We start from the raw sequence: 284085 nt of genomic DNA on the forward strand, positions 1-284085 counted from the left end.
CTTCAGCCAGCAGCATGAATGTCATCTGGGAACTTGTTAGGGATGCCAATCTTAGCCCCACCCCAGAACTGTTGAATTAGGAACTCTGAGGGTGGGGCCTGGCAATCAATGTTTTAACAAGCCCCACAAGAGATTCAGATGCTTGTTCAAGTTTGGGAACAACGGGCTAGACTATTCCAGGTGATGCTGATGGGGCTGGTTCAGAGCCTACACTTTGAGAGCTACATAAGCAAATCACTCAGCTTATGAGCAAACCCAGTAATTAATTAACAGGTATTACTGAACATCTAAGCACTGTTTAATAATGATTATCTCTGAGCAAGTACACTGTGGCCAACTTTCTTTTTAAAATTTTATGTGCATCTGTATTGTTCAGATTTGTTATCATAGTCATGTACTACTTCTGTAGATGACAAACATTAAGATAAAAAAAAAATCAAAACACCTCAGTCTAGCATAGTGCTTTACAGCAGGGCTCCTCAAACTTTACTGTGCAAACAAATCACCTGAGTATCTTGTTAAAATGCAGATTCAGATTCGGTAGGTTGGAGGTGGGGTCTGAGATTCTGCATTTTAAACAAGTTCCACTTTTGGTTTACAGAATATAGAACATTTTCATCTATATTATCTGATTCCTTTCTCCTCACAACCCTGGCAGATTCACTAATTCACTTAGTCAACTATTATATACTAGGATGTACCGGGGGCCTGCCAACCAACCAAATGAAAAACCCATCTAAAGAGACAAATAATTATAAATAGTGATCAGGGCAGAGCAGGAAACAAAGAGGGTGCTGAAAAAGAACAGGGAGGACTTTTGGAAGTCATTTCCTCGGAGATGGGAAGGGCTCTGGGTAGATACCCGGAAGTTCCTGCAGCTGGACTGCAGGGAGGAAGGACCCCCAAATCAGGTCGGGGAGGCGTGGCCCAGGGCGGGGAAGGCCATATGGTAGGAGATCGATTTCTATACAAGCCCGGGGTGAGCACTGAGGGTTTGAGCAGGAAATGACTGGTCTGGTGTATCTGTCCTAGGATCACTATGGCTGCTGTGTGGGAAATGAAGCTTCCCGGAGGGGCATCTCGGAGCTGGTGCAGGGAGTTCCGGGCCATGCGGGGGCGCCCAGGAGTCAGGCCTGGCGCCGCCAGAGTCCAGTGGATCTCCCTGGGGGTCAGGAGTCTACATAAGAATAACGAGCCCTCAGGGTACTTGTCTGTTTTTGCACCCAGAGCCTCAAACGCGCGCTGTCCCGGGCCCAAGAGAACTTTTTTCCTTTCCCCATTTTTGGAGGACTTTGGCTCTCATCTACGTTTTGCTGATCACGTTGGCATGTTGGGACACTACCCCTGTGCCTCAGTCTCCCCACCGTCCTGCGAGGACGTTTGGCCAGCCCACGGGTGACACCCAGGATCTTCAGTCGCGCATATCGGGCAAGCCCAGCGGCAGGCAAGACTCGGGCAGAGGGTGGCCTAGAGGGCACACGGGGTGGGCGTCCCACTAGGGAAACTGAGTCACGGCAGGGCGAGGAGCCTGCACCCTGCAGACACCGGCAAAATCCAGGCTCTGACTCGGGCCCACACAGGCTGCCCAGGCCGCGCGGCCAGCCGTCTCGGCCCGGAGGCTCCAACTCAGCGCTGCCAGGGGCGGGCCCGGCCCGGTCGGGAAGGGAGAGGGGAAGACCCGAGCCGGTCCAGGACTCGCAGGGGGGCGGTGGCGGTGGCGGGGGCAGAGGCTAGCGGGGAACTCCCGCGCAGTCCCCGCGCGAGAGCGCAGGACGGACGTGCGGAGTGCCCCTTTGAGTTCCCCAGCCCGGCCTGCGGGAAGAGGCTCCGCCACGCTACCAGGCCCAGGCCTGCCCCGGGGCGCCCGCCTGCGCGTCGTCCCCGCCCCTCGGCGGCGCCCCCGCCCCTCGGCCACCTCCTCCGCCTCCGCCTCCTTTCGGGCCCGGGACGTGCCCGGCCCGCAAGCGAGCGGCTGGGATTTCGTTCCGCGCACTCGCTTCCGCGACCCGCCGCCCCTTCGGGCCCGCGCGCGTCCAGCCACCGCCATCGGACAATGGCTCTCCCGCTCCAGCTGCTGTGAGCTTCCTGCCGTGGCCAGTGCGTCCGCCCGTCAGTCTTTAGGCCCCTGGCGGGTCCGTGCGCCCGGAACGGCGCGCGCTTCTCGCGCTTGGCAAGGTCGCCGCTCCGGGGCTGCTGGAGGAAGCAGCGGGGTCTCCGAGGGCCCGGGAACTGCCTGCGCCTCCGGGCGCCGCGCCTTTGCTCCGGCCGGGCCCGTCCGGCGGCTTCTACACTCTCCCGCCCGAGCCGGCTTCACCCGCCCCGCCAGCGGACGCTCGTTGCCTTGTTGTGGGTTTCCGAGTTTGGTTGCTCAAGGAGGATGTGATTTTTTTTTTCTGTGTGCCTATTTCTTTTTCCTTTTATGATTTGAAAAAGAAAAAAGAACTCTGCACAGCAAGCCGGAGACTGAGAAGCTCCACCAGCTGCCCCCACGTGGACGCACCCGTGGGGGGAAGGGAGTTGGAGGCAAACTTGCGCCATCTGGCCTTTAGGCCTGAACTTCAGCGGGACGCTAAGGCCTGGGGCCATGACCCTCACGCTGGGGGGGTCAAATTCTTTACCTGTTTTGGACTGGACTTGAGCACCTGCCCTTTGCTACCATCCTCCCTTTCCCTCCCTGATCCCCTCACCCAGGCACCTGGTCTAGACGGGAGCAGGTGGCTGCAACATGGATAAGTACGAGGATCTGGGCCTGGAGGCCAGTAAATTCATTGAGGACCTGAACATGTACGAGGCCTCCAAGGATGGGCTTTTCCGAGTGGACAAAGGTGCAGGCAACAACCCAGAGTTTGAGGAGACCCGCAGGGTGTTTGCCACCAAGATGGCCAAAATCCACCTCCAGCAGCAGCAACAGCTCTTGCAGGATGAGACCCTGCCTAGGGGAGTCCGAAGTCCAAGCAATGGAAGCAGCCGCCTGGGCCCAGAGGCCCACCGGGAAGCTGGTGTGGGCAGCAAGCTGGTCTTGGATGGTGCTGCGAAGCCCCCTCGCGCTGCCCCTTTGGTGGCACCTGGGGTGGCCACCACGATTGCGTCTGGGCAGCCTTTGAACCCGTCCCAGGAGCAGAGGGCAAGGCCGCATGCCCATGGTGGGAGATATGGCAGCCAGGACTGTGGTTCCAGGGAGAGCCTGGCAAGTTCTGAAACATCTGCTTCCCACCAGCTGGGACCCTGTGAGGATCCTTCCTGCCTCACTCATGGAGATTATTATGATAACCTCTCTTTGAAAAGCCCAGAGTGGGGTGGTGAGCTGGGAGTGTCTCCTAGCACGCGGTCAGGTGTAGGGAGTGGGTGGCTTAGGCCCCCAAAGAGTGACCTGCCGCTTCCCAGATCTTCCGGAGACCATCACTTATATCAGCAGCAGCTGTCCCCCATCTCCAGCAGGTCATTTGAGAGTGACCTCCATGGCCAGGATGGTGGTGTTGGTGGCCGTGGCAATGTGAAGCCAGCAGGCCCTTGGTCTACTGCCTCCAACCAGCGGGTGAGCCCTGGCCTCCCTTCCCCATGCCCAGAGAATGGGCCCCTCCTGGAGGCCCCTGGGCCGAGGACCCCTTCCTTCTTAGCACCCCTGGCCCTCAGTTGCCCCAGTCAAGGAGCTCTTCTGCGAACAAACTCGGGAGTGGGGAGTGAGGTTTTGGGTGTGATGTGCAAACCCACTGTGGACCGTCAGCCCTGGTTCCCGGATGGGCCCAAAACCTACCTTTGTAGTACTGCCCCGTCATCTTCGCCTGACCGCATGGACAGTCGACGGCCGGGTGTGGACTCTGGGCTGGGTCCCAAGCCAAGCCGCACAGACCCTGGAACTGGTCCCAAGCTCAGCCCCAACAGCCTTGTCCCTCCAGTGATGTCCACCCTGCCTGAGTTAACTTGTGAAGAGGGTCCGCTTGGCTGGTCCCCTGATGGCAGCCTGGGGTCTGTGCTCCCAGGGAGCCCCAGTCCCCCCAGGGTGAGGCTCCCCTGCCAGACCCTTGTCCCAGGCCCTGAGCTCGGACCCTCAGTCGCTGAATTGAAATTAGAAGCCCTCACGCAGCGTCTGGAGCGCGAGATGGATACTCACCCGAAAGCTGATTACTTTGGTGAGTGAGAGGTTGGTTGGATTGCACATGGGGTGGTAATGGGGTCCCTCTGATTGGGGGAAGTGCCCCCTCCTCCCCAGGGATGCTGCAGCTCTCCTCAAGGGGCCTGTTTTTTTTATTTTTATTTTTTTTGGCTTTCTCTATCTCAACTTCTAGTTCAGAAACTTGAAAACTTGAAAGCATCCCTGGGCAGAAAGCGGATCTTACAGCTGGGAGTTACCCATGTGTGAAGGGTGAAGCAGGGTGGGACTGCTCATGACCACTTACAAAAAGGGAAGTGTCATCATGGCTTTGGACTTGAAGGGTTCTGGGTGTGATTTTAGAGTCTCTCACAGCAACAGGTTCACGCAAGACTTGAATGGGAGCAGCTTTCAGTAGTTGGCCAGGCGGGTCTGGCCATTTGAGGACCAGTGGATGGGGCAGGGGCTCTTGACCACTGCGTGTGCATGTGCGTGTGCGTGTATGTGTCTGCACTTAACTGTGTGTGGTTGAGGCAGGTGAAACACTAACATGGAAGACTTTGTTTTAGAACGGTGGTTCTCAAACTGTAGTCTTTGGACGGGCAACATCTTTTACCTTGGAACTGGTTAGAAATTCAAATACTTGGGCCCCACCCCAAGTCTAATCAGAAATTCTGGGGTGGGACCAAGCAGTCAGTGTTTTTCGGACCGGCCAATTGATCCTGATGTTCTTAAGATTTGAAAACCGCTGGAATGGGTGCCCCTGGGTACCAGCCAGCTGGCAAGTTACATCCACAGCTGACCTGAGGTAGCTCACAATAGGATGGAAGATGCTGCTTGCTGCTTTTACTTAAAAGTTGAGTTTTTGTTTTATTCTCTTTTTAAAAACGCATATTCTTGGAGACTGCCGGCTTCAGCTTTTCTTCTCTCCCCAGGGTTTGCAAGTGATGAGCTATGTTCTTCTGTTGTGTAATGATGTAGAAGTCTCATGGGAGACCTAACTAGAGAAACAGCCTATTTTTAGAAGAGTCTGAGGGTTTTGTAGTTTCCTTTTTCCTTTTTGAACTCTGGCTGATTGGGTCATGATTTCCCCACGTGAGGCCTGAGAGTCCTGGGAAGCTCGAGCCCATTGTGGTAGCAGCTCTGCCAAAGGGAAGAGAGCAGGGACAGGGAAGGTTCTGGAAGGGGAAGATGGCTGGCTTACTGCTTTCAGTCTACTCTTCTCCGTGAGTGAATGGTTCTGTCCCAAGGTACTTGGAGGGACAGTGTCCAAGGCATGGGGCCCCTGGTCAAAACCCAGGGCAGCCCTGTGTTCTTGTTCCTGACAGGAACCTCATGGGAACCAGTTTTCACACCACACTCAGCAGTCAGAGGTCAGGGTAACTGTTTGTTGGTTTATTTTTTAAGGCATGTAGCACCATCTTACTCTGAACCGTCTTTTCTCTCCTTTGCACCCTTTGGATGGAAATACTTAGGGGGAAATTGTGTGAATCTTTTAAGTTAAATTTTTCTCTGCTCTTTAATTTCAGGCTTATTAAAGAACAAAACAGCAGTTATGTATATTCAGGTTTACACTCCAGATCAAGGTGGCAGTATTGCATTTATTTATTCATTCAACATACATTTATTGAGCACTCTAATTGCAATAGCTTCACTACGTTCTGGCTGCACCTGCAAATACTGCAGTAACTCAGTTCAATTCAATTTTCACTTTCCCTGGAGTTAGGCCAGAACCCACAGGGTAAGATTACCCTTCAGACACCAGTTGCTAGTTGGGGGGCCCAGGTCACCCACACTTTGGACTAACTGACTACCAAGTTTGGGGGTTCCTACCACCTCCTTGGGTTTGGCAGTTCACTGGAATGACTCACAGAACTCACTGAAAGTGCTACACTTATGATAATAGTTTTATTATAGTAAAAGAATACAAATAAGCAGCCAAAAAAAGGGACACATAGGGCGAGGTCTGGGAGGGTCTCAGAGGCCAGCTTCTGCATCCTCTCCACGCAGAGTCAGGCACAGCAGTGAATCACTGGGGCTTCCAGTGTCCTAAGTTTATATGGGGTCTCATTATGGAGTGTTATCGAGTCAGTGTTCACATGGTTGCACTCTTTCTGTAACTTGCCTCCCCTTCCAGAGGTGGGAGGTCAGGCTGTCTCAAAGCCCCACTAATCACGTGGTCGGCCCTTCTGGTCACCTAAGACCACGGGTGTGGCTGGCCCCACCCTGTCATCTCTACCCATATCACATCTACTATGGAGTGTAGTCCCTGAACCCACCAGGAATAACAAAACATTTTTATCAGGAGACATTCCAAGGATATAGCGGTTACTGTGCTGGGAACTGAGGACGAAGACCCACCAAGTTTTTATTATGCTACAAGCACCTACCTGTGCCACTCTCTGTTCTAGGCCTGGGAATACAGCAATGAACAGGACAGACCAAAAGCTCTGTCCTCCTGGAGCAGACATTGGAGTAGACGGAGACAGGAAATAAGCAAAATAAATAAGCAAGTACAAGGGAGAGAGATAAGGTAGAAGAACGGGATGGTGTCCTGGGTAGGGAAGGCCAGGGGAGAAGTGGGGAGGTTGTCAGGGAGAGACCCACCTTTGAGCAAAGGCTTGAAGGAGGCTAGAGGAAGGGGCTAGGTGTCTGCTGGGGGGCAAGGGCATTCTCGGCAGGGGAGACAGCAACAACAGAGCCCTGGGGCCTGCTGTGTGTCAGACGCTGTGCTAGACACTTGGCATCCATTATTTCATCTACGCGTCATGACGACTGTAGGAAGCAAGTTCTATCATGCACATTTTACCGATGAGGAGACAGAAGCTCAGGGAGTTAAATTATGTATCCAGTGTCTCCCAGGTAGTGTAATTGAGCCTGACAGTTTGTCCCCCGTGCCCATTTTTCTAGCCAGCATTGCCAATCTGTCTTCCAAGCACAGATTTGAAAACCTGTTTATTTTTTCACTAAGCACTGCATTTACATGTAGAAAATTCAAAACATACAAATGCATGTGTGGTGAAAATTAGTCTCCTTTCCACCCCTAATTACTAACTGATATGTCCTTCCGGATATGTGTGTGTGTGTGTGTACCTAGCTATCTGCCTGTCAATCTTAGTGATATCCTGCCTTTCCACTTAACAGTGTTTCTTGGCAATTGTTCCCTATCAGCATGGTAGTGTTGCCTCAGCCTCTGTGGGCTGCATGGATGTGCCTGGGTGGGTAAGCAGCCCTCACTGATGGACCTTTAGAATGTGCCCATCTGTGTGAGCCGTCGTAGCTGTAGGATGAACTCCCAGGAGGGATTGTGGGGCTGGGGGCTTGGTGCTGTTTAGATGCCATCCACTTGCTCTCCGTGGAGGCTGTGCTGGGGCACATGCCACCTGCCTTGTAGGAGAGGGTCTGCCTGAGTCTGCTTTGGCAGCAGAGCTTCTGTCCTGTTCTTTTCCAGCCGTGCAACAGAGAAGGAACTTTGTCTGAGCATCCCACAGTCAGTTCTTGGCGTAGTCCTGCTGGGGACTTTGAAGAAACCTTGTGCTCATCCAGGCCGCACTCCCCTCACCTGCGGAACAAGGCTGCTGGACCAGCTTAGGGGCTCGCCACCACCGATGCATCTCCCTGTCCTTAAATCTCATCATTGGGAAGATTTTGTTTACACGACATGCTACATTTGTCAAATCCTGTGGCCAACATTTAGAATCCCCTTCTTGGTTATTAATGTATGCTGCAGTGTAGACCTGGGAAACCTCAGCTGACCCCCCAGTGAGCTCTGGAGTGAGAAGTGCCCTTAGGGGTTGTCCCGAGTTGGGCTGAGATGGTCCAGCCTTCAATCCCACACAGATCGTCACTGGATATGGGCTGCCTTGGGAAGGTGGTGAACTGGGGTGACGGCTCTCTGCAGTCGGAGCAATCACTGAAGGGGCAGCCGGGGCAGCAGCTCCTTTGTTGAAGGGAGAGCTGGGCGGTGCATCACTGTGCTCACCACCGCCCCTATTCTTGGCGCACTTAACAGTGTGTGACCTTGGGCACCATGAAGCTAATAATAACTGCCATGTTGAGTGCCCATGATGTGCCAGGCATTGGGTTAAGCTCTGTGTGGGCATTGTTGTCACTTACCCTTCACAGCAGTTATGACGTAGGAACCATTGTCCTCATCCTACACTGGAGGAAATTGAAGCCCAGAGAGGCTAGATGACTTGCTCAAGACCACACAGCTATAAATGGTGGTGTTGTGACAGGCGTTTATGCCAATAAGGCTCCAGAGCACCAATGGCTTTTCCTTCTACATCTCTGTCCTGGACAGTGGGACAATGTGGTCTTTAGGGTCAGAGTTGGATGCCTTCTGTGTACCCCTCCGGATTCACCTTCCACCCAGCTGCTGTGGAAGGCATCAGTGGGTCCCCTGTCCTTTCCAAATCCAGTATTCTTTGACTGTCTCCCATGTTCAGGAATCTGGACTTCTGTATGCTCTGTGTTCCCTGGGTGATCTGTCACTGCGTGCCCCCCTTAGTACCACAGGCTAGTTGTAGCCACCCAGGATCAGTCCACACACTTCTTCCTTAGAGGACAGAAGGCTCGGCCAGACTCCTTTAGTCACTAGACGGTGGAGATGCAAGAATAAGTTGATCTCAGGGTTTCCCTTTCCCAGCAGGTTGACAGCCGTTTCCCCCTACCCTGCATGGAGAGAGAAGCAGCTGATTTTGCCTTTAGTTTCCCTGTGTTTTATGGACATTCCTGCTGTGGTTTTGAATCCAGAAAACACAGGTGGCAGAAGTGTTTTAGCCTGGCACCTAAAAGCAAGTGTGACCCCTCCTGGGAATGGCCCTGCCCCCTGACAGGACTCTGTCCCACCCGATTTCATTTTACTGGCAGTGCATGAGGTTGAATCAGCAGCCCAAATAGAGAGCACATCTGCTATCTGCTCCTTCTGATTGGACAGCCCCTTAAACGTTGCACATTGTCTTAATGATCCTTTAAGCACTTCTTATCTGGCTTAATTAGCAACAGATGTTTGGAATATGGGACTTAATCCCAGCCTTGAATGAAACATTGAGAGTGGTTACAGAGCATTTTTCAAATTAAAAGGAAGCACCATGGCCAATCCTGTAATAGAGCAATCCCTCCAGAATGCCAGGCCTATCTGTGCCATCCCAGCGGCCCCTGTTACCCCCAAATATAGGGCATTTCAGAAGGCGGCAGCTCAGCCATCTGGCTTGGTCTGAGTGATTTGTGGCCAGCTTACTGGGGAGTCGACCAAATTCCTTTCAGGGACATTGTGCTGCAGTTTGGGCCTAGTGAGTCCAGGTGTCCGTTGTATGGAAGTAAACTTCTGATTCTCTGGGTAACTTTTTTTTTTTATGTTTTAAAATTTTATCGATTAACCAAATTTCCTTAATTGTTTTATTTGTTCATCTCTTGACACATGGGCCTGTTCCTTCTCTTTCTTCTGCCAAAGAAGGCATTTATAAAGTGATAATTCTTTTTTTTTTTTTTCATTTTTATTGAGATTGTTCAGATACCATACAATTATCCAGAGATCCAAAGTGTACAATCACTTGCCCCTGGGTACCCTCATACAGCTGTGCATCCATCACACTTAATTTTTGTTTTTAAATTTTTAGAAACCTTTAATTATTCCAGACAAGAAATAAAGTGAAAGATGAAAAAAGAAAAGGAAACTCTAAACCTCCCCTATCCCTAACCAACCCCCCTCAATTGTTGACTCCTAGTATTGATATAGTACGTTTGTTACTGTTTATGAAAAAATGTTGAAATACTACTAACTGTAGTATATGGTTTGCAATAGGTATATAGTTCTTCCCTATATGCCCCTCTATTATTAACTTCTAATTGTATTGTCATACATTTGTTCTGGTTCATGAAGTGATTTCTAGTATTTGTACAGTTAATCATGGACATTGCCCACCATAGGATTCAGTTTTATACATTCCCATCTTTTGACCTCCAACTTTCCTTCTGGTGACATATATGACTCTGAGCTTCCCCTTTCCACCTCATTCACACACCATTCGGCGCTGTTAGTTATTCTCACATCTTGCTACCAACACCCCTGTTCATTTCCAAACATTTAAGTTCATCCTAATTGAACATTCTGCTCATACTAAGCAAGAGCATCTACATTTCTTCCACAAGGCAGGAGGGAGAGTCAAAGAAGGTAGAGAGGCAAAAGAAAGAGGAAATAAAAAAAAAAAATGACAGCTAGGAAGCAGCAAAAGGAAAAATAACCTTAAATCAAAGTAGAATAAAGAATCAGACAATACCACCAATGTCAAGTGTCTAACATGCCTCCCCTATCCCCCCCTCTTATCTGCATTTACCTTGGTATATCACCTTCGTTACATTAAAGGAAGCATAATACAGTGATTCTATTAGTTACAGTCTCTAGTTTATGCCGATTGCATCCCTCCCCCAATGCCTCCCCATTTTTAACACCTTGCAAGGTTGACATTTGCTTGTTCTCCCTCGTAAAAGAACATATTTGTACATTTTATCACAATTGTTGAATACTCTAGAATTCACCAAGTTACACAGTCCCAGTCTTTATCTTTCCTCCTTTCTTGTGGTGTCTCACATGCTCCCCACCTTCCTCTCTCAACCGTATTCATAGTTACCTTTGTTCAGTGTACTTACATTGTTGTGCTACCATCTCCCAAAATTGTGTTTCTGGGTAACTTTTTAAAGTGCCACCCAAGACTATGATTTTTCCTCCCTAGCCCTGCAGATGCACACCTTGGGTTATGGGAACACCTGGGCCTTTAGAAATTGGGCAGGCTATGTGTGGGGTTTTTTTTCTTTCTTTTTTTTTTTTTTTTAATGGACCGGGCAGCCTCCCTTAAAATCGTCACATAGGTGTACAGGTGGATGAATTTCCATGAAGTGCACATAGCTCTGTTACGAGTGTCACCCCCCCACTGAAGCCCCTGTTTGTACCCCCTTCCCACTGCCACCACCCTTCAAAGTTTATCACAGTTCTGCCTTCTAACAGCATAGATAATTTTTGAGAGAGTGTAATTTGAAGTAACTTTTAAAACAACAACAAAATTTCTTGTAGAAACAAATCTTGGCACGTTTTGAGGTGAATGGAGCTTGCTTGGGTGACCAGAGTGGAGCTCAGAGCGGGCATGGCAGGGAGTTGTGCTGTCCGTGCAGGGCAGACTCCCTTGCTGGCCCCCTGGGTCGTCCCAGCTCAGCTCTGCGATGATGGCTGCTCCTTTCGGCTCAGCAGTCAGGACTCAGACACCACCACAGTCGTCACAGGCACCAGCACCATCCCCATGGGTCAGCTCTCCCCACCAGCCTTTCCTTTCACTCTGCCATTAGCCCTGGACTTGGTGCTGCAGGAAAGGACACTAGAGGGTCAGGCCCAGCCCTCACCCTCACAGTGAAATCCAGACCTCCCTCAGCGTGGCCTTTAGAGCCCTGTCCACCCTGGCCCTGGCCCTCCTCCAGCATGTCTCCTTCCCCTCCCCAGCTTGCTCATGGTGTTCCCGTGACACCAGCCTCCAGCTGTTGCCTGAGCAGGTTGAGCCCTATCCCACCATGGATCCCTGCCCTTGCTGTTCCGCAGCCCGGCCGTGCCGTCCTCCTCAGTTCTGCAAGCCCTGACACGGGTTTCCCACACCATCCACCACGTCTTGTCATGCTCTCTCTCTCGAGTCCTCCTGTTCTTGGGAAGCTCTGTTCCCTTTGTGAGCAGGAAAAAATGTCTTGGTTTTCCCCCCACCCCCACCAGTCTTCCTGCTCTTTCCATTAATAATCCAGAGCACGAAACTGATCTTTTGCCATGGCCATTCCTGCCAGAGGTTTTATAAATCCCAGTTCTGTTTTCTTTTTTACATCTGTTGGTTTATGACTTCAACCTAGGAGACGGAATAGAAAGGCACGCACTTGGGAGCTGGGAAACCAGGTGTTCTGGACCTGATCTTACCAACAACCCAAGGCTGGACATTGGGGAGAACACCTCTGTCACTGTGCTGAGCCGAGATGACCACTGATGGCTCTTCTCGCCCGCAGTTCTGTGACTCTGGCATTGGGTACAATTAGATGTCTGGATTCAACTATCTGAGAACAAGGGGCTGGGCAGCAGAGCTGGAGAAGCCAGGAGCCCAGCAGCCTGGCATGTCGTCTCCCTAACAGACCTCTAAAAACCTCTACGGAATCAAACCACAGTTTTTTAAGTTGCAGATACATTTTTTCAATTGCAAATGGTTATCATTTTTACTTCAGACATTCTGGGAAATGCATACAATTAAAAGAAGAAGCATGAATTACGCATTCCCCTGCTACCCTTAGAATAATCTGTGTTAAGATTTTCTGCAGAAGGTTTTCAAATGCTAGATAGTGACCAGAGCCTGTTGGTAATGCAGGATCCTTCGTATACTGTGGTTCTTGGGTTTTTGGCCAAATGGAGAATCATTTACTGAGCTAGAGGCCAATTTGCTCTGAAGAGTGTGTCTAATTAAAGTGAGATTAGATGCGACTAAATGTCTCTTTTAAGCATCAACCAAACATGGCAAACCACTGATATCTCAGTGATCATTAACACGTAAAGGCCTTTTGAGGGTTTTATTTGAATTAAACTTCATGTCCTTAAGGCATGAACATAGCTGGGAGCCCGGGTCAATGGTGCTTGGTGTCCTCGTTTTTCCTGGCATGTCCCAGTGTCCTCATGGGCCCCGTGGTGCCCTCTGTGAGGGTCTCAGGCCAGACCCCACATGGGGCTGTGGCTTTGGGGCCTGGCACCGTCAGGCCTTTCCTTTCTGTCCCAGGGCCCCACTTTTTTGGGCTCCGTGGATGTCTGCTGAAGAGATGGATGGACTCCAGTTAGGGTTTGAAGGGGGGAGAAGTTATTTTTAAATAGCTGGGATTATGGGGCTCAGTTAACATTTGCTGAGCAATTACTTTGTGCCAGGCACTTTTCTAAGCATCCCACATGTATTGACTTGTTCCATCCTCCCAGCAACCCTATTTTACTATGTCCATTTTACAGATGGGGAACTGAGATACATAGAGGCTCAGTAACCTGCCTAATATATTTAATGAATAGATTTGCTGAATTGAACTCTGGGAGTCCGGCTTCTGAGTCCGATGTCTTTACCACCTGGCTGCGCTGCCTTTCCGCTCTGGGAAACACGGTGACTGAAAGAGAACTTCAAGAGGCACAGTGGCCACGAGAAGGGGGCCGAGGTCCCCTCCTTCTCAGGTGGAGCCAGGGCCACGCTGCAGCAGTGCAGCAGGCAGGGCTTGGAGGGGCCCTGCGCTGGCTGGAGGAGCTGGATCCCACCCAGATTCCTCTTGTGCCCAGAAGCCTGTGCTGGGCAAGCCCCTTTGCAGGGCAGGGACGGAGCCAGGAGGGTTGCGGCACACGGGCTGCTCAGTGGCTCTGACTGCACCAACCCCTCAGTCACTCAACTTCTCATCGTCCTTGGAGGGGTGTGGGTTGGGGAAGGAGTGGATTGACGGTTGTGCCAGCACACACTTTGCCTGGGGGCAGCCGGGGTGCCTTGGACTAGGGGTCAACGTCCGCCCCAGGCTGGGTGTGCAGGTGCTTAGAACCAAACGTTGGACGAAACTGGGCTTTGAGTCTGCCTGAGAAAAGGAACAGAAACTTTTCCCTAAACAATACAGGCCACCCAGATTTCCAAGGCACGTCCAGGGTAGTGCTTGCCAGCAAATATTTGTATCTACTCCAGTATTTGTTGTTCATTTTCCCCTCACAGGGAAACCAGCTGGACACAGGATCTCAGGGTCATGCTGGAAGGTGGGAGACTTTCTGCTTGAGTGTTTCAAAGGGAGTACTTTAAGATCCACAGCCAGGTTATTTTTAAGTTTTGGGAGCTGAGAGTTTAGACTTGGCCAAGTTCCTTCCTTGCCCTTCTTGTTCTGTGACTTGTCTCTGTGTGTCCCAGGAGAGTGAGGATGGGTTTCTACTCCCAGTTACTGAAAGTTGATAGGGAGCACATCAGGGGCCTCTATCTCCCTCCAAACATGTGTTTGTAATTGTGGAAACTTCTGGAAGCCTGCTATAATGCTGTCTGTCATCCAAGAGGAGGGGACTTGAGTTTAGCATGGGTCTGCTGCAGCCCGCTGTGGGAATTGTGGTGACGGGTTACTGAGGGGACCCAGTGGACAAGGCACCCCTCTCATCAAGCAGGCCCCGAGCCGGGGGGTGGACACAGCATCACAGCAGGCTCTGGGTGTGAGCGTGCTGGTGATGTTCATTGCAGCGTTGAAGAGAACGTGGTGGACTCAGCTCTCGTTGCCTGAAGCCCCTTCTGACCACAGCACAGCAGCTTCCCTGTCCTGTGCCTCCCTGTCAGCTGAGTCTGTGGGTTTCCTTTGGTCGGGGTGGAACCAAGTTGTGGCTTCATTTGCTCACATGACGGTCAGGCTCGTGGGGTCGGGTGGGAAGGGACGGGTGGGGGGTGGGTTGTCTGTGTCTGCCGAATCCCACCTCTTCACCCCACCCTTAGTTCACATTGCTTCCTGATGATGTGGCAAGGCAGTGAGTTTAGAAGGAAATGGATTTGGGGCAGCCCAGCTGACAGCTCTGGGGAGTTGCTGACAGAGTTGTCTTCACAGGAGTGTGCTGTCAGACGGCAGATCACGTTGCGGCCTGATGGTGCCACTTTCTGTCTGTGCAAGCTCAGGCACATGGCTGCCCTTGGGTGTCCTGTGCTTATTATAATTCTGTTTCCTCTCTGTTTCCTCTCGCGTGCCACGAGCCTGCAGAGCCAGCCTTGGTTTCAGGGCTCTTGGCTCTGAGGGTGACGGTGGTGAGAGGCAGGACGTGCCTTCAGACACCGCGTGTGGGGTGCAGCAGGGCGTGTGTGTATCAGTTGTACTTAGAAGCTTTCCCTCGGGTGTGTGCAGAAGAACCCTGGGGTGGGGATGGCATAAAAATGCATGTTTGCTTTGGAAGCAAGTAAGGCCGCATGGCATGCCTGCACCGCCCCTCCCCAGGGTAGCTCCATGGAAGCATGTTTTTTATGGGCTGCTCTGTGCTGGCACCAGGGGCGCTGGCCGTGTGAGATGGGATCCTGTTCCTGGAGTGCCAACATCCACCCTTGCCTTTCCGTTGTTCTTTAGGGTGTCCTTTCCCTGATGAATATCATATAGTTGAGGTAATCGTTCCTCTGAGATGTGAGGGACGTTACCTCTGAGTAGCGAGGTGGCATGCCAAGGGTTTCATGGCTGGAGGGTGAGTAGCAGATCCAGGGCTTCAGCCGCTCCAGAGCAAGTGCTCTTTTCACCCACCTTGGGTAGCTCTAAAGTCTCATAACCAAACTTAGGCCAGGTTCCTAGAGCTACATGTCTTAGGCTGGGCTCCCTGGAAACAGACAGTGGAAGGAGAGTCTGTATGCAAGTGAGTTATGAGGGCTGTGCTCCCCGGGGAGACCTGTGAGGGAGGGTGAGGAGCAGGATGAAGTTGGGGAGGGAGTCAGGGAAGGTGCAGTCTCAGCAAAGTCCCCAGGGTAGCCCAGCCTGACCCCATGGAGAGCTCTGGAGTGTAAGCTGCACTCCGCCCCCCGCCCACCATCCCGAGTTGTCTAGGCCCAGGAACTGGGTTTCCAGACTCCCCTGTCTGGGGAGGTGCCTTCTCCTGTAGCTCTGAAAAAGGCTCTGTCTTCATGTTTGTGATGAAGATGCATTCGCCCCGCTGATCTGCTCAGGTGGGAAGCCTTAGCCTTTTCTTTTTTTTGAAATTGGGTGATAATGGATGTTTTGTTTTGTTTTGTTTTGTTACTTTTTTTTAATTGTGAACTTTAACATATATACATATCAGTGATAAACTTTCAATGTACGATTTCATAAGTAGTTAGCAAATCTCGAAGAATGTCATGGGTCATGGTTCCACAACTTTAGCCATTACCATTGTTGTGAAATACAACATACATACAGAAAGGTGTCATTTCTCGGTGTACAGCTCCACAAGCTGTCATATAGGTAATTTCAAAATTTGTTATGGGTTACAAGTTCTACAATTTCGGTTCTCTCCTTATTGTGCAATACAAGGTATGTACAGAAAGGTGAAGACCAACGAGCAGCTATAGAGCAAATCCCAAGGGATGCTATAGGCTACAGTTCCACCAGTTACATAATACATCCCAGAGCTCTTATCAGCTGCTAATTATTCATCCCCAGTATTAGTGCAGAGTTGGTAAGATATTCCTATTAAATATAGTCATTAATACGTAATGGGTAGTTTTTCCATACTACCCTCTTGTTAACCCTCTGCACCAGTATCATACCTTATTAGTATACGTGCTAACACTTATATTGTGCTAACACTTATTTAGGTTTATGGTGCTACTCTGTGGGTTACTTGTTTAAACAACCATTTACGAACATGTTGACCTTCAGTGCGTCACTGATATTTATAATCCCATTAATGTACTGTAGTCACTTCTGACCATTCCCAAATAGATATTATCTCCCTAATAACTAGTGAAGATGAACATTTTTCATGTGTTTTTTAGCCATTTGCATTTCCTCTTCAGAGAAATGGCTTTTCGTATCTTTTGATCATTTTATCATTGGGCTGTTTGTACTATTTTCATTGAGTTGTAGGATTTCTTTGTATATGCAAGATATCAGTCTCTTATCAGATACATGGTTTCCAAATACTTTTTCCCACTTCGTTGACTGCCTCTGTACTTTTTTTTTTGTTGTTGTTGTTGTTGTTGTTTTCATTTTTATTGAGATTGTTCAGATACCATACAATTATCAAAAGATCCAAAGTGTACAATCACTTGCCCCTGGGTACCCTCATACAGCTGTGCACCCATCACACGTAATTTTTGTTCAATTTTTAGAAACTTTTCATTACTCCAGACAAGAAATAAAGTGAAAGATGAAAAAAGAAAAAAAGAAAAGGAAACTCTAAACCTCCCCTATCCCTAACCAACCCCCGTCAATTGTTGACTCCTAGTATTGATATAGTACGTTTGTTACTGTTTATGAAAAAATGTTGAAATACTACTAACTGTAGTATATAGTTTGTAATAGGTATATAGTTCTTCCCTATATGCCCCTCTATTATTAACTTCTAATTGTATTGTCATACATTTGTTATGGTTCATGAAGTGATTTCTAGTATTTGTACAGTTGATCACAGACATTGCCCACCATAGGATTCAGTTTTATACATTTCCATCTTTTGACCTCCAACTTTCCTTCTGGTGACATATATGATTCTGAGCTTCCCCTTTCCACCTCATTCACACACCATTCGGCGCTGTTAGTTATTCTCACATCTTGCTACCAACACCCCTGTTCATTTCCAAACATTTAAGTTCATCCTAATTGAACATTCTGCTCATACTAAGCAAAAGCATCTACATTTCTTCCACAAGGCAGGAGGGAGAGTCAAAGAAGGTAGAGAGGCAAAAGAAAGAGGAAATAAAAAAAAAATGACAGCTAGGAAGCAGCAAAAGGAAAAATAACCTTAAATCAAAGTAGAATAAAGAATCAGACAATACCACCAATGTCAAGTGTCTAACATGCCTCCCCTATCCCCCCCTCTTATCTGCATTTACCTTGGTATATCACCTTCGTTACATTAAAGGAAGCATAATACAGTGATTCTATTAGTTACAGTCTCTAGTTTATGCTGATTGCATCCCTCCCCCACAGCCTCCCCATTTTTAACACCTTGCAAGGTTGACATTTGCTTGCTCTCCCTCGTAAAAGAACATATTTGTACCTTTTATCACAATTGTTGAATACTCTAGATTTCACCAAGTTACACAGTCCCAGTCGTTATCTTTCCTCCTTTCTTGTGGTGTCTCACATGCTCCCCACCTTCCTCTCTCAACCGTATTCATAGTTACCTTTGTTCAGTGTACTTACATTGTTGTGCTGCCATCTCCCAAAATTGTGCTCCAAACCACACACTCCTGTCTTCTATCACCCTGTAGTGCTCCCTTTAGTATTTCCTGTAGGGCAGGTGTCTTGTTCACAAAGTCTCTCATTGTCTGTTTGTCAGAGAATATTTTGAGCTCTCCCTCATATTTGAAGGACAGCTTTGCTGGATACAGGATTCTTGGTTGTTGGTTTTTCTCTTTTAGTATCTTAAATATATCACACCACTTCCTTCTTGCCTCCATGGTTTCTGCTGAGAGATCCGCACATAGTCTTATTAAGCTTCCTTTGTATGTGATGGATTGCTTTTCTCTTGCTGCTTTCAGGATTCTCTCTTTGTTTTTGACATTTGATAATCTGATTATTAAGTGTCTTGGCATAGGCCTATTCATATCTCTTCTGTTTGGAGTATGCTGCGCTTCTTGGATCTGTAATTTTATGTCTTTCATAAGAGATGGGAAATTTTCATTAATTATTTCCTCTATTGCTTCTGCCCCCTTTCCCTTCTCTTCTCCTTCTGGGACACCAATGATACGTACATTATTGTACTTTGTTTCATCCTTGAGTTCCTAGAGACGTTGCTCATATTTTTTCATTCTTTTCTCCATCTGCTCCTTTGCGTGTAGGCTTTCATGTGTTTTGTTCTCCAGTTCCTGAGTGTTTTCTTCTGCCTCTTGAGATCTGCTGTTGTATGTTTCCATTGTGTCTTTCATCTCTTGTGTTGTGCCTTTCATTTCCGTAGATTCTACTAGTAGGTTTTTTGAACTTTTGATTTCTGCCGTATACATGTCCAGTGCTTCCTTTACAGCCTCTATCTCTTTTGCAATATCTTCTCTAAACTTTTTGAATTGATTTAGCATTAGTTGTTTAAATTCCTGTATCTCAGTTGAAGTGTACGTTTGTTCCTTTGACTGGGCCATAACTTTGTTTCTCTTAGTGTAGGTTGTAATTTTCTGTTGTCTAGGCATGGTTTCCTTGGTTATCCAAATCAGGTTTTCCCAGAGCAGAACAGGCTCAGGTCCCAGAGGGAAGAAATATTCAGTATCTGGTTTCCCTGCAGGTGTGTCTTAGAAAATTGCTCCACCCTTTGATGCCTCGGGTCACTGTGCTTTTCTGCCCAGCAGGTGACGCCTGTTAGCCTATAATTCTTGACTGGTTTGAGGAGGTATGGCTGTGTTCCCCCAGGCTCTGGGGTCTGGTTCTGAATGGAAAGGGCCCCACCCCTTTCCTCCTAGAGAAGACAGACCCCTCAGGTGGAGGTCATTAGCATTTCAATGGTCTCCTCTCTGCTTGTGGTGTCTCCACCCTTCCCAGAGTCACAGCCCTGGAAACTGAAAATGACTGGGGCTTTCTTCACTGAGCCAAAAAAGAAACAGATAGTCCCTTCAGACCCAGTCCAAGGCAACCCTCTGGCTCTCCCAGGTCAGTCGTCACCCAAAGCCTCTGTCTGTTTTTTGGGGCTGCGTACCTGTAGTGAGCAGTTCACACTCGCTACTTAAAACTCCAGTTGGAGCTCAGCTGAGCTGTATTCGCTTGCTGGGAGAGAGCTTCTCTGTGGCACCACGAGGCTTTGCAGCTCGGGCTATGGGGGAGGGGGTCTCCCGACCTGGTTCCGCAGGTTTTACTTACAGATTTTATGCTGTATTCTCGGGTATTCCTCCCAATTCAGGTTGGTGTATGATGAGTGGATGGTCTCGTTTGTCCCCCCGCAGTTATTCTGGATTATTTACTAGTTGTTTCTGGTTTTTTGTAGTTGTTCCAGGGGGACTACTTAGCTTCCACTTCTCTCTATGCCGCCATCTTGCCCGAGTCCCCCTCTGTACTTTTTTGACAAATTCCTTTGAGGTACAGAAGCTTTTAAGTGTGAGGAGTCCCCATTTGTCTAATTTTCTTTCATTACTTGTGTTTCGGATATAAGGTCTAATAAGCGACCTCCTAATACTAGGTTTTGAAGATGTTTCCCTACATTATCTTCTATGAGTTTTATGGTATGCTCTCTTATATTGAGGTTTTTGATCCACTTTGAGTTAATTTTTATATAGGGTGTGAGGTATGGGTCCTCTTTCATTCTTTTGGATATAGATACCCAGTTCTCCCAGCCCCATTGGTTGAAGAGACTGTTACGTCCCAGTTCAGTGGATTTGGGGGCCTTATCAAAGATCAATTGACCATAGATCTAGGGATCTATCTTCGAATTCTCAATTCGATTCCATTGATCAATATGTCTTCCTTTGTGCCAGTACCATGCTGTTTTGACTACTGTGGCTTTATAGTAAGCTTCAAAGTCAGGAAGTGTAAATCCTCCCACTTCGTTTTTCTTTTTTAGGAAGTTTTTAGCAATTCGAGGCATCTTTCCCTTCCAAATAAATTTGATAACTAGCTTTTCCAATTCTGCAAAATAAATTGTTAGAATTTTGATTGGAATTGCCTTGGAATCTGCAGATCAGTTTGGGTAGGATTGACATCTTAATGACGTTTAGCCTTCCTATCCACAGCCTTAGCTTTTTTATGAAGATTTTTAATGACTCAAAATCACTTAAATAAGACTTGCGGGTAGTTACTGCCTCTTGAGTCTCTGGGCCGAGTGTGCCTCACTTTCTAATTCTGGATTCCAGACAGAAACACGAGCCCAAAGATGGCCTTCTGTGTGCCCTAGCAAGCTTCTGGGACTGGGAAGGCCTGGATTGCCCCAGCAGTTTCTGAACCAAGTCCATCACTCCCTAGCCCACTGCTGTCCAGTGAAAGTGGATTTTATTCAGACCCAAGACTTTGATTGGGATGCAGATAAGGATCCCAGCCCACTGCTTGGTTTGCCTTGGTGCGCCATGAGCCTTCTTGTGATCTCCAGTTCCCACCTGTTAAATGACACCCTCTGGGCAGCAGGTACTTCTTTGAAATGGCTGGCAGGTTTCCTCAGTGGGATCTTCGTGTCCCAACAAAGGTGACTTTAAAATGCACTTCTGCCACTAACATTGTGGTTATCATTAACCTCACTCATGAAACTGGAACTACATTCTTTTGGGGGAAAAATTTAAGCTGTATGATAAAGTGGCACTTAAGAAATAAGGGAAACGAGGAAATAAAGCCAAACACTGGGGCTCAGCATTGTGAATGTAATTGACACCAGAAAATTGTATAATTGAAAGTGCATAAAATGAGACATTGTAGGTTGCATTTATATTACCAGATTGAAAATAAAAAATACAAACCCATAGAACTGTACAAAATAAAGAGTGAACTCTATGTAAACTATGGACTATATAGTTAATAGTATAATTATGATATTGTTTCATCAATTGTAACAAAGATACCAGACACATGCAAAATGTTAATAATAGAGAATACTAATTAGTGATAAGATTCAAAATACAAAACACAGGACCTGGTTTGTAAAAGTTACTTTTTAAATGTTTGTTGAATGAATGAATCATATAGAATGATAATTATGCAATGAATAAAAAGGCAGAGTGTTTTGGTGACTGTGCCACTGTTTGTTTAGCAGTAGTGGGCCGAGACACAGTGGATGCTACAAATGTAATTTCTCCATAATTTGGACTCAGTGGGTGCCTGTGACACCCTGTACCATTGTTTTCAGACCCCACCTACATGTCCGAGTTGAAGGATGAGCTTGTTAGGCAAGGGCTTGTGGCAGGTGGGCTGGACGCAGGTGGATGCTGATCTTGGAGGTGCTGTAGGCTCAGGGAAGTCCTGTGCCTCAGGATAAGCTTCAGAGTTGACCACCTTTTCAGGTGAAGGGACTTTCAGTCCGACAGCATGTAACTGGGGAGTCTCTGGATGGTTTCCTGTCTTGCTTGGCAGGTGGAGCTCTGGAGTCGTGAAACTGGGGACGTGGGCTGAACCCCGAGTGGGTCATTGGCTTTCTTGATGGGTTCTGTGGCTGTCACCTGCCCCTTCCCCCAATCCTGCCCGGGGCCCTTTACCCAACTCTGTCCATCACCACGTCCAGAAACAATAGTTCCAAGCCAAAATGATTCATTCCCTCAACTGCTTTATCAAGTGCCTGCTATGGACAAGAGACTGCATTAGGATTAGTGGGGTTGTAAACTCCATGGGAGAGGGGTTTGTGTTTTGCATACTGTGGTATCCCCAGGGCCTAGGGCAGTGCCTGTACACGGCAAGTGCACAATAAATATTTGTTGAACAAATGAGTGAACACCCTGGCCAAATAGTGAAGGAAGATATTCCCTGACTTCCTCCTGAATGTCAGTGCTTTGACTGGAGACATTACTGCCGAGACATGCGCACACTCCAGAGTCAACTTGTAACCTGCACCCACTTGCTAGGGAGACAGGGGGGCCGGGCTAGCTGTCCACATCTTTTATCCTGACCCAGGAGTCTCGGCTGAGCTGTCGCACGTGGGAGAAGTTGCCTTGGGTAGCTGAAGGCTGGAGGGGCTGGAAGGGGCCGGAAGAGGTTTGGATGCAGTGGTTGGGTGGAAACTTTTGCAAAGCTCCAGGGACCAGCTCACCAAAGACCTGGGGAAGCAGGGAGATGTGGCAGGCATGCATATTCTTGCCTGAGAAGTCATTTTATATTATACTAAAACCAAGATTTGAGCTGTTTGGGGGAATGAAAAGCTGCATAAGCAGATGGGCTCTGGATCTGCCATCTCTGGGCTTCCACGAGGTGTGAGAACCTGGCAGGGTACGTAGCATCCCTGTGCCTCAGTTTTTCTACCAGTAAAATGTAGATAGGGTTGTTATGAGGATTGAATTAGTTTGTATGTATCTGTGCTGTCCAATATGGAGGCCACCGGTCACATACAACTAAAAAGCACTGTTAGTGAAATGTGACTGGTCTGAACTGAGATGTGCCATAAATGTCATATACACCCTGGGTTTTAAATACTTAGTGTGGAAAACAGGATGTCAGATAACTCAATATTTTTAATATTGATTACATGTTGAAGTGATAATATTTTGGATACATTGGGCCAAATAAAATATATTATTAAAATTAGTTGCATTTGCTTCTTTTTGCTTTTTGAATGTGACTCCTGTACTAGAAAATGTAAAATTACATGTGGCTTTCATTATTTTTCTGCTGAACTTAGTGAAGCACTTTGAACAAGTTTTGGCAGGTGGTAATCACTTGCTGTTACACTTGCTCTTATTGTCTCAGAAGTATCTTTTCCTTGTCTCACTGGAAACCAAGTCCACTTGATTCATTCAGACCCATAAATGCTTAAACAAAAAGAAAGGGAGACTGATGACATGACTGCCACCACCAGACAGGCCCACTGAGGCCCTTCCAGGTGCAGGGTGTGGCGAGACTGCCCAGGTACAGCCACCTGGAATGATGAAGGAAGAAGGTGTCACTCCAGGTGGTCTGACAGGGCTGTCAGTGCTTGTAGCCAAGCCAGTCTTCTAGTACCTTGAAAACACATTGCCAGCTTGATGAGTGCAGGCGGAGCATCCAAAGAGGCTGCCCATCAGCCTTCTGGACATGGTTAGAGCAGAAGTGAAAATCTGTGTTTCCTGTCCAGAGAAGTGGGGGGTGGGGGTGGGGGGGTTCTCTCTGGCTCATCGGGGACCCAGCTGACAGGACTGCCTGCCCTGGGAGTGGGCCCCACAAGCTGGGGGAAGGTTGGGAGGTGGCTTTCCAGGCAGCTTCCAAAGGCCTGATTGTCTGAGTCTTGGCCTGATGTAGCCAAGGCTTTCCGCTCAGGTTGTGGGGGCTCAAACAGAGGCCCTTTGTTGGCTGGCCATGGAGGTCAGTTTCAGGGCCATGAATGGAACTGCGCCGTGGCCCCGTGGCCCACGGCTGCCCCTGCCCTGGGTTACCTGCACCTGAGGATGTGTGTGAGTGTGTGTGTCAGGGGGGTAGGTTCTACCCAGAGAGCAAAGGAAGTGATAGGGGCAGGAAGAAAAGAGGCAGTGCTGAGTAAATGAGCAGGGCCTCTGCCCAGTTATACAAGTTTTTGTTTGCAGGGTTATTAATCTCCGTGCTTTTTCTGACCCATCCTTGGAAGTTAACATGTGTCCCCTCTGCTGTAAGCAGAAGCAGTCACAAGTCCTCCCACATTCAAGGGGAGGGGTCATGGACCCCCACCTTTGGGTGGGAGGAGTGTCAAAGATTTTGTGGCTAGATTTTAACAACTCTCCATTTACGTTCAGTGAAACATACAGTTCGATCAGTTCTGACAAATGCGTACACCCATTTATCCCACACCCCTCCCAAGATAGAGAACGGTTCCATTCCCAGAACGTTCCTCCTGCCTCTTGCTAATCAGTGCCCACCCCACCACACAGCAACTGCTATCCCAATTTTTTTCATCATTTCTTAATTTTGCCTGTTATGTCTATATAGTATGGATCCATATAGTATTACCCTTTTGTCTGGCTTCTTTCGCTCCGCATAACGTCTGGAAATTCATCCATGTTGTTGCATCCTTTACTGCCGAGTGATGTTCCCTTCTATGAATATACCAGTTTGTTTTTCCATTCCTCTGTGGAGGGACATTTGGGTTCTTTCAGGTGTGGATTATTATGAATAAGCCTGCTATGATCACTTGTGTACAAGTCTTTGTGTGGACCTAGGCTTTCATTGCTCTTGAGTAAATACCTAGGAATGGAATTGCCGGATCGTATAGTGGGTGTATGTTTAACTTTTTAAGCAATTGTCAAAAAGTTTTCCAAAGTGGCTGTACCATTTAACACTCCTAGCAATGTGTGAGAGTTCCTCTTTGCTTCTTGACGCGAACTGTTTCTGGATTTTCTTTAGGCTCTGCTTTGCTCATTGCTTTCTAGATCCCCGTTCTCTGAGTTGGTGAGGTTTAGCTGATACTCTTCCGATTTCTTTTGTTGAAATAATTACTTTCACGAGAGATTTTCACCCTTTTTTGGTAGTTACTCTGTTCTCTAAAGGGTTCAGTTTTTTTGTACCACCTTTTAAGAAGTCTTGTGTGTTTTCCCCTTTCTATTTTTCCAACTTAATCACAGTTAACTGTAGGAAAGTCAGAAAGTGTAGACAAGCAAAAAGAATAATGAGACACCCATCATTCTACCCTAGGGATAATCGCTGTTAAGACAGCTTGTACAGTGCATAGATATTTAACTTTTAATAATCTGAGTGAATTAAAGAGAATTTCTTTAGAGAATTAGAGTCATCAGTGAAATTTGTGGCAAACGAAACGAAACAAAACAAAAAAACAGAGTTTAGAAGCCATTGAATAAACCATTTTCCCTTTTGGTCACTTGTTGAAAATGCCACTTCCATTTGGTTTCTGGAACTTCATGGGAGACTTTGTGTCACCTAGTTGCTGTCCTGATTTTCTGCTGGGATGTACAGATTTTTATTTTATATAAATAATTATAGATTCATAGCCTTAGAGCTGGACCTGCTACGTCCTGTTCCCTGCCTCCCTCAACAAGAATCTCTTCTTCAGCATCTTCCTGACAAACTGCTTCTGCTCCTTGAACATGAGCAGCCACAGGGAGCTCAGTCCCTCCAGGGGCAGCCCGGAGGAGAGCTGGGCAGTTCTGATGGTTAGAAAGTTGTTGTTCTGTCCAACCAAGAGTCTGACCCAACCAGCAGCCAGGTTGATCCTGTTAAACAAAACCAGGTCACTCTTGGGCGTAGATCCTTCTGTGGCCCTCCCCAACCCCCACCCTTCTCATTCCTTATGTGCACAACAGGAGTCAAAGTCCTGAAAATAGTTTGGGAGGCCTGGCCGGATTCGTGCCCCCTCCCTCCCAGCCCCCTCTTCCCCCTTGCGCAGGGCAGCCCAGCAGACACTTGGTTTTGAACACTTCTCTTTTCTCTCCTATGGACACATGGGTCAGTTGCCCAGACCCTTCGCTGAAAGATGTCTAGGTTCTTGGAGATCCCAGGAAAATCTTGGCTGTGAGTGCATTGCAGATAGCCCATTTGCTGTACAGATTCTAAATGAGATAGTCTTGAAAAGCAGTGTTCTTGATGTTTCTGAGAAAGCAGGCCTAACGATTTGCCTCATGCTGCACCCTGAGGCAGGCACAGAACTGATGTCAGAGCTTCTGTTTCGTGACGGGGGCCCTGCTGGTCTCCCCTCTGCCCATGCAGGGCTCACAGCTGCCTATTAAGCACCAACGTGCCGGTGTTACCTGCACCACCTCTCATCAAGCTGTCCTGCCAAGTGCTGAGTATTATCTCCCCCATTTTGAAGATGGGGAAACTGAGGCAAGGAGCCGTTAAGGAGCTTGTCCAAGGTCGCTTACTGAGAAAGTGACAGAACAGGGCAGAGTGGGTTTCTGGGACTTCCTGTTTGCCCTAAGGAGAAAATTGCAGGTGTTGTTACTCTCACTCGGCCACTTAGTGGGCTGTGGATGTTGGAGACTCTGGCTGCAAGGAGCCTGGCAGCGATCCCGGGGGACGGGGAGGCGGAGAAGAGCAGGGCTGTCTGGAAACTGGAGAGTACAAAAGGTTCTACCAGCAACCTTTCACTGTCTTCCTTCTCTGTTGCATCCTTTTTTCCCTCCTTGGTGGCGTCTCTAAAACCAGCCTTGTGTTACTTCTGAAGAAAATTCACGATTTTTGTCTTTTCCCAAAGAAAATGGATTCTCATTCTGGTTCCTTTCCAGTTCTGCATGGTCAGCTGTGGCTGCAGCCTGGGCTAGAGTCCGAGGCGGGGGCCTCTCACTGCCCAGCGGTCACTTATCCCAGAGCCTTCCCACACCACAGAAGTCCTCTCTGACACAGAGGCGGACAGTGTGCCCAGCCGCCTGCTGGAGTGTGTGTTGTCTGTGTCGGGCTGGGGGCCGAGGGCGGGGCAAGAGGGCGGGTGAGAAAGTGCCAAATGGGGAGATGGGAGTGCTGAGCTGTGTGGGAAGGGGGAAGCCACGGGGCTCCTTGAGCGGGTTCATTCATTCCCTCAGCAGGCGCCGACTGAGCACCTCCTGTCTGAGCACCTCCTGTGTGCTGGGATCTGCTCAGGTGAAAGGTGTGGTCGAGCTGCAGGGCCCTTGCCATCCTGTGGGGTGGTTGTTGCCCAGTGGAGTGGCAGGGAGGGGGAGTCTGGGGCCTGAAGAAGAGGCCCGGTTCTGGGAGCCCAGATGCGTCCCCGGGAAGAACCCCAAGGCCGGCTTGTGAGGTGTTTGGAGTGTGGGTGTCCATCCGGAGAGTGTTTGTCTTTTCATAAATTCACAGTCCTAAGGCCTGACAGGAAAAGAGGGGAGGGGGGAAACTTTTCTGGAAAGGGATGAAGGAATGAACTTTTACTGCATACTTCTTGTGTGCCAGGCGCAGTTTAGGGCATGTTATGAGCTCATTTAATCCTCAGAGTTACCACATGAGGTGTGGACATTATTGTAAGCCATTTGGTGGGAGCTTAAACTAAAATAATGGCCTTAAGTGGGGTTTGAACCAAGTATTTATGCCAAAACCCACTCCAGTTCCCTTCAGGAGGGAGGGTGTGGACAAGGTTGAGAAGTTCTTGCACTCAGTAAGAGTTGGACCCTCATTTTGGGGGCTGGTGATGCTCTACTTCCTGTTCTGTTTAGTGCTTACAGAGCACTGAGGAATCAGTGAGTTATAAACTTAGGATTTGGGGACTTCTCTTATGTATGTTATACCCCAGTAAAAGTGTTTTTCAAAAAAACAATACACTCCAGAAGGAGATGCTGAGGTAACGTTTTTAGAAATCTGTAAAATGCTTTAACTGTTTGTCTTCTCACTTAAAGTGGTCACCAGCTGGGTGGACAGTAAATGCCAGCTCTTCCTTATGCTTGAGCGAGGGTTGCCAGATTTAACAAATAAAAATACAGGATGCCCAATTAAATGTTAATTTCAGATAAACAGTGGATCATTTCTAGTTTAAGTATGTCTCATGCAGTACTTGGGACATACTTACACTAAGAAATCTCTTGCTGTTTATCTGAAATCCACATTTATCTGGGTATCATGTATTTTTTCTGGCAATCCTAGTTTGAGCTGAGAGCTGCAGGAAGTGAGAAGTGCAGTGGGGCCTTATCTGAGAGATCAGAGGATTCCGAGACCAGATGGAATAAAATAATCCAGGAGAGAAGCAAGTTGGGTGCAGGACATTGTTCTGGAGGATTGTGAAGTGCTGGAAGGAAATTGGACCAGCGTCACGAGGGGATTAGGTGGAATAATCCGGCAGGAAAGAAAGCCCAGACGTAAATGTTATACCACTCAGCTTGCAACATGGGTTCAAGGCTCTTTTGGCTGGAGGTTGATCTTTGTTCTAGTTGTTTATGGTTTTGATGCAAAGATCCTGTGAAACAAGAACAATCTTGAGCCTTCTCAAAAGGAAAAGAGATGTTAGAAGTGAGCTAACTTGAGAAACTGGCTTTAAAATTTGAGACTATTTAAGCAACAAAATAAATAATAATCTAAATGGATTAGAACCTATAAAGTAAATATCCATGAGTCCTTACTGCTATAAATAAATGGGGAGAAGGGAAAACTCTTTCGTATAGAGAATTCCAATAATATGTAGAAAGAATGATGGGAAAAAAGTTACTGTTTGGAAAGACTGCTGTAATAGCTGTTCCAGGCAAGAATCGTCAATGGATGCTGAACTTAGTGGGCAAATTATGATGAGAAACAGGATATTTAGTCTCCAACCATCTCCCCATAAAGTCTTATTAATTCTTAACAATGGAGGAACTTGGCAGACACCACCTCAACCAGGTGAGCAAGTTTCCCATCACCTGTAATGAGACATATCAACATCATGCTCCCCTGGTATGACTCACTGCAGGGGGCCCAGCGTCCCTTCTGGGGTTTTCCTGCCCAAAATGCACCACCTCAGTCTAATCATGAGGAAACAGACAAACCCAAACTGAGGGACTGTCTACAAAATAACTGACCAGTCTCTTCATAAGTGTCAGGGTCATGAAAAACAGACTGAGGAGCTCTCCCAGGATAGAGGCCAAGGGGACATGACAACTAACTGCACTGGATTTAGTTCCTGGATTGGATCTTGGTTCATAAAAAAGGACATTAGTAGGATAACTAGCGAAATTTGACATTGGGTCTGTGGATTATTGATTAATAGTATTATATCAGTATTAACTTCCTGATATGTGGTAATTGTGTGGTCATGCAAGTTGTTAATACTGGGAAAAGCTGGATGGGATATACAGGAATTCTATGTACTGTTTTCCTACCAACTTTTTTTTTGTAAGTGTGAAATTTACCTGGAAAGGCCCTGAAAGGTGAATGAGCTAGGGATGGGTTGGGGATGGAGAGCAGCCCTCTGCCCATTGCTGGGGGCTGGTTGTGAGGCCAGAGGACACTCTAAGGGGTTTGAACTTTTTCTGCTGGCACCAGAAAGAGGTTGAGGATTTTTGAGCAGGAGTGTGATGTGGCAGATGTGCATTATATTTAAAATGTTCTTTAAATCTTAAAAAAAAAAAAAAAAAGAACCCACAAAAAATTTGTCCCCAATTACAAAGTAATTTATTTTCATTGTAGAATATTTGAAAAACAGAAGAATTTAAGGAATACAATCAAAATCATTCCTAACCCCTACTTCTCAGCAATAACCATGGGCAATAATTAGTATCTGTCTTTGGTGGTCATTTCTTTAGGTATAAATATACTTAAAAAAACAAAAGAGAGAACTACGTGGCACATACTGCATGGTGGTCTCCTCCCTTTTTTTTTTTTTTCATTTAACATTGTATTATGAACATTCTTCATGCCATAAAATAATACTCTAGAACTGTGTCGTCCAATACATGTGACTATTTAAAATTAAATTAATTACAATGAAATGAATTCAAAAATTCATTTCCTCAGTTGTACTGGTCACGTCCCAGGTGCTCAACACCCACATGGCTAGTGGCTGCTGTGTTGGAAGACGTTACGGAGAACATTTTCATCATCACAGCAAAAGCTCTATTGGACAATGCTGCTCCAGAATATCAGTTTTTAAAGTTGAATAGTATTCATTGCATGGACAGACCATGATTTATTTAACTTTACTCCTGTTTGGGAGCCTTTATAAAAAGTTTCCAATTTTCCATATTTAAGTATTTTAGTAGTATTTTCATGAATATTCTTGCATATTCTTTTAAAAAACTAATAGCTTTATTAAGATATAATTAACATATCATAAAATTTGCCCTTTTAAAGTGTACAATTCAAGGGTTTTTAATATATTTACAGAGTCATGCTAAGTTTATAACATCTTCATCACCCCTAAAGAAACCCCAGCCCATTAACAGGCACCCCCATTGCCCCTTCCCCATGCCGAGGCAACCACTAAGCGACTTTCTGTCCCTATGGACATCTCTTTTGGGGAGGAGCAGCGCTATTTTTTTCCTTAGGAAAAATTCCATTGAATCGGTCTAATGGTGTGAGCATTTTTTAAGGCTTTTGATACATTTTGCCAAACTGCCCTCTAGAAAGTTTGTATGCATTTATACTTCTGTTACCAAGCAAGTGCTTGCTGCCCAAGGCTCACGATGTCATCAAGGCTGTGACACCAGAATTTCAAGAAAAGAAAGAGTTTTATTACATGGCAGCCAGGTTAGGAGACAGGAGAAGAGAAAGTGCAAAGCTGTCTCCCTGAGTCTAAAGAGTTTGGGGGTTTTTATGGGATTCAAACAAAGGGAGGTGGAGGTAGTGACATTATTTAATGTTTCAAGTTACAGTTAATAGGGAGTGTGCAAGTGCAGGCCCACGAAGCACTTGAAAACTGATAAAAGCTCACTGGGGTAAGAACAAACGGGCTGGAAGCTATAAAGAAGGGTAAGCATTTGGTTACATTAAAGAAACATTAAACATTACAGCAATGTTTTTTTTAAATTTTATTTTGAAATAAATTCAAACTTACAGGAACAGTTGCAGAAACAATGCAAACCCCATACACAGAACTCCCCTCCCCTGATACCCCGATCCACCAACTTTAACATCCTGTCACACCGTTTCTCTTTCCCTACCTACCTCCCTATCATCCATCATCTGTTGCTCTGTCTTCTGAACATATGAGAGCAAGCTGCACACATCCTTGAACAAACAATATAATTCACATATACATTTCCCATGAACAAGAACATTCATTTATGCAATTCCATTAAGCGCAGCTAAGAAGTTCAAGAAATTCAACATTGATACAAAGCTTACATTCTATATTTCCTTTTTTTTCCTTTCTTATGTCCCTTTGAGCTTCCTCTCCTCCATCCTCAGATCCCATCCAGTGTCATTCTTGGCATTTAGTTGTCATTATCTATTTAGACTGTCTTTTTTTTTTTTTTCAATTGTGGAAACATATATACAGCCTAAATCTTCCCATACTAATCCCTCCCTGGCATTCCATTAGTGGGATTAATCACATTTAGAATGTTGGAATGCTATCACCTTCCCACCATCCGTTACTAGAAATTTCCCTTCACCCCGAACAGAAACCCTACACTCATTTCTTAACTCCCCCATTGCCTCTTCCCCCACTTCTCATAACCCATACTCTACTTTTCATCTCTATGGTCATATTCTCTGATACTTTCTTTGTATTTACCGTGGGGCTTAAATTTAACCTCTTAAATCTATAACAATCTTGTTTTTCTTTGATACCAACTTAACTTCAATAGGACACGTAAACTATGTTCCTATACTCCTCCATTCCCCCACCTTTATGTAGTTCTTGTCAAAAATTACATATTTTACATTGAGTCCAAAACCACTGATTTATCATTACTGTTTATGTATTTTAGATCCTGTAGGAAGTAAATAGTGGAGTTACAAATAAAAAATACAGTAGTATTGGTCTTTATATTTACCATGTGATCTTTACTGGAAATCTTTATTTCTTCACGTGGTTTCAGTCAATTGTTTAATGTCCCTTCTTTTCAGCCTGCTCAGTTCCCTTTAGCATTTCTTATAGGATTGATCTACTGGTGATGAAGTCCCTCAGCTTTTGATTATCCGGGAATGTTTTCATCTCCCCTTCATTTTTACCCTTCAGTTGTTTGTGAATTTTCTAAGTCTCTGATGGTTACTGACTTCTATTTGTATTCCATTGTGGTCAGAGAATGTGCTTTGAATAAATTCAAATTTTTTTAAATTTATTGAGGCTTGTTTTATGTCCCAGCATATGGTCTATTCTGGAGAAAGATCCATGATCACTATAAAAGAATGTGTGTCCTGGTGAGTTGGGATGTAATGTTCTGTATATGTCTGTTAAAATTCTCTGTATCTCTTTCTCCTTTCTTTGTTTCTCTGTCGGTAGGGCTCCCTTTAGTATCTGAAGTAGGGCAGGTCTTTTATTGGCAAAATCTCTCAGCATTTGTTTGTCTGAAAAATTTAAGCTCTCTCTCAAATTTGAAGGAGAGTTTTGCTGGATAAAGTATTCTTGGTTGGAAATTTTTCTCTCTCAGAATTTTAAATATGTCGTGCCACTGCCTTCTCGCCTCCATGGTGGCCGCTGAGTAGTCACTACTTAGTCTTATGTTGTTTCCTTTGTATGTGGTGAATTGCTTTTCTCTTGCTGCTTTCAGAACTTGCTCCTTCTCTTCAGTATTTGAGAGTCTGATCAGAATATGTCTTGGAGTGGATTTATTTGGATTTATTCTATTTGGAGTTCTCTGGGCATTTATGCTTTGTGTATTTATATTGTGTAGAAGGTTGAGGAAGTTTTCCCCAACAATTTCTTTGAATACTCTTCCTAGACCTTTACCCTTCTCTTCCCCTTCTGGGACACCAATGATTCTTAAATTTGGACGTTTTATTTTATCTATCATATTCCTGAGATCCATTTCAATTTTTTTTTTATTTTTTTACCCATTCTTTCTTTTGTTCTTTCATTTTCCATTCTGTGGTCCTCAAGGATGCTGAGTCGTTGTTCAGCTTCCTCTAATCTTGTATTATGAGTATCCAGAGTCTTTTTAATTTGGCCAGCAGTTTCTTTTGTTTCCATAAGATCTTCTGTTTTTTTATTTACTCATGCAATATCTTCTTTATGCTCTTCTAGGGTCTTCTTTATGTCCTTTATATCCTGTGCCATGCTCTCATTGTTTGTCCTTAATTCTTTGATTAATTGCGCCAAGTATCGTGTCTCTTCTGATCTTTTTATTTGGGTGTTTGGGTTTGGGTTCTCATATCGTCTGGTTTTATCATATGCTTTAAGATTTTCTGTTGTTTTTGGCCTCTTGGCATTTGCTTTACTTGATAGGGTTCTTTCCAGATATACAAAATACCAATCTCTAATTTGTCAGATCTACAGCTTGGTGGCATACACTTTCTCTGACTAACCAGCAGATGGCATCTACGAGTCTCCTATTCCCCTCAAGTCAGTTCTCTCCAACTTTGTCTTTGTGGTGTGTGAGGATCTGATTCTTGTGGGATTCAATTGGTGCACTAAGTTTGGGTGTGTTGTTAGAGCTATCCGCCCTGAATGTGGGGCGTGTGTCTGGATGGTTAGGGAGGCAGGGCAGCTTTGATTATCAAACCTCCCAGGTGTTCCCAGAAGTTTAAGACTGTTGCAAGAGTCTAAGCCTTCATTTCAGTCTTGCCACATATTGTCTCTGCCGCTGACCCACACGTCCCCGGCATTTGCCTAGGGTCCCTGGGATTTCCAAGCAGGTCCCCCCTCTTAGCCATGGTCTTCCAGGACCTCTGCCGAGGGAAGGCTGTGCCACGTCAGAAGTGTGCGCTGGCCCGCCAGGGAAGCCCTGGGCCGCCGGGCTTTGCAGGGGCACTCCCAGCCCACTGCAAAGATGGCTGAATGGGGCGTGTTAATCTCCCCCTCCTCACACAGCTCCACCTTCCCAGCTCCAGGACAGCCAAATATCACTGTCCATGGCTGATATTGTGATGTGTGTGCGGTGCTGCGGGAAAAACTCCCCCTCACACTGGGTTTCTTGGTGTGGCTCTGGGTTGTGGGTCAGGCCCGGGCAGGAGTGTCCCCCGCCTGCCTGGCGGATGGCTGCAAGGGGCGCAGTTTCTTTCTCTTTTTGGCTTCCCTCTGGCACCCTAGCCTTGAGACAATCAGCAGTGGGCTATCCTCCACGCCAGACACCAAGACGTTGGCACAGTCCGCTCTTGCTGTGCTTCACTGTGTGGTTCTCACCGTCGTAACTACCGCCGCTCCCGGGTTTTTTTTTTTTTAAAGGAACCAGTCTGTCTCCATCACCAACCCAAGGTTTCCCCACACTGCAGTGCGGCCGCCAGACTTTCAGCCAGCTCACTCACTCGTTTCAGAATGCAGACTCCCGGTTTCACCAAGTGCACGGTCCCTGTGGATTTAGCAGAACTTGTCCGGCTGGTGCATCACTGGAACTGGTGTTCTGGGTCACTTTCTGGCTTTTATCTAGTATTTTTCATGGAGGTGTTTTTTTGCTCTGTCTCACCTAGCCGCCATCTCAGGTTCTCCTACAGCAATGTTTTAAGTCACTCAGTTAACATAAGGTAACAACCACAATAACAAGTAAAGGAATGGGAATAAGCTAAAATAACAATTATAAGTAAAACTATTGTAGTCAGCAGTCACACTTAAGCTAACAGTGTATGAATGTGCCCTTTTCTCTTCTCCCTCCATTATTATCATTATTTTCTATTACTGTTATTTCCCATCTTTGTCATTGGTTAAATGACAAGAGGCAGCACATCTTTGTAGTAAGCTCTTAGCACTGTGGACTGTCTTTTTGTATGCTGACTGGCCATTCCTATTTCAGATGGAGTTGAGAAAGCTAAGTGGCTTCTGCGTGGAGAGACTGGAAGTGGTGAGCTTCCTTAGGAGAAGGGGAAGGACGCAGAGAAGGGTGTGCCTTGAAGCTGCAAGGCGGGGACCCTGGGGGCTGTAGGAGTTGGGGGTAGGCTGTGAGGCCTGCCTGGGCCAAACTTGATCTCCTTTTTCTTTGAGGAGCAGAGGGCAGTGAATTGCTTTTCAGGCCAGAGCAGGGTAGCACCCTTGGGAAGGGTAGCACCCTCTGACAGAAGCGAGCCTGCAGGTGGTTGCACCAGGGCAAGCTCAGGGTTGCCGTGATTGGGAAATTGCGTTAGAAACTTCCTTTTCCACTAAGGTAAGCCATCGTTGGTTTTGAGGCACTGTGTGTTTTAATGGTGGCTCCAGAGTGAAAAAATAGACTGGCGCAATTATCCCGTAGCCCAGAATGGTCTTAAATACTTCCGTTGTGGTGTTGGCGATAGTTTCATCCATGCAGAGCTAAAGAGAGTGGTCTGCAATGTCCAGTGGGAGGGGGTAGCCCCCAAAGGCCCTCCTTCCCAGAGAGGAGCAGTCGCCACTGGGACACAGCTGAGGTGTGAGCTGGGCTGTGAGGGGCCACAGCCCACTGGTGAGCCTCAGGGGGCCTTTTCATTACAACAAAAGATGCTGACTTGGTCATCACCCAGGTTGGCTGCAGATTCATTTAGCCAAGGACTCCTGGGATTTTCTGCCTGGCTGCGGCTCCGGCTCTGCAGGAAAGGGGCAGGAATTCAGCTCTAGCAAACTTCATGCTCAAGCCACTTTGCTGGTCTGTTTGTAAATTCTCCCCCCCCAAGAGAGTGGGGAAGGTGCCATGGTCCGGCACCAAGTTTGTTTCTTGGCTTTGGGTGTGTGTGCAGGAGATAATTTAATACCAAATTGGGATAATTTATTTCACGTGGATCGCTGCCCAGGCCAGACTGGATGGTGACTGCATGTGATTGGTTATGCTGCGTTAGTGGTTTTCAAAAAAACTTCCTGGAACTGCTGCCAGGGGTGGGACGAGGAGGCAGAGTGGGCTCCATCCCACCCTAAACCGGAGTGGCCTCTCTCTTGTATCTTATATGTATTTGGGGTTTGAAAAAGGTGTGTGCCCCTTCAAGTGTCTGCCACTGTTGAGCATGAAGAGTCAGACCAGCCTGATTTGTGTTTCACCAACACCATTAATCCAGCGCTGAAGTAACAACAGTGAAGTTAAAATGTCTAACTCCCTTAGTAGTAAAGCTTTGTGTTTCATTCAGGTGGATTGAAAAGCTCTCGGTAAGGCCTTCTATGTCACGTTGGCCTCTTAAAGGACGTCACGTCAACAGTAAATCACAGGATTAGTAGTGTCTACAGTTGGCGCCCAGTTTTTCTTCTCTATCACATGAAAGGCTGCATATAAAATTCCAGACAACAGTCCAAGCCCTGATCCACTCAACTGTAGCCTCACAAATGAGAACCAGTCAACAGAGACTTCCTGAGTGGTTCTTTTGGTGTCCTGCACTGCCCCAGACTCTGGGAGGAGCAAGTGGAATGTGAGGTGGGAAGGTTCTGCCTCCAGGAGGTTCTGCTAGGAGCTGCCCAGCAGATCTGGGCCCTGTCAGTAAGAGATTGTCTTGAAGTAGAAACTCGGCCACCCTCTTTGAGCCCTTCCTCCAGGTCCAGGTGTGCAGTATCCCTCTTCTCTGAGCCCCACCTTGCCAGCCCCCTCCCGGGCTCAGAATATCACTTTCCGTCACCTCCAGTGTCCCGCGGTCTCCTCCCAAGCGTCCTTGTGCCCAGTCCCTCGTCCCTGCCATCCAGCAGGCTCACTGCCACCGCGTTCATCTTCCCACAGTTGTGCACATGCCTCTGGCTTTCCTGTCTCTGTGCCTTCGCTTGTCTTTTTCCTGAACCTAGACATTCTCCCTGCCTCTGGCTGTTGAATGTACTCGTGCCTGTTTGGCATCTACTGTGTGTAAGGCACTCTGCTTTTCTTCCGCTTGTGGGGATGTGAAAATATACAGCCAGGTCTGCCCTCAGCAGGCCTTATTTTTTAATAGATGAGGAAACCGATCCTGCTGGCCCTGCCAGGCAGGTCAGAAGTGTGAGGTGCTTAAAGAGCCTTGGTGGCCCTTTGTCTCCTGTCCTAAGCTGCCCCTAGACCTACCTTCCTTTGGGAATGTTACAATTTTTAAAAGAATCCTCACTTCAATCTGGAGGCTGTTACTGAACTTTCAAACACCCGCCCTCAGTTCTCCAGGCTCCTCAGGTGATCCTGTGCAGCAGAGCCCCTGGGCACACACAGCCTCTCCGCAGGGTCCCTCCGTGCCCAGGGAAGTGGGTGGGGTGGGGAGCTGGCCTCCATCTTGGAGCTCCCCCCCGCCAATGAGGTGGTGTCTGTGGAACTGCTGGTGCCCGGAAGTCGTGAGGACACTGTTTTGGGGATGAGCAGAGCCCTTTGACCTCTTCTTCCCTCTTACTTTTATAAATGCACCGGGGCAGACTGGAAAGGGCGCATGTGTAGTCTCAGCCAGACCTTGGGTATTCTGCTTAATCTTTGAATTTCAGTTTCTTCATCTGTAAAATGGTGATAATACCTGTTTTATAGGATTGTTTTTAAATGAGGAAACACTAAGTGCCTTCCACAGTGCTCGGTACATATGATGCTTAATAAATGCCCATTCTGAAGATGGAGTAACAGGGACCAGATTTACTCTCCCAACAGGAACAACGAAAAACAACCTGAAAGAATATATGAACCAGTGGTTTTTGAAGACATCAGGCAATGAACAACAGCGATCCTTGAGAGACAGGAAGCAGATGAGCTGAGCCCTACGATTTCCCCAGCTTATTGCTGTAAGCAAGTTTCCAGGCTTTGGCACAGGGAGGGGGAAGTGAGGTGGAGCGCAGTGGAATGACTTGAAAAGGGAGCTGAGAGGGCAGCTAGAGTTCATAGGACGTTAGCAAAACCTTTGCAGAGCATATAACTGATGGAAGACTTGTGCTCAGAAAATATATTAGGGATTCTCATAATTCAGCAATAAGAAAACAGCATAACCTTCCTCTCCCCACTATGGGCAAAAAATTTGAACCCGTATTTCACCTAAGAAGATAGAGAGTGGCAGATAAGCACATGAAGATGCTCAACATCATTAGTCATTAGAGAAATGCAAATTAAATCCACAGTCAGATATTATTAGAATGGATAAACTTTTAAAAGACTGACTCTACCAGGTGTTGGCAAGGATGTGGAGAAGCTGGAACTCGAATAGACTGCTGGTGGGAATGTAAAATGATAGAAACTCGCTGGAAAACAGTTTGGCATTTTCTTAAAAAGTTAAACATAAACCTCCCCACTGCCTATCCACTCCTAGATATTTACCCACACAAACATGTGCATCCTAATGTTGATAGCAGCTTTATTCATAATAACTGAGAACTGAAAACAACCCAAATGTCCTTTAAAAAGTGAATGGATAAGTAAACTGGTCCTTCTTTACAGTGGAATACTACTTAGCAATAAAAAGACTAAACTCTTAATACATGCAACATTGATGAATCTTAACAAAGTTATGCTGAGTGAAGGAAGCCAGACAGAAAAGAGTACATGCTCTCAATTCCATGTATATAATACTCAGGAAAACACAAGCTAATCTACGAGGACAGAATGCAGATCACTGGTTGCCTGGGAGGCAGAGGGGGAAAGGAGAGATTGCAGAAGACCTGAGCGTGTGAGGAAGCTCTCGGGGGGGATGGATGTGTTCACTATCTTGATAGTGGCGGCAGTTTCACAGGTGTATACAAATGTCAGAACTTACAAGTTGCACACTTTAGGTATGTGCAGTTTCCTATATGTCACTTATACCTCAATAAAGCCATTCTAAAAAAAGATCACTGGTTGCAGTTTGGAGAATGAATTAATGTCTAAATGTAGGAGGAAGTGCTCATCCCTTTCTCTTTTCTTCTTAAAGTTTAATTCCTTCATGTGATCACGTTTTCTTACTTTCCTCTGTTGGGCATTTCTTTAGACTCCTGTAGCATAGGGGGCTAAGTGAGAGCAGAGAATGTCTAATAGCCTTTTCTTCTTTTTCTTCCTGGTGAGCCTAAGCTCTCCTGAGCCCTGGCCACTTAGTAAATTTACGGAGCATTGTTCAGCTCACCCATCAGTGGGGGCAGATTCTGGTTTCCTGGCTCCTTGGAGGACCATTCCAGAGGGAAGGGCCAGTGTGCAGCCATCTCGCTCACCATCCTATTGCCACTGTATGGGAGAGAGCCTGGCTTCAAGCAAGTGATAGAGGAGTCTTGTTGGGGTGAGAGAATCACTTCCTGTTGCACTTGGCTGCAACATCACTGGCAGGGGGACAGGAGGTATGAGGGGTTGCCTGTCTGTGGACGGTGGAGTAGCCTCGTGGTTGAGGTCACAGGCAAAGAGATGGTCTTGTGTGCGTGGAGTGAATCAGAATAGATGCAGGTTGGGGTGGTCACTGGCAGATCTGGGGCAGAGCTGGCCTTGGGTCTGAATCCCTGAGCAGGTAGTGTGCCGGGGGCAAGGAAGGGGTCCACTCCATTCTCTTTATTGGGATCCTCCTGTGTGCAGCAGGGATAGCCACCATTGCAAACCAAACTGGTAACAGGACCTGTGTGTTACGTCCTGGACTTAGGTTCCATCTCTCAAACCAACCAGCTGTTTGACCTCCAGCAAGTCATAGGACCTTTCTCGAACTTGGGTCTTAGGAAAGGGTTGGTAGTAGCTCCTTTATTGGGTAAAAACTCCTAGAACAGGGTCTGGCCCATGGTAGGTGTACAATTTCCTAGAATGTGAAATTTACTTTTCTTTTTTTTCCTACTTGAAAAATAGATCTATTTCTGGCCCATGAAGGATTTTTATCACCAGCCGCAAGGATGAAATATTTTCCTGATTTGGCTTCTTAAGGGAGCTTCCTCACTCCATGACTGACCCTTAAGTACATAAGTAGCTTCCTTCCTTGATTTGTGTCTGCTCTGGATGGTCAGAGTGGTGAGAAAGGGTGCCACCAGGCCAAAGGACTCAAACTTTAGGAATAAGGAGAGAATGACAGGGAGCTTAAAATTGGTGGGTTGCAGCCCTTGTATAAAGAGGAAACCAGAAGAGAAGAGCGTGCTGCTGCAGTGGGTGCAGAGAGAGGAGGAAAGCCTGATATCCAGAGATAAAGTAGCAGAAAGTCCAGAGAGCCCTGGGCTGTTGTGTGAGTGCCAGCATGTCCACGTGAAGATGCTGTCCATCTTTCTGTTTGTGTGATAAGTAGGAGGGGGAGAGGTTGTCTCATTTTATTCCCTAAACCTGAACAAGATGAGTTCACATCTTCCTTCTGAGCCGGTGGCATCCCATTGACTCAAGAGGTTCATTTAGCCTCCCCATTCTGGTGAGCCGTCCTGAAGTCTGGTCTTCTTGTATTCATCCTGTGGATGGGTGGAAAGGGGTGATCATGCCATGCTAAACTGTTGCGCTTCATTGCTCAGCTGACATTTCTACAGAGGGTTGTTCAGAGATGCCAACAAGTTAACAGAAGTGATGTTGTTTGGGGTGATTTTGTTCCATGTTCTTGAGCAGAATTATATTTATGAGCATATTGCCTTAACATTACATCCAGTCTGGTTTCAGTGCACTTTGATTACTGCCTGACAAAATTAACCTCTGTTGCTTGGTGTAATCATTTAGAGTCAGGTCAACCAGGGGACTTAGGAGGGGGTGACCTGGGAAGTACTTGGCATCACCAAATGGTGTGATTAATTCCTTGGCATTGCTTGACCTGTTTTTCAGAGTGTATTCTCTCCCATCATCACATTTGAATTACACCATTGCCCAGTGCTTAACAGACACCCATGGAATTCAGATCTCTCTCTTTATATGTGTGTGTTGAGGGCACCCTAAAGGTGCTTTGTCAGTGGCTAAGGATGATCAGAGATGAATGAGTCTCTTAACCTTTGTAAAAGAAGCTCCCAGGAGGACGGGCATGTGTGCCCAGGGTGCCCAGTGTCACTCAAGAGGGGAGGAGGAAAACTACATAGGAATGTGATTCAACTCAACATTTCTTTTTTGAGCACTTGTGGAGGCTGGCCCCTGCCCTGAAGGCACTCCATGTTCACTAGCAGAGGCAGGCAAATGCCCAAGTAACCAGTGCCTCTCACACATGGTAGGTGTCATGCCCAGTGCTGGACTCGCCAATGCCATTGCTTCCACATCCACATCCACCTGCTGCCAGATGCCAGAGGCCTCGGAGGCCCCAGCTGGCCCTCCTGGCTCCATGGCTGCTGTTTTCTGGCTCCCAGTAGGGGCCATCAGCACCATTGGTTGGTTTCTTAAACGAGCCCTAAAGATGAATGGTAATGGCAGAAACTGCCACCTTCATGCTTCTCTCCTAGGTGGGTGCCAGCAGTACTGAGCATGCTGGGAAGGGAATGCAGTTTGCCCAGAACTGACGTGTTTCCTGGCATGAGAGCAGCCTAGAGTTGTGTATGAAATAATCAGACAAAAAGAAATGCTGATGCCTCTGACTTACTTGATAGTTTCAATTTCATAGCGGTGGTATATTCTGGACCTTTGCTGCTTACTAGGTATAGAAACAGCAGCTGTCAGGGAAGTCTCATCCTACACACACACACACACACACACACACACACACACACACACACACACACACAGTTTCATAGCCACTAAAGAGAATAAGGGAGAGGAGGGCATGGAACAACTTTCTGGGGTGTTGGAAATATTTTATGTCTTGATTTGGGTTTGCATTACATAGATCATTTGTCAAAACTCACTGGATGCTGGACTTAGGATTTATGCATTTCACTGTTTGGTAAATTCTACCTTAAAAAAAGAACAGTAAACAAATCTTGAACTTTAGCTAATGCTATGCACCTGAAGTGTTTGATGATGTCTTCAACTTACTGTGAAATGCATCAAAAATAAGATGGATGGTTGGATGATAGAGGGATGGATGGGAACATGGTGACGATTGTAGAATCGAGGTGGTGGGTTTATGCGCGCTCACAACTCTGCATGTTTGAAATTTTCCATAATAAAATGTTGTAACTGAATAACTGCAAATAACCAATACTTGTGCTCTCGAGAACTTTCCATGAACGAATTTCCCCAACTGTCAGTTTTCTTGTGTGACACAGAGCTGTTCCTACAGGCCGCCTTGCCCTGTTCCCTCGTGCTGGGGATGGGGCCTGAGGGTCCTGTTTTGGGTGGTGTGGGGGGCATCTCATGAAGTATGTGTTAGTTTGGATTTCCTTTAAAGGCTATGCAGTTGATCAACTGGAAATTATATCAACTGCAACACATAGTGCTCCCTAACCTACAGGGAGCCCAGCAGCAAAGGCCAAGAGCCCTGGGACCCGTTGGTTGTGTGGATGAGTTTGGAAGACGAAGGGAAGAGGAGCTAGCAGACCCGGGGAGGGGGGATGGACAGGTGAGGGGCGGGGTGATGGAGGGCCCAGGAAAAGCCCTGGCTTGGACGCTGCTTGAGCTGGAGGCTTCGGGGTTGTGGCCTTTCTAAGAAGTGGTACGTTTTCACTGAGGATTAAGTGAAATAATCTAGTTGAAATTGCTTGGCTTATTATAGTCAGTCCCCAGTTTTTTGGAAGTCTGTGAGAGTATTGGGCCGGAGGTGAGTGGACAAAGCCCAGGTATCCTGAACATTAGCGTGACAACCTGGAGGACAGCCTGAGGCCGTTTCCTGCAGTGGAAGGGCTGATGGTTGAAAGGCTGATAGAGAGAGGGAATGAGAAAAGGACATTTCAGAGTGATCTGTGGGATTCAGTGAAGGGCTGGTTATGGGGAGCTGTGGGCACCTTACTGTTTGCGTTGACTTTTTTATGACCCAGTTTGTACCGTTTCCCTCCTGACTCAGGTGTGTTCTTGCCCTTGCAGGAGCCTGTGTGAAATGCAGCAAAGGGGTCTTTGGGGCCGGCCAGGCCTGCCAGGCCATGGGGAACCTCTACCACGACGCGTGCTTCACCTGCGCGGCCTGCAGTAAGTCAGGGTGGGGGTGGGGGAGCACGTGGAGGGACACGGGGACCAAGAAAGGGAGGAGAAGGAAGGTTGTCCTTCCCACGCGGCCCGCAGCCCTCCCCAGCCCCACTGAAAGGCGGCACACTGTCCCTGGACACAGAGTTTCTTACCACCACCATGAGGCCAGTCGGGGTATTTAATTCTGAGTGATAAAGATTGCCTGTGACCCCTCTCTCTCTGGCTAAGCCAACTTGAAAGGTGAAATCACTGCCCTCCCCCCTACGTGGGATCAGACACCCAGGGGAGTGAATCTCCCCGGCAACGTGGAATATGACTCCCGGGGAGGAATGTAGACCTGGCATCGTGGGACGGAGAACATCTTCTTGACCAAAAGGGGGATGTGAAAGGAAATGAAATAAGCTTCAGTGGCAGAGAGATTCCAAAAGGAGCCGAGAGGTCACTCTGGTGGGCACTCTTATGCACACTTTAGACAACCCTTTTTAGGTTCTAAAGAATTGGGGTAGCTGGTGGTGGATACCTGAAACTATCAAACTACAACCCAGAACCCATGAATCTCGAAGACAGTTGTATAAAAATGTAGCTTATGAGGGGTGACAAGGGGATTGGGAAAGCCATAAGGACCACACTCCACTTTGTCTAGTTTATGGATGGATGAGTAGAAAAATAGGGGAAGGAAACAAACAGACAAAGGTACCCAGTGTTCTTTTTTACTTCAATTGCTCTTTTTCACTCTAATTATTATTCTTGTTATTTTTGTGTGTGTGCTAATGAAGGTGTCAGGGATTGATTTGGGTGATGAATGTACAACTATGTAATGGTACTGTGAACAATTGAAAGTACGATTCATTTTGTATACCTGCGTGGTATGTGAATATATCTCAATAAAATGAAGATTAAAAAAAAAAAAAAAAAAGATTGCCTGTGACGTCCTTTGGTGATAAGTTGGAGTGGGTTTAGAGCCATCCCTAATAACAAGTTTGTATTGCACACCAGAGGTCGCAGACCAATTGGAAGGGAAAGCGATGGGTTCTCGTCATCTGCCCTCCTGCCAACTGTCTGCCCCATGGTAGGGACCAGCCAACCAAAGGACGGTTATTCAATCACGGTTACCCTCAGCATGAGGCGGGGCCACTTAACTCTTTGACCCTAACCTTTGATTTGGAGGCTAGTGTGTGAGTGTGTGTGTGTGCTTGAATGCTTGTGAGCGTGTACCGCACATGTTCCTGTGTATTAAAACACATGCCTGGGAGCGTTGTTCTGCTCAGGAACATGCATTATGAATTAAGCAGCAAGTTGGGAGACTGGGCCTGTGCTCAGCTTAGCAAACTGCTCATTGAATTGATGGCAACTGCTCCCAGTGGAAGATTCTGACACGTTACAGAAAGATGGCCAAGTCTGACCAAGTCATGAATTGTGCTTGTGTTTTTTGTTCTCTACCAAAGGTTAACTTTGGGGAGCATTTTTGGAAAACATCCTGTTGATGTCCACAAATTCTATTTTAAGACAAGCTGCTGCCAGTTAAAAAGTATAACAAAGTGACAGAGTGTTAGGGACGAAAGAATTCTTACTTCTCATCTAGTCCCGTGGTTCTCAAGCCTGGCTGCTCATTAGAGTCTCCTGGGGAGATGTTAAAAACCAGCGATGCCCTGGCCCCACCACTGACCAGGTAACTTGGGTGTGTGATCAGGGCCGAGCACCTCTGATTTCAGGCCAGGCTCCTCATTTTAGAAGCTTTCCTGAGAAGGGAGAGACCAGCTCATAGCCAGTTTGGGGCATAGCCAGAGAGCTCCTAAACCCACAGCCTCCTGCTTGCCAGCTGGGCGTGGACCTGCCTCCTAACCTTCCTGGCGTCGAGGGCCTGGGCATATGCCCCAGTTCTTATCCCCACACTTTCATCCTCACTGCAGTTTCCCATAAAACACAGGCCTGAGAGTTTACAGTTTACATAGTGATCAGCATTCACCTTTGTGAAAAGGTGGGCAAAATTTTGAAAAGACTTTGAAATGGATCAGAAAGTTTACTGAGTGTCCTCAGTGGAAATCTAGGAGTTGTTTGGTTACGGATTCTGTGGGGTCTCTGGGCCGTTCACTTTCTTTGGGTGTTGTTACCCTCTGTAAGTTGTAGAATGCTGATGGTCATGCAAATGATTCTTATTATAACAGTGTGAACTGTGTCTGGTGGAAATGCAGTTGATTATTACCCTGTGGATATTGACAACATTTGCATCTATTAAGAAAATTTATTTCAGCATTCCTGATGGCCTGTCTATGGGTGGTCCTTTGAATTGTCCCACTGTAACATCTTACTGGTTCCCTCATTAATTAAAATGAGTTAAATAAAATCTTTCACATGTTTGTGTTGTATCTGTATGAGGATTGTGATTATATACTTTTAAAATTGATCTTTTAACACCTTTGATTCCTGCAGCTGTTTCTCAATATTTGCTCTGTTTTCCAGGAAGAAGAAAATAAATATTAAACAGTCTGTTTTTCATATCAAGCAATTACTACTTGATCTATGACAGCTATTGGGGGAAAAAATCAAACCTATCAGTGACCCAGCTTCATGAATAATTATCTGGTCTTGAACGGATTGGGTTAGTCTTAACTCAATTTGTGACAAGTACAGCCACTTAAGGAAGACTGAGCTGCTTAGGGTTTTGCGTGGCCCAGCATTTAAGGCCTTGGTTGTCTGGTCCCCATCTCTTCACTTCCTTTTTCCTTGTCGCAGTCATTCTGTATTTCTCTTCTCCACTTTTGTGCCTCTGATCACACCGTTTCCTCTCCTCTCCCCACTACTTCTCTCCACTCACTTCACACATTTAAATTCTGTCCAGCCTTTAAGATCCAGTTCAAATGCCTCTTGTAGAAAGCCTTCCCCAGTCCCCTCGCAGGAAGGAACCTTTTCTCCCGAAATTGGCATGCCCTGCTTTCTTGGAGAAATCATATAGATGGTGAACCACACTCCCTGGGACTCTGGGACCAGCAAACCAGGTGCTAGAACAGAGTTGCTGAGGGCCTGGGACTCTGCCAAATGCAAGCATAGCACATTGCCGTGGTTTTGTGAATATACCACTGCCTCTCCAGTTGGAGTGCTTGGACACCCAGACATGTGTCTGCGCAGTTTCTCTTGAATACTCGAAGTCATTTGCCTTTGTTCAGTTAACTGATTGCTGCCCCTTTAGCTTGGCTTTTGGCAGAAAAAGGAGGCTCTCGGCTCTGTGTCTTGGCTCTCTGCTAGTCCTCTAGCGTGTCTGAGAGCCTTAGCACCCAAGCAAGGCAACTGGCACCGGAAGCCAGGGTTCCTGAGTCCAGGTTATCCTTGTACTTTCCCCGTTTTCTTGTTTTCCCTCTGATTTGTTTCCACCTAGCTGAGCTAAAGAGAGAGTTGTTTTCTTTGGTCTTTGTCATATTTTGAATGTGGATAGAGAGAGCCTGGTTAGTGTGTGTGTTTTCTGTTTTCCCATTTCATTTAGGAAAATAATCTAGCTTTAAAAACTATATAATTATGTGCATGTATGTATTTACACACACACACATACACACATGCACACACTTCTTGAATTTTATCACTGCTGCCCTAACACATAATGTTTGGATCCTGTCAAGCACACACACACAAGATTAAGGCGAAGCCAGGCCATAGCCTGACTGATTCAGATAGTGTAGACCCAGTGATTCACTTTTAGCTTCAGACAATTTACTACATAGACAACAACAAGAAGAATATGCCAGAGGAGCTAGTTCCCTGGGTCCTTGTCCCACACACCAAAAAGGATGACCCCAAAACAAAAGATGCAGAGTGACTGCAGCCCAAGTTGTGGGTACCCCTCTGCTGAGGACCCAGTTCTAGCCTGCAGCCAGCGGTTGTATATTCTGCACTCTGTTCTGAGGGGGCAGGCAGAACAGGAGGAGATGAGAAACTGTCTGGTGACAGCCTCCCGGGGAAGGGAGGGAGGTGAGTGAGAGCTGGCTTTGCAGTGGCTACTTACAGGCCTCCAGTCCTCTCAGGTTTCGGGAGGATCTCAAGTTGTTCTGTCAAGACTCAGGTAAACCTTTGCTGTCTTGGACGTGCACAAGGCCACCAGATTGCCACTGAACCCTGGCAGACACCCTGGCAGATGTCCCCTGCACTGGGATGTGCATTCCCTAATCCTGCTGAGAATGGGCCACAATGTTAAGTTCCTTTTAATTGTGAGAACTACATGACAACCATAAAGAAATTTTTAAAGACAGAAATCTGTTGTTTTTTTCATTCTATCACAGCTATTTTTACTTTTGTATTTTCCCTTCCAGTTTTTGTCCAAACTTACATGTGTTTTTACAGTTGTGGTTATAGGGTATAAACTACGTTATATCCTTTTTGATTTGGCATTATATCACAAATTCATCTGTGTTTCTGCAGTCTTTATAACAATTGTCGTAACAGTCACCAGTAATGGCCAAGTTGCACCACAGTTTATGGCATTTGGCTCAGTTCTGGCCTGTTGGTTATTACACTCAACCATAGCTAATGTCTTTGTGCATGGATCATTTTTCCTTCTGTCGAATTGTTTCCTTGGTGTTCATTCCCAGAAGTAAGCATTCAGAGCCCGATGTCTGGGCATTTATACGGGTTGTTAACATTCCCTTCTTTCCTGATGTGCTCCTCAGGCATTGAGTGTGTTTGGTTGTCATGGAGATGTGTGCTGTGGGTCCTCCCTCAGCCCTCCACATCCCCCACTGGAGGCGGCCGTGGCCCCGATTGGTCGCCCTCAGGAAGCTGTTGGCACACACTGGACGGGAAGGAGGATCGTGGAGAGGGCGGGAGTGGCCTTGGCCGGCAGCCACGCACATTCTGTGTCTGGATACCCTGTGTCAAGTGGTCTGTCTGAGGAGCAGCTGGCGCCCATCTGTGGCTTGAGTAGGAGGCGGAATGAAAAGGAAGAAAAAGTGTGCTGGACTTACGGGGTCAAGTGGGGTTGTTCTTGGCACCTTCTAGGATAGACTGTGATGGCAAAAGGAAGCAAAGGGAGAGACCAGCAGATACCACCATGTACCTTTCCCTGTGAAAGAGGAGTCCAGGATCACCAGTAGTGAGTCTTCAGGAAGAAAGCATTGCCTTGATTTGGACATTCTCATGGCCTCAAAACTATGGAACCAAGGCTGTGATAAATCCGTTCCCAGTGTGGACAGTATCATGCCCAAGTGACAGGAGTCAGAAGACCTGATTCCATTCCTAGCTCACCAGTTACATGGCCTGTCTGAGCTCTGGCATTATTGGGAGGAATAAATGAGATTAAGGATGAGCATTATGCCTCATTCCAGAATCTCACTTCTCACTTTCCGGGTATCTACAAAGAGTGGGGCCGGTGTTGCGAGCTCTGCCAGCCTCCTGGTTCAGAATCAAGCCTGCACCCTGGGTTTTGTTTCCCTGTTGCCCTGCTGGTCCCTTGTACGCCCGCCTTCGGCCGGACACTGTCGCCGTCCTTCCCCACCACCCGACGACCACTGGGCGGACACATCGAGCTTCGCTTCGCAGCTCCATGAGTCCCGTGGGCCCCTGCATGTCACTCCCATCTCCATGGAAACCAAGGCAGCCAGTCTGTGGGCCGGCTTCCGCTTCGCCTAACAAGGACGCGGCTCTAACTGCACTTGGGTGGACTTCCTGCCGAAGGACCACGATGCTAAGACCAAGTTCCTCTTCGTGGAGCCCTGCGAGAGTTGAAAAACAGTTTTGGCCAACTTTCTGACAGAATCTTCTGATATCACCGAATACAACCCAACCCAAGGAGGGAGGATCCCGGAATTTGAGAATCCGCCCAAACAAAAGCTCAGCGAGTGAATTTGAGCTGTGGGATTGTGGCTGTGATCCAAAGTTGGATCTTGCTGGCTGGCCCTGATGAAGGACTCTCGTGAAGTGGCTGTCATCTTCAATGCTGACATCCCAAGGCGCCTGAAGGAAACTGAGATGTGGTACTCCTACCTTGTTCAGCAGCATCTATTACAGGATAATCAGTGTCTATTAATTGTGCATCACAAACTAGGCTTTGGAGGTGATAAAGGAAATCGGCCTTTACCACCACTCTTGAACAAGCTGAAGCTGGTAACCTTGAATCTTCAGGATGACCCTGAAGAGATCCAGATAGAATTCATCAAGTATTTTAAAAGCATAGTCAACTCAGTATCTGAGAGCAGAGACCAGGAGATGTCAGTTATTACCTAACCAGCCTTCATCGGGGGCTCTTCCACATCCCAAATGAGTTCAGCCTATTCCCCCAAGCAGATCTGAAATCTTAGGCAGCTACTGACATTTTTCCACCCCTCTGGGGCTATATAAGAATTTTTTTTATCTGCTAGGGAGGCATTTGACTCATGTCTACTACTGCATGTCTTTAATTCAGTTGAGAAAATCCTGTTAAGGAATTTTGATTCCCTTGCCTCAGGCCTTTCTAAAGAGCTGGAAAATTGTGGGGTTTTTTCCTCCCTTTCTTCACATATGTCAAGTTATAAAAATTGGGGAATTGTAACTGCCATAGCCCAACAATACAGCAGTAGTTTAATCCATGTGTATTGGTTTGAATTGGATTTTCATTCCTTGATGTGTTCTACAAATACCAACTTTTTGAGGACATACTCTGTGCCAGGGAGTGTTTTAGCATGAACAAAACAGACAAAAATGCTTACCCTCATGAAGTTGCCTTTCTGTTTTACTAAATAACAGGGAAAGTAAAAAACTTTGCTTCATCCTGGATGTACAAAAATCATAGATTCTTTGTTTTCTACAACCTGTCTTAATCTCACATGCTCCCATCCCCCTAGATAATGAGTGGATCTGGGGTACTAACCAGACCAAATGAAGGTATCTCTTGAAATGCAAAAGCCTCAGGTTAGTTCAGTCTCTTTTGGATAGTCAATTCAGGGTTATAGTCCTTCCTTCTTTACCTCTCCCTAAGATGGTGTCAGGGTGTTGGGAAAGTATACATGTCCTCATTAGGACAGATCAGCTGGTCCAGGACAGGTTCTCTGGTTCTTCCCTGACCCCAGCAGAAATGTCACTGACCACCCTACTGGCCATCTCCTGCTGAAGTCCAAGACTGGTGAGGCTCTTGGCCAGGCCTCTCCACATATTCCAGAACCAGTGGTCCCCAGGCTGACTTGGCCCTCCTGGCTCGGGCTGGCCTTGCACATCTGAGAATTGACTGTGGCCTCCATCCAGTCCCAACTGTAGGCCGTATCCACAAGACAGGAGCACTTTGCCCTTTGCCACAGTTGGCCCATGGCAGGACAATCCATTCTCAATTCTCAGCTTCCTGGGAGAACATGATTTTCAGGGAACTCAAGAATATGTCAGGTGAATATTAAAAACATTGTCCCTACTACGATAGCAAGAAATGCTGTAATATTTTCATTATAAATCTAAAAGGAAGAAGCTTTGCTTAATCAGTTAGGATATTTTTGAAGAATATTAGCATTTAACCTCTTTGAAATTTTATTTTTACGTAGATATCCTTGATGTTTGGATGTCATATCAAATTGGGAGGTAGAGTAGATATAGAACTTGTAAAAAAGTTTTTTGTGATCTTTGGAATTTCATTCTTAAACAGTGTTTCATGGGATACATGTAAAATAGTGTTATGTTGTCATAAAACCTAATTTGTAAAAATGTTAAAAATATTTAGTGCTCAGAATAATCAAATATGGTGACTTTATAGCTTACCATACACAGAAGTTTATTTTAATTATCTTAGGAATTATTTTTCATTCACAATTTTTATATTTGTAATTTTAAAATAAGCCAATCTGAAATAAACTGAAAATAGATTAAATTTTAAAAATTAGATTTAAAAAAATGGAGGCAAGGTTGCTATATCCTCATCCCAGGCAGGCTTTGGTCCCAAAAGTAAGATTTTGTTCATTTTGTAAAGACTAATTACATTCAATCCTGGAGCTTTGCAAGGTGAAACCTGTTTGCTGTCACTGTTCATGGGTTCTGTTATTTTTGGGCTGTGTGGTTTGGAAATACCCATAAGAACATGAGGGTACCTGTACTTGGAGTGGGAGCTGGGGAGGCAGCTAGTCTCGAGGCTATTGGGAATTATGTGCAGGTACATGCCTGAGCTCAGGGGAAGGCCACAGAAGTCTCGGACTGTGTTCTCTCTCGGGTCAGTGCTGAGAAGTGCAAGTCAAGGCCAGAACAGATTATTTCAGGGTTGTCAGCTAGTGTTATATTCCTGGATGGTTAGGTTCATATGTCAGCTTGGCCAGGTAATGGTGCCCAGTTGTCTGGTCAAGGAAGCACTGGCCTAACTATGACTGTGAGGACATTTCATGGACTTAAATCGTCAGTAAGTTGATTGCATCTATGGCTGATTAGATCTACAGTCAACTAAAGGGAGTGTCTTCCACAATGAGAGACATTTAAGCCAATCAGTTGAAGACTTTAAAAGAAGACGTGATGACTTCAGCAGTCAGAAGAGGATATTTTCACCTCTACTTCAGCCGGCCAGCCTCTTCTGGGGAATTTATTAAAAGCCTTCATTGGAGTGGCCAGCTTGCAGCCTACCCTACAGAATTTGGATTCATGTATCCCCACAGTTGTGTGAGACATTTTATAAAATCTCATATTTACAGTTTTCTCCTGTTGCTTCTGTTTCCCTGGAGAACCCTGACTAATAACAGCTTTGGTACCAGGAGTGGGGTGCTGTGATTTGCAAATACCAGAAATGCTGGAATGGCTTTATAAATGGGTAAGGGGAAGACTCTGGAAGAATTGTGAGATGCTTGGCAGAAAAGACCTAGATTGCTTTGAATAGACTGTTGGTAGAAATATGGATGAGGCCTTAGGCAGAAATGATGAATGTGTTATTGCAAACTGGAAGGAAGGTGATCCTTGTTTTAAAGTGGCAGAGAATTTGGCAAAATTGAGTACTGGTTGGAAGGGAGAATTTGCAAGTGATGAGCTTGGATACTTAGCTGAAGAAATTTTCAAACTCAATGTGGAAAATGCAGCCTGGCTCCTCTTGCAGCTTGAAAGGGATAAGCTGAGAACTGAACTCCTGGATACAAAGAAACCAGAAATTAACAGTTTAGAAAATTCTGAGTTTCTGGAAAGTGATTCCCCAGAGAATAGAACCCCGTGTGATGATATAACCAGTCAGGCATCTCAGTGCAAATCAGGATTGGAGAAGGAATTATCTAGAAAGGATTTGTGGAAAGTCCTGTTGTCTGACAGTTGGGAACACTGTGTGCTGCCTGAGAAGCTGGTAAGTTTTTGTGAGATCTGTATGAACAGAACCACTGCCAGCCTGGAATAAAAGGGACCGATTGCTGGAAAAATTATTTCAAAGGCAGAATCATGGAAGCCAAAGAGCCAAGAAACCTTGGGCCAGGAGAGCAGACCCACCCATGCATGTAGAAAGGGTGAGTTTGCCCTGGAGTTTGCAGAGGGTGGGCTTTCCGCCCCATTGTTCAGGAAGCTTGTTACCACCCCAGGGTTCTCAGATGCCTAGGGAATTGAGGGGAGCTTGGCCACCCCATTGTTCAGGAAGAATGCTGCCACCCTAGGCCTCAGAGAGGGTGGAAGACATTCCCTGGGGATTGGGGAGAGCCTGGCCACAGCCCTACTGTTTGGAGAGGGGTAAGCCTGTGCCCCGGAGATGGCTGATAGTCCGGCTGCCATCCAGATGCTCGAAGAGGGTGGAATGGAGAACATGGCAGTCTTCCTAATATTTTGCAGATGTTGTAGTCCTTACCTCAGTGTTTGGAGAAAGCAGGGCTGCTGTTGCAAGCGCTTGGAAAGGATAGGACTGCCACTTTCTCAAGCCCCAAGGAAAAAATGTCATTCTATAGATGACTTTCAGACCTGGAAATCTAATGAAGTTTGCAATGCAGGTTTTCGGAACTGTTTGGGACCTTTGACCTCTGTTTTCCTTCCAATTTCTCCCTATGGAAATGAGAAACCCAGGTCCACAGCCAGAGGAGAATTTTGTCTTAGGACAGACCATGCCTGGCACTGATTTTGATGAGACTTTGTACTTAATACTGTTACTGAAATGATTTAAGCTTTTGTGATCATGTGATGGAATGAATGTATTTTGCATATGGAAAGAACATGTCTTTTTGTGGTCCAGAGGTTGGAGTGTGCTGGTTTGAAGCTGTTTTGTACTCCAGAAAAGGACATGTTCTTTTAATCTATTCCCGTGGGTGAAGACCTTTTGTGGGTGGGACCTTTTGATTAGGTTATTTCAATTGAGAAGTGACCCACCCCATTCAAGGTGGTTCTTAATTCTTTTACTGGAGTCCTCTGTAAAGAGAATAAAAGAAAAAATCTGGGAGAGAAACACCTAGAGAATTTGGAGAGGAGAGCCCCAGGAGAAGCAAGCAAGCAAGGACCCACAGAAATGTAAAGAGCCAGAACCTGAAAGCAATGAAACCCGGGAGAGAAGGATCAACAGACGCTAGCCATGTGCCTTCCAAAGTGATAGAGGAACCTCAGATGCCATTGGCCTGTCTTCAAAGAAGGTATCGATCATTCTGTTGATGCCTTAATTTGGACATTTTCATGGCCCTAGAACTGTAAATTTATAAATGAATAAATCCCCATTGTAAAAGTCAACCTTGGATATTACATTCTGGCAGCTTTAGCAAACTAAAACAGGGGATATGCTGTGATCTGCTAACCATTACGTTGGGGTGGGAGGGGGTAGGGGGAGCTAAGAATATTTGCCATTACCCATCTCACTTTTCAAAAACCAAACATCCTAACTTGTTAAAGTTTGTGAATGGGTTTAATAGTGAAATCTCAGTCATTTAGACCCAGTCAGGGGAAAAGTTTGCCCAGATTAGTGGAAAGCCTGCATCAAGAACATGAAAAAAAATGCCATTTCATTACTTTCAAGTAAATAACAGAGGTTATTAATGAATAAATAAGTGATGGGTGGTTCACCTATTAGTGAGTTCGTATCTGAAGTCCAGGAGGGTTCTTATCTAAACTCAGCCTTTGAAATCGTATTTACTTTTTTTCATTGACTCTGTAAACTGCCTCTTCAACCCAGCTTTTGAAAATGCTCACAGGCTTGGAGTTAGTTGAGCCTGAATTAGGGAGGTCTTCCTTTAATTTGCGGCAGGCCTGCTTCCTTAAAACAGTCATCAAGATGTTTTTATAAGTAAACTCGATGGAACTCACAGTGTGTCCAACACCCTGCTAAGTCCTCCACCTGCAATAACTCACTAAATCCATAGAACAATCCAGTGAGTTCAGCATTAGTGTCATCCTCATTTTACAGATGAGCAAACAGAGGCTTGGAGAGTTTAGTTTGCTTGTGGTTACATTGCTGTTAAGTAGCAGAGCTGCACTTGAACCCAGGACCGTGTGCATGCACTGCCCTTGCCCACAGCCGCTGTATTAACTGGCCTTTGCTAAGATGGAATATATACTCAAGAACGGAACTGGGTTATTCCACATTCTGTGCATGGGAGCTTGCCTTGACTTCTCCGGTGTAGCTGCTGCCTCAGGGCTGGCTGTATGACAACAAAGACTTGAAGGAGTTCTTGGGTGTTTGAATACACACTTTGAGTGTAGGGTTCTGGGAGGTAGAATTTCAACCAGGAGATGCACCCATGGAACAGGGCTTTTTGTTCTTGAGATATTTGATCCCTGGATTTCTGAGCCATTGAGTCATCCCAGTATTTCTCATCATATTCAGCATTTATGTGTGAGCTGAATGAGTCAGCTGGACCTCAGGAAAAAGACCCAGAGTGTGAGAAAGGAAGAGTGGGCAGAGACCAAAGGAAATCAGTGGGTGAGGAATTGGTGAGGAAAGAACCCAGATAGACTGGATCTGGGCAAAAGGCTGTGCAGATCAGAAGAGAGCAGGGGGCCGTGTTATCAAAGGGGCTCTGGTGTACATCTCACTCATCTTCAGCTGGGTGGGCTTGAATTGGGACCAGACTTGGTTTCCCAGGTCAGACTTTATTGATCCAGTCAGAGCCATGACTTTCCTGGCGGTGGGAGAACATCAGATTCTCTGTGCCTGTGACTTTAAGAGAGTCTGGGTTTTGCGGACTTTGTGGTAGAGGGTAACTCTGGTGACACCTGCATTGTTACAGCCATGTCTATCTCGTGAGCATGGATTCCCTACCAAAAGGGCTTTCAGGTGGAAATCTGCCCTTTTTCCGTCAGTCATCCCAGATCAAGGGTGATAGCTGGTGGTGCCCAACATGTCACCTGTCTCCTTGACCCAGAGAAGAATGAAGACTGCTCCGATGTGCCAGGTGGCACGACACCCCAGTTAGCCCAAAGATGTCAGGCAATGGGGCCTCAGCTCAGAGCCAGAACCCTGAATTTCTGGAGTAAGATCTTTTACGAAGGTCTGAATTTTATTCTGGCATCACAGACAATACTTGGGTCTCCTTAGCTCTTTCATCTCACTAAGAGTATCTCTTCCCTCTCTCAAATGGTCTCTTAAATTTCTGTCCCCTAACTTGGGCCCCTTTCATCTTCCTTCTCTTTCACATTCCCTTCCTTCCTTACTCTCTTCCTCTTTTCTTCTTTCACTGACAGTTTCATTTGCTCCCACGGTTTCCAGGGGGCACTTCTGTGCTTCTGACACCTATTGTGATATGAGATGCTCTGTTTACGGAGTACGTGCTGTGTACCAGGCGCTCTTCTCACATCCCCTTATTCCATCCTCCCTGCCATATTCATTTAAACAAGACAAAGCAGAGGCTCAGAGCAGTTGCCTGGCTGGTGAGTAGGGGATCTGGGATTCAAAATCAGGCCCAGGTGTCTCTGTAGCCTGTGTTTGTTTCCCCAGTCAGTGGTCCTCACCCTTTCCGTCACAGCCACGAGGCACCTGTTAGAAGGCAGATTCCTGGCTCCAGCAGCAGATCTGGCTTGTTAGATCTATGGGGATGAGGCCCAGGCATGCACTGCGTGACGGGATCCCAGGGGATCTGATGCAGCCAGCTGGGGGCTTGTCTGTGGCTGGGCAGTTGGCCTCACCACCCACCTCTTTACCTCCATTTGGACTCCCAGCTCTCTGGCCTCTTTCCTGAACTGTAGACCCGCGTGTCCAGTACGGTAGTTCCTGCCCACATGTAGCTACTGAACACTTGAAATGTGGCTGGTATGACTTAGGAACTGAATTACTAATTTTATTTTATTTTAGTTAATTAGAATTTAAAGAGCCACATGTGGCTAGTGTAGTGGACAGTGCAGGTAGAGTTTCCATTTCCTAAATCTTTTCTAACCAGAGCTCACTTATTAATAAGAAATTATCAGTGACATTTATCATTTTTAGTATTTTGTATGTTTCAGAGACAATACAGTCATGTTGCAAAAAAAAACTAAATGTGAGAGGAAAAGATTACCCAAAACCCAGTATCAAAACAAAACAAAAAAATGCACCCTATACCTATGCACATTATTGTTGCCTGGTGGTTATGACAGTGTTTGTTCACTTTTATGCCCTGCTATTTCCACTTACAATTATATCATATACTTTTTTTCCTTATTGTTCCATAGTCTTAATGACCATCTGTTGCGTAAGATCCTGTCAAGGTAATGACTTAAAACCAACATAACCTTCCGTCCCTCACCATCACCATCCATTACCAATATACTTCATCACCCTATTTTTAGCATTTTAAAGATGTTTTCCCACTATTTTCTCACTTACATTGTTTTTGATGAGAAATCCTTTGCTTCTCTGTAGTGCATGTCTTTTTCTTTCCCCCGGCTGCTCTTAAGGTTTTCTCTTTATCATTGATTTTGACCAATTAGATTATGATATCCCTTGGTGTGGTTTTCATGTTTCTTGTCCTTGGTATTTGTTGAGCTTCTTGGATCTGTGGGTTTATAGTTTTCATCAAATCTGAAATGTTTTTAGCCATTATTTCTTCAAATATTTTCTGCTACACTGTGTCTCTCAGAGCTCTCCCTCAGGGACTCCAGTTATCCTGATGTCAGTCATTTTGAAGCAGTTCCACATTTCACTTATATTCTTTTTATTAAAATTTTTTTTCTTTCTTTCTTTTTTTTTTTTTTTTTTCATTTTTATTGAGATTGTTCAGATACCATACAATTATCTAAAGATCCAAAGTGTACAATCACTTGCCCCTGGGTACTCTCATACAGCTGTGCATCCATCACACTTAATTTTTGTTCATTACTCCAGACAAGAAATAAAGTGAAAGATGAAAAAAGAAAAAAAGAAAAGGAAACTCTCATTACTCCAGACAAGAAATAAAGTGAAAGATGAAAAAAGAAAAAAAGAAAAGGAAACTCTAATCCTCCCCATCCCTAACCAACCCCCCTCAATTGTTGACTCGTAGTATTGATATAGTACATTTATTACTGTTTATGAAAAAATGTTGAAATACTACTAACTGTAGTATATAGTTTGTAATAGGTATATAGTTCTTCCCTATATGCCCCTCTATTATTAACTCCTAATTGTATTGTCATACATTTGTTCTGGTTCATGGAAGCGATTTCTAGTATTTGTACGGTTGATCATGGACATTGCCCACCATAGGATTCAGTTTTATACATTCCCATCTTTTGACCTCCAACTTTCCTTCTGGTAACATATATGACTCTGAGCTTCCCCTTTCCACCTCATTCACACACCATTCAGCACTGTTATTCATTCTCACATCTTGCTACCAACACTCCTGTTCATTTCCAAACATTTAAGTTCATCCTAGTTGAACATTCTGCTCATAATAAGCAACCACTCCCCATTCTTAAACCTCGTCCGATATCTTGGTATCTTATATTTCACATCTATGAGTTTACATATTATAAGTAATTCCTATCAGTGAGAACCTGCCATAATTGTCCTCATGTGTCTGGCTTATTTCACTCAGTATATTGGCCTCAAGGTTTTGTCATCAACCCATTTTTTTTTTTAATATGGTTTTGTTCACTCACCATACATTCCATCCCAAGTAAATAATCGATGGTTCTCTTCATGGTCATACATTTATGTGTTCACCACCTTCACCACTATCTATATAAGGGCATCTACATTTCTTCCACAAGGCAGGAGGGAGAGGCAAAGAAGATAGAGAGGCAAAAGAAAGAGGAAAAAAAAATGACAGCTAGGAAGCAGCAAAAGGAAAAATAACCTTAAATCAAAGTAGAATAAAGAATCAGACAATACCACCAATGTCAAGTGTCTAACATGCCTCCCCTATCCCCCCCCCTTATCTACATTTACCTTGGTATATCACCTTTGTTACATTAAAGGAAGCATGATACAATGATTCTATTAGTTACAGTCTCTAGTTTATGCCGATTGCATCCCTCCCCCAATGCCTCCCCATTTTTAACACCTTGCAAGGTTGACATTTGCTTGTTCTCCCTCGTAAAACAACATATTTGTACATTTTATGACAATTGTTGAATACTCTAGATTTCACCAAGTTACACAGTCCCAGTCTTTATCTTTCCTCCTTTCTTGTGGTGTCTCACATGCTCCCCACCTTCCTCTCTCATCCATATTCATAGTTACCTTTGTTCAGTGTACTTACATTGTTGTGCTACCATCTCCCAAAATTGTGTCCCAAACCACGCACTCCTGTCTTCTATCACCCTGTAGTGCTCCCTTTAGTATTTCCTGTAGGGCAGGTGTCTTGTTCACAAAGTCTCTCATTGTCTGTTTGTCAGAAAATATTTTGAGCTCTCCCTCATATTTGAAGGACAGCTTTGCTGGATATAGGATTCTTGGTTGGTGGTTTTTCTCTTTCAGTATCTTAAATATATCACACCACTTCCTTCTTGCCTCATGGTTTCTGCTGAGAGATCCTCACATAGTCTTATTAAGCTTCCTTTGTATGTAATGGATCGCTTTTCTCTTGCTGCTTTCAGGATTCTCTCTTTGTCTTTGACATTTGATAATCTGATTATTAAGTGTCTTGGCGTAGGCCTATTCAGATCTGTTCTGTTTGGAGTACGCTGCGCTTCTTAGATCTGTAATTTTATGTCTTTCATAAGAGATGGGAAATTTTCATTAATTATTTCATCTATTATTGCTTCTGCCCCCTTTCCCTTCTCTTCTCCTTCTGGGATACCAATGATACATACATTATTGTACTTTGTTTCATCCTTGAGTTCCCGGAGATGTTGCTCGTATTTTTTCATTCTTTTCTCCATCTGCTCCTTTGCGTGTAGGCTTTCAGGTGTTTTGTTCTCCAGTTTCTGAGTGTTTTCTTCTGCCTCTTGAGATCTGCTGTTGTATGTTTCCATTGTCTTTCATCTCGTGTTGTACCTTTCATTTCCATAGATTCTACTAGTTGTTTTTTTGAACTTTTGATTTCTGCCGTATATATGCCCAGTGATTCCTTTACAGCCTCTATCTCTTTTGCAATATCTTCTCTAAACTTTTTGATTTGATTTAGCATTAGTTTAAATTCCTGTACCTCAGTTGAAGTGTACGTTTGTTCCTTTGACTGGGCCATAACTTTGTTTCTCTTAGTGTAGGTTGTAATTTTCTGTTGTCTAGGCATGGTTTCCTTGGTTATCCAAATCAGGTTTTCCCAGAGCAGAACAGGCTCAGGTCCCAGAGGGAAGAAATATTCAGTATCTGGTTTCCCTGAGGATGTGTCTCAGAAAATTGCTCCATCCTTTGATGCCTCAGGTCACTGTGCTTTTCTGCCCAGCAGGTGACGCCTGTTAGCCTATAATTCTTGACTGGTGTGAGGAGGTGTGGCCGTGTTCCCCCAGGCTCTGGGGTCTGGTTCTGAGTGGAAAGGGCCCCACCCCTTTCCTCCTAGAGAAGATAGACCCCCCAGGTAGAGGTCATTAGCATTTCAATGGTCTCCCTCTCTGCTTGTGCTGTCTCCACCCTTCCCCAAGTCACAGCCCTGGAAACTGAAAATGACTGGGGCTTTCTCCACTGAGCCGAAAAAGAAACAGATAGTCCCCTTCAGACCCAGTCCAAGGTGACCCTCCGGCTCTCCAAGGTCAGTCGTCACCCAAAGCCTCTGTCTGTTTTTTGGGGATTCGTACCTGTAGTGAGCAGTTCACACTCGCTACTTAAAACCCCAGTTGGAGCTCAGCTGAGCTGTATTTGCTTGCTGGGAGAGAGCTTCTCTCTGGCACCACGAGGCTTTGCAGCTCGGGCTATGGGGGAGGGGGTCTCGTGACTTGGATCCACAGGTTTTACTTACAGATTTTATGCTGTGTTCTCGGGCATTCCTCCCAATTCAGGTTGGTGTATGATGAGTGGATGGTCTCGTTTGTCCCCCCGCAGTTATTCTGGATTATTTACTAGTTGTTTCTGGTTTTTTGTAGTTGTTCCAGGGGGACTACTTAGCTTCCACTCCTCTTTATGCCGCCATCTTGCCCCACCTCCCTTTGTTTCATTTTGAATAGTTTCTATTGCTATGCTTTTAAATTCAGTTTTCTTTTTTTCCTGTGAAGTATAGTTAGCCGTTAATCCCATCCAGTGTACTTTTCACCTCACACGTTTGGTTTTTATTTCTAGAAGTTCAATTTGGGTCTTTTTATATCTTGTCACTGTTTAACTTTTTGGATATACCAAATATAGTAACAATAATTTTTTAATGTCCTCTGCTAACTCTAGGTTCAGTGTCAATTCTGGGTGGATTTCTATAGATGGATTATTTTCTTCATTACGGATTGTACTTGCCTGCTTCTTTACATGCCTGGTAATCTTTGACTGAATGCCAGATACTGTGAATTTTACCTTGTGGAGTCCTGGATACTTTTGTATTCCTTTATTCTTTTTGAGCTCTGTTCTAGGATGTAGTTATTTGGAAACAGTGATCCTTTCCATTCTTGCTTTTATGATTTGTTAGGCAAGTAGAGCAGAGCTCCATTCAGTACTAATTATTCCCCACACGCTGAGCAAAATCTTGAGTATTTTCCTCAATACCTTGTGAGCCATGAGTTTTCCCAGTCTAGCTGGTGGGAATAGGCACCATCTCCAGCCCTGTGTCACGGTTCCCTGGGATCCTTCTAGACATTTTCCCCTTGACCTTGGCTGGTTTCCTCACATGCATGTGCTGATCAGTACTCTGCTGAATACGTGAAAGAGACTCTCTTTAGGTCTCCTGGGTTCTCTCTCTGTGCGGCATTCTCTTCTCTCATCCAGATGTCAATGGCCTAGGGTAGTGGGAATGGAAAACCAAAAGGGAATGGAGTTGTAAAACTATAAGAAAAAAAAAGACTTGGGGCAAGTGAGAAGAGAATTGGAGTGTGGGACCATGAAAATGTCCTGGGATTGGTGCTGGTCCAAAATGAGATAAGCACAGATATTGAAAATGTTTTGCAACTTCTTTGAACAAATTGTCAGAGTAACATTGTGTCGGTCGAATTGGCTAATGACTACAGTCGGGGCTTGGATTTTATGTTTCATTTTTCTAGTAATTTTTAATTCTATTTTACAAGAAAATGAGTCTTTGACAGATGGAAATTTAAAACAAAACCCCAAAAACCTAGCCCTTTACTACTGATAAACTGAAAAGGAAGTAGTGGCCTGGAAGATTTGAGAGATACGAGATGGTGTCAGAGGTGGAGGTGGAAGTGTGTTTGATTTTTAGCTCTGGTCGGTTTCCATTGAAGAAACTGAAGGTCACTGAAGGGATCCTGGTGAAGTAATTCATGCCAAATACCAACACTGGGTGGCATTGTGCTGGCTTCCTCATCGCAATCCCTGATGTAGTCCTCTGCAAACTCTCTCCATAGTTACCCCCAGAGGGATTAGGGGACAGGCCAAGGTTTTGTTTCTGGGAAGTGACAAAGCCAAGGTTGGAACCCAGGTTGAAAGATTTTCCACTTCTGGCCTCTCTGCCTTGCCCCTCAGAGGCGGCACACGGGGAAGGCTGGGGACTGCCGAGGTGGGCACGGCCCTGTGGGCTCACTGAGGCTGCGTGAGCCTGGACTTCCATGCATTTGAGCTGAGCCTACTTGAGTGGTTTTTTTCTGTTGTTTTGTTTTTAGTTACTTTTTAAGATCGCCTATTCTGGAAAAGCTGTTTGAAGAAGTAGCTGAGGTGAGCTGCACTGACCAGTACCTGTAGGTGCTTCACCCACCATAGGAGGCTAACAGATTCTTGAGGGGCAGCTAGTGCAACTGAGGAACTGAATCTTTAATGCTGTTTAATTTTAATTAATTTAAATTTACAGATATGTAGCCGCATGTTGCTGGTGGACACTGTGGCCAGCACAGGTGGAATGAAGTTACTAATTGGGGCCGCACAATAAGAACATAAATCTAAATGATTGCTGTTTTCTTTTCTTCCTTTCCTCTGGAAGTACTCTCATTGTCAGGAAAACCTTGCAGTTTTACTTTTCAAGGAGATATTTTGGAACTGCAATTTGTGGTCCAGTCTTAACAGCTAAGGGCCAATTACTTTTCCAAAATAGAGTATAAGTCATTTCTGTTTCTAGAGAGAAAGGGCATTAGTGAGTATTGAAAATTTAGTTTCGTCAGATTAAATGGCTGACCTCTTTTTGTGACACCTTCAGCTGCTGTTTCTTCATCAAGCTACATAGACTTTATTTAGCACATGCATTTTTTTCTTTTCAACTGAAGGTGTCCCTGAAGGCAAATATAAAATATTCATTCACTGAATCTATGAGAAGTGTTTCTTTGGTGTGGATTTTCCATGAGTCAATATGTGCATTTATTAGTCAATATTTTATAAACTATTGTAATAAGAGGCAAATAAAGAGTGACTTTGACTCTTGTATTCTAAAACTTTGTAAGACAAATTTTGACCCTGGAAAAACTATTTATTTGGCATTTTTCATGTGCACATCACCAACTTTTTCCTGGTGGAGGGGATTCTTTTGCTAGAAGCAGGATGATCCAAAGCTAGAATTTTTAAAACATATAACATTGATCCTCTCCTCCCTCACCAACATTTTTATGTTTGATGCTAATTGTCCAGGGGTGGTTTAGAACTTTGCACTTTTATTTGACCAAGATGAATAGTATGAAGTGGAAATGCTGGTTTAGAGATAAGCCTAAGGCATAGCTTAATTCAAAGTGTGTTCCCTGGACCAGCACCATCAGAAATGAAAATATCAGGCTCCTTTCCAGACCTACTAAAGCAGGAAATCTGTGTTTTAACAAATTTCTGCTGGGTGATTCTGGTGCAGGAGCCTAATTTTTAGATGTTCCCTGCTTAACCATTATTCCATTCTGTCCTCTGTCTAAATTAGCTGTGCCATAGCTACAGCTGGTTCCTGGTTGTCATGGCTCCCAAGTAGGTGAAGTAGTGAATGAGGATAATGAAATCAATCCCTGCTCAAGGAAGTAGTGAATGAGGATAATGAAATCAATTCCCTGCTCAAGGCTTGATTGGGAAGGCCAAGAAATCCCCCTATTCCCCTTGGACCTAGAGATACTCCTTTTGGAACTGATACAGGGAGGAAGACTGAATAGTATGTCAGAAAGAGTGCTGACTTTGGACCAGAGACGTCTGGGTTTTAATCTCAGCTCTTACTATTAGCTACATGGGCAAGTTTGCCTGGCATCCTCGGCTTTTGTTTCCCCATCTATAAAATAAAGATGTAGCAAAACTCCACCATAATGAGATCAGTGAGATTCAGCTGCCTCAAGTGCAGGTTCACATTATTACAAGATTAATGTGCTAACCCAAGCCACCCTCGGCCACCAACCGAGCTCTGGATTGTCATGTCCCCATCCGTCCTGGCCCTGGTTGTGGCTTGGTGACACCTGCTGGGGGTTGGCTGTTTTAAGTTAAATGTCAACGAGGATGATTCTGGATCCTGCACTTGACTGGAACTTGCAGAACAGCGGCAGTGTTTCCAGGAACTTCCAGGTTAGTTGGTGTCAGTTTCATTGGTTGGATCTGAAGTGATTCAACCTGGAGAATACTTGCTCTCTGCCCCACTGCTTCTCAGGATGAGGTTGCTTGCTGCTTCCCTGCCCTTCCCTCAATGCCCTCCTTCTCCAAAGAAGACATAGCTTTTGGCCTGCCTCTGCTTGGAAGATGGGAGCCAGTCACCAATCAAGCTATATCCAAATTTTTGTCATCACAAGGGATTTTTACAGAGTTGTCATGACTATTAAGTGAGATTTAAAAGCGCCCATTACTTAGAAAGTGCCTCAAAATGTGACAATTCTCTTCTCCTTCTCCAAGTAGGAAGAGAGAAACTGGATTCCATACATAGGTGTGTGCTCAACAACTGTTTAAATAGTGCTTGTTGGCCTCGCAGCACAATGAAACAAGCGTGCACTTCAGAGTCAGACAAACCTGGGTTCCCATCCTAGGCAGTTATGCCTGGACTAGCCTCCCCAGCCGGTTTCCTTGTTGAAGAAATGGAGATGGTAACATTTAACTCCCAAGTAGTGTGTCTGTATGCCGAGAAAAGGAAACCCAGAAAATTGGGAGTAATCCCAGGGCATCATTTCCATTGAGTCCCGAGAATAATCAATTCCATATTCTTGGACTGTTTCATGATACTGACAAGTGATATGTTTTATTTCTGCCTCTTTGGTGAGTCCTTTGCATGCTCACTGAAACCTAGAGTAGGTGACAGGGAATGACTTTGAGGACTTCTCTATAAAAGGCATGTAGCAGTACAGGGACAGAAAGGGGGGCTAATGATGGAGTAATGTGTAGCAATGTTTTTAAAATTTTTTTGTACGAATGCTCCAAATACGGTACCTGAAACATTTGGAAGGCAATCAATAGATTTTTTTTTTCCCTCTCACTCTGACAAAATACAGACTAATAAATTTGGGTGTAGAATCCAGATTCTAAACTCAGGTGGTCTTTTAAACTGCAGTGAAAACTGGAGTTTAAGTACTTCAGGCTGACTGAGGCCCTGCCGTCTTGGGTCTGGGAGGGAGTTTTAAATTTTTTTCTTGAAATAAAGGAGAAGCCGATGCAGCCACTGAGCCCCTGGCCACTGCTGTGTGTACACAGGAGAGTCCAGCTCTGAGGGCTGGAGGCAAGAGGGTTTGCCAGCCCCAAATTGCCAGCTGGGCAGTATTTTAAATGATGATCATGCTAGTACATGCTCGTTATTAAAAGTTTTGGGAAATGTAGGAAAGTATAAAGAAGCAAACAGCTAGCAAACAATCTGTGCCCACTCAGAGGTACTGTAACTCTAGGGCAGATTTTCTTTTTACCCTTTTTTTTTTTTAACTTTCAGTTTCTTCTTTACATAGTGAGATCATACTACTTATACAGTTTTTACATTTGGCTTATTTTTTTAACTTTTCACATTATAACAAGGGTTAAGAAATGTAAAAAGTTTTAATTCTTTTTCCAGATTACAATGCACATAATTCTAGGAGATTTTAATATAGAAATGTATGAAGTAAAAGGTGAAATTTCATTTTAATACTGTTTACAAGCATACCTAATATCAGAAAAATTTTTAAAAGATGGAAATGTATAAAGTAGAAAGTGAAATTTCTCTTTAATACAACCTACCAGTGCTATATAATACTGTATTAGATAAATTAAAAAAAATTATATAATAGAAAGTGAAATTTCCCTACCAGTGCTGACCACTATTAGTTGTAGCATGCAGTCTTCCTGTTTTTTCCCTTTTGTATATCACTGATGTATGTGTGTGTGGAAATTACTGAAACAGAACTGTACTGTGAATACCATTTTTCAAAAGTTTTTTTTTTTTTTCCAATTACTAATATATTTTGGGTATCCTTCTATAGTAAAAGCATTTTCCAATATCATTAAAACACTTAGTTGAATGGTGTTTTAAATGGCCACATAATAGTCCATCCTTTAGGTGTACCCTGCTTAGTGCAGCCATTCTGTGAAGGCTGCCATTTGGGAGCTAAGTAAATATTTATCCACATTTCTGATTCTTTCTCTAAGCTAAGTTCCATCCAGCACAACTGGGTCAGAGAATAAACATTTTAAAGTTCCCCCTCTGGCAAGAGTTCATCATTTTACACTCTCATCAGTAGCTTATAGAAATATGTAGTGAGAGTGGCAATCACAAATATTAAAAAAAGCAAAAAAAACAAAAAAAACTTTGTTGGTGCTATCAGTGAAAAAGCTCTTGTTTTAAATTGGGTTTCTTAGAATACTAGAGGGTTAAATGTTTTTGCATGTTTAATGATGATCTTCTATGAATAAAAACTTGGTTCACAGGTCCAATTCCTTGGAGCTTCTTTCCCCACTCCTGGAACCCAGAGCCCAGAGTTCGGGGGTGGGGGGGGGTGGGGGGGTTGGCATTTCCACGTGGCCTCCTTGCTCCCTCTAGTGGCCGCAGCTGCAGCTTAGATTCCCTCTGGGATGGGCCTCGCTTCCCTTCCTCTCATCAGAAACCAGAAACCAGAAACTGTCACCCTGCGGGAATTCCTGGAAGGGAGCAGTGACAGGGAGCCCCGCAAATGGGGCTGGACCTCGACCTTATTTATGGTCAGGCAGTGTGAGTTGTTTTTCTTTCCTGGTTGTGCAGTGCCTCTTGGGGTGGGCAGTTTGTGTCCTTGTCTCCTGAGGAAGGACAGGTCAGCTCTTGCCCTGGGTGGGGGCCGAAGGTGGAGGAGACACTCTATTCATTTCTCATTTTCCTCTCTAAACTTTGAGTCCTCTGGTGGCGTTTTATAGAAAGTGAAGTTGTAAGCAAATAAAATAAACTGCCTTGGTTCTCGCGGGGGTTCTGTTGGTGAACTCTGAAGTCATTTAGCTGTAGGCAGTTGTTCTTGGTACCCTAGGTGAGCAGAGTCTGGAAATACTTGTGAAGATTCTAGAATGAGAGGCTTCTAGAGGAGAGGGAAGGACAGGAAAGAAGGTTTGAAGAGCTGAAGAATTGAAGCCTTCTGGCATTTGCCTCTCTGCCTACCACACACTCCCCGATTCCATTAAAATTTGTTTTAGGTTTAAAAATAAGATACAGTCATTGCAGCAAGAAAACTAATTAAAAATCACCCATATTCCTATACCCAAATAGAATGACTATTAACATTTGGTATATGTCTGCAGTGTGTGAGAATTTGCATAATTTTGCAATCATACAGGTTTGTGAGTGGATATATTCATGTCTGTACACAGACACATGCGCGTGCTTTTATGTCTTACCTAAGAAATACTTCTCCAAAGTCAAAGATAGTCACCTGTATTTTCTTATAAAAGTTTTTGTTTTTCACACTTAGGTCTTTAATCCATCTGGAGGTTTTCATATTAACTTTTTTTTTTTAAATGGCTTCTTCCTCTGCAGTGACGCTGTTGAGGTGTTCTCTGTGATCAGACAAATATTCATGACTGTCCCTTCTCCCACATCTGCCTTGTGCTGCTCTGCCTGATCTGGGGCATCGCGAGGCAGGGCAGTCATCATTTGCCTAGTGGGTTTCTCTGTGTCTTGAGCACTGTTCACGTTCATGCTTGTGATGTTGGTGATTTTGCTTTCCTGTGTGACACCACAAGTGTTTAGAATCCATTGTCTTTGAAGCTCCCACAGAGTCTGTTGAGTATGTTTTGCACCTGGCCCTGGAAATGCTCTCAGATCTGTGGATGCTGCTGAGTAGCTGACCCAGGGACTGCCATAAAGATGCTCCTGCTGACCTCGAGCGAGGGTATCTTGAATACCTTTTCCTTTCTCTTCTGGGTTCTGTTGAATTCTGACTTTTGGTTTTCCCCGTGACGTTTCTCTGTGTCCAACTTCCTTTGCTTATAAGGACTTCAGTATATTGGATTAAGTCCCACCCTCTTTCAGTTTGGGCACCTTAACTATTGACATCTTCAAAGGTCCTTTTTACAAATGGGTTCATACCTACAGAACCAGGGGTTGGGATCAGAACGTGCCTTTTGTGGGGCCATAATTCAATTCCCAGCACCCTTCTGTGTCTTTTTTCACCGCATACTAACTTTTCTTTTCACCTGCCTTTGTGTTTTTTCCTTAGGCCGGAAGTTGAGGGGAAAAGCCTTTTATTTTGTCAACGGCAAAGTGTTTTGTGAGGAAGACTTCCTGGTGAGTATGCTAACCATGACTTCCTTGCCCCCAGTCCTGACCAGAGTCAGGAGGAACGAGGATGTGGAGAAGCTGGGACCAGGCAGAAGAGAGCAGTCTTTGTGCAAGGTGCACTGCCCGAGAGGGGCCATGGCTTTCCTTCCGTAGATTTATGAGGGATGCTCCAGGTTTCTGAGGCAAATACAGACTGCAGAGCTTTGTGCTTTGAAAGGACTCTAGGGTCATTCAGCCTGTCCTCTACTTGCTTTCCCCAATTTTCCCTCTTCCACTCATCTCTTAAACCCTGGACTTCTCTTTCCATCCTGCCTCTCTTCCTGGAATCCAGCCTTGCCCATGAATCTGCAGTTCTCCAGTGTATCAGTGACTCCCAGATCTGAGCCCCAGCCCTTCCAGCACCTTTGAGAGCCAGCTGCTAATATCTCACTACCCGCTAGTCATGTCCCTGGGCTGTCCCCCAGCCCTGACTCTTTACTTGTCTGAAGCAGAGAGCATCATCATCTTGGCCTTATCTCTGAGACAGACCTCCACTCCTGGGCTCCACCCCCCTTGCTAGAAACCTGGCCACCCCTCCTCCTTCCTCATTTCTCCCAGAATGCAGACAAGCATTGAGCCTTGTGCCACTTAGTCCTCCGTGTGTCTGCTTAGTACATAACTTCATCATGGCTCAACCTGGCTAGCACAACAGTCTTGTCTACACTGCCTGCACAAGGAAGCCTTACATAGTGTGGGTCTGACCTGCTTAGCCCCCAGTGTCTCCAGGGGAAAAAGGAGTCTTGGGAGTGCTCTCAGATCTGACCCTCACTCCCTCTACAGTCTTGTGTCTCTTGCTTGCTCTCTGTGGCTTGCTGTTTTCTGCACTCCCTACGTAGCCTCACATCCTTCATGCCTTTGCTTGTGCTGTTTCCCCTGCTTAGAATGTCTTCACCACTTTCTTTGTCCAGATAACTCCGACAGCCTTCCTTGTCCCTCCTGTTCCCACAGTCAAATGCCTCTTCTCTGTGCTGCTGCCACTATGCCCTGGGTTGTCCTGGCAGAGCAGTTAGCACTCTGCATCAGCTCTGCTTGCAGTTATCTCTCCCCTACTTGACTGTAAGCTCCTGTAGTGGGAAAATCATGCTTTTTCACTTTTGCATCTTCAGATCCTAGTAAAACAGCATGAAGCAGAAAGTGGGTGCTTGGGAAATGGTAGTTGAGCTGACTGATTACCATAAATGCCTGCCATTTCACAGATGGGGAATGTGAGAACCAGAGATGGGCCAGCTTCTTTGTGGATGTACACTGCCCTTTTTTCCCCACCTTCCCTTGGAGGAAAGTTCTATTTGGTTTTCACAGATGAGGATTGATTCATTATAACTCTCAAACCCAAATTCGCTTAAGCAAAAAGGAAGTTCATTCCGGCAATGTCATCGGGGTCCTTATCTCTTCAGTTCTTGGTTCTGCCTCCCATGGTGTTAGCATCAGTCTCAGGCTCTATGTGATGACCAGATGGTGGCAGCAATCCAGAGTTTATGTTGTCAGTTTCAAATCTTATGGGCAAGAGTGCCTGTCCTTCTTACAGAAGCCTCAACAAAAGTCTCCTGAAATCTCATTGTCTCTTATTGGGTCATGTACCCATCCCAGGACAAATCATTGCTGTTAGAGGAATGGGATGCTCTCATTGGGTGGGTGTGAGTCACGTGCCCCACCTTAGAAACCATCATGGAGTCAGTCCCACAGGAATCATGGGAATCACAAGATGGAGGGTACGGGGGTTGGATCCCAAATGAAAATAAGTTTCCACGCTAATAGGGTGTAGATAATGGGCAGTAGAAACCTACAGTACATGGTGTAGAGTTACAGAAAGGTTTCCCCTTTTCTTTTTTTCCCTACCTCCCTTTCCATTGTGTTGTCCCTTGTTTGCAACACCTAAGTTTCTAGTATCTTACAGGGTGTATTATCTAGTATGTTTTCTGAAGAGAGTTACCCATTTTTTTGCAGCTATGGGTATTTTTTGCCTGTTTTATGGTAAGGTAAGGTATAGAATATTTCTCCAGTTTCTATGAAGCTAAGTATGAAAGGCATTGGAGTTGAGACCAGAACCAGACTTGAATTTGAGTCCTGACTTTACTCCTTTTAAGCTGTGTAACCTTGAGAAGGTCAGTTAACCTATCTGAGCGTCTATTTGCGTCCATTTGAGCAATGGGGATAGAAATACATAGGTCGCAGAACGGTTTTAAGGATTAGAACAGTGGCCTTTAAACTTGAGGTGCCACAGTATCCCCTGGAGGGCTTGTGTAAACACAGTTTGGGGGCCTGTATTAGTCAGAGTTCTCTAGGGAAACAGAACCAACAGGATATAATATATAATATATATAATGTAAATATTATGAGATGTTTTATAGGAATTGTGATGTGATGTTTTATATGCAGCTGTGGGGATGGACAAATCTAGATTCTGTAGGGCAGACTGATGAGGTTTACAATGAACCTAGGAGAAACTGGCTGGCTGGAGTAGAGATGAAAATTCTTCTTCTGACTGCTGAAATCATCACTTCTTTTAAGGCCTTCAACTGACTGGATGAGACTTCTCTCTGTTGAAGGCAGTTTCCTCAGTTGATTGTAGATGCAATCAGCCACAGATGCAATAAACTTACTGATGATTTAAATCTACAAAATGTCCTCACAGTAACAATCAGGCCAGTGCTTGCTTGACCAAGCAACTGGACACCAAAACCTAGCCAAGTTGGCACATGAAATTAACTATCACAGTCCACCCCTTGTCAACTTGGTACCCATACACATCACCTTAAACCACACTTACGCTCTAAATAAAAACAATAAGTTATATTTTTGCTTAACAGTACTCAACTGTCCAGAAATGCACTAACTCTCTCCAGAGTAGGGTGCAAGTCCTTGGGTAATATTCACTGTTAAACTCAATATTCTATAACTTAAATACTGAGACATGAAGTTAATGCAACTTACATCATATAATAAGGTGATAAGATAGGGAAGAAAATGAAGACGTTTGCTTTATGTTTATATACAAACATACTCATAACAAAGCAAGGAAGAAATATTCATAACCGTTACAGTCCTGGTCACGTGGTTATAGCTTGTGTTTTTTTTTTAATTCAATTTTATTGAGATATATTCACATACCATACAGTCATCCAAAGTGTACAATTGTTCACAGTACCATCATATAGTTGTGCATTAATCACCCCAATCTATTTTTTTGAACATTTTCCTTGTACCAGAAAAAGTAAAAAGAAGAATAAAAATAAATAAAAAAGAACACCCAAATTATCCCCCCACTCCCATCCTATTTTTCATTTAGTTTTTTGTCCCAATTTTTCTACTCATTCATCCCTACACTGGATAAAGGGAATGTGATCCACAAAGCTTTCACAATCACACTGTCACTCCTTGTAAGCTACATTGCTATAAATCGTCTTCAAGAGTGGGCTACGGGGTTGCAGTTTGATAGTTTAAGGTATTTACTTCTAGCTATTCCAGTGCATTAAAGCCTAAAAAGCGTTATCTGTATAGTGCATAAGAATGCCCTCCAGAGTGACCTCTCAACTCCATTTGGAATCTCTCAGCCACTGAAACTTTATTTTCTTTCATTTGCATCCCCTTTTTGGTCAAGAAGATGTTCTCAATCCCATGATGTCAGGTCCAAATTCATCCCTGGGAGTCATATCCCGTGTTGCCAGGGAGATTTACACCCCCGAGAGTCAGATCCCACGTAGCAGGGAGGGCAGTGAGTTCACCTGCCAAGCTGGCTTAGCTAGAGAGAGAGGGCCACATCTGACCAACAAAGAGGTACTCGGGGAGACTCTTAGGCACAATTATAAGCAGGTTTAGCCTCTCCTTTGCAGTAACATATAGCTCATGTTTTATAACTACCATCTTCCACTGCCCATTTTGTATTCCCTTTACCTTCAGCAAAGACCTTAGCTGGCTGTGGTTCTTTGCCTGGTGGAGGACTGAAACCTTCATTCCTGACATTTCTGAACCATTAGTAGTCCTACCTGGGTTGGGTTGTTGCAGTTTTCCATTGACTTTAATCATAGTGCATGGCAGTACTATGAGATGCCCTAGGGGATCTCCCGTATTCCAGGCAAACTAGCCAAGGTGACACAGGAACTTAACCAACACATGGCCCCACCCCCAGAGTTTCAAATTCAGTAGGTCTGGGGTGGGTCTGAGAATTTACATTTCTTACAACTTCCCAGATGATGCCAGAGAACTCCTCTTTGAGAGCCACTGGGTTAGAGATGAGAGCTTTCTATGTACAGTCTCTTACAACAAAGCATGACACTGGTGGGTGGTCAGATGCAGTTGTTGTCATGGTGAGTGGTATTAGTATTTGTATTACATTTGCTCCCCTCCCAGCTTGGCACATAAAAGTAAATTCTAGAGCGGGGAGGAAGGTGGTAGAAATGGCTTTTGCAACAGAAGATACTCCACGACTCGTCACACAGCAGCGTTGTCCTTGGGGGAAATGACAGATTCCTGCACAGAATGACTCTTCTTGAGAAGTTCCTTGTTAGCCTCCTGACTGGTGGGGAAGTGGCTGGACTTATCCTCCTTGCCTGGGCTTAACTTTCTTTTCTCTTACCTCTGCAGTACTCTGGTTTCCAGCAGTCTGCTGATAGGTGTTTTCTATGTGGCCATCTGATAATGGATATGGTGAGTAGAGCCAGCTGAACAAGATAAAAGCATGGTGGGTTGCGGGGGGGAGGTGCATTCAGCTAAAAAAGAAATTAATAATTGAGAACAGTGTTTCTTATCTTAATTTGTGGTTACAGCTGGTTTTATTGAAAGACGGCCCCATGCATGCAGTTTGCTTGCTCTTAATAGAGCCCACATTGTTTACCTTTATTGGTATTTGCATCCTTGACCCACCAGACTGCACAGTGTTTCTGGTAATGCACCTCCTTCTTTGGTCTGTTTGGATCATGCAGACCTCCTCTCTCTGATTTCGCTGTGTGATCCTTGTAGTGTCCCAAGTGGGATGCAAAATGGAGCCTATTTTTACTGCAGAAATCTCAGCTCCTTGGAGTCAGGTGCAGAAATTCAGATGAACCTGGTTGTTTCTGCCCCCAGCTTCTGCCTGGCTCAAGCCATCCTAAGATGAGTTTTGGGGGCCTGTTGTTTAGTTCTGAGACAGAGGAAAATGGAGCAGATTTTATACATTCCTTTCTTGCTCAGCCACTTTCCCTCTGGGGTCGCCTCAGGCATCAGTATTGTTATCTCTTCTGTGTTTCAGTTTGCTAAAGCTGCTGGAATGCAATATACCAGAAATGGGTTGGCTTTTTCGATGGGGTTTTATTAGGTTACAAATTTATAGTTGTAAGGCCATGAAAATGTCCAAATTAAGGCATCAGCAAGAGGCTGTCTTCTCTGAAGAAAGGCTGCTGACATCCAGGGTTCCTGTCCCATGGGAAGGCACATGGTGACATCTGCTGGTCTGATTTCAAAGGCTGTCTTCACATGTTTCTGGGCATTTCTTTCTAAGCTCTCTGGGCTTTTACTCTCTTTTATCCTCTTCACAGAGGACTCCAGTAAAGGATTAAGCCCCATCTTGAATGGGCTGAGTCACATCTCAACTGAAATAGCCTAACCAAAAGGTCTCACCCACAATAGGTCTGCACCCACAAGAAGGGATTAACAGAATATGGTCTTTTCTGAGGTATGTAACAGAATCATACCAGCAGAAGTAGAGAGATTTTTCCTTCCTGGCCTCCTTTAAGATGAGGTTGTGAAGTTAATAAATACAGAGTTCCATCCTGATTAGGGATCAGATTGTTCACCATCAGAGACTAGCCGTTAAGAATGCCTTCAATATTCTGGTCAGAGGAAATGATCATGTGGCATTCTTTTATTTTGAAAAATTAAATCTCTCTAAGCTGACTGGTTTATTCCCTTCTCCCAAAGAAGTGCTATTGAAAATCCTTTCAAATTTTCTCTTACCTTTTTATTGGGAATTAACTGGATGGATTTTTTACATATGCACATACCCAGTGTGTAGGGGTAGAACATTTCTCACACCCCAGAAAGTTCCTTCATGTCCCCCTCGCAATCAAAGCCCCCTCCCACAAAGGTAACCACTGTTTTGACCTCTATTGCCACAGATTCATTTTGCTGGTTCTGGAGCTTCTTTTGAGTGTCCTTTCTCTCAGTAAAATGTTTTTGAGATCCATCCATGTTGTTGTTTTATCAGTAGTGCATTCCTTTTCATAGCTAAGTATACTTCCATTATGTGGATATACCATAGTTTATTTATCATTGCCAGTGGGGATTTGGGTGACTTATAGTTTGGGGCTTTTAAGAATAAAGTTACCATGAACATTTTTGTGCATTTCTTTGGTGGACCTGAACACTCCTTTCTGTTGGTTTTATACTAGCATTTATAAAACGACAAGGTCCCAGAGCCCTGCCTATTCGTGAAGAGTACCTGCTGTCATCTGGACTTTGACAGACCATGGCACAGCTTAGCTCATTAGCAGGGATGTGTCCTCATTAGTAGCCACGGCCTTCCCGGGGAACATGGCTCTCCTCCTCCTCCCTCAGTGGAAAGCAGGCAAGAGCCATATACCCTCACCCCCACCTCCGCTGAGTGCCTGCCAGACTCTAGGGCTCCATTTCTTTAGCAGAATTTGTTCTTATTTTGAGGGTCCTTTTAACAAACCCACTGCCTATGAGGTCCACAGTGCTCAAACTCTGAGCATGATTATACCCTAGTCTTAGTGCTTGATGTCCTAAGATTTTGTTGGGTTTCAGGGTGTTTCATGTCTATCATTGCATGACAAACCACCCCAACACTTCTCAAGGACTTGAAAACTTGTAGGGAATGTCTGTCTGGTAGTGACATCCTGTTTTAAAGATAGAACCCTTAGGCGTTAACCAGGAATTTTAATAATGCAAAGAAAGATACCATCAGATACCACTGTTGGTTCAGATACCACTGTTGTCATACCATACCTTCAGCACAGTGGGGGTTAAGTTAATTTTAAGGTTAATGTCAAGAACAGCATTCATGGGGGGAGGGGCAATGTGCATTCCAAGGTCCAAATTACCAAATGGACTTTGGAGGCCTAGCTGGTTCTCCCTATGTTGGCAGCTTACTGCAGATTGAGAGGGGCCTCAAAGGTTAGTAAAACCCAGGAGGGAACAAGGAAGCTTGAAAGCTGAGCCAGGCAACTATTGTTTCAGAGGAGAGCTAGAATAGCACAAAGTCCATCCACTCCTTGGCTGGAGTAGGTGCAGGTGGCATTACCCCTTGGAGACAGCATCCTGGCCAGGGAGGGAGCCAGAATGCAGTACATGTTCCCCACAGGTTTCATAGCTTACGGACAAGCTTCTTTCTGCCTGTAGGAAGGATTTCTGTGCAGGATCCCAATGACCCCTCTATGTTTCTTTGTAGATGGGTGTTTGGACACATCTTTGCTCATGCTGATTGTGTAGTTCAGTTGTTGATGCTAAAGTTCCTCGCACAGGTCACTGCAAGACTGAATCTACTCTTGAGTCAGTGAAGATGTGTTCAACTACAAATTATATTAAACCCTGGCTTATTTTCACTAAAACCATCGGTTCTTAACCCTTAATGTGCATCAGGATCACTGGGGGGCTGGTTAAAACACTAATTCAGGAGGTCTGGGGGGCCTGAGAATGTGCATTTCCAACATGCTCCCAAGTGGTGTTGATGCTGCGGGTTGGGGACCACAGTTTGAGAACTGCTGACTTAAGGAAAATATTTGCTCTCACTTAAGAGTTTGGAGGTAGATGATTCCATGTTGCGTGAATGCAGCTACTCATTGACATCACCAAGGATGTTCTTTCTCTCCCTTTTCTCTGCCACCCTCTGAGCCTTGGCTCTGTCCTAGTTTTGGGATGGCTGTAGCAGTTCCAGGTGTCAGATGCAGATCAAATGACGCTGAGAGGAAGAAGGTTTCATCATGTATTAAAACAACAAAAAAAGGGGGCTTTGCTTTCACTTGGATTTGAAATGCTGATGGGTTGAGTTATGCCTTCTAGATGATAATGCTGCCAAGTCAAAGCTGGACAGAGGGGCACTGAGAAGGCAGAAGTTAAGAGGTTTTTCTGAGTTCTGCCATTACCATGTAGAATTTCCTTTGATCTTTCCATGTAGTCAATCCATGTAGTCGCTGCTTCCCAATCTGGTATGGACCCTTTGGTGGCTCTGCTTTGCATTATTCCCTGCCTCTTCTTGATGGGTTTCGGCCCTGGAAGTGACTCCAATCACATCACAACTTTTTTTATGGAAAGAACCATAACAGAGCTTCTGCCCTGAAAGAGGGATTGGTAGGGACCCCTCTAAATTCCCTCCTGACTCTAGAGACCCTGTGAGAGGTTTGTCAAATACAGGAGAAAGATCTCTATTTGCTCTCTGCTCTCTTCCTGTTTCCACATCTAAATAGATTGACCTTCTCTGCTCCACAAGGAGTAAGTTCCATGCACATGACTGCTCATATGACTCCTTGGCCCTATGTGTTTTTCTGCCTTCCATGTCCCTTCCTCCCGTGATCCCTGTTAAGTCTTGGCCTCTCTCCATTTATGCCTCCAGATCCTGCAGGCCCTGGGGAAGTCCTACCACCCTGGCTGTTTCCGCTGTGTCATCTGTAATGAATGTTTGGATGGGGTTCCCTTCACTGTTGACTCAGAGAACAAGATCTACTGTGTCCGAGATTACCACAAGTAAGGAGGGCCAGGAGTGGAGAGGAACCGCATGCACAAACCACCTTGATCTCAGGAGAGCGAAAGGTGGAAACTTGTTGAAGGCTGGGTGTAAGCTGCCTGCACCATTAATCCACAGGTCCAGCAAGGGCTTAATCATTTGGAGGGTTGCAGCAGGGCCTTGGGAGGTCGCACGGTAGCAGTGCAGATGGGAACTGGCTCAAGAATCATATTTAGAGAAAAAACAGAAACCAAAACAAACTATACCCAGACTCAGGAGGATCCGTCAAACCCTGAGGTTCCAGCTTCACCTAACTTCAAAAGGCATCAATTTGATGTTGATTTCCATCACTCTTGGTTGACCTGGGTCTGATAAACAAACAGAGGTTTGGGCTGTACCCTAAGTAGAGTTAGGGGAGCCAGATGTTATAACTGGGGAATAATTCCAGAGCAATTTTTAAGAATACCCCAGAGTTGAGCCAGGCTCCCGTCGTCATATGAGGGCTGAAAGAATGCAAGAGAAGAGCAATGGATAGAAAGCAGGGCTGGCGAGAAAGTTTCACTGAAGCTCTGTGTATGGGGTTTATTCTGGGCCTTGCCACCCAGAAACACCAAGATATGCTTTTCACTACTTCTTTGCTTCCTCCCCCCAGGGTGTTGGCCCCCAAGTGTGCAGCCTGTGGGCTCCCTATCCTTCCACCAGAGGTAAGATGTTTTTTCAAACATGTCCCTGACATCTTCCAAGACTTGAGTATCTCCCTAGGGTCATTTATAAGCTCAGTGTCCTGTCCTTACACCTTTTTAAAAAATCCTCCTAGAATCTGACCTCTGAGATAAATAGTGTCCTCACCAAGCAGCCCCTTTCTCCTTGGCTGGCTGCCCCAGCCCAGTGCCTTCCTCGCACCCTATTTGTCTTTATACTCAAGTCAATTCTCTTACTTGATGCTAACTCCTAGATTAGGAGATGAGCTGGAGAGCTTGTCTTTTATTCATTTTTTTTGAAGAACAAATGCCCACGTGGGTTTTGGTTTTTCACTGTTGACTCTGGCATTCCAAAAATTAGGGCTAGTATCATTCCCCCTTCCTCTTCCATCAGCTAAATTTGCTCTTTTTCTGACAAGTGTTAGGATCCCCTACTGATTTATACTCTGCTAAGGCTACATACCTGTTACCTCACAGTCCTCCCCCCATCCCCCCCCATGTGTGGAGCCCCATAGGCCTCTGACTAGCCCTGTTCCTTGAGCTGTTGCTTTGCTTTGGTCCCAGGGCTCAGATGAGACCATCCGTGTTGTGTCCATGGACAGAGACTACCACGTGGAGTGCTACCACTGTGAGGTAGGCCCCCTCCACTGGGCCCCCGGAGCCCAGCTTAGATGTCAAGAGAAACGCTGCCCTGCTTGGATGGGGCATGAGATGGTCAGCAAGACTCTGGCAAGCATTTGCCCTCCAGAGCTGATGTAGAAAATGGGTGAACCCTGAAGGGGAGTGGGGTGGGAGAGGATGCTGATGTCTGGGTTATGAAAGTCTTTACTATTTTCTCCACATTTGGAATTGTCAAGCCCTGAAATTGTCGTAGTGGCCATTCCTGCTAGGTACAGAGTTAGGAGCATAATGTGGAGCCATGAGTTTTAGGTCCGGTTTGGGGGTCAGATTGTCAGACAGGTGGTGTGGTTTGCTAGGAGCTCCTTTCCCAGCCAAGCCCTGGAAATCATGAAGAAACCACCCCTCCTCCCTGGAAACAGGCATCTCGAGTGGTGTAAAGGTGGGTAGGGCCCGTCTGCCCCTTCTCTGTCACACCCCAGGCTGAAGGAGCCACAGGTGCCCAGTGACTGTCAGGAAAGCCAGGGTTGTCCCCCCACTCCCTCCCCAGCCCTGGTGAAGGGTGCATACGCTTTGGCCTCCTGTGGAGTGTCAGCCAGAATTAAGTGGACTCACCCATGGAAGGAGATTAGATTCATTTAGTGACCCTGTGGGTGGGGAGGATGGGGGTGTGGGGGACACACAGCTTGATCCCACTGCCAGCACTGAATAGGTGGGAGCCACTGTCAGTGGCACCCTGGTGCCTGGAGAAAAAGGTGAAGATGTTTGCGCTGGCCAGGAATTAGGAGACCCACAAATTCAAGCCATGGGTCATTTTAAGTTTCCTGTCAGCCACATATTAAAAAAGTAAAAAGGAACAGGTGGGATTAATATTTTATTTAAACCCAGTATATCCAAAATATTCTCATCTCAACATGCAATCAAGATAAAAAATTGAGATATTTTACATCATTTCTTGCCCTCAGTCTTCAAAATCTGGGGTGTGTTTTACACCAAGAGCACATCTCAGTTTCTACCAGCCACATTTCACGTACTTGATAGATATGTGGCTTGTGGCTCCTGTGGGGAACGGTGCAGGCCACACCCTCACTGGGCTGGAGCTGTGTGTTTCAGGGGCTGTGGCCTTTGGGTCGGCCCTGCAGTTGGTTTTGTTTTGCTTTGTTTCCACTGGATGTTTCTGCCTTCCCCCATAGGACTGTGGCCTGGAGCTCAATGATGAAGATGGCCGCCGCTGCTACCCGCTGGAGGACCACCTGTTCTGTCACTCCTGCCACGTCAAGAGGCTGCAGAAAGGCCCCTCGTCAGCAGCACTTCACCAGCACCACTTCTAGTCAGAGCCTCTTACAGACGTCATGGCGGATGCAAAGCTGAGGCTTCCCCATGAGACATCTGCTGAGGAATTTCCAGTTGCCCCTGGAGTGGAATTGGGGTGGGGAGAAGAGGGGTGGGCACGTGAGATCCCGCAGGTTTATGTGGAGTGCCTGTTCAGGGAGGTGAAACCTTACCTGTCTGGAATGTGTATTTTCCTTGTGCCCTTCCCCGCTGTCACACCATCATCAGATTACTCAGGAAGACGCTCCAGCAGGCACATGGCAAGATGGCAGCAATGAAACTGAACAGACCTTCCTGTCCCTTCGGGGAATAATTCATGCTTCAAAGGGAGAGGTTTGTGTTGAGCATATTTTGCAATATCCCCTGAAGAGAAAATTCAGCTGCCAATGCATTCAACCCTTTTGTCATCCATTTAGGAAAATACTTGCACCTAAACACCCACCCATCCCCACCCACCCCGCCACCCCCACCCCACACACATACACCCCACGCAAATACACATACACACACAGAACTCAATTTAAGACTTCCTTCCGCCCCAGAGCCTCATCCTTCTCTAGACTGGCTGTATGTTTGAATTGTGTTGTGGCAAGAGGGAAGCTCTGACATGTGATTTGTATCGTAGGAAGAATTTACTTGGTGAACCAGAACCAAGTTTTGAAATAAGCGAGGCAGGATTTCCTCCTTGTACACTGACAGCATTGTGTGTGCTCCTGCATATCTTCACTCCCCCAAAGGCAGTGGGGGCCCTAAGGAGATTTGCCCTGTTTTGAGCAAAGCTGGCTTTGGGAGAAGGACTTGGTGCAGGCACCAGGCCTCTTTTGCCCACCTGTCTGTGCTTCTTTTTTCCCCCTCTCTGGAGCTCTCCAGAGTCTGTGACTTTGGAGCCACTCCCCAATGACAGGTCTCAGGATCCCATTAGGGAACATCTCTTGCGGCTCTTTTAACTTATTAAAAAACAGGCTTTCTGGAAGTCCTGCCTGAATACCGAGAGAGACCCTCTGATAAATGACGAGAGTGTTTTGTGTGTGTGAGATCTCTAAGCTAGCAATGGAGGAAGTGCCTCAGGATAACTTATCTTACTCATTTCACCCGTTTCTCTCTTGCCCAATTTTTGGCCCAGGCATTATGTTTGAAGAAACCAGTATAAGGTACACTGCTTTTGTCTGTTTTTTGATGTTTTCTCCCTCACTTTCAGTCTTCACACACACAAAAATACCTCACTGATAGAGCTTCGCCCATTGCAGATGAAGGAGGGATCAGGCCATCACACTGGGCTCATATACCTTCTTGGGTGTGTTAGGAATCACTGGCTTCACCCAGACAGGACTCTGGTGTGTCAGGACACTAGGATCTTAACTAAAGGTCAGTTGGGAATAGATCCGATTTAAATTCAGTACTGTTGCCATGTGCATTTCATTCTGGCTCCCGGGTTGGCAAGGGCTAAGGGAGGGCTACATACTGGCAAGATTTCAAGGCCACGTTTGCATGGAAGACACGAAATTTGCCCTGCAAGTCACACTCCTAAGGCCAAAGGCCAGTAACCATTGGCATTTCAATTAGAAGTAGCATCAAAAAAAAAAAGAGCTGTCTGCTGTTTGTCTCCGTCTTTGCAGAAGGGCCCATGAGTTGGTGGCACAGGGCTAGGGAGCAGCTTGCCTTTGCCAGCCAGGTTGGGAGCACTGGGCTCTGGGCTGCACTCAGCCATCTCACCTCACACCCAGAGCAAGAGGACCAGGCAGCTGGGATCGCGGAGGGTGGTCGGTGAAGCCCACAGGCACATGTGAACTTACAGACTTTTCACTGGGCCCGGTCCCACTTCTAGGCCATGCTTGACTTGTTTGATAGCAGTTGCCTTTAGGAACTTTTTGGCACAATGGATTGTTTTTTCCATTTTTATTACATTCATTCTGTCGGAATCCTTTGGCCAAGTGTCACTTTAGCCTGGCTATGTGCTTTCCTTGGTTCCTTTTCACAGGCTCAGGCTTGTGAAACCCTGTAAGTGCAAGGGGCTGAGCCCAACGAACTTAGGGTTGCACCTGTTTCTTCCCACCATTTAGCAAGGCTGTGGGCTAAATGAAGCCAGTGGCTATATCTTAACCTGCCTCCACCAACCTAGGAATGTTTCTGGCCTTGTCAGCAGAACTTTGCTCTGCTTTCAAGTCAAGCAGAGTGAAGAAAATTGTCTTGGAGCCACATTTAGGAAAAGCAGGGATTTGCTTGCAAATTGGGTAGTTAACAATCTGTATTTAATTGTGGAAATGAATTTTTAAAAGTGGACTTGACTGAAGTGATTCAGATATCTTGGCAATTATGCCATTTTATAGCATTGAAGAACAATGAGAGAATTTCCAGGCATCCTAGAAATTCTAGAAGTAGACTTCTCTCATTGTCACTTTCCCTGGAGAGGGTACATGGGTAGGATTCCTGCGTAGGTTTTGTTTCTCTTGTAAGCATGCCACTCCTCAGACCCTTGCATAAAAGTCATGAAGAGGTATCCACCTATCTGTTATTTTAAACATTATATAAATTATTAGCCAAATGGAACTACAATGGGATTCTATTTATGGGTACTTAGAAAGAAAACACAAGTACCTGGTAAATCAGAGTTAATGTTTGTTTTAAAAGTAGAGCAGAGACCTTTTTGAGTTCCCAAGACAACTGTTGGGCTCTGGAGAAAAGGAGGAGTACTGTGGCCCGATTCCAGACTTCATAGCCAGCCTTCTTTCCTCATTTTGCCCATTTGCTTTTTTTTTTCATCTCCTGGACTATTTTTCCCTCCCCCCAACCCCCTCCAGTTTGGGACATTCAAAAACTGCCTGGGTGGTCTGAGAAAAGCCAATAATCCGGTTTGGCCTACTATACCAGAATTCTCTCTTCTCACACTCCTGCAAGTCACACTCCTGAGGCCAGTAACCGCTGGCATTTCAATTAGAAGTAGCATCCAAAAAAAAAAAAAGTTGATGTTATTTCCCCATCTCTTGTTGGGTAAAGAGTGTTTTATTCATCTGTTACCACACAAGGGCATTTAGTCCTATTCAGGCCGTTGCCAACAAATGGCAGTGGGATTTTCCGTTTCTCCACATTGTGAGTGCTGTAGTGAAATCCTCTTTCAGCAGAGTCCACTGAGGTTATGTGGGTGAGTCTTGGATGGTGATGGGATAATCAAGTTTTGCTGACCTTCAAGAGCCATGGACACATGCCACAGTGACAAAATGAAAAACAGAAACATTAGGACTTGAGAGAAGAATTTGGGATTCACAATCCTTTGCAGTCCTTCAAAGGCTACTTTGTGGTGCCATTTCCCATATGAGTGAAAAGGAAGAGAGCTGTGAGAACTGCTGGTTTCCTTGCAAGGGATGTATGCAAGACATGGTGCCCCCAGATCATTGCTGCCTGATAAACTTGTTAAAACTCTGTCTGCCAGGAAACCAAATTCTTTGCCAGGAATAAGTCCTAATTTCTCAGTTACTATGTCAAGTAACTTTTTAAAGTAGTAGGAAAAAATGAATAAAATGTTAGTTATCTATTGTTCTGAGCCAGAACTGGACAGATGTGGGAAGTTTCCAAATAGTGTATGAAAATTTCATTGTGCAGGGAAATTATTTTCCTCTGTATTTCTTCTTTTACTATAAAATTATTCAAAATACCATTCCTATAAAATTATTAAAAAATTTACTGTTATAAGTTTTTTCAAAATATGACCATAAAACTGCATCAATCTGTAGACTATTAAAGTGCTCTCTAACATAATGAGGTTTACTGGGTTTTTTTTGTATGTATGGTAAGCAGATGGTACTTTTTGCTAACTGGATTTGGTCTTTTAGAGCTCTGGATTCTTAAAAAGGAACACATGGGAATCAAGAACTGTGGCAGTCTGAGATTTTACCCTACATGTAAGCTAATAAGTTAGCCTACCATGGTTTCATGAGTCCTGACAAGTTATGAGACTCCTAGGTCAGAGACAAAGGACAGTTTACTACTTACAGCAATAGCTCCAGAGGCTTGTTTAGGGCTTTGATTTAGTTCCCATGGCTGCCAAGGACGAAGGAAAACAGAAAGCGAAGGTGTTGATGATCATGGTGCCTTACACCAAAGTAAAGCTTTTCAATTGATGAAGGAGCACTTCTGATTTTACAGAATGGGCCGCTATTTGCCTATGGCTCTGGTGCTACAAGGGAAGAAAATGTAATCAAGGGGGGAAAGTGGTCTGGGGCTGTGGTGTGCTGGTAAACTAGCTTTCTGGGGGAAATATAAAAAGCCCTGATCTGTAGTGTTTGCCAATTTCTATGATGTAATTACTCTCACAATGGCTATTTCAGGCTACCAACATGACATCCTGAACTTGGAAGTGGAAGATGTCATGGGTGTTTGTTCATTAAAGCTGTGTAGCCTAAAACTATTTGGAGACTGTGGGGAGCCTATAGCTGTTCTCTGTTGGTATGTGTACTACTTTCCTATTGCTACTGTAACAAATTACCACAAACTTAGTGGCTTAAAACAGATTCATTATCTTATAGCCCTGGAGATCTGAAGTCGACAATGGGTCTTAAAGGGGTAAAATCAAGCTGTCAGTAGAGCTGCATTCCTTCTGGAGGCTCTAGGGGAGAATCCATTTTTGGCCTTTTCAGCTTCTAGAGGCCACCTGAATTCCTTGGCCCTTGGCTACCTCTGCTTCTGTTTTTACACCTCCTGTCTCCCTCACCCTCCTGTCCCCCTTATAAAGACCCTTGTGAATACATTGGGCCCACCCAGATAATCCAGGATAATCTCCCCATCTCAACCTAATCAATTAACCTAAGCACTTCTGCAAAGCCCCTTTTGCCTTGTAAGATAATATATTCATGGGTCCGGGGGATTAGAACATGGACATCTTTCAGGGGAGGGGGCATTATTCAGCCTACCTCAAGGACTGGCAAACTTTTTGTTTTTTGTTTTTGGTGGAAATGAAAGAATCTCCCTGGAGTATTAGTTCTTTCTTTCAAGCATTACAATAAGTAGTGTTTGCATTTTCCCTGGAATAAAAGCAGAAATGCTTCATATCTCAAAATGATTGGGACCTTAGACTCTGGGTGACAAAAATCAGAGTAGGTATACCAGGATCCTGTATGTAAAGAAAAGAAGCTAAAGAATTCTGGTCCAGGAAGAGCTCCCACTTCTAGAAGGCCTCAGTCATGTGGCTGTCCCAGGTATGTAAGGCAGCCCAAGGCACTCCCACCGCATGGTTACACACATGTCCTTCCAACTGATCAAGGACAGGCACCTGTGGCCCTGCATTCCCCAAGGGGACCTGGTCCACAGCAGGCAGAGGCCACAGCAGACAACAGAGCAAAGATCTGTACGAGAGCTGCATTTGGGAGGCCCACTCTTGCAGAAGCATGGATCTAAAAGTGAGTTATAGAGATCAATTGGATGGTACAAATAAGCTTCAGCAGCAACTTGAACTTTCTTTATGGGGAGGCTAAAAAAATTCCATTTGTATTTATATCAGTAATATAATTTCACTATAGGAAATTACAAAGATGTCAACTTTATCATCCTTGGCTGATTTCTTACTCTGAACAGTGCTTCCCTTAGAATCCAATTTTGGCTTGTTTGGCCTTCAAAAACCCTAGGGGAAAGCTTGCTTCTGCTTGGATTCGTTTCCATTTTTAATTCTCATTGGATGTTCACAAAGGTCTCAGTTTACACTGCACAACTGAGAGGAAAAAGGTCGACCTTTCTGTCTGTTTCTTGTACATGGTGACTTGTTTAGAGAGTCAGCCATGTTCAGCTGGAAGCATTCTTTTCCTGAAGTCTTAGGAGACACTGCAACTTAATATCCATATTATTAAAGGAGAGGAAACCTCCAAGAGTTCAGAGCTGTTGAAAAGAGGTGTGATCAGGAATAGAAACGACATCTGCTGAGTGCCAATCAGCAGGAGGAGGGGCGAGTAGCACATGTGACCATCCATTCCAAGACAGGGAACAGGCCTTGAGCCCACTCACTTGGTTCCCTCTGCACTCAGCCCACAAGGGGCAGGACAACAGTGGCGGCAGGAGGACAGACTTGGGTTCTAATCCCCGCTCCACCGTTTAATTGCTCTATGACCAGCAAATTCAGTTTCCTCATCTGTAAAAGTGGGAATAAAAATTGGAACTCACCTCATGGGACTGTTGTAAGGATTGAATGAGTTAGTTCAAGTAAAGAGCCTAGAGCAATGACTGGCATGCTCAATAAATGTGACAGTTTTTATGACTTAATTGATCTTCACATTGTGATGTGCAACAACAAAAATTACAAGTGCATTACAATAAATGGAAAAAACAATTCAAAAACAAAACAATCTGAATAAAACATAAGCAATAGAAGAAAGCATAAAGTGAAATATCAGTAAATTCGAATATTTAAAAGTAAAAAAACTGTAGTTTCAAAAATATTATAAGTAAAAGGAAGAGTTAACTAAGTTGGGAAAAAATAATTGCAATGTGACTGCAATTGAGGGATAGCCAAAGAGTTATTATCCTCAATATATTAAAAAGCCTAACAAATCTAAGAAAAAAATGGTATACATCAAGAGGAAATACATATTATTTGCTAGTAATAGATATAAGTAAAAGGAAGTTCTATTTTTCAATTGTGAAAACTGCAAAGAAATTATAATTAAATTTATAATACCCAGTGTTGGTTAGCAAGGAAACAAATGCTGTTGATGGAAGTGTATATTGGTTAAATTTGAGGGCAATTGGAAAATAACGTATTAAAGTTTTAAAAATGTCCATGTCTTTCTACCTGATCATTCCACCTCCAGAAGTTTATAAGACATACCATAAATAATTCAACACAGCATTATTTTAAAGTGTTAAACTGGCAACAACCCAAATTCCCAACAATAAGGTAATGCTTAAAATATCATATAGTTATCTGATGGAATATCTTCAAAGAATATTTAATGATCTTAAATCTTAGACAAAAAGCTAAAGGGCAAAAATTAGAACTCCAAGACATTTCCAGTGTAACCACAAATTTGGAAAAATACACGTGTAAGTAGATCCACATCAATAAGTGGGGAACGAAAAAAAATTCTGAAAGGAAACAAATCATGTTAATTCTAAGTATCTCGGGATGGAATTCGAGTTTCTAAAACTCCCAAAAATTTTATACGTTTTCCAAAATTTTGTAATTAATATAATTAGGAAAACACGTTATATTAGAAAAATTCATTGATCGATTCAGTGATTGACTGTCAGTGTCCAGTGATGCAAGCCACTCGCAAGTTAGAGTCCACAGACGCTTCGGGCCTTCCCTGGCCTCCGAGCCCTATAAAATGAGGGATAATATACTAGATTATCTGGGCCCTTCTTACTGTAAAAACCCCCATGTTTTAAGGTTTTCCGAGGAATCTGGGGACCAGATTGTCTTTGGACTCCAGCACTTTGCGGACCCCTCCACACCCCGCCTTAAAGCGCATATCCGCACCGCAGCGTTTCCTTCCCCGCGGCGGGTTAGAGCTGGAACCCATCTCACCTTGGTAAAGTGGGACTGCGCCCCTTTTCATCAGTGTTCGGGGTGCGGGGGGAGCTTTTGCACCACGAAGGAAAAAAAGGCCGGACCTGCATTCTTAAATGCGCTTTTGTGTCGGTGGGCACCTCATCTCCGGCCACACCACTCCCCAACTCCAAACTTCCACCTTTCCAGATGTGCTTCCCAAATGAACCCGATTTGGAGAGATTCCCATGAGCATCATTAAAAATATGGCGCACTGCAACTTACAAACCACTTCAGACAACTCCGAGTTCCATACATCGTAAAGGATGACATTTCGGGCAAAAGAGCGTCAAAATTAAAGTTATTTAAAATTCACACTTTCGCCGTCATCTTTTTAATGGAGACCCTGCAACAGTGTAGGAGGGGGAAAAAAAAAAAAATAAAAAAAGCACTCCTCGAGCCAGCCAGGAGTCGAACCTAGAATCTTCTGATCCGTAGTCAGACGCGTTATCCATTGCGCCACTGGCCCCGTATTGGTCACACTGTCACTGAAATAGTCCCTCACTCCTTACGCAGTCTCTACCGACTCCCCAACAGCCGCACTCCGATTCTGCCCTTACGCCGAGTGCCGCGGCCCTTACCCACAGCTCTCTCTTCCCTATCTTCCCCAGCAAACGCACTGCACCAATCCGCAGCGGTTACATCAGTGCGCTGTCTGCGTGCTCCAATCCGCCGCGTCGAGCAGCGTCGCCTTGCATTCGCTGGCGAGCAAACTAAGTTTGTCCACGGCCGCCTCCGGTTCGCTTGTAGCCCGGACGGGGCGGGGAAAGGGTGGGGCAAGGCTGGGCGCTGCGGCCGCCGTGCCAGAGTGACCGGTAGCGCGGTAGCCGAGGTGGCGGCACCGGGCGGGGCAGCTGGAGCGAGGAGGAAGGAGGTGGTGGTGCAGGATGGCGACGGCCTATGAGCAGCTGAAGCTGTGAGTCCCGCGGGCTGGAGGCAGTTGACAGAAAGGACTTGAGGGGCGGCAGGCGGAGCGGGACGGCAGGTGCGGGCTGCCGGCCTCCGGGAGGGCTCCTCGGGCCTGGGGCGGAGTGTCGGGTTGGAAACCCCTAGTCCTCTTCGCCTTCTCCGCGCGGCTTGGCCGCCCCAAGGCCCGGCCCGAGTCACCACAGGTTCCGGGAGTGATAGTGTCACTGACCTTTCTCCGCTCGATTTGGCTTCGGTGTCCGCGGTGGGCAATAGCGAAGTCGCAGCCTGGTTTGCAAGTAGCCGGGGCACGTTCTTCCCTACTTTCGTGATGGGGGCTGCTCTATTTATTTATAAGGCTTACCTGAAAAAATGACTTTTCTCTTGTTTAATGAACCTATGGCAGTACCTAAGAGTCTGCAATTGAAAACCTTTTTGGGGGTTACAGTCTATGTGGGCATCGAGATCTCCCTGAACAGTCTTTAGGATGCATTTAAGCACAATCAGTACTCTTAAGGTCCTGAAGATATTTACTTTGCTTTAAGTTTTGTACTGCTCCAGCAGAAAGCGGGTTCTTGAATCCATGTTGACAACCAGAGGCTAATCTTAAGAATTTTGGCACTGTAGATTTACTTTTCCGTAAAGCCAACTTCTTGAGGCTTTAAGAAATAGGTTCTGGTTGTTAGAGTTGTAAAATAGATGTTTGTAGAGCTTTTGGCTTTTTCTGGATAAATAAAAATATGTATTATCCTTAGCATTACTACCAGTTCCCACACTTTTCGTATCATTGCTTTATTTTAAGTATATCCTTGGAATAACTGTTTTATTCACTTCTTTCCTGTTTAATGTTTATCTCTAGGATGGTTGAAAATCCATTGGCCATAGTCTGGGAATGTCTGGCAGCAAAAACAAATGTAAATTTTGAGAAACTTATCCATCCCTACAAGTTAAAATATCTTGGTAGTTACATATCACATTTCCTTTGCAGGGAAATGAGTACATCAAAATGTGGTTTGGGCACTTCCTTATGCTCAGAACCTCAAGCTCACTATTAATTTTTTGGACATTTCAGTGTAAAGTTAGGGGTGTAAAATTGGGAGTGAGGTCAACTACTTGACATCAGATATTTTGTAGATAATTACTTTTTTCTTCAGTCCACTCCTTCTGTCACTCTGTTTACTGTAATTCTCTTTGAGAACCCTACCTAGTGGCACACTTTCCTCCACATTTTCCCCCCAGTTTTCTTACTCTCTCCCAGTCCCCCTCTGCAAGGTGATAACCTTGCAGGTGAATGTGTTGAAGCTCACTCTTTGATTAGGGTACTGGCCAGGCCAATGTCACGTGTGCTCTGTTGGGTAATTGGGTTATTGTAGATCTGATAGTCACTGAAGTGGTTAGTGTGATCCTACACCATGTCTCAAATGTGTTTAAGGAATATGGAGCCTTGGCTTCATGCAGCTGTGTTAGGTTACAGAATGCAGCTGAATTTTCCTTTGGCAAAGATTGAATGGAATGGAGAATTTGAGATTGTGATGATTGTTTTCAGGCTGCCAGGGCACTAAACATCACCGGTCCAGACCTCAAGAAAAGAAAGAAAAAAAGCTTTGTACCCATAAAAGAGGAAAGGAAATTTGTCCCTTAAGTGGTGAGGATAATGTTTTTGTATTGATTTTTGTGAGAAGTGGAAACCGTAAATTTGTTTTGGTGAAAAAATAAATCTAGGGTTATGTGAAGGTCATTCTCTCATTTTCAGTCCTTAACTTTTTTCCCTGAACTTTTTGAATGCTTCTGTAAATGTGAAGACTTTTTTGCAACTTTGTTTTTTTTTACCAAGGGGTTTGCCAGTTTGAGTCTCTGCTCTTGTGTTTTGGCCCTTCCTGCTCTGAGGCATGCTGTTCAAGGTTTTAGATATAGATTCGAAACTGCCAAGTGTTCTTTTTTAGATGCTTTTGGAGGTGGAACTGTTTTCTGATTCTTATATAAGAATTAGTAGCACAAAGGAAAAGCCGTTTTTAAAAACATGCCTAGAGATGTATTTTAAGAAAGATCTACACAAAAGAGATAGTTGGATTATTTTATTACAAAAGTACTGCTATTGGGTTTATTTACATGTTAAAGTGATGAGGATTTTGTTTTTTTTTTTTTTTTTTTAATTGGGATTGTTCGTATATCATACAATTATGCAAAGATCCAAAGTGGTACAGTCAATTGCCCCCGGTACCATCATACAGCTGTGCATCCATCACCACAATTAATTTTTTTTTCAATTTGTAGAACGTTTTCATTACCCCAGAAAAGAAATAAAGACAAAAAAAGGAAACATCCTCCCATACCCCTAACCACCACCCCCTCCATTATTGACTCATGGTATTGCTATGGTACGTTTGTTACTGTTAATGAAAGAATGTTAAAATACTACTAACTGTAGTATATAGTTTACAATAGGTATACTTTTCCCCTATGTGCCCCTCTATTATTAACTTCTAGTTATAGCGTCATACATTTGTTCTGGTTCATGAAAGAGATTTCTAATATTTGTACAGTTAATCATGGACATTGCCCACCACAAGGTTCACTGTTTTATAACATTCCCATCTGTTAACCTCCAGCTTTCCTTCTGGTGACATACATGATTCTGAGCTTCCCCTTTCCACCACATTCACACGCCATTCAGCACTGTTAGTTATTCTCACAATGTGCTACCACCACCTCTGTTCATTTCCAAACATTTAAGTTCCACCTAGTTGAACATTTTTCATAATAAGCAACTGCTCCTCATTCTTTAGCCTCATTCTATATCCTGGTAACTTATATTTCATGTCTATGAGTTTACATATTATAATTAGTTCAAATCAGTGAGACCCTGCAATATTTGTCCTTGTGTGTTTGACTTATTTCATTCAATATAGCATCCTCAAGGTTTCTTCATCAACCCAATTTTTTTTAAGATGGTTTTGTTCACCCACCATACATTCCATCCTAAGTAAACAATTGTTGGTTCCCTGTATAGTCACATATTTATGTATTCACCACCATCACCTCTATCTATATAAGGACATCTCCACTTCTTCCACAAAGCAGGAGGAAAAGTCAAAGAAGGTAGAGATACAAAAGAAAAAGAAAAAAGAAAGCAAGCAAGAAAGAAAAAACTTGACAGCTAGGAAGCAACAAAAGGAAAGATAGCATTAAACTAAAGTAGACTAAAGTAGAGTCAGAAAACATTACCAATGCCAAGAGTTCCAAACCCCTCCCTTGTGTCCCCCTCTTATATGCATTTAGCTTTGGTATATTGCCTTTGTTACTTTAAAAGGAAGCATAATACAATGTTTCTGTTAATTATAGTCTCTAGTTTGATTGTATTTTTCCCCCGATGACTCCCTATTTTTAACACCTTGTAAGGTTGACATTCATTTGTTCTCCCTCATGAAATATATATTTGTACATTTTTTCACAATTGTTAAACACTCTAGGTTTTACCAAGTTATGTAGTCCCAGTCTTTATCTTTCCTCTTTCCTTCTGGTATCCCACATGCTCCTATCCTTCCTCTTTCAACCATACTCACAGTGATCTTTGTTCAGTGTACTTACATTGCTGTGCTACCATCACCCAAAATTGTGTTCCAAACCTCTCACTCCTATCTTTTCCTATCTGTCTGTAGTGCTCCCTTTAGTATTTCCTGTAGAACAGGTATCTTGTTCACAAACTCTTGTTGTCTGTTTGTCAGAGAATATTTTAAACTCTCCCTCCTATTTAAAGGACATTTTTGCCGGATATAGGATTCTTGGTTGGCGGTTTTTCTCTTTCAGTATCTTAAATATATCACACCACTTCCTTCTTGCCTCCATGGTTTCTTCTGAGAAATCCGCATATAGACTTATCAAGCTTCCTTTGTATATGATGGATTGCTTTTCTCTTGCTGCTTTCAGGATTCTCTCTTTGTCTTTGGTGTTGGATAATCTGATTATTAAGTGTATTACCGTAGGTCTAGTCAGATCTATTCTATTTAGGGTACACTGTGCTTCTTGGATCTGTAATTTTATGTCTTTCATAAGAGATGCGAAATTTTCATTGATTATTTCCTCTGTTACTTCTTCTGCCCCTTTTCCCTTCTTTCCTCCTTCTGGGACACCCATGACAGGTACATTCATATGTTTCATGTTGTCATTTAATTCCCTGAGATGTTGCTCATGTTTTTCCATTCTTTTCCCTATCTGTTCTTTTGTGTGTAGGCTTTCAGGTGTCTTGTTCTCCAGTTCTGACTGTCTTCTTCTGCCTCTTGAGATCTGCTGTTGTATGTCTCCATCATGTCTTTCATCTCTTGTGTTGTGCCTTTCATTTCCGTAGATTCTGCCAGTTGTTTTCTTGAACTTTCGATTTCTACCTTTTGTATGCCCAGTGTTTTCTTTATAGCCTTCATCTCTTTTGCCATGTCTTCCCTAAACTTTTTGAATTGATTTAGAATTAGTTGTTTCAATTCCTGTATCTTAGTTGAAGTGTAAGTTTGTTCCTTTGACTGGGCCATAACTTCATTTTTCTTAGTGTAGGTTGTAATTTTCTGTTGTCTAGGCATTTGGTGTCCTTGGTTACCCCAGTCAGTTTTCCCAGACCAGAACGGGCTCAGGTCTCAGAACAGGGAAATATTCAGTATATGGTTTCCCTGAGTGTGTGTCTTAGAAGATTGAGACCCCCTGTGAAGCCTCAAGCCATTGTGCTTTTCCTAACCTGCCCTACAAGTGGTGCCTGTCAGTCTGTAGCTCCTGACAAGGGTAAGGAGGTGTGGCCCTTGGCTGTTTTCCCGCAGGCTCTGGGGTATGGTTCTGAATGGAAGGCGAGTAATAGAGCTGGGTACCACCTCTTTCCTCTTAGGGAAAATACACCCCCAGGGAGTTTTCATTTGCATTTAAATGGGTTCTTTGTCTCTCTGACTCTGCTTTATCCACCCATTTCTGGGTCAGAGCACTGCAAACTGAAAATGGCTGAGGTTTTCTCAGCCAGGTTGAGAGAGAAAAAGGGACAGAAAGCCCCCTTTCAAGGCCAGTCCACAGCCCCCAGTTTCACCCACTGGCCAGAGACAGCACCTGGTCCTCTGGGCTCCCCCTCCTGGCACAGAGAAGTCCCCTGGCTCTTCAAGGTCATTCATCACTAAAAGCCTTTGTTTGCTTTTTGGGGATTTGCAGCTTGCATTGATCAGTCCACGTTTGCCAATTAAAACCCCAGTTGGAGCTGGACTGAGGAATATTCATGTCATGGTCCAAGAGGACTTTTGTAGCCAAAAGACTGAAGAAAGCACCAGACATGTTCTGAGACATGAGCTTTTATTATAGGGCTTACCTACAGGGTGGGGAAGTTGAGTCACATTGCCTTGAAATCAGGAGCTTCTCTGAATGGATTCAGGAGCTGCTCTGAATGGCGGCCAGTTCAGAGTACAATGTGGAAATAGTCCACACTTTGGGGGTCTGAGTAAGCTGGTTATAAGGGGGCTTGACATTCCAACAGGTATGAGAGCATAAAGTGGGGAGTGGGATCATGCAAGGTAGGGAGGGATTGATTGTAATCAACAGGGAGGAGGGAAGGATTATAGATTATCTTGTAGATAACAGTATCTCAGGGAGTCTCAGGGAGGAGGTAGTTTCGGGTATAGATTATATTTAGCACCTGATATTGCAAGGAGAATAGGTCAAACCTTAACTGTCCTAGATCAAGCAAACTGCTGTGTGCAATCTTCAAGACACTTGGGGGCCCAGGGCTCCCACAATTCACTTGTTCAGAGAGTGCTGTTCTCTATCACAGCGAGGCTTTGCAGTTTGGGCTGCCATGGGGGAAGGGGCTCCTGGCTCACGTCTGGAGTTTCTACTCACAGATTCCACCCTGCAATCTCAGGCATTCCCTCCAATCCACATTGGTGTACAATGTGTGGACAGTCACAGTTGTCCCCCAGCAGTTATTCCAGGTCATTTACTAGTTGTTCCTGGTTGTTTATTAGTTGCTTTGAGGGGTTACTAACTTCCACTCCTCTCTATGCCGCCATCTTCTTCCACCTAGTGATGAGGTTTTAAATAATTTGTTCTACATTTTGCTGTAGTTTTCCACCAGTCCGTCTCTGCTCTTCTAAGAATTTCACCTTTATAATTCCCTGGTTTCATCCTCTTACTCCCCTGCTTACAATAGCCAGTTCCATCATATTGACTTATAGGCTAAAGCCCACATTTCTTAGTCATCTTTATTCTAGCCTCTTCATAATGTAGCCCCTAACTTTATTTCCCATAGCTGTCCAATGCTTTTTTGTTTCCCCCTTCAGCAGATTTAGTTCACCCTCTTCTAGCTTCAAGTCTGGGCTTATTTGAAGATGCTTCTATCTAGAATGCCTCCTTCTCGCCCCTTTGTATAGACCATTCACACCCATGGTGGAACTGTAGTAGCTCAGGTTTTTCAGTGAGGTCAGACTTGGATTCAAACTCAGACCTTGCCACTTGCTTTGTAGCCTTGGGTATGTTACTTAACTTGTCTTAATTGGTTTTTCATGTGTAAAATGGGTATGTTAATACTTCACAGGATTATTGTAAGGATTGAATTAAAGTATACATGCACAGATGCTCACTTCTGAGAAGGCATTTTCTTCCCACATTTCTCCCTTTTTTGAGCTCCCGTAAGTCTTTTTGAAAGTCAGAATGTTATTTAATTAAAAATGTTAAATTATTGCCACAGGGACTAAACACTGAAAGTCCATATAATTTACACATTCTATGTCTTAGGATTGATTTATAGTGTATTTACTGTTTTATGGACAAAAGGATTGAAAACTAGAACGATCCATCCATAGCACTTTTTGAACTACTCATTTTGCCATCTAAAAATGATGAAATCATTATGCTTACTTTATTTCTCCAACCAGATTGCAAATATCTGGAACACATTAGAAACACCCTAACATTTATTTCTTCTCTAGTCTCCCTCAGTACCTAGCATGAAGCCTTGTGCAGAGCAGCTCCTCAGTCAATCACCTTAGGAAATGGAAAGAACTTTCCAGTATAGTACACCTACCAACACTTCTAAAAGAACAGTCTGGGGTAATTTGGAATGTACTATTTTGAAGCAGCAGCAGCTTAAGCCATTTCATGTGCTTTGTTCTTTTCCTGATGTCTGTGGAGTCATGGGTTGATATATGTCCTCCACCGTTGTTGAAGATGGGCAAATAATTGCCCTTAGCCACACAGTCAGGTCAGACAACCAAGCTATGGCAGAGCTCTGGCCTTGGAACACAGCTGGCAGAGAGTCTCATCTTTCCATTACACTGCATTATCCCAGTTACCTTCTTTTCTCTTATCAGACTGCTCTCACCTTAGTGCTCTGACATGTCAAGTGTGGAAATGAATCAATTATAATTGAAAATAGTTGACATGTCTATTTGGATTTTAAATATAGAGAGCAGAATATTGATTTGTTTAGGATTTAAAATTCACACCCTTTAAAATTCTAGCCACTTATAAATGTCCTATGTAGAGATTCCTTTTTGCTTTTTAAATCATTTATGTAAGCATGGATAATGTCAGGCAGTGATAAATTTGAAATAGCAAAATTGCAAGACAATTAGAACAGAAATGCCCATTTTTGGAAAATTTAAACCAGGTTTGTTTGTTTGTTTGTTTGTTTTCTTTTTTCTCTTTCCTTTAAAAGGTTAACTGAAACTGGGTGTAAGGCAGGGAATCCTTTAGATATTAAATCAGGCTGCAGCTTGCCTCTGAAGAGATAATATTTCCTCAGGGAGTTGCCTTTCTTTTAAAAAGATTCTCGCAGCCTTGAGGTCAGTGGGGGCAGATGTGATGCAACCGTCAGAGCAGAGGTAAGCTAAGCTCCATTAAGACATATGTGGTTTGTCCAGTATATTGAACATTTGAACCATTCTCACAGCTCTTTGTGGAGGAAAGGGTATAGAGAGCCTGAGATTCCCCTCATAAATTTGGGCACAGATGATGTGGGATTTATATGTAAGGCATTAAAGTTGCTGGAGATGTGAGTGAGGGTTCAGTCTAGAGAGCCTACATTAAGTGTTAAACACACTTGGTGTGCTTATCTTAAATGCATGTTCCAGAGTCCCTCCTACGAGTAAAAATCTCTGAGGGTAGGGTCTGGGAATCTGCTGGGTTAATCAGAGGTCCTGGTAGGTTTTTGTGCCCGGTATTTTAGGAGTGGCAGCAGCTGACTGAGGACCAGAGCATTCTTTGGGGGGTCTGGGGCTCTGGAACATTGTGAGGTGGATTAGAGTTTCAGATTAGGTAAAATTTGGACCTGGTCCTATGAAGGTGTGTGGTTGTTGGAGAGAATGGATCTTAGGGTGTACTGGGAATAGGAAGGCACATTGCCTGACATGGGTGGGACCTTAGGGTTTTGAGGAAGAAGATGGAATTGAAGTGTATTGCCTCATAGAAACTCCAGCTGGAGTTGTTGGGGTGGGCCCTAGGTATATCTGTGATGAACCTGCGTCTGTAGGAGAGGTGTCTCCCCAGGTGCTCTGTGAGGGGAGGCTGCTGGAACCCAGAGGGAGGATGGAGTGGGAATGGTGAGAGTGCCTTCTGGGCCTGGGTGTAAAGCCTCAGAGGCGCCTTTACTGTCTGAATTCTTTCTTTTTTATCTAGTGAAACCTAGTACAATTTTATGCTTGGATGTTTTTGGCCAGAGACATATTAAATTTGATCATTGAGATCTCGATTTAACTTTTTATGTAAGATTTTTGAGGAAATATGTCATCCTACAGTTTTATGACTTGATTGTCCCCTTGCTTCTATGCAAATAGTCATCTTTTTGAGATGGGTTAATTTGACTCATGATTTGATAGGATTTTGAAGAGGTCACTTTTGTTGCTCTCACTAAATGTTAACATGGAAAAAAAAGCATGTTTTCAATTAGTAGAAAATCAGAATGAGAACAATGAAAGAAAATAAAAATAGTATCAGATAATTTGTATTATAATTAAATACATTGCTTTTTTAAGAATTTAACAGGTAATATTTTTTAATGCACTCTTAAGAGCTACCCTGAGTGATTATGTTTAAATGCATTTAATTAAGTATAATACCCAGAATTGCCATTGTTGAATTTAACTTTTACTCTTCTCTATGATTTTTTTTTTTTCTTTTTTACCCCATACTTTGGCAGCAATAATCCTTTTTTAAAAGTAAAATAGTCAACTAATGAAGGTAGTCAAAATAGGAGGCAATTGTTATTTAAGTATTATGCTATTTTGATATATCTCCCAAATTATTTGTCATCTTAACAGAAACCAGAATTCTGGGTCAATTTTTGAATCCCCTGGTCTTTAAAGAAACTTGGTAGTTTCTTGTTCAGTTAGTTAATAGTTGATACCTTTTGTATTCTGATCACCTCAGAAAATATTTATATAGGACCAGAAGCCCTTTTTAGTATATAGTACAGTATTACATTGAACCTTAGAGTTCTGTTATCAAAAGCATAGTTCATGACCAAATAATCTTCTTGGATGGAATCTCCTTGTCTTAACTTCTAAAACTTATTTTATAAAATAATTAATGTGGTAGGGTTTTATGGAAATGAGGGACATCACAGGAATTGAGGGCCATTCTTTTTATAATGAAGAGAGAACTTTTTTCCTAGATAAAAAGTTGTTCATGTTAAACAACTCTTTGATTATCGAGTCTTCTATCTTGGTTTCCATGAAGTTCATCAGTTTCCACGTATTTATTACATTGCGAACTCAGGATAGCCATGCAGTCTGGTTAATTTTCAAATTCTCCAGGCAGTACATGACTGCAGTTACACTTTGTAGACATTCTAATCAGAGAACACACTGCTCTCTTTTAACTCTTACATTAGTTATGGCATAACCTCAAATCCAGATTAAAACTCTTGATCTGTCAAGATCTTTCTTTAGCTAGGAGAAAGGAAAACAATTTTTAAAATTTGTTTACTGTTTCAGTGAGCCAAAGGAAACATTAATTAAATACCATACACAAAAAAACAAGTTATTGTAGCTGTTTGTCCATTAAAAATATTATATTCTCTAACAAAATTGATTGTGCATTTGCTGTCTTCTGGAGTGGGAAATGCCAAGAACATTGGAATAAGTGCAGAGTCCTTATTTGCAAAAACTTTGTAGTCTGTTTGATGGTGATTTAAAAACAAAAACAACAAAACTACACACACTAGCTAAAATTATACCACTGGGTGTTTACTCAAGTGTCCCCTTGGAGTGTTTCTGACTAAATGTTAGAGAGTTGAAGTTAATTATCCCAGCTTTTGAAGTGAAACCTGGTGAACATAAAACTTACAGAATAAAATTTAATAGAAACCAGATAACTTTGGGTCAATATTAAGGCCAGTTAAAAAATGGTTGTACATGGAGAGAGGGAAAGGAGAAGAGGACACGAAAGGGATAGCTAGGTACCTGTGAGTTTTTGTTGTGATTAGTAGAATTCTAAGTGCATTACTTGTCATTACCTCCCTTAGAAATGTTGATTAGTTGGCAGTCACTGTTCAGACCTTCATCTCTCCAGTTCTTAAGCCTAGAGATAATCACTTTCAGAGATATTATATGAATCACTTGGTGGCAGTACCAGCAACTTAGATTCCAGCAGGATCTCTCCAAGGAATAAGATCAGGCAAAGGCCCCAGGGCCCTTGGGTTAGAATGCTCCAACTTGATCCATAATCTTACTCATATTTTTTGTAATTTATTTTAATACATTTTTTTTTGAGTTGGAATCTTTTTTTTTTATTTTTTATTAAATTCAGTTTTATTGAAATACATTCACACACCATACAATCATCCATGGTATACAATCCACTGTCCACAGTATGATAACATATTTATGCGTTCATCACCACAATCTATCTCTGAACATTTTCCTTACATCAGAAAGAATCAGAACAAGAATAAAAAATAAAAGTGAAAAAAGAACACCCAAATCATCCCCCCATCCCATCCCATTTGTCCTTTAGTTTTTATCCCCATTTTTCTACTCATCCATACCCTAGATAAAGGGGATGTGATCCACAAGGTCTTCACAATCACACTGTCACCCCTTGTAATCTACATTATTATATAATTGTCTTCAGGAGTCCAGACTGCTGGATTGGAGTTTGGTAGTTTCAGGTATTTACTTCTAGCTATTCCAATACATTAAAACCTAAGAGGTGTTATCTATATAGTGCATAAGAATGTCCACCGGAGTGACCTCTCGACTCCATTTGAAATCTCTCAGCCACTGAAACTATTTCGTCTCATTTTGCATCCCCCTTTTGGTCAAGAAGATACTCTCAGTCCCACGATGCCGGGTCCACATTCATCCCCGGGAGTCATACTCTGCGTTGCCAGGGAGATTTACACCCCTGGGAGTCGGGTCCCACGTAGCGGGGAGGGCAGCGAGTTCACCTGTCGAGATGGCTCAGTTAGAGAGAGAGAGGGCCACATCTGAGCAACAAAGAGGTACTCAGGGGGAGGCTCTTAGGCACCATTACATGCAAGTTTAGACTCTGAGTTGGAATCATTTTAATATTTAAATACAAAAAGTGAGCACTGACTTTTTTTAAACACACAAAGGTCTAACAGCTAAAATGCACAGAGGAAATGAGCTTCCGCTCTGTCCTCCAGTCTCCATCTTGTGGTCAAGGCTGCTGCCAGCCCCCCCTCCTCCTCCCCATCACACCTAGGGATTCACAGTAGCTGCCTCACACTACAGCTCTAATGCATTTTGTCTGTTTCATTAACTATATGCATGTCCCTCCCCACCATCTCTAGTGAAAAAACAAAACAAAACAAAACAAAAACCTAAAAACAGTTGTTAATGGTCAGGGGTTCCTCCCTCCCCTGGCTTTAGTTCCTCCCTCACAATGGGATAGCCAGGGGTCTTCTGCTTAGGAGCAATTTAGTGAAAGGGGTGGAGTAGCCAGTGTTGGAGTAACTGTCTGCATAGCTGCACTCTGGGGTCAGAGTGAGGACAGAAATAAGTCAGGACAGAGTGGAGGGCACCGTTACAAGTTGGGAGTCTCTGTGAGAAAGTAGGAACTTCTTCCTACTAGGTTTAGATAAGATCAGTATGTGGCAAGGTTTAAAAAAAAAGACAAAGGCAATCAGCAGTTCAAACACTATTGAGTTTCAAATTTCTCCCACCAAGGCAGCTCAGACATAGCAGTAACAATCTAGATCTTTCCAGGGAGTGAAGGTAGACCGCCTGGCATTCCTCCTGAAAGCCCTGTGTTGGGCCCTAGAGGTATCTGCTGCTGCTGCAGTTGCTGCTGTTGCTCCATTTGCAACTTCTCAGTCTCAAAAACTACAGGAAGAACCAGGATCATAAAGGAAGTGGTCCCAATCCACAAGGCTGCCCTGGAAAACCTGTACATTTTTTGAGCCACAAAGAAAGAGAGATCAAAAGTGGCTCCAGCCACAGACTGGACCTTCTCGGGGAACATCTCTGTCAGACCCCACAGTCTCTCCGCCAGGGTCTCATCTAGCTCCTCGTCGTCGTCCTCTTCCAGCTCCTCTTCAGTCTTCTTGGCGTCGCCCTTCGGGAGAAATCCGTCCGAGGACAGCGGCGCCCCAGGGCTGACAGCAGGGGTGGCGGCAGCCATGACTGTAGGGGACACCCTTAATACATTTTTAAAACTTAATTTTTATTTTAAACTAATGCATCTATATGGTTTAAAAGTAAATAGAATACAAAATTTATAATAAAAGAGCACCCTTCTGCATTCCCAGTTCCCACTGCCTAGAAGCATCTATTTTGAAATTTTTAAGCAATTTCTTAGGGTATTTACTCCATATTACTGAACAACATTTATACTACTATTTCTTGATTTTTTAAAGTTTAAGTTGTCTGATGAGTTACTACTTTTAGAAGATGAGGATTTAGTTTTTCTCAGTTTCCCCTCTTCTCTCAATATATAGTGAAATATTCAGTATTCACATTGTTATAGTTCTGTGGATATGGTTCAAGTGAAGCTACATAGTATAATTATTTTTCCTTACAAAAACTGTTTCCTGGAGTTAACAAGTGTCTTGGTTCCTTTTATTTGCTTGATTATTTTTTTGTAAGGTACCTATCATTAATTAATCTTAAGTCTCTGTGACAGAGCAATAAAATACCTCTGAGACTTATCAGGTAACTATTAATTCATTTTCTTTTTGACACCTCTGGGAGCCCTCCATCTCCCTGCTTTTAATCTGAACTGGTTATTCTTTAGGTCTGTTGCACAGCTATTGTCCTGGGACCTCCTTTACCATCATCATGAGAATGCCTTTCACCTCTCTCCTGTTTTGGAGTTCAAATCTAATTCTTTGCTGGTTACCCTTCATCTTAGTGGAATGCACCTTTCATTCTTTATAAGATAGAGTGCAAGAGGTATCTTTTTGAGACATTGCATATTTGAAAATGTTTTCATTCTGCCCTCAACTTATTTGATAGTGTAGCTAGCTCTAGAATTCTCAAATTGTAAATTATTATCGTTCAAAAATTTAAAGACCATGCTGTTGAGTAGTATAATGTGTTGCTGTTGAATAATCCAGTAGTGTGGCCTTTGATTACTTCAGTGCTTTTTTTCCTTGATTTTTTTTTTTTTTTTTTTTTGAGGAACCTTTAGGATTGTTTCTATCTGGTGTTCTGAAGTTTTGTGCCTTATATGCTTGTTTGTGTGTTTCCCGTTTGTTTATGTCGTGGACCTTTTCAGTCTGGAAACTCATCCTTCAGGCTGAGGATTTTTCCCCCATTATTTCTTTGGTAATTTCTTTCCTTTTTTCTTGTGTATTCTTCTGGAATTCCAGTTAAATGAATGTTGAACATCTTGGGTTGAGCCTCTCATTCCCTCCCTCCCTCCTTTCCTTCTCCTTTCACAGCTCTTATCTTTTTACCCTATTCTCAGGGAGAATTCCTCAGTTTTTTTCTTCTAAATCTTCTTTCGAATTTAAAAATTATTATTTCTACTGTAACATTTTCTTGCTTTCTGAGTGTTTCTCTTTTGTAGCTATAAATTTTAAACATGTTTTGAAGTTTTATTCTGCTGTCAGCATAGCCTTTTTTTTTTTTTTTGAAATAAATTCAAAGTTATAGGAACAGTTGCAAAAACAATACAAACCCCTTACACAGAACTCCAGCATACCCTGACCCCCTCCCCCGATACCCCAATCCACCAACTTTAACATGCTGTCACATCACTATTTCTTTCCCTACCTATCATCCATCATCTATTGCTCTGTCTTCTGAACATATGAGAGCTAGCTGCACACATCCTTGAACAAACACTATAATTCACATATACACTTCCCATGAACAAGAACATTCTTTAAGTCAGCATAGTCGTTTTACCCAAAGTTATTTTCCTGTTTGTTTTGGTCTTTGTCTTCTATGATGATCCTTTGATCTCAAATATCTGGTGATCCTTTGTTGTCATTTCATGTGTTTCAGAGTGAGGCACTCAAAAGCTGATTGGAAGCTCTATGTAGAGTGATAATGGAGGGACATAACTCTTTCATTGAGGACTCCTAAATGTCAGCATTTGAAATTTTTTCTCTTGGGCCAGTTTTTTTAGAGACTGTTTTCAAAGCTCCTATGGGGGTTGAGGGAGCCAGCAGTCTGGGAGCCCAGGAGAGGGAGAGGGGATTTTAGTAGTTGGTAAGCACAACTTCAGGCCTCCTGACTTGAATTGGCGCTCTTAGCCTGGCCCTCAGCTCTGCCTGGTGTCTGGGGTCCAGTTCCTCTCTTGTTGAAACTCTCTAAACATTAAGTCTCCTGGGCCATGGAGGGCAGGTGTCTGGACACTATAGGTTTGGGGTGGGGATCCAATTGCTCCTTATACAGTCTTTTCACCACCTCACAGACACATCCCCAAATCAGTATGCCCCTCCTTCCTCCCCCCACAAGTTCTTCAGAATTATTACCTTCTTCCTCTAGTTCTTGAGGCCTTTTTTCAGTGTTCTGATGCTGGAATTTGCTTACTTTCTTGGTTCTCAATCCTTAGGCAATTAATTAGATTCTGTGGTGACTGAGTTAATTAGTCCATTTGCAAACCTGCATTTGAATGGCTGGTATTGCCTGAGCCCACCTTTTGGTGCTCCCATCTGAAAGATCAAGGCTTTTTCTGTAGAGGGCTTTCAGTCTTAAAAATTCATTTCATTCAACTTATTGAAATTTTGATTTGTTGATCTTTTCATTTCAGATGTGTCTATCCAGACTGGAGATGTCTTTTTTAATTGTGTGTTTTATCTTCTTTTAAAAAGAAGTTCAGTTTCTAACTTGGTAATTTTAAAGCCTCTGAGCACATAGTGAAGTTATTAGCTTTGGCTATGACTGTTCAGAATTTAACAATTATTAAAGGCTTACTTCAGTAGCTGTGTATTTTTTGTACATGATTTAAAGACATAATACAAGATGTATATATTTTATCAGTGTTCCTCCCAGATCAATTTTAAATTGATATGCCAAGTTGGGAGAAATTGTTTAATTGCTTATAATGGGGATAGTTTGGCGGCTCTGTAAAAAAAGAAAGAAAGAAAAAAAAAAGTATCTGTATATATAAAATTGGGAGACTTTCCTGCTCATATAATGTCCTAGTTTGCTAATGCTGCAGAATGCAAAACACCAGAGATGGATAGGCTTTTATAAAACGGGTGTTTATTTCACTACACAGTTACAGTCTTAAGGCCACAAAGCGTCCAAGGTAACACATCAGCAATCGGGTACCCTCACCGGAGGATGGCCAATGGTCTCCGGAAAACCTCTGTTAGCTAGGAAGGCAGCTGGCATCTGCTCCAAAGCTCTGGCCTCAAAACGGCTTTCTCCCAGGACGTGCCTTTCTAGCCAGCTTGCTTCTCTTCAAAACATCACTCCCAGCTGCACTCTCTTTCTTCCCCCCGGAGTCAGCTCATTTATATAGCTCCACCGATCAAGGCCCACCCCGAATGGGTGGGGCCACACCTCCATGGGAACATCTCATCAAAATTATCACCGACAGCTGGGTGGGGCACACTCCAAGCAAATCCAACCAGTACCCAAGGGTCTGCCCCACATAAGACCACAAAGATAATGGCATTTGGGGGACACAATACATTCAAACTGGCACATATAAACATGCTACTGATTTTACAATAAATTCATTTCTGACTGAAAGGTATCTATTAGGTTACACTCCAAAACTTGCATATGGAAACAAGTGTGACTTTCAACTCATTGATTTCATTCATATAATTTACTTTCATTGTAGAAGTTTTGCAGAGAGAAGCATTTAAATGCATTTAATAGATAATGGGTTGCCACGATGTAAGCAGGGTGAGCTATTGTGGGGAAGCAATATGTATTTCTTTACTGGGTGTTTATTTAGATACAAGCTTTGTGTTTTGTGCTTGGTATAAAAAAGTAGAGGAATTTGATTTCTGAAACTGGGTGTTGAATAATCATTTTTGTATATGAAGAATAATATTGGTTTTTAGTAATACACTGTTTTTCTGGAGAAAAAAAAATTATGGTAACTCTGTACTCCAGAATATAGCGGTCAGCTTAAAAGAACATAGGTCTCTGAGCAGCATGAGGAAAATGATGTAAAAAAATCCATGGACTTTATTCTGTAGTCAAAACTGTGTAGCTCTCCTCAGACCTTATTTGAAGCCTGTTAACTTTGTATTACATGTAAAACTAAAGCAGTGGTGATGGCTTGGTCAAGAGATGAAAGACAGTGGATGAGTAAAGAAAAAACAAAACAGTAAAACTCAGTGGTCAGAGGTCATTTAGTAAAATAATAATGCCACCATTTCATGGAGTCTCTTCTTTTTTCTGGACATGTCATGTGTATTGTCTTATTTACCCTCACCTATCAGTTATCTCTTTTTTAATGGAGAGAAAGCTAAGAGAATAGGGAGTTAAGGCTTAAAATGCAGTGTTTCTTTTAGGGACAACTGAAGAGTTTTAGTGATGGTAACGAAATACTGTGAATGTAATTAGCACTGAATTATATATTTTAATGTGGTCAAAAGGGGAAATTCTAGGTTGTGTATATGTTACTAGAATAAAAAATTTTTAAAAATCCGTGGAAATGTACAACACAGTGAACCCTAAGTTAAACCATGGACTATAGTTAATAGTAAAATTATAAAAATGTGCTTTTGTAAGTTGTAACAAATGTACCACACCAATACAAGGTGTTAATAATAGAGTGGTATATGTTAATCATCTAATTATACATGATAGTTCTGCAAACCCACAACTTCTCTAAAGAAAATTTTTTTAGATATAATGTATCCAGATATTAAAACAAAAAAACTCAGCTCAGAAATTCAGTGATTTGTTCAGTGACTCTATGATAAGCAGTGGAGTTGAGAGTCAAACAAGGTTTTAAGAATCTAAAATCAATAATTTTTATTATACCTTATTTTATTACTAGATTTTGAAGGCATCTTCTTTTGATAGATGATATAGAAATTGATGCTCAAAATAAACCCTGCTTCATTAAAGCAATGTTTTTTCTTATACTTAAAGAAATAAGAAAAACCTTGACTTAATAAAATGTAAAGCGAAGGCTTTCCATTAAAAATGGTTTTTAAGAAGTTTTATCGCTTAGAAAGCCAAACACCAGGTATCTAAAAATTCAGTTGTGGAAAGAATCTCATTCTTTGCTGCTGGGAAGAGGAAGTGCTCATATTTGTAGGTGTATTCTGGCCAGGGATTAATACAAATGTTATTTCATTGTGCGGGGGACAGAGGTTCTGTAAATTTGACCACTATATTAGTTTCTATTGCTGCTGTAATGAATTGTCATAAATTTATAGGCTTAAAACAATACAAGTTTATTACCTTATAGCTTCTGTGGGTCATAAGGCCAATATGAGTCTCACTGGGCGCAAGTCAGGGTGTCAGCAGGGCTGTGTTCCTTACTGGAGGCTCTGGGGAAGAATCTGCTTACAAGCTCATTCAGGTTGAATCCATTTACTTCTGATTTACCTTCATTGTGTATAGCCTCTACATTTTAGGAATCACCAACAGCTTGTCAGATCTTTCTCATGCTTGGAATCTGTCTGCCTCTTTGCCCCATCTCTCTGATTCTTTTTTGTCATCTTCTGCTCTTAAGGGTCGTGTGATTAACATTGGGCTCACTCTCCAGTAAACCAGGATAATTTCACTATTTTATGCCAGCTGATTAAGAACCTTAATTTCACCTGCAGGGCAGTACCTAGATTAAATACTTAAGGTGAGAATCGATAGGACATCTATAATTCTGCATACTGAAATCATTTCCACAATAAACTCTTAATTTTTGAGCATATTGTATCTGCAGTTTATTTGTTCAAACTTTTAACTGAGTAAAAGTGATTGCCAGAAGAAGTATCAGGGTATAGCCCACATCGCATGCTGTCTTTTCTGAGCTAAATTATCCTTTATACTGAATATTTTTTTCTTTTTATAGATTCATATCTTTACTAATAAATGGAGAAAGGTATTCATAATTTCTAATCAAATTTTTGTTATTCTGGGACATTTGTCTTTGATAAATGAGCTCTATTTTGTAGCCTTTATGTTTGGGGTGGGAGATGACATGATATTTTAGTTGGGAGCAACTTCTGGTTTCTTGTTTTGGAAGTAACTTTTTCCTACATTTGTTTTTGTCATGTTCTGATTTGAAGAATGTATTTATTTTAAACATGTAGGTTCACATTCTTGTGAATTTTATCTAGATATATTGGAAACTAATTATTTTGGGTCTTTAAGTATTAAGAAAACTTGTAGTAAAACCCATGGGATTATGTTGTGATCAAGGGAGATTTTTCACTGTAATTCTGGGGCCAAAATGTGACATCTAGGTATTTTTAATTTTTAGACTATCATTATTGGAATAATTATAGCTAATTATACATATTTAATAAAATTATCAGCTTAATACAGTTGAGGATAGATATGAAGGGACACATAGCTATATAGCTAATATTTTGGTATTCATATATCCCAATTATATGCTCAAACAGTATATTTGAATTGAGAAATGTTTTGATTCTAGTAGTTCTGAATTTCTCAGATATTGCCCATATGGCAAAGGAATCAATACCTTCCATTGGATTATTTATTTGGAATGTAAATTGAATAATCTTTCTGGCCCTGTCTTTACTGCCATGAAAAGATGTTAAAGGATGTTATTTTTGTTAATGATAGAAAGTTACTGTTCTAGTTTGCTAATGCTGCGGGAATGCAAAACACTAGAAATGGATTGGCTTTTATAAAGGCGGTTTATTTGGTTACACAGTTACAGTCTTAAGGCCATAAAGTGTCCAAGGTAATGCATCAACAATCAGGTACCTTCACTGGAGGATAGCCAGTGGTGTCTGGAAAACCTGTTAGCTGGGAAGGCATGTGGCTGGCATCTGCTCCAAGTTATGGTTTCAAAATGGCTTTCTCCCAGGACATTCCTCTCTAGGCTACAGCTCCTCTTCAAAATGTCACTCTCATTTGCTCTTGGGGCATCCTCTCTTAGCTTCTCTGGAGCAAGAGTCTGCTTTCAATGGCCGTCTTCAAACTGTCTCTCATCTGCAGCTCCTCTCTCAGCTTCTGTGCATTTTCAAAGTGTCCCTCTTGGCTGTGGCTCCTCTTCAGAATGTCACTCACAGCTGCACTGAGTTCCTTCTGTTTGTCAGCTCATTTGTATGGCTCCAGTAATTTAATTCAGACCCACACTGAATGGGCAGGCCAGCACCTCCACTGAAATTATCCAATCAGGATCATCACCCACAATTGGGTGGGGCACATCTCCATGGAAACACTCAAAGAATTACGATCTAATCAACACTGATAGGTCTGCCCACACAAGATTATATCAAAGATAATGGCATTTGGGGAGACATAATACATTCAAACTGGCACAGTTTTCATACTTGTGAGCTAGTCCTTTTAGCTTTGCAAAGCACTTCATAAATGCTCATTTAATTTTCACTGTTTTGTGAGATGGGTAGGATAAGCATTCTCATCCCCAGGCTTAATTAAGGACAAAGATCTCTTTGTTTAGAATTGTGCTAGGAACTTTTCTTGTCTTTTTTTTTTTTTTTTTTTTTGAGATTGTGTTGACATTATTTTTAATTAAATTCAGTTTTATTGAAATATATTCACATACCATACAGTCATCCATGATGTACAATCAGCTGTTCACAGTACCATCATATAGTCATGCATTCATCACCCCAGTCTATTTTTGAACATTTTCCTTACATCAGAAAGAATCAGAATCAGAATAAAAAATAACAGTAAAAAAGAACACCCAAATCATCCCCCCCATCCTACCCTTTTTTTCATTCAGTTTTTGTCCCCGTTTTTCTATTCATCCATCCATACACTAGATGAAGGGAGTGTGATCCACAAGGTTTTCACAATCACACTGTCACCCTGGTAAGCTACATTGTTACACAGTTGTCTTCAAGAGGCCAGACTACTGGGTTGGAGTTTGATAGTTTCAGGTATTTACTTCTAGCTATTCCAATACATTAAAACCTAAGAGGTGTTATCTATATAGTGCATAAGAAGGTCCACCGGAGTGACCTCTCGACTCCAGTTGAAATCTCTCAGCCACTGAAACTTCATCTCATTTTGCATCCCCCTTTTGGTCAAGAAGATGTTCTCAGTCCCATGATGCTAAGTCCAAATTCATCCCTGGGAGTCATATCCTGCGTTGCCAGGGAGATTTACACCGCTGGGAGTCAGGTCCCACGTATGGGGGAGGGCACAGTGAGATCACCTGCCAAGGTGGCTTAGTTAAAGAGAGAGAGGGCCACATCTGAGCAACAAAGAGGTACTCAGGGAAACTTAGGCACAGTTATATGCAAGTCTAGCCTCTCCCTTGCAGTAACAAACTTCATAAGGGCAAGTCCCATGATGAAGGGCTCATGTGCTAGGAACTTTTACATGTTGTTTCATTTAATCCTCAATAACAAAAGGATTGGTCACCACCACCCCCAATCCCCTATCTTACCTTTATTTTCTTCATGGTATTTATCTCTGTCTGAAATCACTGAGTTACTTCCTAGTGTACTGATTGTCTCTCCCATTGGAATGGAAGCTCTGTGATCCTGGGACTTTGACTTTGTACCCTTCTTGCCTAGAACAGGGTCTGGCATGGGGTAGACACACAGCTCGGCCAGCGTTACGAAGCTAGTAAATAGCTACCTCAGGATTCAAACCCCTATATATTTTTTCTTTTTTAATGCAATTTGATTGAGATATATTCACATACCATATAGGCCATCAAAAGAATACAATTAGTGGCTCACAGTATCATCACATAGTTGTGTGTTAATCACCACGGTCAATTTTAGAACATTTTCATTACTCCCCCCAAAATAATAAAAATAAAAACCCAAAACATCCTGTACCCCTTATTTCCCCCGTTATCCCTAGCATTGGTGTGGTTCATTTGTTACTGTTGATGAAAGAATATTTAAGTATTACTGTTAACTATAGTCCATAGCCTGCAATAGGTGCATTTTTTCCCCATATACCACTCTACTGTCAACCCCTTTTAATAGCGACACACATTTGTTTTAGTGCATGCAAGATTTTATGTTTGTACTGTCAGTCAGTTATCGTCCACCATAAGATTCACTGTGTTATGCAGTCCCATGTTTTAACCTCTAGCGTTCCTCCTAGTGACATGCATGACTCTAAACTTCTCCTTTGAACCACAATCTCACACATAATTTATTGCTGTTAATTATACTCACCATAATATGCTACCATCACCTCTATCCATTTCCAAACATTTAAATTCAACTAGTTAAAAATGCTGCATTTGTTAACCATCCACCACCTATTCTCTAGCCTCATTTTATCTCCTGGTAACCTATATTCAAGATTTTGTCTCTGTGAGTTTACATACTATAATTCATTCATATTAGTGAGATCGTGCCGTATTTGTCCTTTTGTGTCTGACTTATTTCACTCAACATAAAGTCCTCAAAATTCATTCATATAGTCGTATGCTTCAGGACTTCATTTCTTCTTACTGCTAAATAATATTCTGTCGTATGTATATACCACATTTTGTTTATCCATTTGTCATTTGATGGACACTTGGGTTGTTTCCATCTTTTAGCAATTATGAATAATGCTGCTATGAACATCAGTGTGCAAATGTTTGTTCGTGTCCCTGCTTTCACTTCTTCTGGTTATATACCAAGTAGTGGGATTGCCTGATCATTTGGCAGCTCTATACTTAGCTTTCTGAGGAACCACCAAACTGGCTTCAATTGAGGCTGTACCATTTTACATTCCCACCAGCAGTGAAAAAGTGTTCCTATTTCTCCACATCCTCTCCAACCCTTGTAGTTTCCTGTTTATTTAATAGTGGCCATTCTAGTAGGTATGTTGTGATATCTCATTGTGGTTTTGATTTACATTTCTCTAATAGCTATTGAAGATGAGTGTTTTTCATGTACCTTTTAGCCATTTGTATTTCTTCTTTGGAAAAATGTGTATTCACATCTTTTGCCCATTTTGTTATAGGATTGTTTGTCTTTTTATTGTTTAGTTGCAGGATTTCTTTGAATATTCTGGATATTAAACCCTTATCAGATATGTGGTTTCCAAATATTTTTTCCCATTGAGTTGGCTATCTGTTCACCCTTTTGACAAAGTCCTTTGAAATGCAGAAGTATTCAGTTTTGAGGAAGTCCCATTTATCAATTTTTTTATTTCATTGCTTATGCTTTGGGTACAAGGTCCAAAAAACTACCACCTAACTAGATCTTGAAGATGCTTTCCTACATTTTCTTCTAGGAGCTTTGTGGTACTGGTTCTTATATTTAGGTCTTTGTTCCATTTTGAGTTAATTTTTATATAGATTGTGAGATAGGGGACCCTTTTTCATTCTTCTGGATATGGACATCCAGTTCCACTGGCACCATTTATTTAAGAGAGTGTTCTGTTCCAGTTGAGTGGACTTGGGAACCTTGTCAAAAATCAGTTGACTTCCAGTGTATGGTCAGATGAGTAGAAAACTGGGGACAAAAAGTGAATGAATAATAGGAGGGGATGGGGGGTAGGGGATGTTTTGGGTGTTCTTTTTTACTTTTATTTTTATTCTTTTTTTTTTTTTTGGAATAATGAAAATGTTCAGAAATTGATTTTGGTGATGAATGCACAACTATATGATGATACTGTAGACAGTTGATTGTACACTTTGGATGATTGTATGGTATGTGAATATATCTCAATAAAATTACATTTAAAGAAATCAATTGACCATAGATCTGAGGGTTAATTAGATTTCATTGATCAGTATGTCTATCTTTATGCCAGTACTATGCTGTTTTGACGACTGTAGCTTTATAATATGCTTTAAAGTTGGGAAGCATGAGTCCTCTAACTTCATTTTTCTTTTTCCAGATGTTTTTGACTGTTCAAGACCCCTTACCGTTCCAAATAAATTTGATAATTAGTTTTTACATTTTGGCGAAGTAGGCTGTTGGAATTTTGATTGGTTTTGCATTGAATTTGTAGATCACTTTGGGTAGAATTGACATCTTAACAATATTTAGACTTCCAGTCCATGAACACGGAATGTCCTTCCATTTATTTAGGTCTTCTTTGATTTTTTTTTTGGCAATATTTTGTAGTTTTCTGAATACAGGTCTTTTAAAACCTTGATTAAGTTTATTTCTAGATGTTTGATTTTTTAGTTATTCTAAATGGAAATTATTTCTTGATTTTCTCTTTGGATAGCTCATTACTAATGTATAGAAACACTAATGATTTTTGTGTGTTGATTCTGTATACTGCCAATTTGCTGAACTTATTTATTAGCCCTAGTAGCTTTGTCATCGTTTTTTCAGAACTTTCTAAATATAGGATCATGTTTGCAAATAATGAAAGTTTTACTTCTAGCTAGAACTTCTAGCACAATGTTGAATAACAGTAGTGACAGTGGGGACCCTTGTCTTGTTCCCTAATTAGAGGGAAGGCTTTCTCTCTCACTGTTGAGTACAGTGTTAGCTGTTTTTCATATATGACCTTTATCATGTTGAGGAAGTTTCCTTCAGTTCCTACATTTTGAAGTGTTTTTATGAAGAAAGGGTGCTGAATTTTGTCAGGTGCCTTTTCTGTGTCAATTGATATGATCATGTGGTTTTTCCTTTTTGGTTTGTTACTGTGGTGTGTTACATTAATAGATTTTCTTGTAGTGTCTTTATGAGGCTTTGGTAACGTTGGCTTAATAGAATGACTTAGGTAGTGTTTCCTCCTCTTCAGTTTTTTTTTTAAAGTTTGAGCAGGATTGTTATTAATTCTTCTTGTAATGACTGGTAAAATTCACCTGTGAAGCCATCTGGTCCCAGGCTTTTCTTTGCTGGGAGGTTTTTGATAACTGATTCAATCTCTTTACTTGTGATTGGTTTTTTGAGATCTCTTTCTTCTTGAATCAGTGTAGGTTGTTCATTTGTTTCTAAAAAATTGTCCATTTCATCTGAGTTGTCTAGTTTGTTGGCATATAGTTGTTCATAGTATCTTCTTGTAATCTTTTTTTATTTTTATGGGGTCTGTGGTAATGACCCCCCTCTCCTTTCTGATTGTATTTATTTACATCTTTTCTCTTTTTGTCTTAGTCAGTCTAGCTAAGGGTTTGTCAGTTTTATTGATCTTCTCAAAGAACCAGTTTTTGGTTTTATTGGTTCTCTCTGTTGTTTTTGTTGTTGTTGTTTTTGTTCTCAATTTCATTTATTTGTGCTCCAATCTTTGCTATTTCTTTCCTTCTGCTTGCTTTGGGATTAATTTGCTGTTCTTTCTATATTTTCTCCAGGTGTGCACTTAGGTCTTTGATTTTAGCTCTTTCTTCCTTTTTTTTTTAAATGCAGTTTTATTGAGATATAGTCACATACCATAAAATCATCCAAAGCATACAATCAGTTCACAGTATCATCATATAGTTGATATAGTTGTGTATTCATCACAACAATTTTTGAACATCTTCATTACTCCAAAAAAAAATAAGAATAAGAATAAAAGTTAAAAAAGAACACCCCATCTCTCCTATCTCTCCCCCATATTCATTTAAATTTTGTCCCCATTTTTCTACTCATCAGTCCATACATTGGATAAAAGGCATATGAGCCACAAGGTTTTCACAATCACACAGTCAGATCGTGTAAACTATGTAGTTATACAATTTAGTTATACAGTCATCTTCAGGAATCAAGGATACTGGATTACAGTTCAACAGTTTCAGGTATTTCCTTCTAGCTATTTTAATACACTAAAAACAAAAAGAGATATTTATATAATGCATAAGAATAACCTCCAGAATGAACTCTTTACTCCATTTGAAATCTCTCAGCCATGAAATTTTATTTTGTTTCATTTCCCTTCCCCTTTTGGTCCAGAAGGCTTTCTCAATCCTATGATGCCGGGTCCAGGCTCATCCCCAGGAGTCATGTGCCACATTTCCAGGGAGATTTTCACCCCTGTAAGTCATGTCCCATGTAAGGGGAATTTCTTTCTTTTTAATGTAGGCATTTAGGGCTATAAATTTCCCTCTCAGCACTGCCTTCACTGTATCCCATGAGTCTTGATATGTTGTTTACTCATTTTCATTCATCTCGAGATATTTACTCATTTCTCTTTCAGCTTCTTCTTTTACTATGTGTTCCTTCAAATTCTTCTTTATGCTGTCCCAGTTTCTTCTTAATGTCCTTTATCTCTTTAGCCATCTCTTTGAATTTGTTTGAACATCTTTGATTAGTTCACATATCTTCCTGTGTTTTAGTATGCCTTGTCATTTTTTGCTGATATCTGGTCATCTGATTATCTTGATGATCTTATCCTGAAGGTTGGTTTCTCTTGTCTGGGATTTTGTTGTTGATTGGTTTGTATTAAAACACTTCTTTTACCATTGGATTGTCAGTATTTCCCAGCCAAAACAGTGCCGGGTACCTGTGCAGGCGGCGGAGACCAGATCCATTGGGCCCCTGGGAGAGGGTTTTGGAAGACTCCCCAAAAGCCCTTTTTACTTCCTGCACTTTCCTGCTTGCCAAGCAGATGGCTTTCTTCAGCTTATTTCTCTCAGCCCTACCAGGGCAGGCTGTTATGGTTTTTTGCCAGATCCTCCTTGAGGCAGTTGAAACAGTGGTACCTCATGCATCTGACTGAGAGGGGCTGAAACTACGGGATCCTGTGTTCCCTCTTCGCTGGCTGATATCTGGCTCAGTGTTGGGTTTTGACCCCCTCTGTACTTGGGGTGGAGGACTCCCATAGTTGTCCTATTCCGCAGCTGCCCCCCCCCCCCCCCGGCAAGGATTGGGCCGCCCGCTGCTGCTTCCTTCCAGGGTGGGGGATGGGCACCAGGCGCCTCAGATGGAATTACTCATATTCCCTGAGCACAGTTTCTCAGTCTCTTCGTTCTGCATTTCCCTGGGTCCCTGGATCCCCAAACAGTTGATTCAGATGGTTTCTGTCTGCCTGCTTTCTGCTTTTGAGTGAGAAGTAGGTTCTACCTTTCCCTCCCTAATTCTCCATTTTGGAACTTCCCACCCCTCTATTTTTTTATTGCCTTCTCCAGGCCTTTTCGGTGTAATGACTTCTAATGCAGTGCTCTTACAATTTGTTCAAGTAGTGTTTGGATTAGAGGCTTATGATCAGTTATGTGGGAGTTGGGTTTTGATTTCTTATATGGATATGGCTTACATGTATTTATTGACAGTGATTATCTACGTGGTGCTTTGGCACTACTCAAATATCAACAAATTTAACACTAAAGCAGCATCTGTAATGGCCTGTTTCCTATCAAGGCTATGATCATTCTTTTAAAAATCAGTTAATGAAGATGAGACTCTTTATTATTCATTTAAACATTATAAAAGAACTCATGGGGTTTCATAGGACACTGAGGTGGATCATGGTGTTGAGTGACAGCACCAGCCATAGTATGAAAGCATGTCACATGGCTCTTTCAGCTCCTGAGCCTGCTTAAGCCCAGGGAATGCAGTGGGACATCTCCTTCTGCACAGGTACTTATACTGCATTTAAAAGGTTGGAGGCAGGGGGTGGGGGTGACTCTTTAAAGAATGAAGCTTATCAAAACACCATCTAATTTGGGGACAGTACTTTTGTTGAACAGCTTTAGAGAGAAGTCTTGTTTTTTCAAGTCTGCTTTTTATTTTCAAAAATTTTTTTTTCAATTTGTTATTTGTGTTTTATTTACCACCTGCCTCCTAGTCCCTAAAGTTTATATGATACTTAGCACCTGGTAGCTTTTCAATAAATATTATTGACTTGCTCTTGTAGTGCAACTTAGGCTTGCACAAAACTTTTTATGCAGGTATGAACTGAAATGTTGGATTTTTTCTTTTTTCTTTTTTATGATTTCAGATGGGTGGTGACCACCCTGTAATGAATAAACTGTCTGGAAGTTCTTTATATTTGTTTTGTTTTGTTTTGTTTTAGTAACTCTCACTTTTTTTTTTTTTCACAACTTTATTGAAGTATAATTGACATGAAAAGAACTGCACATATTTAAGTGTACAATCTGACAAATTTTGACATATTTTTACACCCACAAAATCATAACCAGAATCAAGAGAGTAAACACATCCATTACCTCCAAAAGTTTCCTTGAGCCCATTTGTAATCCTTTCCTTTTGCTTCTCTCTGCACAGCTTAAACATACACCTGTTGTATGATCTAGTCATTCCATCCCTAGATCCTTACCCAAGAAAAATGGAGTGTATATGTCCATCTTAAGACTTGTATAAGGATATTATAGAACCTTTATTCATAATAGCCCCAAAGTGGAAATAAGTCAAATGTCTATCATCGAGAGAATGGATAAACAATTGTGATATATCCCTACAATGAAATACTACTCAACAATAAAAAGGAATGAACTATTGTATTCTATTTACTTTTGAACTGACGACTGCCATATTTGAAGCAGGATTGCCTTCTTTGTTGATTTCGCTTGATTTATATTAAAATTAATTTTCATTTTCTGAGTATATCTACCCGCATTCTCCATGGAGGAAAGTATCCTAATATTAAGAAGTTAGTCACAGATGAACCACAAAAGGATTTAAGTTATATTTGGGTAATTAAGAGATGATTATTCCTCAGAGGACTTGTAGTCAAAAACGGCAAATGCAATCTGTTCTGGGACATGTTTCTATAACATCAAATAGCTTATGCATTATTGGTAAATAGAAAATGTGTTAATGATCTTTGTGGGTTCATATAAGATTTTTCATTAACAAGGGGAACCGGAATAGTGGGACTAGAGTTAAAAAGGAAAGGAAAAAGTCCTCAGATTGACTGCTACACAGACAGAAATTCTTTCAAGTCTAGTTTAAGAATATAATTTAGTTATTGAAAAACAAATTCATTCCTGGACCCAGTGCTTCCTTCCTAGCCTTGCTCAGCTCCTGGAGGATTGTATTTCCTCCTGTGTCCACCTTGACAACAGCCTCAATCAATGGCTTAGATTTCTGCTTCAGTCTGCATTTTTTCTCTATTATTTTTGTTAATTTTTAACATTCCTTGAGGCAGTCTTTAATCACACTGAGCAGCTTTCTTGAGCTATCCAAGTTATCTCTTGAGAACCAACTGTTCTTTTTATTAGACTTTATTTACAAAGTTGATAAAATTTTAGTAGTCTGTTCCAACCTATTTTTACCCTCTTTATTTAATTTTGTATTTTGCAGAATGAAAAGTTTTCTTTCAAGGACACGTGTCATACTAACAAAAAACACCTGAATGTTAATATAATTTATTTTAAACAATTTTTGGAAATGTTTTATTAAAAGTATGTTTCTTAGTATTTTTAGCTATCTACGTCTTCCTTATTGTGTGTCAACGGTTGTTCTGAGTATTTATAAAAGATCAGGTCATTTAATCCTCATAACATTCCTATGTGGTGAGTCTGGCATTACCTTTATTTGACCAATAAAGGAAACTGAGGAACAGAGAGGATGAGTAAATTTCCAAGGTTGCACAGCACAGGAAGTCTGGTTCTACAGACTGCTCCTAACTATTGTGCTCCATTGCCTTCTGCCCCATGTTGAATGTATTAAATTAGAGTTGATTATTATTGTCTTGTTTAAGTTAAATTAATTAATTTCGGCAAATTAAAACCTTGTTAACATTAAATACACAAGTGAAAAGAGTTGCAGTGAACTCACAGGGACAGCAGATACTAGAAGCAGGGAAAATGATGTCAAACTTAAAAACACTGTTGTAATTATTATAATAAATAGTTTTTTGGAAGTCTTCATTTCATTTGGTTTAATTATTTATGGTTTTACATTTCTTCTTAGGCATATCACACCTGAAAAATTTTATGTGGAAGCTTGTGATGATGGAACAGATGATGTACTTACCATTGACCGTGTGTCCACAGAGGTTACCCTGTCAGGTATCTTTATAGTCAGAGTGTTTGAGAAAGATCTTAAACAATTTGCGATAATTAACATGAATAACTCAGAGGTATGTCAGTTTGTGGCTCTCTGGAGAGCCAACTTAAAAAAATTTAATTCTTGTTACCTCATTTAATTTTGGGGTATTAATTATTATGCTATGTCCTTTTTAGTTTAGTTTACATTTTGAAAAACTAGGTAGTATTTTGCTCTCTGGGCATTTATAAACATTATTTCTTTATTTGTGCCTTTATGTGTACTAAAACAGGATTGGTTTTGTTGGTATCTAAGCTCCTTTCCTTAAGCTTGTAGGTACTTGAGTGTGAGAAAGTTGTTTCAGCATTAAATTTGTCGAATTTTAACAGCTGTTTTTGTTTTGGAAACACTCATGACTGGGTGGATTATTTAATAAATGAAAAATAAAATATACTTTACTGACTAAAACTTGTAAGTGTTCTGGGAAAATTATATTCTTAAACTTCATCTACCTATCCAATTATTTGGTTTTGCTTCTCTGGGATATAAAATAAAATTTTTTTCTCAGTTGTGTGGAGCATTCTGAACAGATTAATTTGAAATAATTTTTGTGACAAATTAGTATACTGTGTGATAGCACATTCAGAATTTCATATTTCCTTTCTTTCAAAATTCCATTTCACCTGCAGAGTTCTGTATTTTTTTCCTTAACTATATTTGAGTAACCATAGGGTAGACATTTAGTAAATATTCTGAATGAATAAAGTGAAATGTTTTTCATGGGATAGTAAAGTGTATGAAAGATGGCTATAAAATTTCCATTTTCTTGATTTTCTCGGTATTCTGGAAAGTACCATATATAGTTTTCATTTGACCAAATGGAGTTAGAGCCTGTTTTAGTTTGATAATTTGGTATTTCCTATTTGTCTGTTGCTTGCTGGCTGTTGTCTCAAGCTAGCTGATTGATTTTAACCAAGGTTAATACACTTCCCTTGAAGTTTAATCCACTGCTTCATAGGCTTGCACCATATTGATACAACCTAGTATCTGATGAAAGCTTTAGTATGTTGTGTTTTCTGTTATTTTTTTACCTTTCAATGACATTGTATTTGTAGCTAGAGATTGCAGACCCATTTGACTGAACTGAAAAACTAAAGATCATGAGTTGTTTGGATGTGAAGATGGTGATCCCAAGTGGCCACTGGTAGACAGATGCTTGAGCTAATGTAACCTGAAGCCAATGATGATGAGGGGTTGATTCACTGAGTTCGTCAGCCAGTTTCTTTTCACCATTATAAATGTAGATTGTGACCATGGAAAGAGAAATTTTTTTTTGTACATGAAAACTAACAAATGCTTTTAGGAATTATCATAGTTTTATTGCCATTACATTCTAGTTAATACAACTTGCAGCTCTATCAACAGTACATTTAAGTTTATCAAATACTTTCATCATATTCAGGATTTTCTCTAACATTTTCACTGCACTGGCACCCCCATTTTTAATTTTAGTTAATTGTGGCATACCTTTAGTTGCCTATTGAAATTAAAATCTTGTCTGAAACCTCTACTTCTACTTGCTTCCTATTTTTCTTAAAGGTATAGGTACTTAGTTTCTGGCCAGAGTCTGAATTAAATTTGGTTGCAAATTGACATTAGAAAAACCCACAATTTACCTGATGAGTATAATGAACCATGTTACTTTTGGCACCATATTGTAGACAGGTAAAGGCCTTTATGTGTAACATTGACATCTTTATTTTATGTTCTGCCAAAATAGGGGTCTAACCCTAATGAAAAAATATTGCTTTCCTAGAACAAATCATGCAGACTGATTTAATTGAAGTAACTATTGAAATCAAACTAAATTTTCATTTCTATTGGTAAGCTTTTTTTCTATGTGATTTTTGTTTTTCTTTCTAAGTCAAGAAAGATGTTCCTCCTTCAGCTGTCACGAGACCAATATTTGGTATATTGGGCACAATCCATCTGGTGGCAGGTAAGAAAAAATAAGCTAAGGATGGGCAAAGAACGTAATTAAGCCGATAATATTAATATAAGATGACAGCATACCTTATATTATGCTTTGAACAAAAAAATCTCTTGGGTATTGTCATTAATCTCTACAAGGAGTACTTCTCAAATAGTTAAATTTATCAGCCTGAGACTCTACTTAAAAATAAATAAATAAAAAATAAATGTATACAATTTAGAGTTGAAATCCCTAGTCAGGTAGGCATTTTTCATAAATTCCAAGAGTATTTAAATTAAAATCTTATTGCATTGATGGACCAGGGTATTCTAAACTTTCAGTTGTATACTGGTATGACCTACTGCACTCTAGGGAATCTTACTTGGCTCTGAGTTATTAGGAAAGTGATTTTGTTTATCTAAAATTCATTTCACTGAATTTTTAAAAGTTCCTATTAAGTATCAGGCAGTGTGCTAGATGCTGAGTTATCAAAGATGAGCATCCCTCTTGTCTTGCAGATCATAGTCTAGTGAGAGAGGCATTTATGTAGTAAATTACTAGCACAGTGTAACAAGTTCTAGGAGAGTGATATACACAGGAATGCTTCCCGGGTGGCCATTTATGGGTAGAGCCTTGAACAGAGCTTAAGAAAATATTTAGTGGGAAAGAGTTACCCTGTTTTATTTGGCTGCGGTGGGGAGGAGGTTGCCAGGATCAGGGTTGGCATATGTGTTGTATGTGGTGCTGGATGGCTCCTTGATTTCTAACCACTCATCTTTGTAATATTGCAGTAACCAGTTAGTTATACTGCCCTAGAACATTTCTCTAACATTCAGAATGACATGAGGACATAGGGGTGGTGTAGATAGAACATTGCCCTTCAGCAGTCAGTTCTCATGACCTGTGGTGCCTAAAGCTGCAGGCTGGGTAAGCAGAGTCCTATACACCTTGGGGAGAGAGAGAGACATGTGTTTTGTCTCTGCTTTTCATCTCTGAGATGACTGGTTTAGGTAGCTACTACTTTGCTTTTATCTTTTTGGGAAAAACCTTGATTTTTCAACAGGAATTTTTCTAAATATGATACTGGTTTTTCTAATATAAGATTTAAAAAGGAAAATTATGAGCCTTGTATCTTTGTAGCACAGTTCAGTCTCATTCTGTTAGCCTTTAAAGTTTAAATAACATGAATTGCTGTTTTTTGGCTTTAAATTTGCCTTTTTTATGTTTATATGTGTTTGGCTTTGTTTTTTGAAGGTAATTATCTTATTGTCATTACCAAAAAGACAAAAATAGGTGAATTTTTCAATCATGTAATCTGGAAAGCAACAGATTTTGATGTCCTTTCTTATAAGAAGACAATGTTGCACTTAACTGATATTCAGGTAAGATCTGGAGGCAAGTATTACTAATTGCAAAACCCAAAGAGGTGCAATAAGGGAATAGAAAATACAAAGAATATTTGATGGATTTCTTTTAAGCCTAATTGTTTAAGCAATCTGTAGTAGAAAGTAAAAATTAGGTAGCTATTATCTGGTAAGCAGTCAAATAGGCTCATTTTGAAAAGACAGCTATATTATTCTACTTCTGGTAATTTTAACCACTTTTGTCACAGTAGCAAAAATTTTAAGCTTTTACTTTTTATTTCTAGCTATAAAATATATTTTTTAAAAGTCCATGTATTTTATTGCTCTTGGTCTATTTTTTTTTAAGGACTCAATTCTTAAATTTAGATTTAACCCTTTTGACAGAGTTTGATTTATAAATGTATTTTTAATTAAAATGTTTGCTTTTTAAAAATTTTAAGTAATATTTTTACTCCCAAGTTTACAAAAATGTTTCTAAAAGAAAAATTATTATTCTAAAAACATGTAATAAACATTTAAAAAAAGAAAGTCATAGCACTGCTTACTAAGTGAAACTGTAGAATATAATTTTTATATTTTAGTTTAAATTTTAAATTTATTTTTTACTATTTGTATCAATGAAAAATTAGGAATTTATATTCATTCTCCATGAAAAACTATATTTCAAGGAAATAAAATGGCTGTGTTTATTTAATAGGCCAGTAATATATACTTAAACAATTTCTTCTTGATTGCTATACTTTGTGATTAGGTCACCTAGCAAACTTTAGCATTGCTTACTTAAATATGTGTTACTTATGCCCTTGATTAAGAAAAAAAAATGCCTGAGCCCAAATTTAAAATTTTGTAGTTCATGTTATTTATGTTAAATATTGCCAAATATTAACAATTAACTTTTAAAACAAGGATAAAAACATATCAATCTTGGTATTCATTGGGAAAGGCAGTTAAAATTATTATCAGAAAATGTTTACAGAGATAAATATTGCTCTTACTGTACTTTTTAATCTTTGTATTAAATATAAGAATTCCATTTTATTCCCCATCCAACTCAAACCGATAAAGTCTCTTAAGAATGAGAATGATATTCTTCTCTTATTATTTACTCACTGTATTACTGGGCTCCTAATGAATTTATGCTTTTCGTTTGTCAAGTGGGGATAATTATGCTAATCTAGCAGGGTTGTTGTGTAGATTAAGGATTCTATAAAGTGTCTGGTACATAGTAGGTTATAATCTAAGGTGTTGATGTTTTGTTAAAACCAGTTTTCTGCCTAAAAGAGTGAAAATTTTGAAGGTATTGATTTCAAAGGAAAATAATCCTACCTAATCAATTAATGTAATAGTCAACAACGTTTATTAAGCATCTTCCATGTGCCAGGCACTGTTCTAGGTCCTGGGGATATGCTGGTGAACACCCTGTGCCCCTCCTGGGCCCAGTCGTTGTGTCAGTGGTAGTTAATGGTGCTGAACTGATAGGTTTTTATTTTTGTTCTTTTCTCATGTTGACAAATTCCTGTTCAAGTATATGATGCACTGATTTTTCTTTCCCTTTGTTTACAGTTACAAGATAATAAAACTTTCTTAGCAATGATAAACCATGTCTTAAGCGTGGATGGGTTTTACTTTTCAACGACATATGATTTGACCCATACTTTGCAGCGGCTATCCAACACTAGTCCAGAATTCCAAGAAATGAGCCTCTTGGAACGAGTAAGCTTGCTTTTCAGTTTATTTTTACTTATTTTTAGTTTAGTTTTTTTTTTTTTTTTTTTTAAGGGGGGGGCAGTCTCTGTTTTGGCCATAAAAATTTATGTTGATTATTCTCATTTGTGGCTATATCAGGATCATCTGTGAGACTTTGAAAACATACCATGTTTCAAAATGCATTACAATTCCAAATTTAGGGCCCCAGAGTCTGTTTTTGTTACACAACTAGGATTGAGAACTTCTGGTATACATATAGTTAATTAGAGGACAACCTTTCAGAATTTGTATTTTTACCTAAATATTACTGGGCTATCAAGCAGTAGCTCTCAGGTATCAAATCTTCAAAACCAACACTGCGTTCTTTTGTAATTTCTGAACTCTCTGTTCTGTAGTATACCAGTTCCATTAGCAACATTATTAGGCTTATAAAGTTAATGTTACAGAGTGATGTTCTTTCTGCAGTTGTGTTATTTATAGTTTTTGTAATTAAAAAGTAATGATTTATTGATCACAGAAATTGAAAAATATCCATTTAAGTTTCTGAATAAATTTTTTTTAAGGTGACTGTATCTTTAAAACTAGGCCTTAACGATCTCAGCTTAAAATGTCTGCTGTTCAGGACCCTGGGTGATTGTTGCCTTGATTTTTTATTAACAACCCTTAGATATGTTTTGAGGGGGCAGACAGAATATAAAAAGTTGCTCTCAGTTACCTATTAAGTTGGACCATATAAATTTGCCAGTAATTGACCATTTTGACCAATAAAAATGATAATTTCATATAATTCAACCTAAATCAATATTTTAGTTGATTGACTCTTTTGGATAAGATGTTATGTTCTAATCTGGCAAAATTCTTTATAGGCTTATATATAAGTTTGCTAAGGAATCAAGAAATTTGGCTTGTAACTACAAAGAGACTTGCTTTTAAAAGCAGTCGCTATATTCTCCTTTTGTTTGTTTCTCAAAAACCTGTGGTACACCAGGCACTGTACAAGCCACTGGGGCCTAGGAATACAAAGATGTGGCCCCTGCCTTGTGGGAACCTGCATCCTACTGGAGAAGCAGAAGTCCAAGCAATCACAAAACAAGGGATGATTGCTGTAACAGAGATACATACCAAAGTGTGATGGGATGCTGTGGGAAGGTGGGTCTCGCTCTGCCTGGAGGAGTCAGGGATGGCCTTACAAAGTAAGGTAATTTTTGAGCTGATACTTGATGAGTAGGGTTTGGTGGTCAGACGACAATAGGAGAGAGAGGGTTCCAGGCACAGGCAGTGGCTATATTAGGCTAAACTGCTGTAGAAGCTGTCTCATCTGTTGGGATGGGGATGGGATGTTGTCAGCTAATTTTAAAAAGTTGAAGTTAAAATAGAGACCTATAAAAGTGATAAATGAAACAGAAATATCTGAAATATTTTATCTTAACTTAAAACATAGAATTCTACATTCAGTTGTCAATTTTTTGTTGTAGGACCACAGACTTCTTTGTTCTCAGTTTCTTGATTCCACATTGTCTTTTTGCATAAATTACATTCTAATGCTTTCCTTTGGATCCCTTTAAAGACTTCGATGCTTACAAAGCAATCTGTTGCAGAATCCTATAGATGTTTTCTTAAGTTTCTTTAATCTTTGATAGTTGTCATTCCTACTCCTAATTCAGCAGCATTTTTTGAAGCAATTTTTTAATTGAGTTACTCCAAAGCATTTAATTTCATAGAAACAGCAGTTATTTTTAGACATGTTTCATTGGCTTATAAAATAGTTAAATTATATAATGATGAATAGCAAGTACCGCTGGCACAGACTGATTTGGGAACATGCGCCTGAATCTCAAGAAGTGTACCAGTCAGCCAGTGATTGCCAAAGATCAAGAGCCATTGCCTGTGACTTTTGGCTGTGAGGGTTCAGTTGTTATGCTTTACAGAGGAAATGCAAGGAGCTGGTTAATCTACTTAGCCCATTAAAAAGAGGCTAGTTGTGGAAGCTTTTTCTGTATTTACAATGTGGGAGTCAGAGTGGCTAGAGATAAAATCAGAGCATTAAGTCAGGCTGCCAAATCCCAGAACTGGTTAGCACATGCAAAGATTTATCCTTTAGGTGACAGAACCACTGAACAATTTCAAGCAGGTAGGAGACAAGAAATGTTAGAGAAGGCCTCCAGGCAGAATTGGAGGAATGGGTAGGAGGGCCAAGGCTCTAGGCAAGGAAAGCTGTTTTAGTAATTAGGCTGGAGTTAGTGTTGGCCAGGGGTGGTAGGAGCAGGACTGTGGAAGAGAGAATAGATTTTGAAGGAGATTTAGGACTCCATCATTGACAAAATATAAAGGAAAGAAAGGCTCTGAGAGGAATCCCAGGTTTCAGTCCAGGGGAGCAGAACTGGCCTGAGGCAGTAAGATAGGAATACCTAGTGGAGGGACAATTTGAGGGGGAGAAGAGGAGTTTTGTTTGGAGCACATCAGTGCAATCTGCTTTTAGCCAAGAGGTAGAGATATGAATTGTTTTGTTTTCTTTTCTGTAGAAAATTGACTTGGCAGGAGATATTTTATTAATTTTAAAAACTTCTCTCTTAGGCAGATCAGCGGTTTGTATGGAATGGTCATCTTCTAAGAGAACTTTCTGCTCAGCCAGAGGTAATATAATACACACTAAATAAAATCTGCTCACTTGTTACAGTTAAATTTTAATTGAATACATATTATAAAATGACTACCTAATCACCAAGGAGTTTTGTAAATAATTCTAATTTAATTCTAATCATGATTTACAAACTTTGATCATGTCTACCTTCACATTGTTCCAGATTGAAGAAGCCTAATTTTTTTAATCTGATCTCCTAAAGAAACCTCAAGTAAAGATACATTACTTGCTATAAGAGAGGCAGAACGTTTCTTAGTGAATCAGTAATGGAGACAGGAGGGGCCAGAGCCAAATCCCCAGGCAGAGCTTAGAGCACTACATTTATCTTCCTATGGGGATGTGACTCCCTTCAGCCACCCTGAAGAGATGTGCATATATCTCATCTTCCTCTGTCCTTTGCTTACACAAAAGAGTTATAAACAAGGATGCACAGATAGGGAAACATAAGATATTGAATCTAGGTAAATTTTTGCCTAATGCTTTACTTGTTTGTTTTATTTTGGAAAAGTAGTTTGAGTTACAAACAGCACAGGTATATCTTTTCCATGGAGGAGTGAAGTTGCAGGCAAAGACTGAAAAGGAGGGAGGTAAACCTTCTGCAATTTCATGTAGTTTTATTAGTGTTCCAAAGTCTGAATTTTCAAGCCCAAACATTTGTAATATATACTTAAAATTTTTTAATTAAAAAGCCAATGTTATATTAGAGGAATTTCTTTTAAAATTAAAAGCTATACATAAGCTTACTATGGTGTTATATTTGCATGTTACTCCCCATGTATAAATATTTTTTATATAGTGCTTATTTTTATTTAATCTTTAAGTATTCCTAAATGTACTATATATCTTAATTTCAGGTCCATCGGTTTGCTCTTCCAGTGTTACATGGCTGTATCCTTTATACTCTTGCTGTTTAGCTTTTTATCAGTCTTTATTTAAATTTTATTATTAGGCAGATGTAGAGACATTCTTAAATTTTATATAAGGAGAACATTTCGGAATTGGTAGAAATTGCTGTTGATTAGAAAATAATACCCATTAATGTAAAATCATAAGCTACTGGTTGCAAACCACCATTTTTTTAAAAGAATGAACTCTTCAGACAAAATTATTCTGTCTTTGTTCAAGAGTAATGGGCTGATGGTATCAAGAGAAGGAATATAATATACTATATTTGGCCTTTTTTGGACTGTTGGTGTTATCTTATATCAATAAATTAAACAAGAGTAGTTTGAACCTGATTGATGAAATGAAAACTTTCCTAAGTAAGCAAAAATATTAGACTCAGGAACTAGGGTGATGTAGTTTAGAGGAGAATTACAATTAAAAATGACATTTGCCGTTTGAAATAGCCATTGAAAAATGAAAAGATATGAAATACAAAGAATAATGCCTTTTATAGTAGTACAAAGATAAGATGAGTAATGATTATCCAATTATAAATTTATTTTTAAAATGTCTTTATCATAGACCTCATGATAAAAATAGAGGGAAACGAAGTGAGCTGGTTGTGGAAGGTCAGCATGATGTATGCTGATGACTGCCTGTCATCGGGGCTTTGCCCCACAGAAACGGAGTACCCCAGCAGGCTTACTAACATGACAGTCTGTGAGTCATTTTTAGGAGGGATATAGGGAATTTGAGAACATTATGAGGAGATATTTAAAGATAGTTAAAGCCTAGGAAGGTAAATCTTACCAAGTAAAGAAATAGAAAGAACTGCTCAGTTATAAATTGAAGTAATCCCAGGTTTCCATATTATACTTTATTCCCAAAGTACCTTTGTTTTTTGTTGTTTTTTTCTTTTCTTTTCTTCATTTATTTTTTCATTTTAACCATTTTAAGTGGACAATTCTTTGACATTAAGTACCTTGACAATACTGTGTAACTTTCACAACTGTATTTCCAGGCTATTTTCATCAACCTAAACTAAAACTCATGTCATTTAGTAGTAACTCCCCCAACCTGTGTCACCCCTAGTAACCATTTTCTGTCTCTATGAATTTGCTTATTCTATATATTTCATATAAGAGAAGTCATACAATATTTATCCTTTTCTGCCTGGCTTATTTCACTCAACACAATGTGTTCAGTGTTCATCCATGTTGTGACAAGTTCCAGCACTGACTTCTTTTTATGGCTGAATAAGTACTCCGTTGTATGGATATGGCCCATTTGTCTGTTCATCTGTTGGCGGACACTTAGGTGGCTACCACCTTTTGACTATTGTGAATAATACTGCCTCTTTTTTGTATTTAGTTGGGTTTTTAGAATGTAACATTTTGATTCCCTTCTTCTTTCCTTTTTTTGATATTTTTTAGTAATTTTTTAGTGGTTGCCTTTGTAAATACAGTGAGCATCTTAAGCTAATAACAACCCAGTTCTTCTAGTACCAATCTAGTTCCAATAGTTACAAACTCTTTGCCCCTATATACCTCCATCCCTCCCCTATTATATTGCTATTATCTCATATTGCATCTTTATACATTGTCTGCCCATCAACATAGATTTATTATGCTATTTGACACATTTGCCTGTTAAGTCATATGAGAGGGGAAAGTGGTTACAAGCCTTAAGTACAATAATACAAGATTTTCTGTTGCTTATGTAGTTAACTTTACCTGTGTTCTTTATTACTTCTTACGGCTTCGAGTTACTGTCGTGTCCTTTTTTTCTCTTTTCTTTAATTTCCAATTACAATTTTATTGAGATATATTCACATACCGTACATTCATGCAAAGTGTACAGTTGTTCAAAGTATCATCACATAATTGTGCATTCATCACCACAATCAATTTTTTGAACATTTTCATTACTCCAAAAATAAGAATAAAAAAAAAGTAAAAAAGAACACCCAAAACATCTCAGACTCCTTTTTCCCCCCATTATTCATTTACTTTTTGTCCCCCTTTTTTCTACTCATGTGTCCATATACTGGATAAAGGGAGTGTGAACCACAAGGTTTTCACAATTACACAATCAAACCATATAAGCTATATAGTTATGTGATCGTCTTCAAGAATCAAGGATACTGGATTGCAGTTCAACAGTTTCAGGTCTTTCCTTCTAGTTATTCTAGTACACTAAAAACTAAAAAGGGATATCTATATAATGCATAAGAGTAACCTCCAGAGTGACCTCTCAGTTCCATTTGAGATCTCTCAGCCACTGAAACTTGATTTTTTAAATTTTTCTTCCCACTTTTTGTCAGGAAGGCTTTCTCAATCCCACAATGCCAGGTCTAGGCTTATCCCTGGGAGTCATGTCCCATGTTTCCAGGGAGATTTACGCCCCTGGAAGTCATGTCCCACGTAGGCGGGGAGGGCAGTGAGGTTACCTGCCAATTGGTGGGCTTAGAGAGAGAGAGGCCACATATGAGCAACAAAAGAAATTCTCTGGGGGTGACTCTTAGTTACCATTATAAGTAGGCTTATTGTCTCCTTCGCAGTAACAAGCTTCATAGAGGCAAGCCCCAAGATTGAGGAGTTGGCTACTACAATGGTGGTCCCCAGTACTTGTGAGAATATCAGGAATTCCCCAAGTGGGGAAGTTTAATGTTTCCACATTTTTCCCCAGGCCCTCAAGGGGGCCCTGCAAATACTCCTTACTCTCTGCCCAAATTACTCGGGGATGTATCGGGGTTTCACACTAACCTGTGCAAACCAACCAGCTCTCACCCCCTATTCAAGGTTTCATATAATTATGGTGTTTGAATAAACTGACCATACAAGTTAAATTATATAGCATGCTAGGAAAGTATAGATTGTGCATCAAATAAACATCTCTTCCTTTTGTCTCACGTAGAAGTTGAGGTTCTAAAACACAGTCAGTATCATCCTTTACCCTTTAGTCTGGTTTACCTTAGTTCTAATCAAGCCCATTTCATTCATATCTCTAATTGAAGTCTGGTCTCTTTTTCAGCTTTTTTAACATTTGCTGTATGGGGTAATGCTGACAATCATAGCTGCTGAACTCTGGCTCTGAGTCTCAGGTGTTACACAGATACCCGAAGTTACAGGGACTGGCCAGGCTATACACAAACAGCTCAGCATCTCAGAATTTAGAGATAACCATTACAACTCATAAATGGATGTGACTGTTGTAAGAGCTTACAACCTAGGAACCTTTATCATAAGCCTTCCCCTGATAACCTATGCTCTCAGATTCAAGTCTCAGAGTTTGCATGTTATAGTTAGTCCGTATTAATGACTTTTCGATTCTGGCTTATTTCACTCAACATGGTGTTCTCAAGGTCCATTCACCTAGGTGTATACCTCACAACTTCATTTCTTCTTGCCACCGCTCAATATTCCATTGTATGTATACACCACAGTTCACCATTCCATTTATCAGTTGATGTACCCTTAGGCCACCTCTATCCATTGTGAGTCATGAATACTGCTGCCCTAAACACCAGAGTGCCGTGTCTCTTCATGTCCCTTCTTTCAGTTCATCCAAGTATATACCCAGTAATGGGGTTGCAGGACCATATGGCAACCCCATAGTTAGCTTCCTGTGGAACCACCACACTGCCCTCCAGCTGGGCTGCACCATTCTACTTTCCTACCAACAGGGAATAGGTACATCCCTCTCTCCACATCTTTTCCAGCACCTGTATCCCTCTGCCTATTTTTTGAACAGTTTTTTTCACACATCATACAATCCATCCTAGGTAAACGATCAGTGATTCCCAGTATAATCACATAATTATGCATTTACCACCACAATCTGTATGAGGACATTTCCGTCTCTTTCCCAAAGAAAGAGGAAAAGGAGGGAAAAAATGAAGAACAAAAATACAAAAGATAGAAGAAAAATAGAAATAAAATACAATGAAAAGGTCAGACAGCATTACCCCTAACCCCAAGAATCCCATATCACTCCCCTATATCCCCCTCTATTTATAGACATTTAGTTTGGTATATTGCCTTTGTTACACTTAATGGAAGCATCTTACAAAGTTACCATTAACTATAGGCTCTAGTTTGCATTGATTGTATTTTTTCCCTTGTACCATCCAACCTTGCAATGTTGACAGTCATTTGTTCTCCCTCATTTAAAAACGTTCTTATATTTGTACATTTAATCACCATCATTGACCACTCTAGGTTTCGCTAAGTTATACAATCCCAGTTTTTATCTTCTCTCTTTCCTTCTGGTATCATACATGTTCTTAGCCTTCTTCTTTCAACCATACTCACACTCATGTTTGTTCAGAGTACTTACAATATTGTGTTACCATCACACTCTATTATGCTATCCATTGCATTTCTGGATCTCTACAGTCTCTCCTGTTGAACTTTCTGTACTCCTTCAGCATCAAATGCCCGATTCTCTAACATCTTGCTATCTCCTGATAACCTGTGCTCTCAACTCTCAAATTTTGCTCATTAATATTAGTCCATATTAAGTGGGACCACGCAGTATCCATCCTTTTGTTCCTGGGTAATTTCACTCAATGCAATATCTACTGTCTACTGTTTTGTCTTCTGGATTTTATATGTCATATCTTATTTTATTTTTATTTTTTCCCTCTCTCTTTTTACCCTTACTGATAGTCTTCATTTCTGCATTCTTCTCCAAACCTTTCTCCTGACTTTTCCTATCTGCCTGGAGTGCTCTCTTAAACACCCCCTCATTTTTGAAGGACAGTTTTGCCGGATTTAGAATTTTTGCTTGGCAGTTTTTCCTCTTTCAGTATCTTAAATATATCATAACATTGCCTTCTCGCCTCCATGGTTTCTACTGAGAAATCTGAACATAGCCTTATTTGAGCTTCCTTTGAATGTGATGGATCACTTTTCTCTTGCTGCTTTCAGAATTCTCTCTCTGTCTTTGACATTTGATAATCTGATTATTAAGCGTCTTAGAGTCGGTCTACTCGGATCTCTTCTGTTTGGGGTACGCTGAGCTTCTTGGATCTGTAATTTCCCATAACAAATGGGAGATGTTCAGTGATTATTTCCTCCATTATTCTTTCTGCCCCCTTTCCCTTTTCTTCTCCTTCTGAGACACTCATGACTCGTATATTCATGTGCTTCATGTTGTCATTCATTTCCCTGAGACCCTGCCAGGGACCGAGGGTGTCAGAAGTCAAGCTTAAGCTGTTTGTTCCAGTTTCCTAAGGCTTCTGGAATGCAAAATACCAGAAATGGATTGGCTTTTATAAAAGGGTGTTTATTTGGTTACACAGTTACAGTGTTAAGGCCATAAACTGTCCAAGGTAACACATCAATAATTGGTACCTTCACTGGAGGATGGCCAATGGCATCTAGAAAACCTCTGTTAGCTGGGAAGGCATGTGGCTGGCATCTGCTCTGGAGTTCTGGTTTCAAAATGGCTTTCTTCCAGGACTTTCCTCCTTAGGCTTCAGCTCCTCAAAAATGTCACTCTTAGTTGCTTTTGGGTCTTTTGTCCTCTCTTAGCTTCTCTGGAGCAAAAGTCTGCTTTCAAAGACCATCTCCAAAATGTCTCTGTAAGCTGAAGCTCCTCTCTCAGCTCCTGTGCATTCTTCAAAGTGTCCCTCTTGGCTGTAGCAAGCTTGCCCCTTCTGTCTGAGCTTATGTAGTGCTCTAGTAAACTAATCAAGGCCCACACTGAATGGGCAGGGCCACACTTCCATGGAAATTATCCAGTCAGAGTTATCACCCACAGTTGGGTGGGGCACATCTCCATGGAAGCACTCAAAGAATTACAATCCAATCAACACTAATTCTGCCCACACAAGACTGCATCAAAGATAATGATGTTTTAGTGGACATAATACATTCAAACCAGCACATTATTTCTGGTGGTTTTTTTTTCCTTCCTCCCAGGCCCTGGGATCTGAATTCTCTGAGGGAGGGCCGCCGCTTGAGCTGGGCCCCACCCCCTCCTTTTCTTAGGGAAGATAAGCCCTTTAGGGAATTGTCTTCTGCACTTGAGTTTTTCCTCTGACTCTCTGACTATCTTAACTCCACCCTTGCCTGGGTCAGTGCTGACAAGTGAAACCACCTGAGGCTTTCTCTAATGAGCTGCTTAGAATGAGAGAGAAAAAAAAATGGAAAAAAGCAAGAAGTCTCCTTTTTACAACCAGTCCCTAGCCCTCAAGTTCACCAGGCAAGAACTGCAGTTGGTACCCGGTTCTCTGTGCCCCTTTTCTTGGGACACAACCCTTTTCCAGTATTCTGAGCTCAGCAGACTCCAAAAGCCTCTGTTTTTATTTATTTATGTTTTTTTTTTCCTATCAGCCACACCTCCTCTGGGTTCCTTTCCTCTGGGTTCCTTTCCTGCTTGCTCTGGGTTTATCTTCTGTGCTCATAGCATGTATTCAGTAGTCCAAATTTGTTAATTAAAACTGCAGTTGGAGCTTGGTTGAGCTACATTCCCTTGCTCCTGGCAGGGACTGCTTCTTTTTCCCACAGCAGTACTCCTACTCGGCCTGCGTGCCGATGTGGGAGGGACACTAGTTCTGCAGTTTGGGGAGCTTTACTTACAGCTCTGTGCTACGATCTCAGCCTTTCTACCCATTCCTGACTGATATACAATGCTGTCCAGTCAGTTGTTCCAGACTATTGTCTAGTTGTTCCTGGCTAATTACTAGTTGTTCTAGGGGTCTCGTGTCCTTTTATTTCAGCCTGACGGACTCCTTCCAGCATTTCTTACAGGGCAGGTCTTCTGGTAATGAACTATTTCAGCTTTTGTTTATCTGCAAATGCCTTCATGTCTCCTTCATTTTTAAAAGATATTTTGCCCCATATAGAATTCTTGGTTTATGTTTTTTTTTTCGTTAAGACCTTTAAATACGCCATCCCACTGTCTTCTGGCCTCCATGGTTTTTGATGGGAAATCCACTGTTCATATTATTGGGGATCTTTTATAAGTGACAAGTCAGTTCTCACTGCTTTCAAATCCTCTCTTTATCTTTGGATTTTGACAGTTTCCCTTTAATGTGCCCTGGTGTAGATCTCTTAGAGTCTGTCCTGCTTGGAATTTTTGGACTTCCTGGGTGTGTATATTCGTGTCTTTCATCAGATTGGGGAAGTTTTCGGTCATTATTTCTTCAAATTCTTTTTCTGTCCCTTTTTCTTTTGCCCTTCTGTGATTCAGTGATGTGTATGTTGATGTACTTGATGATGTCCCACGTGTCTCTCAGGCTCTGTTCCTTTTTCTGCATTATTTTTTATTTCTCCTTGCACTGGATAATTTTTATTGTCTTATCTTGAAGTTCGCTGACCCTTTCTTCTGCCTGTTCAAATCTGCTGTTGAATCTAATGAGTTTTTCATTTTGACTGCTGTACTTGCAGCTCCAAAATTTGTTTGGTTCCTTTTTATTACTTTCATCTCTTTATTTCGTTCAGATAATTTTTTCTAATTTAGTTCTTTTTATAAGGATTCCTTAAGTTCATTGACGATATTTAAGATGGTTGATTTAAAGTCTTTACTAATAGTTCCAATGTATGAACTTCCTCAGGGATGATTCCTGGCAAATGCTTTTTTTCTTGTGAATGGGCCATATGTTCCTGCTTCTCTGTGTTTTTGTAATTTTATGTTGAAAACTGGACATTCTGAATATTATGTTGTAATTCTAGAATACCATCTCCTCAGAGGTTGCAAGGGTTTGGTTTTTTTTGTTTGTTTTGGTTTGGTTTTGGTAGTGGTGGTTGTCATTGTTTAGGGCTAGAGATGTCAATTTGTGACTTTCACAAACATACAAGGAATGGAAAGTGTCAAGAGGAGGGGAAAATAAAGTGTGTACTGCCTCTTTAGGACTCTTCTGTTGCTCTTCCCTGAAGGTGGTTGGAACAATGGCCACGCCACCTTCAGAGCCAGGCTCATAGTGATCTGAAGGATCTGATCCAAAGTAGTGATCAGCGATCACTCCCCCAGATTATGGAGAACTAGAGCTTCATTTCCCACTCTGGCCCTAGCAAGCTGCACCAGGAGCCCAGGCCACAGTCCCCACTGCTTCCTGCCACATGGTTGGGGGATGGGGGTTGGTAGCTGCTGCAGAGATGGTGAAATTCACCAGTGTTTATTGCAGTTTACCAGCCTCTTCCTCCAGCTCTACCCTGGTTACTGGATCCCTGTGTGCAGTTCTAGTGTTTCCTAGATTCTAGAGCTCCAAAATAGTCGATTCAGATAGTTCCAACCAGTTCTGTAGTTGTTTTGGTGACAGAACTGATTCTTGGAGCTTCCTACTCCACCTTCTTCATACAATCTTCCCCCAAAGTACTTTTGTGTTCTTTTATATCAGGTGGAAAATAAATATAAGTACTGTATGTTTTTAAGTTTATATTACATAGATAATGAATTTGAGATATTTATCTGTTCATTATGTTAATATGATTTCCTCAAATTATCATACTTGTTATACTTAAAGAAAAGCAGAAGATTAATGGAGGAAATATTTTCCACAGTTGTGGGGGAATAAAAATCAGAAAATCTCAAGATAAAAGCTCATTTATCCTGTTTTGTTTTGCTTTATTTTCATTTTCTCCCGTAGTTTTCCAAATTCTCCTCAGGTTAAAACAAATGTATTTAGGTCATAATTTTAGGGGTTTGTTCAAATTGTATTTTATTTCAAAATGAGATTGTGAATGGACAGATGATATCAGTGAGATTATGGAACATTTTTTTCTAAATGCTTTTAAAAATAGCTTACCCATTTTGCTTTAAATTTTGTTTAATGTAGTTTCTTGACTAGAAATAGTGTAACATGTTTGACATATGTGGAGAGAACAGCAAGTACAAAGGCCTGAGGTTGGAGCATGACCGGAGCAAAGAGAATGAGTGTGGGAGGAGTGGTTGCTGTGTTCAGCGAAGCAGCTGGGCTTATATTATGCAGGGTTTGTAGGCTGTGGTAAGGACGTTGGCTTTTACTCTCATTGTCTGAGAAGCTACTGGGGAGATTTGAGTAGGGGATTGGCATGGTAAGGCAGGCTCCATCTGAACTGAGATGTAGCAAATAGGCCAAAGGCTAGCAGGGGTGGGTACTGGGAGCAGTTAGGAGGCAGTTGCACTAATCCAGATGATAGGTGAGGTTGGCTAGGACTGGGATGGTAGCAGTGATGGTGGTGAGAAATGGTCAGGTTCTAGATATGTTTTGAAGGTAGAGCTGCCAGGACTTGCTGACAAACCATATGCAGGGTATGAAAGACCGGAATTTAGTATGAGTCTTAGGATGCCATCCACTGAGATGGGGAAGTGTCGGAAGGTGGGAAGGAGGCAGAGGGGTATCTGATGTTCTATTTTGGACATGGTAAGTTTGAGATTTCTATGGATATTTAAGTACAGATGTCAAGAAGATGTCAGTGGGGCTGACATTTGGGGAGAATTCCATGTTGAGTTCATAAATTTGAGAGTTATCCAAGTATACCCCACATTTAAAGTCATGAACCTGGATGAGATCATCAGGGGAAGGAGTGTATATAGAGAGGAGAAAAGATCTGAAGAAAGAGAGACAAGAAGATGACCTGAGGTTCTAGATTATGAAAATATGTTAGAGCCATGGACCAGAGGCCTCAGTAAGGACCAAGGACATCTGAAATGAGGGAACCAAAGTAGATGAGCTGAAAGGACAGGCCATAGGGTCACTCCAAGAGTTGGAAATTGAAGAAATGAAGATAAACCAGCAAAGGCCAGAGAAGAGGAAGTGAAACAAGTGAGAGTAGTATCTAAGAAGCAAATGAAGTTAGTGTTTCCATGAAGAGGATGTCATCAGCTGATATGCTGCTGGTTGGTTAATGAAGATGACCATTGGGGATGAAGAGAAGGTCATGTTTCTTCTACCCTGCATAAGTGGGGGCTGTTACCAAATGCAGAGGAGAAAGATTTTGGAGCAGGAGAAAATTAATGAAGTTGAGACTATGGTGACATGTTGCAGTGATGTCCTTGAGTGAGTGTATGAGAGGGGGTGGGCTTTGGTAGACAGGTAGAGGGCCTGGCACGAACAGCTAATCCTGCATCACAGAAGGGAAGCAGATAGGTGGGTGCAGATGCTGGTAGGTGGGTAGATCTGCTGGGAGCATCTGGATGACTTATTTTCACAGTGAAATAGGAGGCAGCAGCATCAACTGCAAGTGGGATGGGGGAGAAGTATTGGAGGTGAGGAGGAGGTATGAAATGGGCATCCCTGGGAGTGGGAATAATAGACCAGGGATAAATAACTCATTAATAAATGACTAGAAGGAAATATATTGACATTTTAAAAGTTATCTTACCATGATGGAATTTGGGATGATTTTTATTTTCCTCTTTGTTCCTTCCATGTTTTCTGAATTCTCCAAACTGTTTATATATATATTTGTGTTGTAATCAGGGGAAAATGATTCATGAAAGTTAGTCATATTCCCTACTAAACTTAGTGCTGAAGGTCAGGCTCATGTCTTACTCATCTTTGTCACCTGGCTCAAAATAGATGTTTAAGTGAATGGGTGAATAAATACTCCATGGCTTCTTGCCTAGTGCTTTGGCTTTCAAAAGAGAGCAAATTGGGAGCTCAAGATGAGCCATTATTAAATCTGATGATACCAGGTATCATCATTAGAAACTCATACTGCTAGTGTCAGTCAGTACCACCATTTTGAAAATTATTTGGCATTCCTTGTGAATTTTCCAGCACTTCTCCTAGTATATCCAGTACATTTATACTGGGAGGTGTTATAAGGTGTATTTACAGCATCACTGTTAGAACAAAACTGTGAGCACCACAAGCTCCCTCAGCAGAAGAGTTTGATCTCTTGTGGTATCTCCCCTCGCCGTGCTCTCCATAGACTGCATAGCACTGAAGAATAAACCACTGCCACATGCAGTGAAGGATGAACTTTAGGAGCTTAATGGGGGGAAAAGGCACGGGCTTGAAGTTTATGAATAGAATGGTGCAATTCTTATAAAACTCTGAAAGTAAGTTGTGTGTTTTTAAATAACAGTTGCATGTGATGAAACTAAAAAGGCAGGAGAATAGTTTTCACACACCTAAAAATAGTTGTTACTTATGAGTGGGAGGCAATTGGATGGGATAGAAGAGGAAAAAATAAATAGATTCAGGTTTGGGTATTGCTCTGATTCTTAGGATGGATGATAGGTTCACAGATACTTATTTTATTATGCTTTATGATAGATGAATCATATTACATTAAGAAAAAATGTTACGTATAGAAAACAACCGTGGGTCAAACCCTAACAAATGAAGAAGTAAAAAAGGAAGAGCTATTGAAACAATGAAGCAAATCTTTCTTTCACACCCACCAGTCTGGCAAATATTAACAGACAATATCAAATGCTGGTAAGGGTGAGAAGCCAAAGTAATCCTCAAAACAATTTGACATTTCCTAATAAAATAAGATGATTATACTCTGTGACCCAGCGGTACTGATCCTTAATTAGAGACACTGTCACATATTCATGTTCAGAGATATTTGTTGCAGCCCTCCTTATGATAACAAAAACTGGAAATGAGCTACATGTCCATGTATGGTAGAATAAACTATAGTATTTATACAGTGGGATATTATACAGCCATAGCAGCAAATGAACCTCATGAACATAATGATGAACAAATAGAGCAAGCCAAAAGAATACATATAGTATAATTCCTTTTATGTTTAAAAAAAAATAAGTAAAAAACTGTTCAAACTAAACACTAAATTTAAATTGTTAAGTGGCAAAACTAGAAAGACAAGCAAGAAAATGATGAACTGAGTGGATAATGGTTACCTCTTGGAAGGCAGCAGTAGGGGAGCCAGACAGAGGGATACCTGTGTTTTTGTAAATTTTTCTTCTTTTTAACTGAACTTATACATTATAGAATCTTCTCTATTTATTGTATTTCACAATTAAAACATTTTGATGTAAGAGGTATGCCAACTGCCAAGACTTCTGCAGCCATCTCTGGGAATGAATGGACAGGTCAGCCTTTAGAATTATTTAGAATTATTCTGCATTATTGAATGGTGATATTTTATACCATATGCTGTTACCAGTAAGGGAAATAGTTTTCTATTAAAAGCTTTTGGAGAGAGTCTGTTTTTCATATTTAGGTTCACTTTTACTATTTCAAGGAAAAAGAGTTAAAATATTTCTGTTTTGGGATAGCTTTATTTAATTCACAGTTTGATCTGTAAATCTTCACATGCCTACCAACTGTTATAGCTAATTTACATTTGTAATTATGCATATTTCAGGGTGTTGTTTTTTGTTTTTCTTTATAACTTCAGTAGCCAAGTGTTTTCCCCTTCTTTTTTCACTTCTTATTTTTTATGTCTTTTTTTTAAAATTCAGTTTTATTGAAATACATTCACACACCATACAATCATCCATGATATACAATCCACTGTCCACAGTATGATAACATAGTTATGCGTTCATCACCACAATCTATCTCTGAACATTTTCCTTACATCAGAAAGAACCAGAACAAGAATAAAAAATAAAAGTGAAAAAAGAACACCCAAATCATCCCCCCATCCCACCCCATTTGTCCTTTAGTTTTTATCCCCATTCCTCCACTCATCCATACACTAGATAAAGGGGGTGTGATCCACAAGGTCTTCACAATCACACTGTCACCCCTTGTAATCTACATTATTATATAATTGTCTTCAGGAGTCCAGACTGCTGGGTTGGAGTTTGGTAGTTTCAGGTATTTACTTCTAGCTATTCCAATACATTAAAGCCTAAGAGGTGTTATCTATATAGTGCATAAGAATGTCCACCAGAGTGACCTCTCGACTCCATTTGGAATCTCTCAGCCACTGAAACTATTTCGTCTCATTTTGCATCCCCCTTTTGGTCAAGAAGATACTCTCAGTCCCACGATGCCGGGTCTACATTCATCCCTGGGAGTCATACTCTGCGTTGCCAGGGAGATTTACACCCCTGGGAGTCGGGTCCCACGTAGGGGGGAGGGCAGCAAGTTCACCTGTCGAGATGGCTCAGTTAGAGAGAGAGAGTGCCACATCTGAGCAACAAAGAGGTACTCAGGGGGAGACACTTAGGCATACAACTTTAGACTCTCCTTTGTTTCACTTCTTATTTGAAGGTTAATTTATTTTGATGTTTTTCATGCAGAGTAGGTTTTTTGTGATGTGGTTAATACTTAATTCCTTATTTTTATAAAAGTGATTGTGAATATCAGGGAATGGAATCCATATTATTTAAATGGAAACATAGTAATCTGTTTAAATATACTGTGCAGTGTCATTGTAGCGTTACTGACTTGACAAAACTTCACAATTGAATGTTATAATACTAAAGATTGTGAATATTCGTGAAGATCCAAAAAGATTTGCATATTCTTTGCCCTTTTCCTCTTTAAAACAGTCATTCTTACTAGGATAAATTCAAATTGAATCTGAAAATACATATGATTTCTGTATACCTTACATTTTTTCTTAATGTAGTTAAGTTGTTACTATGCATTCATGTTCTATTAATGGAAAATACTTTGATTGGATTCTCATCTCAAGGAGGAGTTGTTTCAGAGCTGGTGTGCGGTATTATGTAAGAGGTGAGATTAATTTTTGCAGCATTATTCAATATTGGGTCATATCTATCACTAATTAGCCTTTTCTCTTACTTTGTAAACTTTGTAAACTTTGATAGATAGCCTCACTAAATATTTATCTCATGCTTCATAAATAATGATTAGTTAGGTCTTCTGTGTTTTCTTTACTCAGCTACTGTAATTACATTGCAAATGGCAATATGACACTGTAGGCTGCTGCTTCCTGCTTAAAGAGGAACCCATCACGTTGTTGGCTGGATGTCTGAAAACATAGCTGAACTTAATTGTAGTTTTCAGTAACCTAAACTTGATATCAGAAGGTATTTCCCTGCATTGTTCTTGGTTTCTTTGCATGCATAAAGCTCCACATTTGACTTTATGCCTGCAACCTTTGTTAACATTTTGAGCATTTACTCTCTAGGTTTTATACTAGCAACATGCTAATTTGCTCAACTTAAGCTTTTAAATGTTAGAAGTTACTTTCATTATGGAAAGGAGTTTCTCTAGTCCTTCTATTTTTATTTCTTATTGGATTATATCAGAATAAAATCCTATGGGCCATTAAATAAATCATAAAAGTTTTGAGCTAGGAAATTGTAGAGGTTATTTGGTTACTCTTCCCTCATTACAGGTGATATAGCAGAGGAAGAAAGATGTTTGAGGGAGTGACCCGGCCAAGATCACAGAACCAGAATTAGAATTAGCAGCTCCCTTATAACTAGATTTTCTTGCATGGAAACATATTTTTAATTTAATCTTTTGAATAGGTAACACATTCACATAGTTCAAATATCGTAAAGTTTACAAAGATATGCAATGAAAAAACTCTTTCCCACTCCTGATCCCATCTGCTCAGTTCTCACCCCTTACCATCTAATCAGGTGTTAGTTTCTTATTTATCATTCTAGATAATTTTCATGCAGGTGTTTTTCTTCTTCTCCTTCTGTACACAATGGTTCTATAATATGAATATTTTTCTCCATCTTAGTTTCTTTTTCTTTTTTTAAGTTGATGTATCTTAAAAATCTTTTCATGAAGGGCTATCTCACTCTCAATTTCTCACTTTTAAAAATAACTGCATGGTATTTCTTAATGGGAATTTTGGACAGAAACAAGCATGGCCTGTGTGTCTGACAAGTGATCTTGAGAAGTATTAAGAAATCATTTCATTTCTGATTTAATGCAACAATTTTATTCTCTGCTGGTACTTTCTTCCCATGAAGTATTAGCAAAAATACTAGTATCACAAACACTTGAAAATATTATGTTTGATAAATATGTTAGGTAGAAAAGATGTTAAGAAATATTTGGGGCAGTTAAAAACTACACTGATTTCTTTTTGATAATTAGATAATTTGGTTCAGGGATTAGCTGGAGAGTTGTCATTGCATAGAAAACTCTTTCTTAGTAGAATCACTCATGTAAACAATGTGAAGGAATCCTTGAGATATTTAGAAGACTAACCAGTATCCGGTATCAGGACTGTAACACTCTAGAGCAGTGCTTTCCAAACTGGGTTTCATGTAATATAGTACTGGGGTTTTAGAAGTTCTGGCATCATATATAATTTTTATATTTTCATTTTGATAATTAAAATTAAGCATCTGCTGAACCATTTGCATTATTATAACAATATTATTAATGTTAGGGCCCACATTGGCATTTAATACTGTGTCATTATTAAGTATGATCACCAACTTTGATGATTTTAACTTTAAAAATAGTATTTTTCAAACTGGGATCTATGGACATACTCTCAATGGTTTTTTTTTTCTTTAAAAGATGCCTTAAATTTGAGAAACACTTGTAGAGAGGAATTGTATATGTATAAGAATTTCTATATTAAATAGCAACCAACTTCATCTGTTTATTAATAGGTCCTTGATACTCCTCTTTAACCTGTTTAAACAAGTGAGCATCTATTAGCTTTGTGATCATGTTCTATGCATTTGTTTGAAACTTATTTTATATATATTTTTCCACTAATTTGAACAGACTGACTTCTCTCTAAGTTAGTTTGAATTAGTGAGAGTTGATGTATTTATGTATTTCTTATGTAATAAATACAGCTAACTTTTTATTTTTTTTAATCTAGGAATTGATTCTGAAGGCCATGCAGCTAACTTTGTAGAAACAGAACAAATTGTGCACTACAACGGGAACAGGGCTTCATTTGTACAGGCAAGTTTCTGTGTCTGTCAGGCAAAGCCAGACAGGCAGCCATTTGACCTTTTCTGCCTGGATCATAATTCTCTGTCATGTTGTTGAAATATCACAGTATTCCTTCCCTTCCTATCTCTTTTTCTTTTCCTTCCTTTCTTTCTTTTTTTTTAAAGTAATATCCTTGTCTGCAGCGTGGAAAAAAGTTCACTCAAAACAAGGTTATTGCATTAAAATGAGCCACCTATCTGCTTAAACCTTTTAGACTTGTTCAGTGCAATGATGGAGGGACAGAATGCTGGTTTATGATTGTTCTTACCTGCCTTGCACTTCATTGTGAGATAACACTCCTCTTTTGTTTCTTCCTTAAGAAGTCGTGGATCACTTAATGCTCCAGAGCAGTAGTGGTTAAACATATTCATGTGTTAAAAAACATTTTCATTTGAGAATGAATAAAGTACTTTTCTAAGATTTTCATAATGCCAAATTATATAACAGATATGATGTGTTAACTTTCTATCCCTGGAGAAATTGTTTTATTTTAGAATTTAGGGGAAACACAGAACTGTCTACTGTACAAGTGCTAGGTATATAAAATCAGAAGGAGAAAAAGTCTTTCCAAATGTACTCCCACAAAATATGAACTTTTAGAGCAGGTATGTGTGGACTTCTTTCAGAGTTGCTAGGTTGTGTTAGTTTTTGCTTTGCAAAGACACTAAAATATGTACCCCTGACAATAAGCTAAGAAAAATGAGTGTGTATGTGTGTGTGTGTGTGTGTGTGTGTGTGTGTTTTTTCACATTTCTCTCTTTCCTTTCAGACTCGAGGATCAATACCAGTTTTCTGGTCCCAAAGACCAAACCTCAAGTACAAGCCACTGCCACTGATCAACAAAGTAGCAAATCATGTGTGTATCTTCCAGACTTTTTTGTTGGTTAAAAATAGAAGCTTAATGACGTAGTTTGCATATAGAACATATATTTGTCCCCTATGTCAGAATTCAACATCTTAGAGACCTTTCTCCTTAGTTCTGTCGTACAGGGAAATTCTAAATCAGAAGGCTGTATAAATGGCATGTCAGAAATGTAAAAAACAAACAAACTGACTAAGTGGCTTAGCAAATTTAGATTTTAGAGATCTCAGTAAGATTTGAAGTTTTAGGCTGTTTAGAGTATTTCATGAATTCTATTTAAGATTACACTCAGAATTAAAATAGTAGTGATAGTAGTATTGCAGCTTAGAGTAAAATGGCTTACAATTACCATTTACTGCATGGTATTTAGAATATTTAGAAGCCATGGTAACCTCATTCCATTGAATATGGATATAGGACATTTAAGGAGTTCCCTTTTAAAATCTTTTAAATATTCCTATGATGTCATCTTTTAAAGTACATAAAATTATACTTTATTCTGTTTTTTGTACCCCCCAGATGGATGGTTTCCAAAGGCATTTTGATTCACAAGTAATTATTTATGGAAAACAAATCATACTCAATCTGGTATGTTTCTTACATGTTTCTTAAAAAATAAAACAAAAACCTTTAACATCTCCTTTTAAATAAATTTGCAGAAAGCTATTGGTGTTTTTAATTTTTTATAGGTTAACCAGAAAGGCTCGGAGAAGCCGCTTGAACAGGCATTTGCAACAATGGTGTCTTCTTTGGGAAGTGGAATGATCAGGTACCTCACCTAGCTAGAAATCAGTTGCAGGTCCTTTTAGATCTTTTTCTGTGCACATACAAAGTTGTTTACTCATAGGTCTTACTAGACATGTTTCAGTTTGCAGTTTTTTTCATAATCAATCAAGGCATGATTTTGTTGACTTGAAATTTTCACTGGCATAATTTTTTGTTGCAAAATAACTTCTTAACAGTTGAATCTGAGTTTTGTAAAAGTTGAGACCCTGATCAAAATCTCTTCATCAAGGTTTTCTGTCTCTATGGCCATTGGGTCACAAATTTCAATTCCTGTGGTCCTGACCGAACACAAGCTGGAACAGTTCAGCTGCTATTTGGTGGCCTTGTTTGGAGCAGCAGCTTTGCCTCTCCTGTAAGCAGTCAGCAGTCAGCAGAGGCAACTCGGGGTAGCCTTGTCAAAAGATGAGAGTCCTAAAACATCCATAGTTGCCCTGTGGAAAGGTGCAATTCATCCTATTTGGAGCTTTCTGCAGTCAGAAACCAGGGTGGGAGGTGGGGGGGGTGGGGTGTACTGTGATCGGAAGTGGGCACAGGCGATTAGGGGAAAATTTTCCAAAGAAATGGTACTGGATTCTTTGGGGAGAAATTGTTTCAACCTATGGGAAATTTCAAACATACACAAAAATAGAGTAATATAATGAACCTTTGAGGAAGAATTTAAGTCTTTTGCATCCAACTCAAAAACTCTAGCAATTTAATTGGACCCTCACTCCATCCACTTTTACCATCTCGTAGTAGAACCTGCCCAGACATACTTTGGACAGTTCGGAGAAGGGATTCCAACCAGAGTGTGCTTCAGAATCCTCAGAGAAGCTTACTCAGAATGTATCTCAAACTTGTAAAATCAGAATCTCTGGGATTGTAGTGCAGCATATATTCACTGGAAAAAGTTCATCCACTGGCTGTTATATTACAGCCCTGGTTAAGATAAAGAGTTGTCTTGAGAAATTTGGAGTTTGTAGCAGTAGCTAACTTTGAGAGTTTAACGTAAATCATAGAGTCCCAAGGGGAGCCCTTGATGTTCTAGGGAACTTCGAGAGCACCTGTTGCCGAAGAGTAAACACCCCAAAGCTATTATTATTTCCCTTCTATGACTGCTAACAACCATCAGACAGAGAAGCATAGGAAAAAGAGTGTATTTTGAATATTTTTTAGTTAATATTGTATTCTGGCAAGGGAAAGTATTAGTCTGTTGATTTTAGCCTGAAATCAAGTGGTAGATTTAGTGTTGTCTTTAAGGTATCTGTTGGGCTGATTCACTCTTTAGTTTTTTAACCAGTTGTTATTGCAAGTAAATTAAGTGAATTATAGGTTGATGGATTGGTGAATGGCCAGAAAGAGAAAAATCATTTGGTTGTACTTCTGAGAAGTAGTGGGAAGCTGCTTTTGGAATCTGGGTGGGAAAGTGAGATGTGCAAGATGGTATGTCTCTAAGCCTTTCTTTGTAGAACTGTGGAAAGAAGTAGAATTGCTTGACTACAGGATTCAGAAATAAAATAATAATCCTTAAAATCATTTATTATCAAAATTTGACTCTTTCTTAGATGACATAAATATGATTTTAGAGTAAGGATACAAGTTTAAGAATCCACGTGCACCTAGGTGCTAGTGAATCACTTACATTATTTAAACAAATCAGAGCTATTTTCCAGTTAGAGGACTCTAAAAATAACTCTCATTGTACCTTTATTGCAGTTGCCTTTGAAAATGTCTGCCCCAAGTTATCAGGCATTCAGTTGCCTAACCTCTGTGTTTGTACTGATTTCTAAGGATTCTGTTCTCACCTGAGATAACCACTGAGGCTATAGGAAACTCTCTCTGCATCTGCTCAGAAGCCCACACTAATGGATGCCCCTTCAATCTGGTGAAGCCAAGGGTGTCACTCAAGAGCAGGCACCTAGTCTGAATCTTGACTCTGGAGATGAGAGGGAAGTGTCCTTCCATCCCCCTATTGTATGACTTGATTTCTGAACAAGTCATTTATCTATGGTGCTCAAGTTCTCTGCACTCTTCATTCCTCCCTTGACTTTCAGAAAATTTTCCCTTTCCAAGAGACAACTTTTTTCAGCTCGTGTTAGGTATCTTCTAACTTTGAGAAGTGTGTCTCGTAAATATTAGGTAACTTTAAACAACTCATTTCAGATTGGCAAACAAAATTATCTCCACCACTTATATGTGCAATGTATAGATATTGACAAAACGAAAGTGGTTTTTTGTTAGGATGTAACTAATCCGAGTGGGAACTATCCTACCTCTGTGCTTCTCACAACCCCTAGTACATGATAGATTCTAAGCCTAATCCTCCTTGCACCATATTGAGTTTGACCATTTTGAATGTTTTAATCAATTAAAAAAAAAAAAAACAAACAGGGTGAACCCTATAACTTACACATGGGAGTAGAGAAAATATATATACCAGGTGTTCAATTGGGCAAGGCCTCTACAGTATCTACATGATTCCTATACACAAGTCCACTTCTCTAGCATCTTGTACTTCTCCTATACTCCTACCTGAGGCCCCCTAGAAGAACACACGAAGACAGGAGTATGCTTGTATTTATATATGTGTGAGGATGGATGTGTGTGTATATATAAATATAAATATATACTGTATCTATGTATCTATCTATCTATATGTATTTGTCTCTCCCATACATACAAGAGTGAGAAGGTGGGGTGAGTATGTGTGAAGATGTGTATATAATGGTAAACCCAGAGAGAAGGAGGCTCCACTGTTCTGAAGAAATATATATGGTCTGGTATAGAGAGAAAAATCAGCTTATCAAAGTGTTATTAATACAGGGAAATGAATAATCTTTGGTCAGTTTCTGAATATCTCTTTCTTGTGGTAGATACATTGCCTTTGACTTTCATAAGGAATGTAGAAATCTGAGATGGGATCGACTAAGTATTTTATTGGATCAGGTTGCAGAAATGCAGGATGAATTAAGGTAAGCTCTGTTACTTCCCTATGGAAATGGAGGACAAGAGATGTATATATATATACGTCAGTCATTTATTATGCATTATTGAGCAGACTTACAAATACAGTTCAGTGGATCAACAGGGTTTGTCTATTACGATTTTTAATTTTTTTTTGGAAGGTGAGATGCAGAGACTTAGAAATATTTTTAAATTCTTAAAAATGACTCAAGCCCAGATACCTTCATATTTTTATCAATTACCTTCCACACATTTATAAATTTTTACATAGTTGAAATCAGTTTACTGTTTTATAATTCTGTTGTTTTCACTAAACATTCTGTCACAAGCTTTTTTTCATCAGTCTACATAGTCTTTGTGTAACAGTAGTGTTTAATGGCTTTTCAGTATTTCATTGTGCTATAACAGTTTGAATTAAATTGTTCTCCCTCACATTGAGCATCTGATTTCTTTCCTTTTCTCTTCCCTTCCATGAAGATAGTGTTGCAGAAATTGTTCTCTGTTAAATAAATGTATAATTTTACTTCCATTAAATTTTTTTTCTTTAAATAAATTCTTGAGAGTGGAATCAGTGAATCAAAGAGTTTAAACTTCCTTATAGAACTTTATGTGTTTTCTGTATTCTTTTCCAAAATGGTATTGATTCATAGATTTACTATGCTCTATGTGATTGTTAATCTTTACATATTTTAAGGCCAGAAGAAGGAATCTGTAAACCTTTCTATCATTTTGCCTTGCCACTGTGTGACAGTTTTAAACCTGCCAAACCAAATTCACCTTTGTTATTTTAGTCATATAGTAATATATTAAAAACTTTCTAGTAGACATTTGCTCAGTTTTTAAATATATGTATTTTTAGACATATGAAGTGGTCAGCTACAGTTACTTAAATCTGCTTTTTTCCTGTAAGGTTTTGTCATGAAGACAGCTGGTGAAGGGGGATTGACTATATCATGATTGGGCTACTAGAGGAAACATTGGCCGGTCCTGGCACATTGTCAGAGGAGGGTTTCCTTGAGTGCACTTACTAATTGCTGCCACACAAGGGTGTAAAGAAGGGAGGATTGACACTCAAGTCTGTGTCCATTGCCACACATTGTGCTTCACAGGACAGTAGAGCTTTCAATACTTTCAACTTTCACTTGACCCCTCTGGACATTTTTTCCCAAGAGTTTTTGGGGCAGTGGAAATAATCTGGGTTTGAGGTCTGACACATCTTGGTTTGAAATCACAGTTTACCTCTTACTAGTCATGTGACCCAGGGGTAATATCTGGTGGTTATCTTGTAAATATCAGTGGGGTGCCACCACACACACATGCTCATGCACACACCTGTACACATATCACCTGTAAACAACCCTTACCAACCCTGCATGAACCTCACTAGATTTTTAGTCTGAACACCCTTATTTTTAAGGTCATGATTTTTAAAGTTCACTCTACTCATTCTTGTAGCCCTTGGTCAATCTATTGTAATTTCCCCCTCCTTTTGGATTTTGGAGAATAATTTCAATAAAATGAATATAATCTGGTATTCATTAAATGCTATGTCCTGTGCACCCTGCTAAGCACTTTACGGGCATTATGCATTATCTCATGCAAACCTTAGAGCAGCATAAGGGAGGCACTGCCACCTCCATTGTATGGATGAAAAAAACTTAGGCTCTGAGAAATTCAGTTAATTGTGTAATGTTACACAGCTAGTAAGTTGACCAAGGAGCTGAGACTAAGACTGTTTGCTGTTTGAGTCCATGCTGTTTATCACCACACTGTGTGTTGTCGAATATTTGAGTTCATAGAATTATCTGAGGAGCTTGTGAAAAATGAAGAATACAGAAACTGGTGACCAGCCAGCATGGTTGGCTTCAGTACAGACTTCTGGGTGGTGAAGGACAGGAAGGGAAACAGATTTTTCATATAATACTCTGTTATACTTATTTTGTGCTATTTACATATATTACCCATTTTTAAAAAGGATTAAAAATTTTTTAATCTGTAATATTCAACCCTTGCTTCAGAGATTCTAATTCACTTGATCTCAAGGTCAAGAATCTTCATTTTCCACCAAGGGGATACTGATAGAGATAGTATGGGGATCATGTTTAGAGAAACCATGATTTATAGGGACAAAATTGGAATAATATTATATGAAACCCTCTTCTGGCCTTAGGGAAATATGTTTGATATTCATAGAAATTTTACAATAGCTCAACTCTACTTTTATGTCTCTTGAGTGAGGTGACCTCTGATGCTGCCACTGTTTTTTGGATAGAGGGCTGTCTTGTCTCAGCAGTTCAAACTCTTCTTGGTCTCGGGTAGTCTAATGTATCTGGACCATTCTGTCTGACTTTTTAATTTTCAGGTTCTAATAATATCACTGATACAAGATCCCATGTTGTAAGAGGATTGTCAAGTAGACTTAACTGACTTTGGTATGAGAGTGTTTATACAAATATGTTTTAGTTATTTTCTAGTGGACTCTGCTGGCAAGGTGGTGGCAAACCAGGAAGGCGTGTTCCGCAGCAATTGCGTGGATTGTCTAGACAGAACCAATGTGATCCAGAGTTTGTTAGCTCGTCGTTCACTTCAGGCCCAGCTTCAGGTACAATTTTTTTTTTCTTATATGGAAAAGACCATATAGCAGTAAGATTAAAGAAACTTCATCTTTATAAAACAATAAAAAAAACATTCACATTGCCCTACCCTAACTCAATTCTTTTTGCTTTTGTGTCTTGCCATCCCTGGGTTTGCACATTTTCCATACCATGTCTATATATACATATACACACTATTTTTAAATTTCTCATTTTCTTCTCACATTATATGAAGTCATAGTTTTTAATGGTTGCATTCTGAGCCATTTCAGTTGCTACGTTTTTGGCTAATAAATAACACCATGAAGAACGTATATCTGTGTGTGTCTGTGTGTGTGTGTCTGTGTGTGTGTGTATACATATGTGTATATATATATGTAATTATTAAGTTGAATTATTTCCTTAGGGTTAATTCCTAGACCTGGAATTATTGATTAATGAGAATAAAGCAAATACTCTCCCAGAGGGTCCTACCATTTTACCCTGACACCAGCAATGAAAAAGTGAATCCATTTCATTGAACTCTTGCCACCATTAGATTTTTTAAAACTTTTTTTGTACTTTAGTAGTGTAAAGTAGTACCTCAAGGTTGTTTTCTTTTGTATCTCTTTTATTACTGGCAAGGGATATTAAATCCCAGCTAAAAAGTTTTTGATACAGCTTGGCTTTACCACTAAGATTGTGCTGTTGAGAAAAATAGGTATAAACTCTTTTGTAATTTGGAATTAAAAATATGTAGAGTCCAGATTTCCAAGTCACACTGGCGTTTATTGTGAGTGACAAACAGAATGCATCCCAATGATTTCTTGCCTAGATAATTAGTAAACATTCAACTTTGTTTATGACAATTTTATACCTCAGATAGAATTATGTAGGTCAAATACCTCCTTTAGGATGAATTGTTTTTGAATCCTAAAGTAAAATGTGCTCTAAGCCACAGAAGTGGTTGCCCTATTTGAGTAGTCACCAGTTTGGGTTTTATATGTATATATATATTTCCTTGTCAATCTGTTGGATGTACTTTAGAGTATATTTTTTTAATAGAGACAGTATTAGGAATGGTTTGGTTCCAAGGCTGATTAACAAAAGCCTATTTAATTTAACTAGGTTGAAAAATCTATATTTAACTATTTTACTTGTAAAATTTATTATAAAACCCGGAACTTCTCTAGCAGCGTTGCCAGCTAATGCAGGGACTCTGCAATTTGTACCTCTCCCCCTCCAGTGAAGGCAGAGTTTTTCCAAGCTTAACTGCATTGTGGGTGACTCTTGTGCTATGTCTGAGGGTGGGAATGGGGACCCTGGTAGAGTTACTGAGCTGTCATCTGTGGTGAGCAATAAAATGGTGGTTCTGAGAGAGTTGTGGGTCTGAGATAAAGGCAAAGGTTGGGATTCCTATTCTGTGGTTGGTGGACCCCAAAAAGGAGTCCATAATGGGGCTATAGGGGGCCCAGAAACCCCCTGAAATTATATGCAAAAGGCTGTGTATATGTGCAATTTATGAGGAGGTAGATATCTAAAGTGCATCAGATTATCAAAGGGGTCCCTGTTATATGGGGTGAAATTGGAGATATCTCAGGGGTGAGGAAGTCTGGGGGTGGTGAATTGTGAGGAGGGCTTCTACTAAAGATGCTGGGAGGGAAAGAGGAAGTAGTGGCCAGGATCCTGCAGCAGCTTTCACTTTTCCCCTTTTCCTTTCCCTTCTGCCCTTCTCCCTTGGTACAGACTGTGGTGCTGGGGCTCAAGGGAGAGTGAGGGCCTGCTGCGGAAAGGAGCCCTTAGGAGGGACTTCGCAGTCTGCCCTAGGTGGGTGAAGGCTCTGGTGAGCTTGGACCCTCTGTGTGCAAAGAACAAATCTCAGGCCTCCGTCCAGCAGCCGAGAACCATGTGCCTATGATTTGGGGACTGTCTGCTTTTTCTTCCTAAATCATGTTTACTGAAATCCATTACACATAAATATGGGTGTGGTTCTTATTCCAGAGACTAGGAGTTTTGCATGTGGGACAAAAGCTTGAAGAACAAGATGAATTTGAGAAGATTTATAAAAATGGTAGGTGATTTCTTTAATAGAGGTAAAGGTACTTAAATTTTGAAGAAAGTAACATTTGGATTTAGGACTCTGGTTGTCATTTTAATCATTATCAGCTGTGTTTATTTTTTTTCCCCACAGCCTGGGCTGACAATGCAAATGCTTGTGCCAAACAGTATGCGGGAACTGGCGCCTTGAAGACTGATTTTACCAGGCAAGCCACACTTTCAAAATAGCATTCCAGATCAATAGTTCACAGTTCTGTGCTTATTAGAACCACTTGGGCAGCTCTCAAGCAGCAGCAGCAACAGCAGAACACCAGTGCCTGGGCCTCACTTGGACCAGTCCTGTGACGATTGCTGGGAGGTGAGGCCCAGGTGCTGGTGGGTTCCTAACCTCCTGGGTGATTCTCATGCACAGGTAGAGTTGAGGACCACGGCTCTTTAATGCTTCTCAAACCTTTTTGTGCCCCGGAATCACCAGAGGGCTCTTTTTAAAAGGCAGAATCTGATTCAGCAGGTTTTTGGGGTGGGGTCTGAGATTCGCAAGTCTAAAAACATCCAGGTGGTGCTGATGCTGCTTTTAAGGACCACATGCTGAATAGTGAGGCGTTAGAACATTTTGAATTTGATAGAAATGCAGTTGGGTCTTTATCTGTTATGTGGATTTCTTGGGAGCAAAATAGGATTTGTAATCTCTCTGTTGTTTCATACCACTTAATCCAGAATATATGTTTCTCTTCTTATTTCTTGTTTTTGCAATTGGCGTTGAGTGTTTTTCCTTTTTGTCCTACTTTGGTAATATTTAGAAACAGAATACATACTTCTTGGATCTGTTAGAGGTTTCTTTTGTAAAGTATCTCTTTATATTTTCAGGGATGATTTTGAAAATCTTTGTAACTCAGTTATTCCTTAACACATACTTATTGGCCATAAAACAGTGTTAGAATTTAACATATAAAATGGTATAACTCAGAACTTAACCTCTTTTAACCAGAACCGGAAAGAGAACTCAGTTGGGACTTATAATGGATGGCTGGAACTCACTTAAACGGTATTACAAGAACAACTTTTCTGATGGATTTAGACAAGTAAGTTTGTATTTCATGCTTTTTTGGCCATTAGGCAGTTATATTTTTGCATTGTTCCTTAGTAATATAATGTAATTACATCTTGTGTGAGAAGTTAATTTCCTTCTTTCTCTTCTAGGATTCCATAGACTTATTTCTTGGAAACTATTCAGTGGATGAATTAGAATCTCATAGTCCTTTAAGTGTTCCAAGAGATTGGAAATTCCTGGCTGTAAGAAACCTTCATATTTTTCATATTCTTTAAAGCATTGTGTCTGAAGATACATATGGTGCCAATTCCCCTTGATTTAAAACAATATATGTTGTTCTATATGGAATATAAATACTGAAGTTTCCATAAAGAGAAGAACAGGAAGAGGAGTAAAATGACTTTGGAGCATTTGTTTTCTTTCCCTCACTGTCACATTTTTTTTGTTGAGTACACATAAGCAAAGGGAATGTGGGAGATTTCTCATTTCAGAACAAAATTTAGTCCTCATATGTTCAGGAATTGTAGAGACAAGCTTGTAACATGTAAGGCAAAGTATGTTGTTTTTTTTTAATTTTTTTATTAGAGTAGTTATAAATTTGCAGAAACATCAATAAGAAAGTACGAAGTTCCCATATACTCCCCTCTTACACACACAGTTTTCCCTGTTATTAACATTTTGCATTAGTTTTGTACCTTTGTAACATTCATGAAATTATATTTAACTTGAGCCCACTGTTTACCTTAGAGTTCCTCTCTTTGTTGTAGAGTTCTCTGGATTTGTGTGTGTATGTGTATGTTAACTTATATACAATCTAAAATTTTCCCCCTTTTCCCTTTTCAAATATGCAATACAGTGTTGTTAATTACATACACGAAGTTGTTCCTCCATCCCCATCATCCGTTGCCAGAATTTTTCCATCACCCCAAATAGGCAGAGTATGCTTTTGACACTTCTCTGCTTTTTCACTCCTCTGTTCACCAGACTTTGCAGGATCTTCTCTGGTGTCTCATTCCAATGGGAAAGTGTCCTCCTTCCACTAAGCACCCCTTTGTTTTTGGAGTGGAGGCATGCTTCCTCATTCCTTACAACATGATTGAACCCCTAAATGATGGTGTTTTGTTGAAAAATGATACTGTCTACATTAGATTGCAGAAGAGTTTTATTCTTTTTCATGTAAACATACACAACTGATTTTGCAGCCATTGATTAACATTTCTAAATGATGGTTTCTCTTTCTCCATATTCTTTTCCAGTTGCCTATTATCATGGTTGTTGCATTTTCAATGTGCATTATCTGCTTGCTTATGGCTGGTAAGTCTATTCTTATTTCACAGTCATACCTTCATATCTTAAAGTGTTTAACTTTGTTATACTTCGTGAGTTTTTGAGTCCACGTGACTTAAGCTGTAGAGGGAAGATATGAAGACAAAATAAACCGTTAATAATAATAGCTAACGTTAATCCCTAGCTATTGAAAATCTTGGGAGAATCATTGAAGCATCCTGAGGGGGTGTGGCTAAGGTAGGAACTAGGCAGAAATGAGGCTGGGAGACCAGTGAGGAGACTGAGTGATGACAGATGTTTCGCGGGAAGTAGGGAAAAAGAACTGGGAACTTGGGTCAGAAGTGGAGGCGATAACAACGGTTTGAGTATGATCATTGCAGATGAGAATCTGCCTTTCTTTTACCAAAGAAGAATTTTAAAACTCTGAGCTGTGAAAATGAGCAGTTATACAAATCTGGGCAGTAACATCTCATATCACTTAATTGTAAAATCATGAACTTAGGGTGTTTGAGTATGACAGTATATTCTGATATCTAACCCCTACTATGGTTTTAAGAGAACAGAATACAATGAAAAGAGTGATCTCTGACAGCTCAGCAGGAGTGTAGACCCCTGGTTTTCTTTCTCTGGTATGCTCTCTTACTGGCTGTTGGCCTTTGCATGTGTTTCCCCATCTGCAGATGAGGCCGGAAGAGAAGCAGTTTATACTAGGCTTTACTATTCAAGGAAGTGGAACAAAATAGACCTTTTCCACTGGCCTGCTGCTAACCTTCTCGAAGCCCAGACTTGTTAAAAATGCACATCAACAGAATTGTGTTAAAATGTTACTTCCATAGGTTATTGGGTTTTGTTTTATATAATATTTGACTTTAATACATAACTTTTCTGAAGCATGTGTATTTTGTAAAGTTTATTTTTGTGTATTTTGATAGTAGCTTGTATCTGTATAGAATTATGAATGAAACCATTAGCAATAGTTTCTTATAATATTAAAGTACATATTCTAAAAGTGATTATTATTTGTGTGATATAATATGAAATAGCTTAGTCCAGTGGTTCTCAAAGTGTGGCCCCTGGAACAGTGGCATCAGCATTGTCTGGGAAATTGTTAGAAATGCAGATTCTAGGGCCCCATCCCAGACCTACTGAATCAGAAACTCTGGGGCTGGTGCCCAGCAATCTATGCTTCAAGTTCTCCGGGAGATTCTGATGCAAGCCAGAGATTCAGAACCTCATTTAAACCTTAATTAAGAGGTTCTTGTATTTTTCCTGTGGATGTGATAATAAACTTTAATGTTGTCAAGATGTGCTAAACAGGTGAAAGTTGGATCCGGTAACAAAATGACTTATCACCTCTTTTTTAATGTCGACAGGTGACACATGGACAGAAACACTGGCCTATGTGCTCTTCTGGGGAGTTGCAAGTATTGGAACATTTCTTATTATCATTTACAATGGCAGAGATTTTGTTGATGCTCCCAGGTTGGTCCAGAAAGAAAAGATAGACTGAATTTGTGTCTGTGGAAAGCAGCTTGGCTTGGAAGATTCCATTATGCAAAACTGGAGTCTTTACTGACCTGCTTTCCACATCAGCCTGAGGTTTTATTTAAAACCTTTATCAAAAAGCACATCTGTGCTCTTTGCATTGGTGTGACTTATAATTGATCTGATGTTACTGCCTTGATGATCTCTTTATTATTGGGACGGTTACATTTATGATTTGAAACTCTTCTATAATTAAAATGTAACCTAGATTCAGCTAACCAGAATGGATGGAATCTGTTCATTGTCGATTTAATCACTTGTTGCAGAATAAGAAATATGTTAAAACTATAGCTTCTTTCATTGTTTAAAGCAGTAAAATTATTTTTCTAGCTGAGTTTCATTCTTGTCATTGTAGAAGCAGTTGCTTCTTAGCCAGCATACTTTTCCACACTTCTCTGGGCTTTTCTTAAAACATTTAATAATAAGCTAACTCTACTATGTTTGTAAAATGTAAGTCTTTCTCATGCATCAAGTGGTTTGATGAAAGTCTGTGACTTCATAATAGAGAAGAGAAGAATGGGCTCTGGTATTCCTTGGAAGTTTTGGATGAGCTGTCTAATGAGTTCAGTCAGCTTGAACTTCTGCAATTGGACCAGCAGTTTAAGTGTGATGAAAAAGTTCAGATATATTTTGTATTTTTTAAAAGATATAAATGAAATCAAAGAATGTAAAGTCTATCTCTAATGCTAAATGTCCAAAGCAGCCTCTATTTTAAGGATTGCCCCAGTGTGGAAAATATCCTTGCCTGGGCAGCTACTTCCTCCTGTGCATTTTGGTTGCTTTGGGGATCACTTGTCCAGACATGCAGGCCCAAGAGAGGGTCTTGTAGTAGATTTGATGTTATGTTTGGAGGTAGCAGCTTCTTTTCACGCAAGGTACTGTTGATACTTTTCACTCTCTAAAAGATTTTTGTTGGCTATCAATGTGTGTTTCAAATTTAGTGCTTCCAGGTAGTTATAGTTCTCCTAATCAAGGACCAACTTAAACTTTATATGTGCAAACAAACCTGAAAAATATGCTTTAGCAGCTGTGCATAGTTCTAATTATAAGTGGGACTGTATATTCAAATTGTAATTATGAGATTTAAATATTAGAAAAGTATGTAAGGTTGTATAATTGCCGCTATTTTAAAACAATTCAGTTAAACTCTGCTACAATATTTTGTTGTGCTTGAAAATATGTACAGTTTTTTCCAATAGTAATACCTTATGTTGTCCTTAAAATATTTCTAAAAGCGCCTTTATTTCAACATCATCTTTTTTTCAACATTATCTTTTATAAACATTAATAAGAGTTGTTGCTTTTAGAAACTCTGAAGGAAATAATAGCTGGAAAATTCTTTGTAGCTTAAAATCAGTCATTAAAACTCAGAATAGGTAAGAAAATAGAACTATGTATTCTTAATATGTAAATAAGTATAATTTGTTCCAAAGATACCTGGAATATTGAAACTTAGTTCATGTCTATTGTAATATATTAGTCATGGTACTGGGCATTTCACATTAAGAACTTATTTCAACAACTACAACAAAAGACCAAATCAGAACTGCTAATGTGCCTGCTTTGCAGTGAATGGACTCATTGGTGTGTTAGATCTTAGGATATCAATATTTCAGAACCCTGCAATGATTTTATTTCTAAATTCATGTACCATACATCCATAAGTGAAAATAAAGTGTCATATTCTTTTCTAACTACTGCTGGTGGTGTTCCTGTGCTTTATCATGAAAGGTGATGATGATCTTTTTTGTCCTAGAACTTCAAAAGTTATATAAAGTAATGCATGATCATTATAAGAGAAATTAGATGATATAAGCAAGAAAATCAGTAACTTTTGAAATCCTACTTCCAAGTTATAATCATTAAAAAAAAATCATATATCCTTATAATTATTTTTGGGTTATAGATAAAACCAGGCAAATACTTAGTAAAGTATAATGTAAATGTTATAGGAATACTTAATAAAGTATAAGAAGTTTCCCCCTCCTCTAAATTTTAATTTGTTTTCAAAACAATATGGGTCTCAACTAATAGGTTGGAAGAATATTGCTTCTTAGAAAATGTTCTCTCCAGGCCCATCTTAGTTTCCTAGGGTTGCAATAACAAAGGTCCCATGAACTAGATGGCTTAAAACAACAGAAATTGATTGTCCCACAGTTCTGAAGGCTAGAAGTCTGAAATCTGTAGGGAGGAATCTTTCCTTGCCTTTTCCTAGCGTCTGGTGGTTGGCCAGCAATCCTTGGGCTTCTTTCTGTTCTCTCCCTCGGTTGTCATGTGACATTCTCCCGTTTCTGTCTCCTCTGCTCTTCTTATAAAGGCACTGGTCATAATGGATTAGGACCCACCCTAGAACTCATTTTAACTAATCACATCTTCAAAGACCCTGTTTCCAAATAAGGTCACATTTTGAGGTACTGGGGATTAGGACTTCAGAACTTTTGGGGGGACATAATTCAACCCATAACAAGGCCCCAAGAAGGTATTGGTGAGCATGAGGGAAATATTGATGTAAACATCTTGGCAACCTACTCACCCCTCCCACACATGAGAAGTGAGATGAAATTCCTCAGAAATGGCATGTGGGTACTAAGTGTGCACCCCCTTGTGAACCAGGAGAATGGCCTTGTACTGCATCATGCTTGTCTCTGATATTGCTTCCCTAGACTTGACTACACACAGCTGCTTTCCCTGCACACAGTTGCAAAGGTTAACTGGCCCAGAGACCTCCTGGAAAGGGGTTTTCAGTAATCTCTTCCCTTCCTCTTCCTGCATGACCTTCTTTTCTTCCCTCAAATTTGCACTTTTTAACCCCTTTCTTTCCATGGAAAAATCTTACGTATGTTTGCTGACTGACTGATAGTTGAATATGAATGAGATCTAGTTAATATATTACCTTAGTCATCTATTTATGCTCTTAGTCTTTCATCTGAGCTACAAAATGAATCTTTGTCCTGTTCAGGATTCATTGAGCTGGGATGGGGGTTTGGGACAGGGTTAATAGTGGAGATGATCCCCACAGTCATTTGATGTGGAATGTTAGTCCTTATGCAATAGGATTTACTTTTTGTATCAGTTAGGATTAGGGTTGGCTAATGTGACAAACCCAAAATCCAAATAAGAGAGGGAAAAGAGAAATATGAGCTCTGTGTGTGGCAGGAGTGGAGGGGGGTTATTGGTGAGGAAAATAACTCAAGCAAATAGATATTCATTTTTGTTTTTTCCCTCCAGCTTGCCTAAGAATCCTGATAGTCCTGTAGAACTGGTCTAGTGGCTCTAAAATGTCATCAATGTCCCAGGCTCTTTCTGTTCTTCTATCTCATTACCATATGGCTTCCATCCTCTTGGTCTAAGATAGCTGCTGTAGCTCCAGCCATAATATCCAGCCCAGTATCCAGACAGGAAGACAATAGAGGGGAGAGCAACAAGGCACCTGCTGGCTGATCAAGCCATCTTAAAGACTCATGCTTACACCTGTGCTTTTAGAGCTATCAGTGAAGTCTAGGTACTTAGATTTTATTTTCCTGTTTTTAAATTAAGTAGTAAAATAGACCTGAAAGTATTTGGTTTGCTGGGGAGTAGCAAAGGTTTTTGATAGTTTGACAATTAAGCAGTATTCATACCAATGTGGCTTTCCCAAGGGATGCCACAAGCTGATGTAAATGAAGGTAGGCAGACATTTTAAGAAGAGCCAGATTCTTTATAATTGTTTTCACACCTAAAGAAATGTCCCAGCTTTCTAGTTTACCCTCCCTGAAGGAAATTTCCAAACAGACATCTGGATGATGGGTCCAGCTTCCTAAGGAAATGTAAAATGTCTGCCAATCTTGGTTTCCCCATCCCTCCCCCTTCCTCTCTGCTGAGGTTTTGCTGTTTAAAAACGTGAGATCTGCTCTTCTTTTTGTGGCCATCTGCTGTTTCTGCAGCTCTCTCAGCCCTGATGTCCCAAGTCTAGGTGCCAGCAGGGATGCAGAGTGTCTGCATATACAAATAGCCTCTGATGGTCCCTGTCCCTGGCTATGTGGGTGGCAAGCTATCTGTCAGCTGCTTTGTTAGCCACTCATGGAAATGTTCTTGCCAGAGAATGACTTAGTCTTATGTATTCTAGGCTCCCAGGATGAGGATGGATGTGGCCTCAGAAAACGGCTTATTTTGCTAAAAGTGGAAAACTGGATTAAGAGTTGAAAGACTTCTTTCTGAACTGTTAAATTGGAATTTGTTTTAACTAATGTCAGAAGAAATTATCCTAATACAAATATATTAAGATAGATCTTTAAAATATTGTTTCCCAAATTCCTTTTTCCCGTTTGTTTTCAGAAGTGAGATAATTTCAGCAAAATTTGGTAATTAATTTGAAAATTAATTAGGTGTCCACTGTACCCCTGTTGGGGTTGCGTGAGATGAGAGAAGATGAACCTATTCTGAATGGCCTTCTAAGTCAGTGTATTAGTTATCTATTGCTGTGTAACAAATTACCCCAAATTAATGGCTCAAACACACTTTTATTATTTCACAGTTTCTGTGGGTCAGGAATTGGCTTAGCTGGGTCCCTTGCTTCAGGTTCTCCCACAAGGCTGCAATCAAGGATCAACCGAGGCAGGATCTACTTCCAAGCTTGCTTGCTCAGTGGGTGTTGGCAAGATTCAGTTCCTCACGAGCCATGGGACTGAGGGCCTCAGTTCCTTGCCGGCTGTTCCTTGCTGCATGGGCTTCTCCAACATGGCAGCTTGGTTTGTCAAAGCCAGCAAGAGAGTGAACCTGCTAGCAAGATTGAAGTCACAGTCTTTTTAAACATGATCTCGAAAGTTACTCTTGCTGCATTCTATTAGTTAGAAGCAAGTAAGTAGGTCTTTGGGGACCATCTTAGAGGCTGTCTGCCACAGCCAGTAAATGAGAGAGAAATCCAAAGGTGTGGTGCTGAGCTAGTGCAGAAAGGACTCAGAGGAGGCTTCTTGGAGGAGGTGGGGCTTATGCTAGGCCCAAGGTGTTGTGGTTATCGAATGCTGCATAGCAAATGAATCCACAGTTCAGTGGCACAGAACAATGATAACATTTATTTTGCTCACAAAAATCTGCAATCTGTGTAGGGCCCAGTGGGAGTTGCTCATTTCTTCTCCATTTGACATCTGTTCTGTGGCTCAAAGGCTAGGGGCTAGAGTCATTGTACCTTGCTGACTCACGGGTCTAACGGTTCGTGTTGGGAAGATGCAAACAGCTGAGTCTCCTTGTACATCTCTGTCTCTGTGGCTTTCTCCACATGATCTCCCCAGCACAGCAACTTCAGGATAGCCAGACTTCTTTAACGTGTTGGCTCCAAGACTTATGAGAGAAGGAGAAAGAGGTGGTAGAGAGTGGGGAGAGGAGCCAAGGAAAGCTGCCTCCTCTTTATGACCCAGCCTCCTCTTTATCACCCAGCCTCAGAGGTCACCCTGCATCATTTCTGCCAGACTCCATCAACCAAAGCAGTTACAAGTCCACCCAGGTTCAAGGGGAGATGACAGAATCCACTCTACCCCACCAGGGAAGAGGAGGACTAGAACTCGGGGGCAGGAGGGCTGCATGCTGAATGCTGGGTTATAGAGAACCAACTGCATAAAGGATCAGAAGCAGGAATGAGATGTGTGGGAGCAGAAGCCTGGCGGGAGTGGAATCTATCTGTCCATCAGAGGGAATTGTGTTTTCTAGCCAGGTAAGGTGGCCTTCATGGTGGGCCAGTAATTGGGTGAATTTCAGCCAGTATGAAATTCATATATGTACCTCACTAAAAATTTTCTATGTACCCCACTACTGGAAGCCTATCCTAGGGGACACCTTTTCCTCCCAGATAAGCCTGTAGTTACAATGCCGAAGCTCTCCCAGAGGCTCATAGAAAGTTGCATACTGCAACAGGCATGCAATGAACTTCCCATCCAGGACAACTGCCTGCAGTCCCCTGAGCCAGGGCACGACTCATGCTGCTGTCATCCTTAATCCCTGACTACCTTCCCGAACTCTGTGGAAGAAGGGCTGGGAAAGGCGTCTGGTTTGCAAGAGTTCCATACGGCCTCTAAATCTAAAGCTTGGGTCTTTCCCTCCTTACGCTTTTGGGCGTCTGTAGCAGAGTGGGGAAAACTGAGCCTTTGAAGCCCCATGTTCTCCTTCCCCCTGCCACCCCTGTGTCATCCCATGGAGATTACCACTATCCTTACTTTTTTCACATTTCCTTGAATGTCTTCATAGTTTAGCAATATGCATGTGTCACTAAATAAGGATATTGTTTTATTTTGCTTGTTTTTGAAGTTTATAAAAATGGTATCATTCTGTATGTATCCTTCTGCAGCGTGTCTCTCTCCCCATCCTCCAATTTGTATCATATATTTTTTTAAAAAAGGTGTCTTTGATAAAGGAGCCAGATGTAAGTTTCCAATGGGGGGAAACGGTCCCTTGGAGGTTCTGTAAGGCTAAATCTGTCCACTTCATTTCTTGCTCTTCAGTAGATTCTATGGTGCCACCACTGTCTTGTTCAGATTCGGGAAGCTCACTCAGTGGTATTGCAGCATCTTCATAGGACAGCTTGTCTTCTCACCAAGCATCATCAGTCAAATCCAAGATCCTTCCATCTCTTTGTCTATTCTCCGGCACCTCTGATCTTGTCAGATCGGCACCCGGTCCTCCACGGCACCCGTTCCCACCAAGCCACACCCTCACTTTTTAACTTGTCTTTTTAATTCATTATGTATCTAAGAATTATCTATGCTGATGAACTGTTAACTGTCCATCCATTCCTGTTAACTGTTGTTTACACTGAATGACTATATTACAATCTGTATATTTATTTGATTCATTGTATGTCTTTATCACAGTTCACTTTTTCTCCAGTTTAACGTTGATGGGTTTTTCAGTTGTCCAGTTGTTTGCTATTGTGCTAAGTACTGCTGTGAATACTCTTTTGTAGCCTGCTGGCTCTTGTAGGGAAGTGTGGTGTGAACACAAGTGGTAGAATTTTAAGCCTGAAGTATATAAGATAAGATGAACTTGTTTTCTAAACTGTTGGTGTCTGTTTATATTCTTACCAGCTCCACATTATCACTTGGTATTATCAGGCTTCCTAATTTTTTTAATTCAGTTTTATTGAGATATATTCACATACCATACAGTCATCCAAAGTGTACAATCAGTTGTTCACAGTACTGTCATATAGTTGTGCCTTCATCACCCCAATCTTTCTTTGTACCAGAAAAAGTAAAAAGAAGAATAAAAAATAAAAGTAAAGAAGAACACCTGAGTCACCCCCACACACACACCCTATTTTTTCATTTAGTTTTTTGTCCCCATTTTTCTACTCATCCATCCATACACTGGTTAAAGGGAGTGTGATCCACAAGGTTTTCACAATCACACTGTCACCTCTTGTAAGCTACATTGCTGTACAGTCATCTTCAAGAGTCAAGGCTACTGGGTTGCAGTTTGATAGTTTCAGGTATTTACTTCTAGCTATTCCAGTGCATTAAAACTTAAAAAGGGTTATCTGTGTAGTGCATAAGAATGCCCACCAGAGTGACCACTCAACTCCATTTGGAATCTCTCAGCCACTGAAACTTTATTTCGTTTCATTTCACATCCCCCTTTTGGTCAAGAAGATGTTCTCAACCCCACAATGTTGGGTCGAGATTCATCCCCGGGAGTCATATCCTGCATTGCCAGGGAGATTTACAACCTTGGGAGTCAGATCCCACATAGCAGAGAGGACAGTGAGTTCACCTGCCAAGTTGGCTTAGCTAGAGAGAGAGGGTCACATCTGAGATACAAAGAGGTACTCAGAAGGAGACTCTTAGGCACCATTATAAGCAGGTTTAGCCTCTGCTTTGCAGTAATGAACTTCATGATAGAGGGCTTGGCACATCCAACTGCCAGTCAGTGTTTATGAGAACATCAGCAACAATCCAGGTGAGGAAGGCTTCCTAATTTTTTTAATCCAGTTGGTATAAGGTGATATCTTCATTGTGTCTTAACTTCCCTTGTCACTATTGAGTTTGAATAGCTTTACGTAGGTTTTTTTGTTGTTGTGTTGTTTGTTTGCTTGCTTGCTTTGTTTTTTGCCATCTGTGTTCCCAGCTCTGTGCCTGTTGAGATATTTTGCCTTTTTCTGTTTGATTGTCCTTGTGGATTTGTTGAAAATCTTTATATTCTTGAGATTGATTCTTTGTCAGTTGTATGTACTATAGATATTTTCTCTTAGTTTGTGTCTTGTCTTTTCATTTTCTTTGTGGTGGCTTTGGATGAAAGATGTGCATAATTTCAGTGGTGTCAACTTTCCCAATATTTTCCTAAATGATTATCAGCTTTTGTGCCTGTGTAAGACAACATTGCTCAATCTAGGGGGAGCCTTTTCACAGTTTTGCTTTCACTTTTAGGTTGTCAATCCATTCAACATTGACTTTGGGGTATGGAGTGAGGGGAGGATCAGTACCAGTCAATCCATCAAGCTAGATTGTGTGTGGTAATAAAATGGCTTTATAAAACAAGGCTTATTTCTCACTCATACTCTGTACGTTTGAAAGGTTGGCTGCAGACCCAGATTTGATAGAACATCTTCTGTTTAGAACAATGCCAGTTGTCCTGGGACCACACATTCTCCTGACTTTTGTCCAACTTTATTTACTGCTCCATTCCCATTGACCTCCCCTCTCTCCTTCATCTAGTTATCTGTTTCTGGAAAGTAATCTCACAAGGTTGTGGCTGAGGAATTTGGACATGGCCTTAACCGGGCAATTCTTCATTTCAGATGGCATTGACGAAGGTTACTCAGTGGTATTCAGGTGATGAATAGGCTGGTCTAGGGGGCCAAGTTGGTCTGGTGCCTCAGCAATAACGAATGGGAGGTGGACTCAGCTGGTCCTGTTAGCTGGAGCATCTGTGTGTGGCCTCTACAGCACCACAGCCTCGGGGTTGGCGGCAGACTTCTTTGATGGCAGCTCGAGCAAGTGTTCCAGCAAAGTAGATGGAAGCACCTTGGCCTTTTATGATGTATCCTCAATGCCAAGTGTTGTCATTTCTGCCATATTCCATTGATTAAGGCAGTCACAAGCCCACCCAGAATCAGGAGGGTCACAGACCCCACCTCTTAAGTGAGAGGGGTGGCAAAGAAGCTGTGGCCATATTTAAAACATGTTGGAGTATTTTTAGATCTTGGACCTGGGCTCTCTTATTTTCTCCATGTATACTTTCACTCTGGATGATGTAATTTAGATTTGTGGTTTTAAGTAATATATTCCAAATTTAATCTCTATCCCAGACCTCCGTCAGAGCTCCAGATTCTTGTGTTCAGTTGCCTGCCTGATATTTCCACGTGGTTCTCAGGCACCTCACACTGAACAGAGCTCTTGATTTACACTCTCTAGACTGGTCTCATCCTCAGTCTTTCCATCTCAGTAAATGGCATCAGCAGCCCCCCAGTAAGTAGGTCAAGCACTTTGATTCCTTGCCTTCTCTCCATCATGCATCCAGTCTGTCAAAAAGTCTTGAGAATTCTCCCTCCAAAATATAACTCCAACCTGCCTATTGCTCTTCATGTCTATTTCCAAGTCCATGCTGCTATGGTCTCCTCCATGGACCAACCAAAGTAGCTCCTGGAGTGATTTTCCAGCTTCCACTCCTGTGTCCCTCTCCAAACCATTCTTCACAGCAACCAGTCATCTTTGAAGCGTAAATCAGACCATGTCAGGCCCCACATTAAAGCCCTCAGGGATGGTCCATAGCTTTTAGAAGAAAATCCACACTCCTTGCTGTGGTCTTTGAGGCCTTATGTGATTGGGCCCCTGTCCTCTCCGCCAAGCTTTTTCCTTCCAATCACTGTCTTCCCCATTTCAACCACAGGCCTTCTTTCTGTTCATTCCTACCTCAGGGCCTTTGAACTTGCTGTTGCCTCTGCCTGGACAGACCTTCCAGGGATTCTAATGACTAGTTCAAATTCTCTCCTTCAAATTTCAGTTCACAAAGCACCTCATTGACCACCCAATTAAAGTATTGCCCCTCTTTATAGTCACATTGAACTTTTAATTTTTTTTTTTTAGAAATGGTCACAGTCAGGAATCGTCTCATTTATTTGATATCTATTATTTTCTCTCTCCCCTTCCATGCTGTGTCATAAAGGCCAGAGGCTGTTTCTAGCCAGGTGATTACTGTTCCCAACACTTACCCAGTGATTGGCTTATAGTATATGACTTACGTGACCCCTGAAAAGGCTAATGCCATGCAGGTAGGCAATAGTCAGAGGGAATAGTGATTCACATGTAAGAGACTGGTCAAGAATTTCTTACTGGTAGCTGCACTTTTTGCCTTGCAAAAAAGCAGTACAACTCTGTTATTTTTTTTTAACTTGCCCTGACTGATAATAGGGTAGAAAATCATGGGTGAGCTGGTCAATTCTCTGCTCCAGCTTTTCTACTTTTAAAGTGGGAACAGCCATAAGTTTCCTTTTCCATGTAAAGTAACTCATACAAGAAAATCTAATGAAATAGTTTGCACACTGTTTCCCCTTAGGTTGCGTTCTGAGGTGACATTCAAACTTATTGTGGTTTCACTTAGCCCCCCGCCAAAGAGAGACGTTGAGAGATAGACAGACTGCCCACGACACTCCCAAAAGAGTTGTAGAGATTCTGCAGCAGTTCATGGGAGCTCATATTCTGCCTTAAATCCAGTAAATTGGATTATTTTTTTTCTAATTTTCTTATGGAATTGAACCCTTGAGAATGCATTCCTTATGGGATCTTCTTGTGTGGTAGTTTTCATATATTGCGTTGGTGTGGTTTCACTGGTAAACATGGAAAAAGGTGATTAAAAAAAGAAACTAGATTGATATTTTTCCCCTCTTCTTTATTATTTCCCTTTTTTTTTTTCAAAATTAGCTTGTATGCTTACATAAAAAGAGGCAAACTTGTGTTAAGAAAGTAGTTTTAAAACTGCAACCAATAAATAAACAAAAACTATAAATATACTTGCTTAGGATTTTATTTGTGATGACAATTGTTTAAAAAACAAGTATTTCTCTACTTGATTTCCTAGAGCTAAGTCAAGGATCATAAGTGTCCAGTATAAATACAAAGCTCTCTAGAGTCCTGCTGTGGCCATAATGTGATAGTTATTCTTACATTTGTAGGAATGAAACCCCTTTTTCTCTTCAGCTTACTGTAAGGAGGGCGGCTAACTGTCAAAACAGCCACTTTGGTGCCATACCTAGAAGATGGTCAACAAAGAATCATTGGGACAAGATGTATTATTGGCTCAAAGTGATTATCCATAAAGGTGCTGTTTTTAATGAAGTTCACAGAAACCAGAGTAAAACTGAACTGAAACTTGAGATATTTTCATCTGGAGCACATCATTCTATAATGGTGGCATTTCATTTATCTGACTTTAGTGAGCAAAGATTATTCTGTAGAAGTGACTTTTCCGTACATTTAGAAATGCTAAAAAGAAAAAACTTAAAAGTCATTTTTAATGTAATTATTCCTATATGTACCACACAGTTTCCTTCTTTTCTCGAATGGGGCACTATTTCTCAAATTTGGTTGGACATTGGAATTACTTAGGGAGTTTTTAAAAAAATTCTGAGGCCTGGGTCCCCTTCCCAGAGGATCTGATGGAATGGTTCTGAAGCAAAACTTGGGCAAAGAGAGTTTAAGTTCTCCTAGGTGGTTCTAGTGGGCAGCCAAGGTGGAGAACCACTGAATTGAGGAACTGAATAAAGTAACGACTTAGGATAACGAGCATCTTTTCATTCAGGGCTTAAACACATTGATCGATGACTGAGCCTATTTAAGACAGTGACCACGGCTGGTTGTTGAGAAGAGGGACAGATCTGTAAAGATTCAGGAACAGACTCTGTGCTGTGTATTTGCCATTGAGTGCGCCCACTCTTCAAACCTGATGTCTGAGGTTTCTTTACATGAAAGAACCATCTGATGAGAAATCAGAGGACTGAATATTTGGGATGAATAAATGTATGCATTCTAAAGGCAAGTTGATCATTTTATGACTGGACATCAGCTGAAGCTGGAAGTGTTGATACGAGGGCAGCCCAAGACAGCAGAAGACCCTTCTAAGGCTGTTTTGCTATAGGGAAATTTATAACATCAAAAAAAATTAAAGAACAAAACAAAAACAAAGTAGACATCTCTGGCCAACATCCCAAGTGAGTGTTTAAGTGTCCTCAAAGATATCTGTACAAATGTTCCCAAAGAAACTTTCCTGCATTCCATGATCTCAAGGAAGCACATAATGTATAGCAGGGAGGGACCCTGTCACTTTAGGGGGTAACCTGCTTTATGGCAGTAAAAACAGACAGGAGATAAATTTGCATGGGGGACCAATGCTGTATCATAAATATGGAATGTGTTCAGTTACGAGAGGCTCTGTTTGAATTATATACATTTTAGAAAACTCTTATGTACAGATAAATAATAAAATTGATTATGGTGATGTTTGGGTTTTCCCTATAGAGAGTTGGTCATCGTGTCCAAACGTAACATTAAGTCTATGGGGAGGTCAGATTCACTTTCCTCCTCACAGTGGCTTCTGGCACCTTTTGCAGAGCACTGAGACACGCTTGAGCAGAGTCTCACTGTACACACGCCTCTCCTCACGTAACCATGCCAGCAGTGGTTTGGGATTGCAAGCTATATTTGGGACAGCTTTTGTAGAGAGGGCTAGCCCTGGATTCAGATTAGAAAAAGGTGACCTTTGGGGGGGCCCAAAGGTTTGCCCTCTTTATGATCAGCCGATCCTTTTAGCATTTAAAGAGCAGGAGACAGAGAGCACTGAAATTGCATATTCACTATGACTGAAAAAAACAGAACTCATTTTGCATCAGTGTCATTCACATATGTCCTTTCAGGCACTTGAAAACTCAGATTGTTCCAAAAATGAGTACCCTCTAATATTTTGGGGTCTCTTTTGAAAAAAAATTGCTTAAATTTAATTCCATAAAAATTACAGTCAATTTCACCTCACAGTGGGCCTTAATTCTAGAACTTTCCTGGAATCAGGAACGCAGTTATCTTCAAGCTGCCTCCCCAGATGGCCAAGAGGTAGCACAGTGCAACCTTGGGAGGGCAGGAAGAGCCAGTGCATGAGTGGTAGAGAACTCTCGAAGGACTCTCCTTCCTCCAGATCTTCCCATCTTCTTCAAAGTCAGGAAGCTGATGGGCTGAGTACTTCTGGCCTTCATATTTTAAAAAGCAGTTGAGGAGGCTCCACCTGCAAAGAGTAGCTGTCCAGTTGTGAGCAGCAGGTGCAGTCTCTGGGAAGCCTGCTTCTCAGGCCACCGGGGCGGGGTCTTCCCTCTGGAGGTGGCGCATGACCCAAGTGCCCAGGGCCACCAGGGGGATGCACATGATGGAGGAGGCCACGAGCAGCCCAATGATGGCCAGGGCGTACGTGGGGTAATCCTTGGTCACAAGCTGGCCCTGAAAGGAGACACTGCATGTCAGCAGGGAGCAGGGAATGAGAAAGGAACCTCCCCAAGCTGCACCTTCTGAGAACACTCACCCTCCAGGCCTCAGGCCCTGCAGCATGGTGGAGAGGCCGTGTGTGATGGATGGAGAGCACGTGGAGCTGGCATCCGTAGGCCCTGGGCCCCCCATCTGCAGTTCACTAGCAAGCATGCTGGGTAGGTTAACACCCTCATCTTTTTTCTCTTCCACAAACTAGGAATAATAGTACCTAATCCAACCAGTGTGCTTAGAGCTGTTGTTTGGACCTGCCCATAAATAGCGCCCACAATGAATAACCAAGAGCCTTTCATTTGAGTCACCACTCAGGGCACTAGATGTATGTTCCTCCCCTTAGCCCAACACTCTCCAGTAGATCTTTCTGTGGTGATGGAAATTTTCCATGGCTGCACTGTCCATATGGTGGCCACTAGTCACCTGTGACTACTGAGCGCTTGAAATGCAGCCAGTGTGACTGAAGAATTGAATTTTAAGGTTCATTTAATTTTAATTTTAATTGAAATTTAAAGGCACGTGTGGCTAGTGGCTACTGCATTGGATGGCACAGCTCTAGTCTCCAAAGTCGTCTTGAGGGACTGACTTTTGGATTTAGTTGGTGGAACAGTGAGTGTTTCCCTAAATGCAAAGGCTTTAAGGCTGATGAGAAACCTAAATGAGGCCAAAAAGCCAATGAATGCCAGTCTCGCCAAATCCCACCTTTTCATCTCCATCAAGGGAGGAGGAGTTTGCTGTAAACCAAAGTGTGGTTTGTAAACTAAAATGCCATGCACAGTGTGGTGTGGGAACCAGCCCACAAACCTTTTGTTCCTTGTCTGATACTCTTTTTATTCTGTGCTGATCAGTACAGAAGTTGAGAGGTAGCATTTAGAAACTTACTCGACGTGACAGAGTAATCTATTGCCTGCTGAATCTAATAATTAAAAAAAAAAATGGCACTTGTATTTTGCATGTCTCTTTTTCCCCATTTCATTTTTCAAAAAACTTTTTTGTTGTTCATCTTTTACGAACCCAGGCATTCAAGGCTGCTATGGGTTGGTTGTTCCCCACAGTCTGAGCCTCACTCCACACCGCTGTTCCAGCCAAACTCAAGGCAGGGTTTTTAAGCCTCCCCTGCTCTTTGTCGGTCACGTGCTTGCCTGGAGCCCCGTAAGCTGGTGGGCTGCATCTTTGACACCGCTCTCTGCACACACACACTATCTACTACCCACAGGAAAGAAATCCATATTGGCTGGTAGATAGAGGACTTTCCTCAAAAATTAAATTTTCTCTATGAAAATATCTGCATGAGGACAGCCAGGGCTGATCCTTGGGGGAACACACCTGTTTGGCTGCCCTGCTTGTTAAAATGTTGAAGCTCTGTCCCTCTGGTTGGTGAGCAGCTGCTCCGCCACCTCCCACCCCAGAGAGCCCACTCTGTTCCAGCCACAGGGGCCAGCTCAGCCCCACCCCAGGATCCAGCAGCTCAGTGTTAACCTGCGCCCCAGCAGGGCCCTCCAGGGCTCGGGTCAGAGGCCTTGCCGTCCAGGCTTGCTTGGCCTTCCTAAGGAGGCTAAGGGAGGAGTTCAGAGGGCCTGCTGGCTGAGGAAAAGTATGTTGTCCGGAAGGCAGAAGCCTTAGCAGGGAGACTTTTTCTCAGCTTCTAGGAGAAAAGTCCACTGTGAAGCTTTGACAAGGAATCTTCCTTTTCACTGTAGCATGTTTAAAAACGCCAAGCCCAGCTCTGCTACCCTGGGCTGAATATTTTTAAAGACTTCAGTGATGTTTCCATGTTATGACAAAGAACCTACCCACACCATTGAAAGGAAATATTTCTTTGGTCTTAAAAAACTAAAGGCCTGTGCGCACAAGTGACCTCGGGGGCCCCGGGGCCGGCGCTGCAGTGGAGGGAGATACCTGGGAGGCGTCCCAGGCTTGGTACTGCAGAGTCCCTGTGAGGATGTAGTCACTCAGGTAGAAGAGGAAGAGGCTGATGATGAGCAGCGGGCTCACGCCAGCCCACATCACCTTCCAGTACCAGTTCAGGTTGCAGCCGGTCATGGCCTTAAAGTCACTTTCAAATCTGTTTGGAAACGGGGTAGAGAAAGTCTGGATTATCCATGTCGTCAGAGGTGAGTGGGTCCAGCTTGCACGTCCCTGTTAGCTTTGGAAGATTCTGTTCTGAGACCACTGAGGTGTATAGAAGATCACTGAGCCCGTCTGTGGCACCTCCTGGGGAGAGGGCTGGTGGGCAGTGGAGAGGAGAGAAGGGCTGAGGCCACCACAGAGGGGCAGCAAAGCAACCCCTTACAGAAAAGGGGACATCAGGAGACACCTTCCTGCTGCTTGGCATAGACCATAGAGGCAGCTTCCAGGAATGGTGGGAAATGCACAGCAGAACATCTATTGAGTCCTCAAGGGTGGGATGCCATGGGTGGCTTCACTCCACCCTTCTCCCTCCCTGCTGCCTTTGCCTATCAGTGGCTCTCCTCCCACTGGAAATGTCTCCAGAGAAGAATCTCTTTTGTCTCTTGAAACCAGAAGCCAGTTTTCTTTCTGGGCAGAGGGAAAGCCAGACCTTCAGCTGAAAGGACTTTGGTCGTGGCCTGTTGGAACAGTCCTGGAGACGAGCAAGAACACTGCTTTCCAAACCCAGATGCCTGCACACAACCTGCGTGGCATCTCATGTCTGCAGACTATCTCTGCTACTTGATATTTTTTCTTTAAACTTACTTTTTAAACTAAACCTAGCAATAGCATCCATTTTTTCATGGACTTGATAGGCTGGTATGTATTTTTCTAATATACACACAAGTAAGTGTGAGAAGTATCTTCAGCACTTTGGGAAATGCTGACCCAGCCCAGTCCCCATTTCACTAGGCCAGGGAACCAAGTCCCAGGGCTGTGGTGTGACCCACCGAGGGCACCCGGCTCCCCAGGCACCGAACCAGGCCTGGAACCTGGATTGGTCTCCTGCCTGCAGTCCAGGGCCTTTAGGACTGCTCCTTTAGGACAGGCGGCTGTGGCAGGAGGGGCTGGAGTGGAGCGGGGGCGTGGCTGTCACCAGCTGCAGCCACAGCCACCTGCTTCGTGACCAGAGTATCTACTCAAGACTTGTCCCATGCTGCCACCAACCTAGCTGACTCTAGGCTCCAGGCCAGGAATATTCATGTACATAACATGAACATCTGGGATTTTCAGAAAGGGTTTGGGGGGTTCTTGTCCCTTCACACACACACACCACTCTACCCCCAACTTTCCTGCATAGAAAAAGGTGGAAAGAGCTGGCTGCAGAAAAAAGGTGGCAGCACACTGTCACCAGGTGGTCACTAGATGGCGCTGTCTCCTAAGCCTGCCGAAGGACTCGCTCTCCCAGACAGGCTCACCCACCAGGCAGCTTATAAAATTTTCAGGGTTCTTGTTTTTCCCTCTTCCCCATCCCTTACCACCAGTCCCTTTTGAGGAAATTGTGTTCCCTCTCTCCAGCGACCTTCAACGGGCCCTAGGCTGTGTTCCTCTCTGCCCCAACCTTCTCTCTTTGCCTAGAAACACCCACCCCCTCAGATGAGCAATCTCCTCTTGCTATACTGGCATTACCTGGAACATTCCCAGTATTAGCAGTGAAAGTCCCACATCCTGGGAAACCCCTCAGTCCCAGCAAATGAAGACAATTAGTCACCCTAATACTAGCTTCCTCAAGAAGTTAGTGCGGGGGAGGGGGGGGTGAGGGTATTAAAAAAGTATTTCTTCATCAGAAATAAGTTTTGGAAATGCTGCAAATCACAGCCCCTTTTTTGAGATTCACAGCACTCTTCAAGGCTCTGATAAGTCCTGCAGGAAAGAAAACTATTTGGCTTTGTTTAACTTGTTATGTCCTCATTATTTGATCGTGGAAATCCCTCAGCATGGGACACAGTGGGAAACACTGATCAAGGCGCTACCACCTCACAGAGTGTCCACAGCTGGCCTGCCAGTCTCTCCCCCAACCAGTTTTGGGAAACAGAAGAGACTGGGGAAGTGGGAGGATAAAACAACTTGGCACAGCCTTCTAATCTGGGCTTCCGTTGGAGCAGCATTCCTCATTGTATAATGTGCCCCGGATCCCTGGAGAGATTGTTAAAATGCAGGCTCTGATCCAGAGATTCTGCATCTCTAACAAGGTCCCTAGTGACGCTGATACCACTGGTCTGGGAAACACACTTGGAGCAGCAAGGCTGTCCTAGACCAGTCGTTCTCAAAATGTGGGCCATGGACTGGCAGACTCAGCATCACTAGGGAACTTGTTCGGAATGTGAATCCTTGGCCCCAGCCCAGGCCTGCTGAATCAGAAACTCTGTGGGTGAGGCCCAGCAGTCAGTGTTTAAACAAGCCCCCCAGTGGTTCTGATGCTCATGTCTCAAAGCTGTGCTGGACCAGTGGTTCTCCTGCCCCAGCTGTGCATTCCATCACCTGGGGGAGATTTAAAGCATTCCAGCGCTGCACTGTGCACCACAGTCAGGAACCTGACTGCATTTTGATTCTGTCAGATTTTCTAGGGTGCAAGTTTATCAACTGGACTTTGGTCAGGGCATCTCAATATCCTGAAAAACCCTGATCTTGGCTGATGATCAGAGCATCATCTAATGCCTTGGAGGCATGATTCCCTGCCCCATAAACCTCTGGAGTCAAGGGCAAACATCCTATAATAAAAAGTAGAAATACAGGAAATGAAGAGAGGCTTGGCTGAAGGCAAAGTGAGGGTGGTAGTAAGGCAGAGAATTAGGTGAAATCTGTGGGCAAAAAAGAAACTTTGAAAAACAATGCCAAGCTTAAAGGGAAAAGTGTGAAATGCACATTAGGTGGGTTTCCTTGTGGGGCATGGCCCTTGTGGGTTGGTCTCCTGTGCAACTGGCAGTGGGTCTGAGGCCTCACCTCCTCAGCCCGTACACGTAACACACCGCGATGATCTCCACCAGGACGATGAGCAGCAGGGGCAGCGTGGCTGCGTAGTCGTTGAATATGTCAAACCAGTAGCTTCCAGTCTCCATGGTGAACACCATGCCAATGGCGCAGTTGATGAGGCACACCAGACCTGTGGTTCACGAGACCGCCTGCTCAGCTGGGATGCCACTGCTGGGCCCTGGGGTAGATAGCACAGGAAGCCCCTTGGCCCCCACCTGCTCATCTAGTTTTCTATGGGGCAGAAGGAGCCGTGGACTCCAAAGGGGTCAGACTTTGGCCCATTGGTTCATCTGTATGGGTTGGAAGAGCTGTCATGGTTTTGCTTCTCTGAATGTGTATGTGGGGTATGTGGGTGCATGAGGGGTGGGGTGCGGGAGGGCAAAGCTGTCCCAAAGAGTGTCGGCCAGCATCACTGATGTTAATTCATGGAGCTGTCCTGCAAGGGGACATCCGACTCAACAGAAAAGCAAAAGCTATCTGGGGAATCTCATCCCAGCTGTTGGGTCTGGTGATGGTGTTTATCCTGACAGTTCAGCCCCCAAGCAGATGGGAGGTGGATCGGGAGAGGAGACTTGAGCTATGGTGCACCTCAGGACTTCCTAGAGAGGACCCGTTTCCAACCAGAAGGGGCGGGTAGGGAGAGGAAGAAACTAACGTTTGCCCGGCTCCTGTGTGCCAGGTACTTGGCATGGATTGGATCCTCAAACCTCTGAGGTGGGTATCAGGAACTTCGTTTTACAGATGGAGAATCCAAGGCTCAGAAATTTTAAGTAACTCACTCAAGATCCCGCAGTGGGCAGAGTGGGATTCAGACCACAGGCCTTTTGCTCCCCTAACCTGGGTTCTTGTCCCAGTCCCCTTGGGGCTGAGTCCCTTGGACACCCCGTGAAGTGTTTGATTCTGATGCTCCCACCTACCTTTCCACTGCCACACTGTTCTCCGCCAGCCCACCAAGCCCCACTGCCATCCTTGAGATGGGTGGGGCAGAGGGGAATACACAAGAAACAAGGGGTTGTGCGCTGGACGGGGAGCTAAAGCACACCTAACGCTGGCTGTTGAGGCGCGGTCCAGGAAGCATGCCCAGGGCCAGAGGGCTCTGAGGAAGGGCGGGAAGCTCCACCTAGTGTGGCCAGGACTTCAAGGGAGAGAGGATGAGTCAGACTGGGAGGAGGGGCGTCCTGGATGGGGGAGAGCAGGGTCATCCACACACATCCACACAGAGGGGTGGGTGACCGGTGACCACAGGGTCCACGGGACACTGCCTGGTTGGAACGTAGCAGACGGGTGGTGGAGCGAGACAGTGGGGGATGTGATTGGAAGAGCAGTTTCTTTCCCTAAAACCCCAGTGTCCATCATTGGAATGGAAAAATAAGTTGTGGAATGTGGCCTTAACGCTGGATTATTACAAAGGCATGGAAAGGACAGCCTGTTGCTTTTACACAACACATGTTGCTGTCACAATCACAGATTTTGAGAGAAGAAAATAGACACAAGGAGTACATTCTATATATTTCATGTATATGAAGTTCAAGAACAGAAAAAACTAGTCTAAAATAGTAGAAGGGAGAACAGAGGTTACCTGGGGGGAGGTGGAGGTTGTTGCGTATTGACTGGGAAGGATCTTTCAGGGGTGCAGGAAATGTTCTGTATCTTGACCTAGTTGATGGTTACTTGGGTGGATTCATGTGTAAAATTCATTGAGCTGTGCACTTGGGCAATGTGCACTTCGTAATTGCTATACCTCCACTAAAACAAAAACAAAAGCAAGTTCTCTTCTAGCTTGGAAAGTGGTGAGTGCCAGATTATGAAGTTTGGCCTTTTCCCAAGGTTGGGGCAGTTGCCACTCCCCCATGATAAGGAGAACCAAATGCACAGGATAAACCACCCCACCCTGGTCCCCAGATTGCCCAAGACGAGGAGAAGATCCTGGCAGGATTGCCACGGGGTTGTCGCAGTCCTCTGTGGCCACCCCAGCAAGCCCAGAGCTCCTGAGGAAGCTCATTCTTCTGCTTGCCCCACATCCCATCCCAGCCCCCCCAGTCCTCTCCACCAGCTGTTCCACTGACCTGAGATGGCCTCCTTGGGCAGGTGATAGGAGATGACCTTGCTGTCGGTCAGAGGGGTGAGGATGGCCGCCGTGTTCCCCAGCATGCTCCCAATGCCCAGCATCAGCAGCATGAGGAAGTAGAGCACCGACCACAGCTGGGACACCTCCATGTTCTTGATGGCCTCAGTGTAGACGATGAACGCAAGGCCAGTCCCCTGGACTGCCTGCCCATGGTGAGAAGGCATCGGTTACCCACTCAAGGGACTTCATCACCCTCCTTAAACAACATGATGCTCAGCAACTTGGGGAACTTTGGAACTGGACTCCCATTTCCGCACCCATGAGAAACCACATTCTGAGGTTGGGTCCATCTGTAGACCAGCCCTTCAGGCTCAGCTGGGCTGAATAGAATGTGAGCTGTCGGGAGTCCATATTTTCAAGTAGGAGAACTTTCAGTCACCTTGGAACACTGAGTTCCCCTCTGTCTCCCCAATCCACGTAAATTCTGGGTAAAATATAATCAAAGCAATGTTTGGATAAACTCAGCTTCCAATATCATGACTGACTAGGGTTTCTGAAGCCTTGGTGGCTGGAAGCTGAGGTTGGTCCATGGGGTCAGACTGGCAGGAGCCAGATGGTGGGGATGTGGCTGGGCCAGCAGGCAACTGGGAGGGGCAGGGGTGCTCAGTGGCCATATTCCTAGGGCAATGCCTTTGTGGGGATTTCAAAATGTGGAATAGTCCAAGTTGGGGGGACTGAGCCTGGAATTCCTGCTTAAAGATGAATCGCTTAAAGAGGTCGAAAGGGGTTTGGAGGTACCCTCTGGCATCCAGCAGAAGTAGATACAGACCCACTAGGGGGAAGCTCCCCTAATTTAGGCCTGCAGGACTCCCAGAGATCAAGCATGAGCTCACATAGATTTACAAACCCACAAGAAGACAAGCCTGTGAGTGAAGAGTGAGCCGATACAAGAAATAACCCATTTAGAATACCCACCCCCCAAAGGGTGGCATGTGTTGGATTGTCAGCTCGATGGCACACCCATGGGAGGCAGTGCAAACTGCCCTCAGTGCAGACAATTCTCTGCAGAGAGTTTAAAAACAATTGTAAAACCTACTAAAAGTTGATCTGCTTTTTGTTATTATCATGACTAGCAATTCTAAACAGTATCAGTGGTAAAATTCCAATTCAAATAAAACTTCCTAAAGGGATTTTTTTCCAGCGGAGCTTGTCAACTGACCCTAAAATTCATGTGAAAACATAAAGGTCCTAACATAGCAAAGATAATTCTTTAAAATATAAGTAAGGATGATTTTAGTAGCAACATTTGAAAATATCCCAGTGTCTCTTAGAAAGGAAATGGAGAAATAAATTGATATATGAAGATGATGGAATAAAATGCAGCACTTGAATGAATTGGATTCCATATGTGTTTTATAGACAGGTCTCAAAAATAAAATGTTGAAGGAGGAAAGTAACCCCCAGAATCTCTTATTTCCATTTTAAAAATGCCTACAAAAAATAATATGATTTAAGAATATCTATATGGATAATAGAAATGTAAAAATGAGGGTTCTCGCCCCTGATGAGTAGGAAATAGTTTGGGGCTGGTAACAAAGGGAATTTCAACTTTGTCCCTGAAATCTTCTTTTCTTTTGTATAAAACATTATAAACCCCAAATGATAAAATGTTTATAATTGTTCATTCTGGGTGGTAGATATATAGGTGTTTGTTATGTTATTTTCTATACTTTCCTGTAATTTTTAAACTTAGAGGAAAGACAAATGGAAGGAAGGACTAGAGAATCCAAAGGAACTTTCTAATAATTCGGATTCTGTGCAGCACCTAAAGATAGTGGTGGTCAAGGTTCTCTTCTCTTCCAAAATTGACAGGGAAAATAATCCAGTCTTCCTTGATTGTCAAGGAATGCACATATCCCCAAGTCATACTTTCTTATTGGCAGTCCCAAAGGCACCACTTGCAGCCTCCCCTGTGTTTTCACAGGAGATAAGCCCACCACCTTGCCAGCCATCTTACCGTGTCTAGCTCCGATTCCAAGCTGCAGTTTTTAATTTGTGGGAACACCTCGCTGTATTTGCTCGGGTAGGCAGACGATAGGTTGGCCTTCACCTGCTCCAGGTTGCTGGCTGTCAAAAAGCCATCTTCAAGGTCAAAAGAATTGGTGAGCAGCAGAATCACCCTGGGGGTGGGGGCAGACTATCAGATTGACCTGCACTGATGATGTGAACTGTTGTGGCCAAACTCAGAAGCTCAAGGGGCTGAGTCAGGGCTGCCCATCCCCTGAGCCTTTTCTTTTCTGATCAGGTGAGGCTACTTTAGACTCCTGTGCTCTCCAACAAAGGGAATCCATTGATCGATGACCCTTTTAAAGGGCAGGGTGATTTTGAATGACTTTGAAGGAGCCTCAAAAATGATCAATGATAACCAAACCCACACAACCAGGCTATTTTAATATCTGGACCAGCCTTGTCCAATAGAATGTTTGGCAGTGTTGGAAATGTTGTATGTGTTGTCCAAAATGGAAGCAGCTAGACACATATGATAATTGAACACTTGAAATGTGGTTAGTGTGATTGAGGAACTGAATTTTTTATTTTGTCAAATTTAAATTTAAGTTATAAATAGCCACTTGTGACTACAGTATTGGATGGCATAACTTCTAGATGATTCTTTGTGTGTATAATATATATATGTAAGAATACATATAAATGTGTATATGTATATATAAATGTATATGTATATATGTGTATATGTATAAATGTGTATATATGTATATATAAATGTATATGTATAAATGTGTATATGTATATATGTAAATGTGTATATATGCATATATGTACAATGTATATATGTATACATATAAAAGTGTATATATGTACAATCAAATTTTAAGATTCTTTTTATGGAGTAAAACAGGCTCTTTGCTGTTTACAAGGTTATTTCTGAGTTGCAAAAATTATCTCCCTTCGCCCTCATGTTTTTAATACTTCCTTTATTCCCCCATTCAATCTTGGCTACAGATTGACAGATTGCATCTGTAGTAGGATGTTTCTTGTGTATTTAGGTAAAGGATGCAGAAAGTAAGTGCTACAATCTATAATTTGTAGTGGCTCAGCTAAAGAGCTCTTGGTAACTTCGGAGAAGGGGGAGGGGATGGAGCAGAAGACACTCAAGTTTGTTGTTGAATGCCTTATTCCGCTAAGTGCTTTGAACGTGTTAAACCCACCCTCATCCCTGCACGGCTCACTCTGACTTGCCCAAGGCCCCTCAGGAGAGGCCCTGTGTGTGCACATGTGGAATCTGAACCCTGGGTTGAGGACTCCAAATCTGGAGCTCTTTGCCCCCCGTGCCTCGACTCTGTGGCATCCACCTCTTCCCAGTTGCCCTTTGCTCCGAGCTTTGGGGACTCACCTCCCTACTTCAGGCCCGGGGGTCAATGGGCTGCCCAGGCTTACTTGTTTAAGCAAGTTTCATAGTTGAAGGTGGCTTTGAAGCCATAGATGGAGAAGGTGACGATGCTGGCAAATATGGAGGTGGAGCTGTTGATGAGGGACACGATGATGGCGTGTTTCTGGCAGTTGGTGGAGGGCTCGTTGTAGCTGGCGAAGGCGATCAGGCTGCCGAACCCCAGGCCGAGCGAGAAGAAGATCTGAGTGGCTGCGTTGATCCAGGCCTTGGGGTTGGCCAGCTGCTCCACCTGCAGGGCCAGCAGGGCCGGGGCTGAGGGAGCCTGGGCGAGCCTCAGCAGAGGGAGGGAGGCCCGGAGAGGGGAAGGGAGGGGACTCGCCTGCCTCACGCAGGCAGTCGGAGGCAGGCTTGGGCCTCGGCCCTGTCCACTCCCCAGCTCACAAAACTCAGGGCATTCCTCATGTCCTACCCCCACGCACCTCACCCATAGGAAGTACTCAACTGAAAATTGTCAGGTAAAATCATTCAAAAATGTATCGAGGCCCTGATTGTGCTCAGGGCCTGCACGGCTCTGGGCATCCAGAGTTGGGGGTGGTGCAGCCTGGCAGTAGAGGTCTAGGTCTGGGTTTGAATCCCTGCCCTGGCATCAGCGGTCATTTGGAAATGTGGTGGTGGGGGGTGTGTGTGCATTTTGGGGGATGCTACAGTCATTTTGTTTCCAGGGGCCAGATTTGCTAAAGGAAGAACTTGCTCTGCCCCATAGCACTGAGGTACATTCAAGAGGGATCCTGGAAAACCCTGCTGGAGTGTGGATTTGCCCCTGGAGGACAGAGGATTGCCACGGAAGTGTGTGACGAGGGGGTGAGATGACCGGAGTGATGTTTATGGTCTGGAAGATGGGTTTGGGATAAGATTAGAGTCAGGGAGGCCAGACAGGAGTCTGGAGCAGCACTGGATTGGGGTGGGGGGTAGGAATGGGAAGGAAGGGTGGACTAATGCCCTAGAATGAACAGGGCTTGGAGACTGCCTGGCTGAAGAGGAGATCCAGTGCCCGCAGGTAAGCCACACCCTTCACCCCAGCCTGGCAGGCTCACAGCAACCTCCCTGGGTACATCATGGCATTCACCCAGCCTCTGTCCTGCCCCCTTTCCACCCATCCTCAGGGATCCCTTAGCTCCAGCCAGTACCTTCGGAGTGAACATGTACAGCAGGCCGTTGGTGGATCCGTGCAGTGTGAGGCCCCTGACCAGGTAGACAATGAGCACGCAGTAGGGCAGCAATGCAGTGAAATACACCACCTGGGGCCGGCAGAGGGCAGAGTCAGCCTCCCAGAGACACGGAGACCACAGGGCCCCCTTCTGCCCAGGACTGTCCCTCTGTGCCCATAGAACATCTCAGTGTCTCTGGAAATGGCATCAAGATTCCTGGTCAGACGCAGGTTCTGAGTTTGAGCTGGGTACACGAGGTGACGGGGTGTGGTTGCCCGCATATCATTAACCACCAGGAACTCTCTTATTCAGTAGAGAAGAGAGAACCAGGTACGTGGTTCCTCTGCCCTCCACCGTCCCTTTGTCCAACTTTATTCCAAAAAGGATTTGAGGCAGCCCACAAAAATACAGCTACCAACCTAACATTTTTTAATTGCTAGATAAAGAAATCGGAGTAAAAGGAAAATACGGGCAGTCCAGTAAGATTAGCCCAAAGGAAAAGGCAGCCCAGAAAATATGTGTATGAGGCCCTATCCAGTTTCCAGAGGTGAGCCAAATTCAGCTCTGAGCTTCCCAGTGGCCTAAGCAAAGTAGAAAGCACAACCACTACCAAGATTTGCATTGTCTCCAGAAGAAACAAGTGTTCATGGGCTTGGACGAAGGACAGCTTTCCCTAGGACTGGGACCTGACAGAAGCTTGGCCATGAACACACATAAAGGAAAAGCAGTGACTTGTAGCATAGGGAAAAACATCCCTATAATAAATACAACAGAAAATTTTAGTGTCCTATTTTTTATTTTTTTTTAATGACAACCCTCCTAGAAGGCCTCACTTCAATGGGCTTTAAAAGTACACATAACTAAAATTTTTTGTCAACCAAATTCTCTTTTCCTACTGATGCGCATCACACGTTCAGTGATGTTTTGTCTCAGGTTTTCGTGGTAACTTTGGCAGTATCTCTCATACTCTGAGTAATTCTAAGTTTAACAAAACCTTAACTCAGAAGGCTGAAACTGCATGCACTCAACCCCTCATTTAGGGCTGGAGTGGTTCCATAAAGAGACATGTATGCACATCAGAGCCTCTTCTGCAAAGCAAAGAACTATTTTGCAAGATTGTATTTTTGCGTGTGTAAGCAGCTTCCCTTAGAAGTCTTGGTCCCCCTGTGAGAAACTCAGTTGCTGACCCACGTCCAGATGGGATTGGATTTCCCTCGGCCCTAGTGCCCACAAGGTGGAGTCCCATCTTCCCATGAATCTCCTGTGGCCTCGGCAGTGGCGCCCTGTGCCCGCTCACCATGGGACTGACAGGGAGAGGTGCGCTGCTTTTTATCAGTCTCTTAGCTGGGGTCACTGTAACTTGGGAAGAGTGAACCCACCCAAGATTACAAGAAAATAAACCAGGTGCAAGATGGAGAGGAATAAGTAGAAAGAGAGGGCATCTGGCCAAGGAGCTGAAGAAATTCGAGGGCAAACTGGTGGTCAGGTGTCCAAAGTACAGCAAAAACTCTGAGGATGCTTAGGGCAAGTTCCTGGATTCCCAACCCCTGGATGAACAAGTTTTCCGGAAGGTTCTGCAGGCACGACCAGGGTAGCTCACTTCTCCATCAGGGAAGCCAGCAGGATTGCTTGACATGCGATCAAGCCCTATCTATTGGGAGAATCTGTTTCTGACCAGTCTGGAAAAATGCTTGGAGAGGGTAAAAAAAAAAAACAAAACAGGAAGCTCCAAAAGAGGGGGTTGGGAGATGACAGAAAGTCTTTGACCAAATTAATCCTCTATAAATGGGGCAATTCTGTCACGGAGAAGGTGGGGAAATAGACAATAGGAATAAATACGTTTTTCTGGCATGATACGGCCTTGTTGAACACATTTATAAATGATCTGGAAAAAAGATGGCCTCATGAAATCTTCGAGTTTGCAGATGTCACCTAAGATCTTTTGGATCACATTCATAATAATCTGGCAAAGATAAATTAATATTTTATAAAATATTAATAAAATAATAAATTATAAATTATATTAATATTATATAATAACATAAATTATAAATAGTAATAAAATAAAAGCACTGGCCAAGTTTCATGGTGGGAAAGAGTGAGTTGCTGCAGGCTCTAAGCTTTCCCAGAGAAGAACGCCTCTATCCACTAGCCCCTAAGCTGGGATGATGTGCATAGCATAGGATGGTGTGCTATGGGGCTAAAATGGGGGCCACAACAGTCCTGGAAGCTAGAAGAAAATGCCCTACCAGCCATAACAGTGGGTTGGCACATGGTAACTGGGATGCCATGGGCAGTTCTGGTCGTGATGCCTCAAGGAAAAAGTGATGGGGCTGGAGGAGGCAACTCAGGTAGTCAAGAGGGTGAGAACAGTGGACACTTAGAACTTCTCAGCAGGAAAAATTGCCATTGATTAACTCATTGAAGGTTGGGAGAAAGCAAACGGGGTGGTTCGCCATACCAAGGCCATGGGAAGTCTCTGGTGCAGAGCTGAGTTCTGTCCCTGGTTCTGCCCTCACAGGCTTGCACCCTTGGGCAGGTGACTTTACCTCTCTAGCCTCAGGAAAGTCCTCTGTAAAGTGGGATAAGGAAATCTCCCAGGAATTGGGACAATGTGTGCACCCCAGTCATGGTAGTGGATCTGCCTATAAGGAGCCACTGGGTTTGAGATGGGGCACAGTGGAGACACAAGGGCATCTATTGACACTTGAAAAGGTAGCAGGTGATGGAAACACTCAAAGCAAACCTTGCACATGTTGCAGATTAGAGTTAAAGGAACATCTCATTTCAAGCAGCAGTGTAAACGTGGGGATGCACCAAGGATGAAAGGTTTATAAAGATCAGGCCTGACAGCTCTGCAGGATCATTGAAAGCAGCTTAGAATAAAGGGCCACAAAATCTGCTTCATATTATAATTACTGGGGGAGCTTTTAAAAATCCCCATGCTCAGGTTGCACCCCAGACTGATTACATCAGAATCTGTGGGGGTTAGTAGACTGAGGCATCAGTAGTTTTTAAAGCTCCTCGGGTGATACTAATGTGCAGCTACATTTGCGAGCCAGTGGCTGGGGTGTCTCGGGATGGTAAAGGGAAAACTCACTGCCTAGTTCCTTGGTGCCCCTTGGGCTACATGGATTTGGGGGCTGGCCTGGTACAGAAATACTCATCTTCTTAGGCAGAGGGAAAGTCTTAATTTCAAGATTTGGAGTTGCACGTCAACCACCCCGGCCATCTTTATAGTCACCTCGGGGGTGATTTGTGCCAGCAACGACATCTGTGCTCTCCACCCCAGCACAGCCTCTGCTCCTCGAAGCAGAAGGCAACCTCTTGGTGTTGGCCAAGGCTGGGGCAGAGGCAGCTGCCCCCCACCCACCCCCCAGGAGCCCCTCACTGCTCTGCTGTCCCACCTTGCCAGTTGATTCGGTGCCCCTCAGGATGCACAGGTACACTATGAGCCAGGCCAGGAGGAGGCACAGTGCTGGCTCCCACTGCACAGCCCCGTTCTCCTGGATGGACGGGGAGATGTTGAGCGTTTTCCTGTACCAGAAGTACTGCGTCGAGGAGGCCTTCTCACATTCCTCGTCATAGCTCGTATAGTTGCCATTCAGTGGGCAGACAGACCACGGCAGGGGATCCTTTGGGATCAAAACAAGCATTGTACAGAGAGGTTAGGGTTGAGGCCAAAGGTTGGGGGTGGGGATGAAGGGAGGTGGCCCTGATCAGAACCTTCTGGAAGGGAAGGGCACAGTCCCCAAAGGGCAGGGGGCTGGAGCACCTGACAGCAGAGAGGGAACTGGAGAGTTTGTCAGGGGGTGGGGAGCAGACTTGTGAGTGGGAGAGTGGTGGGATGGGGGCTACCCTCTCACTGCAGCCCACAGTTTGCTGAGGTCTCCTGTGGGAGACTGTAATGTACAAGCGGACAGTGGCCAGGTCGTACGTGACAAAAGAACTCGGGTCCACAACCTCTGCAGCGACCAGAGCACGACAGCCAGGACTTGGTCGCTGACTGACAACTTCCCTGATTTTTACCTCTGCTTCCAACTCAGAACCAGCTGGAGACAGCCAAGTATGCTCCTGAAGCCAATCAGAACGCCCACATCTAGTCAGCCCACCTCCAGCTTGCCCAGGCCAACAGCCTCCCACGGGGGGCACGCCTGCAGCCTTCCCTTTTGTCCACTACGGAGCTTTCCTTCTCCTCTGCCTACCTTTGAGTCTCTGCCAAATGCAAGTGATGGTGGCTGACACCCTTGCTATACTTATATATAACAAGCTCTGTATAAACAGCCTCCCATTTGGGTGGTCTTTGTTTCCACAAATCCCTAGCAAGGCCTGGGATGTATAAGACTTGGCTCCAGCCCTCACAAACTGGCAGTGGAGATGGACATTTCCCCCAAAGGACACTGGGTTTGGAAGCCAGAGGGAGATGAGGTTCAGCCCCACTGCAGCTATCTCGTCACCAAGAGAGGAAAGCCTGCTGGAGACAGACAGAACCTGCTACTAGCGACTTGCGTGTGAGTCAAGCTATACCCACAGCAGTTAGACTTTCTAGAGCCGAGTCAGTAAGACTCTTTTGCGTAAGCCTATTTGAACTGGGTTCTCTGTCACTTACGAACAAAAGAGCCTAAATGGTGCAGGTACTGTTTATCACCCAAGGCCATGTGCTAAATAGAGGTATTCAGCCGGGAGTGGGCACTGATTCCTGCTGAGGGTGTGGGAGAGGGACTGGGGCCCCCACCTGCTCTGCCAGGTCCAGCCCATGTTGATGAGTTTTGTATGTAACCAGGTTCTGTAAACTCAGATTTCATTTGACAAAAAACTGCACTAAAAGAAGAAGACTGGGACACTGCTGAAGCTCATCTATCTTTAACCCCCCTTGCTTCTGAAAATCCACCAATCCCTGAACACCAACCTTCCCAAAACTCTATGTAAGATCACCTCTGGCTTTGTTCTGAAGGCTGCACCTTACAAACAGCTCTCCCTTACAGGTAAACAGGAAGTTCACCTTTTTTTTTTTTTTTTTGCATCAGATACTGTGCTGGTTTGAATCCCATAAAAAGCCACATTCTCTTAATCCATCCCTGTAGGGGCACACCTATTGTGGGTGGGACCTTTTGGTTAGGTTGTTTCCATGGAGATGTGACCCACCCAATTCAAGGCGGGTTTTAATCCTTTACTGGAGCCCTTTGAGAGAGGCACGGAGAGAGAGAGCTGAGAAAGAAAATGCCTTGGAAGAAGTAAGAAGGACCCATAGGAGCAGAAGGAGAGAAATGTCCAGAGCCATTTGAAGACAGCCATTGAAACCAGATCAGCAGATACCACCACGTGCCTTCCCATGCGACAGAGGAGCCCCGGATGCCAGCAGCCTTTCCTCAGAGAAGGTGTCTTCCTCTTCATGCCTTAATTTGGACATTTTCAGGGCCTGAGAACTGTAAATTTGTAACCTAATGAAACCCCATTGAAAAAGCCAACCCATTTCTGGTATATTGCATTCCAGCAGCTTTAGCAAACTGGAACATATCGAGTACAATTTATTATTAGTTCACGAGTTTACAATCTTTTCATCAGTTCATGGTTAGTTACGAATTTCGACTTTGCAACAGACAAACTGGCATGGCTGTGTGTTTATCAAATTCAATCTTTTCAACTCTTGTGGTTGTTGCTATTATCTGTTTTTTATTGCGTATCCAAAATGCCAAAACACAGGTGTAAATTGTGTGAATTTTCTGCACAGTGGACTTATACTCAACAAGGAAAAAAGTTCATTTGAAGCTCTTTGAGCAGTATGTTCATTCAGTATCAAAAATGAAATTCAGATATAAACCAGCATATCAGAGCTAAGCATAAGAGATATATGAGTTCCTCAGCTAGTAGCAAAGAATCTGATATATTCATTCATTTTTGATTGAGAAATCCAGATGAAGAAGATAACATTAACTGAGAGAGAAGTTTAATGGGCTTCCAAACTGTAAATCATTAGTCTTTCAGCCCCAAAGACTGTTTGAACATACTGTAAGCAAAATTTTAAGCAAATTTTATATGATATGAAGTATTTTATATCATGTAAAAATATAATCACTCCATTTACTAAATTTAATCTAAATTTCTTATATTTTTACAGCATTGCCATGGATGCAAGTAATCGCAATGCAGAAAAAAATTTTTCTTTTTGCTTATGCAATATCTTTCTAGTAAAAAGGCTTGCTTATTAGTCTTTTGCTAGTGAAATCCCTTCCAGTTCAGGCATCAGGAACAGTAGAAAATTTTTGCACAGACTGTCTTACTGAGTTGGGAGCTACTGAGGAAAACTGTACTGCTTTTGGTGGAGATGATACAAATACAAATGTTGGTGGATGTTTGCATAAAGGTGCCGAGAGTGTTATCTGAAAGCTTGACCCATTCTGTGAAAGACGCCGGTTCTACTGCCCCCGTTCCACATCATGCTACTCAGACAGCAGCTGATATCCTTCCTGCTGACACTGAAGTAGCTGTCACAAACTGTCCTCTTATGTCAGCATTTATACTCTTTCTACTGGGTGATAAAAAGATTTTTGTGATTTTTTTGGCATTCAGTATTCTTCAATTCTCTCACATTCAAAAACTGATTGGCTCTCTTTAACAGATACAGTTGAGAGAACTGTTGGCTTCCTTGGAGCACTGAAATTATATATTAATTCTGAAGAAAAGACACAGACCCTCCAAATTCCTACCGGCTTTTTAAATAATCCATTGAGTGGAGCCTACTTATTTCTGGTTCACAGTTTTCAATATCTCTTTAGCAATAGGATAATGCAAATTAAAAGCAGAGCAAACTGTATTTGAAGCACTCCATTGTTTCAAGGAACTTGTTGGATGCATTAAAGAAAGAATTGACAAAAATTTATCCCTTTACCTGTCAAGAATGTTCTTAAAAGAGACAGCATTCCATAGGCACAAGAAGAGAAATTCGAAGTTGCCATTATTATCTTTTAAAACACATTTCATTCCTTGGAGACATTGATTCTTTTACATGGATGATACTCTTGCCGCACGGGAACAAGTGGAAGCATCACGTGTAATGTTGAAGAAGGAAATAAAAATTGAAGATGGTACAATTTTTTGTCAATGAGCATTTAAAAAGTCATTGATCAAGAGAGGCAATGTAATCCTGAAGGAAAGGAAAGCAAGTGATGTCATGAAAGATGGTTTTATGTGCTTCAACAAATAAAAATTGAAGAGCAGAAATCAAAGAAGCCCTAAATAAGTAGAAAGACATTCTCTGTTCATGGATTGGAAGATTGAATATTGTTTAAAATATCAATTCTACCCAAAGTGATTTACAGATTCAGTGCAATCCCAATCAAAATTCCAGCAGCCTTCTTTGCAGAAATGGAAAAGCCATTTCAGTTTGGCAGTTCCTCAGAAAATTAAGTATAGAATTACCATATTATCTGGCAACCCCACTTCTAGGTATACACCCAAAAGAATTGAAATCAGGGACTTGAACAGATATTTGCTCGCTGATGTTCATAGTGGCATAATTCATAATTGCCAAAAATGGAGGCAACCCAAATGTCCATCAACTGATGATTGATGGTTCATGCATCCATTAAGTATTATTCTGCTGTAAAAAAGGAATGAAATCCTGATAAATGCAACAAGGATGAACCTTGAAAACATCATGTTGAACGAAATAATCCAGACACAAAAGATCAAATATTTATGACCTCACTGATACGAAATAATTAGAAGAAGCAAAGTCATGGAGTACAGAATCTAAAATATAGGTTATCAGGGGATTGAGTGCGAGTAGGGAATGGGGAGTTAATGCTTAAATTGTACACAGTTTCTATTTGGGTTGGTTGTAAAGTTTTGGTAATGGATGGTGATGATGGTGGCACAACATTGTGAACATAATTAACAGCACTGAATTATATATGTGAGTGTTGTTAAAAGGGTGAAGTTTTAGGTTGTATATATATTACTAGAATAAAAATACAAAAAAAAACCCACATAGGACTGTACAACACAGTGAACCTACTATAAATGATGGACTGAAGTTAATAGTGCAATTATAAAAATATTCTTTCATGAATTGTAACAAATGTACCAGATTAATGCAAGGTGTTAATAATAGGGTGGTATATGGGAACTCTGTGTTTATGCATGATTTTTCTGTAAACCCAAAACTTCTCTTAAAAAAAAAGAAAATTGAAGAGCAGTTCTCAGAGTTATTGACTTTATGCCAGTACATATTCGGTAGACCATCCTGTAATGCAGTGTTGAGCACATTTTCTCATTAATAAATGTCAACAGACAAAATAACAAAATAAGTTGCATGAGACTACTATAAAGCCATGTTACAATATTACTATGTAACAACATTGACTGCAGTTGCAGGGAATTTATAAGTAAATGCTGCAAGACAAAGAGCTGTTAAGGAGAGCCATATCATCAGGGAAATGTAATTAAAGGAAGAACTGTCACCCTGAGTGTGGCCTCTCTCCAGAATCCTGTATTCCTGGACCGGGATGGAAATTTAACTCTGAGCTACTCTGATGCGATCCCAAAGTAGTATTTTTCCTTCTTAGATTCTATTTACTTTTTTTTTATTTTAATAACAATTGTTTTTCCTGGCTCTAAATCAAACCATGTTGTTATAGAAAATTTGGAAAATACAAAAAATAAAATAAAATAAAAGGAAGAGGAAAAAAAAAGGAAGCAAGTTTGATTAACCTGTTAGACTCAATCCCCAAATTTCACAGAAAACAGAACGAGGCCCAGCAGTGTTACCCAGTGGCCCTTCTGCCAGTGAGTAGCTGGAGCCAGGCCTGCACACTCGAGGACCGTGCTCAGGGCCTGGGCTGGTGCAACCCCTGGCTCCAGAGCCACCCCTGCCTGCTGGAATGTGAGGGCTGGTTTCCAGCTTTGACGGGAGTCCCCGAGCAGGACAGGTCGTTTACGAAGACGGCCGCCAACCAGCCCTCCCACCCCTGCCCTTGACCCTGGGCTGACCTCTGGCTTGGCCAACAGAATGCGGCAGAAGTGATGCTGGCCCAGGGGATTGAGTGGGAGTCGGGAATAACTCTGAGAACTGGAAGCTGCCCTTCCACCCTTCTGCAAACCAGGTGACACGTAAAGACGTTCGGGTTAGACCATGTGGAGGAGAGCCGAGGAGAGGTGGCCGGCAGCCAGCACCAAGCCCTGGTCAGGCACTGAGGCCCTCTGAAGCCCCTCGAGCTACCCCAAGTGACACCATGTGGAGCAGAGACCAGCCTTCCCCCACCCCGGGACTGGCCAAATTCCTGACCCACAGAACTATGAGCAATAGAAGAGTCCGCATTTTAAGCCAGTAGGCTTGAGGGTGCTTTGTTATACAACAACAGATTCCCAACACCCTGGGATTCCAATTCTCTTCATCCATGTGGTGGTACAGTCTTGCTCTCTCCATGCCACCTGTTCTCCCAGATGACTCAGGCTGTGGGTTCTAGAAGCCACATGCAGTAAGGCTGTCCTCGTTATGGGAGCTTATTATGCACAATGTGGCTTAGCGTGCTCCAGTGGGGTCGGCAGATATGGGCCTGAGTGCAGACACTCCAGCCCCCCAAGCCCACGGCAGACACCACTGGTGCTCAGATCATTTACTGAATCTTTCACCTTGATCCCAACAGCCTCCTCAGAATCATCCACAACACAGTAGCCCAGCATCCTCAACTAATCAGCTGGAAAAGACACCAGCAGGAGATGGATCTAGAGGCCCCCAGTGTCTTTGGAATGAGAAAGGGCTTGGAGGTCTGATGGGCCTGAGTGCAAAGCCCAGCTCTACTACTCAAAATATGTTCATTTTGACCAATCACTGGACTCTGAGCTTCTGCTTCCTCATCTGTAAAATGAAGAAAATACCTCTTTCACGGGGTTGGAGAGATTACGTGGGGTAAACATAAAATGCCTAGCTTGCTACCTGGCTATAGTTGGTGCTCAGTGTGTCACTTCTCCCACTGCTTCTTGGCATCCTGAGTAGCAGAGGCTCCAGGGCAGCTGATGAGGGTTGGCCTGTCCAGCCTCCACTCCTGTGTCCACACGATGGAGCTACCAGGTGTGGCTGCTGCTTGGGAGCCCCTGCCCAGGGTGCAGTTCCTGAGCCCTCCTACCTCAGATTCCCAACTTGGGGTCTGATGGGTCCCCAAAGGCCCCTTCTCCTTCCTCACTGCTATCTCTGAGGCCTGTAGAGTCCCCTGCCCGGGTGGCCCGTTTCTGTCAAGGTGGGCAGGCACCTGACCCCATCCACAGCCAAGTTGAGCCTTGTTGGAGATTTGCCCTCCCACCCCCAGGGCGGAGGCAATTACCTGGCCCGGGTGGGCCCATTTGCTGGACCTTATGCCGTTGCCAACCCAGCCTGGCCCTAGGTCCCAACCTCAGTACACATTTGAATCACTTGGGGAATTGTGATTTCATCAGTCTGGGGTATGGCCTGGGCATTGGAACGCATAAAAGTTCCCTCAAGTGACTCCAATGTGTAATCAGGGTGGAAAGCTTTGGAGTGTATAAGAGCTCGTTACATTGACCAATTCCTGCCCCCCACTCCCCAATTCAGCAGGTGAGGACAGGGATCCCTGTATCTTCATTTATTACAGCCCAGGGGCTCCTGCTGGAAAGCCTAGACTGGAAGTGGGGACGGACAGACACACATGCCGTGGCCAGGCGACCCGCCGTCCAGTCCCACTGGCTACTTAGCTTCCCTGTGCTTCCTTTACTCAATCTACTCAGCCCCAGAGGGAGGCGCTGAGGAAAAGAAATGAGCATGGGCGGCATTTCTTTCCTCTTTCCTCTTTGCCTGGAAACAAGTGCCACCTCCAGGTGTGGAAGTCGGGTTTCCTCTTCTTTACAATTTTCAGCTTTTTTGCACATTTTCTACAATGAGCATCAGCTATGGTTATAATTAGAAACACGTCGTTTAAAATGGTTATCTTTAGAAGAAGCCCAGCTGTGTTTGGGGGGTGACAAGGTCCTTCCAGGACAACTTTTGGGTCTGCAGGAAGAAGGAGGGGCTCTGGAGACAGAGTAAGAAACTTGGGAAGACAAGGGACAGCAGCAGGAGGGACGCCCCAGCTTCCGTACACTTCAGTACAGCCTCTCGGTGGGGCTACAAGGACTCAGTGAGGTCATGCACATGTATTCTATAGCCTGTCTTGCTGGGTTGGTGAAAATCCTCCCCACAGTAACTTCCTTAGATTTGCCCTCACTACGCTGTGGTTCTGTTTTTTTTTTCCCCCTCTTTTTTCTTTCCCAGCTAAAATGGAGGACAATTTCTTGAAATGTAGGGCTCATTTCAAATGAGGTTTTAATATTCCCTTTGTCAGAGTTAATAGCAGGACAATTTGATTTAGATGGCTTAGAAATGATTCTTTCTAGAAGTAAAAATTTTAGATACATGAACTAGTTCTTTTTCTTTTTACTTTTTTTAAATTCAGTTTTACTGAGATATATTCACACACCCTACGATCATCCACAGTGTACAATCAGCTGTTCACAGTGCCATAACGTAGTTGTGCATTCATCACCCCAATCAATTTTTGAACATTTTCGTTACTCCAAAAAAAATAAAAATAAAAATAAAAGTTAAAAAAACACTCAAAGCATTCTACCCCCCCCCATCCCACCCTATTTTTCATTTAGTTTTTGTCCCCATTTTTCTACTCATCTTTCCATACACTGGATAAAAGGAGTGTGAGCCACGAGGTTTTCACAGCCACACAGTCACACCATGTAAGCTACATAGTTAGGCAGTCGTCTTCAAGAACCAAGCACACCGTGGTTCCTAATATTTGTGGGGTCATAGCCTCCAGTGAAAGCCCTGGGCCGGCTCCCCAGCAGTGGCCACACCCTCACACATGTGCCCAATCTGGCCACCATTTCCAGGGTCCTCGGGTCCCGCGTCAGCAGCCCTCCACTCGGTTTGTGTGCTCGGCTCCCCGCGGCCCTCGCCCCAGCCCCTCTCACCCCTTCCCATCTCTGTCCCCCACCGCCACCCCTCTTCCGCAGGTGGAGGCTGGCTCCCTGCTCCCACTCCCGCTCCGGCGTGGGCATCGGCTCACCTGGAAGGAATGGAAGAGGTACCAGAAGGCCCAGGCGTTGATGACGTTGTAGTACATGGAGAGGAAGAAGGAGACCACCACGCTGGCGACACCTGCGAGGAAGCAGGGGGCAGGCAGCTGACGGCCGCACCCCCTCCCCGCCCTCCACTGCAGCCCCAGATGCACCACAGTGACTGCCCTGGTTTTCTCCTCTATAAAATCTGTAAATTAAAAACTTCACCAGGCTTTTCTGAGTATTAAAAGTGACCAAGCACCGATGAGCGCACTGTAAGGGTTATTTCTCTTTCCTGACCACTCTCCCCAGCTCCTGGGGCATGAGGCTGATGACAGTTTTGAGACCCGAGTGCCAGGTACTGTGCTAAGTACTTTGTATGCCTTTGGACCTCACAACAATATCGTGAAGTGGGTACTATTATCCCCATTCCACAGAGGAGGAAACTGAGGCTCAAGACCACCCAGCGAGTAAGCTGCAGAGCTAGGGTCCACACCTAGTGTGAGACGCACTTTGTCACTGCCAAGTGCTGCCCTGATGCCAGACGGTAGAGTTGCTCCCTTCTTGGGTCATCTCGTTAGTAGTCTGAAATCAGCCATGATGAAAGCATTTACACTACGAATATCAGCAAATGCTACAAGCCAGGGTTCCCCCCCCAAGCCTCACTGGGCCCAAAGAGCTGGTTGTTAAACATTTACCAGCACCCCACTGATTGGCACAAATGCTGCCTCTGAGAAGCCCTCTGTGATTGCTTACTCGGGCAGATCATAAAACCATACATCTCCGTGTTTTAATGGCCCTGCAAGAAGAGGAGGCGGTGTGGATCTGGAGACGATTTGTGAAGCCACAGGTCACATTTCTCCTGCATCCGAGACTGGGCCAGGTACAAGTTGATACCTTCTTGCTCCTGAACCATCTCTCTGCTTTCCTGCCTGCCTTCCTTTCTGGGGAACTGATGGTGGCCGTTGCTGGTCAAAGTTCCAGAGGCAGTCTTGGACAGTGAGGGCTTTCAGAGCAGGTTAACCATCTCCCAGAGGTGCGCAGGGACGCTGGCTGGGGGTAACTCAGGGGAGGTGGATATGAAGCAGCACCCCTCTTGCTATCCCTGTATGCCCCAGCTTCCGTACACTTCAATACAGCCTCTTGGTGGGGCTATGAGGACTAAATGAGATCATGCACATGTATTATATAGGCCGGGACCTGGCACACAGTAGGTGCTCACTAAAAGAGAGACACGTTATTAATAATAAGCAGGGAACAGTTATGTGAGTTTCCAGAATGGATGCTAGCTAGGGCTTTGCGGTACAGCTCCTTTGTTGCGCAGCCCTTTCCCTTTTAAAGACAAGGAAACTGAGGCCCAGGGTATCAGTTCCCAAAGTCCCAGAGTCAGACCCTCTCCACCCACATTCGAGCCCTGCTGAACCCTCTGTCCACCCAGTCAAGAGCTCTCTCTTGGGCTTCGCTTGTCCCCTGCCCCAGGAGCTTTGCCAATGGATGCCCACCCCATCTCTGGGCTGCCAGGATAGAGTGAGGGCATCCCTAAGTGACAGCAGACTCGAGAGGGCGGCACATACCAACACCGCTGAGGTAGGGGCTGATGGTCCTCCAGGCGCCGATGCTGCCCTGCCGCATGCGCTGTCCCACCGCCAGTTCCAGGTACAGGAGTGGCATCCCCTCCACGACGAGCATGACGAGGTACGGGACCAGAAAGCTACCTGCAGGAGACCAGAGCCGGGATCAGATTAGCTAATCAGAGCACGATTAGCTTCACTCTGCCACCCCCCTGACCTCAGCGCCAACATCCTTCCACCCATCCTCCCTTCCATCCTTCAGTCTTTCTACTTGTCCATTCATCCTACCTTTCTACCCATCCTTCCTCCTTTCTTTCTACTCATTCTCAATCCTTCTGCCCTTGGTTATACCTTCTCATATATCCTTCCATCTTTCCTCTCATCCATCTGTCTACCATTCATCCCTCCATTTATCTTCCCACTCATTCATTCATGCACCTGTCCATCCATCCATCCATCATCCATCCATCCATCCATCTTTCCAGCCTTCTGCCTTCCATCCATCCATCCTATTATCCTTTTATTTTTCCACTCATACATCCATTCTCCCATCTTTCGCTCAGCCTCTATCCTTCCACCTACACTCTACCTCCCTCCTACTCATTCACTCGTTGTCCTTCCTCCCATCCATTCATCCAATATTCCATCCATCCATCATTCATCCATTTTTTTCAAGCCTTCTGTTTTTCTACCCATCCATCCTTCTATACTTTTATCTTTCCACTCATCAGGCCATCTGTCTCTGTATCCATCCATCCAGGGATTATATGCAATCACATGAGTTATTAAAATATTTAAATAGTTCCATCCTGAGTGGTAAACTGCCACTCTCGCAAGCCCCTTGAGTGTTTGCTTTCTTCAATGCCTCAGCTGCCCCAGCCCCTCTGCCAGGGAGCCCCATTCCATCTTACATTTCAGCAATTAATGGTTGATCAGAGTCAGGGTCACTGAGTTGTTAAATATTTTGAGTGTCACCCCTGCTTCTATCCATCCAACTATCCACCTCCACACACATCTGCTGGGCTTTGCCCCCAGCCCTGATGGTGCCCCACAAGGAGGTGATGTATTAAACAACCATTTTACTAAGCACTTACTCTGGGCAAGGCCCTGAGCTGGGTGTGGGATGGGAGATTAGCAGTCCTGCTCCCTGCCCTTGACCAGTTGGTCATCTGGGAAGAGGAATTTCAGCTGCTTCATCATTGTCCAGGCCTGATATCCTCAGAGATGAGACAGGGACTTGGTGTGCATGTGTGGGAGGTGAGAGGCCTCCACCGGACAGGGCTCCTTTTACAGAGCACATCAGTTTGCATCTGCTTTATATAGTGGCCTATAGCCTAAAATTTCATTTTAATAAAGAGTACTGTGACTAATAAAAATTTCAAGCCATCTGCAGACAAGTGCCCTTGGTGATGGTGGGGGCCAGGAAGTGTGAATGGAGCTTTGGAAACCCTCACCACTGTCTGACAAATGGACGGAGGCAGGCTGTCTGTGGCAGGGCCACCACCCCATCTGGCCCCAACAGACAGCTGACCCACTATTTCTCTTGTTGGTCCTGCCCCTCCTTCTCCCACCAGCCCCTCAGCCACCCCTCCCCCAGCTCCCAGCTCCTTGGCAGTGGACCTGAAAAAAAGTCCAGTGCAGAAGAGGGTGGGACTTCTGATTAAAATAAAACCCTGACACTACAGTTGCAGGGATTAAGGGCTGGTTACAGAGGGGTTAAGGTAAACAATGAAACAAATGTGCTTACCAAAGTATATAATATTCACAAAAATGCCTCCACTGTACAAACGTGTCATCCTATAACCCACTTCTCTTACCCTACGGTATTTTACAAACACTCTCCCCCACCACACCATGTACATCCGCATCACTCTTTAAATCGCTGCTCCCTGAAGATGAACCCAGAATTAATTTACTCAAATGCTTGGGCATGCAGGCTGTTTCCAGTTTTCTGCCATCCTAAACAAAGCCGGGGGACAAAGGCCGGTTCACCTGTTTGGTTATTCCCTTGGGATAGAGATCCCAGAAGTAGAACTGCTGGGACAAAGACCAAGCAAAAAGCATGCATGCCACGGAGAGGAAGGCTGTTACTGGCCCCGGTCATAGAAGCGTGCCCCCACAGCCCCGGGCCTCCGCATTCTTCCTAAATCTATCTCTGGCAAGGCGAGTGTGGAGACGCCTAGCTGCATGGCGCTTTAACTCCCCCAGCGTTCTACTTGGCTGACTGGTCTCCTTGGGTCCCTGGCGATCAGGGCTTTGTTCTCCCAGCTGTGTCCTCCCTGGCTCACGCACAGCCCTGGAACGAAATCCTGTCCCTTCATTTCTGGACTCCGCTTGGAAGGCTGCTAGGCTGTGCTCTCTTCCCGAGGAGACTTGTTTCAGGCACTTATCAGGTTCCTCTCGGTCATCAAAGAGGCCGTCATGACTTCCACTGTGAAATATCTGACAACCTGCCTTGAGCAACATTCAAGCCCCTTGTGGTTATAAGGTAATCTCATTTTCACCCCAGGTGTTAAATAGTAACTACACCAGGGTTGGCCAGGTGCACGAAGGACTGGCTCTTTGGCAGGTCCTGCCACTGTGTGCCCACTGCCCTGATTGAGGTGGGAATCCCAGGGTCTGGTGCCCGGTGGCCTGGGGGACGTTAGCCCTGCCCGTCAGCAATTTCCACCACTCCGCGTCCTCCCTACCCCACTTATCCAAATACACACACAATCCAGGTGAATTTGCTCTGCAACCATCTTTTCAACAAATGGTGCTGGGACAACTGAACATCCATATGCAAAAAAATTGAACCTTGACCCGTATCTCACATTTCATAGAAAAAAAAACCCACCTCAAAATGGATCATAGACGTAAAACTATAAAACCATAAAACTTCTAGAAGAAAACATAGGAGAAAATCTTTATGACCTTGCGTTAGGCAAAGATTTCTTAGATACAACATCAAAAGCACTATCCATAAAGGAAAATAGTGATCAACTGGACTTCATTAAAAACTTTTGCTCTGCAAAAGACACTGTTAAGAGAATAAAGAAATAAGCTACAGACTGGGAGAAAATATTTGCGAAACACACATCTGACAAAGACTTTGGATATAGAATTTAGAAGGGACTCTCAAAATTCAATAAAAAAAAAAAAGAAAGAACCCTTAAAACGTGCAGATTTGAATGGAGATTATACCAAAGAAGATACACAAATGGCAAATAAGCACATGAAAAGATGCTTGACATCAATGATCATTAGGGAAATGCAAATTCAAACCACGGTGAGATGCCACTATATTCCTATCGGAATGGCTAAAATTAAAAATGCTGAAGATACCGAGTGCTGGTGAAGATGTGGAGCAACTCCCATAGTTGCTGGTGGAATGTAAAATGGTACAGCGGCTTTGGAAAACTGATTGGCAGTTTCTTATAAAGTTAAACCTACACTTACCATATGACCCAGCAATTGTACTAATAAGTATTTACTTGCACAAAATGAAAACTTACGTTCACACAGACCTATACACAAATGTTTATAGCAGCTCTATTCATAGTTACCCACAACCGGAAACAATCTAATTGTCTTGCAGCGGGTGAACAGATAAACAAATCTGGCACAGCCATACATGGAACACTACTCAACCAGGAAAAAGAACGAATTACCACCACTCACAACAACATAGACAAATGTCAAAGGCATTATGCTAAGTGAAAGATGCCAGACTCAAAAGGCTACAGCCTGTATGATTCCATTTAGATGAAATTCTGGAAAAGGCAAAATTCTAGGGACAGAAAACAGATCTGTGGTTGCTGTGGAGTGGGGAGGGATTGATTACCCAGGAGCATGAGGGATTTTGATTGTGGTAGTGGTAGTAACACAATTATATGCATTTGTTAAAACTGCGAACCATACACCAAAAAGAGTGAATTTTACTGCATGTAAACATATCGCAATAAAATAAAAAATTGTTCTGCAGTCAGTTTGGAAATAAGTCCACTAACCGACCCCCTTCCAACTGGACTGCTTGCCATGCCCTATTAATATAAAAGTGCTGATGCTGGCACTGCTTGAGGAGACCCTGACATCAGGAAGAAGCTGATGGGGCTTGAAAAGGGGTGCATTTGTTCCCATATATCCTGATGGGCATATCGTGGTGCATTAAATAGGGCCATGCATTCTTTGCTGCTCCTTCCATCTGATGGAGTCTATTTCCCAGCCCCTGAATCCGAGTTGCTGTGACTTGCTTTGACCAATAAAATATGGTGAAAAATGATGCTGTGGGTGTTCTAGAGCTTGGGACCAAGCAGCCTTGTACTTCCTGCCCTTGTGCTGCCCTGTGACCACCGTAAGGAAGCCGGTCCAGGCTCCTGGAGGAGAGAGGCCACGTGGAGAGGAACCGCGTGCCCCAGCCAACTGCCAGCGCCGCCTGCCAGGCCTGGGAGGGCAGCTTCTTGGCCCCTCCAGCGAATGCAGCTGCAGGAGCCCACCCAGGCCAAACCCATCCAGCCGAGCCACAGGATTGTGAGAAATAATTAATTGTTGTTTGAAGCAGCTACTTTTTTTTTTTTTAACCTCTCAATACGTCACTGTGTATTTCATAAAAACAAGGACATTCTTTTATGTAATCTCAGTATAATTAGCAAAATCAGTAAGTTAAGATTGATAGATTACTATTATTTTACCTATATGCCATATTAAAATTTTACCAGCTGTCTCATTAATGTACTTTTTTTGGTTCATGGTCATAGTAAGGCATTGCATCTAGTTATCCAGTCCCCTTTAATCTGGGTCAGCTCCTCTGTCTTTTTGTCTTTCATGACTCAGACACTTTGGAAGAGTGTAGGTCAGTTATTCTGTAGAATGCCCCTCTGTCTGGAGTTTTAGCAAAATACCGCTAATGTGATCCTGTGTTCCTGTCAGGAAGCATATGATGTCAATTTGTTCCATTCTTGGCGATCTAATTTGGTTCACTTGGTAAAGGTAGTGTCTGCCAGGTTTCTCTGCCAAAAGTTACTGTCTCCGCTTTGAAATTAAGTATCTTGTAGGGAGATATTTTTAGACTAGATAATTTTCCTATTTCGCATCATACTTTGCCCACTAGTTTTAGCATCCATTGATCATTTTTTCCTGAAACTATGATTACCGCCGTGGTTGCCAAATGGTGATTTTCTAACTCCATCCTTCCCAAGCCTCTAAGCTTTGGAGTGGGCTGTCACGCAGAAATAGATAACCGATGCACATCTCCAGCCCTGTGGGACCATCCCTGCCATGTGTGGGTCTGTGTAATCCTGCAGGAGGGGGGTGCATTTACCATCACAGAAAGATTGGGAACATGTACAGCCAGCTCTTGGCCTGGCTGAGTCTTACCTGTCACCACCTCCCCAGCACCTGCCCAGCATCTGCCTTCACATCCCCACCATACTCCCCTCCCACCCAGTGAAAGCCCTTTTGGCTTCTCCTTACTCCTTGAATAAAATCTACACTGCCTCCCTCCCTCGGCCTTGGACACTCTGGGGACGGGGCTCTTGCCCTCTCCCCAAGCTGCTGGCCCCCCCAGTCCTACCCCAGTCCCACCCCAGTCCCACCGCCCTTCTTGCTATCCCGGCCTCAGGACAGGTGCCCTTCTGCTCCCTTGCTGGGAGGCTCTTCTCCCACTGTTCAGTTCTCTGCCCAAACTCGGCCTCCTCAGACAGCCCTTCCCTGCTACCCCAGCTGAAGGTGCCCTACCCAGGGTCACCCTTTAACTTCTTACCCTGCTTGACTTTCTCAGAGCAGATATCTATGCGAAAGTATGCTATAGTTTTGTTTACTCAGTTATTGTCTGTTTCCTGACTAGCGTGTAGGCTTTCATTCCTGGGTACAAAACGTGATAAAAAATAGCACACATATGATAATAAATGTAAATGGATCAAACTCCTCCACTAACAGACAATGACCCTTCGGGTTATAGCAGCATAAAACTGTAAACACCTTAAAGTTCCACAATTCAAGAATGGTTAAATAAGTTATGTTACCTCTATAAATTGAATACTATGGAGCTATTTAAGTTTGAATTTTCAGAGAATATTACTTGACTTTGGAAATGCTTATAATAGGCTAAATTTTTTAAAAGCCAGATACCAAATTACATATAAAATGTACCTCTCATTTTTTTTAAGCACACACACACACAAAGTTAACAGTCATTCTCTCTGGGTGGTAGAATTTAGGATGATTTTGTATTTTACCCTTTGTACCTTTCTGTATTTTTTAAATTTCCTACCATGAACATGTATTAAATTTAAAACCTGAAAAACACACAATATATTATTCTAGGGCACATTGTTATTTATTTTTCTAATTACCTTAGCCAATACCTCATCTATTTGCTTAACTCAAGAAAGTCACTGGAAGAGAAATTCTGTAATTTCTGTGAGAAATTTACCCTTGCAAGAGCTTTGAGATCTACAAAGAGACAAATAACCTAGAGACAGCTGCTTTCAGGAGAAACTGTGCTCAGGCTTCCAAACTCTTTCTCTCCTTCCATTTACAGGCCTTTGTCCTGTACAAAGACCACAACAGGGATTTTTTGAAATCCGATTTGTGTGTGTGTGTGTGTGTGTGCACACGTGTGTGTGTTTAAGGAACAGGTGATGCTGAAGCTGCTGGCCCGGGGACCACACTCCGAGCATCACAGCTCTACTCTCTGCAACACTCCACCCTCATGCCTTCCTTTTCCTCCTTCACAGCCTTCCATCTTGGAGTCCCACCCAGTCAATGTTTTGGAAATAAAGACACAGATGAGAGAAATGAAAGTCATCCTCACTCACCCTGATCCCCAGATTTCAATGGTCTAGAACTTCTAGAATTCCTCTCCTGTCTATTTCCTCCTCTCCATCTCCATCCCTTAGCCAGTATTGCTGCCTTACCAGCTACCTGACACATCTCCTGGCCTCCGACTTGGCAATTAATACACCACAGCACTGACCATGCCACTCCCCTGCTTAAATTCCTGGTTTTGCTCTCACAGTAAAATTCCATCTTCTTAGCTTGGCATTCAGTGCCCTTCAGGATGCTGAATCCTTCCTCACCTCCACTTTCCTTTACTGCCATCACCCTGGCCACCAGCCTCTATATCACGCCACATAGAATATTGGGCCGTTTGCCCCAAATGCACACCCTTCAGTGCCTTTTGCACACATGGTTTCCTTTGCCTGGAGCGTGTTACCTGTAACTCTACCTGATGAGTTTTTACTCATGTCAAGACCTAGATTAAATGTTCCCACTGGGGGAAGCCATCCTGGGTTCCCTTGGGCAGTTCGTCTTCTTGAGATGTCTCAATGAATCTTCTGAACAATTCTCTGCTAAAGCTCTTCCTGCTCTGTGCTGAAGGGATGTTCTCATATTTGCCCCTGACCCCACTGAGGGTGAGCACCGTCTTTGTACACCCCCCCAGCCTAGTCCCTAGCTTGTAGCACATTCTCAATGAATATCGATTGAATGACTTAAATTGAGTGCCTACAAGGCTTATATTGCTAATTGTTTAATTGTTCTATGCTCCTTCCTGTTTCAAAAAGGACATAAGACAGTGGTTTTCAACACCACCACACCACATCACCCCCTCCACCACCCCACCCCACCCCCACCCCCTACACAGTAGAATCCCCTGGGGAGCTTTGAAATTCCAGAGGCTCAGGTTGCACCTGCCCCAGCTCTATCAGGATCTCGGGGGTGGCACCCAAGCATCAGTGGTTTTTAAAGTTCCCCAGTGACTCTAACATGCAGACGAGGTAGAGGCTTGTCCACCAGCTGTGGCACTGCATTCCTACCTGTTGTGCTTTCCCCCGACTGAGAGGGGGGTGGCGGTGGTGAAATATGTCCAACCCCAGGGTGCATCACACTTTGAGGGGGTGCTGAGTGGAGGGATGGCTTTAGCCTAGGGATCCAAGGAAGGCTGTATGGAAGAGGTTGCCTTTTGGGAGGGGGTGGTTTCCTGGAGAAGATAAGGAGCACGGGGTACACTCAGCAGACAGCACAGGGGGTGCTCAGGGAGGGGCAGAGGTGGAGTCGAGCCTGGACCAGGAGGAATGAGGGGTCCTCACAGGTGGACCTCACAGGCACACAGGCTTTAGGCCAGGCCTCCTCCAATATCAAGGCGGAGCGGTGATTGAGTGTCACATCAGAACCGCACAGGGAACTACCTCGTGCCACAGAGATTCTGATTCCTGAGACCCAGGAGCAGGCCTGGACACTTGAGCCAGCCACTTCTGTCCTGATTTTATCAGATTAAACCCAGAAGCTGCAGGGTGCTGGGGAAAAAGCCCTGGCTCTGGACACAGAATTCCGGCTCCTCCAGAAGCCACTTGCATGACTCGCCTTTCTTCAAACTTGAATTTTCTCTGTAAATGGGGGTGACAGGACTTCCCCCAGTACTGTTGTGAAGACTAAATCAAATACCAACAGAAAATGTTCCAGACCATGCCCGTCATGTGCTAGGAGCCCAATATAGTGGCTGTTAACCAGGATTAATCCCTTCTGGAAACCCCAGGAGGATTTGGAGACGCAGCTTCTCAAGGGTCTCCCTCACCACAGTCTTCTCTGACAGCTGAGGCCCGGAATCTTGAGATTATTGTGGGAAGAGTACATGTTTGATATTTTACAACCTCTGAAACTCAGGCTCCTGTCCCAGGAGGATTGTAGAAACACCAGGAGAAACAACACGTACACAAACACACATACGCACACACTTTACAAGTCAACAGCAGTAGGGCCGTTCATCTGTCCATCCACGGACTGACCCCCGGCATGGATCGGTCTCAGGCTGGGTGTGGGCCTGCCGAGCTGTGGCCACCCCAATACCTGGCTCCTGCTGTGTGTGGGGGCTGCTGGGCCCAGCTCACAAGAGGTGACTGTGCACATTTCTTCCCAAACCCACTCTCAGTGATCTTTACATTGGTGGCCTAAAATCAAGCACGGGGAGAGTATTTATACCACCATAATTGGCCAGTGCTACAAATTAGGGCGCACCCTCTCCCTGAAAGCCAGCAGCTGGTGGCTGGGCGGCACAAGGGCAACTCCAACCTTCCTCGGAGCCATCGGTTCTCAAAGCACGGCCCGCGGACCAACCACGGCAGCATCGCTGAGAAGCTTGTTAGAAATGCAGACTCTCGGCCTCTGAACCAGCATCTCTAGGGGTGGGATCCACCCATCTGTAGTTTATCAAGACCCTTAGGGAGGCTGAAGCTTCAGAAGCAGTGCTCTAAACTCTGGCTTCCTGTCCCAGGGAGGAGCAGAAGGGCCTTCGTGGGAAAGAGGAGAGTCCGGACCAAGCATGTCATGGTCAAGTGTCCTCTGACTCCTCCGCTTTATCATTCAAGAATCATTTAGAGAGAATTTAAAGAAAAAAGGTCGATAATCCCGCTAGCCACACAATTGTTCTCATTTCTCCGCTCTCTCCTGCTATTTCAGTGTAAGTTTACATAAAAATAAACTTATATAAAGTGTATGTGTATATATTATCTATAAAAACAAATATTTTTTACACATTAGTGTATAGTCCATTTGCATCCTGATTTATTCCTGAACAACCACTGCCTTAGATTTGGCATGGCTGCCAAGCCCTGCTGACTTTGTCGGAAAGAGATTTGGTGAGGTCCCTGCAGCTGCCTTTGGTTTTTTTCCAGAGCAGGTGGCCAGTGCCGGGCAGTGGTGCTTGGTACCTGGAATGTAATCTTCCGAATTAACATTCCTCATGCTGGGTCTGGGCTGGAGACCAAGAAGGAAACAAGCCTCCCCAGTGACAGGCAGCGCCCCATGGAAAGGAGCACGGACCCCTAATCCATCTTATTCTGGGAATTATTTTGGTACACCCAGGATCTGCAGTTTCTAAGGAAGCTCTTTGTTTGCTGGGGGTGATGGGTCACGGCTCTGTTTGTCAGGAAATTATATACATACACCCTTTTGGAATCTCTCCTGATGTGGCTGGTTTACACTTTTACCTTTAGGTAAAGAATGGGTTTGAACTGCCTGGGGATCAGATAACATAAATCAAAAATCTTAGGAAAACCACCAGCATCCCCACCTCATTTACTCTGTGGCTTTTCGTAATAGACTTTGCTCATTCATTCAATAAATATTTATTGGGTGCCTGCTATCACCCTGCCACTTCAGAGAACTGGGCCGGTGGAGAAGCCAAGGCACTCTTGAGCAATGTGCAGTTCTCCTGACTCCGTGCTCACTTGGTCTGACTGGGAGAGGGGAGAGCTGGGGAGGGCAACCCAGAGAAGGTAGCGTTTGGCCTGGCCTTGAGGAGGAATGGGAGTTCTCCAGGCTAAGGACAGCAGGCCACGTGCACAAACAAGTGCAAATGTGTGGAGGCAGAGAGCCAGGCGTCCACGGACAGAAGCGTTCAGAACAGTTGGAGTGGGGGCAAATAAATGGAAGATGAGTGGCAGGAAACGAGGTGGAAACATGAGCAGGTATTAGGCAGTCAAGGGCCTTGTATGCCAGGATGAGCCTTTGGTCTTTATTATGCAGACACTAACCCTGAGAGGGTGCTGTCCATCCACCCTCCCTCCATCCAGCCCACCCACACACCCACCCACCAATCCATCCTCTACCCATTAACCATCCATCCTTCAACCATCCTGTCTATCTATAAATCTAGATTTATTTATCCACCCATCCATCCATCTACCTGTAATCTACCTATCCCCCCAATCTGCCAAGCGTACTCTGTACCAGGGACAACATTTCTTCTTGTTTCTTTTTCCTGGGTCCTGAAGACTTGAGGGTTCCCTGGGAACTCCTTGGTGTATGTCTACGTCAGAATTACTCAGCCCCACCTGTGTTTACCCACAGACTGTTCAGGCAATGCTGTTGATATAAGCGAGGAATTATATAACGATGTGCAGGAGTCTCAGCTGACCCTATGTTCGGGAAACGTGTATCCAGCAAAAGATATCATGGCTAGTTGTGCTGAGGACAGAATGAAATGAGTTATGAAGCTGCTAGAGTATATGGCAACATGTGCCCATCACATCACTATGGTATATTTATGCAACTTCTAACTATAATCAGAGAAGTAAAACTGCATACCTTTTAAAACTCTGTGAATTAACTTTTCGTAGAGTTATTTTTGAGCTGGTGGGAGTAAGGGGAGGAGGGAGCAGTGTTTTAGGTTTTGGTCTTCTTAAATGACTTAAATCTTGTAAATTCTTTGGTCTAATGTCTCTCATTGTCCTTTATGATGAAAAATATCATTCATGCTGATTTTATAGGAGACATAACACACACACAGTAGAAGGTAGCACAAAAAATCACCCCCAGATAACTATTGCTAACACATTGGTATATTTTCTTTCATTCTCTAGTCTCTACATATTTTTAAACATAATTGAGAGCATCTTTTTTATATAGCTTTGAATTCAACTTACCCTCCCTCCACCTAACATATAGTGATTTGAGAAGATACTCTTCTACATTTTTTTGAAAGCATCATTTTAATGGCTACAAAGGAGCAGGACGATCACATGGATGTACTACTACTTATTGAACCAATTCCCTAAAGTTGAGGGTTTAGGTAGTTTTCAGTGTTTTGCTTTTATTAAAAGACAGTGACTATCTTCCTATTTTGTACCTTCGGTCTGAATCTCTAATTATTTCCTTAAGATAGAATTCTAGAAATGAGAAAACAAACAAACAAATTTTCATGCTGGGACTTGAATCCAGATTGCCAGATTGCCTTCCAAAAAGTTACTTGGCCTCTGCCAAGATTCTTTGGCATGTCACAGAAAGTGTCGCAGCTTTGTATAAGGGAATGGGCATTAGTGTGATGCTGTCTGTCTCTCTCCTCAGGGTGCAGTGATGTTTTAGATGGAAATTTTGTAAAAAGTGAAAACAGAATAGATTTGCCTTTCCTGCCTTCTATGATTCCAAACCCAAACCAAATGCTTAATAAAAAGTTTAAAAAAATGTCTCAAGATCCACTTAACCTGCATTTCAAACAGGGCTGCTGGGACTTTAAGTTTCAGATCTGAAAGTTGTATAACTTTGTTGAAAGTTTCCATTGAACAAAATATCCAACTCATTTTTTTACAACTAAAGGTAAGGTTTACTCACTAGATGTCAGATCACTGCCACCTCTTCTCCTTTCAAGGGGTTAGACAATGTCCCCTGCGCCGCCCTCCACCCAAAGCTCATAGAGGGCAACCTGGCCAACAAGAGTGTGAGTGGGGGTCTTTGCTGCCCTTGGAATGGGGCCTGGGTTGAAGAGGGACCCTGAAGGGCGGCTTTGGATAAGAGCTTCGGCTCTGGAATGGGACGACCTGGATCTGAATCTCGGCTCTGTAACTGTGGGCAAACCACTTACACTCCCTGAGCCTCAGTTTAGTGGTCTGTAAAATGGGACCAAGCACATCAGGCCGGATGGCGTTCCTGCCCGGGACCGGCGCAGACCAGGGGCAGGTGCCCGACCCGCGCCGCGGGAGCGGCCGCACTCACCTCCGCCGTACATCTGGCACAGGTAGGGGAAGCGCCACACGTTGCCCAGGCCCACGGCGTAGGAGATGCAGGCAAACACGAACTGCAGCGGGTTGGCCCAGAGCGGCCGCGCTTTCTCCATGGCCCCGCAGCTCCGCGCTCGGCTCCCGCTCGGACGCACGGCACGGTTGTTTGGATGCGCGGCCGCTGGACGCGTCGTCCCGCCCCGGCTCGGCCTGGGGGTGGCCCCGCGCCTCCCCGCCGCGGCGGTGGCCGCAGCTCGCCGGCTTTTTAATTGCTAATCTCATTAACGGCGCGCCCGTCGGAGGGGCGAGGCTGGTAAATGGATGACGGCGAGACCCACCCCGCCTGGCCGCCGCGGCCCGGAAGGCGCCCGACATCGCGGCGTCCAGGTCGGCGTGCGGGTCCCTCCGGCTCGACGTCGGAGCCTCTGTGTGGGCTGAGGGGCTCCTTGGAGCGGCCACGTTCCCTCATCATTTACTGAGTGCCTACTACGTGCTAGGCAGGCATTGTCTGGGGACCCGGCGGTGTACGGCACAAACATCCCCACCCTCCTGGAGTTGACATCCTGGTAGACGGAAACACTTAAGTAGGACTAGATGAAATTTCCCATTTTCAACTGGTTTTGACCTACAAAAAAGGGCAATTTCATATGGTCCAACCTAGTCCATATTAAAAAGACTGCGAGATGCAAGGAAGACAACCAAGGCAAAGCAAAATGAGGGACTCCCCCAACACCGCCGGGCGGAGGAACAGTGATCCAGGAGCCCCTGACCCTGGCGTTTCCTTCCCTCCACTCAAAACCCGGCGCTGCGTGCATCCTGTGGGGCACTGGGCGAGCGAGTCTGGCTCTGGAGGATATGTCCAGGAATCGGGTTTTGAATTAGCGCTGTGGGGGATTCCAACGCCCAGGCCAGTCTGGGCCAGAGATTCTCATTCATTAGGTCTGGGTTGAGGGCCTAAGAGTCCTCATGTTTCTCCCAAACCTGCAAGGTGATTTGGTAAAGGTGGTCTCTGGTGCTTTGGAGTAATGCGGGCTCTGGCTTTGAATCCCAGCTCTGCAGCTGATTTAGCTGTGTGATCTGGGGCAAGTCACCTAACCTCTCTGAAGCTCCAATTCCTTACCAGTAATGGAAATAAACATACTTTTCTTGAAGAGCTCTTGTGAGAATTGAGAATTTAGCCCAACACCGGGCAGATAGTAAGTGCTGAAGTAAGAGGTCATTATTATTATAAGTCCCTAATGGGCTGAATGAATGGGTAACTCATTAAATAAGCTAATATTAATGACACACTTTGAACAAAGTCTGGCACATAGTAAGAGCTAAGAAAGTGCTTATTAAATTAAGTAAATAAAAATTTTAAAAGAATGAAAAGCAGAGATGCTAGAGGAAATCTTACTTGTGACTGGTTGCAGGGAAGAAGTGAGGGGGTGCTGAGGGAGATGGGTGCTCCTGCAGAGAAACTACCTGTCCTCCCACTTTCTACCTCCAAAAGGTTAAGCAGAAGGAAGCCTACAATGCAGGAGAGACTATTTTAATTTTTAAACTTCACACTCTAGATAATGTTTTTCCTACCTCCTTACCTTCTCCCCAGAGGAACCCACCATCTTGTCATTCATGTTGTAGTGTGTAGTTGTAGATTGTTCTTTCTCACTGCTGTGTAGTGTGATTGTACTCTCTCCTACTGAGGATGGGTGTTTGTGTTGTCTCCAGTTTGCAGCTGTTACAAAACAAGCTGTAGCAAACATTCAAGTACTTGTCCTTCGGTGGATACGCACTTATTACTGGGAGTTGCTGGGGCAAAAGGTAGGTGTATGCTCAACTCTAGTAGATATTGCCAAACTGTTTTCAAGAGTGGTAGTTCCAGTTTACACTCCCCTCAGAGTTTCAATTGCTCCTCACCAACACTTGGCATTCTGTTTTTCAAATTTTTCAAATTTTTCAAATTTTACCCAGTCTTGTGGGCATGTAGTGACAGTTCGTTGTGCCTTTTAATTTTAATTTACCTGATGATTAATAAGGCTGTGTACCTTTTCATATGCTAATTGGGCCGTCTTATATCCTCTTTCCTGAAGTGGCCTGTTCAAACTCCTCTGCTAGGAGTTTGCTGGTTTGATATAGGCAGGAGCAGCTCTTCAACTCCCCACCCAGCGCCTCAGTCCAGCGCCTCCTACAGATCACCGTGCCAGTCTCCCTGGAAACCCCTCCAGTGTGTGAGGCTCTGTGGGGCCTGCAGGTGACACACAGACATCACCTAGATAGCCCTAGGACAGGATTATGTCAATGCAAATGGGGCAGACACTCCTGTAAGGTCACTGTGCCTTCCTGAAACCCAGTCAGTAGCTCCAATCTGACAAGACCAGTTGTGTTGCTGGGTCTGCTAGAGTGGAAAGGACAGGCCTGGGAAAGGTGGGTGGGCTCCATAGGGAGCAAGCAGAGTGGACGGTGGACACCAGTGGGCTGGCAAATGTGTAACAACTGGCTCTCACAGAAAAAGCTGATTTGTAGTGTTTGCCAATTTCCATGGTGTAAATACTCCCACCACGGCCAAACTCAAGTTACCAACGTGACATCACAAATGCGGAGCTGGGGAGAGATGTGCACTAGCCCACCCTCAGATAGTATTCCCACCCTACAGCCACAAGAGGCATAAACGCCCTCAAGGGAATGGATAATAATAAGTGTAGTAAATAATCAGGAAGGGATGAGTTTTGAGTATTTACTACCTATGTTTCTAATAATTTATTTGATCATAGGTTTATATAACTTAATTTTAAATAATAACTGTGCTTAACAACTGGCTCACAGAATTCGTGAAAATGCATCAGTAGGCTCTCACACACTCATGTGAGCTGGCTCCAGCACACCACGAGGGGCTGGGGGCTGGGGGCTGGGGATGCCACTTCTGTGGGGCAGAGATGAAGGGAGCCACCAGTTGAGTTCTCAGCAGGTCCAGTGCCAGGGGGAGCAGAGGCTCTCAGCCTATCTAAGCCCCACTGCAAGTGCTCCCCAGGACCTCCATTGCCACTGTTTGGAAGAAACTTTCCCGGGGACTGGTCTGTCTGGTCTCACTGTACCAATATGTTGTTGGTCAGGACACAATTTCCCAAAGAACAGAAGGAAGGTGTGTACCTCAGTTATCTGATTTCTAGAAGGGGTGAAGAAAGAGGGAGCTGCCCTGACTCAGTTGCATGGGTGTGGGTCAGGATTCCAGATATTTAACTACCAATTAGAAGGCCACGCAGCTTTCAATAATTGGCTTGCCCAAGTGATTCCATTGCTACGTAATGACCATCAGTGGTTCCCTGTTCCTGACAAGATAAAGTCCAAACTCCTGAGCCCGGTTTGTAAGGCCCTGAGGAATTTGACCCTTGCTCACCTAGGTTTCAGGAGAAGCCAGACTTCACCTTCTGGAAAATGCCATGTGTTTTTATATCTCTAGTTGTTCCCTCAGCCAGGAATAGCTGCTCCATTCTTGACCCAGGAAAATCCTATCCATTCTTCTTGATCCATATGAAATATTACCTTTATAAGAAGGCCTGGCACCTTCTGCCCCCAGCCAGAGTATACTATGCCGTCTTCCCTGCCCCAAAGCCCTGGCAAAGGCCTAGTTTCTAATGCTTACAGGGCTGCACTGTCATGGAGAGTACAAGGTATGTGTCCCCACTGGGCCAGTGTTACGTCTTATTCGTTCTTTTTTCCCTCGTAGCAGGCATCTGGTGAGTCTCAATAAAAGTTAGTTGAATGAATGAAAAACCTGTTGCAGCAGCTAAGCACTCAAGTATGAACTCATCCTCATTCCACAGCATCAGCAACGCTGAGAGGTCTGCATTTCAGAACATTTCTTCAGCACATTCAGATTTTAATTGCACACCTACTATGTGCCAGGAGTCTGCTAATCTCGGAACCTGACTGTCCTCTTATCTCTGTGCTGCCCAATACACCTGCTCACTTTCCCGAAGGGACTACGGAGACTCACAGAGTGCAAATAGGGGTGTGGAAGCAGGGCCACCCGAAGTGACTTTGCAGAGGGAAGGCTGGGGCTGCTGAGGGGCCTGGCCCAGCTCAAGTGGGGAGGGAGCAGTCTTCTCCAGAAGGCAGGCGAGTCCCTGCCTGGAGGCTCCCAGGTGCTTAGGGAGTGTCCCATCACTTTTCCCTGAAACCTGGGATTCTCTTGGCTGCATGTGGAGCTTCTGGCCTCAGAACCCTGGAATTTACAGCTGAAAAGCCCCTTAAAGCACCGATATCAGCATATCAGCGTGCCCACTAATCCCCTGGGATTCTTGTTAAAATGCAGATTCTAAGTCAGTAGGTGCAGGATGGGGCCTGCTAGTTTACAGTTCTAGCAAGTGCCCAAGGGATGCTGCTGCTGCTGGCCCAAGGCCCCGTGTCCCCAACCAGACCCCCCTTACCTCCCGTACTCCAGTCATGCCTGCCATATTTGTGAACCACATGGACTATTCTTTCTTTCTTTGTATTTTTCTTTAAATTAAATTCACTTTTTCCACTTAAATACATTTATTTTTTTTTAATCTTCATTTTATTGAGATATATTCACATACCACGCAGACATACAAAACAAATCGTACATTCGATTGTTCACAGTACCATTACATAGTTGTACATTCATCACCTAAATCAATCCCTGACACCTTCATTAGCACGCACACAAAAATAACAAGAATAATAATTAGAGTGAAAAAGAGCAATTGAAGTAAAAAAGAACACTGGGTACCTTTGTCTGTTTGTTTCCTTCCCCTATTTTTCTGCTCATCCATCCATAAACTAGACAAAGTGGAGTGTGGTCCTTATGGCTTTCCCAATCCCACTGTCACCCCTCATAAGCTACATTTTTATACAACTGTCTTCGAGATTCATGGGTTCTGGGTTGTAGTTTGATAGTTTCAGGTATCCACCACCAGCTACCCCAATTCTTTAGAACCTAAAAAGGGTTGTCTAAATTGTGCGTAAGAGTGCCCACCAGAGTGACCTCTCGGCTCCTTTTGGAATCTCTCTGCCACTGAAGCTTATTAAATACATTTAAAAATGAAAAATGATATGGCTACCCTAAATGTAAAGCTAGTGTTTTTCTAGTGAATTTTAAAATAAATCGATAAATATCAAAAATTTTTAAAATGTGGCTCTATGGTTCCACCTCAAACCATCTCCCAGTGGTGCAAACTGGAGTTTGCAAACTATGCCCACGGAGTCCTAAAGTTCCAAGGATGTGTCTGTGTGATTGCATCCAGGGTTTGGGAAGAAGGAGTGGCAGGAGCCTCACCGTGACCTGTCTTTATGTATTATGTTTCTGCATAGGATTTTATTTGACAAAAGAGTTAAGGTCCCAAAAAAGTACCAGAAACCCACTGCTAAGCCCATACCTTTGTTTTAGAGGAAAGTATCTAGAGTTGTGCTGTCTAGTGCCATAGCCCTCGGCCACAGGTGGTTATTTGAGTTTACATTTAAAAAATGAAATTAAAAAAAAAAACAAAACTCAGTTCCTCAGCCACACGTGGCTACGGTGTTGGACAGCGCAGATACAGAACATTTCCATTGTCACAGAAAGTTCTGCTGAACAGTCCTGACTTGCAGGGTGTGGGGGGAGGGACAGGGTGATAATTCCTGCCCCAGAGATTTACCTCTTCCGGGCCTGGACTGGGGGCAGCTGTTTGGGATAAAGCAAAGTCCCGTGTGCTCTGCTCTCCCAACCCCCAAAGAGGAACGATGAAATCTTCCTTGTCTCCTCTGCACCTCACAGGATGCTGACCAGGGCCTCTTGAGCTGTTCTAGAACCACGGCACCTCGTTTTCCAGCAGGGAGGCCAGATGTGCCCTGGATGGTTCCATCCCTTCAGGCCTCTCCAGCTGCAAGAAGGGGAACTCCAGTGCTTTCTTCTGGATCCCAGCCCCCATCCCTCCTGCTGCCTTTCTGGTTTCCTGGGCTCTAGAATCTTCTCTCTGGCCTGCCGGGACCCCAACTCTGACCCTCTCTCTTTTCTCAGTGCCTCCCTCTCAGGGTGGATCTCATGGGCAGCCGTTTTCATGTATTCCCCTTCTACTCACCTTCACACCCTGGTCCTTTCTCTGTTTCTCAGCCCTGTGCCACCCAAACTTGGGCATCTCTGGGCTCTCCTGTTAGGGGCTTCTGGGAAAATCTCACAAAGCTGTGACTGGGTCTGCTGCATGAGACACAGCAGGCCCTTGCTGCTGCCTGTTCCTTTGAATGCATCTCAGTTGAGATCCTGCCTGTGGCCCTGGGCCAGGGTTCCAGATCTTCTCCCTGTGCCTCAAACCTTTCTGCCCACCCCCCTCATCCTGCTGTTGCCTTAACAAAAGTGGTAAGAACTGCGCGGACAACCAAAGGACTCTCCTCCAGGCCGGGCCTCTACCAGAAATGCTCTCTCCCTGCCAGTCTCCCTGACTTCCACTTCCTCCTGGGGCTTCGGCATCTCCCCACCAGTTATCCCTGCTCTCCCTGTATCACTGATAGCATTTCCTTTATATTCTCCTTTTCTTTTGCCTAAAAACATTCTCAGATACCCCTAAGAGCAGCTTTTAAAACCTTCTGGATTTGTTTACCTGCAGTCTTTATCTAAATGTGTGGCCCACATCCCTTGCCCCGATTCTTCCCGTCACACCAATTACTCCCTCACCTCTCATAAGACAGTTGCATGACCCCTAGATCTAAATTATAATGAATCCACTCTGTCAAATGAAACTAGAAGCATTTAATGACTTTTTTTCTTTTTCTGTTACAGTGGAGGGGATGGAGGAGGGCCCCTCTTCCTAGCTGAGCCTCCCTCCAAGGCCAGGGCTATGTATGCCTTTGACTTCCCTGTGCCCTCGAGAGGCTGATACTAGGTGTACAGTGATCTGTTAAATAAAGACTAGACCAGTTAACCTAAGGATATTAATATTGTTAGTGAATGGGAAATTTTGGAAATGATGCTAATGAGAAAAGAAAGATACCTATTAACTATATGCTGTTTAATTTTTTAAAAATTTTCATAATGATATATATACATACAGAAAATTGCATGCACACAAATGAAGAGCTCAACAAATTATCATCTTAACTCAGGTCAAGGGAAGGAACATTTCCTGCACCCCAGAAATCCCCTCCACCTATCCTGCCTCCTGCCCTTCAGATTCCAACTGTCCTAGTTTGCTAATGCTGGAGAATGCAAAACACCAGAGATGGATAGGCTTTTATAAAACGGGGGTTTATTTCACTACGCAGTTACAGTCCAAGACAACACATCAGCAACCGGGCACCTTCACCGGAGGATGGCCAATGACGTCCAGAAAACCTCTGTTAGCTGGGAAGGCAGCCGGCGTCTGCTCCAAAGCTCCGGCCTCAAAACGGCTTTCTCCCAGGACGTTCCTCTCTAGCAAGCTTGCTCCTCTTCAAAACATCACTCCCAGCTGCACTCTCTTTCCTCCCCCCCGAGTCAGCTCATTTATATAGCTCCACTGATAAAGGCCCACCCTGAATGGGCGGGGCCATGCCTCCATGGGAACATCTCATCAGAATCATCTCCCACAGCTGGCTGGGGCACATTCCAAGCAAATCCAACCATCACCAAAAGCCTGCCCCACACAAGACCACAAAGATAATGGCATTTGGGGGACACAATACACTCAAACTGGCACACCAACCTTCTCCCTGAAAAAGTAACCACCATGCTGACAGTTCCTTCCTTGCTTTTCTTACTTTTAGATTTTCTTACCTATGCATGAAGGCCTAAACTATACTTGAGTTTAATATGTGCTTGAACTTTATATTATGGAATAAGAGAGTGGCTATTCTTTGGTGTCTAAATTCTTTTATCTCACATTATATTTTTTTAAGTTTCATCCAAGTTGGTGTGTATAGCTATAGTTGATTCTTCTTCTTCTTTTTTTTTTTTTTTTTTTACATTCTATTGCATTCATTATATGACTATAACCACAATTGACTTATCCATTTTACTACTAATGGACATTTGGATTACTTCCAGTTTGGGCTATTATGAGCATTGTGGTACATGTGTCCTGGTACACGTGTGCAAGCATTTCCATGGATGGAATTGCTGGAACAGAGTGTTCATGTATCCTCCACTTTGGGAGATGATCCCTAAAGTGGTGCATCAATTCATATGTATGTGTCAATACTCCCACAGCAGCATGAGAGTGCTTGCTGCTTGCATTCTTGCATGGCTGATGAAGGCAAAAAAGGACAACAAAAGGAGTTATTTTATAAAAATCAGGAGAAATAGAAAGCACAAAGTAAGATAGAATAAATAACTCCAAGTATATCCATAGTTGCAATAAAAGTAAATGGATTAAATGGACCAAATGAAAGACTGAAACTGTCATACTGGATTAAAAAACTCACATTCACAGGTGCAAGCCATATTTAAGAAACATCCTGTGGTAGTTTGGAGCTGTTATGTAGCCCAGAAAAGGTCATGTTCTTTTAATCCATTCCTGTGGGTGCTGAACTATTGTGGGTGGGACCTTTTGTTTAGGTTGTTTCCATGGAGATGTGACCCCACCCATTCAAGGTGGGTTTTAATCCTTTGCTGGAATCCTTTATGAGAGGATAAAAAGCAGAGACATTTGGAGAGATCTTACTAATGCCCTGGAGATGCTAAGAGAGAACCCACAGATGTTCAGAGAGAAAGCCACTGGTATCAGAAGCTGAAAGCAATGAAACCTGGGAGTGAAGGACCAACGGATACCAGTCATGTGCCTTGCTGTCTGACAGAGGAACCCCGGATGCCAGCAGCCTTTCTTCAGAGAAGGTATCCTCTTGTTAATGCCTTAATTTGTAACTTGTTACTTAATAAATCCCCATTGTAAAAGCCAACCCATTTCTGGTGTATTGCATTTTAGCAGCTTTAGCAAACTAAAACACATTCCAAAGCATAAGATCACAGATAAAATTACAGTAAAAGGTTGGAGAGGATATGCCAGGGAAATGCTCACCAAAAGAAAACTAGGGATAGCTGGATTATATCAGACGAACTACACTTTAAACCAAAAAGTGATATTAGTGATAGAACATATATTACCAGAAAGAGATAACACTTTCAAACTTGAATACACTTAATAAAATAGCTCCAAAACACAAAAAGCAAAAATTGATAGAACTACAAGGAAAAGTGACATTTCTATCATCAAGATGGAGGTGTCTGCACTCCTCCATTATTAATAAAGCAGGAAATAAAAAGGATAGGAAATCAAAAACAATAATCTAGATTATTAGAACAGGAACCAAATGGAACACCTAAAAATTAAAAATGCAATAATCAAAATTAAAAATCAATGGATATGTTTAAAAATGGATTAAACACAGCTGAGGAGAGATTTGATCAATGCAAATCTGATGAACTCAGAGAGATAATGAGGTGAAAAATATGAAAAGTAGTTAAGATAGATAGGATTTGTAGGACAATAAAGCCAAATATGTATTTACTCAGAATTTTAGAAGGAGAAGAGAGAGAAAGGCAGTATTTAAAGTAGTAAGAGCTAAGCATTTTATACCACAGATTCATAAAACCCAATAAATCTTATGCAGGATTAAAAAATAAAGAAACATACATTGAGATACATCATGGTCATTCTCCAGAACATGATGGTGAGACAGAGCAGTGTTTATTTTGGGGGATTGGTGGGGAGGGGGAAGGTAGAACTTAAATCTTGGACAGGTAGAATAGCATGAAAGTTAGGAGGAGAATGATGAGTAAAAATGTTCTAAGGAGGTGAATAGCTGTACGCTTTGTGAAGTCTGCCAAGTAAAAATGTTAAGGAACTGTCCCAAAATGCCTTTTGTAGCTACTCAGGATCTACTCAGGATTCGTACATTGCATTTGATTGTTATGAATAGAATTGTTTTGAATTTAAAACAGTCTCCCCATCTTTTTATTTTCATGAGATTGATTTTCTAGAGAGACCAGGCTAATTGTTTGAATTGCAAAATACACTGCATTCAGAATTTGTCTGATTGTTTACTTTGGTGTCATTTAACACCGACCTCTTGCCCTATTACTTCAGAAGAACTTGTTCAATTTAGTCTTTATAGCATACGCACTTTTTATAGCATTGTCTATGTACTTAGGCAATTAACTGCATTTCTTATTTATGGACTTTGGAAAAAATAAGTACATTTTTCATGTGTAAAATGGATGGGGGGTTGTAGTACCGACTTCTGTTACTGAACACTTCCAAGTAATTTAGAATACCTGAAAAATCTAACAAGAAGCAGACAGCCCCCAGGACTGTGAGGAATTCCTTGCCAGAACTAAAAACAAAGCAAGGTGGCTGCACAGATCTGGAGCTGGGGTAGCAGCTGCAGGCCATGGCTCTGTCCCCAGGCCTGCTTCTGCTGTGTGTAGGTTACAAAAAACCCAGTGGGACACAGTCAGCTTTAGTGGAAGCCTTCAAAACAAAGGAAAAGAAAATGAAAAGAAGTCTAAGGCTTTAAAGCAAAGAGGGCTATATAGAAAGCACACTAGGGGAATGCTGAAATAAATGTTTGATAAATACTCAGGGATCCCTCAAATGTGGAGTAAGGCTAAAATAAAGTGAATTTAATGTGCTGTGTCCTTTTGTCCGCATGTCCCCCTCCAAGGACAACTCTTTCAATAGAGTGACCTGAATGGATTTTCCGTAAACTGATGCTCATGTTATCCGGAATAACTAATTCGCGTAAACAACAGAAAGTGGGCATTGTTTAGAAAGGCCCAGATGGACCAAACAGGCATTTTTTCAGGTCAGAGAGAACAGATGCAGAAATGAGCTTATTTGGTTTCTCACCACGACCTCTCTGCTGATCAACACTGTTAAGATTCAGCCATGCGCTGTCAAAACACAGGGCCCGGAGAGCAGTGATTAATCCTGCACACTTTTGTTGATTTGGACCAAATTTATTTCTTCATCTCAGATATTTTTGCTAGGAACAGGCAATCAAGACCCAGCAGAAGGTACAATCTGGTGGAGGAAAACAGTCTGAGCTTGTGAAAATATTTTTAAGGGTCAGCATATACCCTGGGGTCTGCTGGCTCAATTAGTAACCCCCTAAGGGTTTTGACTGTGTCCTGCTGTGCTGTTTTGTGCTTGTTCTTTCATTTCATAATAGGAGAGGCCGTGTGAAATCTCCTTCTGCCAGGAAATACACAGGCTTCATTTCACAAGCTCAGTAGTTTGAATTGTATTTGATGTCTTGCACTCCTCACTACTCAAAAAGTGGCCTGTGGCCCAGCAGCACTGGGGTCACTGGGGAGCTGGTGGGAAATGCAGAATCTCAGGCCCCTCCCCAGACCTGCTGGATCAGAATCTGCTCTAACAAGACACCCAGGGGATTTGGAGGCATGTCAATGTCTCAGGAGCACCCACTCAGTTTTCAAACCTTGCTGCACATCAGAATCATCCGGAAAGCTTTAAAACACAGACGCACAAGTCCTAATGAAAAACTGTCCTTGGCCAAGGGGTCTCTTGAACATTCAACTTTGAGAGGTTGCCATCGTGGCTGGTGCAAGCTCACTTTTTCCAAGAGAAGAGTCTCAGCACCTTGGCTCTGCTGCTCGTTTTATGAATATTTGCACATCTTCTCCCTACAGAACCCCACCTCCAGTTTCCATTTTCCATTGCCTCCTCCCCAATGTCCCTTGTCTATGGTCTACTTCTGCCTGCTTTTTTCCCCACCATTTAAATGTCTTCTCTAAAATACATTCAGAGTCAACAGGAAACAGGCTTAGAGATAGTTTTGTCTTTGGCCCAAAGAATTCTTTTCACAAGCTTGAGGACTCCAAAATCTTTTCCCTGCTTGCCAAGGTGCCACATTGCCTGAAATTAGCAAAAGAAACCCTTTGGGAGCAGTTTTGCCAAGTCTCTTCCCTCTAATACCTACTTCCAAAGCTTCCTTTCTGACTTACCTTATTTCCATTCCTTATAAGTAACCCACCCCAAATTACTTAGCCTCTGCCATGTTTTGTTTTCATTTATTTAGTATTTTTGTACTATGACATATAACATACATCTAGAAAAGTGCATAAATGTGTTTAGTTTGACATATGATTATGGAGCCAGTACCCATGTAACCCCCCAGGTGAAGAAATAAAAATAGTTACGGCACTCAAGCATACACTCCACCCCCTTCTTTCTCCAGCTTTTCAGCCTTTCCCACCCTTACCCCAGAAATGACCACTATCCTAACTTTTATGGTAAATATTTCTTTGCTTTTATTATAGTTTTACTACTGATCCACATGTCCTGAAAAAAAATGTAGCTTATTTTTTGCCTGGCTTTGATATTTATGTAATCATAGTGTCTTTTTTTGTGTGTTTTGCTTCTTTTGGTTAATGTCCTGTTTGTGTGACACATCCATTTGTACGTAGCTGCAATTTATATATTTTTTAGACACTTACTGAAAGTCAATTTTATGAAGAAGACAGCATATGTGAATTTTCAGTAGGACATACTTCGTGTGATTCAGTCTGCTGAACTTTGTTGAGACTTGCCTTGTGATAGAGCATATGACCAATTTCCATAAGTTGTATATGCTTATTAAACAGACTGTGGATTCTGCAGTTTAGGGGCAGAGCTTTATTTGTCTATTAGGACAAACTTGCTACTCTATTGTTCCTTCCTTCTATATCTGATTTTTTTTTTTTTTTGTCTGCTTGTTTTATCAATCACCGAGAGAAATATGTCTAGCTCTCCTTTTAATTGTGTGAATCTTTATAGAATTCCAAGCTATTAAAGGCCAATTAAGATTTAAATTGTTATATAGTCCTGGAGAATTAAAACTTTTGTTGTATGGAGTGGCTGTTTATCTCTAGCACTGCTAGATTATATGCAGATTATTGCATATTTTTTCTATGGGCACACTCTTATCGTCTATGAATAATGACAGTTTTGTGTCTTCCTTTTCAATATGCTATCATTTTCTTTCCCCCTGGCCTCAGTGCTTTGGTTTGAACCTCCAGAACAATGTTGAACAGAAGTGGGGATAGCAGGGGACCTTACTGTGATCCTAAGATCAAAGGGTAAGCATGTGACATATCACCATTAAGGATGGATATTGAATTTTGTCAAATATAAAGCACATCAGTTCACTCCTTTATTCAAAACTGTGAAGTGGCTTCTTCACCTCACTCAGACCCAAAGGCAAAGTCTTTGCAGTGATTTACAAGGCTCTGCATGACGGGACCCCATGGTATCTGGGACCTGATCTCCTGCTACCCTCCCTTGTTTGATCTATTCCAGTACAGCGCTGTCCCTGCCATTTCTCCAATACTCCAGCCTGGTCCTGCGCGGGGCTTCGCACTGGCTGTTCCCTCTGCCTGGAATGCTTTTCCCCCAGATATCCCCATGGTCAGCGTCCTCATTTCCTTCAGATCTTTGCTCAAAACTCTCTTCCTCCTCTAGGCCTTATTGATAGCCCTCTCTAAAATGTCACTCTCTCCACCAACAGTTTATGTCCTGTTTCCAGGGCTCTAACCATTATTTAACACATATATGTTTCTTATTTATCTTGCCCAATTCATTCATTTAAGACAGAATTACTGAGTGCGCTCTTCTAGGTACTGGGGATGCATAGTAACAAGACAACCCCAGATCCCAGCCCTCACAGAGCATAAAGTCTAGAGGGAGAGGCAGACAAAAAACATGCTGTTACTTCTCCCATCTGAAAAATCCATCTCTTGATCCCACTTCACCTGGCAGATTCTGCCCTGGTCTTTTTTGTTTCTTTTTTTTTTGCTGTTTTAGAGCAAAGCTCATCAAAAGAGATGTCTATACTTTGTCTCCAAGTTCCTCTCCTCTCATTACCTCTTACAGCCCCTCAACGAGGCCCTGCCACCTCCTGTCCAAAGAAACTGCTCTTGTCACAGTCACCAAGGACCCCCACGTGGCCAAACTGATAGCTCCTTCTCAATGGACTTTGCCGATTCCTCTTCTCCCAATCTCATATTGTTGGAGCACCCCAGGGTTTCTCACCTGCACTCACCTCCTTGGTGCTCTCTTCCTATCATTTAAAGCCATCTATCCACTGATGACTCCCAAAGTTATAGCTCCTGCCCAGACCACACCCCAGAGGTCTAGACTCAAATGCCCAACATCTCCCAACACCCTCACTGGGATGTCTGAGAGGCATTGCAAACTTGTCTAAAATGGTATCCGATTTTCTCCCCCCAAACTGCCCTCACCTCAGCCCTGCTGCCCCCTGTGCTTCCTTACTGTCCTTCAACATGCCAGACTCACTCCCATCCAGGGCCTTCCCTCAGGGTGGGGTGTTCTCCCCGTGACCGACGCTTTGCTGCCTTTGCTCAGTGCCTCCTTGACGGGGCCTGTCCTGACCACCCTCCACCATCCCACCAGCCCTCTCCATCCTCCTTGCCCGACTCTATCACTGTGGTTAATTTACCATAGCGCTTTCTTCTAACCTACTGTGGTGGGTTGAATGGTGGCTCCCCAAAAGATACATCCACCCAAGGAAACTAGGAATGTGACCCTATTTGGAAAAAGGGGTCTCTGCAGCTGTAACTAAGTTAAAGATCTCGAGCTGAGATCATCCTGGACTTTGGTGGGCCCTGAATGTAATGACTGTCCTTAGAAGAGAAGGGGGAAAGGACACAAAAAGGAGCAGGTGATGAGAAGACAGAGGCAGAGATTGGAGCGACCCATCTACAAACCAAGAAACATCAGTGATTGCTGGCAGCCACCAGGAGCCAGGAGAGAGACACAGAATAGATAGATTCTCCCTCAGAGCCTCCCGAAGAAACCAACCCTGCAGATTACCTTGATTTCAGACATCTGGCCTCCCAATCTGTGAGAGAATACATTTCTGTTGTTTTAAGCCACCAAGTTTGCAGTAATTGTTTTACGGCAACCCTAGAAAACTAGTACATATACTCCACAATTTATTTATTAACACTTGTTTATTTTCTAGATTCTCTCACTGTAAGCTCTATGAGGGTCCACATCTTTATTCTGTTCATGATGTATTTTAAATACCAGTGCCTGAAACATAGTAGGCACTGAAGACTGAAAAATAATTGATTTTATTTATGAAGTGGAATAAATACTGGTCAAAGTATTCTAAGATTTAGTTGGATGGATAAACAAATTGTGTTAAATCCATATGTTAGAGTAATACTGAACAATAAAGGGAACTATTGGTAACACAACAATATGGAATGTTGGGGATTGAATCATGTCCCCCACAAGACATGTTCAAGTCTGAATCCCTGTTTTTGTTGGTGTGAACTCATTTGAAAACAGAATCTTCAATATGTTAAAGTAAATCATGGTGTGGATCATTTGTGAATGGTGTCTTCAAAGAACCTATTTAGATGAGGCCAAATTGAATCAGCTTGGGCCTTTATCCATTACTGGAGCCCTTATGAGCACAGGAAATTATCTAATAATTTTGGTAAAGCCAAAAGTGGAAAAGAGAGGAGAAAGGCACAAAGAGAGGCAGATCGCCGTGTGACAGAGGCAGAGACGTAAGTCAAGGAACCTCAAGGATCGTGGCAAGTCAGGCCCAGAATGCTGCATATTCCAGGAGAAAGCATGGCCTGTCAAGACCTTGATTTTGGACTCCCACTCTCCCAAACCACAAGACAATAAATTCCCACTGGTGAAGCCAACCCATTCCGTGGTATTTGTCATGGCGGTGCTGGCTAACTAAGATATGGATGCATACTAAAAACATTTTGTTGAGTAAAAGAAGCCAGACATAAAAGAGAATATACAAAAAGATTTCATTTTATGAAATTATAGAAAGGGCAAATCTAAGCTATTAACAGAGAAAGCAGACCAGTGGTTGCCTAGGGCCTATGGTAGGGGAAACTGCAAAGGGTCATAAAGGAACTTTTGAGGGTGATGAAAATGTTCTGTATCTTCATTGTGATGGTGGTTACGTGATTATCTACATTTGTCAAAACATATCAAACTGATTGCATGTCACTGTATGTAATTGTGTGTAAATTATATCCCAAAAGGTGATAAGAATAAGGTGGTTTATTTCAAAATAAGTTGGCCCATTATTTAGAATAACGTAATAATGATCTAAAACAAACACCCACTATGGGCCCTGGAGCAGGTCTCAAGAGTTATTCTTTTGGAGTCCAAAAATATGTGGCAAGAAGGTACAGTACAAGGAAGCAGAAAATATAAAACCCAAATGACAGAAAGCAGGAAGTCACCGATCACTGGGAGATTTACCAAGGACATACACCCAAGTGGATGCTTGAGTCCACCTTGCACCCCACAAAGCAGCAGCTCTCCCCAGCTGCATCGAGCCCATGGACCACGAATCCGCAGCCTCAATCATGTGAGAAAACCACAATGTGTCAACAGGGAGCTGGAGAGCCTGGTTCATTACCCCTGTCTACCTTATCCGTGCCTCTCCTATCTACCCGCCCTTTCCTTTCAGATGGGCTTGTTTCCGATGAAAGACAATTGATTTTATTTACGACGTAAACACTGGTTAAAAAAATATTTAGTTAAGTATGATCAGGGATCAAACTTTTTAAGAAGGTTAATCAGTTATTGATTCAGGAAGACTGCTGGTGCCTTCCCAATAACATGTTTTCCAAGAAAGGAAAATTCCAGACCCATATCTCTCATGAATATCGATGCAAAAATCCTGAATGATATATCAAGGAGTAGGAACCAGCAAGATATAAAAAGCATGACTGTTGCAGATCAGGACTCCCAGGGAAGCAGACTCTGAGGCAGAGATGAGTTCGATATCCGGGTGCAGGCCAAAATGGGTTGCTGCTGCTCTACAGCCCCACTCAGGGGCTGAGACAGTGTTGTACGGAAATCTCAGTGGGCAGAATCCAAGCAGTACACTTGATCAACCTGGTGTGGAGGGATAAGGGGTCAGAGGTAAGAATATACATGAACTCCTGGGAATGGTGAATGTTTTGACCAGAGGGCTAAGGTCCTGGCGGGAGCAAGTTTGGAAGATGAGAAACAAGGATGTCTGAGGAAGAGTCGTGTGGACAGACCTGTGGGTTTAAGCAGAGTGTGTGTGTGTGTGTGGGGGGGGGTTCTTTTTATCTGTCAGTACCCACCAGAGCACATCCACCAGAGAAGATGCTGAACTACTACTAGGTGTACAGAATGACTTGTCCATAGATGTCAGCCAGTCTCCATCCTTAGCCATCTCAGTACTTGCACAATTAACCTATACATAGGGTAAACACAGTGGCAGGGGTGGAGGCTATGCATGGACTACAAAGCATGGGCTCCCTCTTACCTCATGCTCATTTGGCTATTGCTGTCGTCCACCCTGTTAATAGGAGACATTTATGCTGAGCCTTTGACATAGTGTAATCACTCTAGGAGAACAAACAGCCAATTGGTTACAAACTGATCACAATGTAATCTTTGTTGGAACTGATATGTGTTTCAAGTATGGGCTTGCCTGGCCTGCCCACCGCTATCCAAAGGCTCACATGGGATCATGCACAACATCACCCCAGACCAGGAGACCTACTTGAAGGTCAAAGAAAGTGTGACAATGGGTACATGGACATGGGGTCCACTGGTCCTATAACATACCAGGAAGTTTATTAAATGTTGGAACTGCCTCTTTACAGAGGGGCTGAGGCACTCGACTTCAAGATATGGCATATAAATTCAACCGAGTCAGACCACAAAGGTTTGGGAACCAAAAGGTGGGAATAAGAGTGGCTCCCCTCATCATCATTCTGTTACTCATGTGGGGATTTTATGCTTCTTGTTTCTGCAGGTTTAGGCTCTGTGGAGTTAGTGTTCCTGATTGCCAGGGCTGCTTCCACCAACAGACTCTGTAAGAGTTCCACACAACCCAAAGCTACGACTGCTGCCCAGTCATTTCAGGGTTCTTCAGGCCAGTGGAGCAGCAGGCATAGAAAGAAGTTACCGTACTGGGAAGGGAAGTTAACCCTAATTATCACGCGTTGTGAGGGTTGTTGCTACATAAAGGGGACAGGACAGAATATGTCTGCACTTTGGGATTCACAGGGTGTATCTTTGTGATTCTATGCCTGGTGATAACAATAAACGGGAAATTTCAGCAGCTACAGCATGACAAGGAAAAAATAATCACAGGCCCAGACCCTCCGGAGGGGAAGGTCTGGGTCATTCCACTGGGCAAGCAATGCTTATCAGAGAAGTGATGGTTGAGGGGAAATGATAAATGTTAATTATGGCTTCAGGATCAACTGCAATAGTGAGGGCTGCAGCTTGTCTCCCTGACCTTCCTATTGAACTTTCTTTTTTTGATTCAGTTTTTAAGGAATTGTGACCAGCCACTACCTTGAAGAATCAGTGACAGGACAGGGTGGACTTAACATGGGAAGTAAGTTGATAACGTTAGTTCAAGGGGTGGTCTCTAGGAGACAACCGGCAGCTGCTTCGACATAGCTCCTCAATCTACCCCAGAGTTTGTTTTGCTTTTTTGAGATAAAATTCACATACCATAAAATTCTCCCTTTTAAAGTATAAAATTCAGTGATGTTTAGTATATTCACAAGGTTCTATAACCATCATCACTATCTAATTCTACAACATATTACCCCCAAAAGAAACCCAGTACCCATTAGCGGCCACACCCCATCTGCCTCAGAGTGTGTTTGCAGACAGCTCCCATCCTTGTGTCTCTGCATAGGGGTGTTCTCTGGTGATGAGTGTACTCGGTCCACATGCAGGGCAGGCTGGACATGCCAAGGAATTAACTCCTCAGGACTGACCCTCAACCAGGGAAGGATAAAAAGGATGGGAGGATAGTTACACCAGTTTCCTTGCCCCTCAGTGGAAGAATCCGGAGAGTTTTCCACAGTGTCTCAGAGGGTTCCCAGAAGGATTAAGCCCAGTCGCCCACAGTGGTGACTCACTCAATTTCTGTCTCAGTTTCTCAGTCTCCCACAGGACTTCCTGGAATCACTTCCTAAATGAATTACCTGTGGGCAAATCTTTATCCCAGGGTCTATATTTGGGAGAACCCAACTAAGACCCTTTTCAACAAGGTCATCACGAGGTCTTTGTCAAGCACCTTGCTGAAATCCTGATATGCTGTGTTTCTCACACTCTTAAAAGACGAATGAGTTTAGTTTGCCATGATTTCTGGCTGGGGAGACCCATGCTGGCTCCTGGTGACTAATGTTTCCTTTTTAAGTGCTCATGAAAATTCAATTAATACACTGTTAGTTAATATGATAGTAGGTCCATTGTTGCTTTTTTAAACTATAAAGGATTTTCATATGTCAGTTTTGCTTTAACAGCCGTGTTTTTTATATGTAAAAGTTAAATGATGTATTATGAAGAGAAGTTATACTTTTACAGAATGTAAGAGACTGACTATTCTCTTATCAACTATGTTCTCGACACTCACTTGATGGAGGATACTATGATGTGATGTGAAAGACGTGGTAACCCCCTTCCCCCTTGATCCAAATCAGCCATCACCACTCTAAACATTTCTTTTCTCTTCCAGGCAAAAGTTATTATTTTTCTTTAAGTAAAATATTGCCCCACAGGAAATACTGAAACATTTTTTCTCTAAGTGGTATTGAAAACTGTTTGTCTAAATACTATTGTCTGAATACTACTATTTTGTCTAAACACTAAATATTATTTTGCTGAGATGGCTTTTCCTTCTTAGAGACTTGCGTAAATGGGAGAAATCATGGCTTGAATTTCTAGTGGCAAAGCTGTAGACAAGCAGAGGGAAATAAGCAGAGGGAAATCATTAATGCCAAATTTTTTACAATCCAATATATCTAAAAGCACCAAGCATTTAAAATGTAAACATGTCTACAAACCTTTTTGAGTGCATCAGAATGGGGACAAATAACAAAGGGTTTCTCAAATAGGATTACATATTCAATATTCAGCAATACTTTACTTATAATGAGTTATAGAAGACCTAAGCAAATGATCACTTAAACATTTATTTAATATAAACTCAAAAATGTATTACATAATGCAAAAAATTAATTCTTAAATGATGAACAGAAGATATTAATAACAGAAACTCCTAACATTTTATTTCAATCCACAAAAGTCTGAGTCATAATTTAGCAGGAGCTTTCAATTTTTAAGTTAAGCCAAAGCAAAGCTGAATTATGACAGCCACCAATGCATACACTGACTATACAGTTTAGCACACTGAGGTTCATTAGAATCAACATTCTTAGAAACCAAAAATATATAGACAAAAACCTAAAAATTTAAAACTACTAAGGTACAAGTTAAAAAAACAAATACAGCAGTATCAAAACCAGAAGCATTAAAATGTGTTTATATATGAAAGGATCATCATGTAGATTGATGTCAAAGAACATCATATTTATCATATTGCTGGGTACAGTTAGATTTTAAGATTATAGAAATACTTTTGAACTTACTATTGAACAACTGGAAAACAGTGTGTAGAATATTTCAAAGTTGTTACCAAGAAAAAAAAAAAACAAGGACAACACCATGAAAAAACAGGCTGAGATTCTATTTAGCAATGACATTTTCTCAGCATACCAACTAGTGTCAAATGAAGAAAGGTGTAGGGAGAAAATAGTTTCTGAAGGATGTGCTAATCATTTAATCAAGAGTTCTGCTTTTGAATTATGTGGAATTTCCTGGTTCACAAATAATGGAATGGATTTTTGGAGGAAGTATCAATTTTGGGTCAAAAAGATATAGAGTGGGATTGGAGCCCTCAGAGAAAGCTCTAAAAGGGCACAGAAATTGATGGGTGACCCAAATAGTAAAGGATGGGTGAGAAAGATTACATAGTAATTCTGGCCTGTTACTGGATTTTTTTTCTCCTTCTCTGATTCATTCAACTTCTTAAAATTGCTTTTGTGTCCTTTTGGGAGGAAATTATTTTATTCTTTATTATTTTTTCTTCAATATTTTAACATAAAGCCTACAAGAAAAACAACAAATTCAAGCCTAATATTAAAAACTTGAAAAATATTAACTCTTCTCTGGGAAGAACATCTTCATTGTGGAAATGGATGACCTCTCAGCAGACAGTGTTCATTTAGGGTAAGTGGTGTTCTGCTTTTGGAAGTGGGAATAATTACTAAGTACTACAGGTGTTAAAAGTAGCTGCTTTCCAACTATATGATGGTACTGTGAACACCTGCTGTACACTGTGGATGACTGTAGGCTATGTGACTATATCTCAATAAAATTGAATTGAAAAAAAAATCAATCATAACACCTGTAATGCTTTGTCAAATTAGAGGACTAAAGGATGTCAATCTGGGGGAAAAAAAAAAAAGTAGGTGCTTTTGAAAGAAATAAAAGGCATACAAATTGGAAAGAAAGAGGTTAAACTTTTCCTATTTGCAGATGACATGATACATACAGAAAACCCTGAAAAGTTCACAACAAAACTACTGGAACTAATAAATGAATTCAGCAAAGTGGAGGGGTACACACACAAATCAGTAGTGTTTCTATACACTAGTAATGAACAATCTGAAGACAAAATCAAGAAAAAAAATTCCTTTTACAATAACAAAAAGAATCAAATATCTAGGAATAAATCTAACCAAGGATGTAAAGGGTTTGTACACAGAAGACTACAAAATACTGCTCAAAGTCAAAGGAGATCTAAATAAATGGAAGGACATTCCATTTCATGGATTGGAAGACTTAATATTGTTAAGAGGTCAATTTTACCCAAAGTGATTTACAGATTCAATGCAATCCCAATCAAAATTCCAGCAGCCTTCTTTACAAAAATGGAAAAGCCAATCATCAAATTATTTGGAAGGTAAGGGACCCTGCATGACCAAAGTCACCTTGAAAAAGAACAACAAAGTTGGAGGACTCACACTTTTCGATATTAAAACTTATTACAAATCTACATTAATCAAAACAGTATAGTACTGGCACAAACAAAGACATATAGACCATTTGGATTGAATTGGGATTTCAGAAATAAACCCTCATGTTTATGGCCAACTGATTTTTGACAAGGGGGCAAAGATCACTCAATTGGGAAAAAATAGTCTCTTTAACAAATGGTCCTGGGAAAACTGGATATTCATATGCAGAAGACTGAAAGAGGGCCCCTATCGCATACCATATTTAAGAAATCAACTCAAATTGGATCAATGACCTAAATTTAAGAACCAGAACTATAAAATTCCTAGAAGACAGCATAAGGAAGCATCCCAGGACTTTTTGTTAGACAATGGTTTCTTAGACTTGACACCCAAAGAACAAGCAACAAGAGAGAAAAATAGAGAAATGGGACCTCATCAAAATTAAAAATTTTGTGCATCAGAGGACTTTACCATGAAAGTAAAAAGACAACCTACCAAAGGGAGAAAATATTTGGAAACCATATATCTGATAAGGGTTTACCATACAAAATATACAAAGAAATCCTTCAGCTCAACAATAAAAAGACAAGTTCCCCAATTAAAAAATGGGCAAAAGACTTGAATACATCTTTCTCCAAAGAAGTTATACAAATGGCCAAAAAGCACATGAAAAAATGTTCAACACATCATTAGCCATTAGGGAAATGCAAATCAAAACCCCAATGAAATACTATTTCATACCCACTAGAATGGCTACTATTTAAAAAACAGAAAATAACAAGTGTTGGAGAAAATGTGAAGAAATAGGAACACTTATTCATTGTTGGTGGGAATGTAAACTGGTGCAGCTGCTGTGGAAGACAGTTTGGCAGATCCTCAGAAAGTTAAGTACAGAATTACCATATGACCTGGCAATCCCTCTACTAGGTATATACCCAAAAGAACTGAAAGCAAGGACTCGAACAGATTATCTGCACACTGATGTTCACAGTAGCATAATTCACAATTGTCAAAAAATGGAAGCAACCCAAGTGTCCATCAACTGATGGATAAATAAAATGTGGTATATGCATACAATGGAATATTATTCAGCTGTAAAAAGGAATGGAGTTCTGATATGTGCAACCATATGGATGAACCTTAAAGACCTCATATTGAGTGACAGAAGTCAGACACAAAAGGACAAATATTGTATGATCTCACTGATATGAAATAATTAGAATAAGCAAATTCATAGAGTCAGAAACTAGAATATAGGTTACCAGGGGCTGGGCTGGGGGTAGGGAATGGGGAGCTAATGCTTAAATTGTACACAGTTTCTATTTGGGTTGATGGGAAAGTTTTGGTAATGAATGGTGAAGATGGTAGCACAACATAGTGAACATAATAAACAGCACTGAATTATATATTTGAATGTGACTAAAAGGGAAATTTTAGGTTGTATATATGTTACCAGAATAAAAATTTCAAAAACCCACTGGAATAAAAATTTTACAACACAGTGAACCCTATTGTAAATGGACTAAAGTTAATAGTATAATTATAAAAATGTTCTTTCATGAATTGTAACAATTGTGCCACACTAATGCAAGGTGCTAATAATAGGGTTGTATATGGGAACTCTATATTTTATGTATCATTTTTCTGTAAACCTACAATTTCTCCTAAAAAAAAAGTGCTTCTCAAATTCACAGAAACAGAAAGTAGGTTAGAAGTTACCAGGGATTGGGGGGAGGGTGAATGGGGAGTTATCGCTTAAAGGGTAAAGAATTTGTTTTGGGTAATGAAAAAGTTTTAGTAATGAAAGGTGGTGATAGTAGTACAATATTGTAAAAGTAATTAATGCTATTAAATTGTACACTTAAAAATGGTTAAAATGCCACATTTTATATTATATATATATTATCACAATAAAAAGTGCTTTCCTTCTGAGGCATTAGTGCTTTATAGATTTTTACTTATCCTTATATATATCATTGTATTACCCAAGTGCAGGTATTATGCCTAATTTCCAATGATTTGATCTAAAACTACCCAGGAAAAAGCAGAAGAAATGGAAATATAATTAAAACTTCTTGAAAATGTAGTTACTGCAAATACATGTAAATAAATAAATTTTAATCAAAGGTTCAATTTTGAGGATTGGTGGCTGACATTATATGGAATATGTCTTTTTTAAGTGTTATTTAACATGTAATTTAAAAGAATATTCTGGAAAAAAAATAAAGATCACATTTATTCTGAGTCCACATTTTCAAAACCACAGAAATAAAGCATGGCTCTGAGTCTCCATCAATAGTACAGACTCAGAATGAGCCATGCTGCAAAAATGCCTGAACTCCTTTGATAAATGCAGCATTTAGGTAGAAAAATCAAAGAGGTTAACTGAATCATCTGTTCATTTTCCTTCTAATTGGTAAAAATGCTGCCTATAGTAGATGGGATTTACATTTTCAATGAACTCATACACTTTCTGATGATCAAATAGAGAAAATGAATTAGATTTTGGTTTTAGAAATAAAAATAAGGTTTATTTGTAGTAACTATCTTTAATACTACTATATTTATTTTTATCCTGGGGAATATACAAGTATAGACATTGTTAACTTCTTTAACATTTATTAAAAAGTTATATATCCTTTCTATTAATGCAAAAGGGTATGACCCTTCTTCCCACTTCAAAAATCTCCTTTCCTGTAAAGAATTCTCACTGTATTCAAAGACAGACTCTGGAGCGCTCAGCGGGGAGGTGTTTGGGATGACCAACCAGAATCAGTGGGTTTTCTCTCTTCACAATTGGTAAATGGAAATAGGAGTTCTTTGGTGGGGGTGAAATAAGAGCAAACTCTAAATATTAGAAAAATAAAGGGAGGGAATATAACAAAATGCCTCAAAATACATGCCTGAGGTGAAAAATGGCTTATACTTTCATATATGGTTGCTTCCAGATGAAACCCTTCTCAGTTGTTAATCTTCAGGTTCGTATCTGGAAAGAGATATAAATTAAGATAATGTCATGATAATTTGTTTTTTGGTTGTTTTTGTTGTTGTTGTTACCAAATGAGTTTACTTGAAACATGTCCAGTGGCCAACTAGTAACGCTGTATTTTTCAGTTAAAAATCACTGCTATTGGTAGAAGTCAGATTCAAGGCATTATGATGGTGACTCGGAGGGGATTCCTGTATCAGGTGAGAGGATGGACCAGGTAACTGCTAAGATACCTTCAGATTCTAAGTCTCCAAAGTAGGTATTTAGATCCATGACAGCCTAGTATAGCAGAAATTTAATAATTATCTAAATTGTCAGATCAACACAAACAACTGATATGGCTAGGTGAATAAAGAGTTAACAAATCCATTTGATGTTAGATTCACTTTCTAGTTCTTTTCCCCTCTATATTGGGTTAAATGGTGGCCTCCCAAAAAGATATGCCCTGAATCCAATGACAGGGGTCTCTTAAAGACAGAGAAGAGAGGAGAAGGCAATGTGAAGCTGGGGACAGAAATTTGAGCGATGTAGCCACAACCAACAAATGCTGAGTCAGCAGAAGCTGGACGGGGCAGGAATGCCCTTAGAGCCTTCCCGACACCTTGGTTTTGGATTTCTGGCCTCCAGAACTGTGATAGAATAAATTTCTTTTATTTTAAGCCACGATGTTTGTGGTAATTTGTCATGGCAGCCACAGGAAACTAATATATCCTAGAACCCTGATAAATGTCAAACATCAGCCAAGCTACCAGGCAATATCACTGATAGTAAAAATGACCTTGATTGGTAGATACTATCTGGCTAAGACAACTGTGAATATAATACCACAGCTTTCACTTTCCCTTTGTACAGAGTCCTTATAACTGGACATGTCCCTAACTGGGCATGTGTCTGCTACAGGAGATACCAGTCCGGGAGCATGGACTTCTAAACCACGCTGGCTATGGACCCCATTTGTGTGAAGCTCATTTTCTCACACCTGAGTTGTTCCTTGAGGGCACCATAAGACCAGCTCTTATTTGGATGCGGTTAAAAGGGGGAAATTTTAGGTTGTTTATGTGTTACTAGAATAAAGTTTAAAAAAAACAAACAATAAACAAAAACAAACAACCATAGGACTGTGCAACACAGTGAACCCTAATGTAAACTATGGGCTACAGTTAATAGTACAATTAGAATAATATTCCTTTGTCAACCTTAACAAATGCACCACACTAATGCAAGGTGTTAATAATAATGGAATAATGGGAGGGAGAGGGTATTTGGGATAGGAATTTTGTACTTTCTGCATGATTTTTCTGTAAACCTACAACTTCACTAATAATTGTGTGTGTGTGTGTGTATAATATTTTAAGAAAAGGACTAGCTCTTGGACTGCTGAGAGGACACCCCCAGAAGAGAAAGGCCTAATGCTGCTCTGCTAGCTTGCTGTGTTTCCCATACTATATCCTGCTGAGTTAATCTGCTGCTGGGAAAAGCCTGTTGAAGATGTGAGTGACTCTAAAGGTGTAGCTGAATCTAAAAACAAGCCACTGTGGTGGGAATTACAGCCTAGGGCAGGCCAAAGCTCCTTTGCTTTCCTCAAACACAAGCTTTTGGACTCTGTGACAGATCAACTATCCACTGGCTTGACCTCTCTGGACACAAGCTTAGATTTAATAGAGAACAAAATCAACCAGGTGGGGGAGATAAGTCTGCAAGCTGGGAAGACGTACTTTGCCAGTCTTTTTCTTAGGTCTTTGATTTGGTCATTCTTCTTGGTGAGAATCTCTTTCATGTTTCGATAAGCTGCCGTTTGTTGGAATTTCTTCTCTAATTCCTGCTTAGTGAAAAATGTCAGCCCATTACTAAGGAATAGTTAAAGAAAGAAAAAACAAATCTAATGAAAATGCATATTTCTTGCTCTAAGATTACTAATATTCTGCTCATATTATTTTCTAATTTATTTTAAAAATACACTTATATAAAATTCAGGCAAGCCAAGCTTTAAAGAATATATTCAAATGAGAAGCAAAAAAAATTTTTTTTCCAAGTACAATATTAGCAAATAAATCAAACATGCATGCTCTAGACATGGAGAATTGTAAACAAATTTGAAATATTTGAATATTTGAAATATTAAACTAATTTACAGGTAAAATAAATATCTTTTTTTCCAATCCCAAAGTAGTGTTAGTAGTTTAGGAGCAGGAGTTTTAATTTAGTTAAATTTTAACTCCCATATTCTAAGAGGCAAGAGGAATCTAATCCCTAAAGGGAAGAACCTAGCTCTCCTCTACATATTACATATAAATTTTGAAAAAGGGATAGAATTCCTTAAAAAAGGTCACCCAACCCTCTGCCAGGCCACAGATGGGAGAAGCAGGAAGAAAAACCTGGGACTGCAAGAGCAGGGGATGTAAGCCACCATGGGCAGGTATTTTACCACACCACAGAGAGGAGTGGAGATTTTTTTATATCACAGTTATTTTAGTGCCAAAGACAGAAGAATCCCAGTACCCAGAAATGACAAATCTTTAGAATATATATTGGCTAATACCTTGAGAAATAAATAGACTAGCGTTTACCTTAGTTATACTTGTCCCTTCATATACTACATTTAATAGTTAATTGGACATAAACACCCAAATTCCCTAAACACGATCCTCTGACCTTTTCAGCCAAACTCAGCTGCTCCTGAACCCTGAGCAGGTCATGCTTGGCTGTTGCTAGATTTTCCTCCAGGGACTTCTGGTTTTCTGTCTTGTCATTAAGAGTCTTCTGAAACTCATTCTTTAAAGCAGCAACTGTATTTTCCAATTCGCTTAAGTCTTCAGCCTTTATAAAATCCTAAGAAAAATAAAAACACATCATTTCACATTGACCTGCTAAGTAACTGTGTTAGAATACTGACTCAACCTCATAGGAGCGGAAAACACATTAGGTCAGGGTACACTCCAGCTCCTCTGGGGCTGTCACCTCATCCTGCCCACCTTCAGTGCATGGGGTCCTGCACCCATCAGACACCCAGTGGTTGCTGAATTTCAAATATATAATGTGATTTATGAACTGCTGAAATTCCAGTCAAAGAGAAGTGGGAGTGAGGTGAGATCCTAAATGTGATAAGCTGTGTATTCTAGAGTTGGCATGGCAAACAACTTTCATTTTGCAAAATCAAGTTTAAAAAATATTCTGGTGAAGAATTTTGAATGATACAGATGGAAAAAATTCATAAAACCAATACAGTTTATATTAAAAATATAAAATATGTTTTAGTCATTATTCCATCTGGTAAATCTCAAATATAAATCCAATTAACTAAAACTTTTCCTTTCTTCTCTTCCTTTTATTCTCATTGTAATTAGAATGTCAAAGTGAAAGGAGGAAAAAATTTAAAAAATTTAAGAATATCTTGCATGCCAGTGAAATCCCAGGACCTGTGAAGTATGTGAGCTGTGTATCTGCCGCTCTGCCCTGGGGGATGGACAGCCTTTGGAGGTCAGAGAGAGAAGGGCACTGGTTCTTGCCTGGCCTTTCCTGGGCACGGATGTCCCAGTGCAGGACAACAGTGGCCTCTGTCTGGGGATGGCAGGGGTGGGGCATAATGAGCAGTAACTAAGACTTAATTTTAAGTTTATAACTTTATGCTGTTTAGAAAATGTGAAAAGATAGCTAAGCTTTTTCACCTTCTCATTTCCTTGATTGAGCTGTAAATCTTGCAGTGCTCTTTCTAGTTTTGACTTCTCATCCAATGCATTTGTAGCCTATTATTAAGTTTAAACAAAACACATTCAGTATTTAATCTGTGGGTAACTCTGTCAATAATTTTGTTAAAATTTCTCAGTTACCTGTATTTCCATGGTCTTCAGCCTTGACTTCAATCTCTCATTCTCTTCTTGAAGTCTTAAAATTTCCTTTGTGAGTAAATATGAGTTTCATTTTTTTAACCAAAATATTTTTAATACTTGAAATTATTACTTGTTTCTTTAAAAAATTCACTTTTATAAATTACATAATAGCTCAAAAGTCCACAAGCTCTGGTTATTGTTAATATCCCAGCTAGTCCCTGCTCCCCAGCCTCAACACCTCATCTTTGGCTCTAAGACTTCTAGTTCCTTCTCTCATAGTCTCTCAGGCACACCTTTCTTCCTTCAGCCCCATTCTCAGCTTTTTTCCAACTCTTATGTCCCATCTCCCACCCAGCTGACCCTGTGACTCTTGGGTCTATCCTTGGTTTATACTGCACACTGTTGCCACTTATCCTAAACCCAATCGTGATCGTTTCAGCATCCTGCCCCAGCTACCACCCCCACCCCCACCCCCACCAGTGCTTCTGACTGGGCCTAGGCCTTTGTTCTTAGGCAGCTCCTTCTCACTGTGCTCCAACATTCACATCAGCCCTGTCAGAGAGCACTGAGCTCTGCTTCCGAACATGTCAGCTTTCTTTCTGCCTCCGACCACTGCCCATTCTGTTCTGACTGACATGCTCCCTTCTCTTCCCTCTGACAATTTAATTCTTCTTTCACTCTTCAAGGCCCCTCTCAGGCACCACCTTGCCCAAAAGCCTGTCCTCAACTACTCTCATCTGCATGGAGCTGTGTCTCCTGTGCCACCTTGTGACATGTGTGACACACAGGTTAGTGCTCCCCTTCTCTTAACTGTTTCAGGAATATTAGTTCTACCTTTCCAATGAGACTGTAAGTTTTTGAGGGCAAGGGACCAGGTATCACACTGCTTCCTATTTCTAACAATACCTAGCATAATGTTGAGAATACAGGAGGCATTAAAATATTTAACCTCTTATTAAAAAAAAAAATTGTTAGCACAGATCATAAACTTCAAATGTCCATCAACAAACATTGTCCAAAATTCCATGCTCTTCACTTTACCAAGAAAAGATGCAACCAAAAGCTGCTTCAACTTCTCTGGAAGGTAAGTGTGCCCTCTTCTGGCACACTGGGTACCACTGAGTAAAACTAGTACAATGAAACTAATTACCCACGATGGACTAAGGACTGAAGCTACCTCCTTCCATCTCTGCTCTTCTACCCTTGGGTGTGCAGGCAATGAGAGGACAGAATTAGAGTGCTGTATCTCAAAATGATGATGGCATTACCTTGTTTAAGAGTTCTGCTGTTCCACCTTCATTAAGTGGAGCAAGTTTTGGCTTTATGATATCTATGATAGGCTAAAACAAAATAAGAAACCAAACTGAAATCACCACAGAATAAAGCATTAGTAATCATTAAACACTTGTGCTTTCTAAGTGGAAGACACTGTATAAATATATCCACTGGGATGTCAGCTCTGGGAGCGGGGAGACTTCTGTTGGTTTGGTTCTCTGCTACGTCCCAGTGCCTAAGACAGTGCCTAGCCACAGTGCCCAATACACAGTAGGGATAAAAAGGAAACCAATCCTCTCCATATATATCTTAAAATACATATTATGCAAGGGGAGGGAGGGAAGAAGGAAGTAAGGAGGGAAGGAGCTCAAAGCCAAACCCGGACAAAAATCCTAGCATCTAGGGGCTGGGATTTTAACCTGGGGGAATGCAAACAGACTTCTGCCCATACCTCAGCCTCTGTGAAAAAAGGTACATAAAAACTCTCTAAGATCAGTGAGGGTTTAGAGAACTACAACACATGTGAAGAATAACTTGGCACAAATATTCTGGCAGTTTAGCAATACGTATTAAAGACAAAAGAATCTATGCTGTCTGACCTAAAAAATGCTTAGCCAGAAATATGCCCCAAAGGAATAACTGGAAAATTATTTTGTATGTGGATATACATGGATTCGTCTCAGTACTGTTTTTACATGGAACGGCAGGGAATATTTATGGTGCATCCATACACTGGAATATTAAGTGGCCACTACAAATGATGAGAAAGATTAGAAAGAGTAGTAATAACTATTAGAATTGTGGCCACTTGGCAGATGAGAAAAGTGAGACTCAGCTGCATCAGGTCACCTGCTCAAGCTGTGTGCTCAAGGTCACACAGCTAGGGAGTGACAGTCAGGATGTGCACCCGGGTTTGGCCAAAGCCAAACTATGGCTGGGATTCAGACTAGACTGCAGGGACTGTTGGAGCGGGAGGAGGGGAGGGTCTTAATAGACAAAAAAGTCTTTCATAGTTAAACTTCCAAAACTTTTTTTCTTTTGCCTGAAGATCTGAGGCAATTTTTGAATTCTGCTCTTGAGTTGAAGGCTTTTCTTAGAGACTTTTTACTTTGACCTCTGAATGCTTTGCGTGGCTTGAGGACTTACATACTGGATGTTAATATATGGACTTAGGATGACCAATACTTACCTTTTTATTTGAAGATGTAAATTCTGCTTTTTCAAATTCTGCAACTTGTTCTAACAATTCTCTTGAAGATAAAAGCAAATATGAAAAATATCATTTAAATATATTCATATCACATGCAAGAAGAATAAAATCACTGGTACCAACCTGTTACATGCCAGAAAGAACAGAGCAAGATGGATAAAACTTCACATCAAAAATGGTATTTAGTTACAAATGATCGAGAATCAAAACGACACACTCATATTTGAATCCTCCAGTCTCTAGTATTTCATACCTACTGGGTATGCAAAATAATATACATATATATAGCTTTAGTTAATCTATATTTTTAATACATTTATAAGCAAAATTTGTAGTCAGTTCTATTTTTGAGGTGCTCTAGACTGCTCCATTTCAGAATATCCAGTGTTAGCTAGAAGATGTTCTACTGATTTTAACAGAGTAGCCTCAGGAAAATGGGATTATTCCACACTATCTACTAAAATTTTCCCAAGACAGACAGATGGTTTGGAGGTATATGGCAGTACTCTTGTAAGTACTTATTTCCAGTTTTTTGGTCTTTTTGGTTTTGTTTTTGGGTCAACACAGGTCAGTTTCTCAAAGTGTCCTACCAGTTATGTACTGATACTTGTTGAAGTTCAATGGCTTTCCTGTTCAATGTTGCTGATATGCGACAACACGCTCTCACTATGCTTAGAGACCAGCTCACAAGATTCGGTGGCCAGCCTTTTCTGATTTGGGGGATGCCTTTTCTTAGAATGAATTTCAACTTCACTGATTTTACCATAAATTTGTCTTAACTTCATGAGCTCTTTGATATTGTTCAGATTAGAAAATACAGGGTTCTATGTAAAGGTGATGATAAGTGTATAAATTTAAATGCAACTATTTAGAAATAAACTGCTAAAACTACTAATTGAATTGATATTTATATATGAATTAATTTTTCATCTGTTTCCTAATCTGTTTTTCTTAGTTGACCTATCTACACCGACTGATTGTAATACTGATCAAGCTAACAAAGATGCTGTACAGAATACTTAACAACAGCCTGAAAAGCAATTTCATAAATCTTTGTCAAAAGCTTTTAGAAGAAACTAGGAAGAGTAGAAATAGAGAATTTTAAAGAGGACATTAGGAAGGCCCTGAGAAATAACTCAGTAATTGGATGTGTTTTTCTGCTGTCCCACCCAAATTTTCTCACATAGCAGCCAACAATAAAAAAAGAATGCAGCAGCAGAAAGGTTCATTAATTTTTATAGATTTTGCTTGGGCTTCTGTTATCTTAAGTACAGGTACAAATTTGACTACCTGTTTTCAAGTTCAGAGATGTCTGTTTGTAGATTCAGGTACCACTTCTCAGCTTGTGAAAAAAGCTGCCGCAGAAGTAACACATTGGTGTAGGCAGTGTTGATGAGCTCAGACTCTACCTCGCTGTGAACCACAGCCTGTAACCCACTCAGGACTTCAGAGACTTCATCGATGGTGAAAGTCTCCTCCACGAGCCTGAAAAGCAACCATGATCCAAAACTTCTAGATAAACAACAAAAACAATTTAAAAAATACAACCCACATTTGTATCAGCGAAGGGATTAAAGGGTTATAATGAAAATGTCTCTGGAAACTATCTTCTTTATTAATAAGATTGAAAATAATTTAAGTTTGATTAATTTTTGATATCTGTTCAATAATTACATTGTGGCTGATTCTTCAGTGTGCACATCCTTTCATATATGTGCACTCTCAGAAACACTCCCCAAACCATCAGCTACTTTTTAAATTTTTCAGTTGTTTTTTTTTTTACTTCAGTCTCCAATGAAATTAATCTCATCACATTTAATAATTTCAAAAGTAACTTGGAAGGTATAGTTTCTTCCTTTCTATTGTTTTAATAATTGTATAAACTACTCACCTGTTAGTAAATGTCTATAATATGAAAAAAAATCAATGACAATTATATATTGCTTCTCTTGGCATTCTTGAGACCCAAAAGAAAACAAGAAACCTACTTTATCTTAGTTAAAGCTCCACTGACCAATTTCCAAAAATGAACAATATCACCCAAAAATAGTATTAATAAATCCACCCTCACACAGAGAACTTTGGAGCCATCATCCTCAATTACCACATTACAGATAGGAACACAGTCTCAGGGGGTGGAGGTGACTTGTCCAAGGTCCCACTGTGGTTGACCCATGCCCACAATCATCTCCCGCAATCTCAGCAACGTGCTGGACAGCCAAGTCCTTGGGAAAGCTTCTGTGCACGCCACCTATTATCAATGACATGGCAACTGTCCTCTCCTCTCTTTGCATCCAGCCTCAAAGGTCTTTTTCCTCAGACTCTCAGCAGATGAAGGGCAACTGCCCCAACCTCAGGTCCAAAAGGACATCATGAACAAAGATTCAGCTGCACCAAAGTCTTATCATAGCTATATCATACAAACACACACTCAAGTTAATCATTATTTGATTTACAATTCTTTAATGTTTCATCTAGCCAGCAGTCTAAGAAAACCAAAACCAAAGCTACTTTTGGTGAAAGTCTTTATTAATATATTAAGACTCTTCCCATATTATTGAATAGAACATACCAAACCTGCTTAAACTTTTTTTTTTTTTTTTGATGACCCAAGGCCATTATTATGAATAGCAATCTGATACATAAAGTGACTAATGAAGTACTTTCTTTTGCCAGTTCCTCACCTTCGCCAATTAGATTGTTGCTTTCACCCACTGGGAGCCAGGAAACCAGATCACCAGATGACATTAATGAGTTGAACAGATAACAATCTAAGGCTGATGGCCTCCCCTACAGAGCAAAGTTCATGGCTTTATGATATGAGGGCTTTTTACTTATGTCTTACTTCATATTTCAGTATGCCAAAGTCTGATCCCCAAGAACTCTGATATTCAGTCCTTTACTTTGGTTCCCCTATTTATCCCCCAGATCAAATATAAATTTTCCATGAACTTTAATTATCTTTAATCACTGGTCCAGTCAGACTAATTATCATCGCTTGCTACAAATGAAGTAACAATTTCAGTGCCAGTCAGCAAGCCTTTCACGGTTTCCTGCTGTTTTCCCCTTTCCTAATTCTTCAATACAAACTCTACAAATATCTTTTTTGCTAATTGCCATGTCTTATGGCTCTAATCTTTTCATTAATTAAAGTTCTGGAATCACTACTCCACAAATCCTTTGCAATTTCCAAAACTTTGCAATCCCATAATTATCATCCATATTATTATCTAATAATAGATTCATGTCCCCACCATAATCTGATTTCTTGAGTTTACCACACCACAAGGCTTAGTGTGGCTGCTCTCAGCGAATAACTGATCAGCATAATCCCAGAAATAGTTTGTTATGGACTCTGCTACAGTATCTCCATGCTGGCTAGCAGACCCCTAGAGTTCTGTGATACCTGCTCTCCTTGAGGTCTTGGAAGCAGGAATCTACAGTTTTGAGTCTCAAGCCTCTTTTTGAACGAGCAAAACGTATATAACTAATAACTTCATTTTGATGGTGATCATTTAGGCCCAACTCTGCCTGAAAAAGAGAGAAGCAATTAATTGTTAGTCTTGACAATGTGATAAAAGAACCAACAATACAAATATATAGAATATCCATCCTGTGCTAGATGTCCACCAAATCTGTTCTTTCTTCTGGGATGCACAACTGCCCAGCTAGACAACATTTTCCAGCAACTCCATGCAGTTAGATAAGGCCACATGACTACTTCTCAGCAATGGAATGTGAGCAGAAAGCACAAAGGCTATCTCCAAAACCTGGGCCTTAAGACTTGGGGCATGCACGCCTTCGCCATGCCCTACTTCTCTGGTATCTGGACAAGGTGATGAATTGGCTGAACCATGCAGACAACTATATCTTAAGGGTGGGGACAGCAGCAAAACAAAAGGGCCCTATGTCCCCAAATGACTTCAGGAATGGAACTGGCCCATCACCTAACAGAGATGAGCAGTGGAATGGCTCTAAAGACAGACAGAAATAAACTTCTGTATTCTTGAAGCCACCGTTTGTTAGATCTCTATTACAGCAACTTAACTAGCTAATACAGCTTTAAAAATAAATATTTGGTTTGAAAGCAGTCATTAATTAGTCTTTATTTTAAACCAAATGAGAACTTGATAAATATGAGCTGGCTATTCTGTAAAGAAAAGGAGGAAATTATCAAATTGAACACCAGCGTAGAGGACTAAATGAGTCAGAAGTAGCTTTATTGTAAGAATAACTTGATTTATCATGGCCTTCTCATGGGATATAAAGGTCTAACTTCCAAGCCTCGTTTTCACACTGACCTTTCACTTGCAGCACACCAAGTTGCTTCCACCTTCATGAAGGCCAACACCAAAGCCAACAGGCCCGATCTTCAACCTTCAAGCACCCCATCATGGCATTTTTGCATCCACATACACCCTGACCTCCTCTCCACAGTTTCGGTTTCCTTAGAACATAAGTCTCTGGGGGCTACAATCTTGCCTGTCTAGTTACCTGAGATATCCCCAATACTTATCACAGTGCCTGGAACACAGTAGACATATGTTCAACAAATGAGCATAAGGATGCTGTTCCTTTTGAAGCCTACACTTTCAAGGGGCCTTAATCAGTTCTCTTTCAAACTCCTGGAGGACTTTATTTAACCAATTATTCCTCTCTCAACTCTCTATAGGGTTCTTTTTCTTCTGACTATAAATATATTTAAGCTTCATTCATCATTAAAAAAAGAAAAAAAAAAAAGAAAAATAAATAAAGAAACTCAAGTTTCCCTCTAGCTAGCAACCCATTTCTCTACTTCCCTTCTACTCTTGCTTTCTCCATTTTATCATCTAATCCTTAAACCCATATGGAACTCCAACTGTGTAAAGCTCTCAGGAAACTTCTTAATTACTAATCTGGCTAAGATGGTTATGCCTTGCTCCTTGCTGATGTGTCCACTCTCTGGCTTCCATCCCTACCTTTCCTTCTTGATCATAATCAGGGGCTCTTCTTTGGACTTGCCTCTTAAATATCTGTATCTCTGAGGGCCTGCCCCTGGGCCTTTACTCTTCTCACTCTTTATCCTCTCCTTGATGATCTAATCTATCTCAAGGTTTCAGCTGTCACCCATATGCATATGACTCTCCGTTAACAGGCTGAGCTGCAGACCTATCCCCAACTGCTTGATGGACAGCTCCACCCAAGACTGATCCCCTACACATTGTTGTTGTTTTTAAAATTCAGTTTTATTGAGATATAGTCACATACCAGTCATCCACAGTATACTGGTGTTCACAGTACATGATATAGTTGTGCATTCATCACCACAATCAGGTTTTGAACATTTTCATTACTCCAAAAAAATAAAAATAAGAATAAAAATACAAGTAAAAAAGAACAATCAGAACAACCCCTCCCCCTCATCTCCCTATTATTCATTTAATTTTTGTCCCCATTTTTCTACTCATCTGTCCATACACTGGATAAAGGGATTGTGAGCCACAAGGTTTTCACAATCACACAGTCATACCATGTAAGCTACATAGTTATCCAATCATCTTCAAGAATCAAGGCTACTGGGTTGCAGTTCAACAGTTTCAGGAATTTCCTTCTAGCTATTCCAATACCCTAAAAACTAAAATGGGATATCTATATAATGCATAAGAATAACCTCCAGAGTGACTTCTCGGCTCCATTTGAAATCTCTCAGTCACTGAAACTTTATTTTGTTTCATTTCTCTTCCCCCTTTTGGTCAAGAATGCTCGCTCAATCCCACGATTCTGGGTCCAGGCTTACCCCCGGGAGTCATGTCCCACTTTGCCAGGGAGATTTATACCCCGGGAGTCTTGCCCCACATAGTGGGGAGGACAGTGAGTTTACCTGCTAAGTTGGCTTAGAGAGAGAGGCCACATCTCTGCAACAAAAGAGGTTCTCTGGGGGTGATTCTTAGGCATGATTATAAGTAGGCTTAGCCTCTCCTTTGCAGTAACATTTCATAAGAGCAAGCTCCAAGATTGAAGGCTCAGCCTTCTAAATTGGTAGTCCCAGTGCTTGTGAGAATATCAGTAATTCTCCAGGAGGGGAAGTTTAATATGACCACACACACCCACACATTTTTAAAAATATCTCTACAATTCAAGATGTTGAAGTTTAATAATTTTAGAATAACCCAAGACATTGTGATGCTCTCAAATGGTTATTTATTCAATTAGACTCATATTCCGTAACAACCAGCAGGAGTATTTTGTTCAGTGTAAACCAACACACTTGAGGTGTATACGTAAACCTTAAGTGTCATAACTCTATCTTATTTGATTAATCTGGTAATTGGGATTTTGTTTAGGACTAGAAAGTGTGAATGGGAAAAAGGAAGCATTTTCTTAGGTTTTGGTTTACAACTATTAATCAACTCCTTGAACTAATGTTGAAAACTAGAAATAGTAATAGTAATGATAATAGCTAAAATTAATTCAGAGCCTACAATGTGCCAGGTGAGATCTCATTTAATCCTCCTTACAACCCTATGAAAAATGTAATGTTATTGCTACTTTATAGCTAGAAAAGTGAGGTACAGAGAAGAAACTTGTCCCAAACTACTGAAATGGTAAGTGGTAGATCAGGGATTTGAACCAGGCAATCTAACTCCAGAGCCCATATTCAACCCTACTGTTTCCCAATCCTGTGTGAGATATGGCAGAATGTAAATAAATGAAAGAACATGTAGATGTTACGGTTGTATATGCAAATCCAACAAGACAGATTTCCACTGGGCATTTAAAAAACAAACTACATACCTACTATATATTAGAGATCACGTTATCTCTTCTCATCAATATGGGTGAGGATATCCACAATTTGGAAATATCTCAAAATAATGTCAGAACTTGAGAAAAATAAATAAACCATAAGTTTTCAATCATTCCTCATTGCCTATAGCTTTAAATCCATACTCTCAAAACCCCTCAAACTCTTTCTCTAACCCTGTTTCCTAGGATTCTACTATATGAATGTTCTACTTTAGGTAGACCAGTCTGCTCACCAGTCCTGAAAATTTCTAACCTCAACTTTCACCCATATTACCCTGATCTTTGCCTAAAAATGCTTCTCTATTCCTATCCAGGAATCTAAATCCTACTCAGTGGTGTTCCGGTAAATGTTTAACTGGCTCTCCAAGAGGGTAGGGAGAAGGGGAGGGAGCTCTAGTTCGTAACACTTGCTGATTTCCTCAGTGTAAATATTCCTATCGTGGCTGACTACAAGCCACCAATGTGATGTGACTGAATGGAAAGATGAGAAAAGATGTGTGTAATTGACTTTCATCAGCCAGTACAAGCATGCTCCAGTGCACCACCCTTCCTTCAAGGTCTAACCTTTTTTACCTACTCTGTGAAGCATCCCAATATACCCTGTGTAACTCTAGTTACGCCTTCCTCCAAAACCTAGTGTATATCATCTTTGCTACTTATTTGGCACCACCACAGACCGACTACTACCTTCTATCTTAGGCATCTTTTTGTTTGTTTGTTTTCAGGTGTTGCTGCTTCAACCAGATTGTAAGCTCTGTGAGGGCATGAATAATTTCTTACAACAAATAGCACAGTAGGTGGACAATGCATATCAGTTCATTACTTTTTCTGCAGGGAGAGTTAAAGACTGTCCGAGAACCAAGAAGAAAAAAATCACTCAAACTGAGAAGATGAACTTTAGGTAAAGGACTTAAAAGTTCCTCTGACATGGATGGGAGCAAGGTAAAGGATGGAAATGGACAGGTGTGTTTGGTAGGAGAAATAACAACAGACCAGGAAATGTCTATTAGATATGATCATCAGTTCTAAAATGTTTAGAAGCAATGGGAAGTGTCCAAATAGGGAAATTGGCTGAAAAATTTTGTTGCAAAAATACTCTATTAAAATAATAAACTAAAAAATGAGCTGAAAACATAGAGCAAGAAATCCTACCAGAACCACCGAGCCAGTGTCTTGAAATAGTATCAAGAAGTGATTCCCTATTCCTGACCATGCCCACAAAATCCATATATAATTTAAGAGATAGCTAGGGACAAAACTACAGTGATAAAAATGAACATAATCTAATAAAGTCTATCATATATTTAGTGCTTACTATATTTTACTGTGGTTATTTACATATATATTTGCATATAGAATTTGCCATTTTAGCTATTTTTAAGTGTACACTTCAGTGAAGTGCTTAATAGTTTAATAGGTAGCATGTTGTTTTACATGCATTATCTCATTTATCATGTTAACAACTTTAGTATAATTATCTGCAATTTACTAATGAAGAACTGCAAAGCCTCAGTTGTTAACCAAAGGAATAGAAAGGAATGACAGGAGATAGAACAGGAGCAGATGTCCAGTATTTGTGACATCACTAACACCATTTTTTCAACTTATTCTTGTGATATTTTAGGAGAATCAGGAGAGTGGGACAGGCTGTAAGTGCAAGAAGGGTGGGGAATGGTCTGTTTTAATCACAGCTGTACCCTCAGCTCTGAGACAATGCTTGGAACACAATGTGGGTTCAGCAGGAATTCTGGTTGCTGAAGAGGTATTTTGGTAGCTCATTTAAGTGCTGAAACTCTGTTTTCATCTCTTTTTCTGAATACTTCAGTGCTGTACGCTATTCTAAGTACGATTGCTATTTAAGTTGGCATGTTATATTCGCTGGAAGAATTAGTGGGGTATGTTTCAGCATAAAGGAAAACTTGGTCTTTTTTGAACTGGTTAAAACAAAGTTTCCTCAGTTATAAAATAAGGGACTTGGAGTCAAAGTCGTGCCCAAATCTGAATACTGGATTCAATTATGTTCCTTCCTCCGCTCGTTAATAAGCAGTTGCTTACAATGCCAAAGGTGTGTGTGTGTGTGTGCGTGTGTGTGTGTGAAAACTTGGAGCATCCTGGAATAGTGTGAATCCGCCCAGCGCCTTCTCCTGGCTGGGTTCCCTCCGATTCTCTTCACCGCTAACTCTAAGGTGCGACCTAACCCGGGTGCCCCCAGCCAGGAGCGAGGGCGAAGCAGGGCTGCTCGGAGGGGGCTTCATTCGGGATTACCCTAAGGGGCTTCGGCCGAGATTAACTGACCCCCGGATCCCAGCGCGGCCTTCCATCCTCAGGGAGGCCCAGGAAAGGGACTCACAACCGCCGCAGGCCACGCCTTCGTTCCGGGCCTCTAGTTCTGCCGCCGTCCTCTCCTCTGCATGGTGGAATACCAGGGGGTCAGCTACTCACCATGGCGGCGGGCGGGAGTCCACAGTCTAGCGGAGTGGGAGAGGCCAGGAGAGCCCGGGATCGCTGAGGGTGCCTGGACCGCAGATGATGGGGCGGGGAGGGCGGGTTGTTTAGAAGCCTCCCGTTGCTACTGGGAACGGAGGCACGTGGCCTTACTGTTCCGCACTCTCGTTGGTCCTCGAATTCGCAGGACAGGAAGTGCAACGCGACAGGCAAACAACCGCATGCGTATTTGTTTCCAGAGCCGGGAAGTCCCGCCTTTTCGCGCCACGCTAGCTTTGGGAGCGAGCCGCCGTTGCCAAGGGTAACGGGTGGGGCGTTGTTGCCTGGGGCCTGGCCTGGACTACGTCCTAGGGCTTGTCTCCACGTTTTCCATGGCCTGGCGCCCCCAAGGGCCGTGGTCACGAGGGCTGATTTCCGACATTTTCACAGTCTCACAGGACGTCGGGCACTCCCCAGAGCCCCTACCTGGATCGTCAAGGTTGCTGAGTCAGGCAGATGTCCCTCGTACTGCCAGATTTCTGAATACAAGCCTGAGATTTGAACGACCTTCCCCTCACGTCCTTGGAATCTGCAATTTTAACCGACCCTTCTAGAAGGGATCACGGGCCATTCTTTTAAGAAACAACACTAGAAGAGGCAAAGGAGTAAGGATGAGATAGGTTATTGCAAATACAAGGGCCTTGGGCCTGGGTAGGCGAAAGCCATTGGATGGGCAGTTCAGCAGGCTCAGAAGGCAGAAATATGAACCACATACAATCCTTGGGGAAGGAATGAATAAACTAAAAACTTGAGCTCAGTGCCACAGTCACTGAAACAAGGAGCACAGAGAGAGGGAAGCTACTAGCTTTCTGAGAGAATCTAGGAGCCTTGAAATGGAAAGGAAATTTGACGTTAGCCCTGAATCATGAATAGGTAAGATCATGCTTTCTGGGTTTGTGTTGATTTTGGCCAATACAAAGTGCAATTTAAAGCTGACTACAATGGCATGATTTTTAGGTCAAGAAAGAATTTTAGAGACCACCTGCTTCCAGCTGCTTAACTTAAAATGAAGAGTCAGAGAGTCCAGGTCACATATTCAAGGACTCAGGGCTAGATGGGGCATCTGAACCTTGATTCTGTGATGAAACTAATACACATTTGTTTTCAAGAGTAAAACCAGAAGACAGGTGTGAACTATTCTGGGACAGTGGGTGTTAAATCAGATTCTGTTTTCAAGAACTTCATTTTTCTTTTCTTATCTTACCACGTTCATTTTTTTCCAACATAAATGATGCACCAAGTTACATACGAAGCTTAATAGTTCATCCAAGAAATGAGCCCAATACTCTTTTAAAGTAAACTTGAGACTTTCGTTTTCAGAACAAAGTAGTGGCAGATAACTTTTTTAGAACAAAGGTAACTTAAGAAGGGATGATTTCTTTAGAGGAAGAGATGCAGTGATGAAAACATGTTTATTAGTTAAATGGTAACTACAGTAAAAAGGAGAGAATTAAAACAGGTAATTTTCAATTCAGACAAAGTAAGAGCTGGAAGGAAACCATATTTTCAGAAGAAGAAAAGCAGCTCAGAAAAGTGAAGTTTCTTGCCCAGGAATAGAAACAGCAGGTCTGGAATCCAAATCTAATGATTACTGGCAAGAGTTTCTTGACCATTCAGTCCCATCCAAGTACAATTTAGCATCACCCCTCTGGAGTAAGGCCCCTCCATCCTCTGTTTAGGGGAGTTTATGAGTGTCCCAGGACTGCTGAAAAGCAGGGGTGAGTGTAGGAACAGTTTGACAAAGTTTTGGGGCACAGTTCAGAGTCCTTTGCTTGAGTGATCCAGAGATATGTGCAAGCAGTTGCCCTTGGAAGGCTCTCAATCCTCAAGGATAAGAAGAAAACCTCTGCCTGTAACCTGGGGCACTCCCAGGCATGGAAAGACAGGTTAGAGGCATTGGCTTGGCTATGCCTAACCTTACCTTTGGCGTGGCTCCCTGCCCTTGGCCCCCCAGTAGCATCTGGGCAGAATCTCTGTCTCCCACCAAGTTCCACATGGGCAGGTTTTCTCAGCCCCAACATGACCCCTTCCAAGTTCAGTTAAATTTCCACTTTACCATGCTGCCCCTCACAGTTTTGTTCAGTGAGTGTTTGTGGAAATTAATAATCATAGTTGCCATTTATTTAATGCCTGCTGTGGGCAGACATTCATTCCAATAGTTAATCATCACCATCTTTAGTTCTTTTTTAATTCAATAGAGTATTCATTGAGTTCACACAGCATGTCACTTTACCAGGTTTTGTGTATGCAAGGTAAGGAATCTCATAAATGCTTTTATGACATTTAAGAAAACAAAGTTATTCATCGGTTTGCATTACTGAGGAAAGTTAAGTGTATTTTCCCATAGGCAAACTCCTATGCTTGGTAATTGCTATTAATGCAGGAGAACTGAAGGAGTGGGTGGATAATGCAAATACTTCATTTGTGGGGATGTTTGTGGCTTGGGGATTTTTAAAGTTTTTTCTGCAGACCTGCATCAGCTAATCATGTTAACTTAAAATTCTATTTTAATCTAAAATCTCCTGCACCAAGGAGGTTGTAATATCACTGTTGGCCAGTCTACCCAACAGAGTTGGATGTTGTCACATAAGCTGCCTAAATAGTGTCAGCAAATAAGAACATGTATTTTCAGTCTTAGATTGATGAATTTGTCTCATGAAAAGACTGAACTTGTACTTCAGGTTGTTTGCTAGCTTGGGTTGATCACCAACACAAACAATTCAAACTGTGAGGGAAAACTGCTCCTCCCTACTTTAATAATGAGCTTCTTAGACTCACTCTACTTTTTAAATTGCTGTGACAATTTAAAAGTGTGTGTGTGTGTGTGTGTGAGTGAGTGTGTGTGTGAATTTGGAGAGATGGAATGGGAGACATACAAACAAGGTCATTAGATACCTTTTAGCATAGTTCAACATAAATAAAGCCAAAATAAACTCTATCCTTTTATATAATGAAAACTTTTGTATTATTACAACTTTGTGGCTGCAAAGTTGAGAATCTAAGGGAACTCCAGCTACCCCCACTCTATTGATCTTTGGGCTGAGCAGGAGTTGAAGGGTGAAGTATGAGAGGGGAGCTAAGGTGAGGCTTAAGTAAAAAAGTAAGTAATAAAGAAAATGATTAACTAAAAATCAATACAGGTAGTACACAGAAAAGGCAAAAATCTTGAAGATGATATGTGAAAGAGCAAGGTTTGAGAAACTTTGAAATGGGAGTAGGTGAAATTGATTAGGGGAAGATCATTTGGGGGGATTCTCTTGAAGAAGGCAGAGTACTTTAGATTATGGCTTTTTACATGTCATTCTATCAGGGTCCTCTGCAACTTCCCCACTCTGCCCAATTACAACTGAAAAAAATAGCCAAGGCTTTAAAGACGGGAAGGGCCAAGGATCAACGGGCACTTTAGGAGCTATGGCACATGAGTAGGTCTCTAAGGGGCATGAGGCTATTTTCAGTTCTGTTGTTTGCCCTCTGTCAATTGGTTTCAAAATGGTCTAGTAATGGGCAGTGTACTGGGGAGTGCTGATAAATTTGATTAGCGGAATCACCATCACGTGCATTAAAGGAGGTCAGGCAAGGAAGTGGTTTACCATAAAACACTACAACTCCCTTTAAGATTGTGTGGATGATGGCAGTTACCCAGCCCAAATTATAGATTAGTTTCACTGATAAATCTCTGTACATTAACAACACCCCGAAGGAAACAAACATCAAAACAACCTAAAAGTTAAGTCTCCCTCAAAAATTGTTAGGACTTGCTTGTGGGGAATATTTTCTTTGGGGTACAGGAAAAACTGATTGTAAAGATGATATGCCCTGAACCCCCATTCTACATCCCCATATGCATGTATACATTTCAGTTACACCCACAAGCTCAGTTCTTGTATTCAGTCACTGTTTAGGGAGATCCAGATACTTGAAAGACTGTGGGGAGCAAGGCAGGATTGGTACAATGAGCAAGACAGACTTGGACCCTTTCAAAAACAGTCCTTACAATTAAGGCAAGGGAAAATGCAAGCTTGCAAAACAATTTCAAGGCAGACAGTAAGCTGGAAGGGAGGTTCAGAGAAGTTTACCTCTGCTGAGACAAAAGAGGTTCAGAGAAGTCTTCCAGAAGAGAATAGAGTCTGGGCCAGGCCTTAAAATGTGGATGGAAGAGTTGTGGGTGGATATGATTATAAAGGGAGAAAAAGGGTTGTTCTGAACAAAGAACCAGAATTTTCATCAGATGCCGCAGTAGAAGGAAATGTATGTTTAGATTTATTATTATTCCAAAGGTGATATTGCAGTAAGAGATTTACTGGTAGCCTGAACATAAGAAGGCTGTCTTATTCAGGAATGTGGACCTTCCTAGGTCTGTGATCTTCCCTAAATGTTTACCTGGACTACTGTCAATGTAAAGGTGTGTACCAATCATATCCCACCTCAGGAAATGAAAAAACAGACTTAAATTAGCTTGGAAAGTTTTGCCTATGAAGATGGGGCTCTGTAGTCCCTTTGAAAGGTCTGAATGACCCAGTGCAAACTGAGCTCATGAATGGAAGTCTTCTCAATGGGATGTGTAAATATCCAAAAAGTAGAGTGAAGGTGAAAGGAAACATTCTTAGCCTGTGGTGATTTTGTCAATATTTGTCTTAGCTGTGACAACATTTCAAGCTCTCTGAAGAAAGGAATCTTTATTTTCTAATCAATCTGAGCCCCCCAGCAAGGACTGGGCCATAATAAGCACTCAGCAATGCTTACTCAATATGGTTAGGAAAGCAATGATATTTTTGGCAGCCTAAACTCCTAAAAGTAGATGTTAACCTAATCTTTAAGCTCTTGGGGTTTCTGCCCTTTCCACCTTGCTTTCCCAGACTAACTCTTTAATCCCTCAAGATCTAGTTCAGGGATCTTCCTCAAAGCTTTCCCTGAAGTCCTAGGTTGAGCTAAATACTTCTCATCAGGATTCCCAAATGGTGACCTTGTCACTGACCACATTATGTTGACTTGACCTCTTAATGGGTCTGTCTCTCCCACTAGACAGTTAGGGACCCTGCTTCAGTCATTTTTGTTCTCCCAATACCCAATAGACACTTTAGACACAAGGCCTAAGGCCTATAAAAATGGTCGAGATCTAAAATATGAATGTATAGTGCCCAAAATATGAAAAGAAAGCCAAAAAATCTAAATTTTTTACTTCAACATGTAACATTAAGTTAATTGATCAACTAGAACTCAACTCACAGTTATATAAAAACATGAGGTTTAAATCACAATAACTAAATAATCCATTCTCAAAAACTCATAAAAGTTATACAAACCATCTTAAAATTATGTTTAACATGGGATGTAGAGATAGCTGAATATGTTTGATGTGAGGTGGGGCTTACGAGAGAAGCCCAGGCCAAAACCCACAAACACAGTGTATGGCACACAGCAGGAACTCTTAAATGTTTGTTGGGATATTTCTTAAAATGAAGCTCTTGTCTCTGGTTACCCCATAGACCCCTGCCCTTTGTCAACCATCTTCGGCCAACATCAGGCTCATTCACTCATTCAAGCACACTAAGGCTTTGCAACATCTGGCTCCATTCTGTCTTGCCATCCCTGATGGATGACCCATCTAATAATACCATTTTGTCATTGCGCTGCCTGCTGCCCTCTGGCAACCTTTCCCTCCACTTCACTTCAGCACCTGTTCTGCTCTCTACACTTGTCATAAACAGGAGCTGCTCCATTGCAGTGCTGAAGTCTTAAACTCAGAAAGGTCTCTCTGATCATCGCCAACTATCTGACCACTGCTCCAACTCCCTTACTCCCCTTCAACCCTGCCTCTTACCTGACTGTTACCTAACTGTGATCATTTGAATATTCTATTTTCTTCTGGTCTGTCGGCCTTGTCTTGGTCTCAAGTTGGGTTTTCCTGCCATGAGAAGTTTCTACTTCTCTCTCAGTTGACCCTCTGTTACAACACCAGCTTGATTGATTTGAACCTTAAATCCAAACAGACATCTAAATTTTTGTCCCTTCTCCCAAACTAGAAAAGGCACATAACTGACTGTATTAGCTTTGTAAAAACGTCAGGACTTTTAAAATTTTTCTTTGGACTTCAAAACTGCACAAACATACTAAGTCAGCTCCTGTTCTACGTCACCAAAGGGGCTGTTTCATAAAGTATTCCTAGCCCTCAAGCTTTCATTCCCCCTCTCTCCTCTTCATTCCCAACAGGCGAGTCCCCTTCTGCTTCTCTGGAAGGATAAGCTCCCTCTGTGTCCCTGCGTTTCTGCTCAAAGTTAGTATCTTCGTCCATAATGAGGAAAGATTTAAAGATGATGAACAGATTTAAAGACTAAGGCATGGGGAAAATGGCACTCTTAAAAGCAATTGGCAGGAGGATAATGTAGTGTGACTTTTTTGGAGGGCAGTTTGGAAATAGTATCAAAACTGAAAATGCCCACACCCTTTGACCCAGCAATTTGCCTTTGCTTCTAAGAATTTCTTTAAGAAAACAACAGTACAAATATGTGTGTAGAGATGTTTCCTGCAGCTTTGTTTGATGTGGTAAAAAGCTTAAGACAGTTTAAATGTTCCTCTTCTAAGGAAATGACTAAATTATGGTGCAATAAAGTGGAATTTTCTGCAGCTGTCAAAAAGGAGGAGGAAGAATCCATATATACTGACATGGAAAGATAACCAGAATATATAATAAAGGGAAAAAAATCAGGTTGGAGAATAGCAGTAATTGTTAGATCCCATTTTTTATAAAGCACACATACAAATTCAGAAAGGAAGAGCAATAAACCCTTACAACCAAATTTTGGGAGGGGTGATACAGTGGCAATGGGAATGGGCTGGGGGTATGTGGGGGGGGCAATTGAGCCCTACTTCATACATCTGCAATTATTTGAATTTCATTATTAAGCAGACATTACTTTTATACTTTAACAAGATAAAGAGAAAATAAAAGCACATACACTGTTACATTGGCTACTGTTTTATGTGCTCACCACAATCAAAGACGCCTCCTTCTAAGGAACAGGCCTCGTTTCTGTTCACTTTAAATGAGAAATTAGGCAGAAATGTCAGGCCACCAAGAGACAGGGATAAAGACCACTCAGAGAGATCATGCCCTTCCCCCTTTATTCTTTACTCCAAGCACTACTGCCAACATTTAGATTTTTTTCCCCACTTTGGTTGCAACCTACTATTGTTAGCCACCTTCTTCCTTTTTTCTCCAAATGGCTGAGCAGACCTAGCCTTCCACACTGGAGGTGGATGGGTGAAGTAGACCAGAGGGTTTGCTTGTGGTTGGTTGGTTGGTTGCTTTCATAACCCCTTTCATGACCTCTTTTTGTGTGGGAATGCTTAGATTTAGTGAGGTCTTGTCAAAAAAGCTTAGTCTCATTTGAATCAGGTTCAATAGGCAGGTCCCTTCTCAGATATTTAATAGCAAAATTAAACAGGAAGCTGGCATGTATTTTTGGACGTAAAGATATATCATGTAGGAACCTTGCAAGCATTAGGCTTGTTTTCTTTGCTACTCTATAGGAAATACCCTGTTTGGGAAAGATGCGCATCAGTTTGGGGGTAACTTACTTGAGAACAATTATTATCAATCACAGTTAATTATTGCCACCCTTTTTCCAAATATAGAGGTAAAAATTATTAAATGCATGGTAAGTATCATAGGAGATACTAAGCAAAGAGAATCTAACCTCTGGTCTTGTCTTCTAGAATACTCATGTACCGACTTTTCTTCTTGCCCTACTGATTCTTAGGAGGAACTCTTGTCCAAGACTAACTGTGATACAGTTCTCATGATCCCATCTAACCCTTTTGGCTTGTGCTGGGATCTCACTCCATCAATTGTCCCTTAAGATTTCTTTTTAGCTCCGGTGTCTTCATTCTTGTCCTTTCTCTTTTATACTTCCTCGGCTTAAAGTCATACTCAAGTCCCCTCCACATTAAAAATGAAACAAAACAATGACAAACAAAAACCCAACCAACTCTTCCTTTGTCCAAACCTTTCCTATATTCTGCTATCCCAACTCATTCTTCCTTTTTATTGTTAAACTCTTTGTGAAAGTAGTCTCCATTGACAGCTTGCATTCACTTGCCATTCCCTCCACAGTCTGGCTTTTTTCTTCTCAAAAACCACCAGATGACCTCCCAGTTGTCAAATCTATTGCCTTGTCTTAGTTTTGCAGACAAAACTGACTGTGGACCACCACCTCCTTTACACTCTTACTACCTGCCTTTTAACAACCTGCTCTCTCCTCTTTGTTCCTTCTCACTCTCCATGGTGGCTCCGCTTCTGCCCACCCCTGAAAATCGGTGTTTCTTGGAAGTAGTCTTTCCTCAACTGCTTTCTCTTCCCACTGCACCCACCTCATCCATACAATTTCATCCATTCCCAGGGTTTCATCTTTCATACATGAGAATCAAATCTGCACCTTCAACCCATGCCTCTCACTTATGCCCCCAACTTATATTTCCAGCAGTTTATAGGTCTACTCCAACTGGATATCCCCAAAGCTTCTTACACTTAGCACATCCACAAGAACTCATAACCCAGTCTGTCTGGTGCCCATTTCACGATGAACCATTCTTTCACCATCCACCCATGAGAAGGGTCAGAGTCATTTATGGTCCTCCTTTCTCTCCTGCTGCTTCCAGTCTGTCTTGGGATTACGCTTCCTGAAATAATCCTCAAAATCACACCCCTCTTCTGTATTGTAACAGCTACTCCCCTGGTCCAATTCCTCTCAACTGGAATAGTAACAACTAAAACATAATTCTTACATGTCTAAAGTGATTGTCAATTTACAGAGCTTTCTCCTACTGGAATTTAGGTCACCTTCATGGAAAAGTTGCCAGAGTGTGGGTAGGTGTCAAGATATTTTCTACCTTCCCCATGAAATGAGAGATCAAAATAAAAATTAAGTTGCAACTTGGAATATCAAATTGATGGTTCTTGCACAACTGATTTTGTGGACTGAGAGGTATACCAGTTACATTGATCTGGCAGTTAATTACACTGACAAAATTTCCTAATGGGTCAAAACTTGTTTCAAATATTTAAAGAAAAAAAAATCAGAAAAGAAAAACCAAAAACTCCTGCTAGACACATTATCAGACAAATAGGCTGAAAAACCGTTTGTTTTTAGTTTTCATGTTGATGTGTAAAAACAAAAAGTGTTTTATGATTTTTCATTACCATAACGATCATTTCATAAAGGAAGTGCCCGCTAAGTTTGTGTTTTTCTTGTCAAATGTATTAAATCAATGGAACATGGTTTTTTGTTTTTGTTGTTGTTTTTGTTAAAAAAAAACCTTTCCAGAGATTTCACACTTTTACACACTCAATTTTCAGAGAAGAAATACCCATTTTAAAGAACTGTAAACAAGTATGTGAATAGTAGATTAAAAATAAATGCTACCGTACTTGGCTCTTCTTAAATTACTGACAGGGTTGTGTTGTCAAGAAACAAAAATCTAATGTTTCACAAAAAATTATTTTGTGTTTCTCTTCTTTAATCTGAAAGATTCCAGAAGGCTTACAATACTTCACCCAAATTGGGAATTATACTTTCAACCTTGTCTTCAAGGTCAAGGGAAGATTTGAGGGGCTTTAATGTTTAAGATCAGTGGGGATAACCACGGTCACAGAGAAGCATTCAAAGTGCCAGATATTGAACTAAACAATGCATTTGCTTATATTTTTACTTAAGGAGATGGAAATAATTTCTTAATATCCTTAACATCTTTTTTCAGCCTTCATTACAGTTAAAATGATATACCACATTTTGTAACCTGTATTTATGTACTATATATATATAATATGCTATATATAGTATGTATATATATATATATATATACTATAAAGAACAGAAAATAAAAATCAGTAACCTCAATTTTTGAAAAATAGAAATCTTGAGAGAATGAGAAGCCCTAGACACAATTCCTTGGAGAGTGCCTTTGTTTAAATCCAAAGGAAAAGGATAACAAATCCTTACATCTGAGTTACTGAGGAAGTTCTTAAACCGGGATTTGTATCTTATCATCAGAAAGTTGAATTTGTCTTACTAAAAAGGGTGAAGAGTTTTCCTGTAATGTCATAATTTTTAAAAATAATTCTAAGAATTGTTTATTTGACCCTTGAGGTTGTTAATGTTATGGGGTGTTTGCTGTAGAAATCGGTGTTTCTTCACTTAATGTTGTAAGCCGTGGTTTTTCAGAAGCAGTTGATTCATTCACCAACCTTGTGCTTAGGTTGTTACAGAACTCACCAGCCCCTAGGAAGTTCTCGGAGAAACAGAGCTATAGTTGGAGGGATTGCTCCTTGGGAAAATTATTGTACAGGTAAAAATAAAAGGGCTTTAACGGATTAACCTAAAAACAAAATGCAGGATCTTAATACTCCTGAACAGTGTTGGCTGATGATACAAGATATGGGTTCAAAAAAGGGAAATGATCTCTTTATTTTCATTTTAATTTGCTATGCAGAGGTAATTTTTCATCCTATAATTAACCTAAAACTCCAGTCTGAATTTTCTTCTCCATTCCTACCTATCAGTAAAATATCTGACCTCCCCAGTCCTCTAATTTATGTTGGTACTTTTATCTTTCACCTGCAAAACCTGGCAATGGATTAGTTTTCTCATTTTTAAATGGCAAAAAGCAATAAATGAATGAATATGAATCTTTGTCAGAAGACATTTCATGGAATATTTATTAAATAGTGCACAGAATTGAAATAAAATTCACTTCATTTTTGAAAAATAAGGATATAGGAAAATTGAATTGGAATGATATATTAAATATACATAAGTCATAGAATATGGCTCTAATATTATATAATGATCACAGTATGATGACTAGGCACTGTTAGTCTGAGAGAGAAAATATTTGATGTAGATTTTAAAATTTGCACCTGCAAGTAATAATTTAAGAATTATATAAATTCAAGAAATCATGCCAGGAGAATGAAAAAAGTGTGTTTGAGTATCTGTGTGCATGTGCGTATGTATGTGCACATATGTATTTGTATATATTGCATGTGTATGTGTGAGTATGAGTGTGTAAGTTTATGGGTGTATGTACATCTGTACATGAGTGTGTATATGTATGGGCATGTGTGTATATGTGTGTATAACCGTATGTGTGTATTTGTATATGCATGTAGGTAGGTTTGACTACAGGGGTGTGTAGGTTTGCGTATTGATGTATGAGTGTGTGTGTTAGAGGAAAGAGCAGAAATGAAAAGGAAAAGACTTTGGTATCAGAAGGTAATTCAGCAGCAGTGGATGGGAATTTATCATGAGACTTTCCTAATAAATGCTTTTTGTAGGTGATGAAAATAGTAACAATAGCAAACATGAATAATCTACATTTCTCATAATAGGGTTTATTATTTTAGATTTTGTCAAAATAATTAGGCCAGGCTTATGTGTTTCAGTGAAAGGCCACTACCACTACATTGAGAGCACATGATAGATAGAAGGTCATCTCGAAAACAGATTACAAAGACTGGAGAGAATTCCAGGTGTTGCTTTGGAGCGTAGGAAAAGGTAGCATTCTCAGCTCCAGGGGTTCATGTAATAAATACGGGGTGGTTGGGTTAGTTTTATTATAGGAGACAGTTTCATCTTTTTCCCACTTTAATTTTTAAATTCACAGTTTTTTTCCTGCAGATAAAATAGTTTTCAGTTTAAGTCTCCCAACTGACTTCTGGTTCAGTCCATTGCCAACATTCTTCTGTTTGACTCTCATTTGGTCTGATTTTACCTGCTTCTTTTATTTGGAAATATTTTTAGACAGAAGAAAAGAAACCAAATGTAACCCTATTTTACGCAAGATCCAACTATGTGAATGTGCCTCATGTGGAATGTGGTGGGAGAGGCAGGGATTGTTTCTCGGAAACTAGAAGGAACCCTGAGGTAGCAGATCTCCCAAACCTGCCTAATTTCAGGACAGTTACCCTTGGTGGGGATTATAGTTATTTTGAAAGAATACAATGAAGCAGAAAGAAACACACACACACACACACACACACACACACACACACACACAAAACCCAGACACCAAAAGTAGAGCCAAAGTTCAAGGGGAGAGGGGATTTATTTTTAATGTTAAAAGAGAAGCTAGATTGTGAGTAAAATAGAGAACATTGATTAAAATGCAAAAGGTCAGGAAGCCAGAAGTACTGTTTATTTTTATCTGAGCCCGAGGCCAACCAAACACCTCTGCCTTATTCCTAAAAGGTTTTCCTAACTGGGTGCTGCTTTAAGATAAAAACCATTTTCAACAGCTCCCACAAGTGCAGGGGACTGTGAGAGGTAAGGAAGGTGGGACATTTTTTAAAAGTCCAATGAGTGGGTTGACTTTACCTATGAGCAAACTGTATTTGCAAACGTGTATGTGTGTCTGTCTGTGTGTACATGTCTGTGTGCATGTTTCTGTGCATGTTCTCATGCCTGCATATTTGCAGATACAAGGGGCAAAATCACAAACATGAGTGAGAGCATATAATGGATTTGAGGTCTACCAGTCTTTTAGGCATCATGAATTACATTTCTCAGTGTAACTAACTGGTAGAATTTACTCACCCCTCACCTAAAAAAGTTGCTTATTTATGGCATCTGCAAGTTGTGAGGGACCTTTATATCATTTATTACAAACCTGTCCTAAGGGAACTCAGGTCCAAAAAAGCCAAGTGGTTGGCCTAAGGTGGCAAGCCATGGCCAAAGTATTTTATTCCTCTTCTTGTAGGTTATAATCATTATCTCTGTTATGAGCCTCATTTTCCCTGAGAAGATAAAAATTATATAGGGCCAGCCATGGACTCTTGGTGATCAAGTTCACTTATTTGTTCATCAAATGTATACTGAACATCAGATAACATGTCAGCACCATCTTAGACTCTGGGGTCACAATGGTGAGGAAAATAGATATTGTGTCTGCTCTCAGGAGGTAAAGTGAGTCTTAAAGCCTTAGTGGATTGGTTCTCCATGCTTTGCTCAGAAATTAATTGAAGAAACTTAGAAATTGACTTTTAGCCTCTGCATCCTCCATTTGGAACAGCCAGGGATATGTGGCACAGCCTGGAAGAATGCCTCAGCCATGGCTGATGGGGAGCAAACCTTGGTCATGCAAAAGGTGGAGAGCTGGGATGCGGTGGCTTCTCTTTAGACCCCTTGGCTCTCCAGGGAAGGACCTGGAACGACACAGAACACAATCAAAATGCAAACCCGCAGGACCATGGAGGACGGGAAGGAGAGAGGATTCTGCACAGATGCTTTTCTCAGCGGTTATTTTAATAACAACAGCCACATAGCAGCTTGGTCTCCTTGGAGTTTGCTGCAAACCAAGGTGGGGAAACAATGGTTCACTGACCCATCTGAGGATGGGCTTTAACCCTCTGGTGTCTGAAATATGCTATGTGAGACAGAAAGGGAGGCTAGACTGTGTTCTTGCTGCAAGTAAAAATAAAAAGTTTGAAAAATAGCTTTTGTGGCTTGGAAGCATCTTAATATAATGGGTCAGTCAACTAGCTTTCAACATTAAGTTTATGAGTGCCACACTGATAACAATACACACCCAGATTCCTGACAATCAGTGAGGAGAGCCAGCACATGCTGGCAGCCTTCCTTTAGATGCATATTTTGAATTCTCCTAAATCTTGAAATGTGAATAATAACAACACTTTGTTAGATTTTCGTCTTTGTTCTCTTAGAAAGTAGTTTCCTCTTTCCAGAAGGCCTGAAGTTATATTCAGAACCACTCTTAGTTTGAACTTGTTTTAAATTTAACTCAGGTTTGAGTCTATTGGGTTCTGATGAGAACTGTATTATCATTGGAACTAAGATTAATTCAATCAAAACATACCCATTAAATATACGAAAATGCATTATTCCATAATGATTCTCAAAAAGAAAATCAGAAGAAATTCATTTGAGGCAGCTAATACCAACTCCTTACATTTAAGGTCTTTGCAGTAGGAACTATACGTCAGGGTAACCAAATAGCTTCAGTTGATGAGATAAAGCTCTCCTTTACAGAAGAATGCCAATTCAGTGTGGAAGGATGATAGAATTAGAAAATCATAAGCTTGCAGCTCCTACTGAGAATGCAGAAACAAGCAAGGACTATCAAATTGTGCTAAACACATCAGGTGAACGGTTTATGGGAACCTGGATGGTCATGTTGTGCCAAAGTAACACCCCAATGATATGGTTCTGGTCATCAGGAGAAAAACATAATTGTACAATGGATGGATCAAACACCATGACCGAATCTAACAGTCAATGTTATCATCACAAGTTGTGGGACAACCAGATACTACACGTCTCCTAGAGTCAGGCATTCTGATGTCACAGAATCACCTAAGTCAAAGCTGTTTAGCTGGAGTTTAATCAAGTCTACAGATTAACTTCCAGGAAATAAAGGGGAGAAAAAAGCAAGCTAACTGACACCACAAGAAAGCAAGGTGAAGTCTCTAAAGGACACTGGACCACTCCCTGCAACAAGAAGTGTCCATGAAGAAGGAAACTAACCTAGTTTAAAAAACACTGATGGTACATAACAATCAGGTGCAATGCATGGTCTGGAATTGGCTCCTGGTTTGGAAAAAGCAGCTATAAAGACTATTTTAAGGAACGTTGAATACATAGTGGCTATTAGATTACATTAAAGAATGACTATTAATTTTAGGTGTGATAGTGTTATTTTTGCTATGTAGGAAAGTGTTCTTATTTTTGTAGAAATGCATTTTGAGGTATCTAAGGGGGGAGGTCATGATATCCCTAGTTTATTGAATTAAATAATTTAAAAATATCTCATAATCTCTTCAACAGATCGTGCTGGAACAACTGGATAACCACATGCAAAAGAATGAAGTTGGACCCCTGCCCCATTCCATATGCAAAAATTAACTGAAAATGAATCAACAACCTAAATATAAGATCTAAAATTATAAAACTATTAGGAGAAAACATAAAAGTAAATCTTAGATTTGGCAATGGATTCTTAGATTTGACACCCAAAGTGCAAGCAACAGAAGAAAAATAAATCAGACTTCATCAAATTTAAAACAAAATTAAAAAAACTTTTGTGCATCAAAGCTTCAGTTTTCAAGAATGCTAAAAGACAACCTACAGAATGCAAATCGTATATCTGAGAGGGGTTTAATAGCCAGAATATATAAAGAACCGTACAACTCAACAAAATAAGACAGACAACCCAATTAAAAAATGAGCAAAGCATCATTTAACCATCATCATGGTTAACTGTAATCATGGAGATGGGGTCATGGTTACTGCAAGCAAAGTGTCTCCAAAATGAAGGATACAGGATTCATTTCTCAGAATGGGGAGGGGAGCAGGGTGGAAAAACACACAGATATATGCATATACACAGAGTAGGATAAACTTTTCATTTCTTATTCTTTCATCTTCCCTATCATCAGGCACGTACTGAAGATCTGTGGATTCTAGCAAAGGCTAATAATGCTAAAGAATTAACATAATTTAGGTTACTTGCAACCTTTAGTCTTTGGAGGTTTGAGATGCCATTATTTATCTTGTTTACTCTCAAAAAGAAGAAGAAAACAACAGTATTACACAGAAAGATGCAAAATTTAACCATAGAAAATTGTGAATCAGATGGTTGCAAAGTAGTATTTCATCAGCTCTAAGTCACATTTCTGACATCTGGTTAAATCTTATGATTAATGGGGCCATATTTTGCTGTTGGCCAAGTGTCAGCCATGGCTCATTGTCAGTTCATTTGAATGAAGTGTGTGGCTTGATACTACATGTGTTGAGTTCAATTGTCATGTAAAATGTCCTTAAAAAAGATTACACTTGTCTCAGCATTAAAACAAATTATATTGTCTTTGTAGAATCTCTAGAACATAGCAGTGATGTATATATTTGTTAATTATATTCAGAATTAGAAGATGACTTCAATTCCATTTTTCTTTCAGAGCAAGCACTAAGTGCTTTAGAGGACCTAAGGAAGTAGAGTTCCCACAAGTAAATGAAGCTATGCTGTACTTTGTTACTGTAACAGATGCAATGCAACTAAAATCAGGAGAGATTTCTAGATGCCTTGAAAGAAATGAAAGTAATTTAAGAATACAAGAGTATCAAATGACCAAATCATGCATAATGTAGAACTATGATTAAGATTTCATGTCAGATTTTAATTGGAAGGGATTTTCCTTTCTCTATAGTACATAAAATAACAGTACGTCTTACAATTGATGGTATCTTTCACGTAAATGATAGATGGTAATAAAGGAAATTGATTTTTTTTAATGGGTAAAGGACTTGAATAGACATTTCTCCAAAGAAGATATACCAATGGCTTATAAAGACATGAAAAGATCCTCAGCATCACTGGTCATTATGGAAACGCAAGTCAAAATCACAAAACACCACTTCACACGCACTAGGATAGCTTTAATTTAAAAAATGGAAAATAACAAGTGTTGTCATGGATATAGAGAAATAGGAACGCTGATACATTGCTGGTGAGAATGTAAAATGGTACAGCCACTGTAAAAAACAGTTCCTCAAAAAGTTAAACATAGAATTGCCATATGACCTAGCAATTCCGTTGCTATATATATACTCAAGAGAAAGGAAAACACATGTCTACACAGAAACTGGTACATAAATATTTATAGCAGCATTATTCATAATAGCCAAAAGATGGAAACAACCCAAATGTCCATCAGTGGATGACTGGGTAAACAAATTGTGGTATATACATTCACTGGAATATTATTCAGCCATAAAAAGGATTGAAGAACTGATACATGCTATAACATGGGTAAACTTTGAAAACATTATGCTAAGTGAAAGAAGCCAGTCGCATATTGTAGGATTCCTTTTATATGATATATCCAGAAGGAAAGGAGGAAAATGAAGAATGAGTACATTAAATGGTTTTTCTGGAGTGTTGAAAAAGTTTTGAAATTATCAAGAGGTGGTGGTTGCACAACATTGTGAATATACTAAATCCTACTGGATTGTATGCTTTAAAATGGTTAATTGTATGTCATGTGATGTTCACCTTAATAAAAATATTTCTCATAAAAAATAAAGTGCATTTAAAAACTTTTAAGATATACAAGTATCTACTATTTTTTTGGATTCTGTAAATCTAGCATTTTTCCTTTAAGTATTTAACAGGTTAGCCTATTTCTCTGTAGAAAACAATTTATAACTCTCACAGAGATGTAAAGTCTTGTCAAGAGGCATGATTAATTTCCAGGGGCAATGGTGAAGTTTGCGTAATTTAAATTTGGTGCCTCTTTTATTCAGAGTTGAGGAAAGAGCATCTCCCAAACTGGAATCTTCATGGATGACACCTACATAGAAATTACAAGTGAAACAGACTGTGATATTCTGGTCTCCTGTAGAATGTCTGTGCATAAGTAGGCTTTTCAAACAACCACACCTGTGTGAGACTAACAATTCACATGTAAATATAAATTGGTATCAAATAATGAATAAAAATTTTGTACATGTTCTAAAGATTGAAGTCTGAGAGTAAAGGGTAAAAAAGAGTAGCATAAAGTATTTATTTCAAAATAATGTAGAAGGCGTTGTCTTGGGAAGATAAGCAAAAACAATTTTTAGGACCTACTAAATAACTTAATTTTAATATTATCACCAGAACCGAATTTCCACTGATCATAAATGAGATTTTTATGACTTTTATTCAATTATATATTATATAAAAATCATTCACAATACCACAATCCAAATACAACCACTATATATATATATATATATATATATATATATATACACACACACACATTATACATATTATATAAAATATAAAATATTAGGAAGAAATACAACATATTAATAGTTCTTGTATTTGGGTTGTGGTATTACAGGAGGTTTTTCTCCCCTTTATACCTTTCTATTTTCCAGGTTTGCAACAGAGAATCTATATTTTTTAATTGAAAAAGACTTCATCTAAGATATAAGTGTAAATGATTTAGCCCCCCAGATAACTGCTGAGAGAGGGATAAAGACATGAAATTTAATGCAGTCCTAGCATCGCTGGGATTGTTAAAAGAAAAGAGAGAGAGAAAATGCACCTAGGGGAGACAGTAAAAAATTGTAGAGCTGACCAAGTATGGATTACATTGTTGTCTATTTTAAACAGGATCTGTCCCCACTTTTGGCAGATGTGGTAACTTTTCTGACATTAAAAGAAACTACTAATTTTACTCATCTCCAAAGCTGAAAGTTGAAGAGTTGAAGCCCTTTTGCCCTTCTCGGAATGACTCTAAGCGTAGCGAGCTCCTCACCGCCAAGCGCAGGGCGCAACCAGCAGATCAGGAAAAGGCAATTCTGCCCTGACAAACACGAAACAAGCAAAAACGCGGCACGATGGCGGAGGCGCTAATGCGAGACCCGTGTCACCCGAAAGAAACACAATCCTTCCCGCGGGCAGCCTTTCTTCAGTCCTCAGAAGGAAAAGTAGCTGCACCAACTACTACATTAATTTAAAAATTTGAAAAGATCTGCTTCTTTCACAGGATGGGTAAATGAAATGTGGTTAACATTTAAACCACCACCCCCATCCCCCAATTGAAGTAGGGAACTCAGCAGCAATTCAAAAGATCCACGTAAAGCTACATGCACTGACAAGGAAAGATCTCCAAGTTTCATGGTTCTGCGAGTGAAGCCCGGGCTAACACAACACGAATCATTTGCACGCGCATGCACACACATCCTCGCACACCCACACGCACACGTGCACACATATGCACACAGGAAAAGGCTATGGAAGAATGAATTCACACCAAACTTTTATCAGTAAGTATGTCTGAGGAGCTAGGAAAGGGATGGAATAAAAAGGAGCTTTCACTTTTGATTCTGTATTTACTGGTGGTTTGAATTTTCTTTTTACAACAAACAGGTATTCATTTCTTACTACGTAATTTTAAAAAAAGAAGGAAAGATGAACTCTCATACACCCCTGGTAGAAATGTAAAATAGTTTAGCCAGGCTCATAACATTCTTTGAAGTTTACTCTCCACCTACTTGTTAAATCACACTTTGATAGTTATCACTTTTATGTATATATGTTATATTCCACAATAAAAAAATGAAAAAGTAGTACAGCCACTCATAAACAGTCTCGCAGTTCCTCAAAAAGTTAAACATTGAGTCACCATGTGACCCAGCCGTTCCTCTCCTGGGTATTTCCACAAAAAGCCTTGTGCACGAACCTTTCTAGCCGCGTTCTTTGTCATGGTCAAAAGATGGAAAGAACCCAAATGCCCATCAATGGGTGATAGATAACAAAACGTGGACTAGCCATCTAATGGAATGCTTGGTCAACAATAAAAAGGAACAACATGATGCACATGGCAACTTGGATGAATCTCAAAATAATGACACCGAGTAAGAGAAGCCAGACAAAAAAAGAGTACATACTGTAATATTTCTGTTTCCATGAAATTATAGGAAATGCAAACCCCATAGTGACATAAAGCAGATCAGTGCTGGAATGGGGGTGGGAAGGGTGGGGTGGAGGCATTACCAAGGGGCACGAGGAAACTTTTGGGGGCGAAGGCTATGTTCACTACCTTGAGTGTGGTGACAGTTTCACTGATGTACACTACACCAGAATTTATCACAATGTATGCTTTAGATATATGCAGTTTATTGAGTGCCAATTATACCTCAACAAAACTAAAAAAAATACATGATTCATTTAGAAAATTTTGAAATAACCTAAGAATGAAGAAGAAAAATAAAAAGCATCCTTACTCCCTTTAAAAAGCAACACTTTGAGGATTTTTCTTCCAAAAAATTTTCGCGAGTACCAGAATGTAAACTCCACAAGACCGGGGACCAGTTCTGCCTGATTTACTAGCTGGATTCCCAGTGCTGTCCTAGAAAATCAAGTGTGTGTGTGAAAACCATTTTTGAATAAATAAATAAATAAATGTGTGAATAACCTACCCTTTTCATTTCATATTACAGCATTATAATTTTTCTGTCACTAAAAACTCTTAAAAACATGACATTAATGGTACGCCATTACATTGTCTGAATGTACAGTAATTTATTTTAGACTTGTGCTAATAATTTTTCAATATAATCAACAGTGCTGTGTATCAGCTTGTGTATAAATCTTTACATGTATCACAGAAGACTGCCAACTCGGAAACAATTAACGGATCCAATTAAATAGGTAAACAACTTAGTTTTACATTGCGCAGATAAAAGTAAGGTGGTTAAATTTTCCATCTTTACAATTCATTTGTTAATTCAGTTTCTTCTTACATGAAATGTGAGGATGTGAGGATTAAAGGAAATGGTGCAAAAATGGCCCTGTGTCAATGCTGGGTGGAGAGTAAACTGGTAACAAGTGGGGACTTGCGGGCCATTCTCAGGCCAGAATGGTCTGTGGCTCTCTCTAAACTTCCTCATTTACTGTTATTTCTTGGGATCTGCCAGTATGTCACCCTGGCTTAAGAATCTTTTGGAAAAGTTTTTCTTATGGACCTTTAAGGTCTGCAGTTTATAGCATTAGTGTTCAGCACCACTTTAGAATATTCGGCCGAAGACAAAGGCGCCAGCAGAAGAATTTGAGTTCTGGCCCTGGAGAAACTGTTATCAGAAGAGTTCAGGGGAGTAATTTTCTTTCAAGTGGATTTTCCCCCAGTTCTGCGCTGAATTTCAGGGTTGAGTAAGTGAAACTTGGTTGAAACCACTAGCTTCGTAGAGTTGTGGTAGCAAACCATAAATCATTCTGGGTTCCCTGAGAAGTTTTGTAAACCTTAGAAAACCAGATGACTCTCACCAAAGCTGTTTGATTTAATAATGATTTTGGAATGGATTTTTAACTAAGTTCTGGTTCTAGATTCTTAGCAGGAATCTGAGTTTAGTGAGTTGAAAGCACAAACACAGAAATAAAACTTTTGTTCATTTAGGTTAATGAAGAGAAAGATGAATACATAAATAGATATTGACTCAAAATATTTGCAAATACATCTTTATTTAAATTATCACTTCCCATTTCATAGCTAAGGAAACTGAGGCTTAAAGAGATTAAAAGTGACTTGCTCTAACCCCCAATTAACAAGTAGAGAGAGGGATAAACCCAGTTCTCTCTGATTCCAAAGCATATAATTTATATAATATAAAGTATTATAACAACCAATATTTTCCTACCCTCAATAATGTACAAGGCCTTCAGGTGGATCACCTCATCTGGCCCCGACAGTCCTTTATTCGGGAGGCTACCGTGAGGCAGAGCCTCTCCCTGCCTCTCAAACATGGAAATAAGGCTGCCTTCTGAGGGCTTGCATCATAGTGTGATCCCGACTCAGTGACACTGGCACCATCTGAAAGCTGGTCAGACTTGTTCACTCAGAATCTGTATTTTAACAAGATCTCCGGGGGATTTGTGTGCACATTAAAACTTGAGAAGAACCATCAAACCCACCCATGATGGCCAGGACAGAGATACACAGAGCCACTGAGAAGCAGCAGTGTCCCTCGGGCCAGTGGGTGACCCTGGTTGGAGAGCTAAAGAATGTATTTGGGAAGAAACAGGAAAGCTGCAAACACTGTGGAGTGCTCCCGTGTAAATAAAAAGGAAAAAAAAGTTTCTCAAGTGGCCGCTGCACGACGTGGGGCAGCGCCGGGGCAGGGGTCTGCGCTCTCTGGAGCGGCCGCGCGCTGAACTTCATTGTGCCGCAACAAGCCCGCGTTCCCACTGTTTGTGTTTTTTTTTCAAAATATGGCAAAGGTTCAGGCGAACAATGTAGTGGTGCTGGGTAACCCTTCTCCTTTCTACAACCCCTTCCAGTTCGAGATCACCTTCGAGTGCATCGAGGACCTGTCTGAAGACTTGGGATGGAAAATTATCTATGTGGGCTCTGCAGAAAGTGAAGAATACGACCAAGTTTTAGACTCTGTTTTAGTGGGTCCTGTTCCTGCAGGAAGGCATATGTTTGTATTTCAGGCTGATGCACCTAATCCAGGACTCATTCCACATGCAGATGCAGTAGGTGTAACAGTTGTATTAATTATATGCACCTATCGAGGTCAAGAATTTATTAGAGTTGGCTATTATGTAAATAATGAATATACTGAGACAGAATTAAGGGAAAATCCGCCAGTAAAACCAGCCTTTTCTAAGCTTCAAAGGAATATTTCGGCATCTAATCCCAGAGTCACAAGATTCCACATTAATTGGGAAGATAACACAGAAAAACTGGAAGATGCGGAAAGCAGTAATCCAAATTTGCAGTCACTTCTTTCAACAGATGCATTGCCTTCAGCATCAAAGGGATGGTCCACGTCAGAAAACTCACTAAATGTCATGTTAGAATCCCACATGGACTGCATGTGACCACCTGCCATCCCTTTAGTACAAATTAAACTATAAAAACACACAGAACTATTTCCCTGAAATTCTGTAAGTACATAGTCAAGACACAACGTGAAGAATTTGTTTTAAAAACATCCTGTAGAAAGTTTATAAGAAAACCAGCATTTGAGCAAATTGTGGAATATAAATACAACTATTTTTAAGTAATTTTTTCTCTAATGTGTTATTTTATTAATTCTGAAACTAATATGATTAAAGCATATATATTCTTCTCCTCTATAATGTAATTAAAATACTTAAAAGAAAAACCATGAATCATTAGACCAGGTTGTAGAAATGTCTTAGCTTCCTGGATGATACCTTATGGGCCACTATTTTACTGGCCTGGAAAGAACAAAATTCACTTCAACTAAAATGTTTCTTTCTGTGAAAACATACAGTGTGGTTTACTTTAAGGGGCAAATTTCCATTCTTTTTTCATGTGTCCTTAGAAAGGGACATTTGAAATCAACTATATGCTACCAAGGACTTCAGGATCTGATTTTCCAGGCTACCCTGAAGCCTCTGTGGCTACTATTGCAGTTCATGTCATGTTGGGCAGCTTTTGGTTTAGTGTCTAAGATGATAACAAATGTCGTTAATTGCTTGTAAGGTCCTCCTCTGGCTATGGTTTTTGTTTTTATAACAGAGCTTAGGATATCAGAGCACTCCCTGAACCATACATTATTATTGCCTAGTGAATTGAACATGTCTAAAACAAATACAATTCCCTAAGTTTAAGAATAGGAGATTATAATGGTTCAGATCTGTTCATTTAGATTTACAAAAATACTATGAACTTAACTTTTGAAAAACTATTTTGATAGATCATCTGTTGCTGGCTGCATTTATATAAAAACAGTGGATTTGGAAAAAAATATTTAGCTTTAACATCAAAGATAAGTTACTATTTTGGAAATACGTATTTTTCACACCTGTAGTACTCTTCCCCACATACCCTGACACTCATGCGGAATAAGATTAGGCATATTTGTGGTTGATATACTCTAGATAGCTTTTCCGGGTCAATTTTTAAAGCACAGTCTTGGAGATGAATCCATTAACTAGATGGGTCAAAAGGTTCTTTTTCTTTGGTGAGAACTAGGCTCTTCTTCAAAAAATTTCTTATGCTCCATTAAATTAAGTAGAATATTTTACTCTTGCTGCTAAGCAAGACAATACCCATATGATGCAAAGTTATGCAGTGCCTTCATATCTAAAATTTTTATACTACACTTTTTAAAGCTTTTATTTTGAGGAAGGGAAAAGGACATCTGTCTAAACGTGGATTCTAAGTTGTGCCTATTTCCTGTCATTCTAAAAAAAGTTAATTTGTGAAGCCAAATTTTGCTAAATGTTAAACTTTGAAGTTTAATATACCAGATTATTTAAAGATTGTCCATTAACCAGTTCATAGATTTTAAAAGTAAAATACTTGTGACTGTTAAAACTATATGAAGAAAAATTTCATTTTTGTCCAATTGCAATTAAAAGAAAATGTTAAAATATTACTTAAAATGAAAATAAAATATTTTCCAAAAAAAAAAAAGAATGTATTTGGGACAGGGGCTGGGCAGGCAGGGAGTAATAGAGAAAGGGGGTCACACAGGCAAACACAGGCAGGCAAGCCCAGCATTGCCCAGGGGAAGAGGGCTTTGGCAAAGGCCCCACTTTATCTTTGTAATGGGAGGGCCTGGGGATAAGAGCAAGCCATAATCAGTTTTTATTGTTCAAGTTCAAGAGGACCTTCCTCAAAAACAGAGAAGAGAAGATGCCATGTTTCCGCCTAAAGCTCTTGTTTGTTTACAAATATGCTTGTGGGCTCTTTTATGTTTCTTTTGGAGAACACGGTCAATGTCCTAATGAAGTAAGTGGTTTGATGTTGCTCTGGGCCCTGCCTGGGACAGGGCACACACATCAGAAGACACATACCTTCTCTGGTCCACCTCCAATTTTCAAGGGCAGATGGCCAACTCTGAGCCTACAATTGCTCATGTCATTGGTGAACCCCTCATATCTGGAAGGTGACGAGAAGCAGTGTGAGTAATGTCTGGAGATGGCTTGGCACAGTGTTACTAGGAAATTAAGATTAGGAGGGAGTTTTGCTCTCTGTCTTTTTGGTACCTGAAATCCCCATCTCACTAAAATAAAAAGGAATTCTGGCACTGCCTGATCCAGAGAGGCGACGTTACCCCAAAGTCTGGGAGAACTCAAAATGATATTTACATCATCTTCTAACCTCTTGTCTGAATCCATTTCCTTAGGAAGACTTCTGATTGTAATTTGGTGTCTACAGCAGGTCTTCCCATGGACAGAGACAGCAGTCATGCCAACAAAAATGCTAGGGTCCCGATGACATTTGGTTCTGCATTTTCCTCCAACTCACCCTGTCTTTCCATTATAGAACGCTGCCATGTTAAATCAGGGAGAAATTAGAAAGTTGCAAGGCAGAAGTTCTTTGAGAAGGTTTCTCCCAGACCAGTGGCCCCCCACCATCTCCCCAGTGCCTGCTCTGAAGCTCAGCCCGGTGGGAGGGATGGGGCAGCACCTTACAAGGATGCTCACGAGGCCACACCAGAAGCTGTGTGGTTAGGGGTCAGGAAACCAGGTGCCTGGCTGCCAGCTACACCCACAGACCCGGGCGCCACCACCAAGTCAGATGCTTCTTTGTTTTGGCAGCTCTGAAATTATGAGTTGACAATCAGATGGCACGGAAGTCTGGAAACTAAGTTATCGGCTAATCAGAAAGGCCTGCTTGGATGTGGTTTAGACATCCTGAAAGTTTGCACAGTGTGGCATGGGGTGGAAATTGCTATGCCCAGGATGAGTGATGGTATGTGTGTGTGTGTGTCTGTGTGTATGTGTGTGTTGGTGTGGTTGAACACAGAGAAACCCATCTTTGTTCTTAACTATCAGAAACAACGAGATATTTCGACAAATTGGATGATTTTATAAAAACTTTCGAAAAAGAAGTAACCGTATATTTGTATAAACACAAACTCTACTTAATATTCGAGACATTACAGGTTTTTTTATTTAACAAATAGAAACACTTAGAATCTCAAAATGTTTCATATTAAATATATGAGTATGCAATTTATGCCCGAATACATTGTCATAGTAAAACATTCAGCAATTACAGACAAAGCTGCCAATAACCCCAGAATTCTTCCCAGAAGTAAGCACTGTGGCCGTTTGGTATGAATCATTCCACAGCCTTTTCTCTGCTAGACAAATAGAGGATGTTGTTTTGGTGTTTTGTTTTGTTTTTATCAGAAATGCCTTTGTAATGGACATATGATCTGCAAATTGCTTTGTTCATTCAGAAACACCTCTTGGTGATCTTTCCGTGTTAGTATACATAGATTCACCTCATTCTTTTTAACTGCTGCATAGTATTCCACAGTACGGACGTATCATATGTTAGGTATCATTGTCTAACCAATGGACATGTAGGTTGCTTTCCCTTTGCAACAACATAAGCAAGGCTGCCATGCTGGGTGCTACAATGCTTCCTTTAGAATACGTGTGACTATTTCTCTAACAAGGATGCCAGAATGGGACGCAAGTGATGCAGATTTCATATTTTAATAGGTACTGCCATAATCCCCTCCCAGTGTGGCTGAACCAAATCACACACCCTCAGAAATGTGTGAGAGTACCTGTTTCCCCACCTCAATGCATGACATTAAACTCGTAAATCTTTGCCTATTCAAAAGGTAAAAATATTGTTGTTTAATGTGCATTCCTCTGATTACAAGTTAAATAGAGCCTCTTCTTAAATGTTTGGCCTCCTTCTGAAAAGGGAAGTTTTTTTGGGGGGAGGGGTGTTGCCTTTTTTTTTCCTTTTTGGTTTGTAGGAACAGAACTTCTTTTCTGAGAGAAATTGCAAAAATCAAGTAGTAACATACTTGAAAATGTTCTTTATTTTAGAAAGTCACAAAAACATCTGCTTGCATAGAAATGGAGAAAAAAAGTGTGTGGTGTGCATATGTGCATGTTTTTCCATAGTGTGACGTTAACGCCCACACACCTTTAGCAAACAGAGCGAAGACCCTAAAACGATTCTAACGGCAAAGATGAAAGACAAATAAAAATGAGGTGGTTGCACCAGATGCTTAATAACAAGATGAAAAATTTCCAACCCACAGCTCAAATCTGGCTTTCCCGTTCTGCAGAAAGGCTTTGTTGGCAATCCCAGGGCCGACTTTGTCCCATAGAGATACTTTCTATGGTCTGGGTTTGGGATTTTGACGGAGGCTTATCAGCTGTCCATCTCAGGAAGTGAAACTCGCCTGGGTTATCTGAGGGGCTCATCTCTCACTGGTACTGACAGGGACAGAGAGCAACCGAGGGGTAGCAAGGAGTGGGGGGCCCAGGCTCACTGAATCACCCTCAACCGCAGCAGAACTTATCTGCACAGGGTATCTTCCAGGGTAAAATTGACATCTGGGTGCTTGAGGGAATGGCGTACTTATGGGGTGCAGGGGGGCCAAGGAGGAAGGGCGCAGGAGATCTGAAGTCAGCTCTGATCAATGTGCGTGGATGGCACCAGGGAGCAAATGTGAGGATAAGCTCCAAACATGGGGCGTGGTGTGGATTAAAGAGCTGGATATGTGGGGCATAGGCTGTTCAAACCCGTTTTAAAATATCCTGTATTTTATGCATGGGAAAGAAAAATCTGTGTTCCTTTAGTCCTGTAATGACCTCCACTTCAGACTAACACAAGGGTGAAGGCAGAAAAAAAGGGCAAATAATAATAATAATAATAAAGGGTCTGAGTTTTTAGGAAGCTGTGCTCACTGAGCTAGTTTGAGTTATCTTGGTTGATGGGTCCCTGCTCTGCAAACTGTCATTCTAGACTTCTCTACTTTCTGGTCCTGATTTGTTTATGTAGTTTACTAGTGGAGCTCTTTTAAAATAAACAACAGCAAAAAAAAAAAATCGTTAAAAAAGATTTGATAGGAAGAAGCTCCAGTCATTTTTAGAAACAGCTTTGGGGTAGGTGGTGCCTCCATCATTTGTGAAAGTGGCTGGGAGGACAAAGCTCTCCCTGAGGAGCTGCCGATGGCAGAGCCAAGTGAGAGCTGAAACGAATAAACCAGCAGTAGAAGACAGTGTGGTCCTCACACCTTGGTGAGCTTCCCACTTCGGGAAGGAGGCACGCACAGCGCTAACAGTTTCCAGGTGAGGCTGATGCTGCTGGTCCAGGGGACACACTTTAAGAGCTGCTGTATGGAGATAACTGCCAGAGAAATCTCTAACTGGGGAGAAAACAGAAGCTGGGAGGTTTTGTAGACGGTTTGTGGCTGCGGTCTATTCTCAGCTGCTCGGGGAGGGGACTGCAGAGAGTCAGAGAAAACTTCGAGAAATGCTTTTATGGCAAAGTTTACACGTGGCAGATGAGGGATGACGTCTGCCCCAAGGCGCTTCTAAAGGCAAGTGAGAGAGGCCGACTGAAGTCCTGGGAGGTGCCAGGTATGGGGCTGCGATGTCTTGGAGAGACACCCTCTGTTTCTCCTCCAAAATCTCACCATGGCAGATATTCTACCAAGTTCCCTTTTCTCTAGAAAACCTCCTTTCCCCACTCCCAGCCCCTCCCCAAGTTAAGATAAAGAATTCTAAAATTGTTAATTTTAACAATTAAAAACTTTAAAAATCAAAGTAGTAAATAATATGCACATGGACAAAAAAGATCAAACAATACTTCAAGCTTAAGACAGGGAACTCCTGTTCCTCGTTTCACTTTCTCCCACTCGCAGTTCTATTCCCAAAGTCAACTTTTCCGTGCTTCTCAAGCTGTGTGCATGAATCACCTGGGAAGCTTGACAAATACAGATGCTTAGTAGGTCCAGGGTGGGGCCTGGGGTTCTGCATTTCTAACAAGCTCCCAGGTGATGGTGGTCTGTGGACCATACTTTGCATAAGGTAGTTTTAAATCATTCCTTTAGTAATTGATTTTAGAACATTATTCATTTACTTCCTGCTATAACAGATGAAGATTTCACTCCTAGTTACTCACTTACCTTTCCACCCTCACAATGTTTTATTTAGTATTTTAATATTAATAAACAATGTTTACATTATTGGGACTATGTAAAAGTTATTCATGGCAGAGCCATGTAGTGAAGTCTTGTTACATATCACTTCTTATATAGCCTTTTATTTCTCCTGGAGTTTGTCTTTTCATTTTTTTTTTCCCATACAATGTCCTACTCATAATAATTGTTTGTTTCCCCTCCAAACACTCATTATAATAGACATCCTATGAAGTTCCTTTTTCTCTATAAAACCTTCTTTCCCCAAGTTACGATAAAAACAAACCCTTTTGTGTTTTTTTCTCAGCACATTTTTTTAATTAGAGAAGTTATAGGTTTATAGAAAAATCATGCATAAATACACTTTGCATATATTGCCTGTGCCAGTTTGGATGTATTAAGTCCCCCAAAACGCCATGTTCTTTAATGAAGTCTTGTGGGGTCAGATGTATTAGTGTTGATTAGGTTGGAGTCATTGGATTAAGTTGTTTCCATGGAGATGTGACCCACCCAACTGTAGGTGATAACTGATTGGATTATTTCCATGGACATGTGGCCCTGCCCATTCAGCGTGGGTCTTAATTAAATCACTGGAGCCCTGTAAGTGCTCAGACAGAAGGAGCTCGGTGCAGTAAGCTAAAAGAGACAGTTTTGAGACGACAGTTGAAAGTAGACTTTTGTTAGTCCAGAGTTTGCCTGGGAAAAACTATGAGAATACCTCCAGACGCCTAGAAAGAAATGTCCTGGGAGAAAGCCATTTTGAAACACAACCTAAAGAACAAAGTAAGAAAATGCCAACTACGTGCCTTCACAGACAACAGAGGTGTTCCAGATGCCATTGGCCATTCTTCTGTGAAAGTATCCTATTGTTGATGCCTTAGCTTGGACACTTTTATGGCCTTAGGACTGTAACTTTGTAACCAAATAAACCCCCTTTATAAAAGCCAATCCATTTCTGGTATTTTGCATTCTGGCAGCATTAGCAAACCGGAACACCACCCTATTATTAACAACCTTGCATTAGTGTGGTACATTTGTTATAATTCATGAGAGAACATTTTTTATAATTGTATTATTAACTATAGCCCATCATTTACAATAGGGTTCACTGTGTAGTACAGTCCTATGGTTTTTAAAAATTTTTATTCTAATAACATTGATAAAACCTAAAATTTCCCCCTTTTTAACCACATTCACATATATAATTCAGTGCTGTTAATTACTTTCACACTGTTGTATGCCATCACAATCAACCCAAATTCAAACTGTACAGTTTAAGCATTAATGCCCCATTGCCTACCTCCAGCCCCTCTAATTGTTTCATATCAGAGAGATCATACAGTATTTGTCCTTTTGTGTCTGGCTTATTTCACTCAATGTGATGTCTTCAAGCTTCATCCATGTTGTTGCATGTATCAGAACTTCATTCCTTTTTTATGGCTGATTAATATTCCATTGCATGTATATGCCACATTGTATTGATCTGTTCATTGATTGATGGACACTTGGGTTGTTTCGTCTTTCAGTAATTATGAATTTCTGGATCATATAGTAATTCTATGCTTAGCTTTCTGAGGAACTGCCAAACTGTCTTCCATAGTGACTGCACCGTTTTACATTCCCACGAGTAATAAATAAGTTTTCCTATTTCTCCACATCTTCTCCAACACTTGTAATTCTCCTTTTTTAATATAGCCATTCTAACAGGTATATTATTGTGGTTATATAAAATGGTATCTCATTGTGATTTTGATTTGTATTTCCCTAATAGCTAGTGATGTTGAGCATCTTTTCATGTGCTTTTTGGCTATTTGTATACTCTCTTTGGAGAAATTTTTATTCATGTCTGTTGCCCGTTTTTAAATTGGGTTGTTTGTCTTTTTATTGTTGAGTTGTAAGATTTCTTTTTATATTCTGGATATTAAACCCTTATCAGTTACATGGTTTCCAAATATTTTCTCCCATTGAGTGGGTTGTCTTTTTACTTTCATGATGAAGTCCTTTGATGCACAAATGTTTTAAATTTTGATGAGGTCCTATCTATTTAAAATTTTGTTCCTTGTGCTGTGGATGTAATGTCTAAGAAACCATTACCTAACATAGGATCCTGAATATTTTACCCTACCTTTTTTTAGGAGTTTTATTGTCCTGTATCTAATTTTAGGTAATTAATCCATTTTGAGTTAATTTCTGTTTATGGTGTGAGATAGGAGTCCCCTTCATTCTTTTGCATATGGATATCAGTTCTCCCAACACCATTTGTTGAAGAGACTATTCTTTCCTAACTGAGTGGACTTGGTAGCCTTTTCAAAAATCAATTGGACATAGATGTGAGGGTCTATTTCTGAACTCTCAGTTTGATTCCGTTGAGTACCATGCTGTTTTGACCACTGTAGCTTTGTAATACATTTTAAGATTGGGAAGTGTGAGTCCTCCAATTTCATTCTTCTTTTTCAAGATAACTTTGGCTATACAGGGTCCCTTATCCTTCCAAATAAATTTGATGATTGGCTTTTCCATTTCTGCGAAATAGGCTTCTGGAGTTTTGATTGAGCTTGCTCTGAATCTGTAAATCATTTTGAGTAGAATTGACATCTTAACAATATTTAGCTTCCAGTCTATGAACATGGAATGTCCTTCCATTTATTTAGGTCTAATGTTTTCAAGTTTTCTGTGTGCAGGTCCTTTACAACCTTGGATAAATTTATTCCTTGATATTTGACTCTTTTAGTTGCTACTGTAAATGGAATTTTTCTCTTGATTTCTTCCTCAAATTGCTCCTTACTAGTGTATAGAAACACTACTGATTTTTTTCATGTTAATCTTATACCCTACCACTTTGCTGAATTTGTTTATTAGCTTTAGTAGCTTTGTTGTTGATTTTGGGGGATGTTCTATATATAAGATAATGTCATCTACAAATAGTGAAAGTTTTACTTCTTCCTTTCCAATTTGGATGCCTTTTATTTCATTTGCTTGCCTAATTGCCCTGGCTTGAACTTCCAGTACAATGTTGAATTATAGTGGTGACAGTGGACCCTGTTTGACTTGTTCCAGATCTTAGAGGGAAAGCTTTCAGTCTTCCACCATCGAATATGATGTTAGCAGTGGATTTCTCATGTATGCCCTTAATCATATTGAGGAAGTTTCCTTCTATTCTTGTTTTTCTGTGTTTTTATTATCAAGAAAGGATGCAGATTTTGTCAAATGTCTTTTCTCTATCAATTGAGATGATCATGTGTTTTTTTCCCCTTTTTTCTTTTAATGTGGTATATTACATTAATTGATTTTCTTATGTTGAACCACCCTTGCATACCTGGGATAAATCCCACTTGATCATTGTATATGATTCTTTTAAAATGCTGTGGATTCAATTTGCTAGTATTTTGTTGAGGATTTTTGTATCTATATTCATGAGAGATATTGATCTGTAATTTTTTTCTTGTATCTTTATCTGGCTTTGGCATTAGGGTGATGTTACCTCATAGAATGAGTTAGAAAGTGCTCTTCCTCTTCAGTTTCTTAGTAGAGATTGTATTAATTCTTCTTGGAATGTTTGGTAGAACTCACCTGTGAAGCCATCTGGTCCTGGGATTTTTTTTTTGTTGGGAGGTTTTTGATGACTGATTCAATCCCTTTACTTGTAATCAGCCTGTTGAGATCTTCTATTTCTTCTAGATTCAGGGTGGGTTGTTTTTGTGTTTCTAGGAATTTTCCCACCTCTATGTTGTCTAATTTATTGGCATAGAGTTGTTCATAGTATCCTCTTAAAAAACAAACCCTTTATGCCTCAGGAGCATTTCTCAAGGTGTTACCTCCTCCTAGCACGCTATCTCTTTTTTCTTACACCCTTCTCCCCACAGGCTTAGATGCAATATGTTAAAGTATTATTCGTTACTCAAATCCTAATACATATGGCAAACTTCTGAAGCCATTTATCTTCTGAACCTCTGTTAGGAGAGATTTCTCCTTGTGCCTCCCTTTATCCCACTTATTCCTCCATTAAACAAACACACACACATATATTTTCTTATTCTGTTTATGTTAATTATTTGGGCATTTGCTTTATCCTATGCAGTAGACAGTGACTTCATCCATTCACAGATTCTACTACACACCAGAGATGTTTCTACTCTTCTCTATCTCCTCATCTCCTTTCCCTTTCTTTTTATCAGTCTCTCCCCATCTTTATTCTTCCTTAAAACTCCTTTTGCTTCCCTTGCTTCCTTCTCTCTCATACATCCCTATTTTAGGAGGCATCTTCTCTAAGGATCCAAAACTACTTTGTAAAAATCACTGAAAAAAAAAACAAAACTTTTAGTAACCATTTAGGAATGGAGGGAGGTGAAGGGATGAGCATTTTGATGCTGTGCTGTTGCTACATTTCTCTTCTGTGCACCTGTTGTTACATCCTTTTTTAATGTGTGCAAAATGCAGACAGTTTGCTATGGGGATTGTATCTTTTACAATAACTTCTTCTTAGGGTATGCTCTTTCGCATGTCTTGGAATGTCCTTCCTTGTCATACTTCAGCTGAGCACAAATACCACCTTCTCAGAGATATCTTCCCTGTCCCCCCTATTTCTAAAGTAGTCCTACCACCCAGTCACCCTCCATTCTATCACCCTGTGTGGTAGATTAATGCTGTTGATCTCCCCAATTAATAGCCTCTCTCTGTCCATGCCCTTTGCAATAGACTTGTCAACTATTTCCATCAAAGGATAGAGCCTATTTCCATATCCCTTGAACCTGGGCTGACATCATTACTTGCTTTGACTAATAAAATGTGATGGAAGTGATGGTATGCCAATTCTGAACCCAGTTCTTGAGAGGCCTTGTGTACTTCTCTCTGTCTCGGAACCTTATCGTCACCATGTGACCAAGCCCAGGCCAGCCAGCTGGAGGATGGTAGGCCACGTGGACCAGCACTAAGGCCATCCTGGACAGCCAGCCTGGGTACCTGCAAACACACGGGGAGACCCAGCTGCGGATGAGCCCGGGTGAGGCCAGAACACCTGTCTAGCTGGTCCCAGCCTAAATTGCCAATTTATGGAATTATAAGCTAAATAAATAAACATTGTTTTAAGCCACTAAATTTTGGGGTGGTTTGTTGTGCAGCAATAGCTAACTGACACACCCTGTTTATTTCTTCAGAGCACTCATCGCTATCTAACATAATTTTGTCTATATGGTTACTTTTTTTTTTTTTTTTTTAATCATCATTTTATTGAGATATATTCACATACCACGCAGTCATACAAAACAAACTGTACTTTCGATTGTTTACAGTACCGTTACATAGTTGTACATTCATCACCTAAATCAATCCCTGACACCTTCATTAGTACACACACAAAAATAACAAGAATAATAATTAGAGTGAAAAAGAGCAATTGAAGTAAAAAAGAACACTAGGTACCTTTGTCTGTTTGTTTGCTTCCCCTACTTTTCTACACATCCATCCATAAACTAGACAAAGTGGAGTTTGGTCCTTATGGCATTCCCAATCCCACTGTCACCCCTCATAAGCTACATTTTTATACAACTGTCTTCGAGATTCATGGGTTCTGGGTTGTAGTTTAATAGTTTCAGGTATCCACCACCAGCTACCCCAATTCTTTAGAACCTAAAAAAGGTTGTCTAAAGTGTGCGTAAGAGTGCCCACCAGAGTGATCTCTCGGCTCGTTTTATATGGTTACTTTTTTATTGTCTTTTTCTCCACCTGAATGTGAGCTCTCTCAGGGTATGCCCCTTGCCTGTTTTAATTATTGTATTCCTGGCATCAGGAATAGTATCTGGTTATAGTAAGTGCTAAATCAGTTTCTGGTAAATGGATGAATGAAGGAACACATATTTGCAAATGCTCAATGTGTTGCTATGTATTTGGGGGTGGGGTGGGGAGCAGGGGAAGCCAACAACTGATCTAATAGAAGAAGAGCAGAGTTTTTAATTAGGCCTGAATTCAAATCCTGACTTCATCAGTTAGCATCTGTGTTACCTTGGACAAATCCCTGACCTCTCTGAGCTTCAAATTTATCATCCATAAAAAATATAATATCTACTTTACATAGTTATAAAGTAGATATTATTATATCTACACATGAAAGTTAGCTTGCAAATTGTAAAATATGTTACCAATGTTTTTTGCTGATTTTAGTGTGCTCCAGAGAAGAGGGCTTCTTTTTTTCTCTCACTTTTCAGTTCTCTGGGTGAAGAAAAGCCCTAATGTAAATTTTTAAATTTGTGGAGTAAAGTGTTTCCCTGGAGAATGTAAAGCATAGGCAGGAAGAAGAAGGGAGAAGATTATGGCCTTTGAAATTAGTCACACTTGGATTTGAGTGTCAGCTACCACTTGCTGTATGATCTTCAGAAATACAGTTAGTTCCTCAAAGACTTAATTTTCCAGTCTTTAAAATGGACATACTCTCTATCTTATAGAGTTAATGTGGGATTTAAATGAGGTAATGTTTGTAAAGCCCCTAGCACAAACTAGGTGCTCAAGATATTTATTTATTTTCTTTTCACTAGAGAAGGGTGCGGACCCCAATCAAGAGGAAGCCTGAGGCTCTTCACCCCGGGAGCGCAGGAGAGAGAGCCCTGAGAAGCCCCTTAAAAAGAGGGGCCTTTAAATGGTGCCGAAAATTGGATATCCACATGCAAAAGAAAGAAAGTGGATCCTACCTCACATCATATATAAAGACTAACTCAAAAGGGATCAAAGACCTAAGTATAAGAACTGAAACTAAAGAACTCCTAGAAAAAAACACAGGGAAACATCTTCAGGACCTTGTATTAGGCAATGGTTTCTTGGACTTGGATTTTATACTAAAAACATGGCTACAAAAGAAAAAAAAAAACAGACAAATGGGACTTTATCAAAATTTCAAACATTTCTGCATTAAAAGACACTATCAAGAAAGCGAAAAGATTACTGACAGAATGGGAGAAAATATTTGGAAACCATATGTCTGATCAGGATTTAATATCCAGAATATATTTTTTAAAAACTCTACAAGTCAACAATAACCCAATTTAAAAATGAGCAAAAGACTTGAATAGACATTTCTCCGAAGAATATAAACAAATGACAAATAAACACAAAAAGATGCTCAACATCATTAGCCACTACAGAAATGCAAGTCAAAACCACAATCAGCTACCACTTCATACCTGCTAGATTGGCTATATTTTTTTAAAAAGGGAAGATAAAAACTTTTGGTGAAGATGTGGAGAAACAGGAACCATTGTACATTGTTGGTAGAAATGCAAAATGGTACAGCTACTGTGAAAAACAATCCCATTTCTAGGCTTATGCCCCAAAGAACTAAAAGCAAGGACTCAAACAGATATTTGCACACCAATATTCATAGCAGCATTATTCACAATTGCCAAAAGGTGGAAGCAATTCAAGCATCTATCCAAAGATGAATAGATAAACAAAATGTGGTACATACATATGATTTAATCTCTTGGTTGCTCAATCAAATTCCAGGCAGTGAGTTGGTTTAAATGTGGGAATTTATTGGCTCACAGTTTTGAGGTTAAGAGAAAGCCCAAATCAAGGCATCATGAAGGCAATGCTTTCTTTCTGAAGAATGGCATCTGGGTCTGGCTGCCGGTGATCCTCGGTCCTGGGCTTCTCTGCCACATGGCAATGCACATAGCCTCTTCTGGCCAATCTCTTCTCTTCTGGGTTCCCCTGACCTTCAGCTTCTTGCTTTCTGTGGCTTTCTCCCTGTTTGAATTCCATTCTGCTTATAAAAGACTCCAGTAATAGAATTAAGATCCATCCTGATTGAGTTGGGCCAAACTCAACTGAAGTAGCCTCATCAAAAGTTCTTACTTACAATAGGTTCCTACCCACAGGAATGGATTATGTTTAAGAACACGTTTTTCTGGGGTACATACAGCTCTAAACCACCATACCACACAATGGACTATTACTCAGCTGTAAAAACGAATGAAGCTCTGATACATACAACAACATCGATGAACCTTGAAGACATCATGCTGAATGAAATAAGCTAGACATAAAAGGACAAATATTGTATGATCTCACTTATATGAAATATAGTATGCAAATTCAGGGTCAGAAAATAGAATACAAGTTACTAGAGGCAGAGGTGGGGGCAGGGAAACAGGAGTTCATGCTTACATAATAGAGTTTTGGTAATGGATGGTGCTGATGGTAGTACATTTTGAAGGTAGTTAACACCACTGAACTGTATACTTCAAAATAGTCAAAACGGCACATTTATGCTGTATACATGTTACCAGAATAAAAATAATAATTTTAAAAAACCCATATAACTGTGCAACACAAAGAATAAACCCTAAGGTAAACTATGGACTATAGTTAATGATATAATAATTTTGTCTCATCAATTATAACAAATGTACCACACTAATACAAAGTGTTAATAATAGAAAAAACTGTGTTTGTGTGTGGGTGTGTGGGTTGGTGGGTGGGGTAAATGGGAACTCGACTTCCCACATGATTTTTCTGTAAACTTACAACTGCTCTAATAAAACATTTTTTTTTAAAGAAAAAGAAGGACCTTCAGAAACAGGAATCTAGTGTAAGTTAGTGAGGCTTGCCTGTTAATTTGGCTGAATTTAAATGATGTTCTCAGATTGACCATTAATCAAATATCTCTCTAGGGTTTAGAAATGAAATCTGTTGACCAAAAAAGCAGCAGTATTTTTTGCTTTGGCACATCCTGAGTGCCAATCATTCAGACAGTAACCCGGAGAGCAACCCAAGTGTCTGTTTTACAAAAGAGGAAACTGAGGCTCTGAGACAAAGGCCACCCTGTAAGTAAATGTAGAGCTGGATGGATAACAAACTTCAGTAGAAACTACTTCTCACTGGGCATTTACTATGGCCAGGCACTGGCTTAGCCTTTTCCCATAGATCCCTTTTTAACCTCACAGCGGCTGTTGGAGGGTGGTGTTATCATCAACATTTTACAGATAAGGCAAGTATCTTGTCCATGGTCACATCAGTAAGTGGCAGATCTGCCAAAGCCCTTGGTCCCGGCAATATTCTGCCAAATACAGAGGCTGTAATCACTTCCTCGCCCATCCTGGGGGTGGGGTTTGAGATTGAAGGAAAGTTCAAGAAATTGGGTAGCTCGCAGGTGCCTTAAAACAGGAAGAGAAATGGGCTAACTCTCTGAGGCCAACGGAAAGGAAGGACGGATCACCTCTTGCGGGCAGTGGCAGGAGTGGAAGGAGAACTACTGGTAGAATTACTGGGGGCCGTCCTTCCCCCAGCCTCTCTCCAAAGCCCCCTGGACACAGGACAGCAGAAATGAGCCAGGGTGCAGCTGCTTCTCTCTTCCTGAGATTACATGTTATAACTCTTGCAGGCCATTGCAGGGGTCAAGTGAGTGACATTAAGGGCTTGTACCAGGATGAGGTGCTGGAGAAGGACAGAAATGGGTGGTTTCAGACATGTTTTGGAGAACTGTGTCAGGACAGACCCCAATTTAGTATAGCTCTTCTCTCCCTCCTTGCTGTTGCACCAGAGAGAGAATGGGGTCCCCACTCCTAGAGCCAGAGACATGCTGAATAAAATACTTGACGCTGTCGAAAAATAAACTGCAAGTAAAAAAAATAGAACTTCTCAGAATTTTCAATATGCTGCTTTGCATATTTGGCACAGAATCTCGCCATTTACTAAATACCTACCAATCTCTCTGTGCTGCAAAACTCAGTTTGGGAAGGTAGCTGTAGGTTGTTTGTTTAGCACGTTTTCCCCAAATGTGGTCAATGTTGAAAATTAGAGGATTATTTCTGAGATAGATCCCTGTGAGCCGTTTGAAACCTGTGTGGGGTCTTCATTCATGTTTCCATCCCCATGTCCAGCATGGATGAGCTCTATAAGTGCCTGTCAGCT

General features: G+C 41.9%; 7 protein-coding genes, 1 long non-coding RNA gene and 1 other non-coding gene across 14 annotated transcripts; 4 read left to right on the forward strand and 5 right to left on the reverse strand.

Annotated features, from left to right (window-relative positions):
* The first annotated feature begins 1952 nt into the window (after positions 1-1952).
* LIMD1 (LIM domains containing 1) lies at positions 1953-82646 on the forward strand. Of its 2 annotated transcripts, none has more exons than XM_037849004.1 (8): positions 1953-4130; positions 42526-42627; positions 67489-67556; positions 72171-72233; positions 76132-76262; positions 76895-76946; positions 77508-77576; positions 78755-82646. In XM_037849004.1, the coding sequence occupies exons 1-8, from the start codon at positions 2726-2728 to the stop codon at positions 78890-78892; spliced, it is 2028 nt and encodes a 675-aa protein (XP_037704932.1). In that variant the 5' UTR covers positions 1953-2725; the 3' UTR covers positions 78893-82646. The 2 variants fall into 2 exon arrangements, with proteins under 2 accessions (XP_037704932.1, XP_037704942.1); XM_037849014.1 differs by lacking the exon at positions 1953-4130 and adding an exon at positions 38753-38917.
* Positions 47065-49806, forward strand: LOC119544029 (intraflagellar transport protein 22 homolog). Its single transcript, XM_037849030.1, has one exon. The coding sequence runs from the start codon at positions 48508-48510 to the stop codon at positions 48829-48831; it is 324 nt and encodes a 107-aa protein (XP_037704958.1). The 5' UTR covers positions 47065-48507; the 3' UTR covers positions 48832-49806.
* On the reverse strand, positions 79374-87119 carry LOC119544034. The gene is made up of 3 exons (XR_005218735.1): positions 86401-87119; positions 82881-83064; positions 79374-82073 (listed from the first exon to the last, which is right to left on the reverse strand). It is a non-coding gene; the product is annotated as an uncharacterized LOC119544034 (long non-coding RNA).
* Positions 86818-86890, reverse strand: TRNAR-ACG. Its single transcript has one exon. It is a non-coding gene; the product is annotated as a tRNA-Arg (tRNA).
* Positions 87120-87208: 89 nt separating the features above from the next.
* Positions 87209-155862, forward strand: SACM1L (SAC1 like phosphatidylinositide phosphatase). 2 transcript variants are annotated; one of them, XM_037849051.1, is made up of 20 exons: positions 87209-87337; positions 116609-116706; positions 118608-118682; positions 119910-120037; positions 121583-121732; positions 124301-124360; positions 125222-125255; positions 138751-138852; positions 140945-141030; positions 141830-141916; positions 142442-142510; positions 142612-142691; positions 145561-145659; positions 148115-148253; positions 150226-150295; positions 150416-150488; positions 151271-151364; positions 151483-151575; positions 152590-152647; positions 153994-155862. In XM_037849051.1, the coding sequence occupies exons 1-20, from the start codon at positions 87309-87311 to the stop codon at positions 154128-154130; spliced, it is 1761 nt and encodes a 586-aa protein (XP_037704979.1). In that variant the 5' UTR covers positions 87209-87308; the 3' UTR covers positions 154131-155862. The 2 variants fall into 2 exon arrangements, with proteins under 2 accessions (XP_037704979.1, XP_037704990.1); XM_037849062.1 differs by lacking the exons at positions 87209-87337; positions 119910-120037 and having other exon boundaries at positions 116617-116706.
* LOC119544043 (mitochondrial import receptor subunit TOM22 homolog) lies at positions 99437-99927 on the reverse strand. The gene has a single exon (XM_037849074.1). It carries the CDS (start codon positions 99925-99927, stop codon positions 99499-99501), a length of 429 nt encoding a protein of 142 aa, XP_037705002.1. The 3' UTR covers positions 99437-99498.
* A 9271-nt stretch (positions 155863-165133) lies between the features above and the next one.
* On the reverse strand, positions 165134-205598 carry SLC6A20 (solute carrier family 6 member 20). Its single transcript, XM_037849083.1, has 11 exons — positions 205357-205598; positions 192892-193032; positions 191326-191417; positions 182662-182889; positions 179234-179344; positions 178094-178335; positions 176655-176817; positions 174636-174840; positions 172540-172699; positions 169546-169711; positions 165134-167607 (listed from the first exon to the last, which is right to left on the reverse strand). The coding sequence occupies exons 1-11, from the start codon at positions 205475-205477 to the stop codon at positions 167458-167460; spliced, it is 1779 nt and encodes a 592-aa protein (XP_037705011.1). The 5' UTR covers positions 205478-205598; the 3' UTR covers positions 165134-167457.
* A 15200-nt stretch (positions 205599-220798) lies between these two features.
* On the reverse strand, positions 220799-258894 carry LZTFL1 (leucine zipper transcription factor like 1). Of its 4 annotated transcripts, none has more exons than XR_005218751.1 (11): positions 258871-258894; positions 239883-240007; positions 237767-237961; positions 236456-236516; positions 235260-235331; positions 233992-234057; positions 233830-233907; positions 232817-232993; positions 231880-231983; positions 230079-230161; positions 220799-222211 (listed from the first exon to the last, which is right to left on the reverse strand). XR_005218751.1 is itself a non-coding variant. In XM_037849092.1 (10 exons), the coding sequence occupies exons 1-10, from the start codon at positions 258877-258879 to the stop codon at positions 230143-230145; spliced, it is 906 nt and encodes a 301-aa protein (XP_037705020.1). In that variant the 5' UTR covers positions 258880-258894; the 3' UTR covers positions 228762-230142. The 4 variants fall into 4 exon arrangements, 2 of the variants coding, with proteins under 2 accessions (XP_037705020.1, XP_037705039.1); XR_005218752.1 differs by lacking the exon at positions 220799-222211 and adding an exon at positions 224870-225048; XM_037849092.1 differs by lacking the exon at positions 220799-222211 and having other exon boundaries at positions 228762-230161.
* Positions 258895-267514: 8620 nt separating this feature from the next.
* LOC119544065 (histone chaperone ASF1-like) lies at positions 267515-268129 on the forward strand. The gene has a single exon (XM_037849124.1). It carries the CDS (start codon positions 267515-267517, stop codon positions 268127-268129), a length of 615 nt encoding a protein of 204 aa, XP_037705052.1.
* The last annotated feature ends 15956 nt before the right edge of the window (positions 268130-284085 follow it).

The sequence above is a fragment of the Choloepus didactylus genome, chromosome 1 (genome assembly GCF_015220235.1).
Source record: "Choloepus didactylus isolate mChoDid1 chromosome 1, mChoDid1.pri, whole genome shotgun sequence".
NCBI lineage: Eukaryota > Metazoa > Chordata > Mammalia > Pilosa > Megalonychidae > Choloepus > Choloepus didactylus.

Bases quoted from the DNA above. Each gene is read 5' to 3' on its own strand.
- SACM1L (XM_037849051.1), top strand. From the start codon at position 87,309: ATGGCGACGGCCTATGAGCAGCTGAAGCT. The intron at 87,338-116,608 runs GTGAGTCCCGCG...ATTTCTTCTTAG, and splicing joins GCCTATGAGCAGCTGAAGCT to GCATATCACACCTGAAAAAT. The intron at 148,254-150,225 runs GTACAATTTTTT...TTCTTATTCCAG, and splicing joins CACTTCAGGCCCAGCTTCAG to AGACTAGGAGTTTTGCATGT.
- LOC119544065 (XM_037849124.1), top strand. From the start codon at position 267,515: ATGGCAAAGGTTCAGGCGAACAATGTAGTGGTGCTGGGTAACCCTTCT.
- LOC119544043 (XM_037849074.1), bottom strand. From the start codon at position 99,927: ATGGCTGCCGCCACCCCTGCTGTCAGCCCTGGGGCGCCGCTGTCCTCG.
- SLC6A20 (XM_037849083.1), bottom strand. From the start codon at position 205,477: ATGGAGAAAGCGCGGCCGCTCTGGGCCAACCCGCTGCAGTTCGTGTTT. The intron at 169,712-172,539 runs GTGAGGCCTCAG...GTTTCCAAACAG, and splicing joins TACGTGTACGGGCTGAGGAG to ATTTGAAAGTGACTTTAAGG. The intron at 167,608-169,545 runs GTATCTCCCTCC...GTCTCCTTTCAG, and splicing joins AAGCCTGGGACGCCTCCCAG to GGCCAGCTTGTGACCAAGGA.
- LIMD1 (XM_037849004.1), top strand. From the start codon at position 2,726: ATGGATAAGTACGAGGATCTGGGCCTGGAGGCCAGTAAATTCATTGAG. The intron at 67,557-72,170 runs GTGAGTATGCTA...TTACCTCTGCAG, and splicing joins TTTGTGAGGAAGACTTCCTG to TACTCTGGTTTCCAGCAGTC. The intron at 72,234-76,131 runs GTGAGTAGAGCC...TTATGCCTCCAG, and splicing joins GCCATCTGATAATGGATATG to ATCCTGCAGGCCCTGGGGAA.
- LZTFL1 (XM_037849092.1), bottom strand. The intron at 237,962-239,882 runs GTATCACAGAAC...GTTGCTTTTCAG, and splicing joins CAAGACCTCAAGGAGAGCAG to GCTCGTGGAGGAGACTTTCA. The intron at 235,332-236,455 runs GTAAGTATTGGT...ATTTTGTTTTAG, and splicing joins TTACATCTTCAAATAAAAAG to CCTATCATAGATATCATAAA.
- LOC119544029 (XM_037849030.1), top strand. From the start codon at position 48,508: ATGAAGGACTCTCGTGAAGTGGCTGTCATCTTCAATGCTGACATCCCA.